At 34.5% G+C, this 288,358-nt stretch overlaps 7 protein-coding genes and 1 long non-coding RNA gene across 12 annotated transcripts in view; 4 read left to right on the top strand and 4 right to left on the bottom strand.

The window, feature by feature from the left end:
- Positions 1-37,955: 37,955 nt before the first annotated feature.
- Positions 37,956-40,811, bottom strand: LOC111057169 (hexosaminidase D). Its single transcript, XM_039435712.1, has 2 exons — positions 40,607-40,811; positions 37,956-38,206 (listed from the first exon to the last, which is right to left on the bottom strand). Exons 1-2 carry the CDS (start codon positions 40,786-40,788, stop codon positions 37,957-37,959), a joined length of 432 nt encoding a protein of 143 aa, XP_039291646.1. The 5' UTR covers positions 40,789-40,811; the 3' UTR covers position 37,956.
- Positions 40,812-79,636: 38,825 nt separating this feature from the next.
- Positions 79,637-109,731, bottom strand: LOC111056820 (bystin). The gene is made up of 7 exons (XM_039435711.1): positions 109,364-109,731; positions 108,860-108,953; positions 104,974-105,080; positions 96,760-97,051; positions 88,913-89,139; positions 86,553-86,761; positions 79,637-79,925 (listed from the first exon to the last, which is right to left on the bottom strand). Exons 1-7 carry the CDS (start codon positions 109,496-109,498, stop codon positions 79,691-79,693), a joined length of 1,299 nt encoding a protein of 432 aa, XP_039291645.1. The 5' UTR covers positions 109,499-109,731; the 3' UTR covers positions 79,637-79,690.
- Positions 109,732-114,227: 4,496 nt separating this feature from the next.
- Positions 114,228-162,577, top strand: LOC111064447 (metaxin-1). Its single transcript, XM_039435710.1, has 7 exons — positions 114,228-114,526; positions 115,142-115,288; positions 120,955-121,058; positions 128,109-128,274; positions 140,885-141,119; positions 159,316-159,461; positions 162,259-162,577. The coding sequence occupies exons 1-7, from the start codon at positions 114,446-114,448 to the stop codon at positions 162,331-162,333; spliced, it is 954 nt and encodes a 317-aa protein (XP_039291644.1). The 5' UTR covers positions 114,228-114,445; the 3' UTR covers positions 162,334-162,577.
- On the top strand, positions 133,206-137,967 carry LOC111059672. Its single transcript, XM_039435708.1, has 4 exons — positions 133,206-133,840; positions 134,449-134,559; positions 135,197-135,350; positions 135,898-137,967. Exons 1-4 carry the CDS (start codon positions 133,661-133,663, stop codon positions 137,886-137,888), a joined length of 2,436 nt encoding a protein of 811 aa, XP_039291642.1. The 5' UTR covers positions 133,206-133,660; the 3' UTR covers positions 137,889-137,967.
- Positions 162,578-168,713: 6,136 nt separating the features above from the next.
- Positions 168,714-201,875, bottom strand: LOC120353090. Of its 5 annotated transcripts, none has more exons than XM_039435701.1 (6): positions 201,573-201,875; positions 198,103-198,907; positions 195,238-195,337; positions 190,975-191,076; positions 186,638-186,793; positions 168,714-168,785 (listed from the first exon to the last, which is right to left on the bottom strand). In XM_039435701.1, the coding sequence occupies exons 2-6, from the start codon at positions 198,897-198,899 to the stop codon at positions 168,723-168,725; spliced, it is 1,218 nt and encodes a 405-aa protein (XP_039291635.1). In that variant the 5' UTR covers positions 198,900-198,907; positions 201,573-201,875; the 3' UTR covers positions 168,714-168,722. The 5 variants fall into 5 exon arrangements, with proteins under 5 accessions (XP_039291635.1, XP_039291636.1, XP_039291639.1 ...); XM_039435702.1 differs by having other exon boundaries at positions 201,737-201,875; XM_039435705.1 differs by lacking the exon at positions 190,975-191,076.
- An 841-nt stretch (positions 201,876-202,716) lies between these two features.
- On the top strand, positions 202,717-205,467 carry LOC120353089. The gene is made up of 3 exons (XR_005572186.1): positions 202,717-202,968; positions 203,283-203,372; positions 205,444-205,467. It is a non-coding gene; the product is annotated as an uncharacterized LOC120353089 (long non-coding RNA).
- Positions 205,468-214,488: 9,021 nt separating this feature from the next.
- Positions 214,489-282,698, top strand: LOC111064445 (myogenesis-regulating glycosidase). Its single transcript, XM_039435700.1, has 14 exons — positions 214,489-214,768; positions 216,678-216,822; positions 249,571-249,702; positions 252,696-252,872; positions 255,300-255,595; positions 256,295-256,475; positions 259,279-259,404; positions 267,081-267,231; positions 268,848-268,965; positions 272,254-272,445; positions 275,774-275,923; positions 277,973-278,191; positions 279,139-279,295; positions 282,308-282,698. Exons 1-14 carry the CDS (start codon positions 214,739-214,741, stop codon positions 282,565-282,567), a joined length of 2,334 nt encoding a protein of 777 aa, XP_039291634.1. The 5' UTR covers positions 214,489-214,738; the 3' UTR covers positions 282,568-282,698.
- A 1,938-nt stretch (positions 282,699-284,636) lies between these two features.
- The window catches only part of LOC111064444 (centrosomal protein of 120 kDa), a 41,674-nt gene continuing 37,952 nt past the window's right edge, over positions 284,637-288,358 (bottom strand). Inside the window, exons 12-13 of the mRNA XM_039435698.1 lie at positions 288,237-288,358; positions 284,637-284,911 (exon numbers count right to left, since the gene is read on the bottom strand). The exon at positions 288,237-288,358 is cut by the window's right edge and continues 39 nt beyond it. Coding sequence (XP_039291632.1) covers positions 284,794-284,911; positions 288,237-288,358 — 240 coding nt within the window. The 3' untranslated portion in view covers positions 284,637-284,793. The remainder of the gene's footprint in view (positions 284,912-288,236) is intronic.

Here is a 288,358-nt window from a genome sequence, read left to right as displayed (position 1 = left end):
TGCTGCAGGCAAACTGCAAGGCCCTGTTGTGCAGATACTCCAAACCAAGTAGGCCTCTGCCCCCTTCATGCCTTGGCAGGTATATTCGGGCAACAGAAGAGCGGGGATGTGCACTTCTCTCCATGTGCATCCTTTTTCAGGTTTCCCTGTCCAGGTCCTGGACTGGACTGTTATTATTATTATTATTATTATTATTATTATTATTATTATTATTATTATTATTATTATTATTATTATTATTATTATTATTATAAAATAAGATGAAACACTTTCTGTTAAATACTTTGAGTGAACTTGAGTAGTTCTCTTTTTTTATCTACTTTACTTTCTTGTGTATTATTATTATTTGCGATAAGCAACAACTGAAATCCCATTGTTTTATTATACTTGTTAAGCAGGTTTATGACGGAGGACCGAGAGTTTACTTATAAGAATGAAATTGTAACTTTCAAAACAATATTTGAAATGCGGTTTTACCTGAAAGAGCGAATGAGCGAGCAATCGACACGTAACTGATGACATCTGAACGTCATCTGACTGCAACTCTTGAAGAACGTCACAACAAGGTGGAAGGGTGAGGAGGGGGTAGGTACTGCTTGAGTCAACAGTCAATACACGCACTTAAAGTTCATGAGAATTCTAACCATACCGCCCACATAAAATGAACAAGGTTCATTTTAAGATGAAGAGTTTGTAGAATATGAATGATACGTAGCACAAACGAAGTGGAGAAAAACTAAAGTTTATATACAAGTTTACATATATATAAGGTGAGTAAAACATTCTATAAAGATGAGTATCTTCGAAGAAAACACATTCAACGGAGATTTAATTACACTTGAAGGAAGAAGATTATTCAATGGGGAGTATTATCAGACTATTAACAGCTCATTTGATAATTCCAGTTGAGGTGCGGAGCGATACTACTCTTATTACCTTATCAATGCCGGGATGTACATTTTCAACTTTGGCCAGTGGCCAGACAGAGGGAGGCGTATTCATATTTTGAATCAGCACTAGTTGTCCTGGTTTGATTTCTTCTGTGAACTTCTTCCACTTGTTTCTTTGGATCATAATGTGGAGGTATTCTGTGGACCACTTTTTCCAAAATGCTGCACAATCTGTTTTAGATGACTACAACGTTGATTGATTGAAATCTTTTCATCAAGAGGAAATTCAGGAGCTAGGAGTAATGGACGAGCATATATGAAATGACCCGGTGTCATATACAACGCATTTCATAAGGATCTGGTGACAAATCCAGAATTTGACGGCTATTCAATATAGCCTCAACTCGTGCGAAAATAGTTGAGTACTCTTCCATGGTGAGGGGTGTTTCTCCAATTTGGTATTTTATCAGTGTTTTTGCTGATTTAATATTACTCTCCCACATTCCACCAAATGTAGGACTACTTGGTGGTGAGAAGTGCCATGAAATTTCTCTTTGTATGAAATTATCATTGATTTCATTTCGATTTTCTTGTAAAAATTTGGAAACTTCACATAAGTGACGGGAGGCTCCAACAAAATTGAGACCATTATCGGAATACATATCAGAAGGAAGACCTTTTCTTGAGACAAATCTGTCGAAAGCGGCGAGAAAAGCTGCAGTTGTGAGTTCAGAATCATACTCCAAGTGTACAGCTTTAACGATCAGAAAAATGAAAAGAGCTAAGAAGCCCTTATACTGCTTAGCATTTCTGAGTGGACTGGATTTAGTGGTGAATGGACCAGCCATATCAACTCCAACATGCGTGAAGGCAGCAAACTGATTTACTCGAAATTCAGGGAGATCTGCCATAATAGGCTGACGAGGTGTCGCTCGCATACGAGAGCATTTTACACAATGATTAATGCAACTTCTTACAAGATTGCGCACTGAAATGATCCAGAGTTTTCGCGCTATTAACGAGTGGTACGTGGACCAACATGCAAATTTTCATTATGAATTTGGCGACAAATAATTATACTCAAATGACAACATTTTGGAAGTAACATAGGATGTTTACTACTGTACTTGAGGTTAGACTTTCCGAGTCTACCGCCCACCCTGATCAAACCATTTTCGTCGAGGAACGTTGTTAGCGAAGACAAATTCGGAGGTGGTGACTTATTCTGTGACAAAAGTGAGATAACTCCATGGAAATAGAATTGTTGAGTGTCCTTCACTATTGATTGATTGATTGATTTAGTACTTTATTTATGTAGATTACAATATATACTGGCTTATACACTTATATACAATAGCTTACAATACAGCAAAATTATAGATGAATTTACATAATATAGACTAGGAAAATAACTATAGAACTGTATATGATATGAAAAAGCAATTTGTAATATAATAACTATAGATAATAATCATATTGTTATTCATCTACATAAATTGGCGGAGCTTTGGACATATCAATGTCCATTCTTTGGGAAGAATAATAAAAATATCCTCCCCACTAACTCTCTACCAAAGTAGTTCACTATGACTGATAACGAGAGACGACATTCGATGACAGAAGGTGGTGACACAATATTTTCGACCGGCTTTGCTCTATGGCTTCGAAGATTATAACCTGATTTTAGACGTTTTTTTTACAATTATTAATAGAACGTAGACAGTAGGCGAAAATGCGAACAACTTTATGAAAATTGGAGTGTTTTTCTACACATTCAAGTATACAAGATCTATCTCTCAACACAGTGGTAAGGACTGAAGCTTGTGGTTTCAGTTCACTTTTGTCTTCCACCAAATCAACCTTTGAAATTGGCAAACTTTCAGGAACAACATGAAAGGACGGATGTCCATTCCACCAAATTTTGTTCCCAATCTATCCTAATCCTTTAAGGCAAGTCCTCTAGAGGCCAAATCTGCTGGGTTATGATCTGTTGTGACATGTGACCAATTTTCTGGTGAAGATAAGTCAAGTATTTGTATAACTCGATTACTTACAAAAAAATTGAGTCTATGGGCAGGAGTTTTCAATCAAGTCAATACTTGTTTTGCATCAGTGTACAAATTTAAACGAGAGATGCACTTTCCAAAAGCAGATAATACATTTTTATGTAATTTTGCAAGAAGCAGAGCCCCGCATAGTTCTAGTCTAGGAATGGTGTTCACTTTGACAGGAGATATCCTTGTTTTTGCCATTACTAGATCCATGGGAATGAATCGATCAGTGGATGCTATGTGAAGGTAGATACATGCACCATACCCCTTTTCTGACACATCACAAAATCCAAGTAGAGAAATATTTACGAAGGTGGTATCAATGTGGCGAGGCACTTGAATACGGTATTTGTAAGGAGTAACATTGAATTAGAGATACTGTTCCATTGACGAAGCAAATCATCATTTAATGGGTCATCCCAACTTAAATTGACCAACCAAATCAATTTCAAAAAATTCTTTAAAGTAAATATAACGGGAGCAAGTAATCCTAGTGGATCAAACAATTTCGCAATATAAGACAATATTGAACGTTTAGTTGGTTTTTCACTAAACGGAGTCACTACATAACTTATGATAAATTGTCAGAGGATGGACTCCAACGGAAGCCAAGCACCTTGATATTCTGTGTTGAGTCGGAAAATGCTAACGGGTTTTCCAAGAATTCATCTGGGGGAAATCATCAATTACTTCTGATATGTTGGATGCCCACTTTCTCAACTGCATTTCTCCCTTTCCCATCAGATCATTCAATTGAGAAATCAATAGTTTGGCTTCTGGTATGTAAGATGCACCAGTTACTATGTCATCTACATACATGTATTGTCTTAAGGAATGAACAGCAAGTGGAAATTCTGATTCATAGTCGTTTGCTAATTGAAGCACGGTGCATTCGGCTAGGAAGCTAGAGGAGGTCATACCGTACGTCACACAGTTGAGTTGAAATTCAGTCAAATCTTCTTCAGCTGAAGGACGGTAGAATATATGTTGGTATTGACGATCTTCCTCTCTGATGGAAATCATCCGGTACATCATTTTAATATCGGTTGTAATAGCAACTTTATGCATTCTGAAGCTCAACAGAATTTGAGACAATTTATTTGGAATCTTAGGACCGACATGTAGTACTTCATTCAGTACTGTTCCATTATTACATGATGCCGAAGTATTGAATACAACTCTTAGTTTAGTTGTAGAGCTGTCTTCTTTTAAAACACAGTGATGAGGAATTACGAAGTTTGAAGAGGTGAGTGCTTTTGACATATGACATAATTCAATATATTTTTGCATGAAATCATGATATTGTTGGCGCATAGTATCATTTAATGCTAAACGTTTTTCAAGAGAAAAGTATTTTCTCTTAGTGGACAGGCGATTGTCACCTAACTTTACATTTTGAACTTTGAATGGTAAAGCTACTTCAAACTTCCCAGAAGGAAGACGCTTTGTGGTCTCAGTATGGAAATCTTCACAGAACTTATGCGATGGATCTTCTGCTATCTGAATGCTGACTTCTTCAATTTATTGAGCAATTGATTGACAGGCTCTACATATGTGAGCAAGGTGGTGCGAGGTGATTGCGTGCCAATAGAATTAATTGGACCAATAATTACATAACCAAACACAGTGCTGAGAGCTCCAGGTGAATTTTCGAATTTGAGAGTAATTCCCTGAGCTTGATTACAAAGTATGTCTAGAAAGATTTCAGCTCCAATAAGAATATCCACCTCACTGGATTCGTAAAACTTCTCATCAGCTGATTTTAAATTGGAAAAATTTGTGAATAGCTTGGCATCTAGTGAACCAGTGGGTTGGTTACAACTAATTGATGGAAGAATAACAGCAGATGTTTTTACATTGAACTCCCTTTGAATTGGAGAGGATATTTTCAAATTAACTTCGCCAAAACTTTTTGTAGTGGCAGAACCAATACCGATCAACCTTTGCTGAGACATCACTGAGTTTAAATGTAGTCCATCAACTAACTTCTTGGTTACTGCTGTGATTTGTGAAGCAAAATCAATTATTGCGCGAGCAATGTGAGGTTGGTTGTAGGAGTCAAATACAATAACTCTGCAGTGCCCAATAAACAATCAGAAGAATTTGAAGCAGACAAAATTGTATTACACAATACTTTGGGTGCCTTTTCATTATTAGAAGAAGGCGAATTTTGTGAAGATTGTTCAGATTTGAACGACTTCTCAGCATGTAACAAGCTATGATGTTTGTTCGAATTGCAGACTTTACAACTTTTAGTAGATTTGCAAAAATTGCGATTGTGATTACCCAAACATTGGAAACACAATTTCAAAGATTTGATAACATTGTATTTTTCATCGATTGTCATGTTAATAAGTGTAAGTGTAGGACAATTGTATATGATATGATCAATTTTGTTGCATATTTGACAAGAAGTATTGGTCTTTCTTGGAGAGGTCAATGCATTGTTGTTGCTTGAGCTTGTAACTAAGCTAGTATTATACACCTTCTTTGATTTATCAGGAGTGGAATTGTTCGACAAATTTATTGTTTGTGCTGGATTAACCAGTTCAAATGTACGAGACTTGCTGATGAGGAATTGAAGCAATGACTCAGTTATTGGAATTTTATCTGTCGAAATAGAAGACTCATATTCAAATCGAGTTTTTGTCTCAAGTTTTTGTAGCATTATAGATAACAACATAAAATCAAAAGGGTCTTCAAGATTCTGACTTTTCAATGATTCAATTGCGGAAGAATTCACATCAACAAAATTTCTTATTGAATTATAATCCGCTTTAGTCATGGATTGGCAATCAAGAATTTGATCAATTAAATAATTACACAGGATACGAGGATTAGAATAGTGAGCTTTCAATTGCTGAAAGGCTAACTTATAACCATCATCTGAGAGAGGGATTCCATTGACCATATTCAGCTGATTCAGATAAACTAAAACTATTACACAAATATTGAAATTTTTCAATTCCAGACAAAGCTTCATTGTCATGGATTAGGGCCTTGAAATTATTGTAAAATTCACCCCATTTGGATACGTTACCTGAGAATTTAATTAACTGGATTCTAGGTAGTTGAATGTTAGTCTTGACAGGAGAGCAAGCTTGATTCTTTGGTTTGGATAGGCCTAGATTGACAAATTTTGAATAAAGTTCATTGTATTTCAAGGAAATTTCGTTTGAAGTTTTATCTTCAATGTCATAAATTATTGATAATTCGAAGATTTGATCATGAAGATTTTCAAAATAGGAGAAGTCCTTTTGAATTTGAATACTCAAGGAGTCAGATATTTCAGTCTGGACGTTTTGCAAAGTTAGTGTCAATTTTTGAATGATTAAATAACGCTTGTTTATTAGCAACTTGTGTTGTAGGAGATGGTTACTTTGTACCTTTGAATTTCACTAACAGAATTATTAGCGAGGCTTTCCGTGAAACTATCTTCAGCAGTAGCCATGTCGCAGCTTTAATGTTTACAAACAATGAAACAACGTGAATTGAGTATGAGGTTAAGAACACTTTGAATCAGCAAGTAAGCGATTTGGCAGTAAGCGATGGGTGAGGAAAGGAAGACACAATGATTGGAAGGAGCACTGTGTATCATCAGAAGGATACAGAACACCTTGCTTGTGAAGCTTGAAATTTTGCAGGACACAAAGACTTGGAGCATTGCTGGACGCAAAGACTTAGCCAAAGAGCTTTCTCTTGGTTGTATACTGGTACAACACTGAACTAATGGTGATACACGTGGAGAGGATTGTAAACACATGTAATTAATTTGACTTGGAGTTGCGACAATGAACGCGACACACCATTTTGTTGGCATCCTTTTGAAAAATAGACATTTTGAAATTCAATAACTTCTGAACGCACAGAGATAATCACATGAAATAAATGTATTTCTTTGTGGAAAAAATAGATCTTTCGAATGTGATGAGTCCCGAATATGTAATATGGAAGAAATAAACTCTGAAAATGTGAAGTCTGAGCATTCACAATGTGAAACAAAACTTTTCACTAACACTTTTATGAGCTGATCGATCCGTCCCGGTTGGACCAGATGTTAAGCAGGTTTACAACAGAGGAACGAGAGTTTACTTATAAGAATGAAATTGTAACTTTCAAAACAATATTTGAAATGTGGTTTTACCTGAAAGAGCGAATGAGCGAGCAATCAACACATAACCGATGACATCTGAACGTCAACTGACTGCAACTCTTGAAGAACGTCACAACAAGGTGGACGGGTGAGAAGGGGGTAGGCACTGCTTGAGTCGACAGTCAGTACATGCACTTAATGTTTATGAGAATTCTAACCAATACTCTTAACTACATATTGCTACACTATACAGTTAAATGAGTTATTATTAATGTATGTATCAATTAATTTTTTTCTACTTAAGATTCACAACTATTTTTCTTTTGATATGATTTGAATTGAAAATTATTATTTTGATTTAATATATCAATGTACTATTTCCATGGTTTTTTTTAATATAATGTAAAACTTGACTCCTCCAGTCAAACCTTCTTTAGAAGGTTTTGGAGAATTTATATTTTGTCTGGTTTATAATATTTGAAATTTTCCACTGAAAAAGAATTTTCTTATCGTTTGTCATTCTTGCTTTTTTATTATTCTTCATTTGTTTCGTTTGTAAGATTTCTTTTCATAAGTGTATTTTTCATTTCTGTTTGTTATATTTTCTATAATAAACTCCCTTTTTCTGGGGGTACCAGGACGAAGGAAAAAGGAAAGGAAAGGAATTGATACAATTTATCCAGAGCACAAGGCTCGCATGGCTCTTAGGCCGCTCCTATAGGTACTTCCATATTTAGATGGGGAGGAGATATATGAAGGGCCTTTTCTGAAAAGCCTTCTCTGATAAGTCCTTGTGGAATTAATCACGGTTAAAATTTAACCGGCTTTTGTGCAACCGGGCCATAGAGAACTTATTACCGTCACGTGATTTCAAATTATAGTTTACTATATATTTTGAGGCACTATGAGTCTCTCTATGTACGGAAAAATCGCACGTCCGGAAATCGTTCATCAGAATGTTGATTTTTTTGTGGTACATTATTTCGTCGCCTTGCTGAAATAATGATAGTTTACTATATCTTTTTCATAAAGAAATTCAATGGCCTGCCAGACCAAATTCAATCTGCTGTGAATAATTCCGAAATTTGTTCAAAATCTTTGAGTAATATGAAATGGGTTCTTCTCCACTGACGAGATTGGAACGGTTTAAAATAATTAACAGTACAATTTGCAAGAAATGGTTAAGTTTAATTGACCGAGCGAAGTGAGGTCTAACATTCAAGTCGACGGTTTGGCATTTCTCTTAATGTTTAAATGCTTGAATGTTTAAATGTTTGTATGTTTATATGTTGCGCATTTACGGCGAAACGCGGTAATAGATTTTCATGAAATTTGACAGGTATGTTCCTTTTTTAATTGCGCGTCGACGTATATACAAGGTTTTTGAAAATTTTGCATTTCAAGGATAATATAAAAGGAAGAAGGAGCTTCCTTCATACGTCAATATTAGAGTAAAAATCAGACTATAGAATTATTAATCATAAATCAGCTGACAAGTGATTACACAGATGTGTGGAGAATCTAGTCTATTGCTGGTCTATAGTTCCAATCAGGTACTTGTGGATGAGAATACTGCGTGAGGTCTACTGTTCACAGAACTACTAGTATATAGTTTTGATTTTTTAAAAGTGTATCAGTTAAGAGGCTTCAGACAGAAGAGCAGGAAGAAGAAGAAAGAGGAGGAGGAGAAAAATAAAAATAAAAGGATGGAGATAAGCAAAGAAAAAGAAGAAATAATAGTAGTCTAGAACTCTGTGGGAAAGCAAAGTGGAAAGGGATCGGAACAGCCATTTATAGAATTGGATCTTGTGTCTGCAGTTGTAGTTAAGGGTGTTGCAAACAGCTTACCAAATAGGATGAAAGTGATAAGAAAAAGAAGAAAAAGTAGAACTAGAAGAAAGGGAAGAAGAAATGTATAAAGGCAGCTTACGAATAATGAAAGCTGTTGTCGAAAGCTGGTCAATTTGCATACAAGGGAAGTCGAAACGTCTGTTTTTCCTCTTTTTATCCCCATTTCCTAAACAACAGTACACTTATTGTGATTCTCTTTTCCGGGTAGTGTTTTCCCCTTCATCATCATCACTTTCCCTCTCTCACACTCACTCTTTCTCTCTCTCTCTATATATATATATATATATATAAATACGACCCACTGTTCTGTTTTTCCATTCACGAACGAGAAACCTAATACCAGCTAATCCTTTTTTCCCTTCACGAGAATTCTTTTGTGATACTATTTTCATTCATTCTTCTCAGCGTATCAAATCAATGGTTTATCATCACTCTTGTTTTCATTCCACTGTTTTATGAATGAAACAATTCCACAGTGAGATTCTCTTGGATCTGGCAGCATTCCTCGTGATAATCCTCAATGCTTACCATTCTTCCAACGATGATAGTAGTTGGAAAGGATGGGTCTGAAGCAGTGATTATAGAATGTGAATTATGTTACATTCTTTACTCTCTGGTAGCATGATTTGTAATATATTATAATGATATCCTTTCCTTTCCCTTTTCCTTCGTCCTGGTATCCCCAGAAGAAGGGAGTTTGTTACAGAAAATAATAATAATAAATATCGGGGGACCGAGCTTCGCTTTGGAGTGTAAATGCATAGAAAATTTGTAACGAAAGATTGAATTTATAGTTTATATTTTATTCATTCATTTTCTCAGTCGTACAATTATTTTTACAGTTATATGAGGAGGCACAACAGGCTTATGCCCAAAACTGTCCCTTTTCAAATGTATTCTACAGTCCAAATCAAAATCTAGGTTAAGCTACGATCACTCATCAGAATAACAATCTATTTACACTTCAAAAAAACAAACACATCATCAATTACAAATAGATATACCATACTATGAATTTGATTCAGAATGATATATTATGTTTGCAACTATATTTGTTAATATACTATGTATTATTCTACACTAACAGCATTTACAAACTATTTTGGACTTTCTGAAGTGAACATGTTTTCTAAAAAAAAGAGAATTAAACGAAAATAAGTTTTTCTTGTTGAATTTTTCTTCTCGTGAGATCTGCTGAATGGTCCCACACATGCACTCGTTTACTCACTTCCATTACGCTATCGACAGACGACAAAATCTCCAGCTGTTTTCCAATGACGTATTTATCATTTTAATGTCCTTCAGCGAGTTATCCTAGGGTTAAGACCTAGTGAAATCGAATTTTAATATCATAAACCTACTTTGTTCCAAATTTCGTGAAAATCGAGCTGTTTTCGAGATCCGTTGAACATAAATAACCGGATAAGAATATAAATAGCCAGATATAAAAATACAGAAATTGATCGCTTAATATAATAGGATAAATATAAATAACCAGATATAAAAATACAGAATCTGTTCCATTAATATTATAGGATAAATAATAATACTCACTGGTCTGGAGCCAGTTGCTGAAGATGTTTTTATTGACTAGGGCAAGAAACGTCAAAGGACACAGAATAGGACAGCGGGGAAGAAGAGATTACGAAATGATCTGTCTTGACAGACCAAACAAGGGAGGACTTCACAACAAGCAGGCAAATGATACTCAGCTAGCCTTTGTATTCAGTTAAAAACACGAAAAATATAAAATATTATATTCTTTTATGATGGATTCAGCATTTTATTCCTTTGTAGTTCAGCCGCCCACTTCTCCATCTTTTTCTCGATTTTTGTATTTTATTTCTCCTCATCTTATGTTATCCTTCCTTCTCCAAAATGGAAACAAAAGTTGGTTTTTGTCCTCATCCCTTGACAAGACAAAGCTTGAGCCGATATTCTGCCTCTGTCAGTGTTTCGTTCCTTCCATTGCCAAACTATTATGAAATCCAGATTTCTGTGTTTGTTATATAAGTTCAGTGACCGTCGAAAATTCACCAACGTCTTTTGTGGAGAAATATGAGTGCCTCTATCATGTATCTTCGCCCAGTATCCTTCAATCTAAATGGCGGCAAATCTCAGTATGATTACTTACGGTTCAAATATCATAGCTATACTTTTGGTAGTTGAGTTTCTATTATTCTGTTCAGTTTAATGTTATCGAAAGATGTTGTGGGTGGTCAACTTCAATCACAATGACAGCTTGTTTGCAAGATACCTCTTCTCATCATTGTCCAAATTGAAATCGTCCTTGAACTAGGAATTCTTGTGATGGGAAAAAGAAAACCAACACTCATTTTCAATATCTTCAATCAAATACAATCATAGGGAATGATTTTTATTGAGTGTGTTACTTCTTGTTCAATCAGCCATGATCTCTGAATTGTTGAATGAATAAAAATGATGGAATGAACTGAAAATAAATTGATTGTATATCGAGTGAGCGTCTTCAGACGAATGTAGGGCATCACTTTCAGTAGAATAAGTATCAGGTTAGGCTTATTCATTGTGGCTGACTAAAGCCAGTTACACACATCAATGTTTGCCTTCCTTATAAATTCTATTAGATTTGTCAAGTTCCGTTTAGCCTAATGTGATGGAATTCATAAGGACGGCAAAATATCATAGGAAACAAAATCGATATGTGTGTAACTAGGCCCGCCGCAAAGTAGACCCACGCTAATCCATGAAAAGCAACCCACGCCGTGGGATTCTTTGTAAAACATTGCTAGGCTTTCCAGACATCTGTGTAATGATGATAATACATGCAATGAATAATCCACTTGTCAGCTGATTGATTATGAATAATTCTATAGCAATGGTTTAGTCTTGCCACGGCGTCGGTTGACTTTCGTGGATTAACGTGGGTCTACTTTGCGGCGGGCCTAAGGCTATGTACACATGGTAGCGTCGCACCGCGCGGTGCGACGCGCGTCCAAAATTCTGCAGTTGTACACATGCGAGCGTTTCATACGCAGCGTCCACCTCCAGTTTAGCAATGGAAGTTGAAGAGGTAACATGTATGTGGCTTGTGTATCGTAGATATAAAGCGAGAAAACGAAGGCAAAGAACCTTTTGGGTTCACCCTATTTTGACCGATAGATTAACGCATTGGGCTTTTGTGACACTTTACCCTAAGTTGAGGAAATACGAACCCAAATTTTTTAACTATTTGCAAATGTCGATTTCATCTTTTGACGAGTTGTTGGAGATCGTAAAAGACGACTTGGCATCAAGTTCTTGTTCTGTTCTTGTAATCAGGACTCGCCATATCCCATATGACACGTCGACTTTTTACTTCTTCTATAAACAATTCTGTGCCAAAATTGTTCATTTCCATGGCTGCACACTGAACAGAGTTGCTGTAAAATCACTACACAAAACAAGTGAACTAGATCAAAACTCGCGTCCCACTGCTCTCATGTGTACAGTCCAACTGACTGTAGTGTACTAGGAACTGCGCTGTCGCCGCGCGGTTCAGGTTGAAAGTCTGGGCGGCGCAGTGCGCGGCGCGTCCAGATTTGAGTGAGTGGTGCATGTGGACGCTGCCATTATCTCCATTGTATATCACACCGCGCGGTCGGACGCGCGTCTCAAACCGCGCGGTGCGACGCTACCATGTGTACATAGCCTTAGGCTATTAGGCATCAAACAGATGATTCCAAACAGATAGTGTTTGTCAAGTTCTGTTTAACCTGACAGAATTCATAACGACTGCAAAATATAATATCAACAAAAGTCTATGTGTGTGTAGCTACACACTTAGTTTAGTTACACACACATCGATTTCTGTTCGTACGAGTTTTCGCCGTCCTTATAAATTCTATTAGATTAAAAAGATGATGTCAAGAAGATTATTATGTTTGTCAAGTTCCGATTTATCTGATAGAAATTATAATGGATGGCAAAAACTTACGTCTATAAAACGATGTGTGTGTAACTGGCTTAAATAGTATATTTCGCACCTAGAGCAGAAAATGAGATTTTTCCAGCTCGAAATCGGTTTTCAAGTCCGAGGCCGTAGGCCGAGGACTAGAAAAGATTGAGAGCTGGAAAAACATTTTTGCCCGTGGTGCGAACGATATTTTTCACCACACTACAGGTATTGCTGACAAAATAAATAAAGAATACAAAATAAAGAATATTCGTTAAGCTATCATACCTATCTCTTGATTTTAGTGGTAGAAGATTTGCAGTCAGGATTTCAGTCAGATTCTTTTAAAATTTCACTTGGAATACCACAGTCATCTTCAAGCATTTTTGAAAATTCGGAATGCACTAATCAACAATAAATAATTGAATAAAACTGGTTGCGAAGCGAATTAGTTTGATTCGAAACTGGAACTGAAATCATGGCGACTTCAGTTGATGATGAAAGTGGACACTCACCCGATCTAGCGGATGACTTATTAACTACTTCCATGAGCGGCTGGAAAGAGACAACTTTCTGGCCTAGACCGGAAAAGAAACCCTTTTCTGACGTCGTCTGCAAACAAGGTCTTTCAGATCTACGTAGGGACTGGAAAACAGCTGCTTTCTGTGCAGTGTGGCGAAAACATAATTTGGCAAACAGATATGATGTATTCACGTGCTTTGCAAGTTCAGTTTAATGAGGTAGATTTCATAAGGACGGCAAAAAGTCGAACGTCCAAAAATCGATTGTGTGTGTGAATGGAACTTGACAAACATCATCTGTTTAATCCAATAGAATCGATAACTGTTTCGGAAAATCGTACGTCCCAAAATCGATGTGTTTGTGTGTGTGTGTGACTGGCTTAAAATTATGTGAATTTTTGTCAAAACTTTCCAGTAGACGTTTTAGAAGTTGATGATAGAGTGCCGTGCAAGAGATAATCTGCCGTGGGAGGAACTTGATGATTATAATGGGATTTTCTGTTTGTAATTATTGTTGTTTCTGTAGCGATGGTTCATTTTTGGGTGTGACATTGCTCAAAACTTCATTATTTGCACTAGCCTTTTAGAAAAAAAACGTCACTGTCCATCAGGGCATTATTGACCGAACGTAGTGAGGTCTATGTTTCAACTCGATTTGCTTTTGGCTGTCTGTATGTATCGCGATTACGGCCAAACGCGTTGATAGAATTCGATGAGATTTGGCAGAAATATTCCTTTTTCAACTGCGCGTCGATGTAAACACAAGGTTTTTTGAAATTTTGCATTTTAAGGATAATATGAAAAGAAAAGGAATTCCTCCATACTCTGATATCACTATATACATCACCTACTTTGAAGATTGGATCAATCAGACTATAGAATTATTCATAATCAATCAGCTGAAAAGTGGATTATTCATCAATCATATGGGATACAAATTCAAACGTGAACTAAGTTTATTAACAACATCGGATCACCGAGCTTCGCTTGTTATTTATTTATTGATAAACAGAACACAATTCTTCAAAATGATTGGGGAAGCACAGCCCAAAACTATTCCTTCCCCGAATTTTGATTTATACACTATAAAATAGTCAAAAATGATGTTATGTTCCATACACTTGAATTCAGGGCCAATTTTCAGCCCAAACATTTGAAAACAGAAAAGTTCTTATTCAGATTGTTTACAAACCAAATTGAATAACAAAATAACACTCACTAATCACTTAAAACTGTAAAATAATTTTTAACTTTGAATATTATGATATACTCTAATCTAGAGTGATAAACTATGTCATGTCAACAAATCGATTATTTTAATAAAATTTCTAGATAAAATTTCTCGCGAGATATGGCAAGCTGATTTAATGATTACACAGCTGATCTCCCACACAGGCACACACATCTTCTGTTATCGACAGACGACGAAATTATACAGACATCTGTTCTTCCAAGGATGAATTATCCTTTTAATGTCGTTCAGCGAGTTTTCCCAAGGATGAGACCTAGTGCAATCGAATCTTTATATCATAAACCTACTATGTTCCAAATTTCGTAAAAATCGTTAGAGCCGTTTTCGAGATCCGTTAAACATGAATAACCAGATATAAAAATAGCAAGATATAAAAATAACCAGATATATAAATACAGAAATTGCTCGCTTAATATAATAGAATAAGTGAGCTTTTGATCTTGGAGAAAACAAATAACAGTTTTCAAGAGTAAATTATGATTCAGCTGTGAATATTGTGATTCAACTAAATCAACTAGAACAGGTAACATCAGATACTTATGGATGAGAAAACTGAGTGAGGTCTACTGTTCACAGAACTACTAGTATAACAATGCTGCCTGATTCTTCTCCCACAGTTGAGATGACATATCAACGTCAATATTGTTTGATTCCAACATGTCATACTTCCAGAGAAACTACGCAATTTCTATAAGACAGACTCTTGACCTAGACGACTCATCTTGTTGCGTGGATATGTGGAGAGTGAACTTTGGTTACCGGACCTGTCACCTTGAAACTTTTGACTATTTTTCACGGGCTAGGTAGAGGCTCGTGTATAAAAGCCTGTATAAGAACACGAACACTTGAAGCCCTGACTGAGATAATAATACACGAAATACGACCAATAACAAGTACAACGCACAACGCTTCCGAGGAGTAGAGACCACGGTATATAGAAGAAGACGGTAGGTGTCACGCTCATGTATGTGCTAAATTTCCGGTGTAGCTGACGTCATGTTATATCCAATCATCTGTTTTTAACAAGTAATGCCCGGTTTCACCTACCTCGATCAAATACAGCCTAGCCATGGTCAATTAGACCATAGTCAAAATTTGATCACTCGTTCAAACATACAACTGTTCCACCAACCTCGGGATTGATAAAACTCCGTCGATCAAATTTGAACATGGTCAACTCTTGTAGCTGTACTTTCCTGAAGTTGGCCAACATGTTTGCTGGCTTGCTATTGGCTACATCTGATTTTTATGGATAGAAATTACTGAGGTATTTCAATTTTTCAAATGCTAATGAATTAATAATTATTATTAAACGAAAATCAAAATTTAATTCTGTAATATAGTGAATATAGTAACACCCTATGATACTCAATATCAGTTTCGCTGCTCATATTCAGAGTGAAATTTGCGCTGAACGCTCTTTTTACTTTACCGTCAGGCCGTCAAAAATTCATATTACTGTACTTTTTTTTGTAATTACTGTACTAATTTTTCTTCATATTCATTATTTCGGGGCAGGCCCCTGGTCCATCTTCTTATATACCCCCTGGCATAGACGTTTTGTATAATCACACATCTACATTCATTTATAATAATATTTTAAATATGAATTGAATACTTCCGTACAAAGAATTTACAAATCACCATCATTTTTGACAATTTTTTTTTATGAACAAAAGAACATTCCAATTCTAATGAGATACATTGGTTGATGTAAGGATTGAATAGCATAGGCCTACTGTGAAGTAGAAGAGTAAAGCAAATCTTTTTCAAAATCTTCCTTTATTTTCTATACTATAATAATTAACTAATAATTGAAAGATTCCTAGAACAAACCTAATAAATAACTTACTACAACTAAATTCAATCGCACTGAAAACTTTGAAATTTTTCATTGCGTCAAAAACATATGGTAACCTACAAACAAGCAAGAAAATTGATCGAGCCAGTCTTTTGACCGTGTTCAAATAATGTGATCGTCCGTTCGGCGGCAGTCAAAATCAACCATTGGTTTGACCGTGGTTAAACGTAACTGGTGTTGGTGGAAGGAATTATTTCTGATTTGACCAGCTGATAGACTTTAACCATGTTCAAATGCCTTGACCAAGGTTGGTGAAACGGGGCATGAGTTTTATAAATTGCAATTAGGTGTTAAAAACCCAATACCTACTATTACTATTATAAGTGATAGTAGGTATTGAAAAACGTCGGTTGGTGGCGATGACGCAATCTAGCTGGCTGGCCACTGCGCACACATCCATGACCTTTACTGTGGTATGGACTTTGCTCACAATGTCTACAGATGTGTTTGGACAAAAACGGACCCAATTTAATTATAAAGCACCGCACAAACACATAGATTTTTGTTAGCACGATATTTTGCCGTCCTTATGAATTCTATTAGATTGAATAGAGTTTGACAAGCATCATCTGCTTGAAATCATGTGTTTAATCTAATAGAATTTATAAGGATGGTAAAATACCGTACAAACAAAAATCGATGTGTTTGTGCGGGTCTTAACAGATGCTATTTTTCGGACGTAATCATCTCTAATACATTTTCCCTCCCTTTGTAATGTAATATTTTCGGACCATTTTCGTCTGTCTTTTAAAACATGCAAACAGTCAACATAAACTTGAAATACACTTGGCGCGAATGTATAGTGGATTTATAAGCACGATTTTGGGCATTTAAATAAGGAGCACTTTTAGTTATTGGTAGCCTCAGATGACGTCATCTGCCTGCAAGTTTTTCGTCTCTGCAACGGAAAAACGTGTTTGTTGGCACGCTGTTACCTATCGGCAGAGCAATAGCTAACAGAACGTCTCTGCAACGAAATTGGCCTGTTAAATAGTTAAGTACGCACTGTTAACTATGGACTCTGCAACCGGGCATAAGAGTTTGTTCACATGACAGCGATTTACGCTCGGTTGTCGCTCAATTGGCAAATCGCTCACTTTGCCAGCCTCGTACACATGACAGCGATTCATGAGCGGTTTACGCTCGGTTGTCGCTCAATTGGCAAATCGCTCACTTTGCCAGCCTCGTACACATGACAGCGATTCATGAGCGGTTTACGCTCGTTGTCGCTCAATTGGCAAATCGCTCACTTTGCCAGCCTCGTACACATGACAGCGATTCATGAGCGGTTTACGCTCGGTTGTCACTCAATTGGCAAATCGCTCACTTTGCCAGCCTCGTACACATGACAGCGATTCATGAGCGGTTTACGCTCGGTTGTCGCTCAATTGGCAAATCGCTCACTTTGCCAGCCTCGTACACATGACAGCGATTCATGAGCGGTTTACGCTCGGTTGTCGCTCAATTGGCAAATCACTCACTTTGCCAGCCTCGTACACATGACAGCGATTCATGAGCGGTTTACGCTCGGTTGTCGCTCAATTGGCAAATCGCTCACTTTGCCAGCCTCATACACATGACAGCGATTCATGAGCGGTTTACGCTCGGTTGTCGCTCAATTGGCAAATCGCTCACTTTGCCAGCCTCGTACACATGACAGCGATTCATGAGCAGTTTACGCTCGGTTGTCGCTCAATTGGCAAATCGCTCACTTTGCCAGCCTCGTACACATGACAGCGATTCATGAGCGGTTTACGGTCGGTTGTCGCTCAATTGGCAAATCGCTCACTTTGCCAGCCTCGTACACATGACAGCGATTCATGAGCGGTTTACGCTCGGTTGTCACTCAATTGGCAAATCGCTCACTTTGCCAGCCTCGTACACATGACAGCGATTCATGAGCGTTTACGCTCGGTTGTCGCTCAATTGGCAAATCGCTCACTTTGCCAGCCTCGTACACATGACAGCGATTCATGAGCGGTTTACGCTCGGTTGTCGCTCAATTGGCAAATCACTCACTTTGCCAGCCTCGTACACATGACAGCGATTCATGAGCGGTTTACGCTCGGTTGTCGCTCAATTGGCAAATCGCTCACTTTGCCAGCCTCATACACATGACAGCGATTCATGAGCGGTTTACGCTCGGTTGTCACTCAATTGGCAAATCGCTCACTTTGCCAGCCTCGTACACATGACAGCGATTCATGAGCGGTTTACGCTCGGTTGTCGCTCAATTGGCAAATCGCTCACTTTGCCAGCCTCGTACACATGACAGCGATTCATGAGCAGTTTACGCTCGGTTGTCGCTCAATTGGCAAATCGCTCACTTTGCCAGCCTCGTACACATGACAGCGATTCATGAGCGGTTTACGCTCGGTTGTCGCTCAATTGGCAAATCGCTCACTTTGCCAGCCTCGTACACATGACAGCGATTCATGAGCGGTTTACGCTCGGTTGTCGCTCAATTGGCAAATCGCTCACTTTGCCAGCCTCGTACACATGACAGCGATTCATGAGCGGTTTACGCTCGGTTGTCGCTCAATTGGCAAATCGCTCACTTTGCCAGCCTCTTACACATGACAGCGATTCATGAGCGGTTTACGCTCGGTTAAGTTGTAATAGAATGAAATTTTAATTGAACAGAAATTGTAATAGAATGTGCACTATGTGAACTGCTCTGCTCGAAACCGCTCGGTTGACTGAAGACATGTGTACGCTCTCATGCCTGCTTTAGTATATCGAACCGCCCGGCAACCGAGCGACATCCGAACCGTTGGACTGGAAATTTCAACCGTCGCGATTCGCCGGCGACTGCTCAAACCGAGCGTTGCATGTGTACGGCACCATGTGTCTCCATATACCTGGCAACCGCTCAGTTGGTCAACCGCGCGACAACCGAACGTAAATCGCTGTCATGTGAACAAGCTCTAATTTGGGGTGTCCGATCTCACTAGGCATCAAACCTGCATCACTGTAGAAATCAATCTGAAAAATACAATTATCGAAATGGCAGCTCCCGAGATTCATACTGGGGAAAATAATTCGAGTATCGTTCAAAAATGAGTACAGATATTCCAAATTATCGATACTTTATTGACAAACACTATATAGGCCTAATGGACTTAAGAGTTGCATCTTCATAGAGTTTGAACAGTGATAATCTCATATTCTTGGGAACCAATGTACAGAAATACTCCCTGAAGACGGAGAAGGAGAATAAGAAGAGAAGGTGACAGCAAAGAAGAAATTGGAGAGAATAAAAAAGGATAAGTAAAGAAGAAGTGGAATGAGAATTTGTTTTCAAAAGTGATTGATGAGCGAGGGCTCGAAGTGGACACAAGAGACGCTAGGCCGCTACAGAGAGTCGAGCCGACGTGTCAATAAAAAGATAAAACGAAAGGAGAAGAAAGAAAAGAGAAGAAAAGAAGATAGGGTCAAGTGGAAACGGAGTCGAACCAAGGACCGATGGACTGGCGCCTATACTTCTTCTTTGCTATGCTGCCGCTCTCCTCTTGTGTCCTCCTCTTCTACTTCTTCTTCTTCTTCTTCTCTTCTTCTTCTTCTTCTTCTTCTTCTTCTTCTTCTCCTTATTCTTCTTTATCTTCTTCTCATGTTTCTTCTCCTTCTTCTTCTATCTGTCTGTCGCAGTTGAAAGCGAGCCTCAAAGGTCATTGGGATTTCAATAGGCGAAGTAACTCAATACAATGACATATATGACTGCACTGTACTGTAAATGCATAGTATCATTGTATGTGAATAATATAGGCTGAAGAATAGAGACTATGAATATTATTATCCTTAAGAGAACATTAATTTCTATCATTACTAATTTCATAATTTTGTTTTATTATAAATTTTCACTAATTTCAATATAAAAAAAACTTTTATCCTATATCGTTGAATATAGTTTGTGAATAGTAATTATAACTCGCAACAAGCAACTAATAACTTATACCCCAACACATATAATTTTTATAGTGGGGTGTATATTTATTCATTAAATTATCTATGCATATTAAGAAATTACTCAATGCATAAAACTTCTTTGTTTCAACTGTATCAGATGTTAATATCGGGTCACTGAGTTTCGCTCGTTATTTTTATTTATTGATAAACAGAACACAATTCTCTGAAATGATCGTGTTTATATTTCACAGCTGGCTATATGACGTCATCTTATGAATTTCGGGAATGCGATATTTTGATTTCTCACATACTCTCTAGCTTTTTTACTATCCACAGCTGTCTCAGCCAAGGATGAATTATCCTTTTATTGTTGTTCAGCGAGTTTTCCCAAGGACCTAGTACAATCGAATTTTAATATCATGAACCTACTATGTACCAAATTTCGTGATAATTGTTAGAGCCGTTTTCGAGATCCGTTGAACATAAATAACCAGATAAAAAAATACAAATATTCAAAAATTGCTCGCTTAATATAATAGGATAGTATTCAAATTTGTATTATATTTGTATTTGATGAATAAACTTTGATTTTGATCCGATTTGAATCTAGATTCAATATGGCTTTATACAGTGAAACCTCTGTAGTACGAACTTTCATAATATTTGTTTTTCAAATTGCAAATATCCTGGAATATCGGTAGAGAAACTATTGACAGGAAAGATATCTACTTCTCAGAATGGGAAATTGACGGTTGTCTGTTATCCAAACTAACTTTGATAGTTCTTGGATATGGTAAATAGTAGATAATGTACTAGTAATTCCTTAAATTTCCAAATCCAAAGTTCTTGGTATGTTTCAGTTCTTCATAATATTCATCATCATCATCATCATTTATTCGTGGACATAATCACAAATCATATAAATATGATTAGGTAGGAACAACAGGCTTGGCCCAAATCTATTCCATTCCCAAATTTTGATAAATTAATAAAATGTCCAAAAAATAGGTTATGTTTCTACTGTAAAAGATTCTAGTTCAATTTTCGTCCAAAAATGAATATAAGCTAAACATTTTGAATTAAGAGAAATTAAAACACCAAACCATATTTAAATATAACACTCAATTATCACTTCTTATTGAATTAATCAAGTTATTTTATAAAATTTTGAACCCAAAAATACACACACAACTTCTCAATAACCTTTGTATAACAAGACTTATATTCATTTACATTTCACTCAGGATATTGCAGATTTAAGAGATAAAAAATTAATTTTCTTTGAATGCAGATTGTATTTTGCTAAAATGCAATGTTTTTCTACTCACCCCAATATTTAATTATTTATTTATTCAATCATTCAGAATTACACAACTTACAGAAAAGTACCACAGGCTTATAAGGCCAAAACGGTTTTGTCATTTATTTGAAGTATTGGGAGAGACGAAAGGCAAAACCGCAGGTTTATTTGATCATAGCTTAAAACTTTTTCAATAAGATCTAATGTTGAATTTCCTCATGTTTCTGATCAAGTATTTGATTTTGTTTTAACTATATCAAACTTTTTATAAGACCGGTAGTGACATACGGCTGTGAAACTTGGGTTCTCAACTCCCAAAATATGAACACATTGAGGATTTTCGAAAGAAAAGTAATGAGAAGAACTCATGGCCCTATATGCGAAAATGGAGAGTGGAGAATCAGAAGCAATGCGGAGGTAAGTGACATTCTGCGTGAAAATGACATAGTACGATTCATAAATTCATAAAGTCTGGAAGAATCAGCTGGCTGGGACATGTGCAAAGAATGGAGAATAATAGGTTGCAGAGGCAGATGCTTGTTGGAAGAATGGAAGGAACGAGGAAAAGAGGTCGCCCGAGAACACGTTGGCTGCAGCATGTGGAAAAAGATCTAGCGTGCCTAGGAGTGAGGAACTGGAGGAGACTGGCCAATCAGAGAGATGAATGGAGGCGAATTGTTGAGGAGGCCAATCAATCAATCAATCAATCATTTATTTCTTTCCAAAACATACATGAAAATGTACATGAAAAAGTCAAAAACTAAAAACTTACTTAAAGCTAAAGAGAAATTAGTGACTGTATAAAATTCATTTTTTCACAGTAAACTCGTCTATACTGTAGCATGCATCCATCAAATATGCTCTCAGCAATTCCTTAAATTTTGATCTATCAGGTTCATGTCTTATGCAACCTGGGAGACAACCAATAAATGTTATTCCCATGTACGTTGGACTTTGTTTATATTTTTCCTTATTGTGTTTCTTTATTGAAAAATTATTTTTATTTCTTGTGTTGTAATTATGTATATCTACTCGCCGTGGGAATCTAGATTCGTTAGTTTTTATATATAATATTGTCCTATAAATGTACAGGCTGTACACCGTCATGAACTTTAACTTACTGAAGAATGGCTTGTATGATCGTTCTCTATCAAGATTTAGAATTATTCTTATTGCTTCTTTTTGTAATAGGAGTATTTTATTTAAGTTTGAGATGCTTGTTCCTCCATATATTTCAACTCCATATGAAATGTGGGAGTGGATCATTGCAAAGTACACTGCTTTTAACGTTTCTAAGTTCGAAATTTTTGCTAGTCGTCTCAGCGCGAAAATTCCTGAGCTTAATTTTTTACATATTTTTTGAATGTGAACGGACCAACTAAGTGTGTTTTCAAGATATAGACCTAAAAATTTGATTTCTTCCTTATTATTTACGGAATTAAGTTGTTTTACCTCTGAATTTCTACAAGTAAAATGGAGGAACTTTGTTTTGTTATCATTAAGTAGCAGATGTCTATGATTTAGGTACTTTTTAGTTAATGATATAGAATTGTTACATCTAATTTCTGTTGTATTCCAGTCCTTATCAGTAATGCACATACTTATATCGTCAGCGTATAAGCATAATTTACTATTTTCAACTAAATCGCACATATATTTAGGCAACCCCCCTAAGTAGCACAGAAACAAAAATGGACCTAACACCGATCCCAAGGTCCACGCAGGACTGTAGCGCTTCGTAAGTAAGTAGATAAGTAAGTATTTGATTTGTTTATTATGAAATATGAATAAATAGAATGAATAATTTAATGTATCATCATTGCCTATGAATTTCTCATGAATAAAATGAATGTGTCCACGTTTAAGCAGAGCAGGTATTTTCAACTTAAGCTGCGTTCATTCCAAAGTTGTTAACAGAATGTTTTTTTTTCTTTCCTTATGGATTCTATCAGATTGAACGGAACTTGACATATTTATGCTCATCATATGTGTATGCTGAGTTATGTTCAATCTAATAGAATCTATGAGGACGGAGGAAATAATAAACATTTTGTTGATAACTTTGGTGTAAACGCAGCTTTAACTTCATAGTAGAGTTCTGACAAGATTCTTATTCTCTTCATTGCATGTAGAACTTTCTTTCCCTTTTAGTTTTAATTTGAGACCAGATTCAGAAGGAAATAAAGTATATATGAGGAGTTGTATCCGGATAGAGCTACCCTCGCTGGGAAAGTTGCTTTCAAAGTGAAGAATATTGCAACGTGCAGTGTTTGAATCTTTGAAGCAGCCACTCTCGAACTTACGAGTTGCCTCTCGTTGGCTTTAATCCTTTCCGGGTTTCTTTCATCCGGATGCACACATGAGAAATATGCCAGCTCATCAATTAAGCAATCGCAAATCCCTTACAACTGATGTATAAGTTGCTTTTGAGGCTGCTTATTCAGACTGGTTTGCTGGACCGTGATCTTCATGCCAAGTCGGCTCTTCAGGTTTAGGCACAAAACATCACTGATCAACAACCAAGAACTGTAGAGCTTCAGAAGCCAAGAGCCACAGCTCATCAATTAAAGCTTGGTCTGCAAAAACAGCGAAATCTGCAACTGAGAAGAAGGCTAAAGGAAGGGAATGAAGGATGAATTAGCAGTGAGAAGTAAGTAGGACTAAAAGAGAAGATGACACTCCACATACCTCAACCACATTCCGCCATCTTGTCTGCACTTCTTCTCCTCCTCTCCCCCTCATTATCTTACTCCACACAGTTTCTTTGAATGTGTGAAAAGTGAAAAGTTTCTTTGAATGTGTGAAGAGTGAAAAGTTTCTGGGGGTGGTGGCGTGATGTATTTATTCCAAGGCTCACTGTTCAAAATTCGGAGCGGTATGTTTTCTATAGTGATATACACTTTAACCTATTGGCACAGCTTGAATGGGATGCTCTATTCATAAGGAATGTTGCCACATTGAAGAGAATTTCACTATGTGTTTTCTTGTGAAGAAGCTGTGCGTTTGCGATTTGAATTAAAATTTGAGCTTCTTTAGGGAGAGATTTGAGCTTCTTCTACTTCTTCTTCTTCTTCTTCTTCTTCTTCTTCTTCTACTCACTTCTTCTTTTTCTTCTTCTCACTTCTTCTTTTTCTCCTTCTCACTTCTTCTGTAGAGAGAGATTTGAGTTTCACGAGTATGAGCTCCTCTTTCAGCATTATTTGAATGAGTAGCAATGATTTTATTTATAAGGATTGCTGACAGATTGGAATGAGTTTCACTGCATAGTATGAGCTTCTGTAGAATTTAGGCAAATGATTGTGGTTATGTCTTGTGACTCATTTCATGTTGCGTATAGACTTGATAAAAGTGTCTACTGGAGAATACTGCTCTTTTCTAGATGTTTGTGAGATCGACTGCAGACTGCCTGCATACGTCACTTCAATCCTGCTGGAAGTGTTGATAGCAAGCATACCTCTCTGAATTTCATACAGTCGAATTGACTTTAGAGTAAAGGCTACATAAGCCCTTCTAAATTCTATGTGTAATCAATTCTCATTCTACACAATGTGTAATCAATGAGTCAACAGCGATAGAAAAATCTTGCCAGAGAATAGAATCTGTCCTATTTTCAGAGGAGAGCGATAGTAATGGCGCATATGCTTCTGCATACAACTGGTTCACCCTGGTACAGTTTACTCACCAGAGCCCATTCTTCACAACTTACGGAGGGTCACTAGCCTTTGTTTGCATGCTTATTGTTTCCCTATATCAAAAAACTCCTATTGTTAATTTCGAGATATTTAATTTTTATTTTCCTTGCCCAATTACTATAGGTGAGGAAAGTATTGCTTACCGAAAAAAAATAAGGTACACCAATTTCTAAATTTCTATACGTTTCAAGGCCCCCTGAGTCCAAAAAAGTGGTTTTTGGGTATTGGTGTGTGTGTGTGTGTGTGTGTGTGTGTGTGTGTGTGTGTGTGTGTGTGTGTGTGTGTGTGTGTGTATGAGTGTATGAGTGTATGTGCGTCTGTGTACACGATATCTCATCTCCCAATTAACGGAGGAATGACTTGAAATTTGGAACTTGAGGTCCTTACAATATAAGGATCCGACACGAACAATTTCGATCAAATGCAATTCAAGATGGCGGCTGAAATGGAGAAAATGTTGTCAGAAACAGGGTTTTTCGCGATTTTCTCGAAAACGGCTCCAACGATTCTGATTGAATTCATACCTAGAATAGTCATTATTGAGCTCTATCAACTGTCACCAGTCCCATATCTGTAAAAATTTCAGGAGCTCCGTCCGCCCCATCTATGCAAATTTTGATTTTAGATTCCCAATTATCAGGCTTCAGATACAATTTGAACAACAAATTTCAAGTGGAAAAGATTGAGCATGAAAATCTCTACAATTAATGATCAGTAACTTTTCCACCTAAAATTGAAAATAAGCTCGAAATTCGAGAAAATGTGATTATCCAATTGCAAACTGTTGGCAACTGTTGATTCTATTGAATGATTCACTATGAAGAGATAGCAGACCTCTAGGTCTCCAGCGTTATTGTCCTGTCACCAGCTGGCTCAGATCTTTGTTTATAAGTAGACTTGAGATGCGCGTGAACACTAGCGTCAGTTGATCAATTTTCATAACGGCAAGTAAAGTTGTGTGAGTGCGCCACACCAGATTTTTTTGGAATATTATAATAATCTACCCGACTCACTGAGTCCATATAGTGAGGTTCACGTTATAATGGCAGTGTAGGAAAATAGGAGAAAAGGATTGCGAGATCCCAGCCTTGCCACCCAAACAGGTGATACTGGTATATCTAATAAATTTAACTGTTCATTATTGTTGAAAATAGTTAATCATATTTTATTTGTCAAGAAAATATATTTTTTGAAAATGTAATAATAAATTTTCATGATTGAGATTAAATATTTTGTCAATTAGTTGAATTTCCACATTGTTGATAAAGGATGTGGCAACATCGCAATGCGTGAAAGAGATAACGCCATCTGCTTTGTTGAAAGGATAGCAACACCATTGCAAATGTCACACTGCCATTATAACGTGGACCTCACTATAGAAGTTTGAATTTTGTTTCTACAACCAAAAATAATAATATTTTTTGTAAGAAAAAACTAAAAGTAGCTGGATCTAAGAATCAACAATGTGAAGACCCAAAGCGATTTCTCCTATTTAGCAAATCATTCCGGTTCGTTGCGGACGACTATTTTTCGACCAATCTGTCTGCGCCCTAAGGTAGTGGAGGTTATTAGTAAAGGAAAGAGCATCGGTCCTCTCTGTCTTCGAGAGAGAGAGCCGTGTGAAAAGTAATATTTTTTGGACTATAGTCCAGTTTCTACTGTCATTTTCGTGAGACCCGTCGTTTATACTAAAACCCAAAAATGGTACCTTTGAGACACTGTCACCCCCTACCACAGGGATGGGGACTTTCGATATGTTTACCTCCTTACTACCTCAAACAGAGTTGCGGGGTCAAAACTTGTCTTCCAAAATGTTCACTCTATGCCCTCTTTTGAGCATTCATTGCCTGGGCTTGAAGGTTACTTTTAGATCTAATTCGTATGTACATGTTAGTAACACTGAACAAAAGAGTGAACATTATAATCTACATCTAATGCTAATCTATGAGTAGCCTACCGTAGATTTTAACATAAACTCCTGTAAGTTTCTCTCCACCATTTAAGTTGAGTTGAGACTTATGAATGAAGGATATACTTTTTTTACTATCATTTTTATTACTATTCTATTGTAATCGCTCCGCAAGGGTCTATTTTAAAACATGACAAACCGAATACTTGACGTAATGAAATATTGAAGAATTGAGAATAGGCCTATAACCATCCTCGGTGAATTAAGAATCTATATGCAAAATTTCAAGGTAATCAGTCCAGTAGTTCAGACCTGATGATGCATTAATAGTTAGTTGTATATCTAGAGTGAAAAGTACTGTTTTTTCTCCCTGAGGGAAAAGTTTGAAGCACGAGGCGAAGCCGAGGGCAATAATTTTCCTGAGGGAGAAAAAACATTTTTCACTCGTGATACATTTTTCCCTCGTGAAACATTTTTCCCCCACCTACATTTTTATAGAAACTGCAAATAAAATAATTTTTAAAAACGTATGTGACCGATCAATGTGTTATAACATAATCTAAAAAATAAACAGAAACAGCTGGCTTGTGATCACAGTTCTCCGCCGACATCGCTATCTGTCGGCAAAAGTTGTAACAACAATGGCCGCCACAACTACAACTATGATGAGGTTCCCCTTTCTAACTTGATTAGTAAATGAGGAATATTCGTTGGCTGGTATTTTGAATAACATGGAATATAAAAAAAAATTAAATTTTTTTAGTATAGTGATATTAAGTTTTTAATAATTTTAGCATACAAACATAAATTTCATATAATTATTGATCAAATGTCTGGTTGAAGTATTGAATTTAGTTGGTTTGATGACACTACTCTATATGCTTCCTCATCTAAGCTTAGACCTTCTAATCTATTTCAAATGTACGTTTTTAAAATAGAGATGCTTCCCATGTTATTTACGCTCTAGGGAGTTTTCCTGTTTTTTACTACCAAGAGCGAAAAAGTGTCACTCACGTATTATGTTCCAGGGAGTAAAGCCTTATACACACCAACCTATTTTGATCTGCAGAGTGGCAGAGCAACAGAGCACAGATATCTGAGCGTCCGCAGAGTTTGTGTTCACATCAAAAGACATCTGTGGGCCGACAGAGCTTTGTGCTCTGTTCTCAGTTGCGCTCTGACTCTGGCCAACCAGGTTCATTGAGTCATAAAATACTAGGATCATTTCATTAATGAAAACCATTTCCACTTCATTAGCATGCCTACCAACTTCAGAATAATAAAAACACCTCCGTTCTGAGCAATTTCTCTGTTAGGTGTTTAAAGTAATGTTTAGAAGGCGTTTCTTCAAGATCTCTGTCAATTCTTCATTTTTTAAACAAACGCGAGCCAAATTATTAATTCCAAGGCGCTGAATCCGAATCTGAAATTAGAATTTTTCTATCTACATTTTCGCGATTTAGGTTTTTGATAAGAGAACTTGATCGAAACGTCCACTTGGATGCCTGGAGAAAATCGCTCCCAGAGCGATTCGAAAACATCTGCATGCCAGCAGAGTTTTCTCGGAAATGTCAGCTGGCCGATATCGGTAGATACACAGAGGGCGATGTGAACACCTGCATTGCTTAAGCCGGCAACAGATCCTTTTCCATCCATCCATTCCACAGATTCTGCAGAGCTACCGAGTTTGGTGTGAATACTACTTAAAGTAAGCACTTTAGACAGGAGTCGGAGGAATAAATAATTTTTCTATACCGTAAGATAATTATCCAGAATAAAACTGGAGACCACTCATAAATTCCTGATATGAATTTAATTCATGAATACTTGGAATATTTTTGTATCCAACTTCAAAGCCAGCCAACGCTGTAATTGTTGGAGAATTCCGTCAACAAAGCTCGATAAGCTTTCTTGTTGAATGTTCTTCTTCTTCCTTGCCTTGGCAACTTCTTCGAAACTTTCTAGCTGTAATTTGAATTAGCAGCACAACTTGAAGTTCTAAATTGTATCTAGTTTTTTTCTCTTTTTGATAAGCACGTACAACTTTTGTTGTCTAAACCCATCTTGCTCCGTGTCAAGTACGAACCAAGTCCGACTTGAAGCAAACTTTTTATGACATGAAGATGTTGGTTGCTCTTCTAAGTTATAACTTCACTTGTTAAGCCCTGTCCAAAATAGTTCGGAAAATTAACTAAAACCTGCTTGTTCGTTCTTCTGACACAATGTTCGCTTTCTCCTTTTCAACTCTTCATTTTTCTCCTTTGCTTCCTCTCTTCACAGGTTACTTGTATTTTTCATTATCATCACCATCATCATCATCATCATCATCATCCATCACCTCCTTCTTCTTCTACTTATTATATTAAATTAAGCGAGAAATTTCTGTATATCTGTAAATATTTTTATATTTATATTTTTACATCTGGTTATTCAGGTCCAACAGTTCTCGAAAACGGCTCAAACGATTTTCACGAAATTCGGAACATAGTAGATTTATGATATAAAAATTTGATTGCACTAGGTCACATCCCTAAAAAAAACCGCCGAAGGACATGAAAAGGATAATAATTATTCATCCTTGGAAAAACACATGATAATTTTGTCGTCTGTCGATAACAGAAGATGCGTTTGCTTGTGTGGGAGATCAGCTGTATAATCAATCAGCTTAAAGTATCTCACGATGAAAAATCAAAGACCTTAAAGAGATATAGACCCACAATGCCTATGCCTTCCCAATGATAGCTCTTACTTGAAATTGAAGGCCGCCATTGGGGTATTTTAGCACGAGATATTATATCTATATATTATAGTGATATTATAGATTACAAAGGCATTGGTATGCAATAATCTTATAGGTTGCCCCCTCAATGGCCGATTTCAAGTACGACACTAGCGCTGCATGTGAGTCTATGCATCTTTGAGGTCTTTGGACAAAATATCTAGAAATTTTAATCGTCTCGATCAAAATAATCTGATTTGTTGACATGACATGGTATATCATTCTAAATTAGAGTATATCATAATATTCAAAGTTAATCATTATTTCACAGTTTTAAGTGATTAGTGAGTGTTATTTTGTTATTCAATTTGGTTTGTAAACAATCTAAATTAGAACTTTTCTGTTTGCAAATGTTTGGACTGAAAATTGGACCTGAATTCAAGTTAATGGAACATAACCTACTGTTTGAAATATTTATAGTGTACAAATCAAAATTCGAGGAAGAAAGAGTTTCGGGCTGTGCCTGTTAGTCCTTCCCCAATTATTTTAAAGAATTGTGTTCTGTTTATTAATAAATAAATAACGAGCGAAGCTCGGTGCCTCGATATTATTTCTTCTTATCCTACTTTCGCCTCTTCTTATTCTTTTCTCTCTTCTGTCTTTTTTCCCTCAACGACGAATAGTGAGTGAGGTCCTCGTCATTAACTCCATTCTTGACGTTGCTGCATTAGACAGATGTTGCTAGGACTCGCCATATACTTCATGGCAGCCGCGCTCAATTCAAACTTGGGTGAAGCATTAAAATTACTGATCAACTTGGAGTAACCTGGCAGGTTGAAAGAGTAACTTGGAAAGTGAAAAAGTTTTGGACACTTCTGACAATTGATGTGGACGTGAGTGAGAGGCCTTAATTTGGGACATGGATAGAAAGAGAGACAAGGATAAGCTCATGTCACACACACGAGTTAGATTAGTTCAGATTTAATAAAAACACTTCACTTTTATGGGCTATTTTTGGGCTACAAATTAATAGAAACAATAAGAAACGTGTATTACCCTTTATTATTAGAAAAATAATTATTATTATTAGTGTTGAAATATTTTAAAGTTTTCAATAATAAAGGGTACCTACTACAAGTTTTTCATTGTTTTTATTAATTTGTATAAAGTAGCCCATGTAAGTGAAATCTGAAATAATCTAATTTTGTACAAATTAATAAAAACAATATAAAAACTTGAAGTACTCTTTATTATTGTTATAATAATAATAATAATAATATTATTATTATTATAACAATAAGTGATGAGTGTTGAAATATTTTAAAGTTTTGAATAATAAAGAGTACTACAAGTTTTTATATTATTTTTCATTAATTATTTCAGATTTATTTATTCATGTTCAACAGTCGCGGACTGGAATGAGATCCCTGGGTCGATTTTCCCAGTAAACAATATCAGGGCACTGAGCTTCCCTCTAGAGTACAAAAGCATAGAAGCATAAAAGCGTAATTTATTAATACTTATTTATTTATTGATACATAGAACACAATTCTATAAAATGAGTTAGGAAGGACTAACATGCACAGTCCAAAGCTGTTTCTTCCCCGAATTTTGATTTATAGCCTACGCTATGAATAGTCCAAAAGTATAGAGTATAAAAGCATAGAAGCATAAAAGCGTAATTAATACTTATTTATTTATTGATACATAGAACAGAATTCTATAAAATGAGTTAGGAAGGACTAACAGGCACAGTCCAAAGCTGTTTCTTTCCGCTAATTTTGATTTATAGCCTACGCTATGAATAGTCCAAAAAGTAGGATATGTTCCATACGCTTGAATTCAGGTCCAATTTTCAGTACAAAAATTTGAAAACAGAAAAGTTCGAATTTAGATTGTTTACAAACCAAATTGAATAACAAAATAACACTCACTTATCACTTGAAACTGTAAAATATTGATTAACTTCAAAAATGATGATATACTTTGATTTAGAATGATATACTATGTTTACTACAATATTTGTTAATTTAAAAAAATTAATGGTTCTTGAATAAAATCATATCGTTGGTCTTGTCAACAAATCAGATATTTTTGTAATTTCTTGCCATATAATATTCCTCGTGAGATAAGCTGATTGATTGCAATAGCTCAACATCTGAACATAGTTCTGTCTCACTCCCACACACGCACTCGCATCTTCCATTATCGACAGAAGACGAAATTTGCAGCTGTTTTCCCAAGAATGAATAATATTATCATCTTTTTAATGTCCTTCAGCGAGTTCTCCCAGGGATGAGATCTAGTGCAATCGAATTGTTATATCATAAACCAACTATGTTCGAAAGTTCGTGAAAATCGATAGAGCAGTTTTCGAGATCCATTGGACATAAATAAATACCCAAATAAATGAATATATTATATATAAACTAGCCGTCAGGCTCGCTTCGCTCGCCATATCCGTCTAGCCAGGGGGCTCCGCCCCCTGGACCCCCGACTGGATCGTTCAAGGATGAGATCAGTTTTGTCATATGTTAGGACGATCCAGTCCGGGGGTCCAGACTAAACGTCTGGTTAAACGGATATGGCGAGCGGAGCGAGCCTGACGGCTAGTAATATAAAATTCCCAGGAATAGCTGTGATTGAAGTAGCAGTGCCCAATCAATTTTATAAATGCATTTCAATCTTCAACTTGGTGCCAACCTAACAAAGTCAACTCAACTTAATTCCAACCTGACAAAATTATCAATTTAGTTACCAGTTAACAACTGTTTCGAAGAGGTACTCTCTCTAGATTATAGTTCTATATTAACATATTATGGTATGGACATTTTTCAATTATAAATTAAGAGAATGAGAAGAACATACATGCTAAAAGACGAACTTTAAACCCTTAAGAACCACCCTTAGAGTTAAAATATTGTAAAAGATTTCTTAGTGCCAAATTAAAGGGCCAACTGAATATACCCACCAAATTTGAACGTTTATGGTCCGGTAGATTTTTAGTTTTGCGAGTGAGTGAGTGAGTGAGTCAGTCAGTCAGTCAGTCAGTCCGTCAGTGAGTGAGTGCCATTTCGCTTTTATATATATAGATTGCTCGCTTAATATAATAGGATATAACTAGGCCTAACCATTCAATAACTTTGGAAAAGTATGAAATGTAGATTTATCGAAGCATATAAAGATTGGTTGCTATTTATTGAAGATAAAATGAGATTTGAATTGGGAATTTACAATAAAAAGTTTCAACTACATAAATTGACGAGTTGTGATCGAACTGCATTCCTTAAAATGATATAATAAAATATATTTTTTTCAAGACATTAATAAACCGATATATGGTGAATTACAGTTTCATAAACTGAAATTGGGGATTCATAACTTGAATTTGAGAACTAAACTGAAGAGCTTAATAAATTAAGAACTAGGAGGTTGTATAGTTATAAATAAATGAAATGAATATTTCAGGCCTTTCAAATTCATCCAGAGGTCCACCACTAATTGCACCGTTAAACTTGTGGACTCAGCAAGGAAAACTCTCATAAACACTTCAAAAATACATAAACCACAAAACCAGGTCAAACACTCGAAGCTACTAGGGCTACAAACCCTCATAGTTACAATAATAAAAGTAATAATGTACAACTTTGAAAATGATGATGGAGGGGGATAAAAAGGAGGGGAAGAAGAAGAAGAAGAAGATGATGATGATGATGATGATGATGATGATGATGATGATGATGATGATGAATAGAAGTAGACTGGTAGACGGAGGATGATGAATGGGGGAAAAGGAATAAGATATAGTGAGGAAAATAGTGTGGAGGGGGTGTGAAAAGGAAATAAGTAAAAGGAGAATGGTGGTGAGGAAAAAAGATTGAAAATTTTTACTATTCACAGTTCAGATCAATATTTAACTCGAAAGATATCCAGCTACTAAGGGCTGGTTTTCGAGCTCTGTATTTAGCTAAGTTCCAGACTTTAAACAGCTGGAGTCAGAAAATTGGCATTCCGAAACGGAGGGCAGTTGCAGTTTTTATGATAATCTTTATTTTCTCATTTCTATAATTGGAAACGGTTTTCCTTGACGGAATGAAACATTCCTAAATAATTCAAAATAACTGAAATTAACACAATTTTCTCTTTATATTCTTTTGTGTTCAATTCTCTAGTATTTCGAAATTTAATTTGATAGCTTTGGTGTAAACGCTTTTTAGGGCCGGTATTCGAGCTCGGGATTTACCTAAGTTCTAGAATCTAAACAGCTGGAGTAAGAAATTTGGCTTTCTGGAACGGAGCGTAGTCGTAGTTCACGTTTATCAAAATGTTAATAACTTTATCCTTGAAGATTCTATTAGATTGAACGGAACTTGATAAACACATGTGTTCATGAAAAGTTATGTTCAATCTAATAGAATCAACAAGGACCAGTAGTTCTGTGAACAGTGGACCTCCCGCAATATTCTCATCAACAAGTACCTGATTGAAACTATAGGAAATAGTTACCTTATGGAAATACAGCAATAGACTGGCTTCTCCACACATCTTTGTAATCATTTGGCAGCTGATTTATGATGAATAATTCTATAGTCCGATTTTTACTTTCCTTGCCCTATTACCATAGGTAAGGAAAGTATTGCTTTCCGAAGAAAATCAAGGTACCCCAATTTCTAAATTTCTATACGTTTCAAGGTCCCCTAAGTCCAAAAAAGTGGTTTTTTTGGTATTGGTCTGTATGTGTGTGTGTGTGTGTGTGTGTATGAGTGTATGTGCGTCTGTGTACACGATATCTCATCTCCCAATTAACGGAATGACTTGAAATTTGGAACTTAAGGTCCTTACACTATAAGGATCCGACTCGAAAAATTTCGATCAAATGCAATTCAAGATGGCGGCTAAAATGGTAAAAATTTTGTCAAAAACAGGGTTTTTCGCGATTTTCTCGAAAACGGCTCCAACGATTTCGATCAAATTTATGCCTAAAATAGTTATTGATAAGCTCTATCAACTGCCACAAGTCCCATATCTGTGAACATTTCAGGAGCACCGCACCATCTATGCAAAGTTTGATTTTAGATTCCCAATTATCAGGCTTCAGTACAATTAAAACAAAAAAATCTGGTGTGGTACACTCACACAACTTTCCTTGCTCATATTTGAAACTACAATCAAACTTCTGTATATGTGTATATATAATTATTGTTTTCAGAGTACTTTTTCCTTAGTGTAAATTGTGAAATTCGATTATTTTTTTATTCGTAATTTTTTTAAAGTCGTCAAAACAGCTGTTCTACAGATGAAATATCTCGACTATGTGTTCTTTTTATGAACTGCGCTACCTACCTACCTCATGCACGAGAAGGAGGTTACTAAGTCCATTTCTCAAGGATGGGGTGGACCCCCCATTAGTTTCCCAGATAGGAGAATCATGCCAGTTGATAGAGCTGATAAAAAGCTATCCATTTAATAAATTTGAAGAAAATCGTTAGAGCCGTTTTCGAGAAAACCGTGAAAAACATGGTTTTTTAGTGATTATCCGCCATTTTTCTCATAAATATTACGGAGCACCTGCAATTTTCCCAGAAATGAGACTCATGTCAGTTGATAGAGCTTATAAATAGCTATCCATGGTATAGATTTGAAGAAAATCGTTGGAGCCGTTTTCGAGAAAACCGTGAGAAACATGGTTTTTTAGTGATTATCCGCCATTTTTCTCAAAAATATTACGGAGCTCCTGCAATTTTCCCAGAAATAAAACTCATGTCAGTTGAAGGGCTTATAAATAGCTATCCATGGTATAAATTTGAAGAAAATCGTTTTAGCCGTTTTCGAGAAAACCGTGAAAAACATGGTTTTTTGGTGATTATCCGCCATTTTTCTCAAAAATATTACGGAGCTCCTGCAATTTTCCCAGAGATAAGACTCATGTCAGTTGATAGGGCTTATAAATAGCTATCCATGGTATAAATTTGAAGAAAATCGTTAGAGCCGTTTTTGAGAAAATCGTGAAAAACATGGTTTTTTAGTAATTATCCGCCATTTTCTCCGCCATCTTGAATTGAATTTCATTGAATTTCTTATTGTCGTGTCCTCATGGTATAAGGACCTTAAGTTTAAAATTTCAAGTCAATCGGTTAATTAGAAATGGAGTTATCGTGTTCACAGACATACACACATACACACATACACACATACACACATACACACACACACACACATACACACACACACACACCACACACACACACACACACAGACCAACACCCAAAAATCATGTTTTTGGACTCAGGGGACCTTGAAACGTATAGAAAACTTGAGATTGGGGTACCTTAATTTTTTTTGGAAAGCAATACTTTCCTTACCTATGGTAGTAGGGCAAGGAAAGTAAAAATTCAAGTGGTTAAGATTGAGCATGAGAATCTCTAAAATTAAAGCAATTTTCGTGCATTTTCCAAGTGCAGTTTCAATTTCATGTCGAAAAAGCCACTGTATTTGAAAATTGTACGAGCATTGACCTTTTTGCAGCTTTGGCTTTTCCACTGGAAGTTATGCTCAACGCTTGTGGAGGGGGAATAATTTTCAGTGAAAAGGCCACAATTGGAATTGAGACGTAACTGGGAAAACATGTAACGGTGTGCGAGCCTCGGTCCTCTGATTGGGCCCATTTCCCATTCAGAGGGACAAATTGTTATGTTTTCAGTTATCAGTAATTTTTATCTAGTTGAATAGGAAACCAAATTTTATAGAGTTAGTAGGAGTAGAATCAGGAAATTATTTGTGCGTGTGAGTTCAAGTATAGTGAGTTTTATTAAAGCGTATGTGAGTGTTTCTGAAGAGTCCAAGTTTGAATATTGTTAAAATGGTGAGTGCCGAACTTTTGTTGTTTTTCTTATTAAGCTCAAAATTTAGTTTCGTAGAATGACCGAGGCCCAAATTCAAATGCAGCAATTTAGCAGGTTCCCAAAATGTATAGATTAAAAAATTGAGTAGGCCTATGTCTTCTTGATCTGAATCGATTGCTGAATAACTTTGTTCTGTTTGAAAAATTTGACATGTTACCTGACTTTTAATAATTCGTTTTAGACTTCAATAAACCTGAAGTTGAATTTTATTAGTATTTTTCATTGAAGTTCCTGGCTCGTAGTTGCTAGTTGCTAAAATAGGTGACAATTAGTTAATGATGATAATCTGTGCATTTGAATGAACGAATCCACTAAAAGCTCCCAACCAATCAAGGATTCAAATAGAGACTAATATGTCACCGGTTACAGAAATGATTTCAGGTGTGGTGTGGGGTTTAAAAATACCTCCACCGGTTACAAATAAATAAATAAATAAAAGTTATTAAGCCTTCTTTTTAGAAAAACTTTGATTCCAATGATTGAAAGCTTGGAAATCCTTGAAAACCTACTCTAAACTTATCTTTGACTTTGTCACCTATAAATTTGGAAGAAAAATAGCACAAGGACTTCCTTATTATTTTATCTACCAATGTTATTACATTAGTGTCATTTGCATTGTAAATAAATAAATTTGATGCTATGGCCCGGCTGCACAAAAGCCTGTTAACTTTTAATCCCGATTAAATTCCACAAGAACCAACCAGAGAAGCCTTCTTCTTAGAAAACCTTTCTTTGATTGGTTCTAGTGGAATTTAATCATGATTAAAATTTAACAGGCTTTAGTGCAACCTGGCTATAGAATCCAATAACCTACCTACCTTTTTGTGTATTCGAGAAGTTGATATTGTGGTAATTATTCATATTGAATGAAAAAGACTAAGAATTTGTCAAAAACCACAGATTTATTGATACTTAGAAAGACCGGTTTCGGTTATTACACCATTGTCAATCTCTGATGAACTAACTCATCTCATCTCAGTCAACTCTGATGAGTTAGTTCATCAGAGATTGACAATGGTGTAATAACCGAAACCGGTCTTTCTAAGTATCAATAGATCTGTGGTTTTTGACAATCTCTTAGTCTTTTTCATTCAACCTACCTACCTATATCAGTAAGCATGGAATCTGGACCCTGGGCTCCCTTGAATGATGATGCAATCCAAATGCCCTTGAAAGCCTGGTTATAACTGTACTGGATAGTCCCCCTTGAGACACCATGGTATCCCCAGACCACAGGTTCCACAACATCACCCACTTTCGATCTCAAGAGCTCTGACAGGGACATTCTCCTCATCATATCATCCCAGGCAAGCACTGTCATGCTGGGCTTTTTTGATTTTATGTACCTGCAAATCAGATAGCATTTTATTGAAAAAACACAGTTTATTTTTGTCACATCCACATTTATAATATAATATATTAAGCGAGCAATTTCTGTATATTTATATCTGTTTATTTTTATATGTGGTTATTTATGTTCAACAGATCTCGATAACGGCTCTAACGATTTTCACAAAAATTGGAACATAGTAGGTTTATGATATAAAAATTCGATTGCACTAGGTTTCATCCTTGGAAAAAGTCGCTGAACGCCATTAAAAGGATAATTAATCCCTGGCTGAAACAGCTGTGGATAGTAAAAAAGTGAGTGAGCGAGTGAGTATGTGAAAAATCAAAATATCGCATCCCCGAAATTCATAAAATGACATATAGCCAGCTGTGAAATATAAACACGATCATTTTAGAGGATTGTGTTCTGTTTATCAATAAATAAAAATAACGAGCGAAGCTCGGTGCCCCGATATTTAGACTTGAAACCAAAACATCTTCAGCTGTAGTTGATATGTTAAAGTCACTGCTTCGTGTTGATTTCAACACGAAACTGCAGTCCTGATTAAAAGCCTAAGGCTAGGCGCACACCAGTTAGTCAAGACAAGACAAGACATGATCAGACACGTTCAGTCACAATACTTCACATAGTTGCTTATGAAGACATGTCTAATTTTCAATGACTAATCAGTGTGAGTTGCGTCATAATCATTATGTGAAGTATTGTGACTGAACGTGTCTGATCATTTATTGTCGTGTCTTGTCGCGCCTAGCCTAAAGCTGCGTTTACACCGGAATTAATAACACGAGTTATTAACAAAAAGTTGTTAACTTAACTGAATCGTCAAACATTTCTCTTAACAAAAGTTAATAACTCGTGTTTTTAACAGAAAATTCCTTGTTATTGGAGAAAATGTTATTAACATATATGTTGATTAACATCAGTTACTAACAAAAATGTCAAAAACTTTTGTTATCAACTCCGGTGTAAATGCAGCTTGATAAATATGTGGATGTGACAAATAAAACTGTGTTTTTTCAATTATGGAAAAATTCCACAATATCAATTCTCATTCAACAAAGTTATTAAAATTCTATTTATTTGCCATGACAGTAAAATAATACAATGAATTATCATTTTCAATGTAAAGTAAAACAAAAAGACAATCAATTCCTTCATGTACATAAAAATAGAAGTTTGTTCATGCAAATAACATAGAATCACTGTCTTTACACCATAATATCATAGAGAAAAAATAGCATAGGAAGATATCCCATGGTATAGGGCGTTTATGATCCAAAATTCACTCACGCCGATAGTCCTAAAAGTTATTATTTGTGTAGCTATACGGGTGATTCAAAAATGACTTTACAACTTTGAATTCAAATTTAAATTTAAAATTAAAATACATATAAATTTTATCAAACAAGGTACAGAGCTGGTTTTGGTGTTGTTTTAAAGGAAAACACTTCAAGTTTTTCCACCTTCAACTAAAAATTTTCTATGTTTCTTCCGTTGGTTATCCTGCAGACATCCCATCGATGGTCGATTTCTTCCCAGACTCGCACTAGCATTTCAGGTGTAACTTGCTCAACAGCAGCGCAAATCCTTGCTCTAAGTTCAGGTAGAATGGCTGGCAAAGGAGGTACGTACACCATATCTTTTATGAAACTCCACAAGAAAAAATCCAGCGGTGTTAGGTATGGGGAACTAGGGGGCCATGCAATTGGCGCATTATTGGAATAATATATTGCAATATTGCAATTGGCGCAATCCATTGATTAGGAAAGCGGTCATTAAGAAAATCCCGGACATCAGTCAGATAGGGTGATGGTGCGCCATTTTGCATAAGGAAAAAATTTCGTTCTTTGGTCATCCTCATCGATCTGTGGTATAAAAAATTTTGCAACATATCAAGGTACACTATGCCGTTTTTTCAAACCAAAACACACAGATAGCACGTCCGGGTCCAGTGAAGGCAGCCATCGTTGACGTAACTGCCGCTAGCGCTTGTGCGGCGCGTCCAGGCACTAGCGGACTACGAGAGTCAAAACTTGGAGTGTTTTCCACCAAAACCAGCTGTGCACCTTGTTTAATAAGATTTATATGAATCTTCAAAGTTGTAAAGTCCTTTTCGAATCACCCGGGTATAACGCTGGTAGTCTCTCATACTGTGCCCGGCCAGAACAGTAATAATAGACAGTAATCGGCTTGAGTTAACAAAAATCAGCTTCAAATTTGGAACATAAATGGCATGCCAGGCTAATCTCCACTCTCAGCAAGCCTTGACTAGGAAATACTGTAAAGTTTTCATACTTGGCGATCTCGTGGCATAGTAAACAATATTAATAATGAATAATGAATAATGAATAAGGAATAATAAATAATGAATAAAATATAACAATCAGTCAGTCACCCAGCGACGGTGATCATGTGATCCAGAAATAGACCGCTGGAGCTCCAACCCATTTGCTGCATTCGCTGGTGACACTGGCCACACTGTCCCATGTAATAAACCTCGTCGCAGCCAATATGGATGAACTGAGACTTTGGATGCAATGCCAACACGTCATCGATCATCTCCTGCAGCAGAGTCATCGTCCCGCTCCTCGAGGGGCAAATCGCCTATCAACCAAAACACAAAATAAATTATAAAAATAATAATATCTAGAGACCTGTCTGGCTCAGGCCTGGTGTCAGAGTTTTCAGGTCGCAACTGATCAATTCAGGGCCTCTGAAAGATATAGATTAAATCATTGAAGAATATATTTTTTGTAGAAAAAAATATAATTGATTATTTTAAAAAAGAATGGGCAGTTAATATTATATCAGATATACCGGTATCAGCTATATAAAAGGCAGTGGCTGAGCAGATAATCGGCAACGTCGTCCCTATCTCTCTCCACTGCCATTACTATAGTAGACTATAGTAAGATTCACGTCTTATCATAAACGTGAATCAATAAATAAATAACATAATTTTCATTGACTCTATTAGTTGAGTTGAAGTCTCACTAGGGAATGAATCACCATAAAGTCAGTAGAAATTCAATGATTAATTTATTCATTTATTAGAGCAGACAATACAATAGTCGGAAAAGAAAAACAGGCTATTGCCCAAAACTTCTTAGGGGCGGTTTCCGAGCTCGGGATCTATAAGTTTTGGACTTACAGAGTCCAGGACTGAAATAAGCTCTCGGGTCTAAATCGACTTTCTGAGTTACGATTTTATCTTCTAAACTCCGGGGTCTATAAAGTTCTCGACTTATTTGAGTCCAGGACTTTAATGTAGTAAACATGAGGGAAATTCACAATATTTTGCTGTTATATTGTTGGCATTATAGCAAAACGAAAACAGCTGATTGCAGCGGGATAATTCAAATGATCATGCTCTCTAAACTATTTTGTGAAATATTCAAAGCAAAACCTAACATTTTGAAAGATGAATGAATAAACATTTTATTTTACTTTATGCTATTATTGATCATTGATCCTAACCAGTGATTTTGGAATAAAAATTTCATTAGGCTATTGAGTTTGAGAACGTATTTCTTTTGAAAAAAAAAACTGGAATAATAATTTATTATTGTTATATTAATATGTTGAATATGACATTGATTAATAACATTCAGATTGGAATATAAATTCCAACCCAATCCTGTATTATTTTTCTTGAACATTTTTAGGTTATGTCACATTTGTAAAATAAGGTTAGTTTTTTATGCCTAATTCTGATACAATTTTATTGCAAAATAAACTTGCAAACTATAAATTATGAATTTAGATGGACTAATCCAAATATTTTAGGGGTATTCCATGACATCTATTTGGCTTTTCATCTACTCCAAAACAATAACTGAATTGTGTTTGCTCAGTTAGGTGTAGAACTTAAATTTAAACCCTACCCCAGTCGAGGGTTTAAAATTACGCTGTTTTAAGTTCTGGACTTAACGATTTTTGATAAATCCTCGACTCGGAAAGAGGCGAGAATCTAATTCAAGTCCTGGACTTATAAGCCCTTCACTCAGAAAGCGAAATTATAAACCCCAGGGTCTAACGTGATCTCTAAACTCCAGAGTCTATTTAAGTCCTCAACTATGTTAATGCTCTGACTCGGAAAGCCAATTCTCTGACTCCAGAGTTTAAAGCCAGTTTAAGTTTAGAACTTAGCTAAATCCCGAGCTCGGAAACCGGCCCTTAAATTTCCTAATTATTTTGATATGAATTAATGAAATGATAGGAATTGTTCATATTTCCACCGCCTTCTACAGTAGATATTCAAGACATCCCGATAATATCTGATACCACATTTCAAAAATCACGTTTTGGAATAGAATAGTACTAGAATGACTTTTCACAGAGGACTATGCCAAATATCTCAAAATTCATAATGGGTACAAACGTTTTACTGGTTTAATTTATTGTAAACATAGTTAAAAAATCGTTTTAAAAGCATAGACGATTGAAGCTTAGGCTGGGCGTATAACGGTTAGTCAAGACAAGACAAGATATGATCAGACACGTTCAGTCACAATACTTCACATGGTTGCTTATGAAGACATGTCTAATTGCAATGACTAATCAGTGTGAGATGCGTCATAAGCAACTATGTGAAGTATTGTGACTGAACGTGTCTGATCATGTCTTGTCTTGTCTTGACTAACTGGTGTGCGCCTAGTTAGACATACAAAGATACTACTCATGTTTTCTTACCAACAAGACAACATCACCAACAAGGAACACAACATCACCAACATAACAACATCACCAACAAGGAACACAACATCACCAACATGACAACATCACCAACAAGATAACATCACCAACAAGACAACATCACCAACAAGGAACACAACATCACCAACATTAAAGAGTATGTATTCAGGGATATTTATTGTTATTTATAAAATAGCTTTATAGTACCTACTTTTTTAAATAAATAAAAAATAATAGATTAAAAACACAAATTAAAACACGTTTTGAACTATTAGTAAAACGTTTATTTGAAATTTTATTTAAAACCTGAAGATGATGTGGAACAGTGGAACATCGAAACTAGTAGTTTTTATTTGTGTTTTTTTATCTTTTATTCTATACTAGTTTCAAAAAAGGGTACTATAATGCTATTTTATAAACTAGCCATGTTATTTGGATGTGGCCACTTTCAGGAATGCTTCAGTACGACTTTAAGTTGTACATGAAAGATGGAGCCCGTCACACGATCAATCATTCCAAAATAGAATTTTGATGTCTGTTGATAGGGTCATGTTTTACAAAATATCTTATAGCCTATGATGATCTTTGATAATAAGATTGTGAAATGCAACCTTGAAGCGAACGCATAGAGGAGTAGACAGACGTAGAAAAAATCAATACAAAATAAAATTACAAAAGAAAATCATAAAAAATTTGCATTCTGACGAGAGCAGATATATGGCGACAGATGGACGTCTGTGTGCGTTGCAACATTAAACACCGAGGGAGGGATTTTACCTCCATCTGTCTGCTGCTGTGAATGTTCGCAATTGGGAAAATAAATAAATTTGAATTCCAAGAGACATGGCCCACTGTACTTTTCCAAGTATTTATCGGCTAATAAATAATATCGGGGGACCGAGCTTCGCTCTGGAGTACAAAAGCGTAGAAAATGTATTACAAAAGAGGAAATTATAATAATATTTATAGTTTATACCGGAATGTTCACAGTGGATTGAGATTAATTCCCAGTGGAATGCAAAAATCTCTCTCACAAAGGCCCGATTGCACAAAATCCGGTTAAATTTTTATCCTGATTAATTTCATGTGAACCAAATATAAGAAGACCATTTTTTAAAAAAAGGCTTCTCTGATTGGTTCTCCTGGAATTAATCAGCATAGAAATTTAACCAGATTTTGTGAAACCGGCACTAAGTACCAAATAAATTCAGTAGTATTCAGTACATAGATAGATATACATATTAAGCTGGGTTTTCCTTTGTGCGTAAATGCCGTCGTCGACCAAGACAGGGAGAGAATCTCAGATTGGGTGGATTTCAATGGATTTCAATGTTGCGTGGATTTCATTTTGTCTTCTTAACCTAAAGGATTATGTTCAATTATGTTTTAATGGGGGAGGTTGAGCTTATACTTTTTTATACTTTTAAATGACAATATGTTGATATTATTGGATTTCAAAATTGGGTGGATTTCAATTTGTCTTCTTAGCCTAAAGGATTATGTTCAATTATGTTTTACGGGGGAGGTTGAGCTTATACTTTTTTATACTTTTAAATGACAAGATGTTGATATTATTAGAAACATTTAACTCTTTAATAATAAAAACAAGTAATGAAAAGTTGTTTTGATCAGCTGTTTTAGCACACTTGAAATTTGGACAATATGAATGTCAACAATGCTTGTTATCGTCGACTGCGGAAATTTACGCACAAAAGAAAATGCACCTTTACTCAATTTTTAATGCAGGAACTCCCCCCCATTGACATACGTATAGTCTTCTTGGAGGAAGACTATTCCACGCCATCTGTAGTCTAACATTGAAGTAATGATATATAATTTTGTAATTTAATAGTATATCATGTATCCTATTATATTAAGCTAGCAGTTTCTGTATATATGTATTTATTTATTTATAGCACATAACAGGAAACATTTTATAGTCGTATAATACTATTTGGTAGAGAGTTAGTGGGGAGGATATTTTTCAAGAACTATAACAAGAATAAACAGAAGAGAAACTGTCTGGAAATACAGTGACTGTTTTAAAAGGTAGGCGTATACGATGTCCTTATAGCTGTCTCAAGTCACCTCGAAGAGAAAATAATAAAAGAAGAAGAGATAAGAACGAGTAAAGAAAAGATAAAAGAGGAGGTGGCAGTGTAGTATATTCTCCTCTCTCTCACTCACTCTCTCTCTCTCTCTTACACGTACACTCTCTCTCTTTATACGATGTCTCTCTCTCTCTTACTCTCTTACTAAAGAGTCTCTCTCTCTCTCTCTTTTACACGTACACTCTCGCTCTCTCTCTCTCACTCTCTCTCTCTTTTGGTAGAGAGTTAAGTGGGGAGGATATTTTTAATATTCTTCCCAAAGAATGGACATTGATATGTCCAAAGCTCCGCCAATTTATGTAGATGCATAACAATATGATTATTATCTATAGTTATTATATTACAAATTGCTTTTTCATATAATATACAGTTCAATAGTTATTTTCTTAGTCTATATTATGTAAATTCATCTATAACTTTGCTGTATTGTAAGCTATTGTATACAAGTGTATAAGCCAGTATATATTGTAATCTACATAAATAAAGTACTCAATCAATCAATCAATCAATACTCATTTGAATAGGTAAGAAGATACAAATAGGTGAAAAAACACTTATAAACTTAGATAATTATCCGAAATTTTTTATGACTGCGTCACCTTCCTCCACAGTGACTACAACTAGATCAACCGTTGAAGAATGTGACGCAGTCATCGAAAATTTCGGATAACAATCTAAGTTTTAAGTCTATAAGTGTTTTTCCACCCATTTGTATCGTTTTAACTGTTAAAATGACTATGTATTTATTTATGCAAGAGGTTCTTGATGTAAAAATTCGATTGCACATGGTCTCATCCCTGGGAAAACTCTCTGAAGGCCAAAAAAGGACAATAATTATTCATCATAGGAGAAACAGCTGATAATTTGTCGATAGAAGTGAGTGAGCGAGTGCATGTGTGAGGGAATGAGACAAAATTATGACTCTGCTGTTGAACTATTGCAATCATTCAATCAGGTACTTAGTGCCGGTTGCACAAAAGCCTGATTAATTTTAATCCTGATTAATTTCACGTGAACCAAATCAGAGAAGACCATTTCAAAAAGACGGCTTCTCTGATTGGTTCTCCTGGAATTAATCTGGATGGAAATTTTGTGCAACCGGGACTTTGTGAGAGGGATTTTTGCATTCCACTGGGAATCTCAATCTCAGTCCACTGTGATTAGATAGAACCTTTCTGTATGAACTATAAATATATTATAGTCTCCTCTTTCGTAATGAATTTTCTATGAATTTTTACACCAGAGCGAAGCTTGGTCCTCCGATATTTGTTGACCGAGCGAAGTGAGGTCTAAGATTCAGGTCGACGGTTTGACATTTCTCTTAATGTTTAAATGTTTATATGTTTATTTGTTGCGCATTTACGGCGAAACGCGGTAATAGATTTTCATGAAATTTGACAGGTATGTTCCTTTTTTAATTGCGCGTCGACGTACATACAAGGTTTTTGGAAATTTTGCATTTCAAGGATAATATAAAAGGAAAAAGAGCCTCCTTCATACGCCAATATTAGAGTAAAAATCAGATGTAATTATTCATCATAAATCAGCTGACAAGTGATTACACAGATGACGTGTGGAGAAGCCAGTCTATTGCTGTATTCCCATAAGGTCTATAGTTTAAATCAGGTACTTGTGGATGAGAGAATACTGCGTGAGGTCTACTGTTCACAGAGCTACTAGTATTAATGTAATTTTACATAATTATGTTTGTGATGCAATGTGGGAATAAATTGATTTGATTTTGATAGTAATACTCTCTCAAATCTGTAGTAGAGTAGCTCCTATAGATCTATGCTACTAGATGTAGGATGCAATACGTACTTCAGCACCAGTTTCACCCAGAGAATGTAATATACACTCTACATTCTATTCTCTCTAATTTTCTCATCTTTATGTCAACTTCAATCATCATCAATTTATACTTATCCTATACTTTTTGCTGAGAGTGATGCCAACAGAGTTCTAGGCTTGGGTAGCTTGGAACATAAGAAAGATAAGTGGTAAGATAAAATTTATCGTAGATTACAATAAATGTTGGTTTATAGCTGAACAGCGGGAAGTATGGTTTCCCCAAATCACGTAGGAAAATCTGTGAATTCTACAAGTTGTGCAGGCTCAAATTTGAGAAAGGCTTCTAATTGTAAGAAATTTTTTTATCACTAGAATGAAGCCATCTGACAATACCCAGCAATTCTAATATATTTGCATAAATATTATTAGGTTACATTTTCCAAAAATGAGGGGAAGAGGGATTGTTTATTTCCGTTGAGAAAAGTTTTATTAACTAGTTATTTTTGAATATGGATTGTTGAGTTCAAATCGACGAGCTCGTTAGAGAACGAATATGATAATATTAGATAGAGAATTGCTCAAGCCGAAATTTATGTCGTAGTCGTACTGTGACTGTTCACACCGTTCTTGTTCTAATTTTGTAGTTTTCCTCTTCACAGACAGACAATAAAAAATGCACTCCAAATGCTTGAATTTTCAACCAAGAATAGTTACGTTAAACTTTAACCGTGATTAATTTCACGAGAGCCAATCAGATCGAGAAGGCTTTTTTGGAAAGACGGCTTCTTTAATTATTGGTTTTCGTGGAATTAATAAAGATTGAACTTAACCGGCACTAAATGTGAGAGGGAAGTAGAAGGAAGAGGGAACATATTTTGTAAGTAGTAAGATGGTTTTATATTATTATATCTTAATATAGTATGATTTTTACTTTCCTTGCCCTACTACCATAGGTGAGGAAAGTATTGCTTTCCAAAAAAAATTAAGGTACCCCAATTTCAAGTTTTCTATACGTTTCAAGGTCCCCTGAGTCCAAAAACATAATTTTTCACTGTATAATTGACGTTTTTGTCTGGATCTAAGCATATAACGAATGACACCGCGTCCTTTTAAAATTTCTGTCGCACTTCTAGTCAATCATCTATTTGGCACATAGGAAAAAGTTGCAAATTCCGAACAGAAAAATAAAAACGTTGAAACAGATCTAAGGTTATCAAGACTGCTTTCTTATTAAGGTGCGTACAGATATACGCGCCGCGAACATGAGCAATTCACTTTTAATCAGCTGACTATATCTGTACGCACCTTAATATGACAATAAAAAAAATGAATTAAACGATACAGATATAAAAAGTTTGGCATCAGCTGATTAAAAGTGAATTGCTCATGTTCGCGGCGCATATATCTGTACGTATCTTTACACGTTAATTTATGAGCAACCGGCGTATCACGCCTAGCAACAGAGCTGTCCTGTATGTAGTCTGCCTTTTTTGCAGGATTCAGGCGACAAATGGGGACAGCTCTGCGACACCCCCCGACCCCGGACCCAAAACCTTGCCGCAGACCCACTTGTGACACGGGGCGTGGTGCAATTCCACCACTTTCCACAGTTGGAAAATTATTTTGTCAAATGAAAACGCAAGCCGGGCTCCGGCCTATGAGAGAAAATCCGTTGGACCTTCCTGTGTCACTTAGGGGTGGGAGTCACGTGATGTGACGTCACGATGTGGTGGGGGAAACGGTCCCCTGTCGCAGTATGGGGGTAGGGGGCCCTGGGCATCGATTTTATACACACGGACCCCCTCTTACCCCCTTCAACCCCTGACTACCTTTCAGTTTTCCCGGAACCCCTACTTGCAATTCTTTACAACTTCTGCCGGCATCACTTGAGATCCTCCAACGATTTTCTACTTTTACTCCCTCCTCCTCCTCCTCACCAACCTCGTGTCTCATCACTCAATCATACTTCTTCTCATCAATCAACAGCTCACTATTTACTTCAAAAATTAACCAAAATATTTTCAAAACTCATATTCATTTATTTTATTCATTTATACAATAAGTACATTATCAAAATGATAGAGAGAGGAAAAATAAGGTAATCTTGTGCTATTCCTCTCCCAAATTTGAATAACACATAGTCCGAAATAGGTTATAGGCCTACTTCATTACTAATATTTAAAGAACTTAAATAAGATTATAAATGAATCTTGATCAAATTATGTACGGTACCGTAACTTCATAGATTAATAAAAATGTTTCAAAATCAAACTGAAAATGTATTCTGTTGATACAATAACATTTAACAATGCTATGCTATCGGAAATTCCCAAGTATGTGTAGTAATTACATAGAGAAATGCCATCTTTTCTCATTGGTAGTATAGACTGTTGGGATCTAGAATTAATAATAGTCCTATTTATTCATTTATATTCTTCTACTCTACGCTGTATAAAATAAATTGAAACATGGCTCTTCATCCAAAGAAATTGCAGCGTTACCAAACTAAGTAGTATCGCAACTATTTCAAATAGAACTAGCCAGCAGGCTCGCATCGCTCGCCTTATCCGTCTGACCAGAGGGCTCCGCCACCTGGACCCTTTTAATTGAATCTTGATCAAATTATGAAACTTTATAGATAGAATGAAAAAGTTACAAAATCAAACTGAAAATGTATTCTGTTGAAACAATATTCTTCTTCTTCTTCTTCTTCTTCTTCTTCTTCTTCTTCTTCTTCTTCTTCTTCTTCTTCTTCTTCTTCTTCTTCTTCTTCTTCTTCTTCTTCTTCGTCTTCTTCTTCTTCTCCTTCTTCTTCTTCTTCTTCTCTTCTTCTTCTTCTTCGTCTTCTTCTTCTTCTTCTTCTTCTTCTTCTTCTTCTTCTTCTTCTTCTTCTTCTTCTTCTTCTTCTTCTTCTTCTTCTTCTTCTCTTCTTCTTCTTCTTCTTCTTCTTCTTCTTCTCTTCTTCTTCTTCTTCTTCTTCTTCTTCTTCTTCTTCTTCTTCTTCTTCTTCTCTTCTTCTTCTTCTTCTTTCCAGGATTAAGGGCGCACACCTGTTCCGGTTTCAAAGGATATAGCTCCTCATCTTATGTCATTGAACGAGCGTTAGCAAGTTCTCACTTTTGACTTACTGAAGACCAAAGTCGTTGTCCGTTTGTTTGTATATCCTACATACACAACAAGATAAATAAAAATAAAAATTACCAATAGTACTACCTAATAAATTTAATAATACAATAATAGAGAAAACATATGAAGTAGTGGTAATATTACCATGAAGAAGAAGAAGAGTTAGGAGGAGAAGAAGAAGAAAGAAAAGAAGATAGCTTGCTGCGAAAAAGTTCATTAAGAGTCGGCCCGGGTCCAATGTTGAAGGGAGGAGCAAGTCTCAAAGTCAGTCTCTGAGTGACCCAATTATCATTTAAATGAGGTTTTAGGAGAAAATGGGGCCTTCATTCCACCCCCTCCCCTCAGGGCAAATTGAGCCCCTGCCCTTCCCCGAATCACTGGGCACAACCACTTTAATGACGGGCCTACTGTTCTCACGTTTCAACGAGTACAAAACTTAATTTCAGAAAATGCTCCAAGTCAACTATATCTAATGAGATTCATTTCAAACTAACAGAACTTCTCATAAACAACACCAACGATTCTCATTTTATTAATGCTGACATAGTGCATCTCAGTATAGCAATACCATCTAAGTATAGAAATATACAATAAAAAATTAATGATTTGGTTTCAACATGATATATCATGTTGTATTAAATACAACAACTTACAATCCCGAGTCAAATATCAAATTGAAGAGGACCTGTAAGCAGGATGTGGAACGGCGGGAGAAGCCTCCACCAAATATGGAAGCCAGATGTGCCTTCACCAAATATGTAAGGGTGGGAAAATGAAAAACAAGAAAAGATCGTACAGGTTTTTGATATTAAAAACAAATCAATAAATTATTTTATTACGAAATTAGAATTATAATTAGAATTTATTACGAAATAATAATCAGATGAATATTTCAGGGGCTACTCGCTTTGCTGATCTGTGGTCGTTCAGTTTATGATAATAATAAATAAAAAAAATTACTATTTAGAATTAAAGATCTGAGAAATTAAAAAAATGTACAATTAACTATTATCTTACTTTACCTTAACAAGAGTCCCTTGGCCTGCTCTTCAAGGTCCAGTTAAAACACTCCCGAATTTAAATAAAAAAAAACTCTGCCAGTTGATTGAATCAAAAACACCAGCTTTCCCTACAAGATTCAAATCCTGAAAAAAACAATTATGTAGGTTTAAACTGCCCGGACTGCGACAGCCTATATTTGAATTCTCAAGACAGAATCCTTCAGGTAACCAATGCCTTAACTCAACAACTAACTTCACAAACGGTTCAAGTAATACGGGCCTCGAAAGAAAAATTCCAAATCTATTTATGTGAAAAACACATGCAGCCTTGATTCACAGACCAAAAGTCAACTCACTCTTGTTTGTATAGCATGGAGCTAAAACTCATAATATTGCCTTCACGAAACGTGATAAAACACACGTTTCATCTTTGGACATTGGAGATCTTCTCGCTTTATCAATTATATTTAATAATTAAATCCGCGACCAGATTCCCAATTCACAAAATAATATTTCAAAAATTGAATTGGTTTTGATGTCATGTATGACAGACCTCAAAGGCTCAACTCACACTTATGGGACTCAGGTCGAGAAGATACTCGACTCTAGTCGAGAGCATGTGTTTCCAAATGGTGGCACTCAGACCAGTCGATTCAAGTCTCTGCGACTGTCACCATTTGGAAACACATGCTCTCCACTAAAGTCAATTCTCTTCTCGACCTGAGTCCCATAAGTGTGAGTTGAGCCGAACCGTTTTAAATAACAACCCAATAGTAGTTCTGTCAACAGTAGACCTCGCGCAGTTATAAACCACAGCCTTTTCTCATACTGTCCATCAGAGTAAATCCTGTCCGTATGTCGTGTCGGCAAGATATTGCTGTGAAAACGGCTAATGGCTGGTGGGGTTGGTGCATCAAAATTATTGCTAACATCAAAAGCTAATCTCCTTCAAGACATACTGGCAACAGGTCAGCCCGAGTTGAAAGCAGAGAAAGGTCGAGAGAAAATACTATATTACTCTCAGTTATTTATCACATGCGTCATTGCATGCAACTATAGTAAACGCAAATTGGGGAGGCGGGTGATGGTGGCTCCATCTATGAGTGAAATTGGTAAATTTCAAGCAGTGAAAAAAGTTCGAACAGTTCGTATGCTTCGTGTTTGTTTTCATTTGAACGTCATCATAACCTAACTTCACATTGGAAATATTTTTTTTCAAGATTTTTTAAATTCAGTCATACATTTTATTCTAACTGAATAATTTGGAATGGACATCAACATTTCAAGCACCAATTCAAGCCTTCACTGAACCGTTGCAATTGTACAAGTGACGAGTATTTGTTGTTTCTCTCTAAAACATCACTAAAACTTTATTTTGAAAATGTCATATGATTAACACATCTCCAATATTTAGAATAATGCAATTTAAAGTTTGAAATTTATCAATTTCACTCAGAGATGGTGTCGCCATCACCCGCCTCTACCAGGGTCTATAAAATCGCCATTTTTTGGGGTTCCAGTTCACCAATTTTTAAATTTATTTTTAGCTGTTATCTTCGTAGATTGAACATAATTATGATGTGTTATTGGTAATTGGAATTTAAAAATAATTCTTCCTACAGAATGATAGTATTTAGCAAAATACTAGAAACTTAATTGTTGATTTTCAGATTTAATTGATCCGGAAACTTTAAACTCTTTTTGCAGTTGGCTTCGAATATTTCTGTCTTGTTCCAATGCCTTATGAATCATAACCCTTAGGTTACAAAAATAAGAACAATTTTTAATTATAAATAAATAAGTAATTCAAGCATTTATTAATGAAATTTCATTATTGAAAAATTGAAAACCTGAAATTCACATACTATCTGAACTAGAATATTGTTTTTAAAATGCATAATGCGTAATTTTGTTACAAGCAAATTGAATTGGATTGGATTTTCAAATGTACCACCATAGAGACCCCATAAAATGGCCGCTCCATGAGGAACACAAATGTCATGACCTGTATTTATCAAAGACCTTAAAGATGCATCTCTTTAAGGTCTTTGGTATTTATAGACCTTGCCTCTCCAATTTGCGTTTACTACCGCACCGATTAGGAGGTGAGATCGGTCACACACCGATTAGTCAAGACAAGGACAGTCACGTTTAGTCACAATACTTCATATATATTTTGTTTATTTCTCTCTTTTTAGAAAACATGTTAACTTCAGAAAGTCCAAAATATTAACTAGATCCTGTTAATGTAGAACAGTACATAGTATATTAACAAATATTGTAGCAAACATAGTATATCATTCTAAATCGAATTCATAGTAGGCTATATCTATTTGTAATTGATGATGTGTTTGTTTTTTGAAGTGCGAATGAATTGTTATTTTGATGAGTGATAGTAGCTTCACCTAGATTTTGATTTGGACTGTAGTATAAATTTGAAAAAGGACAGTTCTGGGCATAAGCCTGCTGTGTCTCCTCATATAACTATAAAAATAATTGTACGACCGAGAAAATGAATAAATAAATACAAATTTATAAATTCAATCTTTCGTTACAAATTTTCTATGCTTTTACACTCCAGAGCGAAGCTCCGATATTTCGGATATCAAATGCATGCATCATTGCTCTAGACAGCTGATCTATGATGAATTGCATGACCAGATAATTGAAGCAGCGAATAGCAAAAAATTAACACACCAATAAAGCCCACTAAAAAGAGACCGGTGGCAAATCTGAATACTCTGTAGAAAAGCATATCAAACTCCCGGCTAGCTTGTGTTGTTTTATGGAATAAAAAAGTGAAGATTGGTGCGGTCGTAATGTCTTGACTAACCAGCCAATGGTAGAGCTGCATTGGTAAATGCGAGAGAAACTACTGTTTGTCATTGGTGGATAAGAGCCGGAGGTGAGGATGGAGGACAAGAAGAAGATATAGAAGAAGAAGAAGAAGAAGAAGAAGAAGAAGAAGAAGAAGAAGAAGAAGAAGAAGAAGAAGAAGAAAAAGAAGACTGAGGGAATAGATGAGAAGAAACAGAACCATCGTGACAATGGGTATATTATTTATGAACCTGCTCTGGTGGCTTCTTCTCATAGTACAAGCTGAACTGTATGAAGACTGTTTTGAGAAAGCTAAAAATGTTTTGCTTTTGTTTGTAATGGAATCTGTCTTTGACTTCGTTATTTTTGTTCACCTATTCCTTCAACATCTTCTCCGAGATTATCTCAATTTGGATTCAGTTAGAGCCTACCACCATAGAGAAACAATAACGTAAGTAGATATCCCATGGTATAGGGAGTTTATGTCGTAACTTTTACTGTTATCTCAACCCGATTACTGTTGATTATTGTCGATTTTCACTGTTTTGGCCGGGTGAGAGAGTATGAACGGCACAATATGAGAGACTACCAGTGTCACACAGCTTCAAGGGAAAGAACTAACTTACATGGACTATCGGCTTGAGATAACAGTAAAAGTTACGACATAAACTCCCTGTACCATGGGATATCTACTTACGCTATTGTTTCTCTATGCTACCACTAAATAAAATATAATATTTACTTTATACTGTATCTATATAATAAAGCTGCGTTTACACCGGAGTTGATAACACGAGTTATTAACAAAAAGTTATTAACTTGACTGAATCGTCAAAAATTTCTCTTGACAAAAGTCAATAACTCATGTCTCTAACAGAAAATTCCTTGTTATTAACAAGATCTTGTTATCAATATAATTGACTTCCATATGATTTCATTCAACAAGACTATTCATATGATATAGTAGCCGGAATAAAAAGCAAAAAATTGTCTTCAAATTTGTATTGAAACATGTGTGTGATCATTAAAATAATGATCTTCATCTGATCTAATGTAAATAAATTATAATGCGTTTACACCAGAGTTTAAAACAAAATTAAAACACATCTTCTTTTGGCTGCTAGTTTTGTTATCAACAAAAGTTAATAACTTTGTCACGTGTTTTGTCTGCAGCTGTAGTTATTAGGGAACAGCTGTAGTTGTAGGGTAGGGATGCTGGGCGAGGGGGTTGCGGGGTGGATAGTAGTAACCTGTTATTAACAAAAGTTACTGACTCTCGATGGATAACATAGATCTTGTTAATAAGATCTTGTTAACACGAGTTTTTAACATCAACTTTTTTCAAGAGAATTTCATGTCGATTCAGTCAAGTTGACAACTTTTTATTAATAACTCATGTGATCAACTTTGGTGTAAACGCAACTCAACATGATGTTATTGACTTTTGTAATTAACATCAGTTGATAACAAAAATGTTAAAAACTTGTGTTATTAACTCCGGTGTAAACGCAGCTTAAGAGAGAGTAGGGTTGTGTTTGTTCGCATCAAAACATGTCAACTTGTGGATTGCATACCTGAAAAACGGGAATGGTTCAGATCTCCAAATTTTCCACATAGATTTTAAAAATATCAGTCTCGTGCATCTCAAAGCCCAAATACAAATTTTCCTTCTAGATTTTCCGTAATATGTTCAAATTTTCATCATGGGACATTAATACATACCATAAGTTGTATGTAAATATTATGATCTAGAACTATAATGAACTATAATCTAGAGAAACTTCCTCCTCGAAGCAGATGATTAAAATTGACAACTAAATTCATCATCATCATCATTTACAATCAGCTCAAGGACAAAGAAAGAGACTACAGTCCAAAACCTCTTTTCATCCCAATTTCATAAAATAAATTGATAACCAGTCCGATTTTGTCAGGTTGGCATTAAGTTCAGGAAGGTTTCTAAACAAAATTTGAGTTCTGTCACTTTAGTAGGTTAGGACCAAAACTCATCTATCTTCTATCTATATATATATAAAAGCGAAATGACACTGACTCACTGACTGACTGACTCACTCACTCACTCACTCGCAGAACTAAAAATCTACCAGACCAAAAACGTTCATATTTGGTAGGTATGTTCAGTTGGCCCTTTAGAGACGCACTAAGAAATCTTTTGGCAATATTTTAACTCTAAGGGTTGTTTTCAAGGGTTTAAAGTTTGTCTTTTAGCATGTATATTCTTCTTCTCCCAATCTCTTAATTATAATTGAAATTTCCATATCATATGTTACTATAGAACTATAATCTAGATAGAGTACCTCTTCGAAACAGTTGTTAACTGGCAACTGAATTAATAATTTTGTCAGGTTGGCATTAAGTTGAGTTGACTTTGTTAGGTTGGCAACAAGTTGAAGATTTAAATGCATTTATCGCAGAAAAATTGATTGGGCACTGCTACTTCAATCCTGGGAATGTTATATTACTAGCCGTCAGGCTCGCTTCGCTGGCCATATCCATTTAGCCAGACGTTTAGTCTGGACCCCCGACTGGATTGTCCCAACATATGATAAAAATGCTCAAATGAAAAATGCAGGCGAGCGAAGCGAGCCTGCTGATCTCATTCTTGGACGATCCAGTCGGGGGTCCAGGGGGCGGAGCCCACTGGCTAGACGGATATGGCGAGCGAAGCGAGCCTGACGTCTAGTACTATAATAAAGGAATGAACTGGCTCAAACCAATACCTACTATTACTTAAGCAATAGTAGGTATTGCTCAAACACGTATATATGTGATAGGAAATTTATGTTTGACGCATCATCACGTCTAAACTACTGGACTGAAATTAACTTGAAATTTTGCATAAGATACTTAATTAACCGAGGATGGTTCTAGGCCAAGCGTACTTCAAACTCTTCAAGATTCCACTATTTTTCAGTTTGTCAAGTTTTAAAATAGACCCTTGCGGAGCACGAGTTACCTGCTTGTATCTAATATTATATTCCATATTATCTGATAAACTATGGATCCATCTAGTCCAAAAATAAGACGCTTTTCCATAGTCCAGGCAACAAATGCTCAAAAAAAGGTATAGATGGATAGCTTGGAACACAAGTTTGTACCCTGTATCTCTTTAAACTTTAAACTTCACTGCCGAGCATGTTCCACCCATATTCTGTGTCAAGCCATGAGATTCCGTTTGGGATCTCAACTTTAGCTATTTTCAGTGTATGTGAGATCCCAAATGGGATCTCGGTAGATGTTGTTTCCAACAGCTCTGTGATCCCGTTTGGGATCTCAGTAATAGTGTTTCTCTTCGTTCCAAAGAGATCATTTCCTCAGCTTTAAAACGATGTACTTGGCTTGAAAAAATGTTGATTTTAAAAAAAGATATTCATATTTGAAAATGACTTGATATTTCCATTTTTCACAATTTTTTTTTCAGTTGTAACATTAGTTTTTACCCAGTAAGTACTTCATAAACTTGATCCAATATGATATATTGCTTGTCACTTGGCCTGTAAAGTTCTAACCTCTTTGGATCATGGGAGTTAGCATAACCTAAAGTTGGTACCAGCTACAAGAGCGTTTGTTTACATTACAGCATGGAGAGATACAAAATGGAAAGATCGGCGAGAAATTCTAATGCTCAGTACTACAGATTCTGCTGAAATGATAGAAGTCAGGAAAAGGAATAAAATGATGATGAAGCCTTCTGTCGTTTTGAGCTACAACAAGGGCAAAGCTGCTATTGATTTAGCTGATCAGCTGTCATCCTACAACTCACCACTAAGGAAATCATTGAAATGGTACCGGAAGGTGGCATTTGATATGATTTGCAATATAGCTGTAGTGAATGCTCATCACTTATTCACCACTGTCAACTGCAAGAAAATGTCAATCACAGACTTCAGAACTTCATTAGTGAACTCTCTGATCAATCAGAAGAAGCCAGAGTGCGACCCACCCATCAATGTCATGACCAACAACCATGAACTTGTGAAAGCAAATAAAAGTCGTTGTGCACCCTGCTACCAAACATGCAGCTCAAAATTTGCAAAATGCCCAACTACATTCCAAAAAAACCCGAACAAAGTGCTCCATATGCTCAATTTACTATTGCTCAGACTGTTTTTTCAGAGAACATAAAAGCAGAAAATGAGTAAGCACAATACTCAATTGATTCAATTTTTATTATTTTGATGTACTTTTTTAAAATTTGTATTGATTTGTCTAGTTTGTATTAATTTGTATTGATTTTTTAATTTCTATTGATTCTTCCAATTTGTATTATAATAAAATCATTCACTTTTCCAACCCATACCTCTTGATTGAGCTGTTCAACTCCCATTTGACCCCTAATTGTGAAAACTTTAAGAATAAATTTCAAATCTGAATAATTCACAAACGTAGGATATTATATTGTTTGTATCATTGTTTGTATCTAGATTAAAATTCACATAGGATGGATGACATAAGAATACTCTTGATTGAATTCAATTGTTTAGAAAATAATCTGGTATAGTATTCTCAAACTTAGCAATACCGGGAGGCCATGAGATCCCAATTGGGATCTCAGGTTTAAAACCTTGAAAACAATCAATTTTCCCTAGGATAACTGAAAATAGAGTAATTTACTATGTTATAATTAAATCAACATAATATTATCATCATGGCCTGTTGGTATTGTTGGTTGAAATTAGCTATGGCCCAGTAGTCATACAAGGTGAGATCCCAAAAGGGATCTCATGGCAGTGAAGTTGTTAAAGGGTAGTTAGGGGTAAAACATATCAAAATTCCTTACTCCCACCCCTTGAGCTCAAGTGATAAGGGTGGTTTGAAAATTTCGTTTTTCATTTTTGCCTTTTAGGTATGAACAATGTTGGGAACAATGCCTTCCACCAACATCACTTACGACCAAACATGAAGCTTGCTCAATTCTCTATAAGTTTTGTTTCGTAGAGGTTTGTGATATATTCAATAGTTTTCAAGATATCCGCTCTTAAAAATGTAAAATCTTTAGAAAAAAAACTTGATTTTTATGCAGCTTTCCACACTTTCAGATGTTATAACACTACAAAAAAGCATAGGAAAAATATGTACTGGACGTGGGGAGACTTAAATTCTTTCCAATTTGATGAATAATTTTACCATTTCTTCATGCTTTCATCCAATGATTTATTGTTGTAGCAGCTTTAGGAGGGGGATTATTACATTCCATTAGATCATTATTTTGACACTGCAATTTGATGGAGTAGGAGGGGATGAAGAAGAGGAGGAAGGGAAAAAGAAGAAAGAAGAAGAGGAGGAGAACGAGCAGGAGGAGGAGATGGACGAGAAGGAGGAGAAGCAAGAGGAAGAGGAGGAGAAGGATGAGATGGATGAGAAGGATAAGGAGAAGAATGAGAAGGATGAGGGAGTGTAAGAGGAGATGGAGGAGAAGGAGGAGGAGTAAGAGGAGGAGGAGGAAGTGGTGAAAAAGAGGAGAAGAAGGTGGAGAAGGAGAAGGATGAGAAGGAGAAGGAGGAGGAGGAGTGAGAGGAGATGTAGGTGGAGAAGGAGGAGGAGGAGGAGGATGAGAAGTATGAGGAGGTGGAGAAGGAGAAGGATAAGAAGGATAAGAAGGAGAAGAAGGAGTGAGATGAGATGGAGAAGAAGGAGGTGGAGGAGGAGTAGGGGGAGGAGGAGGAGAAAGATGAGGAGGTGGTGAAGGAATAGTATGAGGAGGAGGAGGAGGAGGAGATTAAGGAGATGAGGGAGAAGGAGGAAGAGCAAGAGGGTGAGGAAGAGAAGAAAGAGGGATCAATAGGGAGAGGAAGAGAAGAACAAGGATGAGAAAGAGGAAGAGGAGGATGAAAAGGTTGAGGAGGAGGAGTGAGAGGAGATGGAGGAGAAGGAGGAAGGAGAGTAGCAAGAGGAGGAGGAGGTGGAGAAGAGGATGAAAAGGAGGTGGATGAGTGGGAGGAGGAGTAGAAGGATGAGGATGAAAATGATAAAGAGGTGAAGAAAGACGACTAGGTGGAATATGAACAGGAGGAGGAGAAGAAGGTTGACGTGAGGAGTGGAATGAAGAGGAAGAGGAGGAGAAGGATAATAAGGTGGAGGAGGACGAAATGCAAGGGGTGGAGTAGGTAGTAAGGAGGAGTATATAGTGAGTAGGTTGTGAGTTGAGGGGATGAAGGGGGAATACGAGGAGGTGGAGGACGAGGAGGAGGAGGAGGAGGAGGAGGAGGGGAGGAGGAGGAGGAGGAGGAGGAGGAGGAGGAGGACGAAGAGAAGGAAGAGGATGAAGTGTAAGAGGTAATGACTCGTGATGAGTCCAATCAGAGTATGTCACTTGCACATGACAAGCACCCCTTCTACCACCTCATTAAACTATCAACGGTCTACTATTCGAAAAGAACCATTCATCTTTGCAAATTAGCTACAACATAATATATATTACAGGTAGAAATTGTTAGCATACTATCCAATATTACCAAATTTTCTGTAGCTAATTGAAACTCAACACCGACAGTAATGGAATGAGGCTTCCTATTGTTGGACAAAAATTGAAAAGTACGAGTACAGTTTTTTTTCCATTGTTATAGCAGATTCAATGGGCCATATGAATAAAGTTGAGCATTTGCTTATACTTCTAAAATATGGAGCATTTGCTTCATTTTCTATGAATACACGTGAGCAAAACCATTTGCTCATGCTCATCAAAAGCATAGTTTGAGCATTTGCTCAAAAGTAAAAGCTTCTGCTCAAAATTGTATGAATAAACTAGAGCATTTGCTCAACTTTTGCTTCAAAAAAGGTGAGTCTAGTATAGAGCAGGTTATCACCTTTTGCCCATAGTAAAATGGCTCAACTAATTCGTAAGAGGAAGAGGAAAGTATACCAGATACGATCACAACCAATAGTTGAGAACTATAAAACTCTTTTTGAGATTCAACCATGATACATATCACCATTATCCCTACAAAAGAATAAATACAAAAGATAGCTACCTGTTATAAAGATAGCCATCACAAAATAGGAAATAGGTATTTAAGAAGATGAAAGTGTAGACGAGTATAAGAAGGCTATTGATATTATAAGAATATGCTGAAGATTATTATAGAGATGACATTTTTTCACGCTATTATTTCAATTCAAAATTCTAAACTCAACTAACCTAAAACACTATTCTAAATAGAAAACAGAGCAGACGACGCAAACACAAGCGGTGCACCCTACTTGCATATTTAGCGCTTCCGTGAGCTATAAAAACAAACTAAGGCTACAAAAGCGAATCAGCTGTTGAAAAATCTTTAAAATACGTGAGCATTTGCTCCAGAGTTTAGGAGGATAAGGTAAGAGTATAAGGTAAAGCTTATTCATATAAAAATGAGCAAATGCTTTTGCTTCTACCTTTTGCTCATGAGCAAAACCTTATGCTCCATGCTTTTGCTCATGAGCATTTGCTCTGGTTTCATTCATAAGGGCCAATGTGTGGGGTGAAATTTTCATCTCTACAAGTGTCAACTTAGCGGTTCCACACCTTCAATAGACGGGCTAGAGATGCGTATTTTTGCTATGTTCACATCCTAACTAGTCTTCATTGAACTACAAAGACAAAAATTGTGTACCACATATTCCAGGCTCAAATTTCATTGTCAAGTGATCAATTGTTACGAAATTGAAAATTTCACCTCCCACATTGAATCTGCTATAACAATGGAAGGAAAATATGAAATAGTGAAATAAAACTTGAAGAGAAATCAAAGCTCTACAAATCTACGATGAGCATTTATTTTCACGATGGATTGTTGGAGAGTTAGGCCCTTTATAAGCCCTGAAAATGAAAAAAAAAATGAATAAAAAGCTGTGTTCTAACAATTTTACACTTTTAAGTGTGTATACTTCGAAAACTGTTGGAGATATCACAAAACACTACAGAACAAATATTGTAGAGAATTTATTAGGCTTCATTCCTGAATGAAATAAGTTAGTTATGTCGGTTGAACTCATTTTTCTAAGATATAAGCGTGTAAGCAAAACATTGAAAAATCCTATTTTTAAAACACCCTCATCAGCGAGGAACTCAACCTGCTACCACTCAGGTAGAGAGAACTTCAAAGTCCTAACTCCGCCAAATATAGTATATTTCGCACCTAGGGCCGAAAATGAGACTTTTCCGGCTCGAAATCGATTTTCAAGTCCGAGGCCGTTGGTCGAGGACTAGAAAAGATTGAGAGCCGGAAAAACATTTTTGCCTTTGGTGCGAACGCTATTTATCGCCACACAGAAAAAATAAACAATATATATATATATAATATATATATATATATATATATATATATATAATATATATATATATATATATATGAGTATAATTGTTCATTAAGCACTTCCGAAAGCAAAAGTGGAAGGTCATAGCTCTAGCAAGTCTGAGGTAATCTGAATATCAGGAAATTGTCCTAGTATTTTCATTTTTTATTCTGATTTGTTTAAATGACCTAAAATATTATATTCAATCATTTGGGAGGTTGAGTTTATACTTTTTTATTCTTTCAAATGACAATAAGATGATATTATTATAAATGTTTCAATTATTGAATAATAAACACAAATGATGAAAAGTTTTTTGATCAGCTGTTTTAGCACACTTGAAATTTGGCTAATCTGTTAGCGGCCGGAAAGGGTACTCTTCCCGGCCTTAGCCGGAAAGAAACCTGTTCTGACGTCAGACGAGATTCGTCTGCAAACAATGTCTTTCAGATCTACGTAGGGACTGGCTACGTAAACAGCTGCTTTCTGTGCAGTGTGACGAAAAATATTTTTCTTTATTTCATCCCTTTAGCACAAGGATTAGGGATGGGAACTTTTGATATGTTCACTCCTTAACTGGTCCCAACAAAGCGGCAAAGTCAAAAATTGTGTTCAAAACATTCTCTCAAAATTCCTTTGCCAATTGGTCAATTTTTGCAAAACTGCAGATCTCACACTCAACACTGAAGCTGCTGCAACAGTCGTGGGGATTAAATTGAATTGAATCGCTGCCTCTATAAAAAACCTAGGAGGGCGAAGTTAGGGTGCAGCCGGCCCTCTTCTACACCTAACCCTCCATACAATTCTAAGTTACAAAGGTACAACTAGAACAACATAATAAAAACTATGAATTTAAGTTAAAGAAAACAAAATAAATTCAACAAAGAGAATGGGGATGTGAGAGAACTTGTGAAATAATACATCAAATTGAAGACAATTCAATGCTCTATAAGCTCATAATCAGGATCGATTCTTTCCATTGATATTCAAAAAGTTATAAGAGAAGTTATAACAAAATTGGAGGGAAATGTGTTTTTCTTCAAAAATGCCACATCTTTTAAAAATTTAAGAGCGGATATCTCGAAAAGTGAAAGATATAATATAGAAAAAGTTGTGGAATGAATATTGTAGAAAATTATGTAAGCTTAAAATTTTTATAGAATATAGTCTTGTCCGTAAGATGCAGTTTTTGAGTTACATGCGAGAAAGCAAAAAATGATACCTTTGAACCACCCCCACCCGCTCAGCACAGTGGGTAGGGGTGGGGACTTTTGATATGTTTACCTCCTTACTACCCTTAACAGAACTGCGGGGTCAAAAATTGTCTTCCAAACTTTTCCCTCTATACCATTTTTTGAGAATTCATCGACTGTGGACTATGTGGTGGAGAAAGAAGCCAAACTGTCAAGTCAGTCTCACTATAGATCACCCTGAATCTCCCATTTTCTTTGCAAAATAATCATGGATTAGGAGCCTTGTAGCAGAGATAAGGGAAATCTAAGAAGCTCTGAGTCTCCTCTGCTTGTAGATAGTGAGTAGCTACTGTACAGAGCCTCAGTGCACAACAAATTTGTCTTGAGCTCCGTGAATTATGAGTTGCATTAGCGCGGACCCTTCCCAAATTCAATTATCACAACACACCCCAACACTTTTCATAATGTAGAGATCCTGGAATTGCATTCGTTTCAGTGCAAGATTTGACCCAAACTTAAAAATCTGTTCGCATGAGAAGCATTGATGCCATAAGTGATGTATAAGGAATACAGAAGAGAGAGAGATGGAGATGTCAACATAGGAGGAGGAGGATGAGGAGAAGTAGGAGGACGAGGAGGAGCAAGAGGAGGAGGACGAGGAGGAGTAGGAGGAGGAGAAGTAATAGTATGATTAGATTCGATTGGAGTTCTTTATTTATGTATGTTAAAGTAATTACTGGCTTATACACTAATTTAAATTGAATGTTGGTATTGCCAATAATAATTATTGAACGGATTTTACAAAGTATAAAAAATTAATTAATGAGAATAAAGATTGAATGCAATTAGAATAACGATGGTATAATATTGTGATGTAACTTCATAAATCGGCGGTGTTTCAAGAAATAATTGTTTATTCTTTGAAAAGGATATAAAAGCATATCTTTCTCAGAGAGAATATCCGTTTGGTAGAGAGTTAGTGGGGAGGATATTTTTAGTATTCTCTCCAAAGAATGGACATTGATATGTCCAAAGTTCCGCCAATTTATGTAGATGCATAACAATATAATTATCTATAGTTATTATATTACAAATTACTTTTTCATATCATATACAGTTCAATAATTATTTTCTTAGTCTATATTATGTAAATTCATCTATAATTTTGCTGTATTGTAAGCTATTGTATATAAGTGTATAAGCCAGTATATATTGTAATCTACATGAATAAAGTACTCAATCAATCAATCAATCAATCTCATCAACACACGACCGGGCGGAGGTGGAGTAGGAGAAGAAGTAGGAGGAGGAGGGGAAGGAGGAGTAGGAGGAGGAGACGAAGAGTAGGAGAAAATTGCAATGACAGGCGAAAGCAGCAGATATTTAACACAGTTGCAGCAAATTACGGAACACACTTTGCAGGATATAGCCTTTGTGATCACGTATCGGTAGTGAAAATTAGCAGTGGAAAATGCTATCAGAAAGTCCAGTGCATCTGGCCACCTTCCACTCATTTCATATAGGATTCAGCTCATTTTATTGAAGCTCTCTGCTGCGAAATTGTGCATAAGTTTGCTGCCCGTTTGAATAGAAATGAATGTTATACGTTTGAATCCACAAATTTTTATGCGGAATGGCTTGATAGACAATACTGCCATCGACTCAATTAAAAGTTTTGAGTGCTGCATTCAAAAAAAGCACTCCGATTTTCAGTGAACGAAAGTGAGCTGTTTCGAACCCTCATTTATTGAATAGGGATTATTTTCCAATGTTCAGAAAGTTTTGCTAATCGCACCACGTGAACAAACTCTCATAAATCATACATGAACAGAGAAACATGGACGATATTTTATTATTATGAAATTCTCATCTTTTTCATTCTAACTTTATTTTAGAAGTAGTATACAAAAATGATTGCTATCACACTTAATTTTGAAGTGTCATGCCTGGAAAATTGAAAAATGTTCCTACCTGGGAAATTCTCAAATATCAAGCAAAATAATGTCGCAAGAATGAAATCCAATTCAGATAAATATGTTTCTTATTGCGGATGATGCCCACATGAGCTTTCTGCTTGTGCGTGAGTAATGGGAAGGGCGAGAGCGCGAGAGTGAGTTATGAGATGATCAAATAGAGATGAACTCTAGTTTAGCCTTGGAGTGGCCTTGGTTCAATGCGTTTACATCGGAGTTAATAATACGAGTTATTAAAAATAGTTATTTGTGCAACTAGTGCGCAAAGTGACAGTTTGCTGCACCGAGTTTCTTGAGTGCAGCAGAGGAACTTTGCGCACGTATTTCACATTACGTTTTTCCTACAGTTACCATTGAATATGAAAAGTGGGTAACTATGGGTAAAATTGCCTGAAATGCATCAAATGTTTTTCTGTGTAATTTTATTATTGATAAAAACCTTAATTTATTGTCAAATTGAATAAAAATGTTGTCCTTGGTTATAATATATAATACTAATAATTAGCGCGTTGTGCTTGGTTGCACCTCTGCTCACTATAGCAGCCACAGCAGTCACTGTTACCAACTTCATTTTGATTTTGCTGCACTGTTGCTCCATATAACCTACTAAATATTTTGCATTGCCATGTTGCAAATCTGGAGTGTAGAAAAATTTTTCCCGCACTAGAGCGGAAAAGTGATTCTTTGCGTTCTGTAATCAGTGCAGCAATAGCCACTTTTCAACGTAACTGTAGGAAAAAGTTATTAACTTGACTGAATCGTCAAAAATTTCTCTTGACAAAAGTTGATAACTCATGTTTCTAACAGAAAATTCCTTGTTATCAAAAGATCTTGTTATCAATATAATTGACTTCCATATGATTTCATTCAACAAGACTATTCATATGATATAGTAGCCGGAATAAAAAGCAAAAAATTTTCTTCAAATTTGTATTGAAACATGTGTGTGATCATTAAAATAATGATCTTCATCTGATCTAATGTAAATAAATTATAATGCGTTTACACCAGAGTTTAAAACAAAATTAAAACACATCTTCTTTTGGCTGCTAGTTTTGTTATCAACAAAAGTTAATAACTTTGTCACGTGTTTTGTCTGCAGCTGTAGTTATTAGGGAACAGCTGTAGTTGTAGGGTAGGGATGATGGGCGAGGGGGTTGCGGGGAGGATAGTAGTAACCTGTTAGTAACAAAAGTTACTGACTCTCGATGGATAACATAGATCTTGTTAATAAGATCTTGTTAACACGAGTTTTTAACATCAACTTTTTTCAAGAGAATTTCATGTCGATTCAGTCAAGTTGACAACTTTTTATTAATAACTCATGTTATCAACTCCGGTGTAAACGCAACTCAACATGATGTTATTAACTTTTGTAATTAACATCAGTTGATAACAAAAATGTTAAAAACTTGTGTTATTAACTGCGGGGTAAACGCACCTTAAGAGAGAGTAGGGTTGTGTTTGTTCGCATCAAAACATGTCAACTTGTGGATTGCATACCTGAAAAACGGGAATGGTTCAGATCTCCAAATTTTCCACATAGATTTTAAAAATATCAGTCTCGTGCATCTCAAAGCCCAAATACAAATTTTCCTTCTAGATTTTCCAGAATATGGGACATTAATACATACCATAAGTTGTATGTAAATATTATGATCTAGAACTATAATGAACTATAATCTAGAGAAACTTCTTCCTCGAAGCAGATGATTAAAATTGACAACTAAATTCATCATCATCATCATTTACAATCAGCTCAAGGACAAAGAAAGAGACTACAGTCCAAAACCTCTTTTCATCCCAATTTCATAAAATAAATTGATAACCAGTCCGATTTTGTCAGGTTGGCATTAAGTTCAGGAAGGTTTCTAAACAAAATTTGAGTTCTGTCACTTTAGTAGGTTAGCAATACTCATCTATACTATAATAAAGGAATGAACTGGCTCAAACCAATACCTACTATTACTTAAGCAATAGTAGGTATTGCTCAAACACGTATATATGTGATAGGAAATTTATGTTTGACGCATCATCACGTCTAAACTACTGGACTGAAATTAACTTGAAATTTTGCATAAGATTCTTAATTAACCAAGGATGGTTTTAGGCCTAGCGTACTTCAAACTCTTCAACAGAAAATTCCTTGTTATTAACAAGATCTTGTTATCAATATAATTGACTTCCATATGATTTCATTCAACAAGACTATTCATATGATATAGTAGCCGGAATAAAAAGCAAAAAATTGTCTTCAAAATAGTTTAAATTGAAACATGTGTGTGATCATTAACATAATGATCTTCATCTAATGTAAATAAATTATAATGCGTTTACACCAGAGTTTAAAACAAAAGTTTTTCAACATAAGTTAATAACATTTTCTTTCGGCTGCTAGTTTTGTTATCAACAAAAGTTTATAACTTTGTCACGTGTTTCGTCTGCAGCTGTTGTTATTAGAGAACAGCTGTAGTTGTAGGGTAGGGATACTGGGCGAGGGGGTTGCGGGGAAGATAGGAACCTGTTATAAACAAAAGTTAATGCGATAAAATAGGCTTTTGTTATTAACATAACACATTTCCTTTGATCTTTCCCGACTCTCGATGGATAACATAAATCTTGTTAACCAGTAGTTCTGTGAACAGTAGACCTCGCGCTCAGTGAGTTACATTGACCTGTTGTTATGTTTTCTCAAAAATTAATAAATAATTTATCAATTAAAAATGTCTAGAAAAATACTAAATAAACATAGAGCTTTCTGTCCTATATCGTACCGTGACGTGTAGTCCCGGAATGTGAGTGTGATCGCTGTTATCAGGTCTGGCTGCAACTGTCTACAACGTTGATGGAAAGATACAATTTTCAAGATGTTCGATGTTTTTGAACGGGTAGTATTATAGTCCACTAGACAGCTGATTCATTATGAATAATTCTATAGTTTGATTTTTACGGTAATATTGGCGTATGAAGGAGGCTCCTTTTTCCTTTTATATTATCCTTGAAATGCAAAATTTCGCAACATAAAAACATTCAAACATTAAAACATTAAGAGAACCGTTAAGAGAAACATTAATTCCAAACCGTCGACTTGAATCTTAGACCTTACTTCGTTCGGTCAATAACCAGGAAATTTCAGTTGAAAACACGATTTATCAACTTTTGTTACGAGAAATTTTTGTTGATTCAGTCAAGTTGACAACTCTTTATTAATCACTCATGTTATCAACTCCGGTGTAAACGCTTTTTAACATGATGTTATTGACTGATTTTTGTAATTAACATCAGTTGATAACAAAAAATGTTAAAAACTTGTGTTATTAACTCCAGTGTAAACACAGCTTAATACTTTAACTATTTATAATAGCAGTGAATCCAATATATATACATATATATATATATATATATATATATATATATATATATATATTATATATATATATATATATATATATATATATATATATATATATATATATATATATATATATATTGATAGCTGAGTTGTCTAGGAAAATAGTCTACGAAAATAGAGAAATCTTACATTCAATCCGAACAAGAGCAAATAAACATGAAAATAGAATCTTCTACCTGCACTTTGCTTTAGGAATCTTCATCAAATATTTAAGCCCGATAATCTTGAATCTTTCAATAGTGTAAAGTTAGTGTTTCATTGCACAACACAGACCACATTGACATAAGGGAATCTCAAATTATTGTGTTGTGTCTTACCTTACAATGTTTACTTCTTTCAGTTTTCATCTCTTACTGTCTTCATCTACTGTGTTTATGTCTTCTTGTCTCCAGCGTTCTGGAAAAATGTTCCCTTAAAACAAGCAGGTTTTCTTGAATTGTGATAGCAAACCTCTGATGGTGAGATCGACCCCTTCTGAGTCCACGCAAGTATTGAATATTAGATGCGAGTTGTTGTTCTCTCTTGTTCCTTTCTTCTGTTCTAATAATGAACAGAGTAATAAATACTGAAACTTATCCCAAAAAAATTCAGTACCGAGTGTATTATCCCTTCAAACTCACAAATCCCACATCTATGTAACTTTCTGAAGAACCCTACAATTCTACCATGAGCAGAATAAGTTTAGAAAATGTGGTGTTGCGCACTCACACAACTTTCCTTGCCATTATGAAGATTTCAATTATACTCGAAGGTACATTGGACTATAATAATAATCATCTGTGAAATTCTCATGAACGTTAAAATTCGTACCTATGAATTTTCTGAAATCTATATATATAAAATTTGGTCTGGAGCACTCACACAACTTTCCTTGCTGTTATGAAAATTGATCACCTGTCGCCAGTGTTCACGCGCATCTCAAGTCTACTATTCGAAGATATGATACAGCTGGTGATAGGGCAATAAAGCTGGAGACACACGAGGTCTGCTATCTCTTCATAGTGAATGATTCAATAGAATCAACATGTGCCAAAAGTTTGCAATTAAATAATCACTTTTTCTCGAATTTCGAGCTTATTTTCAATTTTAGGTGAAAATTTTACCAAACATTAATAATTGTAGAATTTTTTATGCTCAATCTTTTCTACTTGAAATTGTTTGTTTAAATTGTATCTGAAGCCCAATAATTGGGAATCTGAAATCAAACTTTCAATAGATGGGGCGTAGTTCCTGAAATTTTTACAGATATGGGACTTGTGACAGTTGAAAGAGCTTATCAATGACAATTTTAGGTATAAATTTAATCAAAATCGTTTTCGGGAGAATTGGAAAAACCCTGTTCTTGTCAACATTTTCGCCATTTAGCCGCCATCTTGAATAGCATTTGATTGAATTGGTTGTGTCGGATACTTATATTGTAAGGACCTCAAGTTACAGATTTCAAGTCATTCCGTTGATTGGGAGATGAGATATCGTGTACAATTCAAATCAATTTATTCTCACAATTTACAAATAATACAGTACCTGGTACATTTACAGAACATTTATAGATACCCTTACGTTATGATAATTAATAATTGACAAAATAATTTGAAAGGGTACTGAGATTTATATTTTTATTTATATTAAAAGTAGCCCTGAAGTAAAAAAACAATCAGTTTTCATATTAATATAAATATGGTTGGACCAATATCATAATTTTGATATCATTAAGTTGATAGAGGAGAAATCCGTCATAAGATCAGATTCTACGATAACTTGGGAAAACGCACTCAATCTAAACTACCATCGAATTTGATTATTTCATTATTCACATATAGGGCCTACTTCAAAAAAACAAAATAATCTACATGTCCAGCTTCCAAGACATCTCAAGCCGCCTTTACACCATAGTTATTAACAAAATGTTAATAACTTAATCCATATAGATTCTATTAGATTGAACGGAACTTGATAAACACATATATGTTCATCATGTGTATGATAAGTTGAGCTCAATCTAATAGAATCTATAGGGATTTAAGGGCCCCCATACACGAGGGAACTTGGATCGGCAAACTTGGTTCCCCGCACCAAGTTCGTGTAGGATTTGTCCACACACTGTAGTGGGGAGAGCAAACAACCGTTATCGTTACTTCAGTGTCTTCCGGGGTCTAGAGATGAGTGTTTCAAAGTTTGCAGCTGCTGTGGGAAGGAAATATATTGAATATATATAGATATAATATATCGCCCTGGCGGACGAACCGAAAAAAGTTTTTAATCCAGATTAAAGACCAAATTCGTCACGAATTTGGTTCGCGGTTCGCCAATTTTCCCAAAGTTGGGAAGAACCAAGTTGGCCGATCCGAGTTCCCTAGTGTATGGGGCCCTTAAGTTATTAACATTTTGTTAATAACTCTGGTGTAAACGCGGCTTTAGAATTCTATTGCTCATTTATATCCATGTAACTGGTTTCAGACTTCTGGGAGATCTCTACTCCGATCGCCTTATGTGTAGGCCTGAAAATTATTCACCGAGAGTTCATTTTTCCAGCAGAAGAGTTAATATAATTAAAAATAATAAAATATTGGGGTAGTGAGTTGAAATACATGTTGAAAAGTTAAGAAATTATAGAATTGAATTCATTTGTCAATGATACAATACAGTACATTGAGCTCCATAAAATACAAAAAAAAAAACAATCTAAAATTGTCCAACATATCAAAAGACATAATATAAGACATATCGACTGAAAATTAAAATATTCATCAAGACTATAAAATGCTCCGTCCTTGACCCACTGTGACTCTGCACTGCATTCTATGTTATTTGTTGATTTTTTACAGTATATTTTTTCAATAACATTAATACTCTTCATTTAAAATTTCTATTTTCTGACTCGCCTTTCGCTAGACAATAAAAGGTTTTATCTGCATTAAATTATGATCAACAATAATCATGAAAAATCTGGTGTGGCGCACTCACACAACTTTCCTTGCCGTTATGAAAATTGAACACCTGACGCAAGTGTTCCCGCGCATCTCAAGTCTACTATTCAAAGATTTGAGCCAGCTGGTGACAGGGCAATAACGCTGGAGACACACATGAGGTCTGCTATCTCATCATAGTGAATGATTTAATAGAATCAACAATAATTTGCAATTGAATAATCACATTTTCTGGAATTTGAAGCTTATTTTCAATTTTAGGTGAAAATGTTACTGAACATTAATTGTAGAGATTTTTATGCTCAATCTTTTCCACTTGAAATTTTTTGTTTAGATTGTATCTGAAGCCTGATAATTGGGAATCTAAAATCAAACTTTGCATAAATGAGGCGTAGATCCTGAAATTTTTACAGATATGAGACTTGTGGCTGTTGATAGAGCTTATCAATGACTTCCCTAGGTACGAATTTGATCAAAATCGTTGGAGCCGTTTTCGAGAAAATCGCGAAAACCCCTGTTTTTGACAACATTTTTGCTATTGCAGCCGCCATCTTGAATTGCATTCGATCGAAAATGTTCGTGTCGGATACTTATAGTGTAAGGACCTTAAGTTCCAAATTTCAAGTCATTCGTTTATTGGGAGATGAAATATCGTGTACACCGACGCACATACACTCATACACACACACACACACACACACACACACACACACACACACACACACATACACACACACACACACACACAACACACACACACACACACACACACACAACACACACACACACACAACACACACACACACACACACACACACACACACACACACACACACACACCACCACACACACACACACACACACCACACACACACACACACACACACACTCACACACACATACAGACCAATACCCAAAAACCACTTTTTCGGACTCAGGGGACCTTGAAACGTATGGAAATTAAGAAATTGGGGTACCTTAATTTTTTTCGGAAAGCAATAGACTACTTTCCTTACCTATGGTAAAAATCCAGAAGGAAAATAAAAATTTGGGCTTTGAGGTGCCTAATTTCAATATTTGAGGAAGCTAAATTCAATTATTGGTGTTAAAAACATTATCGTTATCTGGGAACTCGATTCCCAAATCTTGACTGAGGCTACATATTGATGCCCAAAAACATGTAAACGTACGAACAGTTCTATCGTTTCTTGATAGTCTATATATATGAATAGCTTCTCACCTCTATGATAAAATTAGTTGCATATGTTGAGACATCGTTTTGTTGATTATTCTTTTGAACAAACACAAAAATCGCGTGTGACTAATGACATACTGCATAATAAATAAGGCCCTTCCACCTTAAACGATCTGATCAATATAATGGAGCATTAGAAAAGGAGAAAGAAAGAGAGGAGAAGTTTGGTAAAAGGTAGTAGGGGAGGGAGTAGAAGAAGAAGAAGAAGAAGGAGGGGTAGGAGAGGGGATAGAAGGAAAAGGACGAGGGGTTGAAGAAGTAGGAGCAGAAGAAGATGAATGAAAAAAAGAAAGAAGGAAATGAAGGAGAAATAAAGAGGCGAATACGATAAGAAGAAGGAGGATGAGAAGGAGGAGAAGATGGGTGAGAAAGGCGAGGAGGAAGAGGGAGAAAAAGAAAAAAGGAAGAGAGAAAAGAAAATGAAGGGTAAAGAAAAATGCGTTAAGGAGGAGAAGAAGGAGTGGGAGCAGGAGGAGGTGGTGGAGGAGGAGGAGAAGGAGGAGGAGTAGGAGGAGGAGGAGGAAGGGGATGAGAAGGAGGAAGAGGAGGTGGAGAAAGACGAGGAGGAAGAGGAAGAAAAAAGAGAGGAGATATAGGATGAGGAGGGAGAGAAAGGCAAGAAGGAAGTGGGAGAAAAAATATCAGATCGCAAGAAAGTGGTGAAAGAGATGGCGGAGTGTGAGAAAGACCATGAGGAAGAGAAGAAGAAGGAGAAGTAGGGGGAGGAAGAGGAGAAGAAGAAATAGGAAAGGAAGAGTGGTGGGGAGGAGAAGCAGAAGAAAGAAAAGTGATATGAATTGACTCAACAAAAAGTGTTTCTGAAATCAATCAGAATTAGCGTGATCAGTGAGCGCCTTTCCAAAACATCTGTTGGTTTTAAAGCTCAGTTCCTTTTTCTGTAGAATAAATAAAAGTGATAATAACAATGTGGTGAACAGACGTGAAGGACCTTCTGTGAAGAGACTCTCAGAAGGACGACAGGTGGTTCAAATTGCATCAATTCTAACAAATTATTATGGTTCCCCATTTTGAGGAAGCAGTTGTTCAGATTTGTTTGAGCTTCCTTCTTTGTTTCCTCCTTCTTATTCTTTTCAGTGAGTGATCCGTCTTTTTGAATGCATTTTTACTTTCCTTGCCCTATTGCCATAGGTAAGGAAAGTATTGCTTTCCGAAAAAAATTAAGGTACCCAAATTTCTAAATTTCTATACGTTTCAAGGTCCCCTGAGTCCAAAAAAGTGGTTTATGGGTATTGGTCTGTATGTGTGTGTGTGTGTGTGTGTGTGTGTGTGTGTGTTGTGTGTGTGTGTGTGTGTGTGTGGTGTGTGTGTGTGTGTGTGTGTGTGTGTGTGTGTGTGGTGTGTGTGTGTGTGTGTGTGTGTGTGGTGTGTGTGTGTGTGTGTGTGTGTGTGTGTGTTGTGTGTGTGTGTGTGTGTGTGTGTGTGTGTGTGTGTGTGTGTGTGTGTGTATGTGCGTCAGTGTACACGATATCTCATCTCCCAATAAACGAATGACTTGAAATTTGGAACTTAAGATCCTTACACTATAAGTATCCGACACGAACATTTTCGATCAAATGCAATTCAAAATGGTGGCTGAAATAGCAAAAATGTTGTCAAAAACAGGGTTTTTCGCGTTTTTCTCGCAAACGGCTCCAACGATTTTGATCAAATTTATAGCTACCTATAATAGTCATCGATAAGCTCTATCAACTGCCACAAGTCTCATATCTGTAAAAATTTCAGGAGCTGCGCCCCATCTATGCAAAGTTTGATTATAGATTTCCAATTATCAGGTCTCAGATATAATTTAAACCAAAAATATTGAGTGGAAAAGATTGAGCATGAAAATCTCTTCAATTAATGTCCAGTAACATTTTCACCTAAAATTGAAAATAAGCTCGAAATTCGAGAAAAAAAGATTATTCAATTGCAAACTGTAGGCAACTGTTGATTCTATTAAATTATTCACTATGAAGAGATAGCAGACTTCGTGTGTCTGCAGCGCTATTGTCCCGTCACCAGCTGGCTCAGATCTTAGAAAAGTAGACTTAAGATGCGCGGGAACACTAGCATCAGTTGATCAATTTTCATAACGGCAAGGAAAGTTGTGTGAGTGTTGCACACCAGATTTTTAATCATGTGCACGACTTTTTACTTTCCTTGCCCTACTACCATAGGTAAGGAAAGTATTGCTTTCCAAAAAAATTGAGGTACCCCAATTTCAAGTTTTCTATACGTTTCAAGGTCCCCTGAGTCCAAAAACATGATTTTTGGGTATTGGTCTGTGTGTGTGTGTGTGTGTGTGTGTGTGTGTGTGTGTATGTGTGTGTGTATTTGTGTATGTGTGTATGTCTGTGAACACGATAACTCCATTCCTAATTAACCGATTGACTTGAAAATTTAAACTTAAGGTCCTTATACCATGAGGACCGACAATAAGAAATTCAATAAAATTCAATTCAAGATGGCGGAAAAAATGGCGGATAATTACTAAAAAACCATGTTTTTCACGTTTTTCTCGAAAATGGCTCTAACGATTTTCTTCAAATTTATACCATAGATAGCTATTTATAAGCCCTATCAACTGAAATGAGTCTCATTTCAGGGAAAATTTCAGGAGCTCCGTAATATTATTGAGAAAAATGGCGGATAATGACTAAAAAACCATGTTTTTCACGGTTTTCTCGAAAACGGCTCCAACGATTTTCTTCAAATTTATACCATAGATAGCTATTCATAAGCCCTATCAACTGGCATGAGTCTCATTTCTGGGAAAATTTCAGGAGCTCCGTAATATTCTTGAGAAAAATGGCGGATAATGACTAAAAAGCCATGTTTTTCACGGTTTTCTCGAAAACGGCTCTAACGATTTTCTTCAAATTTATACCATAGATAGCTATTTATAAGCCCTATCAACTGACATGAGTCTCATTTCTGTGAAAATTGCAGGAGCTCCGTAATATTCTTGAGAAAAATTACAGTTACTAAAAAACCATGTTTTTCACGATTTTCTCAAAAACGGCTCTAACGATTTTTTTCAAATCCATACCCTGTATAGTTATTTATTAGCTCTATCAACTGACATGAGTCTTTTTCCTGGGGTACTAATGGGGGGTCCACCCAATCCTTGAGAAATGGACTTTGTAACCTCCTTCTCGTGCATGAGGTAGGTAGGAACACGGTTTTTACTTTTTCTTCTTCCATATACCGTGGGTAGGTAGAGCAGTTTATAAAAAGAACACAGTCATAGTCAAGATATTTCATCTGTAGAACAGCTGTTTTGACGAATTTCAAAAAAAACATCGAATTTCACAATATTTACATAAAGGAAAAAGTACTCTGAAAACAATTGTATATACACATATACAGTAGTCTGATCGTAGTTGCAAATATGTTGCCGTCAATCGTCATTATGTTTTTCTCCTAAATTATTCTCGTTTGATATTGAGGCTTAGGTTTATTTAGCGAACTATATTGGAAATTTTAAGGTAGGGTTATAAAAAGGGCACTTTGTTCCGTGGATGTTTTTTTACAAGAGAAATATTTGATCAAAATAAGGGGAAAGGTTTTTAAGCGAAAATAGATGTAAAATTTTAAATAGTTCAATGAGCAAGGAAGTTGTGTGAGTGTACCACACCAGATTTTTAATATAGGTAGCCTTATCGCTATAGTTCCAACTGGAACTTCTAAGGCTCAACTCACACTTGAGCGACACGACTTAAGCGTGTGTTTCCAAATGTTGACACTCAGACCAGTCAATTCTAGTCCCCACGACTTCACCATTTGGAAACACATGCTCTCGACTAGAGTCGAGTCTCTTCTCGACCTGAGTCGCGTAAGTGTGAGTTGAGCCTAAGTCTCAGCCATTCCTATTTTTACTCTCCTTGCCCTATTACCATACGTAAGGAAAGTATTGCTTTCCATGAAAAATTAAGGTATCACTGATTTTTCTTTACGCTTCAAGGTACCCTGAGTCCAAAAACATGATTTTTGGGTATTGGTCTGTGTGTGTGTTTATGTCTGTGAACACAATAACTCCATTCCTAATTAACGATTGAATTGAAATTTTAAACTTAAGGTTCTTATACTATGAGGAACCGACAATAAGAAATTCAATAAAATTCAAATAAAAATGGCGGATACGGTAATGACTGAAAAACCATGTTTTTCACGGTTTTCTCGAAAACAGCTCTAACGATTTTCTTCAAATATATACCCTGGATAGCTATTCATGAGCCTTATCAACTGACATGATTCTCATTTTGAGAAAATTGCAGGAGCTTCGTAATATTCTTGAGAAAAATGGATTTTGTTAAATTTCTATCACGATTTATTCTAAAATGTCTTTAAAATTCATTCCCTGTATACGGTAGTTATTTATCAGCTCTATCAACTGGCATAAGTCTTTTTCCTGGGAAACTGATGGGGGGTCCACCCCATCCTTGAGAAATGGACTTTGTAACCTCCTTCTCGTGCAGGTAGGTAGGTAGAGCAGTTTATTCGGAAGAACACATAGGTCCGGTTGGACAAAAGCCGTAAATTCTAATCGAGATTAATTTCACGAGAACCAAACAAAAAAGGCGTTTTTTGAAAATACGGTTTCTCTGATTGGTTCTGGTGAAATTAATCACGATTAAATTTCAACCCGCTTTTGTGCAACCAGCACTTAGTTGAGATATTTTATCTGTAGAACAGCTGTTTTGACGACTTTTAAAAATAATAAAATTTCACAATTAGACAAAGGAAAATGTACTCTGGAATCAATATATACAATATAGTATGATCGTAATTTTAAATATGTAGCCGCCAACCATCATTATGTTTTTCCCTAAAATTATTCTCGTTTAAGAATGAGGCTCACAGTTCAATGAGCAAGGAAAGTTTGTTGTGTGAGTGTACGACACCAGAGTTTTATTTTTTGTGGATTTCTCACGAAATTCAGAACGTAGTAGGTTTATAATATAAAAATTTAGTTGCACTAGGTCTCATCCCTGGGAAAACTTGCTGAAGGCCATTAAAAGGATAATTATTATTCATCCATGTGAAAACAGCTGATAATGATTATTTCGTCGTCTGTTGATGATGGAAGTGAGTGAGCGAGTTCATGTGTGTGAGACTGTGTCAAAATATGACTCAGCTGTTGAACTTTGGTAATCATTCAATCAGGTACTTAGTGCCAGTTGCAAAAAAGGCCAGGCTATTTTTAATCCTAACTAATTCCAGTAGAACCATCTTTTTAAAATTGTCTTCTGTGATTTGGTTCATGCGAAATTAACCAGGATTAAAATTTAACCGGCTTTTGTGCAACCGGACCTTTGTGAGGGAAATTTTTGCATCCCTCTGGGAACTAATCTCAATTCACTGTGATAAGATAGAACATTTCTGTATGAACTATAAATACTAGTAGTTCTGTGAGCAGTAGACCTCGCGCTCAGTAAGTTACATTCACCTGTTGTTATGTTTTCTCAAAGATTAATAAATAATTAATCAATTTAAAATGTCTAGAAAAAATCCTAAATAAACATAGAGCTTTCTGTCCTATCGTACCGTGATGTGTCGTCCCGGAATGTGAGTGTGAGCGCTGTTATCAGGTCTGGCTGCAACTGTCTACAACATTGATGGAAATATATATTTTCAAGATTTTCGATGTTTTTGAACGGGTAGTATTATAGTCAACTGTCTACTAACGTTGATGGAAAGATACATTTTCAAGATGTTCGATGTTTGTGAACGGGTAGTATTATAGTCTACTAGACAGCTGATTTATGATGAATAATTCTAGTCTGATTTTTACTCTAATATTAGCGTATGAAGGAACCTCCTTTTTCCTTTTATATTATCCTTGAAATGCAAAATTTCCAAAAACCTTGTATATACGTCGACGCGCAATTTAAAAAGGAACATACCTGTCAAATTTCATGAAAATCTATTACCGCGTTTCGCCGTAAATGCACAACATTTAAACATTAAGAGAAATGCCAAACCGTCGACTAGAATCTTAGACCTCAATTCGCTCGGTCAATTATTATAATTTCTTCTTTCGTAATAATTTTTTATGCTATTGTACTCCAGAGCGAAGCTCGGTCCCTGATATTTGAATATTACTTTGCATTATCCCATCAACGTTTTGTTTAACAATATCAGTTTTTGGATCACAAAATGAAGTGATAGCATGAAGAAATTAAAGTGGAAGAAGAGGAAAGATGAAAAAGACAGAGCCGAGAGGAATAATAATAACAACAAGAGGATGAAGATAAGGAAAATGATAGAGAAGAATAAAAATAGCAGAATAAAACGAATGAGCGGGAAAAAGGTATGAAGAATTGGGGCCGAGACACACGAGGTGTTCTACTTCTTTTCTCTACGGGCGTCATCATATTAGTACGTTTTTTCAGTCGATTTCGCAGGCCAGGAAGCTCTCTGATTGGTTGATTTTGTTTACGTTTAGGAATCAGCTGATAATCAACAAATCGGAGAGCTTCCTGCCCTGCCTACTCGCCTAAAAAAAAGCCCAATATGGTCTAACACTCACTCCACTTCTCTAGAATTTATAATTACTAATTCATCTATTATTTCTAAAATAGTTAGTCTTATGGTAGACACACGAGGCGTTTTTAATACTATTTGGCCTGGAACGATAGGACATGAAGTTCTCCAATTGGTTGATTGTGTTGGCGTATAATCAATAATTAACCAATCGGAGAACTTCATGTCGTGCCGACTCGTTTGAAAAAGCGCCTCATGTGTTTCGACCCTCGATGGGAAGGGAGACAAGAAGGGGAAAAGAAGGAGAATCACAATTAGGGAATTACAAAATAACTACAACAGGTTAACGAAAATTTCTATTAATTATTTTACATATTTTATTTTTATAAACAACAATCTAGGCCTCCATTTGGGAGGTGGAGACGGGTGGTTGGTCCATCTCGAGGTCGCGGCATTTGGCGTTATGCAGCTCTCTGCGTATCTCGGGCGTGACGGTGGCGTGTGATTGGCTCCTGAGGAGCGACAGTAGGGCGTCACGTTGCTCCGAACTGATGTCCCCCTTGTAGCGCTGTGCAAACGTCAGCAGCGACTGGTGCCACAACACGGGCAACTCACGCTTGTCACGCTCGAACCTATATCCAAAACACACACAATTCTATTTATTTATTCACTGGGGACAATTCACTAATAGTCCAGTCAATATAGTAGACATAAAAAAGGGGGTGTGCTTGCAATTTATATTGTAGTTCTGATTTTTTATTATATTATTTGGGTACATAAGAGAAAATTTGCATGAAGACCAATTTCTTCATGCAAAATTTCCTTGTGCTAGATACAGAGTGGCCCAAAACCCTCGTATTTTCGGTTTATTTTCTAGTTTTCAGCTAATTCTGCCAAATCTCGTAATTGGACAAAAAAATTTACTCCCGCCATTTTTTTAGAAAGAAAAATTCGGAACTCTCTATCTCCAATGAGTAACTGAGTTATGATTTTTGAAAAATGAGTGGAACTTAAAGAAAACATCAATTTCGATGAATTTTAGTTTTTGATCAACAATATCTTCCGATTGTTTCTATTTAGATGTATCATTCAAAATCCCTCTAGGCGTATTTTTGTGCTCTACAATCTGAGATCAGGTAGAGCGCTCTATCTCTTTTAGATTTCCAGGTACACCTGACAACAATTCTCCTTGTATTGTGAAAAACACCTAGTTTTCAGCTTCAACCATCATCACCAACTACATTGTCCTCACATTGATATTTCGCACAATAACATAAGTTCATGAGATTATGTTCTATGAGAATCACCCGTTGGATGCACTTCATTTCAGTATTTCCTAGTGGACAGGCGCGTATAAGGACACCTCAAGGATAAAAATTTCAAACACTCATAACTTTTGACTCAATGCTCGGATCTCATCGTACTACACTTCATTCTTCCCGGCTGGTCAAGGCGGTTCAAAAATCATGCATCATTAGTCAAATTCGGTCGAAAATGGAAAATTTATTTTTGAGTATATTTAAACCCATATTCTCCCACACAAAAAATCTGGTGTGGCGCACACTCACACAACTTTCCTTGCCATTATGAAAATTGATCACCTGACGCTAGTGCTCACGCGCATCTCAAGTCTACTATTCAAAGATCTGAGCCAGCTGTTGACAGTTTAATAACGCTGGAGACACACGATGTCTGCTATCTCTTAATAGTTGCCATGGCAAAATTGCAACTTGCTATAAATTTTCGTCTCTAAATTTATTGTCTAAATTTAATATTTTCTAAATTTGGCTTAGTGGTTTTGTGTTTTGTTTCGGTTTTGTGTTTGGACTTTTTAACATCAAAATGAACTCTATTTCGAAGTGAAAAGTGATTTTGCTCACTATATAACCTTAGTGTCCGGTTTCCCATTAGGGAACTTTGGACTATATCCAGCAGTCAGTCCAAAGTGGAATTGGAGAGTAAGACTACCCTTATTAATTTAGAAAAATGGCTATCTGCTAACATGCTGTTGTTAAATACCAACAAAACTAAAGAAATTCCATTCCGAACTACCAGAGAAAATAATTTAGGTATCAAAGACTATAAAATAGAATCCGTGAATGATATAAAAGTTCTTGGAGTGGTGATTGACTCTGACCTTTCATGGAGACCTCATCAAGAATACCTCAAAAACAAACTGAACTCAGCAATTTTCGTACTGAGAAATTTGAAAGCTATTTCGGACTCCAGAGCTCTTAGAAGTGTTTATTTTGCACTGTTTCACTCACACCTGACCTACGGCATTATTTTTTGGGGAAATTCAAGTTGCGTAGTTGAGGTGTTCAGAATGCAGAAGTGGGCATTGAGAGTGATGATGGGAGAATCAATTCGAACAAGTTGTCGCCCCCTTTCAAAAAACTTCAAATTCTCCCATTCCCAAGCCTATATATTTTCGAAACAATTTGCTTCATTAAAAAAATTTACATGAATTTAATACAGGCGGAACATTCCATCAATACCCAACAAGATATAGGAACAACCTAAGAGACGACACACACCAGACAACCATGTATGAGCGAGGTGTTAGGAGTTCTGGTATTCGTTTGTATAATTTATTGCCAGCTCATTTAAAAGAAATGACTGGTACAAAATTCAGAGATCAATTAAAGAAGGAGCTGCTGTCCATATGCGCGTACTCAAATGAAGAGTTCAGAGAGTACTACGAGCGTCAAAATGGGGTTTAGAGAGAATAGAAAAAAATGTATTGACTTTTCATGTACCTATTTATGTTCTAAACTACGAGCGTCGAGATAAGGTTTGGAGAGAAAAAAAAATATATTGACTTATCATTTATGTATTTATGTTCTGTATTTTATTGACTTACGACATTGACAAGTCCAAATACCCCTTTTATAGGAGGTCAGTGGATGAAATAATAATAAATGAATAAATAAATAAATATATACGGCGAGGTGGAACTACCCTTGGGTCTCCCCACCATTCAAAGCCATACGCTAATAATAATAATCTCTTCATAGTGAATGATTTAATAGAATCAACAATTTTTATAGGTATTGAATAATCACATTTTCTCGAATTTCACGCTTATTTTCAAATTTAGGTGAAAATGTTACTGAACATTAATTGTAGAGATTTTCATGTTCAATCTTTTCCACTTGAAATTTTTTGTTTAAATTGTATCTGAAGCCTGAAAATTGAGAATTTAAAATCCAACTTTGCATAGATGGGGCGGAGCTCCTGAAATTTTTACAGATATGGGATCTGTGACAGTTGATAGAGCTTATCAATGACTATTTTAGGTATGAATTTGATAAAAATCGTTGAAAATCGCGAAAAAACCCTGTTTTTGACAACATTTTCACCATTTTAGCACGCAATCTTGAATTGAATTTGATCGAAATTGTTCGTGTCGGATCCTTATAGTGCAAGGACCTTAATTCCAAATTTCAAGTCATTCCGTTAATTGGGAGATGAGAATTATCGTGTACACAGACACACATACACTCATATATATATATATATACAAAGACCAATACCCAAAAACCACTTTTTTTTGGATTCAGGGGACCTTGAAACGTATAGAAATTTTGAAATTGGGGTACCTTAATTTTTTTCAGAAAGCTACTTTCCTTACCTATGGTAATAGGGCAAGGGAAGTAAAAATAATGACCAATTTCTAGCCAATTACGGTGCCATCCCAGCGGTGCACCGTAAGACGCTGGTTTGCCGGTCATTTTGTGGTGCACCAGGGACAGTGGATCTGGTCCTCCCAGAACGTACTCTATGGTTACACGTTTCATGATACAGGGTGTCTCATGGTTGTTAATCAAGTGAAGTGGGTTACCTGACAAAATGGAAGACAAGGGCATCGATGACTCGGTAGGGCAGCGCGTACTTCTTGTCGAGCAGGGTTCGCAGGAAGATGGAGGTGGCGCCGGTGTACTCCATTTCGGCCAACTTGAGCAGTGCGGCCGCCGAATGCAGCATTGGAATCGAGTTGCGGCCCACCACACTCGACACCACAATCGCCTCGCGCAGTGTACATGTGCCACTCTAACCAAACCACCAAATCACATTATTTCATTTATTGCCAATTTATAATAATCAAGACATATTACAAACTCTTTATAATATACATATACTTATACTATATTCATACATATAATTGAATAAAATAAAATATAAAATCTAGGAATCACCAGCAAAAATAAACTCTTTGTCCGCTGGTGAGAGTTGCTAAACAGTAAAAGAAAATAGTATCTTAAGACACAAAGACGGGAAGGGCGAGAATGATGTTTCTAGTTGAGGCGTTAGCCGAGACTAGAATTTCATTCGAGCACTGCAAAAGACATTCACGTCCAAGTAACTTACACTATTTTTTGTCATAATAATCTATAAGAGAATAATTGAGAAACAGAAAACATTACCTGCTTGTGCTGACATTACTACATGCTTTCTATAAACATAACCTAGTTTAGTTTAAGTTTCAACCTAGTTTAACGTAGTTTAAGTTTCAAATCAGGAATTTCTTGATTGTAGTTGACAAAACTTCCACCTGGAGCGCTAAAAGGCGGCTTTTGTACCAGTTTCGCTGTTCCAAATTCGGAACTAGGAAACATACTCTACTGTAAAGAAAACATATGATTTTATTACAGTATAGAATGCTGTAATGAGAATCATATGTTTATTTGTTCTACAATCAGCTGTTTACCTTGATTTCAAATGTAAAACAGATAAAATTGAATGACTATGACAAGAACATTATATTATTTCGAAATAATGAAGAAAATGTAGGTTTAAATTTAACAAATATTTACAGTAGAAACTTTAGAACAGTATAATCATCAAAAATCAACAAATAATGTGCAGAGAAAACACTATGAAATAAAAATAAAATAATTAAAATTGAATTGCTATATTTAAGGTAAAGAAATATTTCCTCTTAATCCACTCTTTCACGCTTTTTTAATGGTTTTGAAATCCAAGTCAAAAGGTATTTCATTGATCAGTTTACTGCTTGTGTAAATTAGCTGCCTTCTGATCAATGAAAATCTTGTAGGATAAACTTGAAATTTCTCTGTTACACCTGGTATGAAATGATAAGTTTTAAATTATGGTTTTATTCTTTATTTTGTGAATTTAAAGCACTATGGGCCGGTTTCCGAGTTCGGGATCTAGCTAAGTTCTAGACTTTAAAAAGCTGGAGTCAGAAAATTGGCTTTCCGAAACATGGCGTGGTAGTAGCTTTTATGATAATCTTCATTTTCTCATTTCTATAATTGGAAACGTTTTTCCTTGACGAAATGAAACATTCCTAAATAATTCGAAATAACTGAAACTTTACACTATTTTCTCTTTGTTTTATTTTGTACGATTTTCTAGTTTTTCGAAATTCAATTTAAATGTGGACTACAACAGCTAGATCTACGCCCCGTTTCGGAAAGCCAATCTTCTACAGAAACAGCTGTTCAAAGTCTAGAACTTAGCTAAATCCCGAGCTCGGAAACCAGCTCTAAGTGCTAAGCCGGCTTCAGACATGTGTCATTCGGCAAGCAGCGAATGTTCGGCGTTCGGCGAACTATTCGTCTTGATATTTGCCGATTAACGAGCACACATCTACACACATGCGTGGTTTGCCAAGCACTTGCTCGTTTTGGGGAAATTCAAGTTGCGTAGTTGAGGTGTTCAGAATGCAGAAGTGGGCATTGAGAGTGATGATGGGAGAATCAATTCGAACAAGTTGTCGCCCCCTTTCAAAAAACTTCAAATTCTCCCATTCCCAAGCCTATATATTTTCGAAACAATTTGCTTCATTAAAAAAATTTACATGAATTTAATACAGGCGGAACATTCCATCAATACCCAACAAGATATAGGAACAACCTAAGAGACGACACACACCAGACAACCATGTATGAGCGAGGTGTTAGGAGTTCTGGTATTCGTTTGTATAATTTATTGCCAGCTCATTTAAAAGAAATGACTGGTACAAAATTCAGAGATCAATTAAAGAAGGAGCTGCTGTCCATATGCGCGTACTCAAATGAAGAGTTCAGAGAGTACTACGAGCGTCAAAATGGGGTTTAGAGAGAATAGAAAAAAATGTATTGACTTTTCATGTACCTATTTATGTTCTAAACTACGAGCGTCGAGATAAGGTTTGGAGAGAAAAAAAAATATATTGACTTATCATTTATGTATTTATGTTCTGTATTTTATTGACTTACGACATTGACAAGTCCAAATACCCCTTTTATAGGAGGTCAGTGGATGAAATAATAATAAATGAATAAATAAATAAATATATACGGCGAGGTGGAACTACCCTTGGGTCTCCCCACCATTCAAAGCCATACGCTAATAATAATAATCTCTTCATAGTGAATGATTTAATAGAATCAACAATTTTTATAGGTATTGAATAATCACATTTTCTCGAATTTCACGCTTATTTTCAAATTTAGGTGAAAATGTTACTGAACATTAATTGTAGAGATTTTCATGTTCAATCTTTTCCACTTGAAATTTTTTGTTTAAATTGTATCTGAAGCCTGAAAATTGAGAATTTAAAATCCAACTTTGCATAGATGGGGCGGAGCTCCTGAAATTTTTACAGATATGGGATCTGTGACAGTTGATAGAGCTTATCAATGACTATTTTAGGTAAGAATTTGATAAAAATCGTTGAAAATCGCGAAAAAACCCTGTTTTTGACAACATTTTCACCATTTTAGCACGCAATCTTGAATTGAATTTGATCGAAATTGTTCGTGTCGGATCCTTATAGTGCAAGGACCTTAATTCCAAATTTCAAGTCATTCCGTTAATTGGGAGATGAGAATTATCGTGTACACAGACACACATACACTCATATATATATATATATATAATATATATATATATATATATATATATATAATATATATATATATATATATACACAGACCAATACCCAAAAACCACTTTTTTTGGATTCAGGGGACCTTGAAACGTATAGAAATTTTGAAATTGGGGTACCTTAATTTTTTTCAGAAAGCTACTTTCCTTACCTATGGTAATAGGGCAAGGGAAGTAAAAATAATGACCAATTTCTAGCCAATTACGGTGCCATCCCAGCGGTGCACCGTAAGACGCTGGTTTGCCGGTCATTTTGTGGTGCACCAGGGACAGTGGATCTGGTCCTCCCAGAACGTACTCTATGGTTACACGTTTCATGATACAGGGTGTCTCATGGTTGTTAATCAAGTGAAGTGGGTTACCTGACAAAATGGAAGACAAGGGCATCGATGACTCGGTAGGGCAGCGCGTACTTCTTGTCGAGCAGGGTTCGCAGGAAGATGGAGGTGGCGCCGGTGTACTCCATTTCGGCCAACTTGAGCAGTGCGGCCGCCGAATGCAGCATTGGAATCGAGTTGCGGCCCACCACACTCGACACCACAATCGCCTCGCGCAGTGTACATGTGCCACTCTAACCAAACCACCAAATCACATTATTTCATTTATTGCCAATTTATAATAATCAAGACATATTACAAACTCTTTATAATATACATATACTTATACTATATTCATACATATAATTGAATAAAATAAAATATAAAATCTAGGAATCACCAGCAAAAATAAACTCTTTGTCCGCTGGTGAGAGTTGCTAAACAGTAAAAGAAAATAGTATCTTAAGACACAAAGACGGGAAGGGCGAGAATGATGTTTCTAGTTGAGGCGTTAGCCGAGGCTAGAATTTCATTCGAGCACTGCAAAAGACATTCACGTCCAAGTAACTTACACTATTTTTTGTCATAATAATCTATAAGTCAATCTACAATCTATCCAAATTTAAAATTGTTTGTTTTATTCTAATCTATATTCTCAGATTGTGATTTGGTGTAGAAATTGGACATAACCTATGTATAATATTTGGACAATTTGAAACTAAATTGGGAAATTGGAAAAGTTTTAGGCAATAGCCTGTTTTTTCTTTTTCGATCATTGCATTGTTTGTGCTAACCAAATAAACATGGATCTCGATATTGAAGATGCTCTTCTTGCTTATCCTGCTTTTATAAATAAACCAAACTAACCCTATGTACCCGGGTCAATAACTGTATAGGACATGAAAAGCCATAGAATTTTAACTTCAATTGATTAAAAAAAAATATTTGTAGAAATTTTTAAAACATTTAAATAATTCAGTAACCTGAACGGGACTGGTTATTACCTAGTTCTCATCAAGATTTGAATTATTCATTAACTAGCAGGTAACCCGTGCTCAGCAAGGGTCTATTTTAAAAGTTGACTAATTAAAAACTTGAGCGAGTAGAATCTTGAAGAGCTTGAAGTAGGCCTAAAACCATCTTCAGATAATTATATGCAAAATTTCAAGTACATTTCTCAGGAAATCAATTTCTAATTTCTAACATCAATCATAATTTCCTTATAGTGATTTTTCACAAAATAATATCATACTGCAAGAAATGAAATATTCTTCATTTGTTTGATAATTGATTATTTAATTAGATATGAATTAATATTCATAGTTTATAGAATTAATGAAAAAATAATGAAAAATCAAAGTTTGGAAAAATTGCACTTAGTGCATTTCCCTTGTACGCCCATGATATTAAAAAAGTGACAGAACTCAAATCTTGTTTAGAAACCTTCCTCAACTTAATGCCAACCTTACAAAATTGGACTGGGTATTAATTTAGTTACCAATTTTAACCATCTGTTTTGGAGAGGTAGTATCTCTAAAATATAGTTCTATATTAACATATGGTATGTACATTTCACATGATCATTCGTCCACTTTGATGTGTTCAAAAGTCCCACACCGACCGGGAAAACAACGAGCACGAATGTTAACTGCTTGCCGAATACCAAACATCCATCCACACTACTCGTGATTCGGCGAGTATGCTAGGTGTTCGCCAAATGCCGCATGTCTGGAGCCGGCTGAAACAACGAGCACGAATTTTCGCTGCTTGCTGAAAAGACAAACATCCATCCACACTACTAGCGATTCGGCGAGTCGCTGCTCGGTGTTTGCCGAATGATGCATGTCTGGAGCCGGCTTAAGGCCCCATATGCTAACACTACGTTTAACGCTAAACCACGTTTACTTGTAGATACAGAGCGAACAATGACAAATACACACAAGTTCATAATGTTATTTCATTTACAGAAATGAATAAAACATGAACTATGAAACCAATAGATTAGACTATAGTGAGGTCCACATTATAATGGCAGTGTTGGTAGAGCAATGGTATTGCTATCCTTGTCTATCATTCAACAAAGCGAATAGCGAGCGCTATCTCTTTCGCGCTTTGCTCTGTTGCCAGATCGTCTTTCAACAATGTAGAATTAATTATTAATTAACAAAATATTTGATCTTAATTATGAAATTATTGGATAATATGATTTATTGCTTAATAAAATATAATTGATTATTTTAACGAGAATGAATAGTTAATATTTCATCAATAAACCTGTATCAGCTACCGTCTATAGAAGGCATTGACAAGACAGAGGATCGGCAACGTTGTTTTCCTATCTTTCTCCACTGCCATTATAACGTGGAGCTCACTATATGAAGGATCGTAAATAAAAGGGTTCGAACCTCGCACAAGGGCAAAACAATGCCCTTCATGAAGGCGCCTGGCTTGAAGAGCGCCTTTCTGAGCGCCTGGTACAGATGGAAGTTGAGCCGCTTGTACTCTGATATGTCGTCACGAACGCGCGGCAGCAGCACCAGGTTGTAGAAGCGCTGAGCCATCTTCTCTTTCAGATTCGACGCAAAGATGCGAGTAGCCATGTACATGGAGGCGGCACTCCAGCGGTGCGGTTCTGAAAACCACACAAATCAGCCAGTCTCAACCATGCCTAATTGAACGAGCGTCACTTTCGACTTAATGGAGGCTCAACTCACACTTACGCGACTCGAGTCGAGAAGAGACTGCAACTCTAGTCTCTTCTCGACGCAGCATGTGCTTTCAAATGGTGACACTCAGACCATTTGACTCTAGTCTCCGCGACTGTGAGACTGGAGCTTCGACTCGACATGTTGGTCGAGCATCGACTCACATGTTGGTCGAGCCTCGACTTGAGTTGCGTAGTACCGTGCATTTTCAATGAAAGTGAGGTTATGTTTGATGAAAGTGATGTTTTATCATTTTAGATAAGACAATAATACGAATTAGATAAGACAATATATTTATAATAATTATTTTAAAATTTGTTAAATGCAAATTAGTGATGAATTGGATCTTATATTTTTGATAAAGTAGGCTATGGTTAGAAAATAGAGTAGCATGGAACTGAAGTAGTGACAATGAGCGAAAAAGTCGTAAGGTCGAGAGACTGGAGTCGTACGATTCGAGTCGAGGTAGTGTGAGTTGAGCCTAAGTCGTAGTCTGTCTGTTTGTATGTTCTACAATAACTTTAGAAAGAATTGATCAATCAGCTTCAAATTTTGCACACGTAATAATAGACAGTAGTCGACAGTGTTCAGCTTCAGTTAACAAAAAATTGGCTTAAGAATTGCAACATAAACGACCTATATCATGGAATATCTTCTTATGCTGTCTTTTCTCTATGTCATCATTCAACACACAAACTGAGTTTCAAGCTAGCAATGCAGATTTATTTAATTGCGGACGACTTTTTATAACTTCACAAACTGAAAACTTGACCGAGTGGAATCTTGAAGAATTAAATATGGGCCTATAACCATCCTCGGTCAATTAAGAAGCTGTATGCCAAATTTCAAGTTAATCAATCAATGCGTCATTCATGATTTTCCTATTCCCTACAGACATGTATAAGCCGATTCTTTCCTTTATTATATAATAGATAATTTTAATTTCTATGTTTAAGATTATAGTATGAATCACGTCAAATGCCCTGGAATTGATCAGGGTGCGACCTGAGAGCTCAGACAGCAGACCTGAGCCACCCAGGGTACTCGTTACTTATTTTATTCAGTAACAATGATAGTATTATTGTTACAGATAGCAATTACTTAGAGATTGCATTTATTCAAAATTTATAGAATTTCCATCTAAAGGTGTATTTTATCTAAGGTGCATATATTCTGTTTTATTATACACTAAGGAGAATCTGCATCGTTATCAAATAAGAAATACTGTTCACTCTGTTAATACCAGAAACAATAGACAGATCTATATTCAACACCAAAGCTGGTTTAAATCTTTAAACAGTTTTAAAGCAGTTGGGCAAAAGGTGTGTAATAAGTTACCGCTACACCTCCAACAAACACCCCTTAAACTGTTCAAATTAAAGGTGCACGATTGGTTAGCAAACAATCTTTTTATAAATTATATCACGTATACCCTGAGTACCTTCAGAGGTAGGTGATTGATACCCAGGTATTGCTCCTGGACGACTTCAAAATCAAAATAATTTATTTGCCAATTATAAAGATAACAATAATGAATAAAACAAATACTTCATACTTATACAGAATAAAAATAAAATTCTAACTTAAACTTAAACTTTAACATAAACTTTTAAGTTTGTGTGCTAGCAACGAGTACCAAAAGATTTCATTTAATTTAACATAAACATAAAAGATGATTAAACATTTCATTTGAATGGTAGTAATAATAAATAAATAAGTTAAATAATAATAATTGTAGTAATATAATATCTGAAAAAAAATATAACTTAGTGAAAATAATATCAAAGAAAAAGGTTTTTTTAATAAAGTAGATTCTAACTGTACATGAGGCGAAAAACATTGTTACTTCTGATCCATCTCTCTATATTTTTAATGGCTGATTTATTAAATCTACCTGAGATTAATTGGTCTAGCAAAATATTCATCAATCTATTGCTCATGTATAAATGAACTGCCTGCGGCATACTGTTAAATTTGTTCTAGGAATGCGGTAATGAGATGATGAACGGAAATTATACGACGGAATGTTAGTTTCAAAGAGATTTTTATACTTATGAACGGCTAGAAATAAGTTTTTCACGTAAAGTTGTCTCACTGTTAAAACTGGGAACTCTGCAAAAAGGCTATCTATGGCTGGGATATCGTCTTGGTCTTCCAAGTGCAGCTTTTAAAATATATCTTTGAATTACGGAGATTTTATTAAAATGGATGTCCAATGCTCCACCCCATACCCTAATACCATATTGCAATATGGACTGGGCATATGCTGAATAAGCCATCTTCATTATAGTTGGGTCATTGAGCTCATTCAATCTATGGAATTTGTGAATTATGTGTTTTATTTTCTTACACATGTTATTTATATGTGCATTCCATTTAAGATGAGAGTCTACAAAGACTCCTAGATATTTAGTTTCTTTCACGTTTTTCAATGAGTGACAATCACAATCTCCATCACCAGTCCGCAATCTTTCCCGTTCAAGACAGATTGAAGAGTGTATTCTGATACCAGTATTCAGAATATCTCTGGGGAGAGAGCTCACTGCTGGTGAGAATACCATATATACACTCTTATTGGCATTCAGTGTAAGAATGTGTTGGTCAAGCCATGATTTAACACGTGTGAGACCAGACTCTGCCGAGCGCTTAGCTTCATCCCAGCTTGAACCAGTAAAGACCAATGCCGTGTCATCAGCAAAAGAGATCGAATGACAACCAGCTATATCAAGTCTCAATAGGTCATTAATATAGAGGAGAAATAGAATTGGTGACAGAACCGTTCCCTGTGGAAGGCCGAACTCAGTTGAAGTTAGTTTACTTGTTTTTCCATCTATAGTCAGAATTTGTGATCTGTCTTTCAAATAATTCTCAAAAAAATTCAAAACTGTGCCACGAAAACCTATACCCTCCAACTTTCTCAAGAGAAAGATGTGAGGAATAGTATCAAAGGCCTTGGCTGAGTCCAAATAGACAGCCAAGGTCCTTCTGTTCATCTGAAAATTATTTGTCACAATCCTCACCAGCTCTGATATTGCATCCTCAGTGCATTTTCCCTCTTGAAAACCAAATTGATTTTCTGCTATTAAATTATGCCTTTGAAGATATTTCATTATACGAACCTTCATCAATTTTTCAAAAGTCTTAGACAGGTTAATTATTAAACTAATAGGGCGGTAATTTTCAGGAGCTTAGCTCAGTCGTAATGTGGGCGGGGAAAGGAGGCAAGTCGAAGTTCCTCTTCTTCCTTCTTTGTACCTTCTGGTGTGGACAGCACCTCCTGGTGCTTCTGACGGCGTGAAGGTCACTCTCTACTCTGATGACACCACTTCGAGGTAATTTTGTATTGGCCTTACGGCCTCGGTTCCACTCTAGTATAGTAGGAAGAGAAAGGATAGACGGGAGGGACGGCAGCCAACGAGCCGCTGTGCCCTGGGAGGATGGATGGATAGGGACGGCAGCCAACGGGCCGCTGTGCCCTGGGAGGATAGGTGGAAAGGGACGGCAGCCAACGGGCCGCTGTGCCCTGGGAGGATGGATGGATAGGGACGGCAGCCAACGGGCCGCTGTGCCCTGGAGAATAGGTGGAAAGGGACGGCAGCCAACAGGCCGCTGTGCCCTGGGAGGATGAGAGGAGAGGGACGTACAGCAGCCAAAGGGCCGCTGTACAAGGAGAGGAGGACAGGGACGTACGGCAGCCAACGGGCCGCTGTACAAGGAGCAGGAAGGTTGGGAGCGGAATGCTATGGTCTGGGGCTCGTTCGGCGTTTAAATACTCTCCCAAAGTGGAGGGGATGGAGATGCGCCGAAGCCAGAGGCGGTGAGAATTGTCTCGGTGCGTGGAAGACGGTGCGCCATCTGTACCCTCTTTATCTCCGCGTTCAGCCAGCTTTGCTGATAGCCGAGCGTCCTTCAATAATATTATCAATTATTTAGCAATATTTCACCGTCACAATTTCACTTTGTGACACCTCACTCCTACTTGAGGGGGGGGATCGGAGCCCTCCATGGCACCACCTTAAAAGGTGTGAGCCATCTAGGTATCACCTTAAGAGGTGTACACCTATCAGACATCACCTTTAGAAGTGTATGCCACTCAGGTATCACCTTTAGAGGTGTATGCCACTGACTATGTGCGTCATCTATACCTGGTCCACAGGCACATATTTACATCGTCCATCCAGTAATCGGACCTTTATGTGTGGCTTGCCGGCCCGTTTGCGCTTTCCAGGTGTCGAAACGCGATGACACACCACTGGATCCTTATTCCTTGAGTGACCTGGTATGGGATCCTGGAACTGTGGGACTACCTCTTTGATAGTTGAAGACTGTGTTGGCTCTTCTACATCCATATCAGTTGAGGGTGGTATTGACTTCTCCACATCCATGACAGTGGGGGGTGGTATTGTCTCTTCCACATCCATGACAGTGGGGGGTGGTATTGACTTTTCCACATCCCTGTAAGTCAATGGTGGCATTGATTCTTTCCTTACCACCTTCCTGTTTGTTGAGCGTGGCGGGATTGTGGAATTGTTTTCAGAGGATGATATCCCACCTTGGTTTATCCTTTTTCTGTCGACTGCTAGGCTAGATTCAGACTTGACATGAGATGGTTTTTGTTCCATCCTAACTTCCACAACTTTCTCGAAGTTCGAAGTGTTTGCTCTGGTGGTTGGAGCATGAATCACGGCCTGTCGTTTAGAGTCGGTCATCTCCTCACAGTGATCAACTATGTCGTCCCAAGATGCTTGTCCTGGAATATATGACAATTCCGCCCTGGTATCAATCAAGGCATTGAGTTTGACTCCATTCAAACCAACCTGCTTGAACATCCTTCTGTTGCGACTTTTATTGTCCTGATATTTGGAATCTATGGCTGATATTGTTGGGACTGTTGTTGTCCTACTCCCCGATAAGAGTGATCGCGACATAATTGGCTGTCTTGAAGGATTCAATTGGGAAGGATCCCACTCTATCTCTCTTGTGAATGTGTGAATATTTACTCTGTTTTCTCCCGTAAATTCCATGCCTAATAGCAACTCTTGTCCAAGTTCTTATATACTCTTTGTAATTTATGTTCGTTTGTGAAACCTCCACGACACCTCATGAGTGTCAGTACATCATCAAGAAATTAGTCAAACGACTCACCTTCCCTTTGCTTCCTTGCCTGAATTAGATTTCCCAGGTGTTCGTCATAGGTAATTGGATAGTAGCGTGATCTGAAATCTGTCACAAAATTGTCCCATGATCTCCACTGGTCACGATGATTACGCATCCATAGGGTATCTTTACCAACTAGTAATTCAGGTAGGGCGACAAGTAGTTGGTTGCCAGTAAGCCCATAGGCTTGTTGTAGCTCGTCTAGCCTTTCTAAGAAGTTGGGAGCATCTGATTGGCCGTCAAATAACAGTCTCCAGCTTCTTACTTTGTCACATACCGCCCCTATGTCCATGAGGGGGTTTGTGTGAATGTTGGTTCCAACTTCATCATAAGTACCTGTCGCTGAGTGTCCAATTTCCCCACTGCTTCTGCTTATTATGCCGGGTCTTGGGCTGGGATAACATACAGCCATCTTCTTATGTTGTTCTACTAACAACCATCTCGACTCATCAAGTGATCCAGATGACACTATGCCCCAATCTTGTAGAAGATTGAATGCTTCTTCCTTTTTCAATTTATAGATCCAGGAGACTCTCAGGTCGGTTATCACCTTGGGGTTTATGTCCTCGACCGACTGACCCTCTGTCAGCTCCTGGCGTTGAGCATCTAAATCAGCCTCGCCCTGTTCACTCATGATTCTTACTTCGTTGCCTTGTGCCCCATGTTGGGCGCCAATCTATCATGTATACAATGATTACATTCAGAGGTAGGTGATTGATACCCAGGTATTGCTCCTGGATGACTTAGCTCAGTCGTAATGTGGGCGGGGAAAGGAGGCAAGTTGAAGTTCCTCTTCTTCCTTCTTTGTACCTTAGCTGGTGTGGACAGCACCTCCTGGTGCTTCTGACGGCGTGAAGGTCACTCTCTACTCTGATGACACCACTTCGAGGTAATTTTTGTATTGGCCTTACGGCCTCGGTTCCACTCCAGTATAGTAGGAAGAGGAAGGATGAACGGTAAGGGATGGCAGCCAACGGGCTGCTGTGCCCTGGGAGGATGGATGGAAAGGGACGGCAGCCAACGAGCCGCTGTGCCCTAGGAGGATGGATGAATAGGGATGGCAGCCAACGGGCTGCTGTGCCCTGGGAGGATGGATGGAAAGGGACGGCAGCCAACGAGCCGCTGTGCCCTAGGAGGATGGATGAATAGGGATGGCAGCCAACGGGCTGCTGTGCCCTGGGAGGATGGATGGAAAGGGACGGCAGCCAACGAGCCGCTGTGCCCTAGGAGGATGGATGGATAGGAACGGCAGCCAACGGGCTGCTGTGCCCTGGGAGGATAGGTGGAGAGGGACGGCAGCCAATGGGCCGCTGTGCCCTGGGAGGATAGGTGGAAAGGGACGGCAGCCAATGAGCTGCTATACCCTGGGAGGATGGATGGATAGGGACGGCAGCCAACGGGCCGCTGTGCCCTGGGAGGATGGATGAATAGGGATGCCAGCCAATGGGCCGCTGTGCCCTGGAGGATAGGTGGAAAGGGACGGCAGCCAACGGGCCGCTGTGCCCTGGAAGGATGAAAGGAGAGGGACGTACGGCAGCCAAACGGGCCACTATACCAGGAAAGGAAGACAGTGACGTACGGCTCTCTACTCTGATGACACCACTTCAAGGTAATTTTGTATTGGCCTTACAGCCTCGGTTCTGCTCCAGTATAGTAGGAAAAGGAAGGATGAACGTTAAGGGATGGCAGCCAACGGGCTGCTGTGCCCTGGGAGGATGGATGGAAAGGGACGGCAGCCAACGAGCCGCTGTGCCCTGGGAGGATGGATGAATAGGGATGGCAGCCAACGGCCCGCTGTGCCCTGGAGGATAGGTGGAAAAAGACGGCAGCCAACGGGCCGCTGTGTCCTGGGTGGATGTGAGGAGAGGGACGTACGGCAGCAAACGGGCCGCTGTACCAGGAGAGGAAGACAGGGTATTATTACGGGGTATTATCAGGGTAGTATTATGGTCCACTAGACATACCTGTCAAATTTCATGAAAATCTATTACCGCGTTTCGCCGTAAATGCGCAACATAAAAACATATAAACATTTAAACATTAAGAGAAATGCCAAACCGTCGTCTTGAATCTTAGACCTCACTTCGCTCGGTCAAATATCAACATATTGCCATTTAAAAAAATATAGAAAGTATTAGCTCAACCTGCCCCATAAAAACATAATTGAACATAATATTTTAGGTTATGTAGACAAATTGAAATCTACCCAATCTGAGATTCTCTCCCTATCGTGGTCGACGACGGCATTTACGCCCAGCTCAAGCTGTTTACCCTGACGTCAATATTCGCAGTAGCAGAAGTCTTTGGGGGTGATTTACAGCATTTAATTTGGATTTTCGTTTCAATACAATTATTAGTATTATTGTTCTTGTAGGAACCGTTGTGCTTACCAGTGAGATACAAAATCTGCTCCCAATTCCTCAACTTGGGAATGACCTTGAAAGCTTTGGGCACTCGGCCCGACCGATACTTGACGAGCACATCTCTGACTCCCTCATACATCTCCCTCACCCTCGGGTCAATATCTTGCATCTGGAGACTGCCGTTGTCCGAGAACTGGGTCCTCAGCTCGGTCTGCTTTTCGGTCAGCTTCTCCATGATGACGTCAGCCAGGGTCAGCTGTTTTCGCGGGTTCTTGCTCATGAACATCTCCAGGGCGCGTTCGTCTTCTTCAGTCACGTTCTACAAAATAAGTTAATCATAAAAAATGAACCATTTTTATGGAAACAGCTAATACCCTTTTTAAACTTTTTTACATAAACATTACTGGATTTTGGAAAAGAGATTGGGCTGCCGAAAACAATGGATGGACAGGTAGAAGTTCTAGCGACCCTTCAGCGGTCATCGGTCGCTGAGCAACCCGCAACTTCTAATTTCAATTTTCAATTCAAAATAGCTATTTATATATTGAGAGCATAATGCGCAACTTTATCGCTCGCGCAAAACAGTTATCACGCGGTGATAATTTTGCAAGAGCAATAAAGAAGCATTACGCGCGAATTACATACAACATTTTTTCTACAACTGCACAAACCTGTTAAATCACTTATATCTGGCAGAGTTTATAATAATTCGTCTACACTGATTTCCATCATGGCTGTAGAATCGGTACAATTTCCGACTTTTTAGGTTAAGATCTGACCGAGAGTGGTTTGTCTTTGGCAAGCTGCTTATCATCAGCTGATTAGTGAGCATAAAGAAACTCTACTGCGCATGCAAGCGAAAAAGTAGATTCTCCTCAGAAATAAGCTGTTTTACGAGGAGAATTGAGTATGTAAATTCTTTCTTTACATGCAGTTGTAGAAAAAAATTATTTATTTCGCACAACATATAAAATTATTACAAAACATTGTACCAGCTAAAAATACAAAATGAAAAAAGTTATGTTTTGCTTTAAATGACAAAAACATAAAGCGAAATAAATATGGGCATACCTAGGCATAATCCCTATTGAGTGCACTTCTCTTAAAATAAAACAAATTTCAAAGACTAGAATAGTAGGACCGCTATGCTCTACCCAAGAAATAAACTCTATTTATGTAGAAAATTAAAAATTATAGATTTACCAGTGTTACAGTCTTTATAATGTGACAGAACAATGACTATTTCTTATTAAAAACGAGTAGCTTTATTATACAAGTGATGTATTATAACAATGTTATATATAATAATGTTAATGTTATTAAATGAACGTAATTGAGTCATAATTTTGACACAGTCCCACACACATCAACTCGCTCACTCACTTCATCACCAACAGACAACGAAATAATTATTATCAGCTGTTTTTCCAAGGATGAATAATAATATTATCCTTTTAATGTCTTTCAGCGAGTTTTACCAGGGATGAGGCCTAGTGCAATCGAATCTTTATATTATAGACCTACTATGTTCTGAATTTCGTGAGAATCGTTAGAGTCGTTTTCGAGATCCGGTGAAATACAAACATCTAAACATATGAACAGAAGTTGCTCGTTTAATAGTATAGGATATTGACAGTAGGTTTCATTGGGGTTCTTATCTCTATATATAAAAATGAATGTCTGTTTGTGTGTTAGTTTGTTTGTTCCCTATAGACTCGAAAACTACTTGACAGAACGGCATGAAACTTTGGGAATATGTTGTGTGAATATTGGGGATGGTTTCTGACCAGAAATTTAATAGGGCGGCTAATAATAATTATATATTAATCCATTTTACAGACCTATGTTTTCGAAATTGTCGGCCGAGCGGCTAACATAGAACGGGAAGATCATCATGATTCAAGATCATGTTGTGATAATATGATTTAGCATCTAAACTTACCAGCTGTAATAAACACATCACTCTGTGATAAAATTGTTTACTGGTATTAAAACGGTAGTTTTAAGCACATAGGAAGTCCGTATTGAGATGTACATGAAAATATTGATTGTAAATAAATAAATTTCATGATTCACCAAATAAGTGTGACATGAGATACATTGACTTTTTGGCGGTACGAAGTTCGCCGGGTAAGCTAGTTTGAAATGAAAAATTACTGTCACTTCAACATATTTGTCCCTCATATGAATCCAAATTCATAATACATGAATTCGATACAAGAGAAAATGAATGGCGAGAGCCGCACACTAATATTTGAACCTAAATCGGGTTGGTTGATGTAGAAGTTGTAAATTATGTTGTATATTATTTCGCTGATGTTACGCGAATGAATAAATGAAAAAACACAGTAATTGCATGCAAGAATTCTTCAACTGACTGAATCACAACCATTTTTTTTCTCATGCACTTTGAATGTTATTTGTTATTATACTGAAAAAGGACGAAGGAGTAAGTCAATTTTGTTGTCCAACGAACTTGACCTGTAAATTAACAATTTGATTGTATGGTTTGAGGTGTTGTGGTATTTCTCCATAATTGAAAGAATAAGATATTGATGTTGTCAATATCACTATATTTGTTCAAAATTAATTTAAATTACAGAACCAAGTTTTCATGACAACACATGCCACATCTCCACCACTTATGATGATTGTTATTGTTCATAAAATAACAAATACAATATTAAACAATAACAATTACAATATTAAACAATAACAATTACTATATTAAACAATAACAATTACAATATTAAACAATAACAATTACAATATTAAACATTAACAATCAACATGGCGAAGATGTGGCATGTGTTGCCATGAAACCTGGTTCTGTAAATTTTAAATTAATTTGGAACAAATAGTGATATTAACAACATAAACGTCTAAAGCCCAGGCCACACCAAACTCGCTCCCGCGGCGGTAGCGAAGTTAAAAAACTCGCTTTCCATGTTATTAAATTGAGCAGGCCACACCGAGCTCGCTCCCGCAGAGGGAGTACCTCGGCGGTAGTTTCACTTCGCCGTGCCAGGCGATCTTTTGAATCGTCTGCTTGTGGTACTACCGCCGAGGTGGCGAGCTCGGTCTGGCCTGCACAATTCAATAACATGGAAAGCGAGTTTTAAAAGTTCGCCTTTGGTAGCGCGCTGATGTTGCCGGCCTTCCCCAACTACTAGAGAACCACACTCATCAAAACAAAACCAAACTACCGTAGCGGACGTTTTTGGGTGTGGCCTGAACTACCACCGCGGGAGCGAGCTCGCTACCTATAGCAGACATTGGTGTGGCCAGTGCTTAATTCTATCAATTATGAATCTCATTATACTATTGTATATCAATGAGAAAGCAAACATTAGCTGATTTCTCATTGGTCAGGGCACTCTGTGCCAGATCAGTCGGTTCCACGTAATTCTGTTACTCCAAGCTAGAGCTAAATTTTACAAGTTTCAGAAGTTCTACTAAATCCTAACAGGTATAGATACTGGTGCTTCAATATTCTTTCCTCATTTTGTGTTAATATGGTGACAAACCTTCCATTCATATGAGTAAACTTAAAGAATATCTGAATCAAGAAGAATGGAAAGCTCTGTATGATGATAATGCCATATACACAAATATTGATCCAATGGTTGAAAAATTTACTAATACACTTACACATTATATACACCTTTCTACAATCGAGATAAAATTGAGACATAAGAAGAAACCGCTTAAACCATGGATTACACAGGGGCTGATTGAATCTATTAATAAACGAGATAAAATTGCTAGGCAATTGAAAAAGGAACCATTTAACACCGTTTTGAAAAATCAATTTAAGACTCATAGGAATCTCTTAAATAATTTGATATATAAAATAAAGTATGATTATTACAAAAATAGAATCAATGAGTGCGGAAATAATACTAAGAAACTATGGTCCCATATTAATGAACTTCTGAATAAGAAAGGAAACTCAGATGATGACATACAATTAAAAGCTCACGAATTGAATGAATATTTTGTAAATGTTGGAAAAACTCATGCAGATAAAATACCTAAATATGACAACAACCAGTCCTCATTTCAATTTGAATACAAGAAAGACAACTCAAGAATGAATGACTCATTTTCATTAAGACCTGTAAATGAAACTGAAGTAAAAAACGCAATACTTAGTCTAAAGAATAACACCAGTCCGGGTATTGACGGTATCAAAAGTAAAACTCTAAAGGAAATAGCCGACTTTGTCTCTGAACCACTCACTTTTATTGTAAATAGATGTTTTAAGGAGGGTATTTTTCCATCTTTATTTAAAATAGCCAAGATAAAACCTCTCTTTAAGTCAGGTGATAAGAAGCTACCGGAAAACTATAGACCAATTAGTATGGTGAGTTCATTAACTAAAATAATGGAGAAGCTAATAAAAAGACAAATTGTGGAATTCTTAGAGTCACATAAGATAATTGAAGATCATCAATTTGGATTTCAAAATAATAAGAGTACTAACGATGCTTTAATTCAGTTCTCGAACGCTGTGGCAGATCATTTAAATAAAGGAAAGAAAACTCTTGCTATCTTTATTGATTTGGCCAAGGCCTATGATACAGTATCTCATGAGCGCCTATTATGTAAACTAGAAAGGGTTGGAATCAGAGGAACTACATTAAAATTATTTGATAGTTACCTTTCACGTAGGGCACAGATTCTAACTATTAATGACTCAGTTAGTGAAGTTATCAATGACTCTCCTACTGGCTACAGCCTACCTCAAGGTACAGTCTTATCACCAATCCTATTTTTGCTGTATGTAAATGAATTGTTGAAATTGGATCTGAGCGGGGGCGAGGTGTTTTCTTTTGCAGATGATACTGTTCTCTTGTTTTGCGGTGAAACATGGCACCAAGTGTATGGAGCCGCCTCAAGAGGCATCTCCTTACTAAAGAATGGCTGGATATGAACTCACTAAGTTTGAATATTAAAAAAACAAAATATATTGCATTTTCAAGAAATATAACTGGCCAGGAAGATACGGCATGTAAACTGAAATTGCATATTAATTGTAATGAATTTGATGTTAATACTGGTTGTTGTGATTGCCCCGAAATTGAAAGAACGAGTCACTTGAAATATTTGGGTGTTATAATTGAGCAGGGATTTAAATGGAAGAAACACATAGATTACCTTTGTGATAGATTGAGGTTTGTATCTTATAAATTTTACAAACTAAGATCGATCCTTCGGCTACCAATGCTGAGAATGGTGTACTTCGCTCTTGTGCAATCATTGCTACAATATGGTTTGGTGGTTTGGGGAGGTACGTTCGATACGCATGTAGCTCCTTTATTTAGAGTGCAAAAAATGATAATAAAAACAATATTGAATAAACCAACCATTTATCCCTCAATGAGTGCTTTCAAGGATATCAGTGTCATGACAGTAAGACAAATGTATGTTTTGAGCGTGATTAAATATTTTTGTAGATACAATTTTAACTTTATGCAATTAAATAATGAAAATCATAGGACTAGGTATAATTTGTACAAATTCGCATCATATGTTTCAAACCTAACACTTATTCGTAAGCAATTAATTTATATAGCTCCAAAACTAATAAATTCTATTCCACCCGGGCTTATCATAGAACTACCTTCCAAAAGTGTACCAAGGAATATTAAGAAATGGATAACTGAGAGTCATTATTTTGATTTGTATATTGTGTAGATAATTTAATTTACATCCATTGTAATTGTACTACTATTCTGCTAAATTTAAGAGTCTCGATACATAGCTTGATTAATTCTCTTAGAATATAAGTTGTAATTTATTTATGTTATTTTGTATACATCTTTTTTTTTTGTTTTAATTAGATGTGGATGACCGAAGTTTGACAATATGCTACTCCTACTGGCGAACAAGTAATTTTCACTTATGCCAGTGGTTTCATTTCCACCTCTTGTACCTTTATTTTGTTGATAGAATGTAAGTAAACTAGATTAAGGTACATTATCCTAAATTTTGTAATTGTTGAATTTTGTGGAGGAAATAAATTTGATTTGAATTGTTTCAATCCGAATTCATGAATGCTTATTATAGGAGGTATATGCTAGCCTACTGTCAGCATAGGTTGAAATGGGGACCATTAAAGTTATTATTTTCAATATTTATTATTTTCTATATTTTATTTAAAATAAATATTGAAATTGAATTTATTATATATTTCGTTTCTTCTTTATTAATTATTGAACGAGCGTTAGCAAAGTTCTCACTTTTGACTTACTAGAGCCCAAAGTCGTTTTCTGTCTGTTTGTATGTTCGACAAGAACTTTAGGAGATAATTGATCTTCAAATTTTGAACACAACTTCTTTGAACCTCTTTACAGGTCAAGTTCGTTGGACAACAAAATTGACTCACTCCTTCGTCCTATTTCGGGATATAAAAATAGCATTGAGAGTGCATAAGAAAAAAATTGTTTTGATTTATCATTTATCAGTCTGCTGGAATTATTTGCATGCTATTTCTGTAATTTTTCGATTCATTTAAAGAAGCTGATGCTATTATTTTGCAGTTGTCACACAGAGTGTCAGACAGACAGACTTGAGCAACACATCATTTCAGCTGAATAATACACAACATTAATTTATTAGTTCTATATTAACTCGCTTCCGTTAACGCCTGTCTGTAACATACACGTAATTAATACTACTTGTGATAGCAGTTGCTATGAAAAAAAGTTTTTCAGTGTTAACATGTGAGTATTAGCTACTATTAGTGTTCACTAAAGCTGCGTTCACACCAAAGTTATTAACGAAATGTTAATAGCCTAACTTAATCCTTATGGACAGACAGACAAAAGATATTTATTTTAAAAGAATGCACTTTACAAAGTAATAATCGTATGTACTCATTTTCAATACAAAACAACAACAAATAAAAAACAACCTCATGAATACACTAAGCCAAATAAATCTTTAGAAAAAGGTCTGCATGGGCAAAAAATGCCTGTGCGCAAACCAGAGTTGCATTTTATAAATTTGATAGAGAGAAAGGAAACACTAACTTTGATGCATTCAGAATCTTATTTAATATCATTATTACATACAGTGAATTGTTGGATAGCTCAAAAAAAGGTTAAATAGTGTAATGATGCATATAGATTTCAGGAACAGTAGACAAGTTGTCATCGAATTTATCAATCAAGATAGGTATTATAATTTGTTGTGATGATGTTTTCTGCATTGTCCACTCCCAACTGTATTAAAAATTTCTTCAATTTCAATTTGAATACCGTAATGATTTCGAGACGTCCTGAAATACTATCTGATTTGGGAAGTGACGAGCCAAGTTATGATACAGAACATGTGAAATGTAGAAGGAAATTGTTTTTGTACGGGATCTCTGGAGGGGTATAGCTGTAATACCAGTGTTTATAGCATACCGCGTTTGATGCATATGTGTAATGAGCCCAAGAATATTCATGTTGGAAAATAAATGTACTAGTAGTTCTGTGAACAGTAGACCTCACGCAGTATTCCCATCCACAAGTACCTGATTGAAACTATAGACCTTATGGAAATACAGCTAGACTGGCTTCTCCACACATCTGTGTAATCACTTGTCAGCTGATTTATGATGAATAATTCTATAGTCTGATTTTTACTCTAATATTGGCGTATGAAGGAGGCTCCTTTTTCCTTTTATATTATCCTTGAAATGCAAAATTTCCAAAAACCTTGTATATACGTTGACGCGCAATTAAAAAAGGAACATAACCGTCAAATTTCATTACCGCGTTTCACCGTAAATGCGCAACATAAAAACATTCAAACATTAAGAGAAATGCCAAACCGTCGACTTGAATCTTTTTGAAGTCGACTTGAATCATTTTAATCAATTAAAATGTTTTTGATGAAGTGCTGTCTTACAGTCAGGACCGCACTTTCCTCAAAGAGAATGTTAGTTGAGAAACGAGGATTTTTTTCATAGCTACTTTTGGAATGGCTTTCTGGACAATAAAGAGTGGCTGAAGTACCGTCTTGCAAGCACCACCCCATGCAACTACACCAAACTCCAAAAAGGACTGGACATATGCAAAATATGCCATTCTAATCTCTCTCTTATCCAGTACATCGCTCATCCTTAGTAAGTTTACACTGTAACACAGTAGAAACTGTGCATTTGTTGGATAAACATGATTTCTATAAGCCATCGTTTGGATGTTTTTCAAATTACTTGAAAAGATCGAATAAATGAGAACTACTCACAGGTACACCACCATAATCAAATTTTCCCTCGTCCTCATTGTCTGACTGCTCTTCATTCTGAGAATCATCGTCATCCACTCCACCCAAGCTGATCTTCTTCCTAGCTCCTGCAATTCAAAATAAAACTCTTCAATGTTTCTTTCAATTACGTACTGCTTGTTAATTATCACTTTTAAATACTTTAATTACGAGAATTCAGTCTGATCTTTATAAATAAAAGCTATTAGCTTCTACTAGAGCGCTTTCGGAACAGAAGTGTCAACCAGTGTTTTCCACTAGTTGAAAATGTTTTTTATGTGAAATAAAATATTTTATTAATATTAAATATTTCAATGTATTTTTTCTTCAGGGCTACTTTTAGACTAATATAAATAAAAATATAAATCTCAGTACCCTTTCTAATTATTTTATCACAACATGTTTCGGACATTAATGCCATTTTCAAATGATTTTAAATGAATAAATATGCAGGAAGATTCTTATTTTTGATCAAAAATAAGATAGGATAAACATTTTAAAAGGGTACTGAGATTTATATTTTTATTTAGCCTATTTAAATATAAATATTTATGTATAATGTATTAAATGTAGGCTACTGGTTAAATTTCAACCAGTATTTTTCGACGGAAGTGTCAACCAATGTTGATGAAGGGCCTAGTGTCCGAAAGCGCTCCACAAACGTCAGTAGAAGCTAATAGCTTTTATTTATAACTAGCAGGTAACCCGTACTCCGCAAGGGTCTATTTTAAAGCTTGCCAAACTGAGAACTTGACCGAGTGGAATCTTAAAGAGTTTGAAATAGGCCTAGAACCATCCTCGGTTAATTAAGAATCTATAAGAAAAATTTCAAATTAATCAATTTAGACGTGATGATGCGTCAAACATAATTTTCATATCCCGTACGTTTATGAGCCAGTTCTCTCCTTTATTATAGTATAGATAAGTTCTTCAACTTGGTGCTTACCTAATAAAGTAACAGAACTCAAATCTTGATTAGAAACCTTCCTCAACTTAATGCCAACCTGACAATATTGGACTGGTTATTGAGTTAGTTGCCAATTTTAACCATGAGGTAGTCTCTCTAGAGTCCTATATTAACTAACATATGGTATGTATTCATGTCCCATCAATTAAATTTTAAAATTAATTCAGAAAAATCTAGAAGGAAAATTGAAATTAGGGCTTCGAGTTGCACGAGATATTATTAGAATCTTTGGGAAAAATTTGAAGATATAAATCATTCCCGGTTTTTCGGTATGCAATTCACAAGTTGACATGTTTTGAGCATGCGAACAAACACAACCCTACTCTCTCTTATTATATAGAAGATCAGACTGCTATGTTGTATTAAGTATTCAAAAGTTATCAAAAATTAAAATTTAATTTAAAAATAAAACAAAAAACTATACATTTATACTTATTACAAAGTAGGCAGAATAATGTTTATAGTGTGTTTCATTTGATACAAATTGGAACCTTATTATGCAGAGCCATAAGCTGCGTTTACACCATAGTTGTTAACAAAATTATTATTTTTCCGTCCTTAATAGATTCTATCAGATTGAACATAGCTTATCATACACATGATGTGCATATGTGTTTGTCAAGTTCCGTTAATCTAATAGAATTTATATAGAGGGAAAAATAAACATTTTAACAAATTTGGTGTAAACGCAGCTATAGGCTTGCATTAATACTTTGTACTTCACCTGAAATTGAAATGACAGCTGAAGCTCTGTAAAAAAAGGCTAGGAACAAACGAGGCGTTTTTGCTCTGGCTCGGACAATGTATAACAATGTAGGACAATTTAATAGAGCCGTGCACACTGCCAGCAGACAACTCAACTGCATGATTTTGTTCAATAAATTAATTTTAATGAAATTTCATGCTCTTGAACATTTTCCAAAATTATCATTTTCAATAATTATATAAATATAATATAATAAAGGAAAGAATTGGCTTATACACGTACGGTATAGTAAATTCACAAATAGCGCATCATCACGTCTAAATCATAATCATCTTCACAGTTTTGGGTTCATCCTGTTGATTTTTTCCCAATCATTAATTTGACATTGTGATTGTGGGATTCAATAAATACCGCAAATAAACTATTGGACTGATTAACTTGAAATTTTGCATATTGATTCTCAATTTACCGAGGATGGTTATTGGCCTATTTTAAAAATGTTCATCGATTTCAGTAGGTCAAGTTTTTAATTGGACCCTTGCAGGAAAAGATAATTAGACTCCAAGATTGAAGGCTTCAATTAGACTCCACCGGATACCTGCTAGTATAAATATAAAAAAATCTGGTGTGGCGCACTCACCCAACTTTCCTTGTCGTTATGAAAATTGATCAACTGACGCTAGTGTTCAAGCGAATCACAAGTCTACTATTCAATGATCTGAGCCAACTGGTGACAGGACAATAACGCTGCAGACACACGAAGTCTGCTATCTCTTTATAGTGAATGATTCAATAGAATCAACAGTAGCAAACAGTTTGCAATTGAAATAATAACATTCCCTCGAATTTCGAGCTTATTTTGAATTTTAAGTGAAAATGTTACTGGACATTAATTGTAGAGATTTTCTTGCTCAATCTTTTCCACTTGGAATTTTTTGTTCAAATTGTATCTGAAGCCTGATAATTGGGAATCTAAAATCAAACTTGGCATAGATGGGGCAGAGCTCCTGGAATTTTTACAGATATGGGACTTGTAGTTGATATAGCTTATCAATGACTATTTTAAATATAAATTTAATCAAAATCGTAGGAGCCGTTTTCGAGAAAATCGCGAAAAACCTTGTTTTTGACAAGATTTTTGCCATTTTTGCCACCATCTTGAATTGCATTTGATCGAAATTGTTCGTGTCGGATCCTTATACTGTAAGGACCTTAAGTTCCAAATTTCATGTCATTCCGTTAATTGGGAGATGAGATATCGTGTACACAGACGCACAAACACTCATACACGCACACAGACCAATACCCAAAAACCACTTTTTTGGACTCAGGGGACCTTGAAACGTATAGAAATTTTGGTACCTTAATTTTTTTCTGAAAGCAATACTCTCCTTACCTATGGTAAAAGGGCAAGGAAAGTAATAAATATTATGCATTTCATTTTAAATATATAGCGTATTGGGGTTCATTAACACTGCCGTTTTTCGATACAATATTTTCTTTTTCACTGTAGATTCTCAAATTTTCTTGCTTACTTCTTACTTCCGGTGTCTTCGCCCCGACCCTTGGATCGGGGAGTCATCATAGCTAGAATTTTCTAAAAGCTAGTATTGATAAGAATCGTTTGCAACAAATAACAAGTGAAATATTATTGAGATATTTTTTCCAAGTATATAATTCCTGATGGTTTAGCAAAATTAGTTGATCAGAATAGGCCTAACAACAATTCTTTTCGTTCGACCATTGCTGACAGTGACTCTCAATCAGTATTAAGTCAGCTATGGTTGATGTGGAAGCATTAATTAGAGCCTTATAAAACAAATAATAGCTCACACAAGTATTTTGAAAATACTTAGAAACCAGTCCTCAAAACCTACAATTTATTGAAAAAATGGTAGTCACAAAATGAAATAGATTTAAAAAATATATTTCTTAAAATTAAATGCTTAGACGGATCAGCTACCTCAGTGATTGACTGATTGGTACATGAAAATATTCCCAATATCCAATATCTCGGTCAAAGAGATCCAGTTCCTGGATAGATAGCGTCAGTCAGTGTATTTCAGCATGAGAACACTGATTGTACATGTGTGATTGATACATGAAAAACGGAAAATATTAATATATTATTAATATGACATTCTAAGAATGCTCTTTAATACGGTAATGTAGAATACCAATGAAATGAAAATCACCTGGTTCATTAGTTGCTCCCACTTCATCCTCTAACTCCTGCTGTTGGCGTCTTGCCTGATTAAGGATTCGTGAAGTCAAACGCGAGTCAACAAACTAAAAAACATAAAAATTCTTTGAAATACATGAAAACGAAATTAAACATAATTATCATCAAATTGATTATCATTCCAAATTTTGAATGGTTAGAAAAACTGAAAAAATGTGTAACTAAATACTAAAACTAAATTAATTCATAAATATAATTGCTATCTGCAATACTGTACCTATTCTAATGTCAATACATACACTATTGGTATGACTATAATACAATAGGTTTATAATAAAGATATGATATCCATAAAAATGTTTAAGTTTCATCAGCTATTGGAGCAAGTAAAAACAAATTGTTTTCAAACAGGAATACAAAATCTATTTTTATTATCATGACTTCAATGACATGCGTTCAAACAAAATAAAATAATAATAAAAATATATTGAGAGAAAATTGGTTTTCATAACCTCACCTCTTCTTCTTCATCGGTACGATTTCTGACTTTTTCACGTCCTTTCGGTTTTACCTGATCATTCTCAACTATTTGTTGATCAAGAGGCAGTAATTGTCCCTTTTTTGATGCTTTAAGTTTCTTAGATTTGCCCATTTTTAGAGTTTAAAAAGTAAAACCATGTGGGCAAACAGAACCATACACAACAAAAAAAAAGAAGAATGTTTTTCTGATCCTGATCAGAATTTTAGGTTAGAAAATTGAGTCAGTGGACGAAGAGCTAAATATCCAAATAATAAGACTTAAACGGTGTACACACGTACGTTTGCCTCGGGTGAGCATACGTGTATGGGCTTGCATTCGCACGTCTGAACACTGTTCGCCGATTCATGTCGGCGAAGTGGAACCCTGTCGGTATTTTGGCATACTGAAAGGCGCCTCGGGCGAGCATTGAATCTACGTGTGGGCGATGAGACAAAACGTAAACATTATAGGCGCGATAGCCTAATTCCAATGAATTAAGTTAATGAATGACAAATCAAATTGTGATCCAATTACTTCATACTACTGCCTATGCCTATAACAGTGGACTGTCTAGGGTATTGTGATCGGGCTGTGAGGCTGCTGCAGCTGGGATAGAATTCTTTGATGTGTCTGCTATGGCTTTCAAGAGAGCGGTTTTACAGCTGGGTCTATAGCTTTTCTATCTTGCAGAGTTCAAATGTATTGAAAGCATTGTCTCTTGCTTTTTCTTTTTACTTTCCTTGCCATATTACCATAGGTAAGAAAATTGCTTTCCGAAAAAAATTAAGGTACTCCAATTTCTCAATTTCTATCCGTTTCAAGGTCCCCTGAGTCCAAAAAAGTGGTTTTTGGGTATTGGTCTGTATGTGTGTCTGTGTACACGATATCTCATCTCCCAGTTAACAGAATGACTTGAAATTTGGAACTTAAGGTCCTTACACTATAAGAATCCGACACGAACATTTTCGATAAAATGCAATTCAAGATGGCGGCTAAAATGGCGAATATGTTGTCAAAAACAGGGTTTTTCGCGATTTTCTCGAAAACGGCTCCAACGATTTTGATCAAATTCATACCTAGAAAAGTCATAATAAGCTCTATCAACTGCCATGAGTCTCATATCTGTAAAAATTTCAGGAGCATTGCACCATCTATGCGAAATTTGACTTTAGATTCCCAATTATCAGTCTTCAGATACAATTTTTGAAAAAAATCAAGAGGAAAAGATTGAGCATAAAAATCTCTTCAATTAATGTTCAGTAGCATTTTCACCTAAAATTGAAAATAAGCTCGAAATTCGAGAAAATAAGATTATTCAATTGCAAACTGTTGATTCTATTGAATCATTCACTATGAAGAGATAGCAGACTTCGAGGTTGCAGCGCTTTTATCCTGTCACCAGCTAGCTCTGATCTTAGAAAAGTAGACTTGAGATGCGCGGGAACACAGGCGTCAGTTGATCAATTTTCATAATGGCAAGGAAAGCTGTGTGAGTGCACCACAACAGATTTTTATCTTGTTTCATTGCATTTTTGGTATTTTTCACATTTTTTTATCATTTGTATTAGTTGGCTGTGTTTTGTTATAGTGTTAGTGTTATTGTATTATTGTTATAGCTATTATTCTATTGTGCTTGCTGCTATTGAATTACTGTGTTTGCTATTGCTAAAAATATTTTGTTTGCAATTGCTTCAAGTTGTTGAATTTGCGCTGATACTTTCTAATGCATATTTGTATATTTCTTTCATATTACTACTGTTATTAGTTGTTATACTTCTGAATGATTGCAAAGTTACTTATTTGACTTCATGTTATGTATCTCATATTTATATTTGTCTTGTTATTTTTGTCTATCTTCCTACTATTGTATTCTTTTGAAATTGGTGTATACCGTTGGAAATATAATAAATAAATGAATAACAAATTGTAAATTGTAGGTTTTTTGTAATTTTGTAGGATATGTGGAGTCTCAAATATTTAAATAGAAACATGCATGGAGTATATAATTTGTATCATGTTTAACAAATTTAGAACTGTATAATTTCAGTGAAAATAGCTTTTCTACAGGGTTCCTACAAAAAAGTATAGCTAACATATTTTATTGATATCAATCAGAGTTGGTAATTAAAATTGTAATCTTCAATATATGTTTTGGATAGCTAGGCTATTTATAGTGAGATTTATTCAAACTTTAAACCAGTACTCTTGAAGGTAAATTTTGGAGAATCTTGTTTTGTCAAGTGTATGAACAGAGTTAGTTTAAAATGAACTAATTAGTAATTCAGTATTCGATTCAATCTATGGCTAATTTGGTTGAAGAAGAATGTTAATTTCGTGGGACAGTGTTTAGTGCTTTGATTAGGTCAAAACTTCTAGAATTGTAGAAATTTTCTGTTTTGAGATTCAGAATAGATAAGTTATTGTAAACCAACAAATGAATTGCCTAATGCCAAGAAACTCAAAGTTAGGGCCTATCGTTCTTGTGAAGTTATTACTTCCCTCGTGAAGGAATCATTTGTTTGGGAAACTGGTTGAATTAGATTCAGTATATTAACAAAAAAAAAATTGCCTGTAAAGTTGGTATATGGGCAAAAGTTTTACGTGACAACGACTTTGATTGGTAAAATAATTTTAATGTGAATATTCATCCCTATAGTAGGAAGAAGGATGAAATAATAGTAACAATTTAAAACATTTATTTATACAAAGAATTATATTTAAAACATTAATTTATACAAAGAATCTCAAACTGAATTTCATATTAACAAAATTTTATTTTTACCTTCACACATCCTCAACAAAATCACTCTGTCTCTCTCGCTCTTAGGCGGGCTAACTGTGCTCGATTAAATTTTTTACATAGCAAGTCGCACTCATTTTTTCAAGTAAAACAAATTATTATTGGCTGAGAAACGATTTATACTACTTTTGTGATTGAAAACTACCACAACATTGTGATTACTACAACATAACCCATTCACTTATACCTATTATACTTACACTTACTGTATACCTATTCACTTATACTTATTCACATAACCTATTCACTAAGTAGTGGTGCAGTCGCAGGAGATTGCTTCGTTTCACTCTCTCTCCAGGTGAATGAATGCCTTTGGGCTGCTACTGCGTTGCTTGCCACTGCTCCTATTCGTGCTCTTTCCAGATGACCGTGAACCGAAACGAACGCTCTCACTCGCTCTCATTGTGAGTGCATAACACATAATGTGGGAACATAACACAGTTTCTTGAAGTGTCACCTGGCAAACCAATTTATAAGACGTTGTCACGTCAATAATGTTTTGACATCTCATAATGTTCTCATATCTTATGTCATGTAGCAATTTATTTCCTTACTTCAATCTATTAACCTACAATCGTTCAACCCACCAACATTGTTTGTTAAGTTTTATTTCAGATTTCATTATACTAGTCATTAAAATAAATGATACTGTTGAGGCCATTTGAAATTGTATTCATTCGCTCATTGACTGCCAGATGGCAGAAGAGTTTCTATAGTTTTATAATATACATTAGGCCCACTTATCAATTTATCGGCCAGACACTGGATAGTTTGCCAGTCAGTGTGAATTCAGCTCTCGTATTGCTAGCACTCCCTGTCGAGGCTTTAAGATTCAGGAAATTCGTCCTGAATCTGCCTAAATATTCATGTCGTTTAATATTATAGGAAATTCGGCCTATATATTTCATATTTGTGTAAATAAGTTGGATTTTTGTCTTATGTGAAAAGTTACTCACGCTTCATATTAATAAGTGAAAAGTGAATGCCAGAACTCAATTTTTAGTTTTGTTTTTATCAATAGTCAAGTCATAGTGTTATATGTCTAGACAGTAAACTCCATCTCAGAACCGGGAAACAACAAGGAACCAACTTCAACAATCACATTTCGGATAGATCGGTTTGCATAATTTCACCTATCTTTTCCTCTCATATTTATCCAATCCAACTGTCCACCTTTTACCTCAAATATAAGTAGGCACCTCAAATATAATTAGGCAAGCAATTCGATTCACGACATGTTGGATTTGGGATTTGGTGAGTACCTTTTCTGATTTTCTATGTGTTCTATGTATGTGGTTTTTTTCTGAATGGAATATGGATATATATTATTCAGCACAAAGATTTGATTCGTTTTATACAGTCCACTTCAGAGCATTATTTGAAACTTGTAGTTTGAAATATTTAAATTTAAAGAACCAGTATTTACTTACCAGATACAGTTGCATTTTGTAATTATCTTCCAAAGACGTGGAAAATTTACATGTACCATGTTTTCGTGTCGTCTGCAAATCAGATAGCTTTTTGAATGTCGAGGCATACGTGGAACGTGTCCACAAGGATGTACAGTGGATGCCGAGGCATGTGTCCATACAATTGTTCGCGCGAATCTGTACGTACATGTGTACAAGGCTTTAGAGTGGTTTGTCAAAATTTATTACAAATAAAGAACTGACTGAATGGAAGTGCATAAAGCCTTGTACACACGTCCGTACAGATTCGCGCGAACAATCGTATGTACATATGCCTCAGCATTCATTGTACGTCCTTGTGGACGCGATCCACGTATGCCTCGGCATTCAAAAAGCTATCTGATTTGCAGACGACACGAAGACATGATAGATGTAGATTTTCCACAACATTACAACAATGGCGTTCCAGTTAGTTTAGAGTTCACTGTATGTACATTCAATGCTCGCCCGAGGCGCCTTTGAGCACGCCAAAATACCGACAGGGTTCCGGTTCGCCCACATGCCTCAGCGAACAGTCTCCAGACGTGCGAATGCAAGCCCATACACGTATGCTCACCCGAGGCAAATGTACGTGTGTACACCGTTTTACGGTGCTGTGTGAGACAGAGAAGGGCTTCTTCTGAAGTTCTGAAACTGATATTATTAAGAATTGAGGTTATAATTTTACCGATAACCAAAATCAATCATCATTGTTTCTACTTAAAGATGGTTCAAAAATCAAAAATCCCCAATTAATAGGGTACCGTAGGTTACATTGAAATTTAAGTAACATTTTCATGTTTGTTGATATCGTGTAATTAATTTTCAAGCATGAATAAGCCCATGGAACTGGATGTTTGGAAAGGCGATTGGGGGCTACCATCAGTTGATTTGGATTGCTTAGAAACTCTTGTAAGTATTTTTATGGTACTATAAATTACTCTGTCCTTTCATTGTAATCACTGATAATTTTCTTGAAATCCATGATGATGGGGGCACTTTAGTATATTGGCCGCGGAATCCAGCATTGATACATAGGCCTACATAGATCGATCATAGAGGAGGTCAAGATGAGTTCAACTATGTTATCACATTGTTGTTGATTTCAAAAGATTAGCTGAACGAACATTACGGAAAGTTAAAAATTTATATTTAGTCTAATAAATTTTTATGACTACAATAGATTTTTAAATGGTGCAATTTTATGTGAAAGAACTTAAAATATTTGTTTCATTGTATTCCTGGTCAAATTTTACAACAGTTTACACCATTTTAAAACCTATTGTAGCCATAAAAAATTACAAAAAATAATTACGTAGGCCTACATTGTTTCCTAAATAAAATACATTTGGATGACTTTTCAAATTGTTTTTTAAAGTAACAACCAACTTAGAAAATAAAAAATGCTTGTTGCAAAACCAATCTTGTTGAAGGTATCTGTAATTTTCTATTATTGTGATTTCAGATCACTTTTGATCAATATTTTTTTTGAAAAATAATTTTTTACCTTTCACATTGTTTTCACAGGCCTACATCAAATTTTGCGGCGTCTCAGTAAAAGTAAATCAAAAATCAAACCCATTTTGGACTCCCACAGGAACTCTACCTCTTTTTAAGCATAACAAGCAAAAGTTGATGAGCATTGATGAAATAGCTGCTCACTTGCAAAAGAAGGTCTGTATTTATCATCTTATAATTATTATTCAAGTTACCGTACCTACTCTACTTGTCAGAGATTTAATTTATTTCTCATCACAAATAAATTTAAATTTCATGCGTTTTACAAGAAATCACATAGGCTACATACTTTCCAAATGTGGTTCAAATCAATGTAGCGTTTTCTTGAAGAGTATTCAATAAAATGCAATAAATTTCTGTAGAATTAATAAATATAATCTTTCAATCATTTATCACAATAAACTGTATACAATTTTCAACTTTCCATGTACCGTTCGTTAACTTAACGTTATGTTAAGCTAACTTGAGGTAAGATTACGTTAAGGTTCTTGTGGTACCTTATAGGAGATATAGAGCCTGATTACATTCCTATGACACTTATAAAAGCCGTTTTTCCTGCAACAATCAAAGCCTGAATCACTTGATAAACTCCTCCTTGATATCTGTATACTTCCCAAATGTTTTAAAGGTAGCTTATTTTGAGTATTTTCAGTCTTTAAAAAGGTTACTTTCAAGGTTTTGACATGTTAAAGGTCAATATCGGTTTTATCTGTGTACTCAAAAATATATGAGCGGTTAGTGTATATTCAACTGATTGAATAATAATCTATTGGGCAGAGAACATCATAGCTTCCAATCTCATCCATCTACGATTACTGCTCAAGTAGATTTCATCAACTCCATCTTGAATGCAATAGACGAGGGGAATGAAATTATAGGAACATTCCTTTATATAAGCCGCGCTTTCGACAGTGTGGTTATGACACTGATCAGTCTGGTTTCGACATGGTTAGGCTCACTAAAGGCCCTGGAAATTAACGAAATAGAACTGACTTGTTTCTCCTCCTACTTAAGGGATAGGCAGAAGTTCGTAGAAATTAATCATATAGAAGAAACGACAACTTCGCGATACCTATAAAAATCGGTTTCGCACTAATCCTGGGAATTTAAATTATGGTGTACTTCAAGGTACAATATTGTGCCCGCTATTATTCATTTGCTACATTGAGGGGTTGCCCGGATTTCTGAAGAACCCATCCATGAGAGATGAAATGACTTATGTAATTACAACTTCAGGCATGAGAGTCATGAGTTTGTCGGAATATTTTTAAATCTACAGATCTATATACAAAAAGATACTCAAGACAACTAGGAGAATAGCTGCTAGTAAATTCATTAGAAGTGCTGAAAATCAGTCCAGAGCCGCCTGGAAATTAGTTGGAACTGAATATGCCAAGAATAAAAAATCAACATTGCAGACAAGAATAGCTAATGATTCTGGAATCTTGAAAACTGGAAATGAAGCTGCGGATTTACTGAACAACTATTTTGTCAGCACACCGGTTAAAATACAGGGAGCAATTACAGGATTGAGCGACATGAATAGTTTTTTAGAGTTTTTCTTGATTAGGCCTAATGAGCAAAATAACACACATCTCAATCATTTCTATCCGCTAAGTATCAGAGAACTTGAAGAGATAATAAAGAAACTAAAGAATAAATATCATATGATTGTTTAAATAAATAATTAAATTAATCTCAAATAGTTTGGTTAAGCAAACAGCAGTACATATCTTGAAGCCTATTTATTTCGTTTTCAACAGATCAATGCAAGTCGGTTACGTTCCATCCAAGTTGAAATTGTCAAAAATAGTTCCTGTCTATAAGAAAGGCCGACATGAACTTCCAGAGAATCATCGACCAATAGCTAATCCAACAATATTTCTTAAGATTTTTGAATATGTCATTCTTCAAAGGTTGAGAAATTATTTGAGCCAGTTGCGTTTATTGTCTTCTAGACAGTTTAGATTTAGGCCAAGTATTTCAACAGGAGACGCTCTCTCCTCATTCATGGATGAAGTTCTGAAATCAGTGGATGGCGGAGCTAAGGCATGTGGATTGGTGGCAGACCTCTCAAAGGCGTTTGATCTTGTCAACGGGGAAATCTTGTCTCGTAAGCTGCAGCTTTATGGATTCAGGAGCGCGGTTCTCAGGTGGTTTGACTCATACCTAACTGACAGATATCAGCGGGTGGATATTCAGTCATCTCCATTCGTTTATAATTCTGAATGGAAGAGGACAAGGAGTGGGGTAACTCAAGGCTCGGTTCTTGGGCCATTGTTGTTTCTCTTGTATATCAACGATTTACCTTCATACCTGGAACCTGCGCATTGTTTATTGTATGCCGATGATGTGAGCATCTTATTGAAGTGTAACAGTCAACAAAAATTGGAGTCTGAGTTCAAAACATTTTTGTTAAACTGGATAAATGGTTAGCCGCTAATATGCCAAACTAAATCGCGAAAAACCAAGCAAATACATTTCGGAACAGCTAGAGGGACAACTTTGGAAGTAGAAGACGACAGAAATGTAGAATCTGTAGCCAACTGTACCAGTTCTAGGAGTGGTATTGGATTCAGAAATTTCTTGGAGACCTCATTTGGAATAATTAAGAAGTAAGTTGAGCTCTGTAATATTCATACTTAGAAACTTGAAAGAATTGTTGGACACGAAAACTTCGAAATACGTGTATTTCGCAATGTTTCATTCTCTTCTGACCTACGGTATCATATTTTGGGGGAACTCGAGTCAAGTGATCGACATATTCCGAATCCAGAAGTGGGCGATACGAGTGATTGTTGGAGAATCCATACGTTCAAGCTGCAGACCATACTTTAAAGAGATGAAAATTCTCCCTCTTCCGAGCTTGTACATCCTAGAGACCGTATGTTTCATAGATAGGAACAAGAATAAATTCAGAACTGGCGCACATTTCCACAATAATAGAACAAGGCATAGGGAAGAGTTGCGAGATGATGCACACAGGACCACCATGTATGAAACAGGAGTAAAGAGTGCTGGGATTCGACTGTACAATAAATTACCAGCTAACATAAGAGAAAATACAGGACGTGAATTCAGAGTATTGATAAAGGAGCAGCTTTTGAGCATTTGTGCATACTCAATTGATGAATTTGAAGCACATTACGAGATGAGTTAGGCTGCTCAGTACTACTATGTACATATTTTTATGTAATTTTGCTAAGCTATCTAAAATAATTGAAGTTGACTTGATTTGAATACATATCATCGACATATCCAAATACCCCTTCCGTGGGTGGTAAATTGGACGAATAATAATAATAATAATAATAATAATTTGTCCAAGGAAATATCATCTTCTCAGACGATACAAAACAAAGTATGGAAGCAGTGACTGGTGTGACACATTCGTGACTTATCTTTCTTCTTTAAATGTCTTTCTAAACGATAGGATCCTTCTCTTGAATACTCTCAAAATAAGTTGTAATCCAATTTTTGACACACAAAAGAAAACATGAATTCTGCCCAGATGTCATGATAGAGATGGTAGACAGTAGGCTGCTCGTTTCCTTGGTTTGGAAATGGGCAATCATCCATCATGGAATCATTATTCGTTGTTGGTTATTCATCTTGTTTTCACTGGAATTATTACTATTTTATTCTTATATAACTTTAAAGTTAAAAACACTCACATTGTTTGGTGTGGCGACGACCGTTTCGTGTTGGTATAGCACATTCTCAAGCCAAACAGAAACTGTGTTTCTGTGGCGGTCGTCGCCACACCACCAAACAATGTGAGTGTTTTTTCACTTTAAAGTTATATAAGAATAATATAGGAATCATTATGTTTGTCAGGTAGTTAGAAAAATATCCCATGGGTTATATCTTCTGTCTATAGTCAAAGGTTGTATGCTCTTAGACAAAAATGAGAAACATAATGCAATCTTCAAACTGTCCATTCATTTACATTGAACTTTGGATTTACGGATGCACAAACAAAAGCAATCTTGACAGAATCCTTATACAGCAAAAAGCTCTGAGAATAATAATGGATTCTGTTAATTTGGGGTTCTCTCAGCTTGGTATCCTCACAATATACGTTTATATAATTTTATTCGAACAATTAAATTTGTATAATTTGAAAAAAGATATACATTTGATGTAAGTTGGTATGATGACGTCCGAGAAAGCGTTGGCTGGAGGATGTGGAGGACGACATTAGGAAGCTGGGTGTCAGGGGATGGACACGTAAGGCTGCCGATAGAGACGAATGGAGACGATTTTTGAAGGAGGTCAAGGCTCTGAATGAGCTGTAGGAGCGCCAAGGAGTAAGTAAGTAGATGTAAGTTGCACAGCAGACGAAAAAAGGTAGGCCAAGGAACAGGTGGGTGGACCAATTGATGGATGACCTGAGAAAGATGGAGGTTAGAGGTTGGAAAGATTCAAGAATGGAGGCGTGTTGTGAAGGAGGCCAGGGCTCACCTAGGGCTGTAGCGCCGGATAAAGATGAAAGATATATTTGATGTAATTTCACAAGTTATGAACTATCAGTACCCTGAACGATAAATAGGAAATGAGACTCTTGGCTATGATTCTAAATTTGGGAGGTTACAGAGAGACATAGGTTGAACTCCTCACTTCTAGTTAAATAGGTTCTATTGTTAGTGATAGAGTGTATTCTTACCATATCCACTATATTTTCATCTGTATTTGATTTTTCAACTCTTTACTCACATCCAACTTATTTTACTTTCCTTGCCCTATTACCATAGGAAAGGAAAGTATTGCTTTCCGAAAAAATTGAGGTATCCCAATTTCTGAATTTCTATACGTTTCAAGGTCCCCTGAGTCCAAAAAAGTGTTTTTTTGGTATTTGTCTGTATGTGTGTGTATGAGTGTATGTGTGTGTGTCTGTGTACATGATATCTCATCTCCCAATGAACGGAATGACTTGAAATTTAGAACTTAAGGTTCATACAATATAAGGATCCGACACGAACAATTTCGATCAAATGCAATTCAATATGGCGGAAATTTTGTCAAAAACCGGGTTTTTTCGCGATTTTCAATTATTTTTATCAAATTTATACCTAAAATAGTCATTGATAAGCTCTATCAACTGCCACAAATCCCATATCTGTAAAAAATTTCAGGAGCTTCGCCCCATCTATGCAAAATTTGATGTTAGATTCCTAATTATCAGGCTTCAGATATAATTTAAACAAGAAATTTCAAGTGGAAAAGATTGAGCATGAAAATCTCCACTATTAATGATCAGTAACATTTTCACCTAAAATTGAAAATAAGCTCGAAATTCGAGAAAATGTGATTATTCAATTGCAAACTGTTGGTTCTATTAAATCATTCACTTTGAAGAGATAGCAGACCTCGTGTGTTTCCAGCGTTATAGTCCTGTCACCAACTGGCTTAGATCTTTGAATAGTAGACTTGAGATGCGCGTGAACACTAGCGTCAGGTGATCAATTTTCATAACGGCAAGGAAAGTTGTGTGAGTGCGCCACACCTGATTTTTATGTTTTATTGTTTGATCATTTTATCATATCTCTCATTTTGATTTATCTTTAATTGTTTTTAACATTATATTATTGCTGTATTGACAACCCCTCTCATCAGTGTTCACCATATTGTAACTTTATTTTGCCACTTGTAAATGGTCGTTTTCACACATACTGATTGTCGGCCGACACTCAGAATTGTCCTCTGATTGGCTCAGAATGAGCTGTTGGTAAGAATTAGCCAACACAAGGACAATTCTGGGTGTCGGCCGACAATCGGTAAGTGTGAAAACTGCCGTTCTCTGATCATCAATTGTTCCACAGAATTTCAGTCCAGATTTCGCACTTAATAGCAAGCAAACAGCAGACGTCGTTGCTTTCAAATCGATGATAAAGGAACAACTTTTTCCGGCTCTACAATATTTATGGTATGTTTTGTTTGATATCGTCATTATTCACTCACATGTTTAATTATACATAATGCTATAATCTATAATATAATAGGAAAGAATTGGCTTATACATGTAGGCGATAGGAAATTCACGAATGACGCATCACCACGACTCAACTACTCAAATCAGAGTACGGGTACAGAGTACTGCCATAGAGAAACAATAGCATAAGTAGATATCCCATGGTATAGGGCGTTTATGTCGCAACTTTTACTGTTATCTCAAGCTGATAGTCCACATAGCTCTTTCCTGTGAAGCTTTATGACGCTGGTAGTCTCTCATATTGTGTCGTTCATACACTCTTACCCGGTCAAAACAGTAAAAATCGACAGTAATCGGCTTGAGATAACAGTAAAAGTTGCGACATAAACGCCCTATACCATGGGATATCTACTTACGCTATTGTTTCTCTATGGTACTGCAGAGTACCATTTCATGTAGCCCCTATTCTGTAATTTTGTTGGTTGCCATGGAAAAAATTTTAATGTGAAATTCTCAGCTTCAATATTATTATCAAAATTTTATATTTGTTTGCTTTTTAAATGTGAATTGTGTTTAAAAATAATTTTTCTTAATTTTAAACTTTATAAAATAAAAACTCAGGAAGTGAAAGTGCAAATTTTTAGTAAGAAACCATGAAGAACCCAATATAATAACCTATAAACTTGAGTGTTAATAGGAAATGACATTGGGTAATACGGCAAGGCAGAACATCCAAAAGGATTTCTCTGCCGATAAAAGCCATATGAATAAATATAAATAACTACTCAACTGATTAAGTTGGAATTTTGCATTTATATTCTTAATTTACCGAGGATGGTGATAGGCCTATTTTCAATTCTTCAACATTTCATTGCATCAACTTTTCAGTTTGTAAAGTTTTTAATTAGACTGTTGCAGAGTACGGGTTAGTTGCCTGTAGTACATAATGCATAGGCCTACTTCGCAGTGGTGGTGTCAACAACGCATAATGTTTCCAGTTACCATACTCCTTGTACCTTGTAGCATTGTAATGTATGATATTTAGGGCCGTTTGCACAGTATAGATTGCTAAACTCAATTAAGTTAATAGAGTTTAAGTTAATCTGAAAGTTTAAACTTGAATCGGTTTTTTCAGTGCATTTACTAATCCAGTTCAAGTTAAACTAGTTTAGCGTTAAGTTGGTAATAGAATGTCAACGTTTATAATATCAGGAAGGCTGATTTTTACAGGAAAACTAGTTTAGCGTTAAGTTGGTAATAGAATGTCAACGTTTATAATATCAGGAAGGCTGATTTTTACAGGAAATTTGTTAATTGTTTACAAACCATCAGTAAATTGAGGTTATGTAGCTACTATTTTAGTATTTTCTTGTTTTTGTTCAAAATCCACAGAGCTGCTAGTAAGCTGTACACGGTTATAAAAGTGAAAATTTCCCATAAAAGTGAAAATCATCCCAGAAATTTAAATCATTTGTTTTTACCCAATTTTTCTCAGTTTTAAAATTTCTTCGCAGTCATCTTTATCAATCGCATTAAAAACTTCTATTAATTCCTCCATTATAATTATTTTTACATTCAAATTATAACTCACTATATTCTAAATTAATAATTATCGTCTACAGAAGCAATAAAAAAAACGTTAAAAAATTATTTACTATCAGCTGTTTCCCCATCAAATCTTCACAGATGTCAAGTTGATCCAAATTATTTGGTTTAAACCTCCTGCTTTGGAGGTTTAAACTTTCCCAGAGTTTAAACTCATTACAGAGTTTAAACTGATACTGTGCAAACGGAATTTCAGTTTAAACAAAAAAAAAATCCAGATTTGGTTTAAGCTTTAGCTTAAACTTATACTGTGCAAACGGCCCTAAAGGTTGTTTAAAATTAATGGCGGGGTTTAAAAATGTTATAATATTTTTGACATCAAGCTTACAGCAACAACTCATATATCAAATTAAAGAGATACTCAAACAGTTTTACATGATAGCCGCCAAGTTTTCAATGTGAGCACCATTCGTCACTCGGCACACGTCAAGACAATATGCGAGTTCTTCGCAAACTTTGTATGAGTGTAATTGCTACAGCAGCTATGAATTTATAATGTCATCTTTATCTTTGTCTCTGACCAATTTCTAAAAAAGGTAATGCTGTACAGAAAGCATTCGCTAGTAAATTTCTCATTAGATAGGATACACCAGGGGTGCTCAAACGGTCGATCGCGAGTGCTTTTTGGGTAGCTCTTGAGGAGAAAAAATTTTAATTAGTAGGTTCGTAAAAAATTCATTCGTTATAGCTTGACGCTTGGGATCCCCATGCGGCTGGAAAAATTATGGTGGGAGAAGGCCCTACCACAGAATAAGTACAGAAAGGAAACTTGTAATCTAAAGAAATTGCTAACGCTTTTAATAATTTTTTTATTTCAATGGCACCAACTTTGAATATATTAAACTCAAGTAAGAATAATGACAATGCTTCTTTTTCTAGGAAACTCTACCGTGAAAACTGTCTCTACCTTTTTCCAACAGATAATAATGAAATACTTAATATAATAAAAAGTATCAGAACCAAAAGTAGTGTAGGGTTTGATAATATTCCAATCAGCATAGTTAAAGCATGTTGCAATCAAATAGTCGAACCTCTAGTTCTCATAATTAATAACACTCTTCAAACAGGCATCTTTCCGGATTTACTCAAAATAGCCAAAGTTAAACCACTATTCAAAAATGGTGTCAGAAATGATATTAATAATTACAGACCTATTTCCATTTTTTATATATAACAGGATTATGAACTATCTGGAGAAATCTGATTTAATATCTTCCTGCCAGAATGGCTTTGTGAGGGGGAAATCTACTATATCTGCTGCTGTATCGTTCATTGAAGGTATCATAGATAAGGCTGATAAAGGAGATTACGTAATCGGGGTGCTATTAGACTTATCTAAAGCATTTGATAGTGTTGATATCAAATCCCTTATCAGTAGGATTTCAAACGTCGGAATAAGAGGTGTTGGGGGTAATTTGATCAAGTCTTACTTGTCCAAATATCAATATGTTACAATAAATTCTGATACCCAGGTAGCTGATTATGCCTCTCAGGGTCACAAGAGGTGTACCACAAGGATCTATTCTGGGACCTTTGCTTTTTGTGTTTACACCAGTGATCTGCAATCATCTGTCCCAGTAGGTGTTAATGTTACTCTGTATGCCGACGATACAACCCTGATGTTTAATGATAAGAGCCTCAATGAACTTGAAATAAATGCCAACACTCTTACAAACCTCATTGTTCAATATTATAACGAGTCGTTTTTGTCAGTCAATCCAAATAAGAGTAAATATATGCAATTTGGTTTTAAAAAGTATTTCTTTGAACCGGTCATTAATATTGGAGACTAAAAGGTAGAACATGTCAAAGAAGCAAATCTTCTAGGTCTGGTAATTGACAGAAGTCTTTCTTGGGATGCTCATATTGAAAAACTTGCCAGCCATATAAGTACTAATTTATTTGTCCTGCGAAACATCATACGCTATGTACTCCTAGACACGGGAAGAGTCCTATATTTTGCATTGATTTATTCACACATTTCTTATGGCATTGAACTTTGGGGAGCTACAACTTTGCAGAACATAAATAAAATATTTATTTTGCAGAAAAGGGCAATAAGATACTTAGCAGGTTTAGGCTTTAACCACACTTGCCGAGATGCATTCAGAAATCTTTCAGTCCTCACAGTTCCTTGTATTTTCATTTATAAAGTGATTATGTTAGTGGTAAAAAATATAAACAGCTTTACAACAAATTCAGATGTACACCATCATAATACCAGGCATAGAAATAATATCAGTGTTCAGTATCATAGACTTTCTCTTTATAAGAAAAAGCCCAGTTATATTGGTGTGAAATTATTGAATAGGCTGCCAACTCATTTAAATCCTAGGACGCATTCCTTTAAAACAGACTTATATAGGTTCTTAGTTGATAAGAGTTACTATAGTATTGACGAATTTTTAAATGGAATGTAGTGTGTTTCAATGTTACTTATGTATGCCAATGTAATTTTAATGTATGATTTAAATAATAACTTGCCGTGTGAATTATCTTTTATAAAGTTTTTGACTGTAAATCTTCCTGACGTTATTCAACTGTATGGAAATTTTCTGTATTATTGTTGAATAAAATGAATATTCTATTCTATTCTAAATCAATCGCCTATCTAGCCAATGCTTTTTACATGACGCCAATACTAAACACGTCACGTGACCTTGGGAAGTTCCAATCCTGGCCTTCTGATTGGCTCGTGGCAGTGAATGAGATTAATTGATCCGGATCATTAAAGTGATCCGAACCTGTCATCAACACTATTACAATGCGGCGCTTCCTAACAAGATAGCGGATTTTAGCGTCAGGGTACTAGTCAAGTTTCCATACTCTATGTATACTGTGGCCCTACTCCAAGTCTCCCTCCCTAGTCAGTGTCTGCATCGATAAGACAAAGAGGGGCTTAGAATGTGACAGAGAGAGAGGACTTGGCTAAGCGAGTCTGTATTTTCTGAAATGAAGATAATTAAGTCAAAATATCGCAATCGACTAACTGACGATCATATGTCATCATGCTTGCGGTTAGCACTCAGTGGTTACGTACCATCTTATGAAAAGTATGCTGAAGACATGCAGTGCCACGTTTCAACATCCAAAGCCACTCCTTACCTTAGTCAAGTTTAACACGATTTGTAACTCTTTTGTTTTGTAACAGCCAAAAAAAATTCGCAATTTTGAATAACTATGAGTTTTCATTGATATTGTAGAGAAGAACCTAATTAAACCAAACCCAAACCTTGACTAATAATGTACCTACCTATATTGTGCAGAAAGCTAATTGACCGAGCGAAGTGAGTTCTAAGATTCAAGTCGACGGTTCGGCATTTCTCTTAATGTTTAAATGTTTGAATGTTGATATGTTGCGCATTTACGGCAAAACACGGTAATAGATTTCCATGAAATTAGACAGGTATGAAAAAATCATTATTTCATATTTCATGCTCCTTTTTTAATTGCGCGTCGACGTATATACAAGGTTTTTGGAAATTCTGCATTTCTGGGATAATATAAAAGGAAAAAGGAGCCTCCTTCATACGCCAATATTAGAGTAAAAATCAGACTATAGAACTATTCATCATAAATCAGCTGACAAGTGATTACACAGATGTGTGGAGAAGCCAGTCTATTGCTGTATTTCCAGAAGGTCTATAGTTTTAATCAGGTACTTGTGGATGAGAATACTGCGTGAGGTCTACTGTTCACATAACTACTAGTATCTGTCTATGCTACGGTACGCCCTGCCCTACTACCTAGTTAGGTAGGGTTTACTGTATAGTTTTTGTATTACAACCCTTCATCACATACACTTGCAGTCTCTCAGAGTCGATCGTGAGTAGTCTAAAAATATTGAGGTAGATCGCAACTTTGAGCACCCCTGGGACCATACCAAACTTGACGATCATTTCAAAACATTCGCTCATGTAGTTCTGTTAGTTCAAGATATGGAGTCTCTTAGTTTAAACACATGATGCATTTTCAAGCTCTAGGTCAAGAAGCTCCATAGAGTCCCACAAACTGTTTAAAGCTGTGTCTTCAAACGTTTCTATTCCTGTACGTTTATTCTATGGTGATGATTACCTGCTATAAAAAGAGTATGTCATACTGTGATAATATGATCTACTATATTACACTATCGAGATAATATACTAGTGACCCCCTGGGTAGGAGAACTCGCTCAAGAACTGTATTGTATCTTCAAAAGCCGTTACTTTTAATTTTACAGAGCTGATGGAAACAGCTAAATATTCATTCTACAAGATTAATATTTGATAGTAGGTTTCATTGGGGTTCCTATTTTAAATGAATAATTACTCTGTCGCTCCAACATCTTTGTCGCTCATATTAATCCAAATCCATGGTACAAAATTTCGATAGAGAGTTCCAAGAGAAAATGAATGGTGAAACCGCACATTGATATCTCAACCTGTATCAGTTTGTTGCAAAGACCTTAAAGATGCATAGACTCACATGCAGCGCTAGTGTCGTACTTGGAATTGAAATCCGCCATTGAGGGGGCAACCCATAAGATTATTACATACCAATGCCACCAATGCCTTTGTGATCTATAGTATTACAAATAAATAATATATAATATATCGTGCTAAAATACCCCAATGGCGGCCTTCAATTTCAAGTAGGAAGGCATAGGCATTGTGGGTCTATATCTCTTTAAGGTCTTTGGTTTGTTGATGCAAAAGTTGTAAATTATGTTGTATATTAACCAGCTGAAATCATGACGTGTCAGCGCATGAAGGTCTGTAGCTTCCAAATAGCCACAGCTGATGTTATGAATGAATGAATGGAAAAACTGTAGTAATGGCATGCAATGAATTCTTCAGCTGACTAAATGATAAATCACAACATTTTTTTTATAATGCACTTTCAATGTTAGTTTTATATTCTGAAAAAGGACGAAGGAGTGAGTCAATTTTGTTGTCCAACAAACTTGACCTGTAAAAATACGTCTTCAAAATTTGTTTGTTGATGTAGAACTTGTAAATTATGTTGTATATTAACGAGCATGAATCATGTGTCAGCGCATGAAGGACTGACTGTGTGAAAGCTCCCAAATAGCCTCAGCTGATGTTACGCGAATGAATGAATGAAAAACTGTGGTAATTGCATGCAATGAATTCTTCAACTGACTAAATCACAAAATTCTTATGCACTTTGAATGTTATTTGTTATATCCTGAAAATGGACGAAGGAGTGAGTCAATTTTGTTGTCCAACGAACTTGACCTGTAAAAATGTTCGAAGAATTCGTGTTCAAAATTTGAAGCTGATTGATCAAATCTTTCTTAAGTTATTGTAGAACATAAGTTACAAACAGAGGACAAAGACTTTGGCCTTCAGTAAGTCAAAAATTAGAACTCGCTGACGCTCGTTCAACTAATGTAAGAATAATTTGTTAAAAATGAATTTAAAATGAAAATTGTTGTAGGTGGTTTGACGAGAAAAGCTATACAACGGTGACGCGGCCTTGGTATTGCAAGGTGTTACCCTTTCCACTCAACTTTCACTATCCCAACAAATTCAGGAGCAAGGCCACCGACCTGATGGATGCTATGTTCAGTGACGTCACTAACAATGATGTCATCCAAATAGAGGTAAGCCAATACCTTCTAGTAATACTAGAAGTAATAATGGGTGTTAGGAGTTCTGGTATTCGGTTGTATAATTTATTGCCAGCTCATATAAAAGAAATGACTGGTACAAAATTCAAAGAACAATTAAAGAAGGAGCTGCTGTCCATATGCGCGTACTCAAATGAAGAGTTCAGAGAGTACTACGAGTGTCGAAATGGGGTTTAGAGAGAATAGAAAAAAAATGTATTGACTTTTCATGTGCCTATTTATGTTCTAAACCACGAGCGTCGAGATAAGGTTTGGAGAGAAAAGAAAATATATTGACTTATCATTTATGTATTTATGTTCTGTATTTTATTGACTTACGACATTGACAAGTCCAAATACCCCTTTTATAGGAGGTCAGTGGATGAAAAATAATAATAATAAGTATTGGGTAAGCTCGACTTTTTATGTTTTCCTTTTATTAATAAGAGCAAACTTCCAATAACTTCTTAATAGAACAAGTTGAGGCTTGAGCTCCTGTCGACAAAGTATCAGCAGGGGGGTCTCATTTTCTCTAAATATCAATTCATCTAGTGCCAATTTTCACAATTTCGTGAAAATAAGAAACAAGGCATAAATTTCCGCGATTTTTCTATTTTATCAAAAAATCAAATTACATTCTAACAGACAGCTAGACATAAAATATTTAAATCACTTTTTCTATTAAAAAGAACGACTAGCAGTCAGAATTATTCACAATAAATGAATTAATCACTCACTGTGACAACGAGATCTTTCAGCAGGTCCGCCATCTTCAAAAATATGACTGCTAGTCGTTCTTTTTAATAGCAAAAAGTGATTTAATAATAAGCAGTTCGTGATGGAAAACAACATTGAAGAATAAAACATTTAATCATCTAAATAATAAACATATATATTTTTCAACCTGCGTGTATCACCGTATCACCTCCGTCCCTCATCTATCACTTTTCAAATTAGGGATACTGTTTTATTAATTTGTAGAAAACAGTTTTCATATAAGGTATCAAAGCTCACTAATGTTATTCAAGAAAATGTAAATGCGCCGTTTAAAACTGGATCACAACAACATATAGAAAACATAGTTTCGAACGATATGTGAGCTCACTCACCCAATGTATTTGCACCTTACTCTAAATTTAATGTTGTCACGAAGTAAAATTGTGACGGGAAAATATTGCTAAATAATAAATAATATTATTGAAAGACGCTCAGTTATCAGCAAAGCTAGCCGACCGCGGAGATACGGAAAGTACCGATGGCGCACCATCTTCCGCGCATCGAGACGATTTCCACCGCCTCTGGTGGCGGCACAACTCCATCCCCTCCACTTTGGGGGAGTATTTAAACGCCGGACGAGCTCCAGACCACAGCATTCCGCTCACAACCTTCCTGCTCCTTGTACAGCGGCCCGTTGGCTGCCGTACGTCCCCGACCTCCTGTCCTTGTACAGCGGCCCGTTGGCTGCCGTACGTCCCTATCTTTCCATCTCCCTAGAGTACAGCGGACCGTTGTCTGCCGTCCCTGTCCTCCCATCTCCCTAGGGCACAGCGGACCGTTGTCTGCCGTCCCTGTCCTCCCATTTCCCCAGGGTACAGCGGACCGTTGTCTGCCGTCCCTGTCCTCCCATTTCCCCAGGGCACAGCGGACCGTTGTCTGCCGTCCCTGACCTTCCATTCCCCCAGGGCACAGCGGACCGTTGTCTGCCGTCCCTGACCTTCCATTCCTCCAGGGCACAGCGGACCGTTGTCTGCCGTCCCTGACCTTCCATCTCCCTAGGGCACAGCGGACCGTTGTCTGCCGTCCCTGTCCTTCCATTCCCCCAGGGCACAGCGGACCGTTGTCTGCCGTCCCTGTCCTTCCATCTCCCTAGGCCACAGTGGACCGTTGTCTGCCGTCCCTGTCCTTCCATTCCCCCAGGGCACAGCGGACCGTTGTCTGCCGTCCCTGTCCTTCCATTTCCCCAGGGCACAGCGGACCGTTGTCTGCCGTCCCTGTCCTTCCATTTCCCCAGGGCACAGCGGACCGTTGTCTGCCGTCCCTGTCCTTCCATTTCCCCAGGGTACAGCGGACCGTTGTCTGCCGTCCCTGTCCTTCCATCTCCCTAGGGCACAGCGGACCGTTGTCAGCCGTCCCTGTCCTCCCATTTCCCCAGGGCACAGCGGACCGTTGTCTGCCGTCCCTGACCTTCCATTCCCCCAGGGCACAGCGGACCGTTGTCTGCCGTCCCTGACCTTCCATCTCCCTAGGGCACAGCGGACCGTTGTCTGCCGTCCCTGTCCTTCCATTCCCCCAGGGCACAGCGGACCGTTGTCTGCCGTCCCTGTCCTTCCATCTCCCTAGGGCACAGTGGACCGTTGTCTGCCGTCCCTGTCCTTCCATTCCCCCAGGGCACAGCGGACCGTTGTCTGCCGTCCCTGTCCTTCCATTCCCCCAGGGCACAGCGGACCGTTGTCTGCCGTCCCTGTCCTTCCATTTCCCCAGGGCACAGCGGACCGTTGTCTGCCGTCCCTGTCCTTCCATTTCCCCAGGGCACAGCGGACCGTTGTCTGCCATCCCTGTCCTTCCATTTCCCCAGGGCACAGCGGACCGTTGTCTGCCGTCTCTGTCCTTCCATTTCCCCAGGGCACAGCGGACCGTTGTCCGCCGTCCCTGTCCTTCTATTTCCCCAGGGCACAGCGGACCGTTGTCTGCCGTCCCTGTCCTTCCATTTCCCCAGGGCACAGCGGACCATTGTCTGCCATCCCTATCTTTCCATCTCTCCAGGGCACAGTGGACCGTTGTCTGCCGTCCTTATCTTTCCTTCTCCCCAGGGCACAGCGGACCGTTGTCTGCCGTCCCTATTCTTTCCATCTCCTCAGGGCACAGCGGACCGTTGTCTGCCGTCCCTATTCTTCCTTCTCCCCAGGGCACAGGTGACCGTTGTCTGCCGTCCCTATTCTTGCCTCTCCCCAGGGCACAGCGGACCGTTGTCTGCTGTCCCTATTCTTCCTTCTCCCCAGGGCACAGCGGACCGTTGTCTGCCGTCCCTATCTTTCCATCTCCCCAGGGCACAGCGGACCGTTGTCTGCCGTCCCTATCCTGTCTATCCTTCCTCTTCCTACTTCACTGGAGTGGAACCGAGGCCATAAGGCCAATACAAAATTACATCAAAGTGGTGTCATCAGAGAAGAGAGCGACCTTCACGCTGTCAGAAGCACCAGGAGGTGCTGTCCACGCCAGCTGAAGCACAAAGAAGAAAGAAGAGGAACTTCGACTTGCCTCCTTTCCCCGCCCACATTACGATTGAGCTAAGTCATCCAGGAGCAACACCTGGGTATCAATCACCCACCTCTGAAGCTACTCAGGGTGTACGTGATAGATTGGCGCCCAACGTGGGGCACGAGGCAACGAAGTAAGAATCATGAGTGAACAGGGCGAGTCTGATTCAGATGCTCAACATCAGGAGCTGACAGAGGACCAGTCGGTTGAGGACGTAAACCCCGAGGTGATAGCCGACCCCAGAGTTTCCTGGATCTATAGATTGAAAAAGGATGAGGCATTCAATCTTCTACAAGATTGGGGCATAGTGTCATCTGGAACACTTGCTGAGTTGAGAAAGTTGTTAGTAGAACAACATAAGAAGATGGCTGTACGTTATCCCAGCCCAAGACCCGGCATAATGAGCGGAAGCAGTGGGGAAACTAAACACTTGGTGACAGGTACCCATACTGAGGTTAGAACCAATATTCACACAAACCCCCTCATGGACCCAGGGGCGGTATGTGACAAGGTAAGAAGCTGGAGACTGTCATTCGACGGCCAATCAGATGCTCCCAGCTTCTTGGAAAGACTAGACGAGCTACAACAAGCCTATGGGCTCACTGGCAACCAGCTACTAGTCGCGATGCCTGAATTACTGGTTGGTAAAGCTACTCTATGGATGCGTAATCGTCGTGACCAGTGGAAATCATGGGACAATTTTGTGACAGATTTCAGATCACGCTACTACCCACTTACCTATGAGGAGGACCTCGAGAATCTAATCCAGACAAGGAAGCAAAAGGAAGGTGAGTCGTTTGATGAATTTCTCGAAGATGTACTGACACTCATGAGGCGTCGAGGAGGTTTCACAGACGAAAATAAATTACAGAGAGTGTATAAGAATCTCCTCCCACGGTACAAATTGTATATTCGGCAATCAGATGTTCATAGTATTAATGAATTGGAAAAATTCGCGAGGGAGTATGAACAAATAAAAGCAGAGGAGAAACTGAATAGACAGAATTCGAGAGTTCACATGATTGAGGACACGAAAAAGATTACAAGGCTCAAGGTTGAGACAGTTATAACCCCTACTAGTAACAGACCATCTCTTAGTGAGTCTGAACCCATGTGTGGGCAATACAAGAGACCGGGGCACTGGAGATCACACTGTCCCGATATCCCACCATGTAAAAAGAGCGGAAAGAGAGCACTGAAATGTGTGATGTGCAGAAGGAGAATAAAACTCCAAACAAGACAGCAGTGATGCGAACGGCTCACAGGATTCCTGTGATTGAAGAGTCATCAAGGGACAACAGACTATTCATTACTGTGACAATCGGTGGTAAAAAGTGTCGGGCATTGCTAGATAGTGGCGCTGAAGCTAATTATATGAGTAATGAGGTTTATGAAGTTCTCCAAAAAATAGGGATGATAAGGAAGGTACCAACTCATCACCACGCAATATTAGCTGATGGACGATCTACCCCATTAAATGGGAAGCTGACAACTAATGTAACTATAGGACAAATCACAGTTCCACTAGTGGCATCTATAATGGAAGGACTTGGACAAGAGTTGCTATTAGGCATGGAATTTATGCGTGAAAACAGGGTGAATATTCACACATTCACGAGAGAGGTAGAGTGGGATCCTACCCAACTGAATCCTACAACTCAAAAATTGCCATTTTTGTGATTTTTACATCATTCTCCTCAGCTTAACATCCTCTTTCCAGAGCTATACTCAACTAAGTCGAAAAATACTCCTATCAGATGTTAAAGTACATAATGTTGTCTTGAATTCTTCAATTTTTCCAATAATACCAGTGCTACATTACACCAACTAGAAATAATTCAGTGTGAATTCTGTAATATAGTATAAATTGTAATATTATCAAATGCTATACTACACTAACTCATAATAGTGTAGTTTCACCTCTGAACTACTCAGCTGTTATTACGAATTCCCCAAGCAATACAGCACTAACTCGAAATAGTTCTCTGTTGACTTGGAAATCAGGTAGGCAGTGGTAAAACATTCCGAGTCGGCGTCGTTTCTAAAGGTTTTAGGTTAATGTTACTCCAGGTATGGTGCAAGAATAATTATGTTCTGTGGTCGTGCATTGTAATTCATAATAATGTCTAGTAAAAGTTCCAGTAATAATATTATTTGTAGGGAATCACGTGCAGCATTTATTGTAAGTTTATCTCAAACCGCTGAAGCAATAAGACAAAGCAACGAATTTGTGGATGTAACCTATTTAAATGAACATTCTATCAACAATGTTAGAGATGCCTTGCGGCATGAAAATGAACAGGTAAGAAACATACACGTTTTAATAGAATAATATTAGTTGTATTCCTTACTTTTTTCATTATTATTATTATTATTATTATTATGGTGTTGAAATAATAATTTCTTGACACTTGAAGGGCAGTAAGAAAATCATTTTTTGTATGAGCAGTTTGATGCTTAGGTCTATAATGCTACTCTAATCAATACTTTTTGTTGACTTCCTCATGACTTGTACTCAACAAAATATTTTTTATTGTTCTAATAGCCAGAAAAGTTTTAGATATAGGCATATTCCACTAGCCTATATGAATTCTCTTTGTAATTTTTATCATCATGAGTAATATTTTACAGTTTCGTAACTATCGATACCTACGGCCACGGTCCTATATCTGGGATGCACTTTTTCTTGACACTACCATAAATGATAATTATATCTACCGGTAACCTAAGTATATGGTTACTTTTTTGATTTGATGGAATTTGAAAATGTGCTTCCCAGCATTATGACCATAGTCGTACCAATTTATAGGCTACCTAGGAATCATAATGTATCAGGAAGGAATAATATTTACATCACTTCAAGATTTTTTAGTTCAATGAACTCTTAACAATTGATTTCATTTTTTTCAGGTTATTATCTCTGACTGTGAAAACCTCAATTCTGTCATTGCTACTAATGATCATACTCCTGAAATTAATGACAGGATGGATTATGAATCAGAAGGCCATAACAATGAGCAAGTAAGTTGGAAGAAATTACAGTTGTAGACTAGCCTATTTATTATTTTCTATGAAAAACCTTAATACTACAAGGTAGAAGAGGAGACAATCTAAGTATTTTCTTTGAAAGTAATGTGATTGAAATGGGACTCCACTACAAACCTTGTTCATTAGCCTACATCTAATTCAAGAAGATGTTTTTGTCAATCATTCAATGGTGAATGATGCATCTTCATCATTTGTTCGGCTGTGACTGGATATTATGACAATCTATTGAGAAGAAGAGTCTACAAATCACTATTATAAATTTTCTTCTTGTAATTTTAAAGAACCAATTATCACAAATTATGGATAAACAACTTTAATATTTATAAGTAGGTACAAAGGATGGAAAACTCTTAATAATAATATAATTTATTATTCATAGAATAATTATTAATAAATTTTTATTGAATAAAGGCTCAATTTAAAAACTTGTGATTGATTTCGAAATGTTTATTGTAAACATCATTATCTCTGTATCATCATTTCTAGATTATTTTGATCAATATTATACAAGAGCCAATATAAATACATTTGATACTATTGCTTCCTTTTGTCTGAATATTTCTATGTGAGTAGATCTTGATCTAAACTTCCAATTCCTTACACTTTTCAGGATATTTCTGAGTGTGATGAGACTTATTCTGAAGCTGATGACTCTGATAAGGATGCCAACTATTATCCTCCTGAGAATAATGACTCTGATAATGAATCTAATCAGTCTCTGATGGAAATGGATGCAGAACAAGTGGAAGCTATCAGCAATGAGAGTAAGTATTTTTTCGCCACACTTGCATGTAATGAGCTGTTTTACATATTATGTCATATCGAGGCCGAAAGTGGTTCTTTACTGCCCTAGGGCCATTCTATATCTTTTTATCTGTGTTTACCACCTTTTTATCTCCTATTTACCATGATCAAACCGATTCAAAATACCTTTTGAGCAAGTTGGTCACTTGCAAGTTGGCAAGTTGGTTTAGACTGGGTTAACGCCATCTAGCGTGAGAACGACGAACTGCCCTATTTGAACTGAAATAATTATTGTTGATGATTGAGCGAGAGTTAAGAGATTTTGACGTTTTCTCATACAAATAAGGATAATCGTACAAAAACTATCATTGGCTTGAACGTTTCTGGAGTATGAAAACCGTCGATTCTGATAGTTACATCAAACAATTTAGTATTATTGAATTGATAAATGCCATAAATTTGTGATGCAAATTTTCAATGTTTAGCAGTTAGAAGTACTGTAAGTACATGATTTGTGTGTACTCATTATTTTTGGAACTTAAGTAGAATGTTACTTTGTTTTTTCAGGTGAAGTGCAAGCTGCTGAAGTGCTTCAAGAAAATTCAGCTATAGAGATGCTCCAAGAAAATCCAGCTATAGAGATGCTTCAAGAGAATCCAGCTGGGCAGTTGCTTCAAGAGAATTCAGCAGCAGAGGTGCTTCAAGAGAATCCAGCTGTAGACATGCTTCAAGAGAATCAAGCTGTAGAGGTGCTTCAAGAGAATCCAGAACTTGAAGATTCTGAAGTAATTCAAAGAAAATCGAGGAAGAGAGTCAGAAGACCAGAAACATGGAAGAAAAATATGATGAAAATGAAGAAAAGATCAGGAAAAGAATATGAAAACTCAAGGGGTAATTTTGTGGAGAAAAAATCTTTGAAAAATGGATGTAGTGATAAATGTAGGATTGGATGCACAAATAAGATAAATAATGATGAAAGGCAGATGATTTTGGACAGGTTTTGGGACATAGGTGACCAGACACAACAAAGAAACTTTGTCATCAATCACTTAGAAGTCATTGAACCCAAGTATAGGTATCAAAGAGAAGGTAGTAATAGAGGTAAAAATTTTGCTTATTATTTTGATTTGAATTCTTCAAGAACACGTGTTTGTAAAACATTCTTCTTGAATACCTTGAGCATCAGCAATACATTTGTGAATACAGCACTGAGTAAAAAGGATGAGATGGGTATAGTTCAAGGGGATTTGAGAGGGAAACATGTCAACCATAAAAAAGTGGATGATAGTATAAAAAAAGGAATCCGAGAGCATATAGACTCTTTTTGTCGAATAGAGTCTCATTATTGCAGGGCTGATTCCAAAAGGGAATACATTGATGGAGGCCTTACAATAGCATCGATGTACAGAATGTACAAAGAGAAAAAAATGAGTGAGGGTGAGTTGTATGGTAAACCTTACCTTTATGAAACAATATTTAACACAGAGTTTAATATCTCCTTTCATAAACCAAAAAAAGACCTTTGTGTATTATGTGAAAAAATAAAAGATTTAAATGAGGAGGAAAAACAGAAAATTAAAGTTCAATATGAACAACACCTAAAAGAAAAAGAGTTGTCCAGGAGTGAAAAAAAAAGAGATATAGAGGAGAAAAACATTCAGTCTGTTCTAACATTTGATTTACAAGCTGTGCTACCTGTTCCATGTGGAGAGAACTCTATGCTGTATTACAGAAGAAAATTGTCTTGCTACAACTTTACTATTTACAATATTATTGATAAGAAGGGCTACTCGTACTTCTGGAATGAAGAATTGGGAAGACGAGGAGCAAATGAAATTGGAAGTTGTGTCTACAACTTTCTGAAGGAAGAAAGTGGCAGTCTTCAACAAGATATTGTGTTTTACTCTGATAATTGTGTAGGGCAAAACAAGAATAAATTTCTGTTTTCTTTGTACACACATTGTGTAAGGAATTTGAAATATAATTCAATCACACACAAATACTTGGTTGCTGGTCATACCCAGAATGAGGGAGACCATATGCACTCATTGATTGAAAGAGAGAGAAAGCTGATGCTGACTAGAGGACCGATTGTCCATCCATCACAATGGACTACAATTATTCAGTTGTCCAAGAAGACAGGGAATCCTTTCAAAGTGAAAGAAATTGACACGTCAGAATTTTTTGATTTAAAATTGCTGACTAAGCAGATGGGGAAAAATTTCTCAATAAATGAAGAGAAGGAAAAAATACTTTGGCATGACGTATGTTGTGTAAGGGTGGAGAAAAAATGTCCAAACACAATCCTGTACAAAACCTCGTATGAGCAAAAGGACTGGATGAAATTACACATCATGGGGAGAGCCAGAGGGTTGAAGCTGAAAACTTCTTGTGAACTGGTTCCTGCATATTCAGACCGACCGGGGATTCCAGCTCCTAAGAAGAAAGATCTACTTGATCTCTGTGATGCCCACGTGATTCCCAGAGTACACTGGGACTTCTACAAAAATTTGAGAGTCAATAATTCAAATACAAACGTAGAAGATGATGAATTTTAATTGGAAATATCACTTTTTTCATATTTAATGTTTTATCTTATTTCCTTGAATTAATAATATCAAAAATTAAATTATAATATACATTTTTGCCTTTTATTATGACATAATAAAACACATTGTGTTGATTTCATCAAAATTCTTTTCTCAAACTCTACAGGAAATTCCCTACCCCCCATTTTTAGGTAATTGCATTACCTCATCATTATTTTAATATTATTTATAAAATTATCATAACTTCAACCCATTGATGGATAGATGATGAACTTACAATAATTGGAGTTTACTCATTTCTTTATAATACAAACTTTTACAATACAGTAATGGAAGATTTCATTGGACCTATACCATACTGTACAAGAAAATACTAGTAAATTTCAATTTTTGGAGTTGTATTTTACTGTATGGTAAATGTGAAACGGCTTAAATACATAAATTACATCCATCAATGAGTTGAGAAATTAAGGGGAATAAAGCTTCAAGTAAGAAATATGCATGTCAGGTTGGAAAATTAACCAATTCTAAACAACACTAACTCAAAAAATGACAATTATCTCAACAAATAATAATTAAATCAATGTTGTAAGATTACCGAGTGGTAATTATGAACATTATACTTCTACTTGGAAGAAATCAACCCTCCAGAAGCAATACATAATTCACAGTAATAATTTGAAACATTAAATTGCCTTTTTCTCAAAACTTGGATTTTTGAGTTGTAGCACTGTTGAACTGGGCCAGCGATATATTCCAGAACAAGCATCTTCGGGCAACATAGTGATGGATCACAGGAATGAGATGAATGACTCTGAACGGCGGGCCACAATTCATGCCCCAGCCACCAACACAAGTGGTAACTCCGAGAGTGATGTGGAAAAGTTAATAGCACCCCCCACGGTCATGAATGTGAACGAGACAACACCACCCCCCACTGCCATGGATGTGGAGGAGCCCGTGCCACCCTCAATGGATAAGGACGTAGGAGAGCCAACGCAGTGTGCGACTATCAATCAAGTAGTCCCACCGCCACAGGATCCCAGACCAGGTCTGTCTAAAAATATGGATCTGGTGCTGTGCCACCGCAACACAACACCAGGCAAGCGCAGAAGAGCAGGTCGACCACGTATAAAAGTCCAGTTACCAGATGGACGATGTAAATGTACCTGTGGACCAGGTATAGATGACGCTCATAGTGAGTGGCATACACCTCTTAAGGTGATGCCTGGGAGGTGTACACCTCTTAAGGTGATGCCTAGATGGCTCACACCTTTTAAGGTGGTGCCATAGAGGGCTCCGATCCCCCCCCCCCCCAAGTAGGAGTGGGGTGTCAAAAAGTAAAATTGTGACGGGAAAATATTGCTAAATAATAAATAATATTATTGAAAGACGCTCGGTTATCAGCAAAGCTAGCCGACCGCGGAGATAAGGAAGGTACCGATGGCGCACCATCTTCCGCGCATCGAGACGATTTCCACCGCCTCTGGTGGCGGCACAACTCCATCCCCTCCACTTTGGGGGAGTATTTAAACGCCGGGCGAGCTCCAGACCACAGCATTCCGCTCACAACCTTCCTGCTCCTTGTATAGCGGCCCGTTGGCTGCCGTACGTCCCCGACCTCCTGTCCTTGTACAGCGGCCCGTTGGCTGCCGTACGTCCCTATCTTTCCATCTCCCTAGGGTACAGCGGACCGTTGTCTGCCGTCCCTGTCCTCCCATCTCCCTAGGGCACAGCGGACCGTTGTCTGCCGTCCCTGACCTTCCATTCCCCCAGGGCACAGCGGACCGTTGTCTGCCGTCCCTGACCTTCCATCTCCCTAGGGCACAGCGGACCGTTGTCTGCCGTCCCTGTCCTTCCATTCCCCCAGGGCACAGCGGACCGTTGTCTGCCGTCCCTGTCCTTCCATCTCCCTAGGGCACAGCGGACCGTTGTCTGCCGTCCCTGTCCTTCCATTCCCCCAGGGCACAGCGGACCGTTGTCTGCCGTCCCTGTCCTTCCATTTCCCCAGGGCACAGCGGACCGTTGTCTGCCGTCCCTGTCCTTCCATTTCCCCAGGGCACAGTGGACCGTTGTCTGCCGTCCCTGTCCTTCCATTTCCTCAGGGCACAGCGGACCGTTGTCTGCCGTCCCTGTCCTTCCATTTCCCCAGGGCACAGCGGACCGTTGTCTGCCGTCCCTGTCCTTCCATTCCCCCAGGGCACAGCGGACCGTTGTCTGCCGTCCCTGTCCTTCCTTCTCCCCAGGGCACAGCGGACCGTTGTCTGCCGTCCCTGTCCTTCCATTCCCCCAGGGCACAGCGGACCGTTGTCTGCCGTCCCTATCCTGTCTGTCCTTCCTCTTCCTACTATACTGGAGTGGAACCGAGGCCGTAAGGCCAATACAAAATTACATCAAAGTGGTGTCATCAGAGAAGAGAGCGACCTTCACGCCGTCAGAATCACCAGGAGGTGCTGTCCACGCCAGCTGAATCACAAAGAAGAAAGAAGAGGAACTTCGACTTGCCTCCTTTCCCCGCCCACATTACGACTGAGCTAAGTCATCCAGGAGCAACACCTGGGTATCAATCACCCACCTCTGAAGCTACTCAGGTTGTACGTGATAATGTATTACTACTACACCTGCTCTAGAACATGGGTTTCCCATAGTTGAGTAGGTTAATTTCCGAAAAAATGCAATTTATTTATATTTGTAGTAGGCAAATTATGGCATAATAGGCCTAAATTTCATATATTTTATTTTTAAATATTGTGTACATTTTATTGATTAGATTGCTTATTTGTATATTAATGGAAATAAAATTTATTATTATTATTATTCCAAACCACCAATACTGCTCATATATTGATTTATTCTGTGTATCTCGTGTTGATTTGAATAAAATTATTGATTGATTTCACGAGGACCTGACTATAGTTGTAGTACTTGTGTAAATCAACTGACTGGTCAATTTTATTGATGATGAGTGGCTCTTAATTGAGTGAGGGATTTGTAATGTTTGGCAGTTGTTCGCGGCGGCCGAGCGTTGCCTGGCCACACTGTCCGCTCGATTGGGCGAACAGGAGTTTGTGTTCGGAGCGCACCCATGTTCGCTAGACGCGCACATCTACGCGCACCTCGCGCCGCTCATGCGCGTCCCCTTTCCCGCCAACCAACTGCAGAACTATGCGCGCTCCTGCCTCAACCTGCACAAATACGTCACCAGGATATCGCAGCGCTACTTTCCGCACGAATATCAGGGTCAGTGTTCACCAATTTATACATTACATTTGAAAAGTAAGCATTGTATTCATAGAACTTTATTGCAGCCTTATGAAAATTGAGAGAATTGTAGCAATAGAATAGAATACAATCTTTATTGCAGCCACATCTGAGGTCTTCAGATATAATACAAGAATCAAATATATACAACAATATAATACCAATTGATAAAATCAATAAATTATAAAAATCTTGTAGTACCCTTTATTTCTTTTAAAAACTTTAGAATAGTTCAACAACTAGTTTGGACCCTAACTTAGGTCATTTTCAAGTTTTTTTTCAAATTTTTCAAATTTCAAATTCAAATTTATTGATTCTCAAAAAATATATACAACACTTTCAAGACAAAAAATATATATATATAAGAATCTACACCTGCAAGGAAACCCCTGTGCGCAGGTGTGAGTTGCAATATAAATGTTTTTCAAAAATATTTAACAAAAATGATCCAAAACAAATTTCTTGAAAAAAATACAGAATTAAAACTAGTACTTAATAATAAAGAGGGTACTAAAAATAAAGGAACGGAAGGAGAAAAGACGGAAAAGGCCAAGAAGAAAGAAGAAGACGAAGAAGAAGGAGAATGAAGAAGAAGGGAACGGTAAGAGGTAGTAGGTAAGTCAACTGCAACCATGGAGTAGACGAAAATTAGTTTATTTAAAACAATTTTTCCTCGATTTTATTTGCTATTATCCATTTATCTATGTCTGATCTAAGCCTTTGGTTTATGTTTGTTTTTTCAAGAATATTTAAGGGAATGTGGTTTATTAATTTATTTGAAATATAAGAAAACTGTCTCCTACACACATTCAAGTCCATTCTGACAAATTGGAAAATGTCTCGCGCGGGACGCAAGCCCAAAAGAGATTCTCGAGGTTCAAATAAATTTTTATTTTTTATAATATATAGTACCAAATTTTTTATGAAAAGTTGTCGAACTGTTAAAACCTTGAACTCCCTGAATAAATCTTTTGTTGGAAAAAGTCTGGGTTTGTCTAGAATAGTTTTTAAAAGATGTTTTTGAATAATGAAAAGTTTTGTGAAATGCGCATTCAAAGCTCCCCCCCAAGCCCGTATGCCATATTGAAAAGCGGATTGAGCATACGAATAATAGATTAGTTTAGCTATTTTTATATTGTTCAGTTGTCTAATTTGGTGAAATTTGTAGATAAGGAATTTTAGTTTGGAACACATGTTATTAATTTGATTATCCCACCTTAAGTGTGGATCCAACAAGATACCCAGGTACTTAACTTTTTTTTCTTTTTGAATTTTCTGACAAGAACAGCAGCTAAGAAGTCTATGGTCGTTACAGTTTAATCGATGGATTTTTATACTGTCTATTGTTCGTGGTTGAGTAAGGGAATTGGGTGAAAATAACATGAAGACGCTTTTAGTTGTGTTGAGGGTTAATATGTGTTGATTAAGCCAAGAGAACGCCAATCTGAGTCCACTTTCCGCTGCAATTTTTACATCATCCCATGAGTTTTCAGTGAAAGTTAGAGCAGTGTCGTCTGCAAATGATATTATATCACAATTTCTTATATTTAATTTAAGGAGATCATTGATATAGATTAAGAACAAAATGGGAGATAGGACAGTACCTTGCGGCAGACCAAAATCAGTGAGTTTCATATTGCTTGTGTTGAGTATCTGAGATCGATTTGACAGGTAACTCTTGAATAATATTAGTGGTATTCCCCTAATCCCCAGGTGTTCCATTTTTTCCAGAAGTCGTTTTTGAGAGATAGTGTCAAATGCCTTGGCTAAATCCAAGAATACTGTCAACGTTTTTTTCTTATTATTAAAGTTTTTTGTTATAATTTGTAATAATCTGGTGATGGCATCCTCTGTAGATTTACCGGGCTGGAATCCATACTGGTTTTCATTAATAATGTTGAATTTATTCAGATAGCCTAATAATCTTTTTTTAATTATCTTCTCCATTACTTTGGCTAAGTTATTCATCAGACTAATAGGACGGTAGTTGGTAGGGTTGGACGGATCACCTGATTTATGGATAGGAACAATTTTGGCAACTTTGAACTGTCTTGGAAAATGACCCACCTCGAAACATTTGTTGATGATACGTTTGAGAGGTTTTGTAATTGAGGGAGCAATCTTCTTTAGACAAGTAGCTGTTAGATTGTCCACTCCAGGAGCAGAATTACCTTTGAGAGAATTTATTGTGGCCAATATTTCCTCATCATCTGTATAAGCCAAAAAGAAGGAACTATACGATGGAATTGTAGTATCAACAAATGTATGTTGTATAGGGTTATCATTAATTAGTTTATTGGCATACAACTCACCTACATGTGCAAAATGATGATTAAGAACATCGGACTCAATCTTAGGCGTACAAATCTCTCTTTTAGTGTTGAGTAAATCATTTATACACTCCCATATTTTTTTTGAGTTTCCTTTGCATTTCGATAGTTTATTATTATAGAAGTCATATTTACATTGTTTAATCATATTATTTAAGATGTTTCTATAATTTATATACTGCGATTTTAGAATGGAGTTGAAAGGCTGTTTTTTAAGAGTTTGGTACATGAGATCACGTTTCCTTATTGAAATAATTAGTCCAGTTGTAATCCAAGGCTTGAGAGGTTTCAGTTTGTGGGGTACTAGTTTCACATAAGTTTCCTTTTTTATCTCTGTATTTAATCTGTTCATGAAGTAATCGATCGCGTCATCAATACTCGAGTCAACCAATGCATCCAAATCCGACCAATTGCAATTTTTTAAATTCTTTATAAGATTATTATAGTGTAAAAATTCCTTGTTATCTGTTGTTTGTTGTGTCATTTTTACATTTTCATACAAGCCTAAATTCATGCAAGTTAATGTGCAAATTAATGCAAGTTGAAATGTAGAAAATAAATATTTTTTTTTAATTAAGGGTACTACAAGATTTTTATATTGTTTTTATTAATTTGTTCAAAAGTAGAACATGTGAGTGAAGTGTTTATAAGAATAATACATTATACAAAATACTAATATATTACATCAGTAATTTACACTATCAGTACTCTATGAATAACATGTCACCTGATTTTCAACTTATAACCCAATATTCCTAGCTAATGTATAAAAATCTTTATTGAATGAAAAAGACTAAGAAATTGTCAAAAAACCACTGATTTATTGATAATTAGAAAGACCGGTTTCGGTTATTACACCATTGTCAATCTCTGATAAACTAAAACTAAATACAAGAGCAGCAGAATTTATACTAGTAGGCGAGTACTGCTATTGGTCGAGGGCATGAACGCCTGCCATTGGCCTAGCTAGACAGTCTCCTCCCCCTCAACGGTGTGACAAAATGGCGGCTTAAGCAACAGAATCGCCATGATAATAAAATTTACTTTTAGTACAAAATAAGAACCAAGAAAACAAATGTGAAAGATAATAAAACAAATATGTAAATGGAAAAACTATTAACTAATGTATGCTTACATGTTTATGATAAAACTAAATTCGTAGTGTTGTACTGGTTGAAATGAATCTGGTCATTTAAACTATACTGGGGATTTTCCTTAATTACTCTTGTTATTTCTAAAGCCTCTAGAATATTCAAAGATCTGCCTTTGTTATTAACATGCAGAAACTCAACATTCTCCATAACTGTGAACTTGTGATTATTTGTTATCAAATGTTCTGCAAAGTTAGATTCCCCATTTTGTTTATTCCAATCTCTGATGTGTTCTTTAATTCTACTTTTGAAACTTCTACCAGTCTGACCCACGTAACAAGCATTACAATCATCACATTTAAGTTTGTACACCCCGCTTTTATCACAAATATCAATTTTGTCTTTACTCCAGCTAAATAGACTATTTAAAATCGGTTTGGTCTTGAAAGCAACATGAAATCCATTCCTCTTCAATTCCCTACCTATCTTATCAGATACAAGGCCTAAATATGGAATTGTTATCCAAGTCTTCTCCTCACAGTTTGAGCCTACAAAGCTAGAATTTATTGAAATTTGTCTATTAATTTTACTCAATAATCTGTCCACCATACTTCCTTCATACCCATTTGTGACAGCTATCTGTTTAATTTTAGTGATCTCAATATCAAAATCATGATTGCTCGTAGGTATTGTTAGTGCTCTATAGACCATGCTATTGAAAGCAGCAAGTTTGTGAGAAATAGGATGACAAGAATGAAGAGGAATGATAACATCAGTATGGGTTGGTTTTCTGAAAATAGAAAACTTGTGAAAACCAGTGCTATGATCTATTCTTAAATCTAGAAAATTCAATACACAATCCTGTTCTACCTCTACAGTGAATTTTATACTCTGATGTAATCCATTCAGATAGGAAAGAAAATTGTCTAGTTGTCTGTTACTTCCTTTCCATAAGCAAATAATATCATCAACATATCGAAACCAGTAAACAATTTTATCTTTGAAATGACTATTTTCAATTATTCTACTTTCTAACTTATCCATAAATAATTCAGCTAGGAGTGGTGAGAGGGGTGACCCCATTGCCAACCCCTCTCTTTGTTCAAAAAATCTATTGTTAAATTTGAAATAATTATGCTGAGTGCATAACTTAATCAATCCTATCAGTTCTTCTCTGAGTGTATGATCATCTATAGAGGCTTTCATTATTTCCTCAGCTCTTTCAAGACTTTCTCCCACCGGAATGTTAGTCTATTGAATTTCTAATTTCAAATTCTAATTATCAATAAATCAGTGGTTTTTTGACAATTTTTCTTAGTCTTTTTCATTCAATATGAATAATTACCACAATATCAACTTCTCAACTACACAAAAAGTGAAACTAGCAAGTCAAGCTGAACAAGTGAAGTTATAATTTAAATTGAAACTCAAGTATGGAGTAGCAGAAAGGTACATTTTCTTCAATAGACAATGCTTGAAACTGAAGGTTATACCGAAGTATGTGACAATAGCAACCAACAACACTTCTACTATTGCACAGAAGAGCATAAAAACCGCCCAGAAATTTTGGATTAAGAAGGAGATCAGTCACTGGTATAAAATAAGGGATAGCTTATCTTTCTACATTTATATTCTCCACATACAACTGGCAAGTAAACTACACAAGGCTGAGTGGGATTTCCTAGACAACAAATGTAGGGAACAACTTTTTAGGAGATTGAGTGAGAAAACAGTCACTCAAAACAAAAAACTGCAGAAACTTCTCAAAGATCAACATCCGACACTAAATAATAGGCCTATCATTCAACATCAACACAAGTTTGCTGATAGGGTAACTCAGAGAAGAACTGATAGGATTGATGAAGTTATGCACTCAGCATAATTATTTCAAATTTAACAATAGATTTTTTGAACAAAGAGAGGGGTTGGCAATGGGGTCACCCCTCTCACCACTCCTAGCTGAATTATTTATGAATAAGTTAGAAAGTAGAATAATTGAAAATAGTCATTTCAAAGATAAAATTGTTTACTGGTTTCGATATGTTGATGATATTATTTGCTTATGGAAAGGAAGTAACAGACAACTAGACAATTTTCTTTCCTATCTGAATGGATTATATCAGAGTATAAAATTCACTGTAGAGGTAGAACAGGATTGTGTATTGAATTTTCTAGATTTAAGAATAGATCATAGCACTGGTTTTCACAAGTTTTCTATTTTCAGAAAACCAACCCATACTGATGTTATCATTCCTCTTCATTCTTGTCATCCTATTTCTCACAAACTTGCTGCTTTCAATAGCATGGTCTATAGAGCACTAACAATACCTACGAGCAATCATGATTTTGATATTGAGATCACTAAAATTAAACAGATAGCTGTCACAAATGGGTATGAAGGAAGTATGGTGGACAGATTATTGAGTAAAATTAATAGACAAATTTCAATAAATTCTAGCTTTGTAGGCTCAAACTGTGAGGAGAAGACTTGGATAACAATTCCATATTTAGGCCTTGTATCTGATAAGATAGGTAGGGAATTGAAGAGGAATGGATTTCATGTTGCTTTCAAGACCAAACCGATTTTAAATAGTCTATTTAGCTGGAGTAAAGACAAAATTGATATTTGTGATGAAAGCGGGGTGTACAAACTTAAATGTGATGATTGTAATGCTTGTTACGTTGGTCAGACTGGTAGAAGTTTCAAAAGTAGAATTAAAGAACACATCAGAGATTGGAATAAACAAAATGGGGAATCTAACTTTGCAGAACATTTGATAACAAATAATCACAAGTTCACAGTTATGGAGAATGTTGAGTTTCTGCATGTTAATAACAAAGGCAGATCTTTGAATATTCTAGAGGCTTTAGAAATAACAAGAGTAATTAAGGAAAATCCCCAGTATAGTTTAAATGACCAGATTCATTTCAACCAGTACAACACTACGAATTTAGTTTTATCATAAACATGTAAGCATACATTAGTTAATAGTTTTTCCATTTACATATTTGTTTTATTATCTTTCACATTTGTTTTCTTGGTTCTTATTTTGTACTAAAATTCAATTTTATTTTAATGTTATGCATCGTATGTAATACAATATTAACACAGGTCATAAACATTTCATCAAACAATACACATCTTAAATACATTACAAATGTCACCTCAATATAAATGCAATATAGTCTATATAATTAAAAACAATGTTAATATCACAGATGGAATTATTGTAGTTGAATAAACTAAAAACAGTGGAATCAAAAGTCTCCATTACCTGAAAAGTAAAGATCATACAGTTAATTTAAATTTCAAGTTTTTACTTAATCACAATATACTAATAATAAATTACTGAGTCAAAAGTTCACCAATGTCATAAAAACATCTCTCACTTAACCACAATTTCAATTTTTTCTTGAAGACTATTTCAGAATTCAGTTCTCGAATTTCAATTGGAATAGCATTATACACTTTTTTGGCCATATGCTGTGGGCTCGCCTCAAAAAACGTGGTTCTGTGGGCATCCATTCTCACGATCTCCCTGTTGCGTGTGTTGTGAGAGTGAATGTCTGCACCAGTCGTCCAGCCACTTCTCCATTTCAGTGCCATACTCGCCAAAAAATAAATGTACAGGCAGGGAACCGGAAGAATGCCCGCTGTCGCGAATAAGTCCCTGCAAGGATGGCGTGGCGGTTTACGAAACATCACTCTGATGGCTCTCTTTTGGGTGAGGAAGACACGACGTCCATGGATTGAAGCTCCCCATGCAACTATACCATAAACTAAAAGGGGTTCAAAGTAGCCATGGTAAGCCATGGTAACAACTTTCTCATCAGACATCCTAACCAATTTGTGAAGAGTGTAAATGGCTGAATTTAATTTCTTTATAAGGATCTCTACATGTGGTCTCCAGGTCAGGCACTGATCAATGAATACGCCAAGAAACTTAGTGTTCTCCACCCGTTCAACAGCAGCATCACACATTCTAAATTGAAGTGATGCGTGTTCTTGTTGCTCTCTGATCGAAAAGTTAATGAAGCTTGTCTTTGAGACATTAACTAGAAGTTCATTAGCCCTGCACCATATTTCAACATCCCTCAAGACATTTTCCGCACTAGTCTTCAAGCTCTCTAGTTCCTCAGATGTTATGATGAAATTTGCATCATCTGCAAAGAGTATAGTTTGTGCCAAAGGGACATTCGCGGGCAAGTCATTGATGAAAACAAGGAAGAGCAATGGCCCCAAAATAGAACCTTGTGGCACTCCTCTCTTTACAGTCTGGGGTTGTGAGCGATGAGGATAGCTCTGAATTCGATCCTGCTGAATCTCCAACTCCACAACTTGAAACCTGTCTCTCAGATAAGACTGTATCAGCTGCAGGAAGTTCCCCCGGACACCATAATAACTCAGCTTATTGAAGATTATATCATGACAGCATGTCAAATGCCATCTTTAAATCCACAAAGAATCCAGCCACCTTCACGCCACCATCCAATGAAAGATAGACCTCATCCAAAAGCATATTTATGGCATCAACTGTTGCCTTATTCCTTCTAAATCCGAATTGATTTTTATGCAGTACATTTCCCATTTGGAGGTGTCTGTAAAGCTCGTCATAAATGGACCTTTCAAAGATTTTTGAAAATGATGATAGCATTGAAACTGGCCTAAAATTTTCAATAAGCTCCTTTGATCCTTTTTTATGGAGCGGCCTGACTTTGGCAGTCTTGAATGAGGATGGAAAGATTCCAGATGACATAGACAAGTTTAAAAGGTAAGTCACAGTATCTGCCACATAGTGAAAGAAATCCTTCATTATTCGTGATGGAACACCATCCAAACCACTGGACATCTTACCCTTTAGAGATCTTACTATTTTCTTTACATCCTCTACAGATTTAACTGTCACATCATTCACTTGACAGTTTCCTGAATCCGCCCTTTCTAACAAGTCCATATAATTTGCATCATGTTTTCTGATTTTATGTGGTCTGTCCTTAGCGAAAAACATATTGAATAAATTGGCTATTTCACTTGGTGACTCAGTATAGGATTCATTTAATTGTAATTTATAGCTGTTCACTCTATAATTATGTTTTATCTCTTTTTTAATCACATCCCAGATTGCTTTTGGCTTATTTTCTGATGAACTAATCAGTCTGCTGGCATATTCTGTTCTTAATAAACGTATCTGTGACTTTATTTCAGTAGAAATTTGCTTATATCTATGCTTTAACACAATATCATTGGGATATAGTTTCGTAAACAGCTGAATATCTCTCTTACAGGAACATAAATAATTAAGATATGGGCAAGACCATTTTACAGTTTCTGGTTTCTTCCTTACTTTGAGTTTCTTGAGAGGAAATGCTTCATTGAAAGCCACAGAGTACATTTTCATGAATACAGCCAACTTATCATTGATGGTCCCTGGTACAAGTTGTATACAGTTCCAATCACAGTTCTGCAAACTCTGCTCAAACTTTGTCCTATTTTCTGCCGAGAAAACTCGCTTTACAAGAAACTCATCTCTGTTGTAGTTCATTAGGCCACGCGGCAGTTTCACAGTAACTAGTTGCGCATAATGATCAGAAAGAGCCAAAGAATGTACACCCGAAGAGACGTATTCAATTGTTGAAGAGAGAAAGCAGTTATCGAGCAAGGTCGCAGAGTGTGATGTGACTCTTGTAGGAGTATCAATAACACCGGTGAATCCAAAAGCAGAGAGAAGTGCACACAATTCTTGTTTGTGTGATGAATTAACTAGGAAATTCACATTGAAGTCACCAACTAGAATGATTCCCTTGAATCTCTGTTGAATCAGATCCAAGTATCTCTCTAGATCAGAGAAGAAATGGAGAATATCACCGCTGGGTGGTCTATATAAACATAAAATAAGAAACTTTTTCTCAAACACTATTGCAGTACTCTCAAATTCCAGTTCAAGTGAGCAATCAAAGACTAAAGCCGACGATGCTATTCCTTTTCTAGCAAATATTGCCACTCCCCCTCCTCGCTGACCAGATCGATTTGAGAAAGATATGAGTTGAAAATTATGCAGTTGAACCGTTTCCTGCTCACAGAGCCAAGTTTCTGACAAACAAAGAAAATCCAATTTCGGTAATGCACCTTCCTTTTGCATTGTTTCCAGTTGAAGGGTGAGTTCATTATCTTTCGAGCGAATGCTGCGAATGTTATAATGCATTATACTGATCTCATTAATGTTGGATGCTCTCCTACTTGCTTTCTGCTGACATGGTACATAAATCAAATTATTCATATTTCTGCCGTGTCTTTCGTTGGTTTGAAAACTCTGGAAACTTGATTCAGCAGCATCCTCTACTACTGGAGCTTGTACACCGCTACTCCAGGAGGAGTATTGAAACCTAAAAAATCATTGTATGAACTATCTGTAACATTTAGTTCATTTTCTGCAATAGAAGGAAGAGAGGATACTGAATTTGGAAGAGACCTTCTTGGAGCATACATTGATTGGTCCAAAGACATTATTAGAGGATCAACGGGTAATAGAGCCGATGCTGGAGACACTTCATAGTCATTGTTGCAGATTATTGCATCTACATTGTCACAATTATTACAGTCGTTATAGCTGATAGATGCTTCATCATTGTCACAAGTTTCCATTAATATGGAAGACAGTGTACTATTACCGCGTTGACAATTCGTTTTTTGAGTTTCATTAATTCTGCTTGCAGTTGACTCAGCTAAAAATTTACACAAACGCTCTCCTATCAAACGCTTTTCATTTTTATTCAAATGGAAACCTTCCTTATTGAAATGATGTCTCTGCAATATTTCACTGAATCCTCCATAAAACACTGCAGATATTCCTTCATATGCCGATATTCTATTGGATATTGTTAAATTGGCGAAGTAAATATCATCATTGAGATGAGGTTTGTCAAATCTGTATGGAATCGCACAAATTAAAATGTTGGTGTTTAGGCCTGCTGATAAAACTAAATCCAATGCTTGATGTACCGTTAAATGACCTGGTTCACCATTACCGAAATCATTGGTGCCTGCAATAACCAACACATAATCTGCCTTTGTCAAGTCCTTTATGAACTGCATACCATTCATGATCACTTGCTTCAACTTCGCCCCCGGCAATGTGTAAACAAAAACATTGAAATCATTGAATAAGCCACTCAGGTATTTATTCATGTCTCTACCTTGACTATCCGCTAGTACAACAATTTTCTTTTTATTAGAATTCTTCGAAGAAGTGCTAGTAAGAGCGATTTGATTTGGTGGTAACTGAGAACTTGTAGCATTCCTGTGCACCTGAGCCCGTACTTGAAAAGTACGTCCTTCAGGTGATTGTGACAAAGGTGATTTAGCATTCACTTCATCCAATACAGAAAAGCGATTTGAAGTCTTAATTTCATTTTCCCTGGTAACTCGTGAAAATTTTAATGTCCTTTTTAGAGATTGGAACTTTGTTCCATACTTCTTTACTAATGTTAATTCGGACTCTAACTCTGAAATTTTATTCGCCGTGAGCTGAGAATCGTTTTGCAAAAGATTTATAATAGCATCTCTTGAATCAAGCTCTTTTTTTAATTCGTCGGAATTGCTTTTCAATTTTTCTAGCTTTGATTTCAGCACCTCAATCTCCTCATCAGCCTTCTTTTCATTATATATAGAATCATCAAGTTCACTTTTCCTGTTTCTCTTTTCTTGAGCAAGCAATCCTTGAAGCGTTTTGTTTTCCGCTGCTGAGTCGGTCAACATTCTCTCCAAATCCTCATTCACTTTAATTGAGGCGTCATATTTATTAAGAAGGGAAGTAACCTCTGGAATTAAATCAATAACGGCTTCATCTGAAAACGTTTTAGATATATTCTCCAGGACTGTACGAATTTTAACAGCAATATCAACAACTCCATCGTCTATCAACCCCTCTTTGAGATTGTAACAATTTTTCTCCATCTGCGTCTTCAAAATATTTCTTCCAGTTCGTGTCATCATTTTGCGCCTTCAAATTCCGCTCAGCGTCACACAGAAAAATGAAGCGACAGTACCCTAAATAAATGAATGGGCGCAAAGAACTCAGAACAATACCGTACTATAGCTGGCACCTGTTGCGTTGATCACCAATGAAAGTGATATTGAAAACAGCCTGCTTGATAAATGAAGTTATCAATGTGAAGAAATGTTATCAGCGCATTACCGCTATCTGATATGATAAGCCAGTCCTACTCGGGGATGGGCTGCTGACCTAATGCGGTAGAATTAGGCTAGAGATGGCAGCACCCAATTACGCCGCTCTCTCCTGAGAGTCGAGCAGTTACAACCCGAGCTTGGATGGCCGTCGTCATGGTAACAGGATGTAAACAACAATACACAGCTGATAGCCAAACACAGTGTCAACAGTAATCACAAGTTCACTAACGGCTGACAGTTTCAAACACTCAATTGAAACTCAAGACAGTGCCGGTAGACAAAATGGAGTCAGAAGTGAAGTATGATCCTATTTATGTCATTAAAATTGGTTCAACTCACGATTTCCTCGATTTGAATTTTCCTCACAGGTAACTCAGTTCTCATAGAATTACTATAACACTTACTTGAGAGAAAGTTTAACAGTAAAAACCAATAATCAATCAAAATTTTGGAGCTTTGATTCCACTAGACTTTCAATGTGATCGTTGTCTCAAGCCGACAGTCCACGTATTACAGTTATTTAAAAAACAGTTTATTTTTATTTATTTAGCGTATGGCCCTACGACACAAATCTTTATGTTATTTAACATAAGTCACACATATAAACAATGAAGTCATCTTAGTCACAAGTTTAAAAAAAAGGTGGAACAAATTAAAAAGAAAATTTTGAAAGTTATAAACATATATCTAGTCGATTTAAATATGCCACTGCATCTGGTGTAGCTACCAGGAAGTCATCCAGCCTGCCCTCATGAGCTGTTCTTGTGCACTCTTCTACAATGTGTCTTATGGTTTGCACAGCGCCACACTCACAAAAAGGTGTTGGAGCCTCTCCCCACTTGTGCAATGCATAGGCACATCTTCCATGCTCAGTTCGGATCCTGTTAAGAGCCGACCATAGTTTGCGTGGCAAATCAAAACCTGGTGGCTTTTCGGTGATACATGGGGTAAGATCGATTTGCATTGCATTCCATTCTTGTTGCCAGGCGTCTGTTAAACTCAACCCACCATCTAGAGCATGTAAGGCTCTAATGGGGTGTAATGTTAGTTGGCCTCCTCGTGGTGCACCCTGGATAACGCTAAATGAGCTAACGCCCACTGGCGGTCAGACAAACGATTGTTCTCCTCACCATACACCACACAACTCTACTTTTCGGAATGTGCAAATGAATATTAAACCCAACAGTCCTTTTAAGGATTCCCGACTAGAAATCTTGGGCCTTCTGTCCGAATTTTTCATTTAAATATAGAGAGTATAAGCTATTCTAAAAGCCAGTATTTATCAAAAATTTTAAAATAAAACAGTAAAAATCTACAGTAATCGATAGTAATCGACTTGAGAGTTATGCGACATAAACGCCCTATACCATGGGATATCATAGAGAAACGATAGCATAAGTAGATATCCCATGGTAAAGGGCGTTTATGTCGCAAGTTTTACTGTTATCCCAAGCCGATAGTTCACTTAGTTCTTTCCCATGAAGCTGTGTGACGCTGGTAGTCTCTCAAATTGTGCCGTTCATACACTCTCACCTTAACAAAACAGTAAAAATTTACAATAATCGACAGTAATCGGCTTGAGATAACAGTAAAAGGGATATCTACTTACGCTAATGTTTCTCTATGGGGATATCTATTTACGCTATTGTTTCTCTATGATAATAGTGAGTAGCAAGTGGTTCTTATTGAGGATTTGTCAGGTGATTAGGGTTCTATTTCACTGCCATTTTGTATCGGCTGCGTGCTCGTTCTCAGATTTAATTTCATCATCTCTCACTCATTCATTGAATCATCACAAATGAAAGCATTTGTGCGGCACTGTCATTCATCCCTTCATCATTATCATCTTGGCTTAAAATACTAGTGAAGAGTTTGCCTTTGTAAATAAATAAATATTATTTTTAAAAGGTCCATTCTCCATATTTTTGAGGTGTTCAGGAAGTGAATTAAACAATTTTATGGAAAAAATAGAAATGTTTTTTGTGTACCGATAAGTTGACAAATCACCTCTATTACTAGTTTAATGACTATGAACTATTCTCTGTTCCACAAACTTCTTCAAATTCTCTTTAACACAAATTTGGGTCTGTTGAAAAAATATTGTAGGTAGAATCAATATTCCCAGAAGTTTCAAATGCTCTTCACACCCATTTGATTTTATTTAGTTAGAATTAGTGAACATCCCGTGTTATCGGATGGGCACGTTAAACTGTCGGTCCCGGCTGAAGTATGACAGTCGTAAGGCCCATTGACGGCTTAAATTATATATTCAGGCGGTGGGACCTTCCCGCAAGGGACTCCCCACCAACAAAAGCCATACGAATTTACTTTTAGTGAACATCTTTTTGAGATCTTCATACTTTATATATTACAGAATGCCAATAGTGCTCAAAGAAAAACTTCACTCGAGAAGGAAAAGGGGAAGACCGAGAATACTATGGGGAGATTTTTTTTAAACTGCGGATGATGCCCACATGAGGATTTTGCTTGTGCGTGGGAAATAGGAAGTGCAAGGGGGAATTATGAGATGATCAAACGTCCATGCCTACTCGATGGGATTCGAACCCGCGACCAGGTGACCGAAGCAGACTGAAGGGTGCAACGCCTTAGTCAACTCGGCTATCTGGCCGGCAAAGATGAGATGAGGGATGATTCAATAAAATATCATATAGATCATATTTTCTCTGTTCTGGTCACTTTCACTATCACTTATAAATGGGAATCCAACTTTAGTGTTTCAATAAAATATAAAAGGATACAGTACTGTATTGTATCCAATGGCGAATGAGTATACTATTCTATTGAATTGATGATTTTCATTTTATTTCAAAAGTTGATTGTATCACTCACGGTACCTTTAATCAATCAGTGCTAACTCGATTTGTTTTTTTTTTAGTTTAGTATGTGGGAATGGACCTGTTAGCGCACAGTACTGGACTAAATAGCAAGCTGGAGGCTGCAAAGTAGATATAGTGAGGTCCACGTTATAATAATAATAATAATATATTTATTACCATTTGGTTTACAATAAACATTGGTCATCGTCACAAGTATACAAAATAATTAACAATACAAAAGTCTACACAGCTAAAACACAATTACATCTAAAATTTACTTATTAAACAAGATTACAAGCTAAGTTTACACAGCCTAAATCATACACAATAGTAACAGATTTACATAGACTGTGAAATTTTATAAAACTCAGGTATCTTGTAAAGTCCACCTCTTATTAGGCCTTTCCTAACTCTATCTTTATATTGGTTGGCATGTAGGCATCTAGGTCTCTTACCAATGACGGAAGGGCATTATAAAATCTGAGAGATTGGGCCCTGAAACTTCTCAATGATGCGCTGGAAGAGCACCATTCGACACCTATATTACTTACCCCTCTTGTATTGTATGTATGCCTATCAGAGTTGAGGCTAAATTTATCCAGGTTCTTTTTGACATAACACAGACATTCCAGGACATACATAGAAGGAAGAGTCAGAATTCCATTCTCAATAAACAATGGTCTACAATGACTACGTGGCTCTTCATTGTTTAATATTCTAATGGCTCTCTTCTGTAGCAGGAAAAGTTTACCAGCCAAAGGGCTATTTCCCCACAAAATTATACCATAGGCTAGGTGACTGTGTATAACCGCAAAGTAAACTGTTTTCAAGACCTCTATTGTCACACTTCCAGCCAACCTTCTCAACATAAAAAGCCCTCTTAGTACTCTATTATATATATTTCCTATATGGATATTCCATTTAAGATTAGATTGCAAAAAAACTCCGAGGAACTGGGTAGATTCAATGTTTGGGCTGTTGGCTAGACTGAAACTTATAGTAGTGGTTTTTTATCATTAATAGCTAACTTATTTTCCTTACTCCAACTGTCAATCAAAAGATTACATGGTTCCAAATTGGACTTTGCATCTGTCTGATTTCCATCGCTAATAATAACTGCCAGGTCATCTGCATATAAAAATATTCTTCTTCCATTGCCTTCCAAGTAAGTAGGTAAGTCATTAATATAAATTAAGAACAGTATTGGTCCCAGTAAAGATCCGTGAGGTACACCTCGTTATACTGATAATAAATCAGAACTCAGACCACAATGGTAAACTGACTGGAACCTCCCCTCTAGATATGTTTTGAAAAACTTCAATACTTTATGATCAATATTGTAGGCAGAAAGTTTTGTTAATAGTATTTCATGCGAGACCGTATCAAAAGCACATGAATAATCGTACATTCTGGCAACATTGCTCTTCTTGTCCTCAATTCCGTTCATTACAAACTCCATAAACTCAGATATGGCAGATGTTGTGCTCAAATTACCTCTAAACCCAAATTGACTTGAACTAAAAAGTTTATTCTCTTCAAAATACTGTACAAGAGGTTCACTAACTAGGTATTCAAAAGCCTTACCAAAAATTGGAATGATGGTTATGGGTCGAAAGTTTCTGACGTCACTTTTAGAGCCTCTCTTATGTATTGGTAATACTTTACTATATTTTAGGAAATCTGGGTAGATGCAGTTATTTATACATTCATTGAACAGGTAGGTGACAATTTCCGCTATGTAAGGGACTGCAATCTTTATTATTAATGATTTTAAACCATACACATCATACGATTCGCTATTTTTCAACTTCATCAAGGTATTGTACACTTTGGTAACTGTGAATTCTGGGAACTTAAATTTTTCACTTATACATCTATTATGATTAAAAAGTGGCACATCATTTCTACTATTACACTCAGAGACATTATAATTTATATTGTGTCTATTTACAAAAAAATTATTGAACATATCAGGAGATATATCTCTTCCTGCCGGCTCTTTCTTATCTTTCCTATTTAAAGAGTTATTTATTATATCCCACATCGCCTTAGCCTTATTATTAGAACTACCTATAAAATTTTTGTTGTATTCAAGCTTAGTATTATGTATTGCAGCTCTATATTTATTCTTATAATATTTGTATTCTGCATTATACCTCTCTATTCCAGTATCTCTATACGTTCTATACAATGTTAGACACCGAGTTCTAAGCTTCTTTAACTCTGCATTATACCATCTGTTTATTTGACCATTTAAGCGTCCCTAGCACTTTATTTTTCTACTTGGGAAGGCTACCTCAACCTGTTGCATGAAATGATGGAAAAAATACTCTACCTTTTCAGTGATTGTTTTGAAAGTATAAATTGGCAACCAATTGAAGTTATTCAATAAGTGACAGAAATGTTGACAGTGGGAACTATTTATTACTCTAAGAAATCTATATGATGCAACAGGGCTTGGTACTTGACCATCATTGTTAATTTTCAGCACAACTGCATCATGATCAGACATGACTGTGAGCAGAACCGATGAGATGCGATTCTCCTCTTGAATTGTTGTGAAAATGTTATCTATACATGTTCCACTATTGGACGGCCCACTAATGGCAGTAAAGAAAGCTAGGATATCAACGTTGCCGATCTTCTCTCTTATCAATGCCTTCCGTAGACTGTAGCTGATACAGGTTTATTGATGTAATATCAACTGTTCATTCTCATTTAAAATAATCAATCATATTTTATTAAGCAAGAAATTATATTTTTCAATAATTTCATGATGAATTTTCATAATATGTGATGGAATATTTTGTTAATTAATTATTGGTTTACATTGTTGAAAGACAATCTGGCAACAGAGCAGAGCGAGAAAGAGATAGCGCTATACGCTTTGTTGAATGATAGACAAGGATAGCAATACCATTGCTAATCAAACACTGCCTATATAACGTGGACCTCACCATAGAATGTGGGAATCAGCAGTTTTGCGAACAGTTAAGAAATACAGATGGAAATAATTCCAATCTTATATTATCTTAATGATTTCCATCAATAATTTCTCAGTAATTATTACTGAGATATTGCATTTATTCAAATGCTAATGAATTAATAATTATTATTAAACGAAAATCCAAATTAAATGCTTTGAATCACCCCGAAGAATTCTGCTACTGCAAATATTGATAACAGGGTAAACAATCTCTGGATTCGAATGTCTGAGTATTCTGGATCGAATTTACATCTTCCATCATAGAACAATAGCTGTTTACCCTGTTGTCAATATTTGCACAGTAGCAAAAGTCTTCGGGGTGATTTACAGCATTGAATTTGGATTTTCTTTTAATAATAATTATTATTAATTAATTAGCATTTGAATAAATGCAAAATTATCTCAGTACTTTCCATCCGTAGACTGGCTGGCCGCTATGGCTTTGTATAAAATGAGCGCTGCTATCCAGAGATTGTCAGTTTGGTGTAAGGGTAAACATTCCTGATCGGCAATTAGGAGGTAACAGGTTCGATTCCCGGGCTGACAAATAATTTTTGAATAGTAGCGCTCATCGAATTTCCATCTAGCTGTTTACCATGTTGTCAATATTTGCAGTAGCAGAAGTATTCGGGGTGATTCACAGCATTTAATTTGGAGTTTTGTTTAATAACAGTTGAGAAATGATTAGTTTAAAAATTGGTGGGGAATAGCTATTCTTATGGCTTCTGTTCTGATTTTTCCAGATTACGAACAAAAGCAAAAGAAGCTGAGAGAAGAAAGCGAAAAAAAATCGGGTGATTCACTATTTAAAGCCAAGGATAAAGTTTTCGCCACTGTATTTGCTGCTCTAGCCATGATTATGTATGCTGTTGCCAAAGGATTCATTCAGGTATCAACAATTAACCAATAAATTCAAATTTATTTCTCAAAAAAACTACACAATTATAATAACATCTAAAAATACTATTAAATATATAAAAATAATCCCAAAACTGCAGTATATTTTTTATGTCCATCTATGTTTAAGGAGTAGCCTACAAGGTAAAACGTGTGCATAGACCTAAGTTGCAGTAATATATTTATTCAATATAAACTAAGAAATTACAACCAAATTAAGAACAAAGATTACACACAAAATATAATTTTGTAGATTAGTAGATGATGAAATTAGATAAAAGTTTAGTAACACACAATGATTATTCTATGATAAAAAAACATAAAACAAGAAACAGTTGGTGCCTAGAAGATTTTTTCTTCAGTTTTATTTGATCCTATCCATTCCTCAATTTCGCAATTTAGTTTTTTGCTCCGGCTTATATTGGCAAAAAATGAGTAGGAACAAGATTTATTATCCTCTGTGATAAATAAGTGAATTGTCTTCTACATAGATTCAAATCCATCCTGTCTTGATGGAATGTTTCTCTGGTAGGACGTAAATTTAAATTCAAGTTTCTTTCACGAAGAAGAAATTTATTTTTATTATTTTTAATATAATTATATTATCAAGTTTTTTATGTACAGCTGTCGAACAGTTAGTACTTTGAATTCATTGAAAAGATCACTTGTAGGATAAAGTCTGGGTTTACCTAGGATTGTTTAAATAATATATTTTTTTAAATATAGATTAATAAATTACTCTTCAACAAAGTACAAGGTTCATTCAAAATTATTATGAATTGAAAAAATCATCTATATAATAAGAAAGAGTAGAGTTGTGATTGTTCGCACCAAAACAAGCCAACTTGTGGATTGCATACCGGAGAAATGTGAATGATTTAGATATCCAAATATTGCACATCGATTCTAAAAATATCAATCTCGTGCACCTTGAAGCCCAAATTTCAATTTTCCTTCTAGATTTTTCAGAATAAATGTTCAAACTTCATTTATGGGACATGAATAATTATATTCAAATGTACATACCATATGTCAATATGGAACTAAAATCTAGAGAGACTACCTCTTCAAAACAGATGGTTAAAATTGGTAACTAAATTAATAACCAGTCCTATATTGTCAGGTTGACATTAAGTTGAGGAAGGTTTTTAAACAAGATTTGAGTTCTGAGACTTTATTATGTTAGTACCAAGTTGAAGAACTTATCTATTACTAAAATAGAAGAGAGAACTGGCTTATACACGTACGGGATAGAAAAATTATGTTTTACACATCATCACGTCTAAACTACTGGACTGAAATTAACTTAAAATTTTGCATAAGATTCTTAATTAACCGAGGATGATTCTAGGTCTTCAAACTCTTCAAGGTCCCACTCGGTCAAGATTTCAGTTCGTCAAGTTTTAAAGTAGACCCTTGCGTAGCTGGGTTTACCTGCTAGTATTCACCAAAGTAGGTCTACTAGTCCAAATTGAACAATGTTTAAACCATTGGAAAGAAACCGTCTCTTTTTTACATTCCTTGCCCTATTACCATAGGTTAGGAAAGTATTGCTTTCTAAAAAAATTAAGGTACCCTAAATTACTAGTTTTCTATACATTTCAAGGTCCCCTGAGTCCAAAAACATGATTTTTGGGTGTTGTTCTGTGTGTGTGTATGTCTGTGAACACGATAACTCCTGAAAGAGCCCTGAAAGAGCAAAACATTGGATGAAAACCTGTAATTTTAACAATTACACACCTTCAAGAGCGAATATCTCGGCAACTGTTGATAATATCACAAAATTCCACTAAACAAAAAGTGTAGTTACATAACCAAGCTTCATTTTTGAATGGTTAGTTATGTCGGTTGAACGCATTGTTCTCAAGATATGAGCGTGGAAGCAAAACGCTGAAAAATGCCACTTTTAAACCACCCTCATCCCCTTAGCACATCAGTTAGGAATGGGGACTTTTGATATGTTCTTCTCCTAACTAGTCTCAACAAAGCTGCAAAGTCGAAAATTTTGTTTAAAACATTCCCTCCAAATTCCTTTGTCAATTGGTCTATTGTTGCAAAAATGGAGATTTAGCACTCTAAACTAAAGCTACTGCAAAAGGTGTAGGGAAAATCGTAAATGTGTGAAACTATACATAAAATTGAAAAGAATTCATTGCCTTATAAGCTCATAATCAGCATGGATTTTTCCGATCGATTTTAAAAAAAGTTATAAGTGCAAAAATAGAAAAACATTGGTGGCAAACGTGTTTTTTTCAAAAGTGTCATATCTTCAAGAGCGGATATCTAGAAAACTAGAGGAGGATATAAAAAAAGTTGTAGGATGAATATTGTAGGATATTATGTAAGCTTTAATTTGTAATATGACTACATTGTTGAAAAATGATCATGTAACTTTGCTGAGGTAGAAAAGGAGAGGGTTATCTGCTTTGTTGCATAATAGACAAGAATAGCAACACCAATGTTGATCAAATACTGCCATAATAACGTGGACCTTTCTATAGAGTTATAATTCTAATTAATCTCACCTTTCTAATAAGCAACTTTAGTTCTATAAAGTAACTTTGAATTTATTAGTAGAGAATATATTTGATGAAGTTTGTAGAGTGAATATTGATGTTGTGAAACTTTTTCATAATTAAAAGCATGCTACTGTGCAATATTTTTTTATTAAAATAAAGTGGATTTTTCGACAATTTCTCAAGTATCTTCAATATTAGTAGAGAATAGTTTTGATTGTTTGGCCTTGTTGCCGTATTAGCCTGTTATATGGAGCTTTTTCTGTGTTGTAGGTATCTGACATCGAAGACGGACTGCGAAAATCCAAGTCATACGATTTTAGAGAAAGTGAAGATGATATGGATTAGCCATGCCCCCCATTCAGAATAGAAAAGTGATACAAGTATGAGTATTGAATTAGTGGACGCAAAAATTCTGTCAATGATCTCTTTTTCTAATAATTTGGCTTGGCGCTGTGTCCTGCAATATGATTGCAACAGGATGATAATTAGTGTTCCGTTTCTTGTATGTTATTGAAAAACTCAGGTGTGCTGGCAAGCACAATATTCGTGAAATCAATGCTGAATGTTGAATAAAATTTGAAAGCCAAGATGACTTTTATTTGTTGTATAATTCAAGTAGGTTTATAACAGATTTATTTACTTTACAATATAGATATACAAATATATTGGAGACTATGAATTACATTTGACATTAAGGTACATTTTTATTTGTGCGAAAAATTCCGCCGTCGACTATGACCGTGTCGGGCTTGTACAAAATGGCCGACTGCTTCTGTATTAAATCAATCATAGGAGCGTTTTCGTTTATGCTAATTTGTTCAAACATTGTGCGCGTTCGATTGCGGCAGCACTCCTCGAGAAGCTGTCTCTCAGCCATCTGCAGTGAATTCTAATCTTAACTAGTAGTTCTGTGAACAGTAGACCTCGCGCAGTTATAAACCGCAGCCTCCTCTTATACTGTCCATCAGAGTAAATCCTGTCTGTATGTCGTATCGGCGTGAAAACGGCTAATGGCTGTTGGGGTTGGTGTATCAAAAATGCTAACATCAAAAGCTAATCTCCTTCAAGACATACTGGCAACAGGACAGCCCGAGTTCAAAGCAGAGAAAGTTCGAGAGACAATACTATGTTATTTTAGTTATTAATTGCATGCGTTATTGCACGCAATCAATAGTTCATTCAATAGTGCATAAAAATTGCATTCGATGAGGCATGCAATTTATAGTCTACACAGCAGCTGATTTTTTACCAAATTACATTGAGATATTGAATAGCCTAATTGCATGCGTCATGGCATGCAATTTATAATCAACTTCACAGCTGATTTATGATTAATAATTCTATAGTCTAATTTTTACTCTAATATTGGCTTATGAAGGAGGCTCCTTTTCCCTTTTTTTATATTATCCTTAAAATTCAAAATTTCCAAAAACCTTGTATATACGTCGACGCGCAATTTAAAAAGTAACATATCTGTCAAATTTCATGAAAACCTATTACAGCGTTTCGCCGTAAATGCGCAACATATAAACATTTAAACAAAGAGAAATGCCAAACCGTCGACTTGAAACTTCACTTTGCTCGGTCAACTACAAAGTATATCATCATATTATAATATATAACAGCGATTTTCTTGCGTTTGTGGTACTTTTCTATTTAATTGAAATAATCTAAAATAAATATAATGACAGACAACCTAACTTTGGTCTGAATGTGTGACTTTTGAAATGGCGACCTTGTCGTGCTTCGGCAGTCGACCACGGATTTTCAACCATCTTGAAATTGAGCCCGACTCGGTCGCGGTCGACGTCGGAAGTTTTCGCATAAACGAAAACGTACCTTTACTTGAATTATCTGGAGTTCAATTTTGTAAGGAATGAGTATAATTGTGTGTGTTCTGGGAATACTGTAGTACTACAGACATTCAGACATTCTACAGTGTAACCGTGAAGTACTAATAAATAGGTTGAGACTAGCGCTGCATCAACGTTGCCAGATTGTGTGAATTACGGCTCAAATAGTAGTCGTTAGTGACCTAATACAGTTCAAATAGTTTGATAAAACTTAGGTACTGCTGAACTTCATAATTTACTGTACTTGCATTATTGGTCAATAAGGCTCAACTCACACTTAGGCTCGATGCACATCTGCGACACTAGCCAGTCGCGTTTTTACGAGTGGAGCGACTCTGTTGGCAGCCAATTTCAGTTCAGTGCACACTTGTGCGTATCGACAGAGTCTCACTGTCGAGCGGCGTCAATTTTTACTCTAATATTGGCTTATGAAGGAGGCTCCTTTTCCTTTTTTTATATTATCCTTAAAATTCAAAATTTCCAAAAACCTTGTATATACGTCGACGCGCAATTTAAAAAGTAACATATCTGTCAAATTTCATGAAAACCTATTACAGCGTTTCGCCGTAAATGCGCAACATATAAACATTTAAACAAAGAGAAATGCCAAACCGTCGACTTGAAACTTCACTTTGCTCGGTCAACTACAAAGTATATCATCATATTATAATATATAACAGCGATTTTCTTGCGTTTGTGGTACTTTTCTATTTAATTGAAATAATCTAAAATAAATATAATGACAGACAACCTAACTTTGGTCTGAATGTGTGACTTTTGAAATGGCGACCTTGTCGTGCTTCGGCAGTCGACCACGGATTTTCAACCATCTTGAAATTGAGCCCGACTCGGTCGCGGTCGACGTCGGAAGTTTTCGCATAAACGAAAACGTACCTTTACTTGAATTATCTGGAGTTCAATTTTGTAAGGAATGAGTATAATTGTGTGTGTTCTGGGAATACTGTAGTACTACAGACATTCAGACATTCTACAGTGTAACCGTGAAGTACTAATAAATAGGTTGAGACTAGCGCTGCATCAACGTTGCCAGATTGTGTGAATTACGGCTCAAATAGTAGTCGTTAGTGACCTAATACAGTTCAAATAGTTTGATAAAACTTAGGTACTGCTGAACTTCATAATTTACTGTACTTGCATTATTGGTCAATAAGGCTCAACTCACACTTAGGCTCGATGCACATCTGCGACACTAGCCAGTCGCGTTTTTACGAGTGGAGCGACTCTGTTGGCAGCCAATTTCAGTTCAGTGCACACTTGTGCGTATCGACAGAGTCTCACTGTCGAGCGGCGTCAATTTGTACTCAGCAATCTTTGCGGCTTGGGCAACTTGGCCGATAATCGTGATAGGAAAGCTCTGATTTCGAATTTTAAAAGCTTTTTTGTAATACCGGATGTCAGCAATTATTATAAAAATCACAATTATTGAAGGAATCAATAATTCATTGACAGTAATAAATAAATTAATCGGTTAATAACTAATCTATATAAAAGAGAGTAGGGTTGTGTTTGTTCGCATCAAAACATGTCAACTTGTGGATTGCATACCGGAAAAACGGGAATGATTTAGATCTCCAAATTTTGAACATAGATTCTAAAAATATCAATCTCGTGCACCTGGAAGCCCAAATTTCAATTTTCCCTCTAGATTTTTCAGAATTAATGTTCAAATTCATCTATGCTGCCGTACATGAAGTTCCATAGGCTACATTGTTGCAGCTCAAAGTGTGTTTTTAATGAGGAGGTTATAATGCTGTTACAAGCATGCCGGACAAACATTAAAACACCATTATTACATTAAACATTATTAAACAAATTACACCATAGTTGTTAAGAAAATTATTATTATTTTTCCGTCCTTATAGATTACATGATATCACATCTCCCAATTAACGGAATTACTTGAAATTTGGAACTTAAGGTCCTTTCACTGTAAGGATCTGACACGAACAATTTCGATCAAATACAATTCAAGATGGCGGCTAAAATGGTGAAAATGTTGTCAAAAACAGGGTTTTTCGCGATTGTCTCGAAAATGGCTCCAACGATTTTGATCAAATTTATACCTAGAATAGTCATTGATAAGCTATATCAACTGCCACAGGTCCCATACCGTATCTGTAAAAATTTTAGGAGTTCCGCCCCATCTATGCAAAGTTTGATTTTAGATTTCCAATTATCAGGGCTCAGATATAATTTGAACAAAAAATTTCGAGTGAAAAAGATTGAGCATGAAAATCTCTATAATTAATATCCAGTAACATTTTCACCTAAAATTGAAAATAATATTGAAATTTGAGAAATTTGCTTATTCAATTGCAAACTGTTGGCAACTGTTGATTCTATTAAATCATTCACTATGAAGAGATAGCAGACCTTGTATGTCTGCAGCGTTATTGTACTGTCACCAGCTGGCTCAGATCTTTGTTTATAAGTAGACTTGAGATGCGCGAGAACACTAGCGTCAGGTGATTAATTTTCATAACGGCAAGGAAAGTTGTGTGAGTGCGCCACACCAGATCTTCTATTGTGCAATTCAATGATTTTTTAAAAGTCGTCAAAACAGCTGTTCTGCAGATTAAATATCTTGACTAGGTATGATTGTGTTCTTTTTATAAAACTCTACCTACCTACCTCATGCACGAGAAGGAGGCTACAAAGTCCATTTCTCAAGGATGGGGTGGACCCCATGTTAGTTTCACAGGAAGGAGACTCATGCCAGTTGATAGAGTTGATAAATACAGGGTATGAATTTGAAAAAATCTATCAAGTCATTTTTGAGAAAATCGTGATAGAAATTCAACAAAATCCATTTTTCTCAAAAATATTACGGAGCTCCTGCAATTTTCCCAGTAATGAGACTCATGTCAGTTGATAGGGCCTATAAATAGCTATCCAGGATATAAATTTGGAAAAAATCGCTAGTCCCGTTTTCGAGAAAACCGTATTTAAAATGTAGGCTACCGTACCTATTCTAATTTGTTTCATTTATTCTATTTGAATCAATATATTTCCCTCATTACAATCTGCTTTTATTTATTGATTCTATTCAACTATTCAAGCATTATGTGTATTAACAGAGTGAGTCATATGTATGGGAACACCTCAATAAGTTTGAGACTGCTGTAGATTTGAGACTGCTGTAGATTTGAGACTGCTGTAGATTTGAGACTGCTGTAGATTTGAGACTGCTGTAGTAGATATGATACTGTAACTCTCAGAATAAGTTATTGGTCGAATCCTCTACCTTTTGACGTACAACTGAAATTCAACCCCTCATAAGGGGGTTACTTAGGGGTTGTAACTCGAATATTTTAAATGTAAACACCCATTGTGTGATACATCATTTTAAAGGCCTTTTCAAAACGAGAAAGATGACATGAATAGAAATGTTCTATGAAATTTTATCCAAAATGGCGGCTGATTGAAGTTTTAGTTTTTAAAGAAATAATTGATAAAATTCAATCAGCCGCCATTTTGGATTGAAGTTTTAGTTTTTAAAGAAATAATTGATAAAGTTCAATCAGCCGCCATTTTGGATAAAAGTATCACAAAACATTTTTATAGATGCCATCTTTCTTGTTTTAAAAAGGCCTTTAAAATGATGTACCACACATTGGGTGTTTACATTAAAAATATTCGAGTTACAACCCCTAAGTCACCCCCTTATGAGGGGTTGAAGCTCAGTTGTACGTCAAAAGGTAGAAGATTCGGCAATAACTTATCCTGAAAGTTACAGTATTATAATTATCTACAACAGTCTCCAATTTATTGAGGTGTTCCCATACATATGACTCTCTCTGTATTATATTACTTTTGTTTCGCTAGGTAGCCTACTTTACAAGTATGACAATAAAATTCAATTTAAATTTTATCACTCTTGGTACAGCACATCATAAATTCTATATTTAATTGGTGGGGTTACAAATCATGTCAAATATGAATATCTTGTTGCATTACATTTCCAGAAACGTATCTGAGCTGGAATTTTTATCATTAATTACAAAAATCCAAAGTTAAATTCTGTAGACCACCTAATTTAAAAAAATACCTATTAAAAGTAGTAAAAATTTAAAAAGTTTGTTTGATTCATTGTTTTTGTATATTATTATATTCTATCTAAATGTCATACATGGCATATAGTGAGGTCCACGTTATAGCGACAGAGGGGAAATCTATGAGAACAGCTTGGCTGATTCTCTGCCTTAACACTGCCTTCTATGGAATATAGCTGAACTGGTATATCAGATGGCACATTAACTGTTCATTCTTGTTGAAAATGATCAATTATTATTTATTCATCAAGAAAATATATTTTTTATGTTTAAATAATAAATTTTCATGATAATTGAGTTAACATATCTTGTTGATTAGCCTGTAGTGCTAAATTGATGAAAAACGATGTGGCGACGTTGCAGAGGTAGAAAAGGATAACATTACCTGCCTTGTCGAATGATATAGACAAGGATGGCAACACCATTGTTAGTTAATCAAATAGGCCTACTGCCATTATAACGTGGACCTCACTATAGTGTATGAGCGTCTTAATATTGTTTTTCAAAGATTAATTTTCAATTTATTTGTTGACATCAACTTGAAAAAGCAATAAAGTGCACAATGACATTATAAATTATTTTTGTATTATTAATTTATTGTAATAAAACCGGGCTGACAAACAATATTTGAATAGTAGCGCTCATCGAATTTCCATCTAGCTGTTTACCCTGTTGTCAATATTTGCAGTAGCAGAAGTCTTCGGGGTGATTTGCAGCATTTGATTTGGATGTTCGTATAATAATTATTATTATTATTTGTAATAAAACCTTGGAAAAATGAAATCATAACAGTTTTTTGAGCTCCATTTCATTGAGTTGATGTTCGCTTTGTGTAGAATAAATTACTCACTGAGAAGGCGGTCTTCATCAACTGAAACAAAACAGTTTTTTAATTGTTGGATATATATATATTGATATTGTGAAACTTCTTTATAGTTGAAAAAGAACATGTTTTTATCAGCCTATTTGTCAACTCCACTTTTATAAAAAGTTTCAACACGAAACTCCAGTCCTGTAATCTATATAAATAAAAATCGAGCCTCAAATTTTGACATTCAATAACTTTTTTAAATGTGCACCGAATTTTATGATTTTTATAGTTGTGTTCGTTATGTTTAGGAACAGGTTTATGGCCTATCAAATTTATAATCCGACTTCAGGACTCTTTCCTACGGTCCTTCAAAGTCTACATGTAATCCTTATGGGAGAAGATTTGTGAGCTGACCACACACAGAAATAAAAATTAGCTGTTATAATTATTGCGTCATTCAAAAGCCGTCGGTAGATAGTAGACAAGAACTTGTGCTACTCCATAAGCGCCCATGTATTTTATTCTAAGCGCCCCGACTAAAAACAAAATGACTGTTCTATGTGAAACCATCCAGCAATGCGGCCTTAGGTTAATGACTTACCTGCTCTAAAGACATTGCTTTGTTTCAAATAATTGTGATGTCTTCGGTGTTTGGAATTAATTGGTTTTTAATAATATTACTAGATAGACATTGATAATATAATGTACTAGCCGTCAGGCTCGCTTCGCTCGCCATATCTGTCTAGCCAGGGGGATCCGCCCCCTGGACCCCCGACTGGATCGTCAAAAAATGAGATCAGCGAGCTCGCTTCGCTCGCCTGCATGTAGACCTCAGCGGAACCTCTGTACCGAAGTCTGGACCCCCGACTGGATTGTCCAAAAATGAGATCAGCGGGCTCGCTTCGCTCGCCTGCATGTGGACCTCAGCGGAACCTCTGTACCGAATTTGAACGTATTATGTCAATTTGATCTCGAAAAACACCTGTTACTATATCGGCGTATCTTTGGCGAACAAAATTCTTCCACCTTAGCTAAACCTGTGTACTGAATTTAATATATTTCCATCAATTATTGAAAAAGGAGAGGAAACGCAGAAAAGCTGAGAAAACGCTAATTATTGTTAATTGTAAAATTGGTATTTAGGAGGTCCTGGATAAATGCATTTCAATCTTCAACTTGGTGCCAACCTAACAAAGTCAATTCAACTGAATGCCAACCTGACAAAATTTTTAATTTAGTTACCTGAGCAACTGTTTCGAAGAGGTACTCTCTCTAGATTATAGTTCTATATTAACATATGGTATGGACATTTCATTATCATTTTAAGATATTGGAATAAGAAGAATATACATGCAAAAAAATCTTTGAACCCTTAAAAACCACCCTTAGAGTTAAAATATCACCAAAAGATTTCTTAGTGCGCCTCTAAAGGGCCAACTGAACATACCTACCAAATTTGAACGTTTTTGGTCCGGTAGATTTTTAGTTCTGCGAGTGAGTGAGTCAGTCAGTGAGTGAGTGCCATTTCGCTTTTATATAATATAGATTAGTGGATCACGTGTTTTTGATTATAATAATTTTTCATTGAATTTTATTCATTATTCTGTACTGTTAAATTTTGTACTGGTATTAATACGGTAGTTTGGAGTTGAATTGTAGTTGATTGGTACCAGCTGTAGATAATGGTTCCTTAAAAGAACTATACAAATAATATATAATTATCAGTCCCCTATTATTGAGAAACTGGAAAGTTTTGGAGAAACATGATTCACCTCATGAAAGAGAGTTGTTCATATTGCATCATTAATTACTGAAGAATGACAGAATATTTCACCATTTTTCTAAATTTAGCTAAACAAAAATGTTTTTATTAATCCTAAAATGGGAGATGGAAAGAATGGATGGAAGAAATGGTATTCTGTGAGATTTGTCATATCTTATCTTCTATATAATAAGAGAGAGTAGGGTTGTGCTTGTTCGTTTGTTCGCATCAAAACATGTCAACTTGTGGATTGCATACCGGAAAAACGGGAATGATTTACATCTCCAAATTTTGCACATAGATTCTAAAAATATCAATCTCGTGCACCTGGAAGCCCAAATTTTAATTTTCCTTCTAGATTTTTCAGAATTAATGTTTAAATTTCATTAATGGTACATTCGATTTCATTAAAAAATCACCAAATCATATGGTCGAAATTAAAAAAGGAACATCTGTTTCTATATTGCTTTCTACCTGAAAAACATAGTTTTGAAACTTCGTTCTCCTGATGCATTGTTTAGGCCTACACGTGGCATGAATTATTAATTTTTCAGCTAGAACAATTTTTGAGACAAAGTGCTAAATAAACGTCTACAGTTTCATCAATGCTGTATCGGCAATATGAAAACGCATGCAGTTAATATGTCTTTGAATGAAGGTGTTATTTACATAAAGAAATTATATTCTTCCATTTTTATTTAATTAAAATTTCGATCGAGCCCTGATAGAATGACTGACTCACTGTACAGTCAGTCGAAAATTTTAATATTGGAATGAGGGGTATTTTGGCAAGCTGAGCAAAAAAATAAGGTCATGTGCACCTTTTCGTTATATCTTCAAATGAAAAATGAGTTTTGTGGGTTGTCAAAACTCCCTCTGAAAGGGAAACTATTCAACTTATTCTATCTTTCAGTAAAATAACAATGATCATCCATCCATGTATCATCTTCTATACTATAATAAAGGAAAGAACTGGATTATAAACGTAGCCTATACAGGTGTAAAGTATAGAGAAATTATGTTTGACGCATTATCACGTCAGAACTACTGGACTGATTAACTTGGAATTTTGCATATAGATTCTTGCTTACCCGAGGGTGGTTATAGACCAATTTTAAATTCTTCAAAATTTGATCACATCAAGTTTTCAGTTTGTCAAGTTTTCAATCATTTGTCATGCTTCCAGTTTGTATGGAAGCAGCAGCAGATTTCTCTTAAAAGGGGAATTAGAAGATATGTATGATTGGGGATCCTTTTCGAATGATAAAAACAGGTTTTCCGTCACACCCAAATTTTTTCCGCCATTTTGAATCCAACTTCTTTTTTTAATTGAAAGGTGGTCATACTGATTTACTTGAAATGCAGCATATAAATTCTTAATCAACCGAGGATTCTTATAGGCCTATTTTGAATTCTTCTAGATTTCATTACGTCAAGTTTTAAGAAAGACCCTTGCGAAGCACGGGTTACCTGCTAGTATTGCATATTTCCTGGACCATCTAATGACAAATCAACAACTATGAATGCATTAAATTCATCTTCGAAACACTGATTCAACCTAAGTATTTTTTCCAATACTTTAATCATAGATATTATTACTAATTGATTCAGAAGAATATGTTTACAGAATAATAAATGCTGCATGAAGGTAGGCGCACACAGGTCGTCATCGGTCGGACGGCACACATCGGACGGCACGCATCGGACGGCACACATCGGACGGCACGCATCGGACGATTACATTTGATGAATTGTTTTCAATTAAAATGCGCATACCTAAACGATGCGGATAGGTATGCGCACTCCAATTGAAAACAATGCATCAAATCTAATCACATAGGAAGTCATCACTAAGCATATAGGAAGTCTGTATTGAGATGTAAATGGAAATTCTGATTGCCAGATAAATTTTGTGATTCACCAGATAAAGTCAAGTGTGACATGAGATACATTGACTTTTTGGCGGTACGAAGTTCGCCGGGCCATCTAGTTTAATAATAATTCAAATTTAAAATTCAAATTCTTTATTAAAAAAAAAAAAAAAAAAGACAATCAAATACATTCCAAAAAGCAAATACAATATTGTTTCCTAATTTCTAATGTGTTCCCTATAGGCTACCCTGTGTGGGGACACTTGAATATATAGTTCTGTGAACAGTAGACCTCACGCAGTATTCTCATCCACAAGTACCTGATTGAAACTACAGACCTTATGGAAATACAGCAATAGACTGGCTTCTCCACATATCTGTGTAATCACTTGTCAGCTGATTTATGATGATTTATATTTTATAATATTTGATTTATGATTTATTGACCGAACGAAGTGAGGTCTAAGTTTCCATTCGACGGTTTGGCATTTCTCTTAATGTTTAAATGTTTAAATTTTTTAATGTTTTTATGTTGCGCATTTACGGCGAAACGCGGTAATAGATTTTCATGAAATTTGACAGGTATGTTCCTTTTTAAATTGCGCGTCGACGTATATACAAGGTTTTTGGAAATTTTGCATTTCAAGGATAATATAAAAGGAAAAAGGAGCCTCCTTCATATGCCAATATTAGAGTAAAAAAAATCAGACTATAGAATTATTCATCAGAAATTGGTTCTGGACTTTTCTTATGTACCCAAATAATATATTGAAAAATCAGAACTACAATATAAATTGCAAGCACACCCCCTTTTTTATGTCTATATTGACTGGACTATATAGATTCTATTGGATTTAAGTGTACTGTGTACACGATATCTCATCTCCCAATTAACGGATGACTTGAAATTTGGAACGTAAGGTCCTTACACTATAAGGATCCGACACGAACAATTTCGATAAAATGCAATTCAAGATGGCGGCTAAAATGACGAAAATGTTGTCAAAAACAGGGTTTTTCGCGATTTTCTCAAAAACGGCTCCAACGATTTTGATCAAATTCATACCTGAAAGTGTCATTGATAAGCTCTATCAACTGCAACAAGTCCTATATCTGTAAAAATTTCAGGAGCTCCGCCCCATCTATGCAAAGTTTGATTTCAGATTTTCAATTATCAGCCTTCATATACTATGTAAGCAACTAATTTTAAGTGGAAAAGATAGAGCATGAAAATCTCTGCAATTAATGTCTTGTAACATTTTCACCTATAATTGAAAATAAGCTTGAAATTCGAGAAAATGTGATTATTAAATTGCAAACTGTTGGCAAGTGTTTGTTCTATTAAATCATTCACTACGAAGAGATAGCAGACCTCGTGTGGCTCCAGCGTTATTGTCGTATCACCATTATTTTCAGCTAAATCCAGCAATGAAAAGAATGTCTCACTGGTATTATTGATAGTTCTCTGAAGAGCATCATTGAACTATATTGTTTATGTTTATTACAAATTATTTTTAATATATGTTTCTGACCAGTTATCACAGGTTTAATATGAACATTGTATGCACTCCCATTGGATATTAATCCATAATTTATTCTAGAACCAATAATTGCATGGTATAATTGTAACAATACTTCTTTTGGACATAACTGTCTGAGGTAATAGAACTCCCTTATGTTTACAAATAACTCATTTTTTATCTTCTGTACATGATCTGACCAAGTGAGCCTACTATCCAATATGAGGCCCAGATACTTAACTGTACGTGCTTGTTTTATTGTTTCACAGTTACAGAATAAATTATTCGCCTGTTGCGCACAATCTAATCTATGGAAGTAAATATACTAGCCAACTCCAGATCCGTGTTTTGAAGATTAAATTGTTTTATATTAGATTTGTCTGTGTTGATAATTAATTTATTTTCGCAAAACCACCACCTAAGGTGCTTAAGATACATTTCTAATGTATTTTTAAGTTCTTGATTTGTTTTGGCTGAATTAAATATAACTGTATCGTCTGCAAATGATATAATCTTTCCCAGTAAGTCACCATCCGTCAAATCGTTAATAAAGACCAGGAATAAAGTACTTGATAACACTGATCCTTGAGGAATACCTATGGTTATGTCCCCGGGTTCACTCAACGTATCATATTATCATTAATATTTATATTATCATTAATTCTGACCCTTTCACTCCTATTAGATAGGTAGCATCTTAACCAAGCATTAGCAATTCCTCTTACTCCTGAAAAATCAAGTTTTTTCAGAATCATGTTTTTATCAATAGCATCATATGCTTTAGAGATATCAAGAAATAGAGCTGCACACTTTTAACACTAATAACACTTAAACTGTCATTTATTTTTGAAATGAGATTTTTAATTGCCACTTCTGTACCGTACTTCTTCCTTCACGGAAACCATATTAGTTATCACTAAAAAAGTTATTACTTTTATAAAGGTGGAGTTATAACAAATGAAACATTCTTTATTAATTATTCTAATAATCCTTGTTAATTTATTATTACTTTTTGAATTTAAATATCGGGGACCAAGCTTCGCTCTGGAGTACAAAAATATGAAAAATTTATTATGAAAGAAGAAATTATAATAACATTCATAGTTCATACAGAAATGTTCTATCTAATCACAGTAAATTGAGATTAATTCTCAGAGGAATGCAAAATTTCCCTCACAAAGGCCCGGTTGCACAAAAGCCAGTTAAATTTTAATCCTGATTAATTTCACGTGAACCAAAACAGAGAAGACCATTTCAAAAAGATGGATTTACAGGAATTAATCAGGATTGTGAATAACCCGGCTTTTTTGCAACCGGCACTAAGTACCTGATTGAATGATTACAAAAGTTCAACAGCTGAGTCATAATTTTGACACAGTCCCACACACATGAACTCGCTCACTCACATTCCATCATCAACAGACGACGAAATAATTATTATCAGCTTTTTCTCCAAGGATTAATAATAGTTATCCTTTTAATGTCCTTCAGTGAGTTTTCCCAGGGATGAGACCTAGTGCAATCGAATTTTTATATTATAAACCTACTATGTTCTGAATTTCGTGAGAATCGTTAGAGCTGTTTTCGAGATCTGGTGAAATACAAACATAGAAACATCCAAAAACAGAAATTGCTCGTTTAATAGTATAGGATATACAGAGTAGGTCATATGTTTTGGACATTGGACCCCTTCAATAAGTTGGAGACTGTTGTAGATATACTGGTAATACTGTAACTTTAAGGATAAGTTATTGGATGGTCGAATACTTTACCTCCTTTTTGATGTACAACTGAATTTCAACCCCTTATAATGGGGTGACTTAGGGGTTGTAACTCGAATATTTTAAATGTAAACATCCATTGTGTGGTACATCATTGTAAAGGCTTCTTTCATTCAAAACAAGAAGGGTGGCATCAATAAATATTGTTATGGATGAGACCTTTAGAGGGGCAGCAGACACAAGGGGATTCTGGAATCTTCCAGTGTGTTCCTGTCGACAGAGTTGTTGACCAATGGCAAACGCTTCCTAGATCTTCTGGTAATCAACACGGCAAAGGCAGGGGGGCTTCTAGATCATTCCCGTGAGTTCACGTCTTGGTGCAGGAAGTCATCGACCAATGACAAGCGCGTTCTGGAACCTTCTGCAATTAACATCACTGTGATTTGTCGGGTGTGTTCGGCACCTCCAGAACCCTCTCGAAAGTTCTGTTGCACATATAAATGGTGCAAGTTGCAGTCAGGAGCTGAGTTGACGGACTGAGTTGACAGTCATATCGGTCATTTCTTCTCATTGCAAGAGATTAGTGATAAAGTGACAATAGACTTACGTACTTGTTTAAACAGTCATTATTCTTGTTGACAGTTATTCTTAAACAGTTACTTATATTAGTTAAAGTAGGCTTGGTGATAATTCGCTGGTAGTTATAATTCGCTCCTTTGTGATAATTTATTAGGTAGTTATCAGTATATAGTTCACCGAACGAAGTGAGGTTTAAGATTCAAGTTGACGGTTTGGCATTTCTCTTAATGTTCAAATGTTTATATATTTATATGTTGCGCATTTACGGCGAAACGCGGTAATAGATTTTCATGAAATTTGACAGGTATGTTACTTTTTTAATTGCGCGTCGACGTATATACAAGGTTTTTGGAAATTTTGCATTTCAAGGATAATATAAAAGGAGAAAGGAGCCTCCTTCATACGCCAATATTAGAGTAAAAATCTGACTATAGAATTATTCATCATAAATCAGCTGACAAGTGATTACACAGATGTGTGGAGAAGCCAGTCTATTACCGTAGAACCGGCTAACTTGGGACATTAGTCTAACTTGGGACAGTTTAACCCCTTCCCTCCAATTCCAACTTACCAGCTGTCTGTGCAATTCATTCCGAGTTCTGGCATTGTGGATTTGTTGGGAACACATCATTGAAAATATTTAATGGAGTTTTGAACATTTGATTATCAGCTTACATACTTTTTTAACAGTCATAACAATCTACTATTATTGTAACCTAGAAATTGAGCCTTTAATAACTTCTATTGTGAACACTCAATTATTACACACGATTATTTTATCAATTATTTAATTATTTTACAGTTAAAGTATTTTTATTATGAATATTAAACATATTATTTAAAATCTAATGTCCCAAGGTAGCCTTCAACCACTCAATTGTCTAATTACAGGCAAATCATATTGCTGTCCCAAGTTACCCAACCTCTGTGGGTAACTTGGGACACAATATTTTTTATTTTTTTTTTCAGAACAGGTTGGAATAATAATGAAATCGAATGTATATATTTGAAGTATTATTAAAGACCTGAGTTCTGAGCACAGGAGAAATAAACTATTGAAATAATAATGGAACTGAATTTCAATGCTAAGTTGAAAACTGTCCCATGTTAGCCGGTTTGACGGTACTGTATTTGTATAAGGTCTATAGTTTCAATCGAAGAGATTAAAGAGGTATGCATCTCAAGCTGGGTTTACACCGAAGTTATTAACAAAATGGTTATTATCTTAATCCTTATAGATTCTATTAGATTGAATGGAAGTTGACAAACACATATGTTCATCATGTGTATGATAAGTTATGTTCAATCTAATATGATCTAAAAGGATTGAATTATTAACATTTTTTTAATAAATTTGGTCTAATCGCAGCTTTAGGGTCTTTGGTTTCAATATTTTGTTTTCCAGTCCGTGGTATTATTATGCGTGCCCATCAGTATCAATATTCTCACATTCGAAAAAACTAATTTAATAGGTGAATAAAAATAAACATATGAACTAAATAATGATGGAGAAATTATAATATTTTTGATTCTAAAAAAATAATTTTCATCAAATAGAAAGATCATCACGGAACTGGATGAATTATATCATATGGAATACAAATTCAAATGGGAACTGAGTTTGTTAGGCTAACATTTAAAACAGTTGACATCTGGTACTTGCGGATGAGAATACTGCGTGAGGTCTACTGTTCACAGAACTACTAGTTGTTTCTAGTTTACCTCCGTGTGTTATAGTGTTGTAAGTAATAAAATCTAATCAGTATAAATCGCCTCAAGTGTTTTAGTATTCATATGCTCTATGGTACTTGTATCCAAAATGGCGGCTGATTGAAGTTTAAGTTTTCACTTGAAACTTCAATCAGCCGCCATTTTGGATAGAAATAAGTTTCATATAGAACATTTTCATTGATGTCATCATTATTGTTTTAAAAAGGGCCTTCAAAATTATGTACCTACCACACAATGGGTGTTTACATTTTAAATATTTGAGTTACAACCCTTCATTTCTTTAAAAACTAAAACTTCAATCAGCTGCCACTTTGGATACCGTAGGCTAGAGATATCATAGAACATTTTTATTGATGCCATCTTTCTTGTTTTAAAAAGGTCACACAATGGGTGTTTACATTTTAAATATTCCACTTACAACTCCTAAGTCACCCCCTCATGAGGGGTTAAAATTCAGTTGTGCATCAAAAGGTGTAGTATTCGACCGGTAACTTATCCTGAAAGTTACAGTATTATATATACAGTATTATATATTACAGTATTATAGATAGGAGACTACAAAATATAGTATTTTAAGTGTCCAAAACTCAGCGGTTATCCTTATAGCTGTCATTTTGTTTTTTTCACTTGGGAATTTTTATCTCAACAACGAAATGTTGTATTGATTGAAAATTTGGCATGAATTCTTATGCTATAAAGACTAAACTTTAAAAAATAAAATAAAAAAAATTTGATGTAGATTTTCAAAGTGGCAGCCATTTTAAATTTTTGATGGTAAATTTCACGAAACCCGTTCATTTTACAGAAAATTTACAAGAGACAAAAAAGTTAGCAACTTTTATTAGGATTCCAAGGATACCTCATTTACCAAGATTGGTAAGAGAATAAAAGAGAAATTGGTTCTTTTCTTACTGCATGCATGATCACTTTTCATCATTTAAACATCAATATTACATTTTTTACTCTAATTGTATTTAAGATGAAGCTTTGAAACTTGTTATGGCTCCATATGGCCATCCAGCTGATTTTACAATGCTTTTCGGATGATCTTGTTTGCTCATAGTCATGCACAAAAAACAAAATGGCAGCTATAAGGATAACCGCTGAGTTTTGGACACTTAAAATACTATATTTTGTAGTCTCCTATCATCCAGGAACAATACCCTGAAATTTTCGACACTACTTCTGAAATACTCTGTTTATAGGCTGCTCACCTTGTAGGCTATATATGGTACTTTTGAATCTTACATGCATTTTCAATAAGTAGAGTAAAAAGTGTTGGAATATTTTATCAATAAGTTTTTAGTTCGTCAACTGCAATAGGAGAGATGATTTCAATTAAATCTTGATTGTTTGATTTCCGTTGTGTTTACCTTTCATTTATATTACAAAAGAGACTTTGCCTGCAGCAGCCTATCTTTTGGAAAATGGAACAATGTAGAAAATAACTAATAGTAATATTTTATTACAACATTATATTATAATGTGATGTAGCATCCATGATACTGAGAATCTGTGAGAGTTTTCTAATGATGATTAAAAGAATTATATTATAGAGATAATGGAATACATTTCGCTAATTATCAATACAATTCATAGAAATGAAAGCTAGGTACCCATGCATATATATTGTAAGATCCAAGATTTGTTATCTTCGGTCATTCAAATCTTGAATATTGTTCTAAAGCTATCTAAATGATTCGACCTGCAGCTGATTTTTTTTCATTTCTAGCATGATTTACTCGATTTTATGTCACAGCACTCTCATCTCTGGAGATCGTTTATTTAATAAATTGCCCCTCGAGTTTAGAAACATGAGGAACACAGAATAAAAAAAACTCTACATACATTGCGATGCTTAACCCTTTTTATGACGTTGAAGAGTTTTTTCAACTGCTTGAATCCAGCTTAGACCTGCAATGCTCTACAACCACTGAAACCATATACCATAGGCATACTATCATACATTAGCTTATGACTTGGACTCTTTTATGAGTGTTGGTGTTCTGATCTTTTTACGTGATCTTATGCATCATAAGATGTTCATGGATCAAGAAAGATATCTATGCATCTATCTAAACAGTTGCCGTGCTACCAATTTTTCCTTAAACGGTTGGAATAGCATTTAACACCTATCAACCTAAGAATAGTTGTCGGCTCCAATAAAATAGATTCTTGATAAACTGTGAATGGATCTATTGCCTATGAATGAGAAATCCAGTTTTCAGAGCAAATTAACTTATAATCTTCAGATGAAAATACACAAAATACAGAAAGAGAAAATATCTTAAGACTAATTATTTCAAGTAACTACGAACTAAAATACTTATCTAGTTTACAGTTGAAACATAGTGGCTATTGGCTTGACTATACAAACAGCAAATTATGCACAAAAATTTATATAAAACTCAATTTAAAACATTAATAAATTCACTTAAACAGACAATAATTCAGAGCACAAAATTACACAAGCAACAGCCAGCCATGTTTTTAGAAGAAGGGCTGAACAGGAAAAAAACATAAGTTGCCAGTCACGAAAACAACGCCCTGTTCAATATCGATCTCCACAGACACGTCATCAAAAAATTATAACTTATAAGTTTAGAATTCACATTCTACATCTGTTCTCAATAAAACTTTATTTTGAAAATGTTATTTTAAATTTTTATATATATCTCGATTTAAATAAACCATTTATTTAGTAATTTGTTAACCCTGCCTCGGTGACACCATGGAACAATGCAACAAACATTTACGATAAAAAATTCTCCGTCAAAAAATTTGTCCGTCTATTGATAACTCTGACATTTATTATAAAGTTCCATAGATCTCGAATTGAAGATTCGATTCCAATGTGAGAAGAAAAATGTAATATTACAAATACCCCCCTCTTGACATAAAAAAATTGTACTGTTTGAAAATTCAAAGAAAAAATTTACATTGACCCTAATGAAAATTGTTGAAATTTAAATTCGAGAACAGTAACAATTTTTTCTAGAAAAACATTACATGTCATCCAATAATTGAAAATTATTATAAAAATTCATCAATAGCGTTTGTTATATGTTTCCAAACAATATCTCAAAATATAGAATATCAATATTACTTTTGATTTAGCTTTATAATTTAAAGAAAAATATCTCAACAGAAAGTTTAATATGTAAAGAATAGTTTTTTGAAATTGCACATAAATTTAATAGATAGAAAAATTTAATTTTTATTGCATAAAAAAAATTTAGTATGTTGAATGAAAAATTTATTATTATTATTATTTTTTTTTTAAATGAATTGATGAATTGTTACATTTAATTTTCACATAAAATTTCAATAAATCAAAAAATGTTCATTTCTTTCACTATTGACGCGGTTGATTTTATTGATGCACATTTTGGAAAACAGTCCGTTAAGGCACTCAGTATGATTTTCAGTTAAGTGTGACTCCAATGTGATGACGTTAAGTGTTGGGCTGATCTGGATGCACGTAGTGTTGAGCTGATACTTGTAGTCGACTGATGCATATCAAACTCGATACAGGTGACATCTCAGTTAGCATTGCTTCATGTTTGTAGTAGACGGCTGCATTCCAAATTCAATACAGAGTCACATAAATTTTGTATCATATTTGTAATTATACAATGTACATTTCAGGCTTGAAATGACAATGTAATTCGTTTTTTGGAAAAGAGATGGACGCTGCATACAGGATTAATTTAGGTAAGGTTTGGTTTTTTGATATTTTCAGCTTTCAAGGTTTAGAGTTCTGCATACAGGAATAATTTAGGAGAGGATTTTTTGAATCAATTCTTTCATGATACTGTGACTGTTCTTCTGAATTCCAAGTTGTGAATGTGAACATGGATGGCAATTACCTCCAGGTAATGCAGTAGTGTTGAAGTTTGAGATACAGAGTCAGCAATAAGCATTGGCATTGCTATTGGTGTATGCTTTGGTGTCGGCTTTGGCATCGGCGTTGATATTGGCATTGGCATCAGCATTGGCGCAGGCATTGGCGTAGCTATTGGCATTGATTTTTGTTGTTGGCATTGGCGCAGATTTTGGCATTGGCGTAGCTATTGGCATTGATTTTTGTTGTTGGCATCAGCATTGGCGCAGATTTTGGCATCAGCATTGGCACAGATTTTGGCATTGGCGTAGCTATTGGCATTGGCGCAGGCATTGGCATTGATTTTTGTTGTTGGCATCAGCATTGGCGCAGATTTTGGCATCAGCATTGGCGCAGATATTGGCTTGGCGCAGGCATCGGCGTAGATATTGGCGTTGACATCAGCACAGGCATCGGCGTAGATTTTGGCGTAGTTATTGGTGTTGATATTGGTGTTGACATTAGCGTAGTTATTGGTGTAGGCCGCAGCGTAGATTTAGGCGTAGATATTGGCGTAGTTATGTCACACTAGTTTGAAAATCACCCAAATGTTCTTAACACTCTTCATGGCGTTCACTTGTTACTGATTTCGAGATTCACATGATAACTATTTCAATGTTAATGTCTGTGCTGTACCTGTTATCTTAAAATGCTTATAAACTAAAAAGAAAAACTTGATTAGGCTATCAATACAATCTAATACACATAAAAATTATTTTAAGTATCTATGAAATTGAAATTTGTTAACATCTTATTATACAGTCAGCAATACATAAATTGTGAAATATGGACATATCAATGATAAATTTAAAAAAAAATCATTCATTTTCATCTATTCACTGTTCAAATATCAAATTTTAATCCATTCTTCAAAATAGAAATAGAATTTCATAACACCCTGTATCATTATCAAAATTGTAAAAAACATCATATCATCACAACAAAATTTAATTTCAATACATATTTCAATAATTTCAGACAATTGGTCTTCTATTCACAATCATTTCATAATATATCTGCATTTCATTATCATTTAGTATAACATTTCATTTATAGCATGTTCATTTCACATTTATGATTTATCATTCAGGGTTTCAAAATTATTTAGTTTTAATTTTGTTCAAAAATTGTATAAAAAGCAAATTATTTAATATTATTAATCATCGTTTGTTGGATACTATAGTTTATTTCGACTCTTCAATGTTCTAAACACAAACTACATTTCATGACAAAACTTTACTATCAATCATTAAACAAGAAACCATTCAAAACATCAATAATATTTTGCTTCAAAGGCAAACAATATTCATAAGTAATCTGCATCTATGGCAATCAACATTATTAATCATTATTTTGCATCTATGGCAATCAACATTATTAATCAACACAAAAAATATTATCTCATTACTGCCTCTCTAAGTCATAACCTCTGTTATTCCTTCTTTAGGCAATAATGGGTTTCCATCTCAAAAAACAATCACATACCAGCAAAATTCTAATCAACAAACCCCACTAAAAATTCTACATACACTCCAGCATCCATTTCAAACGATAATCAATCATATCAAAATTTATAGAACAAACCGTTTTAAAATTTGAAAAAAAAAATATCAATTACAAAACACTTTAGAAAAATTTTAGCCTTTAACTCATTTCAATTGATAATATAACACAACGTTTTAAATTAAACCAATTATTTTTTAAAATAATTTAAAATTTAAAGACTGTATAATAAGTATAAACATTTCAAGATTATAATACAAAGACGATCAAGATGAATACTGGGTAAATAAGTTCCCTAAAAAAATACAAACAAGAGAAAAAGAAAACTGGGTAAATAAATTCCCTAAAACAATACAAAGAAGAGAAAGATTAATTAGAGCCTATCCTACATGTCAGTACTGAACTTTCATGAGGAAGTATATTTAATAAAATATACTACTATGGAATTTTGTAAATTCCAAGTATGACTCTAATTTGTTATAATTGTGAGCTATCACTCCCACAAAAACAACTGGTGAAGGAAAAAATATGTTGACTATTGTGACTGGGTGGAAAGTTCCTAGATGTCTGTAAGGCAATGTGATAGCAGACTCTAGTATCGGACCACAAAAACAAAAGTATGCAAAAGGTTTTACAAACATTTGTTGTTGCAGTCATAAGGTTTTTATATCGCAAACAAGTAGGTCAGATAATCGAGTCCAGCCATATGTGGTTCACGCCCACACCTCTAAAAAAATCACACCTACTTGTCTACCAAAAATCCAAAGTATTGGACAGCAAAGAAAAAATAAAATGCAAAATGGGTTAAAAGCCCAGAAGAAAACTATAACCTAATTACATATGGCTTATGGCACAATATGCAATGAAAGATGAGAACATGGGACATAATTGCTCTGAAAAACCTAATTACCTAATATAATACCTGACAAAAAATAGACATGATTAAAATATGTAATACATGATGAAAAAATATACCGCAAGCAAACAATTATTTACACAACAATGGATAGATTTTAGAAAAGTTAAGTTTTATCAACAATTAAAGATTAGGAAAATAAGCTACTATTTCAACTTCTAATATTATTTCAGAAAAAATACAAATTTAAATGACTATGGACAAGATTGGTTAAGATATGCATCATAGAAGAAATTTACTGAATATTACACAAAGACAGGAAAGAATCGAAAATTGAAAAGATTAAGGGCCAAGAAAATAGGCTACAGGAAAGAAAAAAGATACAATTATGGACTCTTACCATACGTAGTATTTACGGTCATTGCTATTCTGAATCCCGGTATGACACAGGATTCCTAATCATTGTGTGTTGGGGAACACCCTTTCATCATGTGATTCATTGTCATCATCTTGTAAATAAGCAACTTGAAACAACCTTTGAATACTAATACATCAATGGAAACTTTGCGTTTTGTTTTCTTCAATAGCATGATTTTCTTCATGGGTTCATTTGTTTTAACAAAGCAATTTTGCTCACAAAAGTCAATCATGCTCACTTGAGAATGCATTGCATACACCTTTTCAATTCTCAGTTGAAAGTTGAACTCATCAACTTGACTCAAAGCAACATTCATTTTGTTCACATTGTTCCTAACCTCCACAGAAACCTGTCTCATGTAATCATTCATTTTATTTACTGTTTTCCTAACTTTCGATGTAGTAATCTGATCCATAGAAACATTCGATTTGTTTACTGTTTTCCTAACCTTCAATGTAGCAATAGTACTTTCTTGATAGTTGACTTTCAGTGAAGACAACTCCCTACCTACTTCTTTACTCAATTCTACTGTCTCACTATGGTTGACTTTTCCAACAACAGTAACTAGGCCTACATTTTCAGAAACTTGAATGAGTTGATCTTGTAACTTAACACTACTATCATCCTGCTTCAATTTGTTTTCATCTTCATCTTCATCTTTCAATGTTTCATGTGCACTTTTCAATAGAAGGTTTATACTAACCTGCTCTAGTCTTATATTAGTACATTCTTGCTTCATATCATCAAACCTAGCATTAAACTTAGCATTTTGCTCATCAAATCTAGCATTTTGTTCATCAAATCTAGCATTTTGCTCATCAAATCTAGCATTAAACTTAGCATTTTGCTCATCAAATCTAGCATCTAGCTTATCAAACCTTTGTGTTAAGAATGCTATAAGATTCAGATCATTTTTAATGTTTGCCATTTTGCAATATGCACTGATCTCTCTTGATCTCTCTTGAACCGACTTCCCATTCAGCAACAAACCATTCATAACCTATCAAGAAATCTATCTACTAATAATTTCTATAACCAGGGATTTCATGGTGTACCATTTGGGACATATTTATTTTGTAATTCGGTCCCACCAGGGGTACCATTTGCCGTGCTACCAATTTTTCCTTAAACGGTTGGAATAGCATTTAACACCTATCAACCTAAGAATAGTTGTCGGCTCCAATAAAATAGATTCTTGATAAACTGTGAATGGATCTATTGCCTATGAATGAGAAATCCAGTTTTCAGAGCAAATTAACTTATAATCTTCAGATGAAAATACACAAAATACAGAAAGAGAAAATATCTTAAGACTAATTATTTCAAGTAACTACGAACTAAAATACTTATCTAGTTTACAGTTGAAACATAGTGGCTATTGGCTTGACTATACAAACAGCAAATTATGCACAAAAATTTATATAAAACTCAATTTAAAACATTAATAAATTCACTTAAACAGACAATAATTCAGAGCACAAAATTACACAAGCAACAGCCAGCCATGTTTTTAGAAGAAGGGCTGAACAGGAAAAAAACATAAGTTGCCAGTCACGAAAACAACGCCCTGTTCAATATCGATCTCCACAGACACGTCATCAAAAAATTATAACTTATAAGTTTAGAATTCACATTCTACATCTGTTCTCAATAAAACTTTATTTTGAAAATGTTATTTTAAATTTTTATATATATCTCGATTTAAATAAACCATTTATTTAGTAATTTGTTAACCCTGCCTCGGTAACACCATGGAACAATGCAACAAACATTTACGATAAAAAATTCTCCGTCAAAAAATTTGTCCGTCTATTGATAACTCTGACATTTATTATAAAGTTCCATAGATCTCGAATTGAAGATTCGATTCCAATGTGAGAAGAAAAATGTAATATTACACAGTATTAATAGTCAGTAGTCGGCAGTAAATCGGTTTGAGTCAACAAAAATTGGCTTGAAATTTGGAACATATATGACCTATACCATGGAATATATTCTATGCTATTTACTTCCTATTACTATATATCCTATACTTCTTATGCTATTTTTTCTCTATGAATTTACTTACATCTTTGAATGACATATAGTTAGGAGTGTATATTCCATAGGGTCTTATTTCGATATCCATATTAGCCCTCGTCATCATGACATGTAGAGTCTGTTTGAACCAATAAGGTTTATCGGTCCAAGGAAGCTCGGCCAATGTGCGGCGTAACACCTCGTTCTAAAAATGAAACAGTAACTGATTATAACAGATAGAGGCTGAAAATAAAACAGTGATAATTTAATCCATCATGACATACAGAGGCTAAGAATAAAACAGTAACAAATCAATCCATCATGACATACAGAGGCTGATAGTAGAACAGAAAAAAATTAAATCCATCATGACATACAGTAGCTGATAATAAAACAGAAAAAATTCAATCCATCATGACATACAGAGGCTAAGAATAAAACATTAGTAATTCAATTTATCATTTACATATTTTATAATTGTATAAATCTATTATAGTGAGGTCCACGTTATAATGACAGTATTTGATCAACTTTGGTTTTGCTATCCTTGTCTATCATTCGACAAAGCCGGTGGTACTATCCTTTTCTAGGTCCACAACGGTGCCAATTATGTTTTTGACAGTGTAGAAATATGATTAATTAATGCAGAAAATCGGCATCACCATTCTTCTATCTTTATCCACTGTCATTATAACGTGGACCTCACTATAGTCATTTAAATCCATTATTGAATGCTTGAAGGAAAGTGAGGGTATATAGTGTGCCACGCAACACCTCGTTATAAAATATAGAATAGGAACATTTAATTCAGTAGAATTTACTTTATTGATATTATTAAATAATTCTTATTCAGTTGTTTTTTATGCAGTATTGATGTGTTGAGAACCTTTACAAAGAATAAACATAGAGAAAAGATAGCATAAGAGGATATCCCATGGTATGCGGCGTTCATGTTGCAAATTTCACTGTTATCTGAAGCCGATAGTCCTAGTAGTTGTTTTTGGTGAAGCTATGTGACGCTGGTAGTCTCTCACACAGTGCCGTTCTAAAGGTGCGTACATATTTACGCGCCACGAACATGAGCAATTCACCTCTAATCAGCTGATGCCATCTTTTTATAACTGTATCTTACCGTTTCTGTAGGAATACAGATATAGTCAGCTGATTAAAAGTTAATTGCTCATGTTCGCCGTTCGCGGCGCGTATATCTGTACGCACCTTTAGAACGGCACTGTATGAGAGACTACCAGCGTCACATAGCTTCACCAAAAATAACTACTAGGACTATCGGCTTCAGTTAACAGTGAAATTTGCAACATGAACGCCCCATACCATGGGATATCTTCTTATGCTATTTTTTCTCTATGTTTATACTCTCACCCCCAAAAACAGTAAAAATAGACAGTAGCATAGCCACCTCTAATACAGAGAGGTATTAGAGGTGGCTATGACAGTAGTCTATCTATAGTATACAGAGTGGGTGAAAAGTCCAAGAAGTCTCATACACAAAGGCTATTTGACGGTGAGTGTGTTTGGGGATCCTACTCAAATTGAAAATACTACTTTACTATGACTTGAAAAATCTGGTCCGCCAACTTGGATCCGCCATATTGAATGCAACTTTATTTTTTTAAATAGGAAGGTGGTCATGCAATACATGGTTTCGATACGAAATTCCAAGAAAAAAAGAATGACGGGAACCGCATATCGATATCTCAAACCGTTTAGAAGATATTCACATTATTAAATCAATACTATTCAAAGTAGAAAGGAGAGAAAAAAAGTATGAGAACAGCTTAGTATCTCATAAAATATTGTGATTCCAAGGTGGGTGTGATTGGGGATCCCTCTCAAATTGAAAATACTACTTTACTATGACTTAAAAAAGGCCAAGTTTCTGGGTCTGATTGTGGATAGGGATTTATCATGGGCTCCTCATATTGATGCAGTTCTGGATAGGCTGTCTCGAGTCAACTTTCTGTTGTCGCGTTTAATGTGCTGTGTACCATTTGAATATGTAAAATCCACATATTTTGCACTGTTCCAGTCAGTTATGAGTTATGGTTTAATGTTCTGGGGCAATGCAACCAAGACTGGAGAGGTGCTGATAATGCAAAAGAGAGCAATAAGAATTATGAGTGGAGCTGGAAGAATTGCCCACTGTAAGCCACTTTTTCTTGAGCTTAGAATTCTGACAGTTGTAAATCTCTACATCTACAATAGCCTAGTTCACGCGTATAAAGGGAAGCATAAACATCAGCACAGAATCAACATACATGGACTCAATACCAGACGTAGACATGACATTGACGTTCCCTTTGTTCGACTTGAAAAACTGAGATCCAGTCATTTGATTATGAGTATACGACTCTTCAATAAATTACCCCTCAAGGTCAGGAAATTAAGCCTCAGAGAGTTCAAATGTGTAATGTATGGGTGGCTATGCAGTAATCCTTTTTATGAGGTCGATGAGTTTCTGCAGATGTCGGAACCAAACATAGAAATGAATTCTAAATTTTAAAAAACAATAAAACATCTCAATTTTTGACGTGATCTTATGCATCAATATGCCTATGGATCTAGAAATATATTCTATTCTATTCTATTCTATTCTATTGTCCGCCATCTTGGATCCGCCATTTTTAATACAACTTTATTTTTAAAATAGGAAGGTGGTCATATGATATATGATTTCGATGCGGAATTTCAAGAGAAAATGAATGGCGTAAACCGCATATCGATATCTCAAACCGTTCAGAAGATATTCGTCACATTATTAATTAATATCATGCATATCAGAAATGAAATACATAAATGTTACTGAACATTAATTGTAGAGATTTTCATGCTCATTCTTTTCCACTTAATTTTTTTTTTTGTTTAAATTGTATCTGAAGCCTGATAATTGGGAATCTAAACTCAAACTTTGCATAGATGGGACGGAGCTCCTGAAATTTTTACAGATATGAGACTTGTGGCGGTTGATAGAGCTTATCAATGACTATTTCAGGTATAAATTTAATCAAAATCGTTGGAGCCGTTTTCGAGAAAATCACGAAAACCCCTGTTTTTGACAACATTTTCTCCATTTTAGCCGCCATCTTGAATTGCATTTGATCGAAATTGTTCGTGTCAGATCCTTATATTGTAAGGATCTTAAGTTTCAAATTTCAAGTCATTCTGTTTATTGGGAGATGAGATATATCGTGTACACACACACACATGCCACAGACCAATACCCAAAAACCACTTTTTTGGACTCAGGGGACCTTGAAACGTATAGAAATTTAGAAATTGGGATACCTTAATTTTTTCGGAAAATATTGAAAACCTACCCTATAGAAATGGACACAAGATACGGCCAGACATCTGTGTAATGTATGCAATGAATATAATTACTTGAATACTTGTCAGATTATTGATAATGGATAACTCTATAGTCTGTATAACAAAGTCAATTATCCCGAGAATAAATTCTCAGCAGAGAGATATTCGTTATTGAGAGGTTGTTTTAATGTTTTATTCGAAAAAGTGAGTAATATTCGGTTGAATTTTGCATTTGTATAAAACATGATGTTCAATAAACGACTCACATCTATTCAAACAGTCGAAATTGGTGTCTGGTACACTACTTTTCAGTTTTAATCCTTGTCTGATAATTTTGAAAACTTCTAGAACTTCTTGATCTGACAGATTATTCTCCTCACGTTCGTCACAGCCATCATCATCACAGTCAGTTCAAAGAATTGAAATGTGTGACAAAAGCAAGAATGGGAAAGTCCAGTCGTACACCTGCCTGGTCTACAAACTACAAATGACAAGTTCTTGGAATTCAATTTCCAGTAACTTGCATTCAATTTCCGACGTATGTTTCAACCCCTATTGACTGTCTACCACACTATGTTCTTCCTACCTGAATTGCCATTATTTTTAGTCTATTGACCTTTCTGCTGAAACTAAACAATTCCTTGAAAATGACCTTCTGCTTCCTATACACACTACATTTTGTATGTTGAAGTCAAGAGAAAACTTTGTTGTTTAGAGGTCAGAAATTCGTTAAATAGAGTTAAATAAGCAGCGAAAACTCTAAAATGCCATGGGACCAGCAGGTAAAAATTCGTTGTGTAGAGGATTTCGTTAAGTGGAGGTTCGTTATAGAGAGGTTCGACTGTAGATGATATATATATAGTGATATCAGAAGGAATTCCTTTTCTTTTCATATTATCCTTAAAATGCAAAATTTCAAAAAAACGTTGTGTATACATTGACGCGCAGTTGAAAAAGGAATATTCCTGTTAAAACTCATCGAATCGTAATTGCGTTACATACAGACAGACAAATGCAAATCGAGTTGAAACATAGACCTCACTACGTTCGGTCAATTACCTGGTTGAATAAGCGTTGGCCATTATGATAGGTACTGAATGCAGACAGGTTTATAATAATGAAAAGCAAAGCATAGTGAGCTGCGGTCTTCAAACTTTTGGACTGCAAATAAAAGGCTATTAATCATTTCTAGTATTCAAATCCTCAAATAATTTCATCAATATAGCACTTGAATGTAAATTCATCTATCAACATTCATTATTTTTTGATAATATGATTCGTACATTTGTGAAATCACTTACCGTAGGCTACCTATCAAATAATATAGAATTCACTCAACAGTACCTAGTCAATAAACACAATTATTTGATAAATCTTTCTTCAGTTTATTCAATATAATAGATAAACACTACAGTGAGGTCCACGTTATGATGACACTATTTTTTAAATATTGGTGTTTTTATCCTTGTCTATCATTCGACAAAGCAGATAGTGCTATATCCTTTCCCAGATCTACAACGTTGCTGATAGACAGTATTTGTATTGAGTTGTCCTTGTCTATCATTCTTCAAAGCAGATAACGCTATCCTTTTCTACCTCCACAACAAGACTTTCAATAGTTTTTAGTTCCTCACATATTTCTATATGGTTTTTGAACGATTTGGCAACGGTGTGGACCTACAAACGGATAGAGCCATCTGCTCTTACAAACAAAGATGCGTAGCAATGTTAATCAAATACTGTAATTATAACGGGGACCTCACTATAGGGATTTTCTTCTACCGAACTCTGTATAATAGAGTTCTAATATAAGGAATAGCATTGCAAATTAATAAATAGAAATTTATCACCATCAAATTCATTGAACACAGACAACGTCAAGATTATACAGAGTGTCCCACCAAGGTTGTAACAGCCGTTGACCATACTCATGATAGCCGTTGAACTGGGTATTTATCACCATCAAATTCATTGAACACAGACAACGTCAAGTTTATACAGAGTGTCCCACCAAGGTTGTAACAGCCGTTGACCATACTCATGATAGCCGTTGAACTGGGTATTTATCACCATCAAATTCATTGAACACAGACAACGTCAAGTTTATACAGAGTGTCCCACCAAGGTTGTAACAGCCGTTGACCATACTCATGATAGCCGTTGAACTGGGTATCATGAAATGGTCGAAAGTTATTCTTCTTCGATATTCTTTGAACTATTCTTGAAACATCCAGCATCCCAGCTGCCCACCGGATCCTGGATTGAGGACTCTGCTCAAAATACTTTAGAATAAGATTCTCAAAAGCTTCAGAAATTAAGATGGGCCTCTCGTACCTTGAAACTGATCCTAGACCCTTACCATCTTGACATCTGTCAATCTTCCAAACGTGTTATGAGATAACAGCCGGTCAGGTTTTCGGTCAGGAAAACGTCTCCTTCATACTCTCTCTGCCTCTCTTGAATTGCATCCACACTCTCCATACACCAATAACATGTTCAAGTACTCAATCAAGATAAATTTCATGATAATGAACGCGAACACTTCTCTACTAGACGAAATTGATACATATCATGTCAATTAACTAGAAAGCACACTGAAAATAGGCTGAAACATACACTTATTGTTATTTTATTCAGGATTTATGGTACAGGAAATAATGCATGTTATTGAAAAAGTCATATCATTGTAGAATGTTGAAATGTTGATTGAAACTTGTGAATATTGTTAGAGATAAATCATGTGATTTCACCCTTTTAGGATCACCACTTGATGCATGCTGTTTGTGAATTTCCTCTTTTTGAAGGTGTTCATTCTATTTATTAGCAGTTTTGAACACTTTATCATGGAACTTACCTTTTCAAATTTATACTCATTTGAAAGCTTATGAAATGGAGAAGTTTTTGAAATTGAAACCCCACTATAATTACCCGGGGAAAAATCGGTTTGAAATTTGACTTTGAATTTGAAAAATAGCATTTTTTCAAGTTTAAGCCCTAATAAAAACTACAGAATATCTGATAACAGATAAAATTACATTAATCTTGTTTGAAATGATTTTCTCTTTCCAACAATACCCTTGAAATTAAAATTTGACCTGTAGTTTTCGAGTTATTGAGTATTTGATGACCGGAAGTAGACATATTCTGAAAATATCGAAAAATCTATATTTCTCGAAAACTAAGGTCGATAGGAGAAACGTTTACTGAACATTTTCTGTCAGAAATGTCGAGTAGAATCTATGGTCAACGGCTGTTACATAGGTACAACCTTGGTGGGACACCCTATAGCTAACAATTTAACACATCACACAATTCAGTCGAAAATTACATTTCATGACAATCAACATTTAAAATTATATGTCAATAACATGTCAAGTATATTGAACATGGTACATCAATTAAAATAGTAACCGCAATATACATTTGAGCTGCACCAAGGTTGTAACAGCCGTTGACCATACTCATGATAGCCGTTGAACTGGGTAATTATCACCATCAAATTCATTGAACACAGACAATGTCAAGTTTATACAGAGTGTCCCACCAAGGTTGTAACAGCCGTTGACCATACTCATGATAGCTGTTGAACTGGGTATTTATCACCATCAAATTCATTGAACACAGACAACGTCAAGTTTATACAGAGTGTCCCACCAAGGTTGTAACAGCTGTTGACCATACTCATGATAGCCGTTGAACTGGGTATTTATCACCATCAAATTCATTGAACACAGACAACATCAAGTTTATACAGAGTGTCCCACCAAGGTTGTAACAGCCATTGACCATACTCATGATAGCCGTTGAACTGGGTATTTATCACCATCAAATTCATTGAACACAGACAACATCACGTTTATACAGAGTGTCCCACCAAGGTTGTAACAGCCGTTGACCATACTCATGATAGCTGTTGAACTGGGTATTTATCACCATCAAATTCATTGAACACAGACAATGTCAAGTTTATACAGAGTGTCCCACCAAGGTTGTAACAGCCGTTGACCATACTCATGATAGCCGTTGAACTGGGTATCATGAAATGGTCGAAAGTTATTCTTCTTCGATATTCTTTGAACTATTCTTGAAACATCCAGCATCCCAGCTGCCCACCGGATCCTGGATTGAGGACTCTGCTCAAAATACTTTAGAATAAGATTCTCAAAAGCTTCAGAAATTAAGATGGGCCTCTCGTACCTTGAAACTGATCCTAGACCCTTACCATCTTGACATCTGTCAATCTTCCAAACGTGTTATGAGATAACAGCCGGTCAGGTTTTCGGTCAGGAAAACGTCTCCTTCATACTCTCTCTGCCTCTCTTGAATTGCATCCACACTCTCCATACACCAATAACATGTTCAAGTACTCAATCAAGATAAATTTCATGATAATGAACGCGAACACTTCTCTACTAGACGAAATTGATACATATCATGTCAATTAACTAGAAAGCACACTGAAAATAGGCTGAAACATACACTTATTGTTATTTTATTCAGGATTTATGGTACAGGAAATAATGCATGTTATTGAAAAAGTCATATCATTGTAGAATGTTGAAATGTTGATTGAAACTTGTGAATATTGTTAGAGATAAATCATGTGATTTCACCCTTTTAGGATCACCACTTGATGCATGCTGTTTGTGAATTTCCTCTTTTTGAAGGTGTTCATTCTATTTATTAGCAGTTTTGAACACTTTATCATGGAACTTACCTTTTCAAATTTATACTCATTCGAAAGCTTATGAAATGGAGAAGTTTTTGAAATTGAAACCCCACTATAATTACCCGGGGAAAAATCGGTTTGAAATTTGACTTTGAATTTGAAGAATAGCATTTTTTCAAGTTTAAGCCCTAATAAAAACTACAGAATATCTGATAACAGATAAAATTACATTAATCTTGTTTGAAATGATTTTCTCTTTCCAACAATACCCTTGAAATTAAAATTTGACCTGTAGTTTTCGAGTTATTGAGTATTTGATGACCGGAAGTAGACATATTCTGAAAATATCGAAAAATCTATATTTCTCGAAAACTAAGGTCGATAGGAGAAACGTTTACTGAACATTTTCTGTCAGAAATGTCGAGTAGAATCTATGGTCAACGGCTGTTACATAGGTACAACCTTGGTGGGACACCCTATAGCTAACAATTTAACACATCACACAATTCAGTCGAAAATTACATTTCATGACAATCAACATTTAAAATTATATGTCAATAACATGTCAAGTATATTGAACATGGTACATCAATTAAAATAGTAACCGCAATATACATTTGAGCTGCAAAAAAGTTTTATAGTTTGTTTTTTACCGTCAGCATGAAATAGGCCACTGTGCATCCGTAGCTCATTAGTGCTACATTTACAATACAAATCCCAAATGCAGTGTTGTTGGCACAAATTGTAAAGTTCCTGAAATTACAAAAAATATGAGTACATAAATAAAAAAAAACTATGTATACATCATATTATGACCTATAATATTGAAATAATAAAAAATTCTCAGAATGCAAATAATTTTCATCCAGACAGTGGCGGCTCCTCTTAAGGTTGCAAGGTTGCACAACCACCAACAAATCAGGCAATAGAAAGAGACTTTCTTTTTTAAACGTCTTGATAACACCTCAATTTGATGGTAATATTATTGAAAATTATTTTCTCAATTCCGACAAAATTCATACAGCATAAAACCAGAACAGATTGTCCAACATTTTGAATTTGCGCGGTCCGAAGAAGGAACGCATAGCATTTGCAACCCCCTATGATGCGTCGCTTTTAAGAGAGAATGAGAGAATAACATTGGAAGCCTAAAGTGCTGGCAAACCAGTTGGTTGCTATGACAACGGAAGGCTTTTTGAGGATCGCATGGTTGCAGCGATCCTACAACTAGTCATTGTATAGAAAATAACAATTCGATACCAACAATATTGATCTATGAAGACTGTCTTCGTATCGATAGTATGGACGACAGACCATGTTGAAAAGCTTTGTTTGTTTTGATTTGAGGATTGTAAATTGTAAGTGATGGAGTAGGTTCCAACTAATGAAGCAGTTCTCAAACTAAATGTCGCCAGGACCTGGTTTGCAGCAAACAAGCTGAAGCTAAATGACGATAAAACAAACTTTCTGGTCTGTTCCCTAAAGAGTACAACATTGGAGGCGGAGCCTGTAAAGTTCCTGGGCTTCTGGATAGACAGCAGGTTGCGATGGAGCTACTGCATGTGACAGGAAGTCTGCAAGAGATTGTCCAGGGTGATTTACCTGCTTAGGAAGCTGAGACATATTGTCTGCAGAGACTACCTATTATCAGCTTACCATTCCCTGTTTCACAGTCACATTGGATTTGGACTACTGCTGTGGGGTCACGCACCTTCTTGTCACGATGTGCTACTACTACAAAAGAAGGCAATCAGAATCATCTCTTTTGCAGGACATAGAGATCATTGTAGGCCACTTTTCAAGGAACTAAAAATTCTCACCATATACAGTCAGTATGTCCTGTCCTCCTTGATCTATGTCAGGGACAATCAGCATAAGTTGGTGAGAAGAAACGAAATTCACAGCCACAACACTCGCCATGCTACCAATCTGGAAGTTCCTCGCAGCCGGTTGGCCAGCATGCAGAGAAGTTTTCCATCAACTGCACTAAGATTTTATAACAGACTCCCAATTGAAGTGAGAAATGAACCTCGCACTAGATTCTGCTCTCTCATCAGACAGGTATTAATGAATAGACCAATTTATTCAGCGACTGAGCTGGCTGAGGAGCCACTATTTTAAAACCTTTGACACAGTCTGTCTGGTACCCCCAGTCAAGGACGAAGACATCAAGTATCAGTAAGTATCAAGGCTAATAAACGAAATAAACGTGTGTGTAATACACGAGGATGTGTAAGTGATTGTGTAATAAACGATTATTATTGAAAATTTATTGGATGATTGGATATTTAGTTAATAGCAATTGACAATGAAACTAAACTTGAGAAGTTTGTAAGACCTCCGATTCTTGAGAATTCTACACAAGCCGTAAGGTTTTGCGTGAGCGCGTAAGTACAAGCAGCAGTTGAAAAAAATAATTGTGCTATTGTATTTCCAGGTTAAGACTGATCTTATGTAAAACAGTTTTTGGCTTTCTATTTTTATTGTATTGTTTGAATCTTGTAACTTATTCATTTCACTCTTTGTTATCTCTTACAGTGACTTAGAATTTTGTTGGAAAAATGATATAGTTAAAGTTCTATGTAATGACAATTATTTTAATAATCCCTATTTATTGCGTTCTTATTTACTATGGAAGTTAGGATTAGTATCTGCAACCTCCAAACTATATTTACACCAGCCGCCACTGCATCCAGAGGAGTTAATCTACGATAAACTCTAAAAATGTAACAAAAATTAAATACAGACAACAAATATCTTACAGGAATAAAAAAATTGAAAAATTCTGAAGTGTAATCTTTCAAGTCTTATTCTTTTAATTATGGAGAAATAACACGACATCTCCTACCATACAATTAAATTATTCTCTTATACTGCTTATAAATTTGCTTACGGTATACATTTTTGTAAATTGCATGTAGGCCTACTGAAGGGTCTACTACCATAATATTTTCTCTTAGTACCTAACTTCTTGCTTAATAATATGATAATAAATAGTAGTAATATATTGTATAGTAATATGATTAATCATTCATAATAATACTAAATCATAGTAAAGACTGTTTTGGGCATAATGCCTGTAGTCTTCCTTGTTTTTGTAATGAATAAATATAATACTTACCTATGGTAATTTACTTATATCACTACTACAGTACCTACCACTATCTATAATATAAAGGAAAAAATTGGCTTATACATGTACCAGATAGGAAATACACGAATGACGCATCATCACGTCTCAACTACTGAACTAATGGAATTTTGCATGTAGATTTTTAATTTACCGAGGATGGTTATAGGCCTATTTTGAATTCTTCAAGATTTTGGTACGTCAAGCTTTTAATTGGACCCTTGCGGAGCACGGGTCACCTGCTAGTATTGAATGGAAACGACTCGATTTGTCAAGTTATTACCGTACCACCATATACTCAAGGAGGATCGTTCTCGATCCCCGAGGTCGATCCTCCTTGTATATACTACAGGTAGTGCTACCAACATAAATATAATTTTGTTCTTACCTATTAATATTTTGGTGGAAACACACGATACGTCTCATATCTCTTCTGAGGTCTACCATCAAAGGTGTATATATGCTGTAGATATTCTCTTGTGACTCATAGTCATAGGAGAAATTTCTATTCAGATTGTCCACAAGTATGTAAAATATTTCAAAATCAGCCAGTAATTTTTCGGTTGTCAGATTGAATGAGCAAAAAATAAGAATACCTTCGCTGACATATATCATTAATAGAAAAGCGTGAAGAAAGCACAGGTAGATCAGAAATGATAATTTGTCAAACTCTGGTGGCAAGTACGATAGATAGGGTGTAGGCCATATTGCATCACTATTTTCTGACTTAGTTTTATCGAGCATGATGTATTTTATCAAGTTTTTTGTGTAAATTGAGAATCCCGAAATTGTGAGTAAAGCTATAAGATTTTGAGCCATACGTTCGGCATGATATGTTCTTTTGCGATGAGTACTTTCGATTTTCGTCCACAGTTTTTTCCGGCCCTTGAAATCTATCCGATCGAGTTCCAAATCTTTTTCGATCACATCTACAAGTTGAGTAAATTCTTTTTTGTTAAATGCATGTCTAATCACACACGGTAATAGAATTGAGTTAATTGCAAAGTCTGTTAATCCATTGAGTGATGTCTCGAAACTTTCGAATTCAATGTAGATTGCCTTCAACAAGTTTATGTTGACGAGGGAAAAAATGACGAAAAAAGCGAACAACGGTAGTGAGGTGTGGGGTTTGTCGTAGCTCAACAATTCTATGTATTTCCTTAGAAAATGGGTGCTGCGTCTCATTTTTCAGCCTGGAGAATAAATAAATTTCTTGTTAGTGAGAGCGTGGTATAGGTAGCTGCAAAAGTATAGCTTCTAGTGGAGTGGTAAGAATAAAATTAAATTTCTGGATAGCACGCTTACCTGGGAGAAACATGTATTAAAAATTAGCAGGGGGATTAGTTCAGGAATTTATGCACGTAGAAGGCTGGCACCCATTTGCAACACATAGTAACTTTGAAATCTGCTTATTTTGCCACTATACACGCACACATTGCATATGGAATTGAAGTATATGGAGGGAAAAGTTTAGCTAATTTAGACAAATAAATACTAAAACTACAAAAAGAATCGGTAAGAATATAGTTTTGAATATTAATAATAATCAACAGTCATGTAGCTGATTTTTTACCAAGTTACATTGAGATATAAATTGCATGCAATTTATAATGAAAAATTCTAAAGTTTCATTTTCACGGTAATATTGGCGTTCAAAGGAGACTCCTTTTCCTTTTGTATTATCCTTAAAATGCAAAATTTCAAAAACCTTATTATACGTCGACGCGAAATTGAAGAAGGAACATACCTGTCAAATTCATGAAAATCTATTGCTGCGTTTTGCTGTAAATGCAGAACATAAAATATTTAAACATATAAACATAAAGAGAAATGCAAAACCGTCGACTTGAATCTTAGACCTCACTTCACCCGGTCAATATGAGCACAACTTTAATAAGCCATTTTCAAGTGTCAAAGTGAATTAAAAAAATAATATATCTCAGAAATCATATAACTTGAAGTTGTCGATTTAAATAAGATTTACAGGACATGTTAGTAAATGTACAAAATTATAAATTTCATCGCCTACTGTAATAATTGTAATGTGCATGCAATATTAATCAATTTAATTAAAGTAACAATTTGTTTGCTCATATTGTAAGTAGATTCGCAGATATGTATATGAATGTATAGTGTACATGCAATTATTATAATTCTTAAGAAATGGGTAGTCGTCTATTTTATGCTCAACTAAAAGTAGAAATAAAAAAACGTGTTGACAAAATTTATAATAATAATTATTATTAAACGAAAAGCCGAATTAAATACTGTAATAATTATAAACTCATTAGCATTTAAATAATTGCAATATCTCAGTAATTTCCATCTGTAAACAAAATAGTTTCGCAAATTCGGAATTATTGAATAAATTTCTTTATTAACATGAAAAATAATAATGTGAGTCAATTATAAAACCATTGAGAAGTTTGTAAACGTAGAGTGGTTGAGTTATTGCAGGATGATAATATTCACAAAATATGATAAAGAGCATTATTTCTCAAATGTAGCTGATTCAACTTAATTATTTTGTGTTCTTTTTTCAATTAAAATTGCTCATTGTGTGTCGATATCAAGGTGGAAGGTGAGTAAATAAAACCATTGAGAAGAATTTATAACTGCAGTGGCTACTGTAAAATATAGTATAATATAATTAATATGATTCACAAAATACCATTACGCAAAAAGCGTAAGTTCCAAATTTTAGCTGGTTAACTTCAAATTATTTGAGTGTTATTATTAAACCAGCGTTTCCAATCGTTGAAGATTGTAGGAAAAGAGTTTTTATTTAGAAGATAAAATAATGTTCTTTGACTAAATTATAAAAGACATAAAAAATTTCATTAATATGGGCTGGAGAAAAACTTCTATCTTTTCACACTTCTTCAAAATTTTAATATTTCAAAATAATATAATAAAATAAAATACTTATATTGAGTAGAGTTAGATAACAATATTATTTTGAAAATAACAGTTTTAATAAAAAACACATCGTCATAGAATTATAATAATCAACAGTCTAGGAGTATTTCTTTAATGTACTATATTTGAAGATTTATGTAGTGAGATGAAATAATTATTTAAACTGTCAGCTAACCTCATAAATAACATCATTGCTCCCCTTTTAAGAAATTCTGACTGTTCACTGAAATCTCAAGAAAAAATGTTTAAGAGCTCGGAAAATAATTTGTGATTGGATGTAAACAAATTATACATTTGAAAACGAATACATCTTTAAAGCATTAATTTATTTATGAACCAGTATTTTACAGAGATAAAATTATTATTCTTGTTATAGATCACAATCTTTTATTATTGAAGTGATGTATCGAGAATCATTGTTAGAAAAATTTTAATTAGATACATGAAAAATGAATAATAAGTATTGAAAATGATTTATTTCTCAGGCAGCCTTCTCCTACAAAAAATTACCTATGAATTTCATTTTTAATTCACGTTAGGGAAGTCATAAAAATCAACTCACCGTTAAAGTTACTGTAGTATAACTATAAGCTCAAATTATATAATGTCAAGTGATTGAGTCCTTTCTTCTCAATAAATAATCTTAAATTTTATAAAAACACTTCACATATATGGACTACTTTTGTAAAAATTAATAAATACAATATAAAATGTTGAAGTACCTTTTATTATTAAAAACTTTAAAATATTTCAACGACTAGTTTCGACCATAGTTTCAAGTTGAAATGTCCTAATTGAAAATGACCTAAGTTATAGTCGAAGCTAGTCGTTGAAATATTTTAAAGTTTTCAATAATAAAGGGTACTACAACATTTTATATTGTATTTATTAATTTCTTACATTTTATTTTTCTCAATAGCATCATCAACTCTCACTTACTTCCGATGTCTTTCTTCCTCACGGTCCTGGGATCGGGGAATCGTCAATAGATTCCAGTCTGTATTACAATAGTTTACCAATCAAATTTCACTAACTGACATGAATAAGAAATGTTTTGAGAAGAATTTTTGAGATTTTGAGAAAATCAAGAATTTCTACTGAACCTTCTTGGAGTAATGTCTTTCCAAAACTGAAATTATTTAGCTCTGTCTAGGGAACGTCAAAAATTCTCCCCCTAGAAAATCTCACCCTTCAATATCTAATAACTGTCTGGAAACATCAGATAATCAGCGTAATTACACCTCAAAAGTAGGCACTGTTCAGTATCGAGATGACATTCTATTTCGGTCTCTAACACCCTTACAGTTCTGCAAAAAACAACCAATTTGCTCATGATTTCTACTGATAATCACTAGAAAATCTCCTATTTTCGAGTGTAATATCTGTTCAGTTATTGTACGGAAATAATTATAGCTATAAAATGACCTGTTATTAGAGGACATAATTTTCCTAATTTCCTCGTGAAGTACCGGTACCTATTATGTTAATTGTGGTGTTTTTCATGATATGTCACAGTGTTTAAGAAGATGAAACTGAATAGCAATGAGGATTATTATCATGATGACAAAAATGTATAATAATAACTTTTAATAGGACATAGTTATTTTCCTTAAAATTGTAGCAGATAGTTTCATGATGGATGGTAGATAAAGTCAAGGTTGTGATCAGTCAACCAATGAATCAAAAGATTGAATTTTTTGACATCCAATAATAGGTCAAGAAAGTTTTCCTCATCTATCAGAGAAAAAAATAATTTAATAATAAAACCAAACGATTCCCCGATCTATGAACCGTGGCGAATAACTTACACTGGATAAGTAATAACGTAAATGCTTGTCACTTATAAATTTTGCCTATCCATACTCAGGTAGGCTACAACAAATCGGGACCTGATTAGGAAACTTAGATATTGTAATCTTGAATATTGAATAGGCTACCTACCCACTAAAAAATGTTATTGACAAAACATGTAAATAATAAAATTAGGATTATTAGAATCTGCTGTACTTTTCATCCTACAGAAAAAAAAGTGGAGTTAGGAATACAATAGTTATTAGTCAATCTAAAGATAAACAAAATTGATACAAACATATTTAATAGTCATTGAACAAGATCAAAATGTAATCTATATGCATCTTCTATTATCTCAATAGAGTTTATTGAAGTAGGGCAAGTAGCCCGTTGCATTTAAGGAGTTGATGGAGGAGTAGAATTTGGTCAGAATATTGAATAATACACGTTACCTATTATCTTGTAGTGAACAACTACAAGACTTAACCTATTTTGGACTATGTATCTAACCTTAACTAAATCTGGGAGAGGAATATAGCACAAGGTTAACTTATTTTTTCTTCTCCTATCATTTTGATGATGTACTTAGTGTATCAATCTATAAAGAATCAATCTTTCCTTTTTTCCTCGTTATAAGTTTTGCATTATATAGCATGCTTTAAGTTGCATAAAAAGCTTCACGATATAACACCTGACTCCTGTCTCACTCAGGATTGAACACCTCAAATCGAATCCAAAAAATAGGTTTTGAGAACGGATTTTTAAAAGAATTATTGGAATATGTATGATACATGTAGCCTACTGTATTGTCATATAAACTCTTAGCAGGTCTAGAAACAGTAATTTTTCTTTTTTCAGAGAATAACAGGCTGATTGAGCTATGGTTGAAACTTTCTGCTGGGTCTATCTTGCTAGTTTATGGCTGGAGATCACCGTATCAAGTATCAGGTGAGCAAAACCTGAGCAAAAACCTAGGTTTCTTGTAATTATCAACCTATCAAATCATGTTTGTTTTCCTGTCGATGCTGTATAAAAATTACAAATTGCTTTCAATACCAATAATAATAGAGTTTCGCATTATCGTTTTATCAGATGGGCACGCTAAACTGTCGGTCTTGGCTGAAGTATGGCAGTCGTAAGGCCCATTGACGGCTTAAATATATTCAGGCGGTGAGACCTTCCCGCAAGAGACTCCCCACCAACAAAAGCCACACGAATCTACATTTTTAGAGTTTAGCATTCTAACATTACAATACTGCCTTGATCTCCTATAATTGGAGGCCGCCGGGAACATTCATAATTATTGTTGGTGTTTCCAAAACAAATTTTTGAAACAGGGCCGTTCTTCATTGGTTGGTTCTGTAGATGTTCCCTACTGATTTTGTTTGTTAGCCTGGGTACACACGGGCCGGTAGGCCATTAATTTCGATTAGTTGAACGACTTCCATTCCGTGGAGTCAGTATTAGAAACCACACTTAACAACTAAGAAGTCATTAATCAGACTCAAAAAACGTTCATTGTAGAACTACTAACAAAGCTGGTCGCGCTCAAATTCAAATTTTAGGCCTATTTATTGCCCAAGACACATTATATAAAAGGATATTGTACAGGCACGGTGAATTTACATAAAAATCACAACTTAACACTTAACATAAAAAACTATCACATCATTCAATTCTGTTCAACCTAATGCTAAAATACTGTTCAAGACTATAAAAACATTTCTTCAATAGGAACTTTTTAATTTTTCTCTTGTATTCTTTCTCAGGTAATTCCCTGACGGTAGGTGATTATAAAATATGCTTGCTCAGGCCTTAAAACTAGTATGACTAGATCTATAATAGTAAAATTAATTTCAGATCTGTAATCAATTCAGTGTGTAATGAGAGTAGACATTATTATAACTGGAAAATACATTTAAATTAGACTTCACAAACAACAAGCATGCGTATATAAAAATACATGGTAAATTCATAATTCCCAGTATTATGAATAAAAGCTTGCAATGAGTGAGAGGTGGTTCATTTCAAATTGTTCTATCTGCTCTTTTTTGCAATAAAAGATAGAAATAAAATATAGAAATTGGCAATTTTTGTGTATTGGAATATGGGCTAAGTACACTATTTTTCCATTTCTTAACCGAATTTGACTTATGATGCTTGTTTTTGGACCGCCTTAACGAGTCGAGAAGAATGAAGTGTAGTAAGATGAAATCTGAGCATTGTGTCAAAAGATATAAGAGTTTGAAATTTTGATCCTTGAGGTGTCCTTATGCGCGCCTCTCCACTAGGAAATGATGAAATGAAGTGCATCCAACGGATGATTCTCATAGAACATAATCTCATGAACTTCTGTCATTGTGCAGGACAATGTAGTTGGTGATGATGGATGCAGCTGAAAATTAGGTGTTTTTCACAATTCAAGGAGCATTGTTGTCAGGTTTACCTGGAAATCTATATGAGATGAAGCGCTCTACCTGATCTAAGATTATAAAGCACAAAAATGCTCCTAGAGGGATTTTGAATTATACATGTAAATGGTAACAATCGGAAGATATTGTTGATCAAAAACTAAAATTCAACAGAATTGATTTTTCTTTCAATTTTACTCATTTTTGAAAAAATAATAACTCAGTACTCATTGGAGATAGAGAGTTCCGAATGATCTCATTTTATCTGTAAAAAGGCGAGAGCCAATGTTTCTGTCTGATTACTGGATTTGGCAGAAATAGCTGAAAACAGAAAAATGAACCGAAAATACGAGGTTCTTGGGCCATTCTGAATCTAGCACAAGGAAATTTTGCATGAAGAAATTGTTTCTGGTCTTCTCTCATGTATCCAAATGATATATTAAAAAATCAGAACTACAATATTAATTGCAAGCACCAATGTATATAGTGACTGGACTATTGTGTGACAACATTTCTGTATAACTCATTACTTTTGTTATTAAGTGGTATTCCTTTTATTCCAATCGATTGCAGATTTTGAAAATAATTTATTTTATTTTCCATTTCAGGCACCAAAATATATCACAAAGGCCGCAAAAACAGTTCATCGTGTGTGTTGTTTCTCATTCAGCCAAGACAGTGAACATGTAATCCTTTAGTTTGACACCGTACACATCGTTTTACCATTACCATAGTATATCCCACTTCCATTGTATAATTTTGTACATTACAAAACATGTGTTCTGTCATGAATAATAATGTGTTTATGAAAATTAACAATTTATAGTTACTTTTGCAATGTTTCATATGTTTTGAAAAAAATTAAAAGGTATTATGTACTTCATTGGATAATTATTTTATACTAGCTGGCCCGGCGAACTTGGTACCGCCAAATAGTTAATGCATCTCATGACAAACTTTAGCTGGATGCACACCTTAGCAGGCGCTATGCGGCATCTTGCATCCGGGTGCTTCTTGCTTATATTGGTTTGAATGGAACAACTCACACACACTGAATCGGACATGTCCTGGAACGGTGTGATAAGGCAATCTCCATAAGATCAACACTTTGTATCACCAAGCCGCGCCTCTTCAGGTGTGCTTAGTCTTAAGCTGCGTTACACCAAAGTTATTAACAAAATGTTGATAACTTTATCCCAATAGATTCTATTAGATTGAACAAAACTTTCATACACATGATGAACATATGTGTTTGTCAAGTTCCGTTCAATCTAATAGAATCTACAAGGATTAAGTTATTAACATTTTATTAATAACTTTGGTGTAAACGCAGCTTTAGCTTAATCTGATGCAATATATTTTTATGAAAATTATCCAACACTCAGTATTTACATTTAATGTCGGGGCACCGAGCTTCGCTCGTTATTTTTATTTATTGACTAGGTTACCCCGGCGAACTTCGTACCGCCAAAAAGTCAATGTATCTCATGTCACACTTGACTTTATTTTGACAATCAATATTTTTATTTACATCGCAATACGGACTTCCTATGTGCTTGAAACTTTTTGTTTGCATACCAGTAAACAATTTAATCACAGAGCGACGAGTTTATTACAGCTGGTAAGATCATATGCTAAATCATATTATCACAACATGATCTTTAATCATGATGATCAGTATTTTATATCTCATGGACTTCCTATGTGCTTAGTTGAACTGCGTTTACACCGGAGTTGATAACACAAGTTTTTAACATTTTTGTTATCAACTGATGTTAATTACAAAAGTCAATAACATAATGTTGAGTTGCGTTTACACCGGAGTTGATAACATGAGTTATTAATAAAAAGTTGTCAACTTGACTGAATCGACAGAAATTTCTCTTAACAAAAGTTAATAACTCATGTTTTTAACAGAAAATTCCTTGTTATTAACAAGATTTATGTTATCCATCGAGAGTCGGTAAAGATCAAAGGAAATGTGTTATGTTAATAACAAAAGCCTCTTTTATTACATTAACTTTTGTAATAACAGGTTACTATCTTCCCTGCAACCCCCTCGCCCAGCATCCCTACCCTACAACTACGGCTGTTCCCTAATGACTACAGCTGCAGTCGAAACACGTGACAAAGTTATTAACTTTTGTTGATAACAAAACTAGAAGCCAAAAGAAAATGTTATTAACTTATGTTGAAAACTTTTGTTTTAAACTCTGGTGTAAACGCATTATAATTTATTTACATTAGATCAGATGAAGATCATTATGTTAATGATCACACATGTTTCAATTTAAAGTATTTTGAAGACAATTTTTTGCTTTTTATTCCGGCTGTTATATCATATGAATACTCTCGTTAAATGAAATCATATAGAAGTCAATTATATTGATAACAAGATCTTGTTAATAACAAGGAATTTTCTGTTAGAAACATGAGTTATTAACTTTTGTCAAGAGAAATGTTTGACGATTCAGTCAAGTTAATAACTTTTTGTTAATAACTCGTGTTATTAACTCCGATGTAAACGCAGCTTCAGTTGTACAGCAGTTTGTATTTGTAGATATAGTTGAATGCACCTTGCTGGGAATTGAATGGTATATCTCCTTGCTGCTTTTCCCGAGCATATTCTAAATTTACCAAGTTTGGGCGTCGTTCGCACCGCGGCATTATTACTTTACTTGTTGTGTAGTTGAGAAGTTGATATTGTGGTAATTATTCATATTGAATGAAAAAAGACTAAGAAATTGTCAAAAAACCACTGATTTATTGATAATTAGAAAGACCGGTTTCGGTTATTACACCATTGTCAATCTCTGATAAACTAAAAAGGATCAATAAATCAGTGGTTTTTTGACAATTTCTTAGTCTTTTTTCATTCAATTACTTTACTTGCCCTAAAACCATAGGTAAGGAAAGTATTGCTTTCCGAAAAAATTTAAGGTATCCCAATTTCTAAATTTCTATACGTTTCGAGGTCCCCTGAGTCCAAAAAAGTGGTTTTTAGGTATTGGTCTGTATGTGTTTGTGTATGAGTGTATGTGCGTCTGTGTACACGATATCTCATCTCCCAATTAACGGAATGACTTGAAATTTGGAACTTAAGGTCCTTACACTATAAGGATCCGACACGAACATTTTCGATCAAATGCAATTCAAGATGGCGGCTAAAATGGCGAAAATGTTGCCAAAAACAGGGTTTTTCGCGATTTTCTCGAAAACGGCTCCAACGACTCTGATCAAATCATACCTAGAAAAGTCATTGATAAGCTCTATCAACTGCCACAAGTCTCATATCTGTAAAAATTTCAGGATCACTGCACCATCTATGCAATGTTTGATTTTAGATTCTCAATTATCAGGCTTCAGTTACAATTTAAACAAAAAATTTCAAGTGGAAAAGATTGATCATAAAAATCTCTACAATTAATGTTCAGTAGCATTTTCACCTAAAATTGGAAATAAGCTCGAAATTCGAGAAAATAAGATTATTCAATTATTGCAAACTGTTGGCAACTGTTGATTCTATTAAATCATTCATTATGAAGATATAGCAGACTTCGTGTGTCTGCAGCGCTATTGCCCTGTCACCAGCTGGCTCAAATCTTAGAAAAGTAGACTTGAGATGCGCGGGAACACTAGCGTCAGTTGATCAATTTTCATAACGGCAAGGAAAGTTGTGTGAGTGCACCACACCAGATTTTTTTAGAATTAAAATTTTGTGAATCAGTAGAAAAAAAATAGAAAAACAGATCCACCGACGGCAGTTGGATGACGCAGTGATTATAATAGCTGATTTTTATTTCTGTGTGTGGCCATCTCACAATTCTTCTTCCATAAGGACTACATGTAAACTTTGAAGGACCGTATAGTCCAGTCATATGGTCGTTTTTCAGGAAACAGCCCCGAAAGAATTTTTCTCAAAGGTTCTATATGTATTTTGGGGCGCTGAATTCGAATCTGAAATTTGCTAACACGCCAGAGGGCGTTTCACCCCCAAAATTTCTGACTTTTTTTCAATTTTCCCATTTTATCTCGTAAACTTTGAGTTTCTCAAGAAAAATCATTCCTGACAAAATCAAAGAGAATAAAATCCTCAATAAATTGAGTGGTCGCGCAGGATTCTACCATTTTTAGTTCCGGAGCTACAAATTTTCAAAAAAGGGGTATTTTTGAGGGGTTTTCAAAATTATGCAAACCTATCACTTCCACCCTATACAACTTGGATATTTTCCTAGTATAGATAAAAAACCACACATCACGTGAAAGAACAATTCATTATGAACAGGATTCCTTAGGAATTTTCGAATTTAGTAGTGGGGGGAGGGTGAATATACCCAAAAATATAAAATCATGTCCTTCAGCAAAAATACAAATTTTTCATTATAATACCATTTCAAGGCCTTCTTAACAAAAAAGTACATATTTCGTATAAAGTACTATCATGTATCTTACTCGTTTTAGAGACTCTTGAATAACAGTAAAATCGCAGAAAAATGAGAAAATGAAAATAATCATTTTTTCAATTAGCTGTAACTTTTGAACGGTATTGAAATTAGAAAGATTTATGGGAGCGGAAAGAGGAGAAAATTCTCTAAAACCTTGACTACTTTTTCGATTTTTTAACTGAAGTGTTTCACAAGATACGCAACTTTGAATCACCCTCCCCCCACTACTAAATTCGAAAATTCCTAAGGAATCCTGTTCATAATGAACTGTTGTTTATTCACGTGATGTGTGGAATTTTATCTATACTAGAAAAATATCCAAGTTGTATAGGGTGGAAGTGATAGGTTCGCATAATTTTGAAAACCCCTCAAAAATACCGCTTTTTTGAAAATTCGTAGCTCCGGAACCAAAAATGGTAGAATCCTGCGCGACCACTCAATTTATTGGGGATTTTATTCTCTTTAATTTTGTCAGGAATGATTTTTCTTGAGAAACTCAACGTTTACGAGATAAAATGGGAAAATTGAAAAAAGTCAGAAATTTTGGGGGTTTTGGGGGTGAAACCGCTCTCTGGCGTGTCAGCAAATTTCAGATTCGAATCCAGCGCCCCAAAATACATATAGAACCGTCGAGAAAAATTCTTTCGGGGCTGTTTCCTGAAAAACGACCATTTGACTGGACTAGTAGGAAAGAGTCCTGAAGTCTGATCATAAATTTGATAGGCCATAAACCTGCTACTGAACATAACAAACACAACTAAACAAAAATCATCAAATTCGGTGCACACATAAAAAAGTTATTGAATGTCAAAATTTGAGGCTCGATTTTTTATTTATATAGATGGATTTTGTCATTCTATCAATATTTTGCAGTTGCAGAAATTTCACAACTATTCATTTTAACTTATTTGAAATAAGTGGTTGTGATAATTTCTAGTCTTTTTATTTGATATGAATATCATCTACCACAATATTACCTCCACTACTACACACAAAATTTCATCTGTCTCTGTCTATTATTTTATGTTAAAATATAAAAACTTCTCAAAGAAAGGGTAACTATAATGTCATTTTATAAAATGAGCTTTTATATTTGGTTTTTAATAAACAAGATATACTTACCAATGTGATAATTGATAAAGTGAGTTTCATTTCTAAATGAATATAAATTAAGTTTATTGATGTTGTTTTATAGAGAGCATTATTGCAATAAATTTTAGTTATTCAATGACTGAGCTGTTTTATTTACAGTTACCTATAATCTATATAAATAAAAATCGAACCTGAAATTTTGACATTCAATAACTTTTATTAGCCCTATAGAATTTTACAATAACTTTTTGTAGGTATAGAATTTACTGAGGATTTAAATAAAAACTCAGAATAATAATTGAGTTTCAAAAACCCTATTACTCTTATTGACCAAGGTATGAAGAGTCTATCGCAATAAACCTTGCATATTGACTAGCCTTCGTAGGTAGCCTATTGCTGTACCGTACTTGATTGTTTATAATGTCGTTTTCACAGTAACATTTTGCATTGCGCTGCGCACTTGGTGTAGATAAGGCTTATGACGATGTACAGTAAATACAAAGGGCAACCTCACCCTATAATATATCAACATTTCAATCTAAATACATTGATTTTATTATTATATATCACACATCTAAACTTTAAAGTAGAAATATTTTTAAAACTCATGTTAGTGTCGACCGTTTTGTTGTGTGCTGCATCATCAAACTAAATCATGTTCAAACAGTAGACTCTCAAAATTTGAGGGTTGTGGTGGGGGAATTGAACTCAGCCATGAGTTTTTAAAATACGGTATTTATACTTTCAAGTTTACATCTGTGATGTATTCAACAAGTAGAAAAATAATGGATATTCAATAAAGAAAAACAAAAATAATTGATTGAAATAGAAATAAATAAATAAATAGACTACACATAAAATTGTGAACTGTATGAATCATACAATAATCAAGAATTATTTGAATCATACAAGGATTCAAATAAAAATCTGAAGAAATTATTGGTACCGTAAAACGGGGTTACTTAAGCCTACAGGGTAACAAAAGCCATTTTGCAAGGTAAATTTCAAGAGCCCATGTTGGTAACACTGATTTCAGAAATCCTGGATGTTTATAGATCTATGAGTTGGAAATTGTACAAACTTCAAGCTGATGCAAAAAAAAATTACTGAGATTTGAAGTAAAGCATTAAAAAATTTTATTGTTTGGAGGAAATTTGTACCAAATTTTATACCTATCATAACTTCATTTGTCCATCCCAGTCTGTTCTCTTTCAAGTTTAGTAACTATTTCGAAACATAACCTCAATTGTCTGTCTAGATGATGCATCAGTTAGTTCTCCAATTTTGAGTTTATTTTTTTCCTGATGCTTCTCTTTTCTCAGCTGGTCTGTCTACGGGGTAACAAAAGCCACAAGAAAAGCCACACTTTTTTGTATGAGTTGAAATGATCATTTATGGTAATCTAGAAAATGTAAATAATTCTTCAAACTATTATTTTTCTCTTATAAAACATGAATTTTGTTTCTTTTAGTCTAGTGTATGGATTTAGTTGCTCCAGAAGTGTTAAACTTGAGCCAAAATCTCATTCATTCACTCATTTAATCTTAAAAATAAAAATTGTATTATTTTTCTCCATTAAATTCAGTTTTTTAAACATGAATATTGTTTCTCTTAGTCTAGTGTATGGAATTAGTTACCCCAGGAGTATTCAACTTGAGCCAAACATTCATTTAACATACCTGGTTTTTGTTACCCCATTCCAGGGGGAAACTTAGACCACCATGTTTTTTATATTTTTTCAGGTGAAAAATTGTTCAAATAATTTTTTTATTACATGAAACAATAAGTCAAGATACAGACCAAAGTTTTGCACTAAGTTTCAAATCTGTAAATTGATTGGTCTAGATTCACCAGGTGTTTGAATTTTAAAAGTGGCCTAAGTAACCCCATTTTACGGTATTTAACCAGTCCAATCTACACTAAAAGCATCGTTCAAAGAAAAGTTTTTTTTTCACTTTATTTCAATTCAATCAAGTGTTTAAAAGAAACACTGAAAATATTATTGCATGCTGTAACAAAATTTATTATCAGGCACGGCCCTAGGGACTTCGCCGCCCTGGGCGAGATCGGCAACCGCCGCCTCCCCCTTACAAGCATCCCATCTAATTGTCAATCTTGAATTCTATCCCTTCCTTGATTGATCGCCTAACTATTGGGTATCCGCTGTGATGCGATCGCTAGTTGTCCCTCTATCATAATTAGTGATCGAATTCATGTAATTGAAGTAATGATTGCAGAGAGTGAATGAAACATAATTAACTCTATCAATGAATAATTTTGTGATTGGACTGATTGGAAAACAGTACATCAATAAATATAAGTTAACTGTGTCAGTGAATTAAATACACATAATAATATAGCATGATTTATTATGAGTGGGCTACTGGAATATTGCATTATATCGTACAGAAGTACAAAGTGTTTACAAATCGAAATCTGGGTTTCGATTCGTCATAATATTATTTTATTGCAAAGAACTTACAATAAGAAGTTGGGGTACCTTCATTTTTTCCGGAAAGCAATACTTTCCTCACCTATTGTAATAAGGCAAAGAAAGTAAAAATCATAATCAAGTGGAGAAGCAACTCAATCAGTTCTGTTTATTTGCACCAGTGTGAATGTGCGTACTGCAATCCGCTATGATTAGTTGAACCACAGATTCAAGATTATATTTATTCAGTCTTTGGTTGGACTGATTGAGATTGGCTGTGTAGCGTTTTTTAGACAGGGAAACATTATGACCAACCTTTATATACGGTAACACTATTTATAGCATTATTGTCTCTTTTAAACTTTTATTTAAAATGTTTTTTACATTCAAACTTCGTTGTGAACCTAGTAGGTAGTTTGATAGAAATTTTTATGAAAATCTCTGATTGTGTTGAGAAAATGCGTGTGAATGATCATTGCCAATACCGGTATAGCCTAAGCCTAGGAAATAACACCCAATCTATGAAATTTATGTTTGGTCCACTTCAGGGTAGGATTTATAATATTATGCTGATATTTTGTAGATAGATACATGATTTTGATGACTATATCGCCAAGAATGTTAATAATAATTATTACAGAAATTAAAAAGATTAAATCATTATTCTTACTTTTTCTTGTTTTCAAAGTTATTTTCAGAAATGTCAACATAGTAGGCTATTTATAGATATGGTATTTTATTTGAATATAAAGCTGCGTTTACAACAAAGTTATTAACAAAATGTTAATAACATAATCCTCATAGATTCTATTAAATTGAACATAACTTATCATACACGTGATGAACATAATATGTGTTGGTCAAGCTCCGTTCAATCTAATAGAATCTATAAGGATTATGTTATTAACATTTTGTTAATAACTTTGGTGTAAACGCGGCTTTAAGGTACCCACCTCACCAAGTATCGATCAAAAATGTGCTATAAGAATAGAATAGAGTTTATTCAACAATCAAAACTCAAGCATCATTTGTATGTGAAATATATTTAATCAATTTTCAATGTGAAATACTAAAACTTGTTATTCGAAGTGAAGTTCATAATTGGCGGTTAGCGTGTGCAGTGCATGTCATGGTTGGAAACCTTATAAATAGCTAAGGTATTAGCTATTACCAAGTCTGGTGTTATTTTTTAAAAATTATAACGAAATAAGAGTTAATTTATTTATTCAAGTGAGTAAATCATTGCTTCATAGTTATTGGTTCTAGTATAAAAGATAGCATCGTTGCATTTACTTGATATTGGGTGGGATATGTGGTTGCAATAAAAATACGTAAAAGATGGACATTCCAACTGTAAATATTACAAAAATATTAGACCTATTGAATAGATTTTATTGAGAATAATAGAATTATAATTGAATAATCTATTTTCTCAACCTGAAAAGTTCATGAAAATAGCTAAGCCGTTGGGTTGGTCAAGCTGGTTACGAATGGTCTATTTGGTTTTTCTCTATATTAAGGTAAAGTCTAATAGAATTGATTGTAGGTTCGGATCACTTTAATGATCCGGATCAATTGATCTCTTTCACTGCCACGAGCCAATCAGAAGACCAGGATTGGAACTTCCTGAGGTCACGTGACGTGTCTAGTATTTGCGTCATGTAAAAAAAATTGATTAGATAGGCGTTTGATTACAAGTTTCCATTCTGTGCCTCCGATCAGCTGCGAAATGAGAAAAAAAAGTGTTCATCTGAAAGGAAGTGAAAGTTATAAATTTAGTATTCAGTTTAAATCAGATTTTCTCAATTAACAACTATTCTTTCTTTGTTATAATTGAGTCAGATATCCAAATACTATATATTAATATAATTCTAAACGAGAATGTACTTGGCAGATTTGTAAAAATATAAACATCATTTCGCAATCTTAACCAAAATGAATATTGGTGAACTTTTGTCCTATAAGGTAAGCATAATATTTGTTCATTAACTGTAATAGTTTCAGTCAAGTTTGTACTAGCAAATAGCCTAATAAATTGATGGGTCTATCTAGTTTTCAAATAAATTACCTATAACCTATTGGTTTTTATTTTTTCAATTATAAATTTATCAACAAATTCATTATTGATTTTGGCTAAAGTCTAGGTCTAGTGCTATTATACCTGTCATCAAATTTTTGTGGCTAAAGTGCACGTCCAGTGCCAACATACCTGTCATAAAATTTTTGGTTAGGATCGATTTAGTATGTTATTTTGAGCACAAAAATTAAACGGCGGTCACTATTGTTTTTAAAATAAACTAAGTTCAAAGTAGCACAAATTTACATGCATTTAACCTAAAAGTAGCAACCATAAGTAGCTAAGGTTAGGAAAGCTTAGGTTAGGAAAACTCAGATTAGGAATATCATAATTTGATGATTTCAATAATCAAAATGGCTGCTACTCATAGGTTAAATGCATGTAAAATTGTGCTACTTTGAACTTAGTTTATTTTAAAAACAATAGTGACCGCCGTTTATTTTTTGTGATTTTGTGCTCAAAATAACATACTAAATCGATTCTAACCAAAAATTTGATGACAGGTATGTTGGCACTGGACGTGCACTTGCACAAAAAAAAAATAGTTTTACTAACCTCACTTTGTTGAAGACTTTTCAAACACCTCTAATTACGCACACCTCTGGACCTAGAATTAAGCCGGTTAGGGATCAGGTTGAGTTACTTTACTTTATCCGTCTTCCCAGCAGTCCTGAGGCTGCAGGAGTCGTCATGATTTAAAAGGATTATCTCCTGTGTATGTAATGTGTTCATTTATGTTGTAGTATGGCCGGTCTGTCAAAATATCCTCTGAGCTGTTTTACAAATACTCTCCTTCTTGAGATTGATTTTAGGTTTTCAGGCAGCAAGTTATAGAAAAAAGACCCTGCATATGTTGGCGATCTTATATATTTTCTTAGTCGGTATGAGGTAGATTCAAGTTTTGTTGGTTTCGCAGGTTATAGTTGTGAAGATCCGATCTCAGTGTGGAATTTGTCTTCTCTGCTTGCACTATTGATTCCAATATGTAGAGTTATTTATTCATCGACTTTTTATAAACCGAACACAATTCTTTAAAATGATTGGGGAAGGACTAACTAACAGGCACAGCCAAAAACTGTTTCTTCCCGAATTTTTATTTATCCACTATAAATAGTCCAAAAAGTAGGTTTTGTTCCATACACTTGAATTCAGGTTCAATTTTCTGTTCAAATATTTGAAAACAAAAAACTTCTAATTTAGATTATTTACAAACCAAATTTAATAACAAAATAACATTAAGTAATCACTTAAAATTGTTAAACAATGATCAACTTTGAAAATTATGATATACTCTAGTTTAGGAGGATTGTCATGTCAACAAATCAGATTATGTTGATCAAGTCGATTAAATTGTCTAGCTCGATAACATTTCTCGCTGATTGATTATGATCAATAGTCATAGTAATGTGATTACACAGCTGGAAATAATTCTGTCTCTCTCCCACACAGGCAAACATCTTCTGTTATCGAGAGACGACAAAATTATCATCTGTTTTTCCAAGGATGAATTATCCTTTTCATGTCCTTCAGCGAGTTTTCCCAGGGATGAGACCTGTGCAATCGAATTTTTATATCATAAACCTACTATATTCCAAATCTCGTGAAAATCGTTAGAGATCCGTTGAACATAAATAACCAGATATAAAAATATAAACAGATATACAGAAATTACTTGTTTAATATAATAGGATAACCCTTCCATTCTCGTCAATCGGCTCTGCCCCACTCTGTATATATGACGTATATACTGCAACATGACTATTGTCTTCTCAGTGATTGTGAATTCCAATATTGCAGATGACGACAGCTGCAGATAAGCAGGAGAATGATAGCAGCCAAGAACCAGCGCCAGAGTGCACTGGTCGCTCTCCAATGCAACATGATTTCGGCCAACATTTAATCCCTGGCTACAATCTAATATTCATTAAAGAAGAAGCGCATGGTGAGATTCACTATTTTATTATCCGATTGTCAGCTCCACTGATATGCATGATATTGACAGCCATAAATCTGTATATATGTATAATTTAACTCTTTATACAAGAAAAAACTTACATAATTTGAAGGCAAGGTGCTTATAACAGATTATAATAACGTTTACATATTTATCATCCAATTCTTAGCTCCACTGACTGCTCAGAATCCGATCTAATAATAATTCAAAAATGGTATTGTTATTTCAAAATTTTGATAGGAAAGAGTTTGGGTCTGTTGGTTTTCTAAAACTATTGTAAAAGAGAAAAGATAGCAAAAGATGATATCCCATGGTTTATATCATTATGTTTCAAATTTCAAGCCGTTTACTGTCGACTACTGTCTATTATTACTGTTTTGTTGGGGTGAGAGTGTAAGACTGGCACAGTATGAGTACAGTGTTTAAAATAAACAGTGTGGTCCTTGCAATTCTTGTTTTCTATTGGCTGATAACTTCAGCGGCCATTGTGTTTCCCAATTTCAATATTTTCCTTATGCTATAGCAGCAAAATAGGAGCAAGATTCATTTCACTCTACAGATGAAAATTACTGAGATATTGCAATTATTCGAATGCTAATGAATTAATTATTATTATTATTAAACGAAAATCCAAATTAAATGCTGTAACTCATGCAATATATCAGTAATTTTCATCTGTAGACTGGCTGGCCGCTATGGCTTCGTATAAAGTGAGCGCTTCTATCCAGATATTGTCAGTTTTAAGTAAGGGTAAGCATTCCTGACCGGCAATTGGGAGGCACTGGGTTCGATTCCCGGGCTGACAAATAATTTTTGAATTGTAGCGTTTATCGAAATTCCATTTAGCTGTTTACCATGTTGTCAATATTTGCAGTGGCAGAGGTCTTCGGGGTGAGTTACAGCATTTAATTTGGATTTTCGTTTAATAATAATAAGATTCATTTCATTCATAAATTTCAATTAGTATATTTTTAGCCTTTTCTCTTGTTTTTCAGTAGTACTGTATAATGTTTGAAGAGTGATATGAGATTGAAAAATTGAGCTGTTGGCTCGGGTTTAATAATTTTTTAGTCTAGAATAAGCGGAATTTATCTGAATTTGTTATTAGTAGTAGCTCTGTGAACTGTAGACCTCACGCAGTATTCTCATCCACCTGATTGAAACGATAGACCTTATGGAAATACAGCAATAGACTGGCTTCTCTACACATCTGTGTAATCACTTGTCAGCTTATTTATGATGAATAATTCTATAGTCTGATTTTACTCTAATATTGGCGTATGAAGGAGGCTCCTTTTTCCTTTTATATTATACTTGAAATGCATAATTTCCAAAAATATTCCTTGTATATACGTCGACGCGCAATTGAAAAAGGAACATACCTGTCAAATTTCATGAAAATCTATTACCGCGTTTCGCCGTAAATGCGCAACATATAAACATTTAAACATTAAGAGAAATGCCAAACTGTCGACTTGAATCTTAGACCTCACCTCGCTCGGTCAATTATTATTTCTGTTGCGTGAAGCCACAAATTGAGCAGTGCTCAAGTGGCATGCAACTCGACAGTTTGAGAACGGAGTCAAATAAATGCACTATAACACTCCTCAATTGTATAAGGGACAAGCCTCTACAAGTGTCCTAGTTATCTTTGATGAAAATAATTTATAGCTGCTGCACAACCTGATATCCTCTGGAATACAATTGAAACACTTGAGTGCTGAGTAATACGGTCCCTTTTATTATTCTAACTGGAATAATCCTGCATTATTACCCCGTCTTTTGTAAGAATAACTAAACCGGTTAGCATTAAAAATATTTTTGTTTTTGAACACTAACATAAGAGAGTAAATCCTTTCTCACATGAGAAAGATGGAACCACCCCCCCCCCTCAAATCCAAAGTGTCATTTTCTGAATTTTTAGGTTTGTGTTCAAAACCCTGGATTTTTCCAGCCCCCCAAATCAAAATAATCTGATGAGTGAAAGAAAATATCCATGGTAAACCTTTAAAAATGTTTTGAGATTCGAATTTGACTTGACAGTCCTCAGAGCAAAAAGAGCATGGTAAACCCTTTTCTGGAGTTTCTCTATGTGACTATCCCATTTTAAATTTGCCTGCCATTCAACCTCTAGAAACCTTGTCATATTAGTAGCAGGACACTCCCATCCCATCACAGATGGATCATTCTCTTTACCCCGCATAGAGAACTTAATAAAATGTGACTTGCTTAAATTCAGCTTGAATGAATTATCATAAAATCACCTATTGATCTGCTGCATAGCAATCTTAGCCTTCTCCATGATATCTTGATAGTTGCTTCCTTCAAGTAAGATTGTTGTGTCGTCAGCATACAACATCAATTTACCATCAACATTGTAGGGCAAGTCGTTGATGAAAACATTAAACAATGTAAGCCCAAGTGTGGAACCCTGAGGAACCCCTCGCTTAACTAGTAGTTCTGTGAATAGTAGACCTCGCGCAGTTAAAAACCACATCCTCCATGAGAGTGAATTATGTCCTGTCCTGACGTGTCGGCGAGATGATATCGGTGTGTAAACAACTAATGGCTGTTTGAAATGCTGTATCGACAATAATTATTAATATTAATTATAATTATTATCATTAGAATGCTAATAAAATGTTGTGAACAACTATGCTACTATCATTAAAAGCTTACCGAGTTGAAAGTAGAGAAAAGTCGGGAGAAAATAATAAGCTACTTTGAGTTATCAATATTGCATGCCTCATCGCTTGCAATTAATAGTCCATACGACAGCTGATTTTTTACCAAATTACATTGGAATATTAATTGCATGCAATTACTAATCCACTCGACAGCTGATTAATTTATGATGAATAATTCTATAGTCTGATTTTTACGGTAATATTGGCGTTCGAAAGAGACTTCTTTCCCTTTTGTATTATCCTTAAGATGCAAAATTTCAAAAAAACCTTGTATATACGTCGACGCGTAATTTAAAGAGGAACATACATGTTAAATTTCATTAAAATGTATTGCCGCGTTTCGCCGTAAATGCGGAACATAGAAACATATAAACATAAAGAGAAATGCAAAACCGTCGACTTGAATCTTAGACCTCACTTCGCTCGGTCAACTAGCTGTCATTCAGAGAGCACCTGAGAGCCTTCACATCCATCCACAAGATAGGATCTCAAAAACACCTCCGCATGACCTCTGAATCCATAAAATTTTACCTTACTCAAAAGGAGATCATGATCAACCATCTCGAATGCACTCGATAAGTCACAGAAGACTCTCACAGCCCTCTGCGACTCCAGAGCATTCAAAAAATCGTATCATCAAACGTGGCTGACTTAGTTGATGCACCCCTTCTGAAACCATATCCTCTCACTCTTCAAGTAAGCAGACATCTGTTGAAATATAACCAATTCGAAAATCTTGGAGAAAGTCGTTAACAAGGCAACAGGCCGATAATTCTTTACATCATTTCTACGTTCTTTCTTATGGATGGGTTTAATGACAACGAATCTCAGTTTCTGTGGGAATACTCCTTCCTTAATCCACAATTTTTTAATGTTTGTGAGAGGCTGCAATATAATGGGACATACCCTAGAAGAAAAGTCATACCAGCCACATGAACCAGTATTTTTTAAACCCAAGACCTCCCCTTCCAACTCACTCCCAGTAATAGCTCTGAATCTAAATAAGCCATATTGTCTACCTATTTTATTTAGATAACGCTTCCCATGACTCAGCCCAGCAGAGCTAGACTGTTCAGCACCAAATTCTAAAAAATAATGATTTAACAAAGATGCAACCCTTACTGGATCATAAACATTAGCATTTCCATTACTCAATTCAGTTATTTGCTCACTACAGTTCGTCAGACCCGATTTTTTCCTGACTACAGTCCACGATCCTCTGTTGACATTACTTGACTGTGAGATGATCTTCTCATTAGCTTTCTGCTTGGCCAATAATATTACTTTTTTCAAGATTTTCTCATAGGTGACAGAAAATTAAAAAAATGTAGGGTCCCTATTAGTTCTAGCCTCTATGCACAGTTCTCTTTTCCTGATTCCATTAGACAACCAGTTTTTGTTGAATTGTCTACTCTAGCTTTAAACTTATTGAGCGGGAAACATTCAGTAAACAATTATAAAATAAGGAATGGAAAGCATTAAAGGCATTTTCACCACAATTATTATTACTGAAACAAGTTGACCAATCTACCGTATTTAATAGGTCGTAGAATGAAGTTTGGTCGTAGAATGAATGAAACAAGTTGAACAATCTACCATATTCAGGAAGTAGTAGAATAAATTGAGTAATATATTACGGGTCGTTCCTCTACCCGTGTTTATGAACTCCCTACCAATGCTCTAGGGCATTGTTCGTGGGTAAAAAACATAATATCTAAATATCATATTTAAATTTTCCGGAAGTCTTCAGTTACTAACACAGTGGCCATTTTGTTTTTTTTTCACTTATTATTTTTTTCTAAATAATGGTTAGGAACATAATATGTAATTGAAACTTTGCACAATCATTCATAACCATTAGTGGAAGCTACAAAAAAATTATGATAATTTTTCAAATTCATAAAACAAAATGGCGGCCATTTAAAATTTTGTTTCTCAAATAACTCGGAAACAGTTGGTTTTACAAAAAAATACAGAAATAACTTGTTTTAGTAAATTTAATTACCTATCGTTTGGTACCTGAGTACCAAATATGGCAGCCTTAGTGATTGGTGACCATTGAAAGTTTGTTGCAGTGCATACCAAGGCATGCTAATAGAGTCGCCTCAATGATGCAAGAGTCTCTATTTGCACTGCATATTAATAGTAAGTAATTTTAGGTCATTTCAAACAATGTAACGTTACATAACCTTCTAAAGTTTGGTCACCAACCACTAAAGCTGCCATATCTCAGTTAATATTGGTCCAATCTTTAAAAAAATGGTACCAATCGATAGGCAATTGGATTTACTAAAAAAGTTATTATTGTAAAGTTTTTGTAAAACCAACGGTTTCTGAGTTATTCAAGAAACAAAATTTAAATGGCCGCCATTTTGTTTTATGAATTTGAAAAATTATCATAATTTTTTTGTAGCTTTCACTAATGGTTATAAATGATTGTGCAAAGTTTCAATTTCGTATGTTCAACCATTATTTAGAATAAAATGATAAGTGGAAAAAGCATAATGGCCGCTGTGTGAGTAACTGAAGACTTCCTGACAATTTAAATATGATATTTAGTTATGTCTTTTAGCCAGGAACAATGCCCTGAAGTATTGGTAGGCATTTCTTCAACACTCTGTATACAGGGCGTTCCATAGCAAACCCATTCTCTAGAGTCACACTTAAAGCCAGATGGTCTGAGAGACCAGGATCAATTATATTTCCATGAATTTCTTTCAGATTGTAACTCGTGATTATATTTTCAATACAAGTGGCTGAAAACGAAGATATTCTGGTTGACTTGTCAAAAATGAATTCATATAGGGCCTAGGCCTAAATTACACTAAATTTTTAATGTTCAAAAACTTATTCTTATCTCTACTATTTTCTTTAAGAAGATTAATATATAAATCGCCACATATAAATATTATTTTCTGTTCAACGTTCCACTTGGGCTAACACAAGAGCCTGTCATAGATGTTGACAAAATTCTCCACAGAGTTATCCGGCGCTCTCTATATATAGAAATCACTACAAATAGCCTAGAAACCCCTTCCCCAAGACTAAACTCAACAGCCGCACACTAAAATGTCCTCTCAATAGCCAGTGCCTCAATATTTTTCTCTAACTTTAAACTTGATGGATTTAAAAAATTATACAATTAGTACACTTACCACCTCTTCTTTTATTGTTTCTACTGTAAGCTGAAGCAAGAATATAGTTATTGAGTCTATTTTGAATAGTCGTATAACATGGAGCCAACTGTATGAGACCAACTGGTTGAAACTATCCGTATGAGAACTCTCCAATCTATATAAATAAAAATCGAGCCTCAAATTTTGACATTCAATAACTTTTTTATGTGTGCATCGAATTTGATGATTTTTTTTTTAGCTGTGTTTGTTATGTTCAGAAGCAGGTTTATGGCCTATCAAATTTATGATCAGACTTCAGGACTCTTTCCTACGGTCCTTCAAAGTTTACATGTAATCCTTTTGGGAGAATATTAATTTGTGAGCTGGCCACACACAGAAATAAAAATCAGCTGTTATAATCATTGCGTCATCCAACAGCCGTCGGTAGATCTGTTTTTACTTTCCTTGCCCTATTACCATAGGCAAGGAAAGTATTGCTTTCCGAAAAAAATTAAGGTACCCCAATTTCTGAATTTCTATACGTTTCAAGGTCCCCTGAGTCCGAAAAAGTGGTTTTTGGGTATTGGTCTGTATGTGTGTGTGTGTGTGTGTGTGTGTGTGTGTGTATGAGTGTATGTGCGTCTGTGTACACGATATCTCATCTCCCAGTTAACGGAATGACTTGAAATTTGGAACGTAAGGTCCTTACACTATAAGGATGCGACACGAACAAATTCGATCAAATGCAATCCAAGATGGCGGCTAAAATGGCGAAAATGTTGTCAAAAACAGGGTTTTTCGCGATTTTCTTGAAAACGGCTCCAACGATTTTGATCAAATTTAAACCTGGAATAGTCATTGATAAGCTCTATCAACTGCAACAAGTCCTATATCTGTAAAAATTTCAGGAGCTTCGCCCCATCTATGCAAAGTTTGATTTTAGATTCTCAGTTATCAGCCTTCATATACAATTTGAACAAAAAATTTCAAGTGGAAAAAATTGAGCATGAAAATCTCTGCAATTAATGAACAGTAACATTTCCACCTAGAATTGAAAATAAACTTGAAATCCGAGAAAATGTGATTTTTAAATTGCAACTGTTGGCAACTGTTGGTTCTATTAAATCATTCACTACGAAGAGATAGCAGATATAGTGTGTTTCCAGCGTTATTGACCTATCACCAGCGGTCTCATATCTTTGAATAGTAGACTTGAGATGCGCGAGTACACTAGCGTCAGGTGATCAATTTTCCTAACGGCAAGGAAAGTTGTGTGAGTGTGCCACACCAGATTTTTACTTTCCTTGCCCTACTACCATAGGTAAGGAAAGTATTGCTTTCCAAAAAATATTAAGGTACCCTAATTTCAAGTTTTCTATACGTTTCAAGGTCCCCTGAGTCCAAAAACATGATTTTTGGGTGTTGGTCTGTGTGTGTGTGTGTGTGGTGTGTGTGTGTGTGTGGTGTGTGTGTGTGTGTGTGTATGAGTGTATGTGCGTCTGTGTACACGATATCTCATCTCCCAGTTAACGGAATGACTTGAAATTTGGAACGTAAGGTCCTTACACTATAAGGATGCGACACGAACAAATTCGATCAAATGCAATCCAAGATGGCGGCTAAAATGGCGAAAATGTTGTCAAAAACAGGGTTTTTCGCGATTTTCTTGAAAACGGCTCCAACGATTTTGATCAAATTTAAACCTGGAATAGTCATTGATAAGCTCTATCAACTGCAACAAGTCCTATATCTGTAAAAATTTCAGGAGCTTCGCCCCATCTATGCAAAGTTTGATTTTAGATTCTCAGTTATCAGCCTTCATATACAATTTGAACAAAAAATTTCAAGTGGAAAAAATTGAGCATGAAAATCTCTGCAATTAATGAACAGTAACATTTCCACCTAGAATTGAAAATAAACTTGAAATCCGAGAAAATGTGATTTTTAAATTGCAACTGTTGGCAACTGTTGGTTCTATTAAATCATTCACTACGAAGAGATAGCAGATATAGTGTGTTTCCAGCGTTATTGACCTATCACCAGCGGTCTCATATCTTTGAATAGTAGACTTGAGATGCGCGAGTACACTAGCGTCAGGTGATCAATTTTCCTAACGGCAAGGAAAGTTGTGTGAGTGTGCCACACCAGATTTTTACTTTCCTTGCCCTACTACCATAGGTAAGGAAAGTATTGCTTTCCAAAAAATATTAAGGTACCCTAATTTCAAGTTTTCTATACGTTTCAAGGTCCCCTGAGTCCAAAAACATGATTTTTGGGTGTTGGTCTGTGTGTGTGTGTGTGTGTGTGTGTGTGTGTGTGTGTGTGTGTGTGTGTGTATGTGTGTATGTCTGTGAACACGATAACTCCATTCCTAATCAACCGATTGACTTGAAATTTTAAACTTAAGGTCCTTATACCATGAGGATCCGACAATAAGAAATTCAATAGAATTCAATTCAAGATGGCGGAAAAAATGGCGGATAATTACTAAGAAACCATGTTTTTCACGGTTTTCTCGAAAACGGCTCTAACGATTTTCTTCAAATTTATACCATGGATAGCTATACCGACAATAAGAAATACAATAGAATTCAATTCAAGATGGCGGAAAAAATGGCGGATAATTACTAAAAAACCATGTTTTTCACGGTTTTCTCGAAAACGGCTCTAACGATTTTCTTCAAATTTCCATAAGCCCTATCAACTGGCATGAGTCTCATTTCTGGGAAAATTTCAGGAGCTCCGTAATATTCTTGAGAAAAATGGCGGATAATGATTAAAAATCATGTTTTTCACGGTTTTCTCGAAAACGGCTATAACGATTTTTTTTCAAATTCATACCCTGTATAGTTATTTATTAGCCCTATCAACAGTCATGAGTCTTTTTCCTGGGAAACTAATGGGTGGTCCACACCATCCTTGAGAAATGGACTTTGTAACCTTCTTCTCGTGCATGAGGTAGGTGGGTAGAGCAGTTTATAAAAAGAACACAGTCATAGTCAAGATATTTCATCTGTAGAACAGCTGTTTTGACGACTTTTAAAAAAATCATCGAATTTCACAATTTACACAAAGGAAAAAGTACTCTGAAAACAATTATAATATACACACATACAATAGTCTGATCGTAGTTGCAAATATGTTGCCTTCAATCGTCATTGTTATTCCCCTAAATTATTCTCGTTTGAGAATGAGGCTTGCAGTTCAATGAGCAAGGAAAGTTGTGTGAGTGTACCACACCAGATTTTTCTATTTTCTTTCTATTTTTGTTCACAATATGCTAATTCTAATTGACCGAGTGAAGTGAGGTCTAAGATTCAAGTCGACGGTTTGGCATTTCTCTCAAAATGTTTGAATGTTCAAATGTTTATATGTTGCGCATTTACGGCGAAACGCGGTAATGAATTTTCATGAAATTTGACAGGTATGTTCCTATTTTAATTGCGCGTTGACGTATATACAAGGTTTTTGGAAATTTTGCATTCCAAGGATAATATAAAAGGAAAAAGGAGCCTCCTTCATACGCCAATATTAGAGTAAAATCAGACTATAGAATTATTCATCATAAAGCAGCTGACAAGTGATTACACAGATGTGTGGAGAAGCCAGTCTATTGCTGTATTTCCATAAGGTCTATAGTTTCAATCAGGTACTTGTGGATGAGAATACTGCGTGAGGTCTACTGTTCACAGAACTACTAGTAATAATGCCGCGGTACGAACGACGTCCAAACTTGGGTCGTAGAACCAGGACTTCCTATATACCGGACCTGCGCCTACAAAACAATGGCCGCCGTATGTGGTGGCCGGCATTGATATTTTAAACGGGAACTAGACGAACAAAGATTTTAACAAACTGGGACGCTCTCTAACAGCTGATTAGTGATTTTTTCTCAGTAGGAATTTCTATAAGACCACCACATACGGCGGCCATTTCTTTTCTAGGCTCAGGTCCGGTAGCCTATATAGGAGGTCCTGGTAGAACTCGAAATGCTGTGAATTTAGAATATGCACGGGAAAATCAGCAGCAAGGAGATATGCCTTTTAATTTCCCAGCAAGCTTCATTCAACTATATCTAAAAATACAAACTGATGCATAACTAACTAAGGACATAGGAAGTTCATATTGATATACAAATTTAAATACTGATTGTTGGATAATTTTCATAAAAATATAGTGCATCAGATTAAGGTAAGGCAAAGCACACCAGAAAAGGTGAGGTTTGGTGATACAAAGTGTTGATCTTATAGAGATTGCCTTATCACACCATTCCACGCCATTCCCGATTCAGTCTGAGTGTAATGTAATAATACACATTAGAATAATAAAAAAAGAAATAGAAGGAATTATCATAATAAAATTTATCTTCTTATTCTAACTTCTCTGTATGCTATTGTATTGATTGGTTAATATACAGAGTGAGTCATATGTATGGGAGCCCTCCAATAAGTTGAAGACTGTTGTGGATATAATACTGTAACGCTCAGGATAATAAGTCTCACTCTGTATAAGTAATAATAAATATCGGGGCACCGAGCTTCGCTCGTTATTTATTTATTGATAAACAGAACACAATTCTTTAAAATGATTGAGGAAGGACTAACAGCTCAGCCCAAAACTATTTCTTCCCCGAATTTTGATTTATTCACTATAAATAGTCCAAAAAGTAGGTAATGTGCCATACACTTGAATTCAGGTCCAATTTCAGTCCAAACATTTGGAAACAGAAAAGTTCTAATTTAGATTGTTTACAAACCAAATTGAATAACAAAATAACACTCACTAATCACTTAAAACTGTGAAATAATGATAAACTTTGAAAATTATGATATACACCAATTTAGAATGATATACCATTTCATGACAACAAATCAGATTATTTTGATCAAGTCGATCAAAATTTCTAGATAATATTTCTCGTGAGATGAGCTGATTGATTACACAGCTGAACATAATTTTGTCTCTCTCCCAAACAGGCTCTCCCATCTTCCGTTATTAACAGACGACGAAATTATCATGTGTTTTTCCAAGAATGAATAATTATTATCCTTTTCATGACGTTCAGCGAGTTTTCCCAGGGATGAGACCTAAAGTGCGAGATAAATTACTTTTAACATGAAGAGGAGAAACCCATTTCTCCCTCCATAGTTTGTAGCATAGACACAGACGGACATCCTGCGCACAATTGGATGCGCCGTGTCATTATGCTTCATGTTCTTGTGATGAAAACATCTCTGTAACATACACAAACCAATATACCTGCTGACCAGTACACTACTTGGAACATTGCCAGTGGAGGGGAGTGTTGCCGCGTCGCGTTACAAAGCTCTCTCACTCAGACACAAAAGAAGGAGAATGCTGCTAGGTAGTGGGAGTGATTAGTGGAGGATAGAGCATCGGACCTCTCCGTCTTCGAGAAAGAGCCGTGTTAAAAGTAATTTATCTCGCACTTTAGTGCCATCGAATTTTTATATCATGAACCTACTATGTTCCAAATTCCGTGAAAATCGTCAGAGCCGTTTTCCAGATCCTTTGTACATAAATATATAACCATATAGATAACCAAATACAGAGTGGCGCAAAAGTCACTGGACAGTTGGCTAAAAGAAAAAATGAAATAACAGGAAGATGTAGTACAATAGTTTTAGCCCATGATGTTGTTATTACAAAATGTTGATAATTACGCCTCGTCAAGTTGGCAATACCATGCAATGTCAAACACAACAATCGATCTAGTCAGTTTTTGAAAGCTTGTTCTATGAGACGTGTTCAAAGCTGTAGTTTCCGAATTATTTTTTTTTAAACAGTTGTCACGATGTTAACGAAAGAAGAAAGAATCTTCGCTTTAAAAACATTTTATAAAAGTGGTGCTACTGCAGTTGTTAATGAATGGGGTAGACACTTTACATCAAAACCACTTCAGAATTACGTGCTACCAGGTCTCATGACGTGTGCTGAAAACTTTCAAGAAATTTACTTTCAACACGATGGTGCTCCACCACATTATGCCACTAACGTTCGCGATTATTCAAACGAAACTCTCCACAGAAAAGTGATTGGACGAGGGGCAGATATAGACATGCCTCCACGTTCACCAGATATCACGCCCATGGACTTTTTCGTATGGGGTGTCGTCAAGGACTTTGTTTATTGTCGAAAGCCTCAGACAATCGACGAACTGAAAGACAACATACACTACGCATTTGAAGGTTTGGACAGTGATACCAGGCTATGCCATAAAGTATGTCACAGTGTTCCCGAAAGACTGGAAAGCTGTATTAATGAAGACGGAAACACTCTGAACATAGAAAATAATTCTAAGGATTTTTTGTAATAAAAAATAAATTCAGTCTTTGTTTATAGCAGTGTCCAGTGACTTTTGCGCCACTCTGTAAATACAGAAATTTCTCGCTTGATATAATAGGATGATTAATGAGGTACTATGATAATATTGAGCCAAGTGATGTAGACTGAGTATACTACACTATATGTTTTATTGTTTTATCATCTTATATCTCTATTCTGCTTTCATTATCAATTTTATAAGTATTATTGATGTTTGCAGTTGAGCAAGAGACAGATGGAAGTACAGTGACGAACGAACCAGAGATGCGGCCTTCAAACTGCAGCACATCTGAAAATGCCTGTGCTACAGAAGTCTGTGCACTTGATGCAAATTCAGTCTCTCCAGTGGAAAAGTGTGCTGAGCCAGATGTGGCTCACAAGCTCTACAGCTGTGCTCATTGTAACTTGAAAACGGCATCGCTCCGAAGTTTGAAGCAGCACATTAGAAGACACACTGACGGAAAGACTCACTGTTGTGGCTTTTGTGACTACAAATGTAACAATTCAAGTTATTTGAAAGTACATATCAGGACACATACCGGCGAAAAACCTTTCATATGCGAATTTTGTGACTATAAATCTACTGATTCAAAATGTTTAGAAAGACATATCAGAACACATACAGGAGAAAGACCTTTCAGCTGCAAGTTTTGTGACTATAAATGTACTAGTTCAACTCAATTGAAAGCTCATATCAGAACACATACAGGTGAAAAACCTTACAGCTGCAATTTTTGTGACTATAGTTCTGCTCAGTCGAGTCGTTTGATAGTACATATGAGAGGACATACTGGTGAAAAGCCTTATAGCTGCGAGTTTTGCGACTATAAAAGTACTAATTCAAGTTATTTGAAAGTGCATATCAGGACACATACCCGCGAAAAACCTTTCAGATGCGAATTTTGTGACTATGAATGTGCTGTATCACGTGATATGAAAAAACATATTAGAATACACACAGGAGAAAAACCTTACAGCTGCGAGTTTTGTGACTTCAAAAGTGCTCAGTTAGTTACTATGAAATTACATACCAGAACACATACAGGAGAAAAACCTTTTAGCTGCGAGCTTTGTAACTATACATGTGCTCGTTTAAGTAATTTGAAAAGACATACCAGAACACATACAGGAGAAAAACCTTTTAGCTGCGAGTTTTGTAACTATACTTGTACTCGTTCAAGTTATTTGAAAAGTCATCTCAGTATACATTCAGCAGGAACATCTTCCAGCTCGTAGTTTGTGACATCACATGTAACAAACTCATTCAAATGAGAGAGAAATCGTACATGAGATTTCTCATGGAATAGGGAACACCTGGCAGGTTTTCACTGTCAACGTACCTGTTAATCCAAACCAATCATCCACATAGTTCTGTTACTTGAAGCTATAAGGCGCTGAAGTTTCGCCTTTTATATGCATACATTTTTTAAGTAGTTCCACAGAGTTTCAAAAGGAAGCGCTGCTAACGTTCTAATATTCCGTCCTCACTCTTCAACATGGCGACAAACTTTCTATTTGTATTCTACGTTCAAACCTGTCAAAACAAAAAGTATCCATACTTGGTAAAATTTTCAGCTGAGAATGTTTTATAACAAACTCTTATCAATCAAGCACAGTAGGACTCCAATCACCCGAATTAATTGAGACCGTACCCCATTTGGTTGATCAAATACTAGAGTAATTGAATTTTTACAAAAATACCGGAAATTTTGAAATAAAACTTCATTCCAGTACTATTAACTTTAATTATAACCGGTTAAATACTTAACTGTATAAATTACACTTTGCTAAAAGAGTGTCAATACTTTTTGGACATAAATGAAATTTGGCTTACTAATTTCTTGTGAAAGCGATTCGGATGCACTGTAATGTGATTGATAATTCAAAGTCCTGCCACAACACAAATCAACTCAATTCTCTGCTTCTCTTTCGGTAGCTCTCCTATTAAAATTACATAATATATGTAAAACCAAATGAAAGAAATGAAAATATATTTTTCAAATCAACTTTTCTTGCCGAATAATAAAATAATCTCTTTATGTATTAAATTGTTGAATAAATTCTGTCTTCAATTGTATGATTATAATAATATGTCTTATGCCCAGTCTCTAGAACTCTTAAAAGGATGCCTAAGAAAGACACTTAGGCCTGATAGCACAAAAGCCGGTTAAATTTTAACCGTGATAAATTTCACGAGAACCAATCAGAGAAGGCCTTTATGATAAGGCTTCTCTGATTGGTTCTCGTGGAATTGATAACGATTAAAATTCAACCGGATTTTGTGCAACCGGTAATTATGCCCGATCTCTAGAACTCTTGAAATAATGGCCAAGAAAGACTCTTAAGGTGCCATTCCTTAACAGCGTCTCGAAACGGGTGGTTAGAGCCGCCGCGGCTAAAGCACATAACCTGTAAATTCATTAGATTCGAAAACTCATTTTATTTTTGTATTTAATGAGTTATGGCGGCAGATGAATTAGAAGTGTTGGTTACTATAGTTTTTCTTCGATTCATATCTAATGAATTATCGAATCTAATAAATCTTCATATCTAATGAATTATCGAATCTAATAAATCTAGGTTATGTGCTCTAGCCACGCGTCTCGAGCCGCCTCTACGGAATCGCACCTTAATGTTGAGCTCATATCTCCTGCCACAATGCTATTAAAATAGTGATGTGGATCTCTGTTATTTGCGCCCAACATTTTAAGACTTATTACAATTATAACATTGGTGATAGAGAACTCAATACATAAAGGGATTCTAAGAGGGACAGAATAATTATTTTTTCCTTTCACTCGGCAGAAAAACGTTAGTTTTTGAAAGTTTTTTGATAAAAATGTATTACGGTATGTAATCAGGAAAAAACCATTTAGGCTTGCTCAGTTGGCTTATTTTAACTGTCGCCCGTACCTGAAACTAAAAACTGATCAACTTATCAGACTACATCTGTACAAAGTAGCCTATTTTATCTACGAGAATTTGGCTATTTAGATCAACTTACAACCTTTATTACAAACATCGGGGCACCAAGCTTTGCTCGTTATTTCTATTTATTGATAAACAGAACCATGGCTCACTTTAGATATATAGTAGGCTACTCCATCTATAGTAGGCTACGACAGAACACAATTCTCTAAAATGATCGTGTTTTATTTCACAGCTGGCTATACGTCATCTTATGAATTTCGGGGATGCGATATTTTGATTCTTCACATACTCACTTTTTTAATATCCACAGCTGTTTCAGCCAAGGATGAATTATCCTTTTAATGTCGTTTCAGCAAGTTTTCCCAAGGATGAGACCTAGAGCAATCGAATCTTTATATCATAAACCTACTATGTTCCAAATTTCGTGAAAATCGTTAGAGCCGTTTTCGAGATCTGTTAAACATAAACAACCAGATATATAAATACAGAAATTGCTCGCTTAATATAATAGGATATTTTCCAAAGTCTTTCAATTTTACTGAAAATTGAAAAATGCCTAGAGCTTCCTTTTGCTTGGAGTCCTACGTGACGGCGTACTCCGTGTACCCCTAGGACTGTCCCTGACTGTAATAGTGTTGGATTGTACAAGTTTCCAATCTTATTCTTGTAGATATGTCTATTATAGATAGTATAATATGTATATTAATAGATTAACTCATAACTATAAAATTGTTTAAGCAATAATACATTAATGAACATTCAGTGTCAGTACAATAGGTTCTGTTTGGGAAATGAGTAATGCTAATGAGCAGTTCATTTTTATGCAAAATTGTTTTGTCTATTGAAAAGCAATGAAACGTTCCAAGGCTATTGGTTGTATCTTCAAATGTTGAGATTTTCTAAGTGCTGCAGTTCAATCTCAGTTTGTTTTACTTTGGGTTAGAGGCAAGTCATGTGAACAATTTGTTGTTGCTGTTCTTAATTATTATAAACTTGATATATTAGTATATATTAGTACTGTGTTCATATTGTATTTCTCTAACTGACAAAACCAGTGCAAATTCCACGTAAAGCTGCGTTTACACCAAAATGTTAATAACTTAATCCTTATAGATTCTATTAGATTGAACGAAACTTATCATACACATGATGAACATATGTGTTTGTCAAGTTCCGTTTAATCTAATAGAATCTATAAGGATTAAATTATTAACATTTTGTTAATAACTTTCGTGTAAACCCAGCTTAAGCCAAATAAAATACAATCAAGTTCTAAAAATAATGTTTCTTATATTAAAATAGTTTTTCAAACTTTCATAAGTCAAACCCATCTTTCAAAGATATGTTATTAATTAATTATGTTATTATTAAAATATGTTATCTTTTTAATAGGATATAACAACCGAAATTAGAAATTAGAAATTAGAAATTAGAAATTAGAAATTAGAAATTAGAAATTAGAAATTAGAAATTAGAAATTAGAAATTAGAAATTAGAAATTAGAAATTAGAAATTAGAAATTAGAAATTAGAAATTAGAAATTAGAAATTAGAAATTAGAAATTAGAAATTAGAAATTAGAAATTAGAAATTAGAAATTAGAAATTAGAAATTAGAAATTAGAAATTAGAAATTAGAAATTAGAAATTAGAAATTAGAAATTAGAAATTAGAAATTAGAAATTAGAAATTAGAAATTAGAAATTAGAAATTAGAAATTAGAAATTAGAAATTAGAAATTAGAAATTAGAAATTAGAAATTAGAAATTAGAAATTAGAAATTAGAAATTAGAAATTAGAAATTAGAAATTAGAAATTAGAAATTAGAAATTAGAAATTAGAAATTAGAAATTAGAAATTAGAAATTAGAAATTAGAAATTAGAAATTAGAAATTAGAAATTAGAAATTAGAAATTAGAAATTAGAAATTAGAAATTAGAAATTAGAAATTAGAAATTAGAAATTAGAAATTAGAAATTAGAAATTAGAAATTAGAAATTAGAAATTAGAAATTAGAAATTAGAAATTAGAAATTAGAAATTAGAAATTAGAAATTAGAAATTAGAAATTAGAAATTAGAAATTAGAAATTAGAAATTAGAAATTAGAAATTAGAAATTAGAAATTAGAAATTAGAAATTAGAAATTAGAAATTAGAAATTAGAAATTAGAAATTAGAAATTAGAAATTAGAAATTAGAAATTAGAAATTAGAAATTAGAAATTAGAAATTAGAAATTAGAAATTAGAAATTAGAAATTAGAAATTAGAAATTAGAAATTAGAAATTAGAAATTAGAAATTAGAAATTAGAAATTAGAAATTAGAAATTAGAAATTAGAAATTAGAAATTAGAAATTAGAAATTAGAAATTAGAAATTAGAAATTAGAAATTAGAAATTAGAAATTAGAAATTAGAAATTAGAAATTAGAAATTAGAAATTAGAAATTAGAAATTAGAAATTAGAAATTAGAAATTAGAAATTAGAAATTAGAAATTAGAAATTAGAAATTAGAAATTAGAAATTAGAAATTAGAAATTAGAAATTAGAAATTAGAAATTAGAAATTAGAAATTAGAAATTAGAAATTAGAAATTAGAATTAGAATATTTTGATTTTTTTATATATATTTATATATTTATTCAAATTTTTTTATAAAAAAAATCAAAATATGATCATATTTTCCTTTCATCTCCTATCCTTACTTTATGATCTATATGCATGGCCTTTTACGTGATCACTATGATAATCACATGACGATTTCATCAATGATGAAATTTTTGCATACAGATCATGAAGTAAGTATATAGGATATGAAAGGAATTTTGGGGGTTATTTTTTTTTTTTAACCCCCGTGAGGAACGACTCCTAGGTAGTCTCATAGATTTTTAGTGAAAATACCTACTTAAGATATCCATTGGGCCCATTGGATAACAGTTCAGTAATTTCACGACATTTACTATGTCCTCAATAATTAATGGGAGACATCTGGAATTGAACCAGAGTCTCCCATTTATTAGTCAAGCACTCTAACCACTAGACCACTTGACCATTTTATAAATTCAAATTTAATTCTTAATGTTAAGTTTCAAATAATAATTTTCAATGATCAAAAAAGTTTGGTCCATTCCGGGATTTGAACCCAGAGTCTTATGCATGAGAAGCAGACACGCTATCCAATACACCACAGAGACATATAGTATATGCTATTTGATTCTTGATCTTAGCTTACTTTATTATGAAATAATTAAGATTCATGAATAAGGTTGATGTTAATAAATCTAATTTAAATAAATCTAATTTATTTAACTTAAAATATATTTATATTAAAATATTTTAATAATATAATTCTTTCATTAATTAAGATTCATGAATAAATTATTATTAATTAATTAAGATTCATGAATAAGGTTGATGTTAATAAATCTAATTTATTTAACTTAAAAATAGGATCTAATTCATGAACTCAATTAATCTAATAATATTCTTAAGATTTATCATTTTTAAAGAATTTTCTAATGAAATTAAATCATAACATTTTAATTATTATTGAAAATACATTTCATATGATAACAAATTAGATGATTCATTAGATCATTCTTTCTGTCACATAATATAGAATAGTTGCATCATATTATGAAAGGTCAGATGACGTAAATTATGATAAGATAGGAAGTGAACAAGGAAAACATACTTTCATCTAGCTCAAAACGTTTTCAACAGTGTTAGTGTCAAGTGCTTGTGATCAAAGGGAAGTAGCAAATTAATTTACATTTTTCAAATAATATTCTTAAGATTTATCATTTTTAAAGAATATTTATCAAGAAATTATAACAGAATAATTTTTTCAAATACCTTAAATTTTTTTCTTATAAATAGTAATTGAAAATCATGAGTGATCAAAATAAAATCTATTGTAAAATTTGTGATGTTAATTTTACAACTGATTATAATTTTAATAGACATTTAAAATCTAAAAAGCATCAAGTTAATTCATCTATAAAATATAAAAAATTCTTAGAATTAAAGAAATGGGCTGAAATGAATCATATTCATGATTATGATAGATTAAATGAAAAAGCATTATTAAAAATTAAAGAGGATTTTAAAATCAATGAAGATAATTATCAAATATTAAATTTTGAAAAACTTAAAGATATTGGAAAGAAATATGATGTTAATAATTTAAATAATTTAAGTAGAGAACAACTAATTAATAGATTGGAAAAAATTAAAAAAAATCCAAAAATTTTAAGGTTAAGAAATATAAATTATATTAAAAAATTAGCTGAAGAAAATAATATTAAAACAAATAATAAATCAAAGAAATATTTAATAAAAGAATTAGCTAAAAATATAAATGAATCATCAAATAATTATATAGTGGATATTAAAAATATAAATTCTAAGAATGATTTATTCAATAAATATACACTTAAAGTTTCTCCTGAAAGTAATAATATTAAAAATTATTTAGAAATTTGTAGAAAAGATTTAACATCAATAATTGAAGAAAAATTTAAAATTCATAAAAGTATGAAAGGTCAATTGAATCTAGGTTGCACTTATGAAAGAAATTCTCCAACAGATAATACAATTCAAAAAACCATAAAATATTTTCCAGTAATAACAGATCATATTTTAGATATAAATGAATTTATTGATAAACAATTTGAGAAAACTATTTTAAGAGAATCACAACATCAACCTAATGGATCTGGATGGTCATTAGCTAGTTGTGATAAATTAATTTTAAAATTGAATAAAAACAAATCATTAAATGCAGGATCATATATTGATTTACCAGAAAAAATAAAAAATAAAAAAGCATGTATTAATTTTATAAATAAGGATAATTATTGTTTTATTTATTCAATTAGATGTGCAATAGATATTTTTAATAAAAATAAATCACATCATCCAGATAGAACTACACAGTATATGAAATACATTCATGATGATATTTTTAAAGGATTAGAAGTTCCAATATCATTAAAAGATATTAGAGTTTTTGAAAAAAGAACTTTTAATAATTATCAAAATTATCCAAAAATGTCAATTAATGTTTATACAATTGATACAGATAATGAAAACATAATACCATTACAAATTTCTGAAATTCATGATTCTGAATTAGAAATTAATTTATTATATTTTAAAAAAGATAACAATTCTCATTATTGTCTAATAACTGATATGAGTAGATTAGTAAGTAAACAAATATCAAACCATGATGGTAAATTATTTATTTGTAGAAGATGTTTATCACATTTTCATTCAGAATATAAATTGGATGAACATTTAGAAATTTGTAAAAACTTTGAAGCAGTTAAACCTATTATGCCAAAAGAAGGATCAATAGTTTATTTTAAAAATTATAATAAAAAATTTGAACATCCATTTGTAATTTATTTAGATTTTGAAAGTATATTACAAAAAATTGATCATTGTAAAAATAATCCAAATAATTCTTCTACAACTAAAATTCAAAAACATATTCCATATTGTTTTACAATTTATTTAGTTAATAGAGCAGAAAATATATTTTATAAACCAATTTGTTATAGAGCTAAAAATAAAGATGAATTAGAAAAAATTCCAGAATATTTATTTGAAAATTTAGAAAAAATTGCTAAAAAAATAGCATACAAATATAATTCTGAAAATCAAATTCCAATGGAATTAACTAAATATGAAGAAATAAAATTTCAAAAAACTAAAATTTGTCATATTTGTGAAAAACCTTTTAATGATGATATAAATTATGAAAAAGTGAAAGATCATTGTCATCTAAGTGGAAAATATAGAGGTGCAGCACATAAAAGTTGTAATTTGAATTTTAAACTTCCACAAACTATACCTATTTATTGTCATAATATGAGTGGATATGATACTCATTTATATATAAAAGAGTTATCTAAGAAATATAAAAAGGTAGATCTTATAGCTAATACTGATGAAAAATATATTAATTATTCTATTAATTCAGGATATGGATATGAATTTGGTGAAGATAATAAACCAAGAAAAAATATAAAATTTTCATTTGTTGATACATTCAGATTTATGGCTTCATCAATTGAAAAATTAGCAAAATCACTAAAAAAAGAAGATTGTAAGCATATAAATAATTTTATAAAAAATGGAAAAGTTTTAAATGATATTATTAAAAGAGAAGATAATGATGAAGATCAAATTTTTAATATTTTAAGTGGTAAAGGAATATTTCCATATGAGTTTATTGATGATTTTGAAAAATTAGAATATAATAAAATTTTAGAACAAGATAAGTTTTATAGTTGTTTAAATCATGAAAGTATAAATACAAAAGATTATTTACATTATAAAATGGTATGGAATAAATTAAAAAATAAAAATTTAGGAAATTATTCTGATTTATATAATATACAAGATGTATTATTATTAGCTGATATATTTGAAAATTTTAGAGATTGTTGTTTAAATAATTATAAATTAGATCCTGCTCATTATCTAACAGCACCATCATTAGCATGGGATGCAATGTTAAAACTTACAAAAATAGAACTAGATTTAATACATGATTATAACATGTATTTAATGATTGAAAAAGGAATTAGAGGTGGTATTTCACAATGTATAACTAGATATTCTAAAGCAAATAATAAATATATAAAAAATTATAATCCAAATGAAAAACAAAATTATTTATTCTATATCGATGCGAACAATTTATATGGTTGGGCCTTATCACAAAAATTACCATATAAAGATTTACAATTTATAAATTCAGATATTAGAAATTTAGATGAATGGGAAGATATAATTAAAAATTATGATGAAAATGATGATGTTGGATATATTTTTGAAGTAGATTTAAAATATCCAGAAAAATTGCATGATAATCATAAAGATTTACCTTTAGCTCCTGAACATTATAAAAAAAGATTATGTACAACTCTTTATGATAAAAATAATTATGTTGTTCATATTAGAAATTTAAAATATTATTTAGAGAAAGGTATGATTTTAGAAAATATTAATAGAGTTATAGAATTTAAACAAAGTAATTTTATGGAAAAATATATAAATTTTAATACAAACATGAGAGCTAAAAGTAAAAGTGATTTTGAAAAAGACTTTTATAAACTTATGTGTAATAGTGTATTTGGAAAAACGATGGAAAATGTAAGAAATAGATTAGAAATAAAATTAGGTGATGAAGAATCGTCATATAAATTTTCTAAAAAATCTAATTTTAAAGGATTCAAAATATTTGATGATGATTGTATTGCTACACATTTTCATAAACAAAAGGTTAAATTTGATAAACCAATTTATATTGGATTTTCAGTTTTAGATTTATCTAAATTATTAATGTATCAATTTTATTATGATAAAATTAAAAAATATGATCCAAATGCTAATTTATTATACATGGATACAGATAGTTTCTTTTTAGAAATGAATAAAGATCCTTATGAAATAATAAAAAATAATCAAGAAGAATTTGATACAAGTGATTATGATAAGAATCATGAATGTTATAATGATAAAAATAAGAAAGTAATTGGAAAATTTAAAGATGAATTGAATGGTATACCTTTAGAAGAGTTTTGTGGATTAAGATCTAAATGCTATAGTTATATGTTTTCAAATAATAAAAATGAAGTAAAATGTAAAGGTATTAAAAAATGTTTATTAATGAATAAAAATATAAAATTAGATGAATTAGATGAAAATACTAAAAATAGATACATAAAAATGGAAAATTTTAAGAAATGTTTATTTGAAGATAAAGTAGTGTATAGAGAAATGAATTGTATTAGAAGTTATAAACATGAATTATACACAATAAGTTTGAATAAATTAGCTTTAAGTTCAAAAGATGAAAAACGATACATATTAAAAGATAAAATAAATACTTTACCATGGGGTCATAAAAATATAAAATAATAAATAATTTTTAAAAAAAATTTGGAGGAATAAATTTTTAAAAAATAATTTTTCAATGAAATGATTTTTTTTCAAAAAAATTAATATTTTGCTTTTTAGATTAATGATGAACTATTTAAACCAAATCCTAATTTTCTTTTAGCCCACATTGTAGGAGCAATAACTAAATCCATAACTCTTTCATTTAAAGTAGCATCTTTTGAAAATAAACGATTTAAAGCTTGATCTTCTAATTTTTCATCAGCTATCCATCTTTGTTCTGGAGTTCTATTATTTGAATAAAATATATCATGTTCCTTACAAAATTCATCAGTTGGATTAATTCCTTTATCACCCCTTTCTAATCTTTCTTTAAGTTTTGTTCCTGGACCACAAAAATTTGCACCTGGATAATGTAACTCTATAGGTAAATTATTTATAATATCATTAACTAAACCAGATCCTATAACATTTTCAGGTAATAAAGACATACATCTAATTAAATATTTAGTACTATTTGGTGTATCTATTATTTCTGTAAGTATATCATTCATAAATTTAACTAAAGACATTTTTTCATTATGAAAACTATTATTTCCAGCATTTTCTTGAGCTGAAATATAATTAAGTCTTTTAACTAATTCATTTAAATTATTTACATATCTATATTCAATTGGTTTATTATTAAATTCTAATACACCAGATCCTTTTTGATTAATAAGTTCTTCCCAAATAGTTTTAACTAATTTCCATTTTCTACCTTTACTTGATTTTGGTTTTCTACTTTTTGGATCATTATTTTGAAATAGTGAATAAGTTTTTATCATAATGTTCTTATAATTATTCCAATCATCATTTGTAAACATTATATTATGTTCTAAATAATCATTTCTAGTTAAAAGTCTCCATAAACCTTCTGTACCTTTATATTTTTCTTCATTTTCATTATATTTTATTATAATATCATCTATATCAACAGTCATAGGATAATTACCAATTTTCCATTCTTCAATATCTTCATCATACCAAATACCAAATTGTTTATCATGTGCTCTTGGTAAAAATTTTGAAGCAATTGATCCAATATTAATAATAGATGATTCCATAATTTTTTTCAAAGATTTATTAGTTTTAAAAGTTTCTTTTTCAGGTGTTATTGGATCTTCAATTGTAGATGTAGATTCATTATAATGAAAATCATTTTCATCTTCATCTTCAAATTGAATTTTTCGAAATGGAGTACTAACTATGTTTGGATTAAAAATTTGAATATCTTTTGAATTTTCAACTTCATGAATTCTATTTTCTTTTAAAGCTTTAACTATTGGTTCATATTTTTTTTCTCTTTCTTTTAATTCTATTCCTTCACGAATATGATGTGATTTAAATTCATCTTTAAGTTTTTTTTCTAAATTATGAACATGTTTAGCTTCTGATAATGTAATTTCATCTTTTTTCTTATTCATTATTGATTCATTAAATTCTAATCCATTATATGGATCTTTTTTAATAAGTTTACTTTTTTGTTCAATTTTATCTCTTTCTTTTATTTGTTCTTTTTCACCTTCTTTGAATCTTTGTAATAAATCTTTTTCAATTTGATTCAACTTTTTCAAATCTTCATTTTTTAGATTCTTCATTTATAAATAACAAATTTATTATTATTTAAAAAAAAGTTAAATAAACGTTTTTAAACTTTTTAAACGTTAATTTTTTATAACGTTAAATGTATGTTTTAGAACGTTAATTTTTTATAACGTTAAATGTATGTTTTAGAACGTTAATTTTTTATAACGTTAAATGTACGTTTTTTTATTTAATATATCATTTTTCAACATTAGTTTATATTTTCCATCACATGATTTTCTAGTCATATCTATTGTAATAAATCCATAAGGTTCATCCCAACATTTTTTACATAAATTTTGAAATTTATCAAAACTCATCTCTGATCCTACATAATCATCATAAATTCGTTTAGTATAATATTTATTTTGTCTAAAAATAAATAATAAATTTACATTATTTCTTATAACTCTTAAATCTAAATGACTATAACTTTGACTTAAATAGATACATGAAATATTTTTATGTCTTCCTCTTATAAAATATTCTTTAATTTTTGTTTGTTCTTCCATTAAACAATCATCAAATACAATTAATGAATTTTCATAACATTCATCTATTGAAATTAAATCATCACAAGAATTATAGAAAAAAGCTATTTGAGTTTTTATTTTATTTTCAATTTTTTGATAATGTTTTTGTAAATCTGTATATGATCTTTGTTCTAGTGATTTACTAAAAACATAAAGATATATAAATTTTAAGCCACTTTCTTTTTTATAAATTAAATTTAATAATAAATTAGTTTTTCCACTACCAGAACTACCAATAATAATAGCTCTCAATGGATGTGGTAATAATGAATTATTAATTTTTTCTTCATAAAAATTTGTTATATTCATTATTTATTTCAAAATTATTTTATTATAAATGAAATTATTAAAAATAAGTGGATCAAATTCTAAATTGAGATTACATCTTGAACATCCAATTTATATTAATGAAGAGGATAATTATAAATTAACATTATTAGGATTTTATTCTGATAACAATATTTATAATTTAAGAGAAGATGGTCAAATATATTATAAAGAAAAGAAAGAAAAAAATTATAAAACTATTAATTTTTCAAAAAATTACTATACTTTAGAAAGAATACAAACAATCATAAATATTCATATGGAAAATGAAGATTATAATGTTATTATTAGTAGAGATGATAATAAAATTCAATTTATTACATCTCATTATCTATTTGGATTTTCAGAATCAATGAAAAATTTATTAGGATTAACAAAAAATGATATAGTTTATTGTGATACATTCTATAATGAAAAAATTCAAAATTTAAGATCAGTTGATGTAATTGAAATACATTGTAATTTAGTAGAAAAGAGTCTTAGTAATCATGAAAATCATTCACATAAACATAATGAGAAAGAGTTACTATATCAATTTTTTCATAATACAATTCGTGGATCTAAAATTTCAATTCAACCAAATCATAAAATATTTGTTCCATTGAAAAAAAATTTACATAAAATTCAAGAAATAGTAATTTCAATTACTGATCAAGATAATAATTTAATAGTAAATCCTGATGTAAATAATATTATTTATTTAGGTCTTAAAAAATAAAATATATAAATTTTTTTATAATAAATGAATAAAGTTTTTGAAGAATTCTTTGATGATATAATCAAAAGTGAATATAGGACTATAAATCCTGTTAGTGAATTAAATTTCAATTCACCAAATAATTATACAATTTTTAAAGTTGATAATGGTGATTGTTTTTATAATTCAAAATTCCAAATTCATGTAACTGGTAAATTAATTAAAAAAGCTGGAGGAGGTGATTATGAAGATAATTCAACAATTAAATTGATTGATAATTTTTTACCATTTTTATTTTCAAGAATTGAACTTAGAAAACATAATACTTTAATAGATTTTATTGATTTTCCAGGAATAACTAGTACTATAAAAGGATTAATAAGTTATAATAATGGTCATAAACAAACATTAAATAATACTGGATTCATTTCAAAATTTACTGGTGGAAAATTTGAAGTTCTATGTACATTAGGACAATTAGGTTTAGGATTTTTTGATCATCTAAGATATCCAATGTATAAAGGTGGTTTTGAAATTATTTTCAGAAGGATGTAATTTAAAAATAATTTCACAAAAAATTTTTAATAATAAATATGGTTTCTTATCATTCATTGATATTTAATCAATTTGGTGATGATATAAAATCAGAACAAAAATTTGAAATTGATGAATTACAAAATATTATAAAAGAATGTAAACATAAAATTGATAATATAATGAAAGAGTCTATAACATTGGATTATTTTAAAATTTTATGAAAAATTTAGATGAAAAACTTAATAAAGCTATTCATATCTTATTTGAAAAACTTGATAAAAGTAGTATAGATAGAAATCAGGATACATATAATAATCTTAAAAATGAAATAAATGATAAATTAAAAGTTTTTGAATCTAAAATTGAACATATAAATTCACTTCAGAATAAAACTTAAATTATTTTTTTTAGATTTGAAATATGACTTTCCATTTCTTGATGTTTTTTCATATATGTTTTAGTAATGAATTTATCACATACATCACATCTAACTTTTTCTAAAATTTTATCTTTATTTTTATAATAGTAATTTCTAACTTTTTTAATATCACATTCTTTACACCAACTTGATATATTATTTTTACAAGTTTTACTTTTATAAAAATTATCATGAGTTTTATCTATTGCACATTTTGAACATGTTTTCATGTATTCATTATTTATTTTACATCTTGAACATCCAATTTATATTAATGAAGAGGATAATTATAAATTAACATTATTAGGATTTTATTCTGATAACAATATTTATAATTTAAGAGAAGATGGTCAAATATATTATAAAGAAAAGAAAGAAAAAAATTATAAAACTATTAATTTTTCAAAAAATTACTATACTTTAGAAAGAATACAAACAATCATAAATATTCATATGGAAAATGAAGATTATAATGTTATTATTAGTAGAGATGATAATAAAATTCAATTTATTACATCTCATTATCTATTTGGATTTTCAGAATCAATGAAAAATTTATTAGGATTAACAAAAAATGATATAGTTTATTGTGATACATTCTATAATGAAAAAATTCAAAATTTAAGATCAGTTGATGTAATTGAAATACATTGTAATTTAGTAGAAAAGAGTCTTAGTAATCATGAAAATCATTCACATAAACATAATGAGAAAGAGTTACTATATCAATTTTTTCATAATACAATTCGTGGATCTAAAATTTCAATTCAACCAAATCATAAAATATTTGTTCCATTGAAAAAAAATTTACATAAAATTCAAGAAATAGTAATTTCAATTACTGATCAAGATAATAATTTAATAGTAAATCCTGATGTAAATAATATTATTTATTTAGGTCTTAAAAAATAAAATATATAAATTTTTTTATAATAAATGGATTTAATAAAACATAAAGTCAATTTATCAGAAAGACAAAAAAATAATTTTAGAATAGCACAAAAGAAACATAAAACTATAACAATAGGATTAAAATATGATCAATTATCATCAGGTGAAAATGAAATTTTATTAACTAATAAACAATATAATGATGTAAATAAAGCTTTAAAAAATAAAAAAGGTATAAGATTATCCTTATTATATAATCAATTTGGTAGTGGATTATTGAATGATTTAATAACAAAAGCTGAAAATAATATTCCATTAGTTAAAACTGTAACACCTTATTTAAGAAATGATTTAGCTCCACTAATTAAAGAAAAACTTGTTCCTTGGTTACATAATTTAATTGATAAAGAACTTGATGATATTATTAAAAATGATCAAACAGGTAAAGGACTTAAATCTTTTATAAATAAAAAAATTGATTCAATTTATTCTAATTTACTTAAAAAAAACAAAAAATAACTCCATTATCTATTAGTGATTTAGAAAATTATTCAAGAAAATTAAAATATTTTAAAGGAGTTTTCATGCGTGATAATATTCCTATGAATGAACCATGTAATATAGAATGTGGAATTATTAATTTAGATAGTATGTTTTCTACAGGAACACATTGGACTTGTTATATGAAAAAAAATAATAATGTACTTTATTTTGATAGTTATGGAAATGCTAATCCACCATTAGAATTACAAAAATATTTATTGAATAATAAAATTTTCATTTCAACAGATGAAATACAAAACGATTATGATCCACCAATATGTGGACATCTTTGTTTATATGCTTTGAAATTATTTTCAGAAGGATGTAATTTAAAAATAATTTCACAAAAAATTTTTAATAATAAATATGGTTTCTTATCATTCATTGATATTTAATCAATTTGGTGATGATATAAAATCAGAACAAAAATTTGAAATTGATGAATTACAAAATATTATAAAAGAATGTAAACATAAAATTGATAATATAATGAAAGAGTCTATAACATTGGATTATTTTAAAAATTCTATAAAAAATATAGATGATAAACTTAATGAAGAGTTTATAACAATGGATTATTTTAAAAATTTTATGAAAAATTTAGATGAAAAACTTAATAAAGCTATTCATATCTTATTTGAAAAACTTGATAAAAGTAGTATAGATAGAAATCAGGATACATATAATAATCTTAAAAATGAAATAAATGATAAATTAAAAGTTTTTGAATCTAAAATTGAACATATAAATTCACTTCAGAATAAAACTTAAATTATTTTTTTAGATTTGAAATATGACTTTCCATTTCTTGATGTTTTTTCATATATGTTTTAGTAATGAATTTATCACATACATCACATCTAACTTTTTCTAAAATTTTATCTTTATTTTTATAATAGTAATTTCTAACTTTTTTAATATCACATTCTTTACACCAACTTGATATATTATTTTTACAAGTTTTACTTTTATAAAAATTATCATGAGTTTTATCTATTGCACATTTTGAACATGTTTTCATGTATTCATTATTTATTTTACATCTTGAACATATATGATTTTTATTTTCCATTTATATATAAAAAAATTATATATTTTATAATAATGTTTTCTTCAATTCATCTTCATAAAAACTACCAATTATATCTTCATTATTCAAATCTTTCAATTTATATGTTATAGGATCTGTATAGATAATTTTAGTAATAATAAAAATTTCTCTAGTCCAATTATTTTTATATTTATTCTCAAATGATTTTTTAAATGATGGAATTCTAACTCTATCATCTATTTCAAATTTTGGTTTAATAATATTATTTGAAGTTTTGAAATTATAAACAGTATTCAATAATATATTTTCTTTATTCTCATCAACATCTATAGGATTCATTTTTATAGTACTATGTTTAGTATTATTATATTTTTCAATAATGTTTTGTAATTCATCAATCCATCTAAAATTTTTATTTATTTCAAAAATAATTTTCAATTTATTATTTAATGTTCTATTAAATCTTTCAATTATTGCACTTTTTTCTTCATTTTCTGTATGATATAATTTTATTTTATATTTTTTCAATAATTGATTAAATTCTTTATTTCTAAATTCAAGACCTTTATCAGAATGTATAAGATTTGGAGACTTATGATTGACTTTTTTGGTATTTTTGAGAATTTTTTCAAATGCTTTAGCTACTTCTAATCCATTCTTCTTTTTTAATGGTTGAACCCATACAAATTTTGAAAATGTATCTATAACATTCAAAATATATTTATATCCATCATTTTGTTCATGATACTTATCAAATATCATAAGATCTATAGCCCATAAATTATCAATTCCTAATGTTAAAATTTTTCTTCTAGGAAATTTTTTAATAACTGGTTTATGTATTTCAATAGCTTCAATTTTTTCTTCTTCCTTAGTTAAATTATTTTCAATAATTTCTTTAGTTACTGATGATTTTATGAATTTACTTTTATTAGTTTTACATACCAAACATTTAGCTGCTATTCTATATAATCCATTACTAGTTTGAACTATTTCTGAATTCTTATTTTTAGTTTTCTTTTTACATTTTTGACAATGAATAAGATCATCCATTTATTTAATAAGAAAAATACATCCATCATCTTGAAAAATTACTTCATAATTTTTAAGATAATGGATGTACGTTTTTTATTAAATAAATTTTTTAATAAATGGAACAAATTGAAACATTCAATTTAATGATTTATAAAAATATAAAATATCTTAAAATTTTTTCCATATAAATAGAAATATAAAAATGTCTTCATTAATAAAACAATTCAATAATTATGGAAAAATTAAGATAATTAAAAAAATAAAAGAGTTAGAAATTAATAAAGAATATGAAGTTTTAAATATTAAAAAAATCAAAACAAAAAATGGATGTTTCATGTCAGTTGAATTAGAAGAATTTATAACATATTTACCAAAAAAGTATTTAGAAATGTTTGATGAAAAATCTATTAAAGAATTTAATCAACTTAAAATAAAATTAGTTTTATTAGGTTTAGATGATGATAAATATCCTATATTAGAAATGAGAGAATTTTCATAATTTTTTAAAATTTATAATGATTCTCAATTATTAAATTTCAATGATATTTTCCAATTTTTTGTTGAAAAATAAGTCACTCCAAAAAATTTTTCTGATACTTAACAGTATTTTTTATGATTGAAAAATTTATTAATTTTTTACTTGAATTTTATTAATTTATCCATGATTTTAATCAACTCTGTATAGGCCCTAATGTTTTCTAATACTCTGAACGCCTTCTCTGATTGGTTCTCGTGAAGTTAATCACAGTTAAAATTTAACCTGCTTTTGTGCAACCGCGCCTCATTGTAGGAAGTAGGTGTTTCTGCACCTTCAAGTTACTATATAGTCCATGCAAATTTACTTCAGACTTGTAGGAATATGCAGCGCAGTGAAATGAAGGGAGATCAGCCAATTACAGTGATTAAATAATATTGGGGATCGAGCTTCGCTCTTGAGTATAATAGCATAAAAAGTTTATTACGAAAGAAGAAATTATAATAACATTCATATAGTTCATACAGAAATGTTCTATCTAATCACAGTAAATTGAGATTAATTCCCAGAGGAATGCAAAATTTCCCTCACAAAGGCCCAGTTGCACAAAAGCCGGTTAAATTTTAATCCAGATTAATTTCACGTGAACCAAAACAGAGAAGACCATCTCAAAAAGATGGATCTACTGGAATTATTCAGGATTGAAAATAACCCGGTTTTTTTGCAACCAGCACTAAGTTAGTACCTGATCGAATGATTACAAAAGTTCAACAGCTGAGTCATAATTTTGACACAGTCCCACACACATGAACTCGCTCACTTACTTTCATCAACAACAGACGACGAAATAATTATTATTATCAGCTGTTTTCCCAAGGATGAATACGGTAATAATTATTATTATCCTTTTAATGTCCTTCAGCGAGTTTTCCCAGGAATGATACCTATTGCAATCGAATTTTTATATTATAAACATACTATGTTCTGAATTTCGAGAGAATTGTTAGAGCCGTTTTCGAGATCCGGTGAAATACAAACATCTTAACATCCAACAAAAACATATAAACAAAAATTGCTCGTTTAATAGTATAGGATATGTGGAAGAGCAGTTGCCAATGTGTCAGTCGTCTGACCGCTTTCAGACAGGAAACTTCTCATGTTTAGCATGAGCACATGAACAGTCACTAGAAGTTGGAGAACGCTGGCCGCTTCAAAACGGCAACATCGCGCCTCTCTATCCCTCCCGCTGTATGCTCTCTCTGCTGCGAACTATAGTGATGTCCACGTTATAATTGAAGTGGATAAAGATAGAAGAATAGCGATGCTGATTCTCTGAATTAATTAATTATATTTCTACACTCAAAAACATAATTGGCATCGTTGTGGACCTAGAAAAGGATAGTACCACCGGCTTTGCCAAATGATAGACAAGGATAGCAAAACCAAAGTTGATCAAATACTGTCATTATAACGTGGACCTCACTATAGTTTATTACTAACTTACCGTACTTACCTAATAAGTACAATATTACACAATTTCAATCCTATCTGAGTTTGTTTACTTCGTTGATTCTTTGATTCCTTTACTCCATTTCAGATATGTTTCTGTTTCAGAGATCCATTGTATTCAGCAATCCAAATATGTCAATTACTCTAACCTGATAACTGGTTCATATAATTTGAATTTTATTAAAGAGAAAACTCAATCTGTGTCATCCAATATGGATAGGCCAAAACTAATAAAGGGTAAGTTGATATTTTAATACTAGCTATAGGCTACCGTATACAGAACCTATAATATATGATACCTACAAAGCTCCTTCCTAATCTGATAATAGGCCTACTGTTATTACGTGTATAAAAGCTAATAAAAGTCGAAATTCATCGACAAAAAAAATGTCACTGACCGAGGTTCGAACCTAGATCATGTTTGTAATTCACTGAGATTTGAGTTCTGATGCCTTAACGCTCTCGGCCATTTCATATTTTTGATTGAAGAGGCCTGTAAGTCAGGTAACGTATGTAGGCTACTATAATATAGTGTAGGCCTATAGCGGCAAACTTGAAGCCGGTTTGCCGGCATTTTCACAACAAAATATTGCTCTGAAAATAGTTAAATAATAGAGAAAACATTCGAAGATTCAATCTTGAGTGGGCCTAATGTTTTCTCTATATGGTTTGATATTGAAGAAAAATTATCTAAAAGTTTTAATAATGAATTACGGAAAAATTACTAGGAATTTTTCAGTCAAGGCTGAGTTTCACCAGTAGGCTTACCTTAAACTTTAGATCTCTGCTGTATTTTCCTATTATTATTGTTGATTGTATTGCATTAAGAAGTGGAATTCGATAATAAAAAAGAAACAATTATTACTCTACCTCACTTTTAAATATTGATACAATTATTGTACTTTGATTTCAAATTCGATTCTTCACTTTTAAAGACTTGCGATACTTACCTTTCTGACAATGGACAATGCAGCCAACATTATATTGTTGAGGCTATGGAGATATCATCGTATTCTATTGTTTGATATCAAAAACACAATAATAAATATTAAATTATGAAACAGTAATTCATAAAATATATTATAGACATGATACCGCGATTCACGATACATAATTATGTAGATTATTACAGTCGTTATGAGATTATCTCTATGATTTTTGTGAGATCGGACACGATCAGCTGTTATTCAAGGTCATTAGAATGGTAAGAATCATTGTAAATCTATCAGAATAATATTATGTTATAAGTTTATATAAAATCTAAACTAGTTTAGGAATACTTTGTAACCTTAAAATTACAGCAACTATGATGATTCGTAAATAATCCAATATATTGAAATTGAATTTATTGTGGAAACATAATCTTTATTTACAAACACACCGTCGACCGGGGTGACTTTGTCCCACCTCGCGGAAAAATATTCAAATCAGTTTATCGATCTCTGTTATCCGAAATCGATGTTCAACATTGATAGCCTTAGCCCTGATCATTATCGAAGTTCTACAATCGGTATCTAGTCAAATCTCGATATATTAGTTGAATTATCGACATAAAACCAAACTACTTTCTTCATCTTGTGATTTCGTTGTCGGAAAACTTCCTATTGGAAAACTTATTTTTAAAAGACTTATGATATCGGTGAGTACATATTATTTTGGCTCTTTTTTATATTTCAATTGGTATTATATAATATCCATAGTTGAAATGGTTAGGGTTCTGTTACTAGTTGAATACAACGAGGTCACTATTAGGTTAAACTTGGGATAACTTTGTCCAAGTATAAAAATTGTGATATTATGCAGGATACAATTCAAAATATGATAAATATCATGTATTATTTATTTATTAGATAGAGCGAACAATACAATAGTAGGAAAAGAAAAAACAGGCTATTAATTGCCCAAAACTTCTTCAATTTCCTGATTTTGTCACAAATCGTCCAAATATTATGTAGGTTATGTTCACTTCAATTTCAACACCAAATCTTCAATCTGAAACTATGAATCAGAATAAAACAAAGAATTTCAAATTTAGATAGATTGATAATAAAACTTCCGTTAAAACAAAAACCAAACTTCAAATATTCACAAAATATAGAATAAAATCACTTAAATTTCGAGCTCGAAAATATCACTTTTATTATACCTAAAAAAAAAAATATTCACCTTACTTGAGATTAATATTCTTATATTCTTGATCTTAATATTCATTTTTAGTTGATTCTGCAGCTGGAGCCAACATGCCTCGACGCTAAAAAAGATCTTTGGCAGCAGAAACTGAAATATTTTTCAACAAATAATTTTTGATTTTTTGAAGTGGATTTCATTTGTTTTCAATGTCATTATTCATTTTAAAGGTTAATAGTTGGTTTCACTTTGTCCAACTCTTGAAAATGAACTTTTTTCCATATATTTTTCAAAGTGAGGCAAAGTCATCCCAACCCCTGGTTGACATTCTCTCTTAATTTCAAAAAGATATATCTTTGTTAAAGTGGAAAAATATAAACTTTCTATAATGAAAAATATTCTTCAAACATTGTAGAAAACAAAAAAAATATTGCGAGAGATTTGCTGCAACTCAAGTATGATTGCAAGCGGTTTAAAATCTCAACTCCCCAAAATTGGGACAAAGTCACCCCGGTTTACCGGTACCATATTTGCTCACCAAGTGTATAAGCAGTACATCAAATGAATCACAAATCCCCACACATATCATGGAAAATATATGAATTGAATATTATGAATAGGCCTAATTGTGCCGGTAAGTGATTTTAGCAAAAATATCAAACTTGTATGAGTGGGTACAGAAATAGTGTTCCTCTAAATAGTCTTTCAATTTTATTGCCAATTTATTTAAATCCTTCTCCAATTGTAGACACACTGGTAAAGCTGTGAAATAGCATTAAACAGGGAGATTTTCAGGCACTCTTTCATATACTTGGGACCTTTTATTTACAACAAAATGTCAATAATAATGTTATTGAGAAGGTGGATTCAATATATTGAATTTGTATTTACTTGTTCAATTTATTATTGCTTCCATTTTCATTATTTGTTGTTAGTTTTTTCCAATTATCAATTATATTAAATTGAATTTGTATTTACTTGTTTAATTTATTATTGCTTCCATTTTTATTATTTGTTTTTAGTTTTTTTCAATTATCAATTATATAAGTGTGTTGTTTTGATAGAGCTTATCTCCACTATATTACTTCCTTCTTCTTTTGCAGTTATTGGCTGTGTTTTTGTGCTATTGACAATAGCATCTCTATTTATGGTATTTGCGGATAATGACCTTTCGAGTGAGAAAGTCCTTTCTGAAGACAATGAAACATTGCGACGTGCCTTTGTGGGCTACCTTGAAGATGAGAAATTGGTACACTTGGAGGTTCTCTCAACGTTGGAAGGTGAATATTGAACTTTATTCACTTGAAATTGGTTATTTCTACTACATACATGCTATATTCGGATCCACAGTATAATGGCAATATTTTTTTAACATGTTGCTATCATTCGGAAAAGCATTTTTTAGCTCCGCAACGTTGCCAGATCGTTTTTTACAATGTGGAAATATAACTAATTATATAATCAACTACATCATTGGTATTGTATCTTGATAACTTTAAAGTGCATTATAATTATTCGTTAGGTGCATGGTTGAGAATGTACGGGGATGATTATGCCTGATCTGCTATCAGCTATTACCTATATCATTAAAATAATATATCTATTCTCATGTATAAAAACAAGGAGACATTGGTTTTATTCAACACCCGTCATTATCACTAATTCCATCTCGGAATATTGAGGAAGCTTCTAACTATCAAATATGTTGTGGACAGCATGAGATATTTTCTGCATCAATAAAGGCAGTTTCAGGCTTGTTATTGTTATTAGAGCTTAATAATTATAATATAATAGTGGGGCCCATGTTATTACTTTCCTTGTCCTATTACCATAGGTAAGGAAAGTATTGCTTTCCAAAAAAATTAAGTTACCCTAACTCCAAGTTTTCTATACGTTTCAAGGTCCCTTGAGTCCAAAAACATGATTTTTGGGTATTGGTGTGTGTGTGTGTGTGTGTGTGTGTGTGTGTGTGTGTGTGTGTGTGTGTGTGTCTTTCTGTGAACCACTGAACTCTATACTAACTGGAATGGACTAGCAACACAAAGAAAGTGAGGCAGCTGGTAAAGATAGGCAACCCTTACAGCGTTGCCGATTCTCTGCCTTGCAACTGTCTTTCATAGAGGATAACTGATACCAGTATATTATATTTAATTTCATTCGTCAAAAATATTTCTCAATGATTCAATCATAAATTTTTATAATTGTGATTGAATATTTCATTAGTTAGTCATATTTCTACAAAAAATAATGTCGTTGTTGGTTTGTTGGATATCCATCTTGTTTTCACTAATATTATTACTATTATATTTTGATAACTTTAAAGTGAAAAAACACTCACATTCTTTTGGTGTGACGACGAGGATAGGATGGGTAATGGCTCTTGTGTTTTCTTTAAATCTTATATTGAAATTTTTGTCTGTTTTCCCTATGTAAAATTTGCTGCAATCTTTACAATTTAATTTATAAACTCCTTGTCTATTGTATTGTTGCTAAGGGGTGCTGTGTGGGGCAAGAGCTTCTTGAGTGAGTTTTTGGTTCTGTATGCAACCTTGTATATTTTATTTTCTTGAATGATGCTACTATTTTGTAAGTCTTATTGTTGTGGTATGTGAGAGCAATTAATGCTGTATGATTGTCGGTCAGAGTTTTGCAGATCGTTCTTGTTTTTAATTTTATGGAGTAGTTTATCAATCATTGAGGGTTTGTATCCATTTTGTTGTGCAATATATTTTATTGTCTTCATTTCAGTTTTGTAATCTGTGGTTGTCAAACTCTGACAGATACAATACGGACAATCATACAGCATTCATCACTCTCGCATACCACTTACTTTATGAACATGCCTGACTGTAGCGTGCATGCACAATGTCATGCATTAATAAAATAATGTAAAAGCGTACTGGATGATATTTTTATGTTATTTCAGTAGCAGCAGTTAGTAGTACTATAAGGAAAAAGGGAATATATGCCTCATTATAATATCAACATTGGGGCACCGAGTTTCGCTCGTTATTTGTTTATTGATAAACAGAACTCAATTCTTTAAAATTATTGGGAAAGGACTAACAGGCACAGCCCAAAACTATTTCTTCCCCGATTTTTGATTTATACACTATAAATATTCCAAAAAGTAGGTCATGTTCCATACACTTGAATTCAGGTCAAATTTTCAGTCCAAATATTTTAAATCATAAAAGTTCTAATTTAGATTGTTTACAAACCAAATTGAATTACAAAATAACACTCACTAATCACTTGGAACTGTAAAATAATGATTAACTTTGAATATTATGATATACCATCTCATGTCAACACATCAGATTATTTTGATCGAGTCAATTAAAATTCCTAGATTTCTCGCGAGATACGGTAAGCTAATTGATTACACAACTTGATCTCTCACACAGGCACACGCATCTTCTGTTATCGACAGACGACGAAATTATCATCTGTTTTTCCAAGGATGAATCATCCTTTTCATGTCATTCAGTGATTTTCCCCAGGGATGAGACCAAGTGCAATCGAATTTCTATATCATAAAACTACTATGTTCAAAATTTCGTGAAAATCGTTTTGAGAGCCGTTTTTGAGGTCCGTTGAACATAAATAAACAGATATAAAAATATAAACAGATATACAGAAATTGCTCGCTTAATATAGTAGGATTGTCTCATTTATAAATAATTTTCAATCATGTAATTTTCTAGGCAAGCCACCTAAACTAACTGGCAAACTAGGCGTTAATCTGCACCAGGATGATGTGGATGATGTGCCATCTCCAAATGTGTCATTCCAGCCGCAAACGACCGTTTTCACGTGGGACTCGCTCGGCATTCGACTTCAAATTTCGCGCCAATCAGATACCGACCGCTGTCACGTGATCAGGTGGACTAGTACGCATGCGCGGCCGCTGGAAGACTGCTTTCTGATTGGTGCAGCCAGCTGGTACGGGGGGCCCGAACATTTGAATCAGCGGTGGCCAATTGAGAAGCTGCAACTCAAGGTTTGTTTTCGAAATTATAACTGAAGGGGTAACTTTTTCCCCATGAATAAAAATAATACCATTTGAAAAATAATGCTATTAACTTATTTTAATATTATACCATTATTGCCAAAAATGATTACTACCGTATCGGTTCTTATAGGGGCGCTCACGACAAAATGATAAAAAAACAAAAGTGTGGAGATTTGATTGATTGAGTACTTTATTCATGTAGATTACAATATATACTGGCTTATACACTTATATACAATAGCTTACAATACAGCAAAATAATTATAGATGAATTTACATAATATAGACTAAGAAAATAATTATTGAACTGTATATGATATGAAAAAGCAATTTGTAATAACTATAGATAAAATAGATAATATTGTTATGCATCTACATAAATTGGCGGAACTTTGGACATATCAATGTCCATTCTTCGGAAAGAATATTCAAAGAGAACAAGTACGGGATAGTGAATTCGCGAATGATGCATCGACTGATTAACTTTGCATATAAATTCTTCATCTGCCAAGGATGGTTTTAGGCCTATTTTCGACTCTTCAAGATCTCATTTATTAGACCTACGTCAAGTTTTTAAATGGACCCTTGTGGAGCACGGGTTACCTGCTAGTCTATTATGCCATTGTGATCAGCCATGTCTTTTAAACATTTGAAAAGCTGAAGTTTTGTTGTGTGTTGTTTGGTTAGGAACTGGCATACGTGCCCAGCCAGCCGAACAATGTCGGCAAAACAGAGCCGTTCTGGTTCAACTCGGACGGCATCAGCATCTACGTGAACGTGAGCACTCCACTCTTCGTCGATGTCAGAAATCATCGATCCGACGGCCTTTGTCTCATTGCAGATGACCGGAAGCCCTATTTGCCACGAGGTAGCACATCACATCACAATAATATATTAAATAATATATTAATATTATATTAATTTGGGAATGGAATAGTTTTGGGCCAAGCCTGTTGTTCCTTCCCAATCATATTTATATGATTTGTTATTGTATCCACGTATAAATAAATAAATAAATGATAAAAGGTAGGCGCTCACAGATCGTCATCAGACAGATGGACTATTATATTTGATGCATCGTTTTCAATTGGAGTGCGCATACCTATAAGATGCGGATAGGTATGCATACTCCAATTGAAAACAATGCATCAAATCTAATCATCCGATCCGTCCGATGCGTGCCGTCCGTCCGATGACGATCTGTGTGCGTGCGCCTACCTTTAGAGATCAATTTAAAGCTCTCACCCCGGGCTGGAGAACTCGCTCAAGAATAATTGTACTTATTTTGAGCTATGCAACTTGTAATTACATTTATTCATTTAATCATTGAGAATTACACAACTTACAGAAAAGTACCACAGGCTTACACCCAAAATTGTTCCAATTCTAATTTGTACAACATTCAAAATTCTTCAATTACATACTCAATTACAATCATTTACAATTCAAAACACACAAAAATAATTTTTAAAATAATATAATAAAAATTATATGTGAATCAATAGATTCAATAGAAAACAATTCATTCAGTGATAAGAGATCAATTTAAAGATCTCCCCTCGGGCTGGAGAACTCGCTCAAGAATATTGTTGTACTGATTTTGAGCTATGCAACTTGTAATTATATGTAAATCAATGGAAAGTTATAGCTCAGGGTACAACCATACTGAAAGCGGAGCGTGGCGTGGCGTGGTCAGAGCGTTCATGATACACACAGGAAGCGTCTGAGCCTCAAGCGTCAAGGGCCTAGAGAATGGCGTTGTCTATGTTTGCATGGAAATTACTTTGTGAGAATAATAATTACTTGAAGTATTGGATATTATTAGCTAAGCCTGCTAGGACAGAGTGAGTTGATGAAATTAACTTAGATTGTCGACTATTTGGTGAATATCACCATCTGTTTAATGTGCTAAGAAAGCATGAGTCCCGATTTTTTGAATGCTTGCGAATGTCAACTTCAACCTTTGATTTTATTTTGACGAGAGTGAAGACTGATTTGGAAAAACAAGTCACTAATATTGAAGGAATCCAATATCTGCTGAAGAAAGACTTGTAATAACACTAAGGTAACCATATTTCATAGAAATATGAATGAAATGGATTAGAATAGTCTTACTTTTCATTTCAAGTGTAATAGGTGAATTTTCTCTTTTGATTAATAAAATAATACACATTACAGAGGATTTAGGGCAAACATTAAATATACTAGTATACTAGATGGTGGTAAAATGTAGTAGAACAAGTGCATTATAATGTACAAGAGTAGACCACTAGTATGTACATTAGTAGGGCACTCGCACTTTGACGCTCCGCTTGTAGACGCTTCAAAAAACAAACCAGCTTGTTCCAAAATTTGACACCACGCTCCGCTCCACTCCGCGAGTAGACGCTTCCAGTGTGTTTCATCTCATTACTTGACATGATATTGTTCACGACGCTCCTCGATGCCACGCCACGCTCCGCTTTCAGTCTGGTTGTACCCTTACTCCGTATCAGTAAATAAGGGTCATATGCACCGCCTACCTTTTACGCTAAACCAGGTTTACTTATTGCATTTATCACAATGTGTTTCATACTTGGTTTCAACAAACAGCTGACATTTCTCCGTCTAAACCGAGTATCTGCATAAAGGCGTTGGTTCCTTATGCAGATACTGCATAAGTCAATGAGAATCCAAGATAGACGGCAGAAATCAGGTATCAGCGCAAAATGAACAGACAGTCTGTGTGATAACTCCCAAATCAAAAGTCTGCAGTCAGCTGGATGATAAGCCCCGACAATTGTTTTTCGTATACACTTGAAATATTATTTCTTTCAATATTATATAATTTTTCTTGATTCTGTTAAGCTGCGTTTACACCGGAGTTAATAACACAAGTTTTTAACATTTTTGTTATCAACTGATGTTAATTACAAAAGTTAATAACATCATGTTGAGTTGCGTTTACACCGGAGTTGATAACATGAGTTATTAATGAAAAAGTTGTCAACTTGACTGAATCGACAAAAATTCTCTTGAAAAAAGTTGATAAACTCGTGTTTTCAAGAGAAATTTTTGACAATTCAGTCAAGTTAATAACTTTTTGTTAATAGCTCGTGTTATCAACTCCGGTGTAAACGCAGCTTTACGATTTTTATTACAGTATATAACCATTTTTAGTTTGATTCATGTTATAATATTTGGTATTTTTTATTCGCACTCACTCCTGGTGAGCAAGTTTCACTCATGCCAGTAGTACCTTTTTTATGAATCTTTTTATTATTTATAGTATCTATTATATTTTTACTGATATAAGTGAGATTGTTATGGCAAATAAAATCAATTTCAATTTTAATTTCAACTATCCTGTTTATCCTCGAAGGGGACATAAAGGAGTGAACCAATTTTTTGGCAAACAAATTCGAACTGTATAATGGTTCAAAGAATAATGTTGGGCATTTAAAGTTGATTGATGAATAGAGAGTAAACGTCGAACAAACCCTGAATCTGACAACAACTCAAGGCTTCAGTCATTAGTAAGAATTCACTAAGCTCGTTTAATGATCAAAGTCAACTGTCAACTAGAGCCAGGGTGGTTGAAATTATATTTTGCAAGTGTTTCTTTATTAACGTATTCAGTTCTTCTTTCTACTTGTATGTGCTCTAGTTTATTGCTGTGTCTGTTTTTGCAGCAGAGAAACTATTGCAGTACACACTGTGCAACTTTGAGGACGCGCGCCAAGCCTACGAGTACAGTGTTGCCAACCTGTTCGACCGGCCGGCGGCATTGCCAGATCGTCGCATGGTTCAGCATCCAGGTATAGTAAGCTTGTTTTTTTTTCAAAATTGATTCTTTTGGCCTATTTATTTATAAAGACAACATGTAACCCCTGATTTGTCTCCTTTACAAATGCAGGTAACTGTGAAATTAACAATCTTTGGGAAAATGCATTTTTAAAAGATACAATCGCAACATATGTTGAAATTCAGAAAATTGATTATTTTCTAAAGGAATGCTTTATGAATAATTCTGTCCAGCCAGCAGAAAAATAATACTTTTTGTGTAGTCGAGAAATTGATATTGTGATAACTATTAATATTAAAAATAATTTGACAATAAAAAAAAAAATTGACAATTTCTTAGTATTTTTATTTAAAAATAATACTATTGGTTCTAATGAGAGAAATGTTTACACTTTTTCAGAATGTTTGGCAGACAAAATAAACCAGAGGGGAAAATTTGAATTTAAACAGGTCTACAGTAGGAAAAAATTATAAGAACATATTATAAACATACATATCTGTACCAGTATTAAACATGAAGATAATTAAATATAAATCCATATACTATAATAAAGGAAAGAACAGTTCTTTCCTTTATTATAGTATATGGATTTATATTTAATTATCTTCATGTTTAATACTGGTACAGATATGTATGTTTATAATATGTTCTTATATTTTTTTCCTACTGTAGACCTGTTTAAATTCAAATTTTCCCCTCTGGTTTATTTTGTCTGCCTCAGTTACTGTCTTGTACTCGTACGGGATAGGAAAATTATGTTTGACGTATCATCACGTCTGAACTACTGGACTGATTTACTTGAAATTTTGCATATAAATTCTTAATTAACCGAGGATTGTTTCAGGCCTATTTTCAATTCTTCAAGATTTCATTACGTCAAGTTTCAAAATAGACCCCCAGAGGAGCACGGGTTTCCTGCTGGTACTCAATAATTGAATATATTTATTATAACGATTTTATAGAAATTTCTACCAGAATATTATCCATTTACTAGCAGGTAACCCGTTCTCCGCAAGAGACTGTCAAATGCACAAATAGATTGAATTTAGTTTTATAGTTTCATGCATCAGGATGGAAAGGATATAGAAATCCTTTCTAATGTATGGATATAGAAAAATATAGAAGGTGAAACCGTTGAATACACTATTTCATCTATGACCACTCTCAAGCAAAGTAGGCCTACTGTATAACAAACTGAAAAAAATTACGAATTGAAAACTTGATGAACTGAAAATTAGACGTAATAAAATCTTTTCGCCACACTGCACAGAAAGCAGCTTTTTTTCCAGTCCCTACGTAGATCTGAAAGACATTGTTTGCCGACGACTCTCGTCTGACTTCAGAACAGGTTTCTTTCCGGCTAAGACCGGAAAAAGTACCCTTTCCAGCCGCTAAATTTCAAGTTTGCCAAAACAGCTGATCAAAAAACTTCATTATTTGAGTTTATTATTCAATAATTATAACATTTATAATAATATCATCTTATTGTCATTTGAAGGAATAAAAGAGTATAAACTCAATCTCCCATATGATTGAACATAATCTTTTAGGTTATTTAGACAAATCAGAATAAAAAATAAAAATACTTGGACAATTTCCTCATATTCAGATTACCTCAGATTTGCTAGAGCTGTGATCTTCCACTTTTGCTTTCGGAAGTGCTTAATAAACAATTATTCTCATATATATATATATATATATATATATATATATATATATATATATATATATATATATATATATATTCTCGGCCTACGGCCTCGGACTTGAAAACCGATTTCGAGCCGGAAAAGTCTCATTTTCGGCCCTAGGTGCGAAATATACTATTAAGAACTTGAGGTAGGCCTATAACTATCCTCGGTAAATTAAGAATCGATATGCTAAATTTTCAAGTAAATCAGTTTAGTAGTTCAGACGGGATGATGCGTCATTCGTGTGTTTCCTACCCCGTACATGTATAAGCCAATTCTCTTCTTCATGGATTATTTAAAAAGAAATTTGAGAGCACAAGGAATGAAACCCCATATTCGCTCTCTTAATACATTATCGAATGAACAATGGATAATACAGTGTAATACAATAGAAAGTATTAAGAGAAGAAAAAAGTATCTTCAAAAAGTAATTACGGTAAAGGCTAAAAAAATGATGCAGGCAAAATAATCAAACAAATTCATTCAAAATCTTCCAAAATCCAACAGGCCGTAACAATCAATGGTAAAATAACAACTACAGTTCTAAATAATTATAGTAACCAAACCGATTCTTGAAAAATAATAACATTTGAGTATAGAGATGGGCAACTATAGTGTTGATTGGCCATCTATAATCAGTGTTGGGGTAGAGCTTAGAGAAAGATGGCTGCCAAATCAGCTTACTTAAATCAGAAATGGACAAGAATGAAAGAAGTATATAATTATTATTAAACGGAAATACCAATTGAATTCTAAAAATGCTGAAATAATTATTCATTAATTAGCATTTGAACAAATGCAATTTCCAATTTATTTCCATCTGTAAAGAAGTATATATTCTCCTACTAAGTCGCGGACTCGAAAGAAGATCCCTGGGTCGATTTACCCCTTCCACAGCATCAAGACGCTACTGTGCGTAGTAATAACAATTTTGATCATCCAGCTGATGAGCTGTATCCAGCTATTTGAGTCTACCAGCATGCTGCAATTTTAATATTGGGGGAGCTTCGCTCTGGAGTACAAAATCATAGAAAATTTATTACGAAAGAGGAGATTATAATATTTTCATAGTTTATACAGAAAGGTTCTATCTAATCACAGTGGATTGAGATTCCCACTGGAATGCAAAAATCTCACTCACAAAGGCCCGGTTGAACTTTAATCTTGATTAATTTCACGTGAACCAAATCAGAGAAGACCATTCTAAAAAGACGGCTCCTCTGATTTGTTCTCCTGGAATTAATCAGGATTAAAATTTAACTGGCTTTTGTGCAACTGGCAACAAGTACCGGATTGAATGATTGCTTCAATAGTTTAACAGCGGAGTCATAATTTTGTCTCAGTCCCACACACATGCACTCGCTCACTCACTTCCATTATCGACAGACGATGAAATTATCAGCTGATTTTCCAAGGATGAATAATTACTATCCTTTTTTGTCCTTCAGCGATTTTTCCCAGGGATGAGACCCAATGCAATCGAATTTTTATATCATCAACCTACTATGTTGCAAATTTCGTGAAAATCGTTAGAGCTGTTTCGTGATCCGTTGGACATACATAAATACATAAATGAATAAATGCATAAATAAATCGCTTCCTCAATATAATAGGATGATTGGGAATAAATCAGTCAGGCATGCGCAAAAGACTGGCTTCCTTCTACCTCCGCACTGAACAACTAGCGATCTTCTCATCAGTCCATTACTGTAGTATAATTACTCTATATATTTATAGAAAAATATAGTTTTTGTCTTTCAAGAACTGTTTGCAAATATTGATGAATCAGAGCATATTGGGCCATATGAATAAAGTTGAGCATTTGCTTATACTTCTAAAATATGGAGCATTTGCTTCATTTTCTATGAATAAACGTGAGCAAAACCTTTTGCTCATGCTCATCAAAAAAATAGTTTGAGCATTTGCTCAAAAGTAAAAGCTTATACTCAAAATTGTATGAATAAAATAGAGCATTTGCTCAACGTTTGAAGCAAATGCTTCAAAAAAGGTGAGTCAAGTCTAGAGCAGCTTATCACCTTTTGCTCATAGTAAAATGGCTCAACTAATTAGTATGAGGAAGAGGAAACTATATATTCTAATTTAGGTGTAATAAGTAATGGTGCACTTTCAACGGACCCTCATTGTGTTAGCAATATTTTTAATGATTTTTTCGTTACAGCAGTTGACAATTTTGTAATTCCGGATATTCCTAAAAGTTCGATACCTGTATATGTACCAGTTTTACAAAGTTGTCAAACTTCCTTAAGATTTAGATTCAATTCTATTAGCGAGAGTCAATTGATAAAAATAGTAATGTCATTTGAAAACAAACACTCTTCTGGTCCGGATGACATTCCAATGACAGTTGTCAAAAAAGTTTTACCAGCAATAATCAAACCACTAGCACATATTGTAAATTCCTCCCTAATATCAGGCCATTTTCCTAACAAACTGAAGATAGCTAGAGTCTTTCCAATATTTAAAAAAGGTAGTATCACAGATCCTGGTTGTTATAGGCCGATAGCATTATTGTCAGTATTTTCAAAAATTATTGAACGAGTGGTTTATATTCAATTGATGGAGTACTTAGGAATAAATAATTTATTGGACACAGAACAACATGGCTTTCGTTCAAAAAAATCAACAATTACAGCAGGAGTGGATTTCATAAATACAATAATTAATAATATAGATAAAGGAGAGAAAGTTGTTGGCACATTTCTGGACATGACTCGTGCATTTGACAGTGTACTTCACGTTGTTCTGTTACATTCGCTAGAGGATTTAGGAGTACATGGAAAGGAGCTTACTTGGTTCTCATCTTATTTAATTGGTAGACAGCAATTTGTAGAAATAGAGCATACTCAAGAGAACAGTAACCATATATGTAAGAGAAGCTATCGCTCTGACCTGAAAAGTTTAAAATATGGAGTACCCCAAGGGTCAATTTTGGGTCCGCTATTATTCCTGTGCTATATCAGGGGTATGCCCAATGTGGTGCCACCGCAAGCCTCTGTATGCCTATATGCGGATGATGCCAATATAATCTTTACTGGAAAATCGACTGAAGATGTGGAGCTCTCATCTGCTATAGGCCTGTCCTCGATTAATGAATATTTGAATAGCCGGAATCTATTATTGAACTCAAGCAAATCTATAGTTGTCCCTTTTATGACTAGGCAGAGTAGGAATGAATTATGCCCAAGCATAGCAGTGAATAACGAGCTTCTAGAGTCAGAAGAGAGAACAAAATTTCTAGGCTTGTTAATAGATAGCAATCTTTCATGGGATAATCATGTTTGCCAAGTTATAAAAAAATATCCCCAGGTCTGTATGCTTTGAGTAGAATGTCTAATTTATGTAGTATACAGACACTGAAATCAATATACCACTCCGTAATACATGCGCATCTAGCTTACGGTCTATGTATTTATGGCAGTACTAGTAAGAATAATCTTGATAAAATCCTCAAACAGCAGAAAACAGCTATAAGAATCATGCTCAACTTTGATAGAATTGACTCAGTAAAAGTAGCGTTCTCACAACTTGGAATCTTGACAGTTTATGGCCAATACATTTTTGATGTTATTATCTTCTTCAAGAACATTGCTGGTACTAACTTAAGGAATAATACACACAATATTATAATACGCGTTTCGGTCGAATTACAGAAAGACACAGATTACATATCTTTGAGAAAAAAACAATTTACAGAGGAGAGAAATATTTTCTGAAGCTACCAACTAGTTTAAGAGTATTAGAAGATTCTCAAATATTTAGAAAGAACTTGAAGGAATATCTGGTGAACTTATCGTTGTATTCGTTATATGAGTTTGACGCTAATTTTTAAATAAATTATAAATTTCTTTGTAGTCTAGAGATAGCCTAGCCCTAGAGTTGTAAAATCTTTGACACTATTCATATGTACTTGTACATTATTTAATGAATAAAGACTAAAAAAAAAAAAAAAAAAATACCAGATACGATCACAACCAATAGTTGAGAACTATAAAACTCTTTTTAAATTCAATCATGATATTATATCACCATTATTCCTACAAAAGAATAAATACAAAAGATTGCTAGCTACCTGATATAAAGATAGCCATCACAAAATAGGAAATAGGCATTTAAGAACATAAGAGTGTAGACGATTATAAGAAGGCTATTAATATTATCAGAATATGCTGAAGATTATTATAGAGATTTTTTCACGCTATTATTTCAAAATTCTAAACTCAACTAACTAAAAACTCAATTCATAAAATTTATGAATTTTTTTTCTATTTAATAGAAAACAGAGCAGTAGACACAAACACAAGCGGTGCCCCCTACTTGCATATTTAGCGCTTCCGTGAGCTATAAAAACAAAGTAAGGCTACAAAAGTGAATCAGCTGATGAAAAATCTTCAAAAAACGTTAGCATTTGCTCCAGAGTTCAGGAGCATAAGGTAAGAGTATAAGATAAAGCTTATTCATATAAAAATGAGCAAATTCTTGCTTCTACCTTTTGCTCATGAGCAAAACCTTATGCTCCATGCTCTTGCTCATGAGCATTTGCTCTGGTTTTATTCATATGGGCCATTGTTTCGATGTCTTGAAGAAGACGGAGGGAGAACGACAGAAACACTAGTCTGTGCTTCAAATGGTTTATTCCATTCAGTCAGAATGTTAACACTCTGCCATGAGAGCTAATGGGGTTTTCTCTGCCTACAGTATCACCACCCTCTTCATGGAGTGTCATATAGAGTCTACATAGAGTGTTGTCATATTCTCCACCCTCTCTGTAGAGGGTGGTGTCAGTACCCAATTGAACAAGCTCATTTCAAAACACCCATTTAATTCAATTGAATGTTATTTTTCATGTTATGCATCGTATATAATACGATATTAACACAGGTCATAAACATTCCATCAAACAATACACATCATAAATACATTACAAATTTCACCTCAATATACATAATGTAGTCTAAATAATTGAAAAACAGAGTTAATATCACAGATGGAATTGAAGTTTAATAAACTGAAAACAGTGGAATCAAAAGTATCTATTACTTGAAAGGTAAAGATCATACAGCTAATTTCAATTTTGAGTATTTAGTGTTACAGATGATATACAGATGATATTTATTATTATCATATGATTTCAATGTCGTTCTCCCCTGATAATGTGTTGTACAATTTAAGTCCATCAGGTCCCAGTAAGTTTTTCAATCTCGCTACTTGTATTTCTCGAGATTTCTTTACAGTCTCGGTAGTAGTCAGATAAATTGTTACTTCTTCTTTGAAGTTGGCAAAATTATTTGCGATATCTACATTGAAACGGTTACGTCAAGTCTTGAATGTATTAAAAACAAAGATGGTTGGTTGATATGAAAAGTATTATTTTTCAATATCTAACATGGCGCAGTCGAAAATAAAATAAAACAAGAATAATTGAATTATTAAGTGTTCAAGTGAGAAGTGATAGCTCAATATTGAAAATGGAATTCAACAAACCAGGTATGCTAGTTATAGATGGGGATATCGCAAATAATTTTGCCAACTTCAAAGAAGAAGTAACAAATTATTTTACTGCTACCGAGACTGTAAAGAAATCTCGAGAAATACAAGTAGCGAGATTGAAAAACTTACTGGGACCTGATGGACTTAAATTGTACAACACATTATCAGGGGAGAACGACATTGAAACGGTTACGTCAAGTCTTGAATATATTAAAAATAAAGATGGTTGGTTGATATGAAAAGTATTATTTATTCAATATCTAACATTTAGTTAATCACAATATTGTAATTAACCAAAGTTCGCCAATGTCATAAAAACATCTCTCATTTAACCACAATTTTATTTTTTTCTTGAAGACTATTTCATTTGGAATAGCATTATACACTTTTTTGGCCATATGCTGAGGGCTCGCCTCAAAAGACGAGGCTCTTTAGGCATCCAGTCGCACGATCTCAATGAGATTTAATGACAATATTTTGCTATTTTCAGTTTGGTCCACTTGGGTGCGCTACAAGAAACTGGTGAACCAATCAGTGGTACTGCAGTTTGCAAGGGACATCGCCATACATGGATTCAACAACAGTCAGATGGAGATTGATGACAACTGGGAGAGCTGCTACGGCGAAACAGCTTTCAACATGTGAGTAGGCCTACATGTACCGGGTGCGGCAGCAAAACTTCCTTTTTTGAGTGAATGACATTCAGTCAGCTGTTGTCGTAGCTAATTGGTCTTGCTAGAGAGGTCAGACCATAAAGTTTTCTTCCCGACATCCTATACTATTAAACAAAGACCTTAAAGATGCATAGACTCACGGTATTTACATGAAAACGGTAGTGGTCATGAAATGTGTGCGCAGTGGCCAGCCAGCTAGATTGCGTCATCGTCACCAACCGAGGTTTTTAACACCTATTGGCAATAATTTATAAAACTTATTTATAAAAACAGATGATTGGATATAAAATGACCTCAGCTACACCGGAAATTTAGCAGAAACATGCGCGTGACACCTACCGTCTTCATCTATATACCGTGCATAGACTCTCATGCAGCGCTAGTGTCGTACTTGGAATTGAAATCCGCCATTGAGGGGGCAACCCATAAGATTATTACATACCAATGCCACCAATGCCTTTGTGATCTATATTATTACAAATATATATATATATATATATATATATATATATAATATCTCGTGCTAAAATACCCAAATGGCGGCCTTCAATTTCAAGTAAGAGCTATCATTGGGAAGGCATAGGCATTGTGGGTCTATATCTCTTTGAAAAGCTTGAATTTGGAGATGTTCTGTTTAGAAAATATTCTTATAAGTTTTGTAATTTTTTTTTTGATTTTTTTGAGTTTAATTGAAATGATTTCTTTAAGGTATTTGCTATTAAACGAGCAATTTCTGTTTATATGTTTAGATGTTCAAATGTTTAATATCGGGGCACCGAGCTCCGCTCTGGAGTACAAAAGCATATTAAATTTATTACGAAAGAAGAAATTATAGTTCATACAGAAAGGTTCTAATCTAATCACAGTATGGATTGAGATTAATTCCCAGAGGAATGCGAAAATTTCTCTCACAAAAGCATGTTAAATTCTAATCCTGATTATTTTCACGTGAACCAAATCAGAGAAGACCATATCAAAAAGATAGCTTATCTGATTGGTTCTACTGGAATTAACCAGGATCAAAATTTAACCGGCTTTTGTACAATTGGCACTAAGTACCTGATTGAATGATTACAAAAGTTCAACAGCTGAGTCATAATTTTGTCTCAGTCCCACACACATGCACTCGCTTACTCACTTCCATCATCAACAGACGACGAAATAATAAGCTGTTTTTGCAAGGATGAATAAATCCTTTTAATGTCCTGTTGTCAACAAATACATGTCGATTCTCTGAAAAGAATATTGGCCTAAAATAATATCCTTTCAATCAAAACAGGACCGGGATGTGATGGAATATATATAGTTGGGGATTACAACTCGAATACATATAAATATAATATACTGTTGGGAATATAACACCCATATATATTCGAATACTCGAATATAATAATACTGTTGTGAATTATAACTCAATGTAATGTTTAAATGAGAAACTCTACTTAATAAGTTAAAAACTAGATGATTTGAATCTTAGAATTATGGGATAAATTCATGAAGGAGTTGAATATTGTAAAATCGTCGTGTGTGCATGCTTTACAGTTGAAAGATATTATATATTTTCATCAAACGTTTTGCTTCAGTTCGAGATTCCCGGACATGAAGCTGCTAACGAAACAGCTGAAGGACATGGGCTTCCGCACCACCATCTGGACGCACCCGTTCGTCAACAAGGAGTGTCCTGATTTTGCCCTTCTCAAGGTGATTGATTGATTGATTGATTGAGTACTTTATTTATGTAGATTACAATATATACTGGCTTATACACTTATATACATTAGCTTACAATACAGCAAAATTATAGATGAATTTACATAATATAGACTAAGAAAATAATTATTGAACTGTATATGATATGAAAAAGCAATTTTGTAATATAATAACTAAAGATAATTATATTGTTATGCATGTACATAAATTGGCGGAGCTTTGCACATATCAATGTCCATTCTTCGGAAAGAATATTAAAAATATCCTCCCCACTAACTCTCTACCAAAAAAGAGTGATATCAGAGACTATAGTGACCCCCTGAGTTGGAGAACTCGCTCAAGAACTGTTGTATTGTAATCTTGGAAACCCCCAACTTTTAATTATACGAAGTTGATGAAAATTATGGACAGCTAAATATTTCTTTCACAAGAATAATTTGACGGAAGGTTTCATTGGAGATCCTATTTGAAATGGAAAATTACTCTTCAAAAACTACTCTGTCGCTTCAACATCTTTGTCCCTCCAAATTATCCATTTTTTAAAATAAGAAGGTAGTCATGTAATACATGATTTCGATACAGAGTTCCAAGAGGAAATTAATGGCGAAAACCGCACATTGATATATCAACCCGTATCATTTCGTTGATTTAAAAGCTGTAAATTATGCTTTATATTAACCAGCTGAAATAATGTGTTAGCGCGTATGATAGCTCCCAAATAGCCTCAGCTGATGTTATGAATGAATGAATGGGAAAACTGTAGTAATTGCATGCAATGAATTCTTCAGCTGACTAAATGATAAATCATAACATTTTTTTCACTTTCAATGTTTCTTATATCCTGAAAAAGAACGAAGGAGTGAGTCGATTTTTCCAACGAACTTGACTTGTAAAAGGGTCGAAGAATACATGTTGAAAATTTGAAGCTGATTAATCAATTCTTTCTAAAGTTATTGTAGAACATACAAACAGACCGACAACGACTTTGGCCTTCAGTGAGTCAAAAGTGAGAACTCGCTAACGCTCGTTCAATAAAATAAAAGTTCATCTTCTCTCTGGTTATCTCAAGTTTTGCCCAAAGCTAAGAATCCGTCACATAGCTCCCGCACTCACGTAAATATTTGTACGTGAATGACGTCATTACTCGACACTGCTAAGCCTACTAGCTTCATCTTCTACACCACGTGTTGAACATCTATTAGTGGCGCACTGAGGCATCCATATTGCGCATGCGCTGGTAACGTGTTAGATTTATTTATTAATATGGCTTTTATTGGAAGAGAGATCCTTTTGGATGTTCTGCCTTGCCATATTACCCAATGTCATTTCCTATTTACACTCAGGTTTATAGGTTATATATTGGGTGTTAGATGAGGTTAGGATTGATACACATAATGCCTACATAAATGAAAAAATAATGTATTCAAATCAAAAACAAATAAGTGTAATAGATAATAGAATAAATGTAATATTCAAATAATTGAATAAATAATTCTATTTTTGTTACTTTGTTTTTATAGTTACCGGTGTTATTATTTTTTTGTTAGTTTATGTTAAAGAATTAGAAGTATTGTTTAATGAGTTGACGCATTCATATAAAATATACATTGTACGGTATATCTAGAATAAAGAGATTGATTGATTGGTACGAAGATATTACACAGAGGCATATGGTATCCCTTATCCATCTGCCATCCATTATATCGATTTGCTTTGATGTGCCCAAGGCTCTAAGCTATTCACGTTCATGATTATTGAGAGCCGGTTTTCGAGCTCGGGATTTAGGTAAGATCTAGACTTTAAACAGCTGGAGTCAGAAAACTGGCTTTCCAAAACGGGGCGTAGTCGCAGTAAATACATAGTTGCAGCAAAATAAATCTTTATTGTCTCATTATTTCTAAATATTGAGAACGTTTTTCCTTAACGGAATGAAACATTCCTAAACTAGTAATTCTGTGAACAGTAGACTTCACGCAGTATTCTCATCCACAAGTACCAGATGTCAACTGTTTTAAATGTTAAGAAACTTAGTTCACGTTTGAATTTGTATTCCATATGATATAATTCATCCAGTTCTGTGATGATCTTTCTATCTGATGAAAATTAATTCTTTAGAATCAAAAATATTATAATTTCTCCAGCATTATTTATTTCATTTGTTTATTTTTATTCACCTATTAAATTAGTTTTTTCGAATGTGAGAATATTGATACTGATGGGCACGCATAATAATACCATGACTGCAAAACAAAATATTGAAACCAAAGACCTTAAAGCTGCGATTAGACCAAATTTATTGAAAAAATGTTAATAACTCAATCCTTTTAGATTATATTAAATTGAACATAACTTATTATCATACACATGATGAACATATGTGTTTGTCAACTTCCGTTCAATCTAATAGAATCTATAAGGATTAAGTTATAACCATTTTGTTAATAACTTTGGTGTAAACCCAGCTTAAAGATGCATACATCTTTAATGTCTTTGATTGAAACTATAGACCTTATACAAATACAGTAATAGACTGGCTTCTCCACACATCTGTGTAATCACTTGTCAGCTGATTTATGATGAATAATTCTATAGTCTGATTTTTACTCCAATATTGGCGTATGAAGGAGGAGGCTCCTTTTTCATTTTATATTAATTATATCCTTGAAATGCAAAATTTCCAAAAACCTTGTATATACGTCGACGCGCAATTCAAAAAGGAACATACCTGTCAAATTTCATGGAAATCTATTACCCCGTTTCGCCGTAAATGCGCAACATATAAATATATAAACATTTAAACATTAAGAGAAATGCCAAACCGTCGACCTGAATCTTAGACCTCACTTCGTTCGGTCAATAATTCAAAATATCTAAAACTTTACTCAATTTTCTCTTTATTCTACTTTGTGTTCAATTTTCTAGTTTTTCGAAATTCAATATAAACGTGACTTTGACTATTCATGACTACGACTACGACTACGCCCCATTTTGGAAAGCCAATTTTCTGACTCCAGCTGTTTAAAGTCTAGAACTTGGCTAAATCCCGAGCTCGGAAACCGGCCCTAAGTCCTTTTGACTTATATGTCTGTTGTTTGTGTATTGCAGATTATTTGACGTTGTCTATTGTTTTTCTGTATTTTAATGACGTTGTTCATTGTTTTTTCCGGATTGTAGTGACGAAGAGTCATTCATTTGATGTTGTCTATTGTTTTTCTCTATTTAAATGACAATAAACTAGGTATTATTAATTAATTAATCATAATTTGATTTGATTGAAAGGACAAGGGCTACTTTGTGGCGAATCAGACGGGGGAAGTGCTGATGAAGTGGTGGGACGGGGAGGGGGGAGTGGTAGACTTTACCAAGCCGAGTGCCGTGCAGTGGTTTGCGGCGAAACACACCAAGCTGCTACAAGACTATGCAATTGATGGCTTCAAGTTCGATGCTGGAGAAGTGGGATGGTTACCCCAGGTGTGTTGTCCTATATTATCCTATACTATTATACGAGCAGCTTCTGTTTATATGTTTGGATGTTTATATTTCACCGGATCTCGAAAACGGCTCTAACGATTCTCACGAAATTCAGAACATAGTAGGTTTATAATACTAGTACTTCTGTGAACAGTAGACCTCACGCAGTATTCTCATCCACAAGTACCTGATTTAAACTATAGACCTTATGGAAATACAGCAATAGACTGGCTTCTCCACACATCTGTGTAATCACTTGTCAGCTGATTTATGATGAATAATTCTATAGTCTGATTTTTACTCTAATATTGGCTCTAATATTTAATGAAGGAGGCTCCTTTTTCCTTTTATATTATCCTTGAAATGCAAAATTTCCAAAAACCTTGTATATACGTCGACGCGCAATTAAAAAAGGAACATACCTGTCAAATTTCATGAAAATCTATTACCGCGTTTCGCCGTAAATGCGCAACATATAAACATTTAAACATTGTCGTCGTCTTTTGGTGATGAGCGAGTTCATGTGTGTGGGACTGTGTCAAAATTATGACTCAGCTGTTGAACTGTTGTAATCATTCAATCAGGTACTTAGTGCCGGCTGCAAAAAAGCCGGGTTATTTTCAATCCTGATTAATTCCAGTAGATCCATCTTTTTGAAATGGTCTTCTCTGATTTGTTTCACGTGAAGTTAATCAGTATTAAAATTCAACCGGCTTTTGTGCAACTAGGCCTTTGTGAGAGAAATTTTTGCATGGGAATGTTTTGCTCTGGGAATTAATCTCAATTTACTGTGATTAGATAGAACATTTCTGTATGAATGTTATTATAATTTCTTCTTTCGTAATAAATTTGTTATGCTTTTGTACTCCAGAGCGAAGCTCGGTCCCCGATATTTTTTCACTTTATTACTCAATTTTTCAACACTATTCATATTTCAATTCAATCAATCATTTTCTTGAATTCAACACAATATATACAAAAGAAATCAAAATACAAAGCAACACAATCGAAAGATAAATTTCTAATAAGATACAAAAAAATAGGCTTCATGGTGGGGTAAGCAGAAAATAAAGAAAGGAGGAAAAATACCTAGCCAACTATGGTTTTCCATGTAATAGGCAGGCAGAGCGTATAAAAGTAAGGAATGAAGGGTGAATAGGAGCGGAAAAGGGAAGAATTGGTGAAAAAGGTAGGAAAATAGAGAGAAAAATATATGAGCAAAATTTGTAAGCGAGTCCACTTTTAACAAATTTATTTAAAAAATGGCCTTGAGAAAGTAGTTTGAGCAGAAATCTTGAGCCTCATACGTCGATAAGGAAGAAAACGTTACTGTGGGCTCAGAGAAGAAGGAAGAGAATTCCTTCTACTTTGTGCTGTAGGTCCAGTTTTCTATACCTAGTTTAGTTTTTCTACTAATCTTATAGTCTATGAGGAAGTGGCCCGGATTTATTATTTTACTGCTTATATAGATCAACTGTTTCCTTAAACATTTAATATTGGTGTGATATGTGACATATCTATTTGCTGTGGGCCTTAAATTATAATTATTGACAATTGTTGAAGGTGCAAGGAAAATGGGATTTATATTTTATCAAGTATTCAATTACTATTATTATTGTATTGCGGAAATAATAATTTCTTATGTTTGGAGAGAAAACATGTAGGCTATGTTTACTATAGTGAGACTATATTTATTTATTTATTTATTTATTTATTTATTTATTTATTTATTTTTACATAGAAAGTATACACAACTCAATATTTCCAATATTCACTTTGAATAAGTGACTCACTATAGTCAGATTCAGTCAGCATCTGATTAACATTGGTTTGCTCCCCTTAACAAAGCAGATAGCTCCATCCTTTTCAAACTCCAAAACGCTGCCAAATTGCCATGCTATGTTTCTGTAGATTTATGATGAGCTACTAGAACTTCCACAGAATATTTCATCACTATTTAGCAAATATATTCTAAATCATGGAGATTTTTTTTCTTGGTGAATAAAATATATTATTTGAAAAGGATTGATCATTAACAACATTCAACATCTAATATCAGATCAGGTATACCGGGATAACATGAATTACAACTATAAGAGGCGGTGGTGGAAAAGATACTTGACATCTATGATCTCCTATAAAATCCACTGAATTTGAAATGTGAATCTCACTTCAGCTAAGAAATAGATATAGTTTATATGAATGAAGTTACATACTTCTGATTAGTTTTATTCGATTTCTCAGCTATGAGTGTGGTTTGAAAGGAGGTGGGAGCAAATATTCAATACAATAATCATTATACGATAACAACCACTGATTAAAAAATGATAAAAAATTGAGAACTGTTCGAAGTGTAGATTTGAACCAAAAAAGTTGGGAAACCTTAGTTCAAGGTTAAGATGGGGTTTAGTCCTCGAGGTTTCTGAATGCTTGCTGGATGTCTTCGTGGAGTTATGCAGCTAATTCTGCTTAAGAATTGACCATGAAGCCACCACAAATTTATAAAATTTTTAAATTGGCAAATTTTTGCAATCTTTTGCCATTATTATCTCTGCAACTAAAAACCCATGTTCACTTGATTTTTTATTTTAAACCAAAACTGGCAATTATTTTAAAACCTGCACAGTAGAGCATCGATAATTCGGACGACGATAATAGAACGCATTGTGTCCGATTACAGGATTTGGCGGAAATAACTGAAAAATTAACCGACAATACGAGGTTTTTGGGCCATCGTGTATCTAGTAGAAGAAAATTTTGCATGGAAAAATTTGTTCTGGACTTCTTTTATGTATCCAAACAATATATTGGAAAATTATAACTACAATATAAAAAGCTAGCACATCCCCATGTCCATATTGACTGGACTTGAGTAACTCTAGATTTTTCAAACACTATTCGGGAAGTGGGTGTTTCGCCCCGATCGCTGCCGCCCCTGGATCCGCGCCTGTATGGCAATGAAATTATTAGGTACCTCCCGAGTAGCATCAGAAGAGAGACGGATAGGGCGTGGTTCAAAATCGAATTGTAAAAGTACCTAATAGAGTTAGAAACGTATAGTTTTGAAGAATTTTATCAGGGGAATCAGGGATACCTACCTTGGCTGTTATTGTTCCTCTCTATCTTTATTGGTTATATGTTTTAGAATTGTTTGTATCGTTTAATAAAGGTGATTCCTTCATTTAAAATATACCTCTTATGTCTCGAATAAAGAGATTGATTAGTTGAGCTCATTCATCCTAATTATTTTACAATGATAATACCTATCCTGATTAATTGTTTCTTGTTATCTTTCTTTCAATTTGTCGTAATTATTAATGTTCAACAGATTGCGCGTCTAAATTGTTCTTTGGACCAGCATCCACGCTGCTTCAGCCAATCATATGCAGAGACCTTGGCCAAGTTTGGACCAATGTCAGAGATGCGCGTCTCGTTCAGAACTCAGCGACATGCCATGTATACGCGCATGCTCGATAAGGTAATACTAATCTGTATTTATCCATCTATTGAAAATGAAAATTGCAAATACATTGAGAGCATACAGTTTGACCAGTTGCCCTAAGTTGGCCACCTAGAAAATCAGAATCCTTGAAAATCAGCTGTTATAAAAGTTAGCCAATCAGAATTGTATGCTATGCCAAGTACATTTTCGTACAGAATTTATATAGCCAGGTTTCCAATAATATTGTGTATACTAAAGGAAAAAATTTATTCTCTTCTATTTTAGAAAACATCATTATTCTGGTTGTTGTCAGTAGCTAGCTTTAGAAAATTTGATTTTCAATAACCGGGAAAGTGCAAATTTTTAAACCAAAATTCAATATTCTGATGTTATTTGTTGAATTTCATTTATTACTATTTCAGGACTTTTTGATAAAACTTTTTTGGTGAAATTTGAACTTGAAAAACTTGAAAATATTGTTCTGCCTATCAGGTTCTATTTAATTTATTTTTTATTGCTTAGTACACTGAAGGCGATCATCACCAACTGAAGGCATACAAAAGGAACCTACCTGAATAAGTCAAGAAGTTTTTCTATCATATTTCATCTTTGTACTTTGTCTTGCTATTCACTTATCGCCGGCCAGGTTAGCGGAGATTTGGGCTCAACTTACTCTTACTCGACTCAGGTCGAGAAGAGACTCGACTCTAGTCGAGAGCATGTGTTTCCAAATGATGACAGTCGCGGAGACTAGAATCGACTGGTCTGAGTGTCACCTGTTGGAAACACATGCTCTCGACTAGAGTCGAGTCTCTTCTGACCTGAGTCGAGTAAGTGTGAGTTGAGCCTAAGGCGTTGCACCTTCAGTCTACAAGCTCTACCTGGTCGTGTATTCAACTCCATCGGTAGGCATGGACGTTTGATCATCTCATTACCCACCCTCAAGATAGGACATTATCCACAATAGAAAACGAAGCCATTCTCTCCTCCTCCTCCTCCTCCTCCTCCTCCTCCTCCTCCTTCTATCAGACCACGCTCATGTAGGCATCATTCGCAATAAATAAAAAAAGAAAAGAATATGAATTTGTACATATGCATTAAACAAAGGAAAATCTAATCATAATTGTATCAAATGATGACCATTTCACACGTGCCTCTAGCATTAGCAACATAAGGATGCTCAGATTGACGAGTCTGGCCTCATCCCGATGTCCCAATATTATAATGCTCAACTTTATTCATATGGCCCATAAGCTTATACTTGCTTATACTTCTAAAATATGGAGCATGTGCTTCATTTTCTATAAATAAACGTGAGCAAAACCTTTTGCTCATGCTCATCAAAAAATAGTCTGAGCATTTGCTCAAAAGTAAAAGCTTATACTCAAAATTGTATGAATAAACTGGAGCAAAATGCTTCAAAAAAGGTGAGTCTAGTCTAGAGCAGTTTTTCACCTTTTGCTCATAGTAAAATGGCTCAACTAATTCGTGTGAGGAAGAGGAAACTATACCAGATACAATAACAACCAATAGTTGCGAGAACTAGAAAACTATTTTTAGATTCTACCATGATATATATAACCATTATTCCTACAAAATATACCTATCCGATATAAAGATAGCCACCACAGAATAGGAAATAGGCATTTAAGAAGACGAGAGTGTAGATGATTATAAGAGGCTATTTAGATTATAAGATTATGCTAAAGATTATTATAGAGATGACATTTTTTCACGCTATCATTTCAAAATTCTAAACTCAACTAACCTAAAATTCAATCCATGGATAGAGAACAGAGCAGACGACCAAACACAAGCGGTGTCTATACTTGCATAGCGCTTACGTGAGCTATAAAAACAAAGTAAGGCAACAAAGGCGAATCAGCTGATGAAAAATCGTTAAAATACGTGAGCATTTGCTCCAGAGTTCAGGAGCATAAGGTAGAGCTCATTCATATAAAAATTAGCAAATGCTTATGCTTCTACCTAATGCTCATGCGCAAAACCTTATGCTCCATGTTCATGCTCATGAGCATATATGCTCTGTTTTTATTCATATGGCCCATTGATTTGCTTGTCGGACAGGATAGTAAATGGTCTTGGGACAATGGGCTCCGCACTCTGATCACGACAATGTTTGTGCAAAACATGAACGGCTACCCATTCGTGCTGCCGGATATGGTGGGAGGCAACGCCTACGCTGGAGACAAAATCGAAAAGGAACTATTCATCAGATGGCTGCAGGCCAATTGCTTCATGCCGTCCATTCAGTTCTCTGCCGCCCCATGGGACTTTGATGACCAGGTTAGTAACCGAATCAATTATCCAACCATACAATAATAAAACAATCTACTATGATATAAATAAGGCGAACTCAGAACATAACATCTCGAAATTGGAATGTAAAATCATCAGAAAATGTTTGAACAAAATATATTTCTGCAAGGGATTCTGGAAACCTATTTCAAAGGTAGAAGTGTAGAGAAACTCAGAACCATTGGTTGACCAGATGCGGCTAAATAGAATATCTCTCTTTGGACAGCTCTTCAGAACTGATTCTTCCAGGATTTCCAAACAGATGGTAAATTTATTTTTAAACCTAAAATCTCAGCCACGGTGGATTAAAGAAATTGAAGATTATATGAATGAGCTTCAAATTCCAATAGAGGATCTAAAGGCTAACTATCCGGAAACTATCAGAAGCTGAAAAGCACACGGCTTTTCATCTTCTTTTCAGCTTTTCAGCACAACAGCGGGAACCTACCCGACGATGGGCGATGGTCATGATTTCTGATGAGGAGCGTCGCAGGAGGTCGAAGAGACTGAAGGATTACTGGAGGAAAATCAAGGAGAAAAATACGAATAGGGGAGCTCCTATTATTGTACCTTTTCCTAGTTGTTATGTATGATTGTGCAAAGTTTCAATTTTGTATGTTCAACCATTATTTAGAAAAAATAAGTGAAGAAAGCAAAATGACCGCTGTGTGAGTAACTGAAGACTTCTGTACAATTTAAATATGATATTTAGATATGTTTTTTACCCAGGAGCAATGCCCTAGAGTATTGGTAGCAAGTTCGTTAACACCCTGTATAGTAGGCCTATACAAAAATGAATAATGGAATTGATTATATTCGAGTATCTATTTACCGTACGTTCATATTGAAGAGTTCTTCAGTGTGAACGCTTTGTGATGCTGTTAACGTTCTCAAGAGTATTCAGCAATGAAATCAATTGATGTTGAACTTTTCAGACAGTGGCGATAAGTAAGAAGTTGACAGCGCTGCACTACAGCTACTCGGAGGTGATTGTGCAGCTGATGCAGCGCAGTGTGGAGACAGGTGCCCCCCTCAACCCGCCCATCTGGTGGGTGGATCCTCAAGATGCCGTCGCTCAGAAGATCAATGATGGTGAGTGGGGGGGGGGTTGTTATTACGGCGGTAATTTTGTGGTGTCACACAAAATTGGTTGATGCTGTTTTCCATGGGGTACAAACACTTCATAATAACTTTTTCCTCCAGCTACTGTCTAAAGTGCTTACTTTACTCCCTGTAACATAATACTAAAGCGTCACTTTTTCGCTCTCGGGACGAAAAAAGAGAAAACTCCCTAGAGCGTGAAAGTGACTCCATTCAAATAACATGGGAAGCATCTCTATTTTAATAACGTACAATTGAAATAGGTTAGAAAGTCTAAGCTCAGATGAGGAAGCATATAGAGTAGTCATTAAACCAACTAAATTCAATACCTCAACCAGACATTTGATCAATATGTAAAATTTATGTTTCTATGCTAAAATTATTACAAACTTCATATCACTATACTAAAAAATGTATAATTTTTTTTATTCCATGTTATTCAAAATACCAGCCAACGAATATTCCTCATTAACTAATCAAATTTGAAACGGGAACTTAACTGTAGTTGTGGCGGCCATTGTTGTTACAACTTTTGCCGACAGATAGCGCTGTCGGCGGAGAACTGTGATTACAAGCCAGCTGTTTCTGTTCACTTTTTAGATTATGTTGTAACACATTGTTTGGCCACGTACGTTTAAAAAAAAAATTTTTTTTTTCATAGTCATTCGATTTCAGCTGTTTTACATCCATGAAATCAAGCCGGTAAACAGCTGATTGTAGAACAAATAAACATATGATTCTCATTACAGTATACTATACTGTAATGAAAACATTTTTTTTCTTTACAGTCGAGTATGTTTCCTAGTTCCGAATTAGGAATGGCAAAACTGGTATGAAAACCGCCTTTTAGTGCTCAAGGTGGAAATTTTGTCAACTACAATCAAGAAATTCCTGATTCGAAACTTGTAAACTAGGTTATGTTTATAGAATGCATGTAGTAATGTCAATACAAGCAGGTAATGTTTTCTGTTTCTCAATTATTCTTTTCTATATTACTATGACAAAAAATGGTGTTACTTGGGCGTGAATGTCTTTTGCAGTGCTCGAATGAAATTCTAGTCTCGGCTAACGCCTCGACTAGAAACATCATTCTCGCCTGCAAAAGGCCTCTTCCCATCCTTGTGACTTAAGATACTAATATGCAGTTTTTATAAAAATGTAGGTGGAGGAAAAATGTTGTGTATATCTCAAGTGAAAAATGTTTTTTCTCCCTCAGGAAAATTGTTTCCCTCGGCTTTGCCTCGGGCTTCAAACTTTTCCCTTAGGGAGAAAAAACAGTACTTTTCACTCTAGATATATATAAATAACTATTTTGTATTTTAGATACTGCTTTTCCTCGTAATTATTTGAAGAAACACTTACTTTTTTAATGAGAAATGAGGAATACATTTCTTCTTCTTTTTCTACTACTTATTCTTCGTTTTCTACTTCTTCTTCTTCTTCTTCTTCTTCTTCTTCTTCTTCTTCTTCTTCTTCTTCTTCTTCTTCTTCTTCCTCTTCTTCTTTTTTATCAAATAGAACAACTCTTAGGGTGGCTTCACACTGGTGATTTTTTGTTGGCCGATAGTTGCCAAAAAGATGGAACATGTGCTTTTTAAATGTGAGTCTTCAGACTGTCAACCGTGATAGAAAAATCTTGCCAGAAAATAGAACCTGTCCTATTTTCAGAGGAGAGCGATAGTAAATGGCGCATATGCTTCTTCATACAAACGTTCACACTGGTAGATTTCAGTCACCCGAACTCATTCGTCACACCTTTCGGAGGGTGACTAGCCTTTATTTGCCTGCTTATTGTTTCCCTATATCAAAAAACTCCTATCTTTGATCTCGAGATATTTAATTTTTTGAAATATTATAATAATCTACTCGACTTACTGAGTTCATAGAAGTTTGACTTTTGTTTCTACGACCAAAAAAATTTTTTTTGTAAAGTTTACAAGTAAAGTATGGTTTTCCATAATACAAATTCATACACATTTGTGAGTAAGTATATTTCAAAATGATTAAATACAAGCTCATTATTTTATATATTTCAACATGTTGTGATAAAATAATTAAAAAAAAGGGTACTGAGATTTTTATTTCTATTCATATTACAAGTAGCCCTATACAGAAAAGAGACAATAGTATGGCATATCATTTTGTTATTGTTGAATTAGAAAAAAAAATGATAAATGCTTCCTAGGATAGACATTATTGCTTCCAATTTACAATAACGCAAAAATAAATATTTTGAAAATAGCTGTACCGTAAAAATATCATTACTTCAGAAGTAATTATCATTCAAGCATTCATAATTCTCAAGTTAACAACTAGAATTGGTGTAGGGAAGTATTTAAAGGCTTCTGGAAATTTCGAATTCACACGGAACAAAGAGGTATTGAATTTGAGAAGTAAACTCTCGGGTACGAAATGAAACATTCCTAAATATGTAATTCAAAATAGCTGAAACTTTACAGCCTCTTCTTTTTCTTCTCTCTCTCTCTTCTTCTTCTTCTTCTACTACTTGAATTCTACACTCTCATCTTCTTAAATGCCTATTTCCTATTTTGTGATGGCTATCTTTATATCTTTTGTATTTACTCTTTTGTAAGGATAATGGTGATATTATATCATGGTTGAATCTAAAAAGAGTTTTATAGTTATCAACTATTGGTTGTGATCGTATCTGGTATAGTTTCCTCTTCCTCATACGAATTAGTTGAGCCATTTTACTATGAGCAAAAGGTGATAAGCTGATCTAGACTAGACTCACCTTTTTTGAAGCATTTGCTTCAAAAGTTGAGCAAATGCTCAAGTTTATTCATACAATTTTGAGCAAAAGCTTTTACTTTTGAACAAATGCTCAAACTATTTTTTTGATGAGCATGAGCAAAAGGTTTTGCTCACGTTTATTCATAGAAAATGAAGCAAATGCTCCATATTTCAGAAGTATAAGCAAATGCTCAACTTTATTCATATGGCCCATTGTGTATGTATTTTTGAGTTGATTTGTTTTTTCAGAATACCTGCTTGGAGAGGACATCCTTGTAGCGCCTGTGCTGAAGAAAGGAGCCACTAAGCGCAACATCTACCTACCAAAGGGCTACTGGCGAGAGGAGAATCCGCCCCACAGACTGTTCAAGGGTCGCAGCTGGCTGAGGAACTACCCTGTCGGTCTGGACATCCTCCCCTACTTCACTAGGGTGCAAGGCAATACGTTGAGTCCACAGGAGAAACGTGATATACACCTACCCGCCGAATATCAACTGATCGTTGTCTAGAATCAACGAAACTTGTTTACTGAATAAGAAAAACCTTGGTAAATGTAACCGTTAATCAAATAGAACAACTCTTGAATTCAAATTGAACTCTACCCAAAAATTAATTGACTGTATAGACTTTGATAAGTTTTTGAGAAGTTTTATTTTTACACCATTGCTATCTTGACAGAGATACTCAAGGCTGCTCGGTAGCCTACACTTTTTTTATCCAAATTGAAAATGAAAATGTTTTATTGGCAGAAAAAATACAACATCTTAGAAATACAAAAGCAATACAAATTTTACAACATGGGAAATAGTTATTTGTGCAACTAGTGCGCAAAGTGACAGTTTGCTGCACCGAAATAAAGGTTTTCATAAAAAATGAACGTTTACGAAATAAACGTGTAATTTTATTATTAATAAATAAAATTGAATAATGTAGTAATAATGAATGAATGGGCGGCTGTGTGGTGTGTGGGTGGCACTCTGTCCTCGTTGTCCTTAATATTATTATAATGTGCACCACAACACTATACCACAGTCACTGTTACCAACTTAATTTTGATTTTGCTGCACTGGTGCTCCATGGTAACCTACTAACTATTTTGCGTTGCCATGTTGCAAATCTGGAGTGCAGGAAAAATTTTTCCCGCACTAGAGCGGAAAAGTGATTCTTTGCGTTCTGTAATCAGTGCAGCAATGGCCACTTTTCAACGTAACTGTAGGAAAATACCATTACAAAATAAAATGAAATGCCAATTGAGTATTAGCATCTCGAGGTACTAGACTTGTTTGAGATGGTGATATAAAAATTGATTTCAAAACTAGCGCTAAAAAGTAGTTACTGAGGCCGACAGTCGCATATGAAGTGACACATATTACAAACAGTGTCGATGATTTATCAATTATAGCTTCGAAGTATATTGTACAATATTATGATATACAAGTCTATACAGCTACATGAGAATTCTAAAAAAGGAATCTATATTCTCACATTCCATTAAAAATCTCTTGACATCTCGCAAAAACCTTGATTTTATCCAAATTGGATAATCTTTTTCAATATAATTGTTAAAATTATTATAAGAGTGAGAAAGAGTGGCAACTGAAATTTGTAAGTGGTCTAATAAGCTAAAGCGAGTTATAGGAGTTATGGGTAGTTGAAGTGCTAACATCGTTTTCTTTCCAGATCATAAACGGTTTCGACAATATTAACAGAACTTCTCATAAAAATTCAAAAAAATTAGCTTTCTTAACTAAAACATTTTATTCCCCATATCGTTCATAAATAAAAAAGTAATATTTTTTGTGAATTCGATAACTTGCTTATTTTGGCATAAAGAACAAAGCCAATGATATATTTATTATTTTACAAAGACAACTTTTTAGAAGTATTTTAAGCCTAGGTGATGATGATGATGATGGGATGAATGATAACTCTACAATGATAAATCCAAAATTATTGTAATACATACATTTTTAGGACTCAAAATAGTGTGTGAATTATTATTTACATAATTCGAGTTATTATTTACATAACCTCTAGACCGTGTATTCCAAATTAAGGTTTAAAGCAGTTTTGGGCAAATGCCTGTTGTTTTTACGTGCATTGTATCTATTGTCTATGAATAAATAAAATGAAGGTTATACATATTTTATTATGAATGTATATACTGAATGTATTAAAAAAACTCCAATGGAAAATTCGAAACCGTTTATGATCTGGAAAGAAAACGGAGTTAGCACTTTCAACAACCCATAACTCGCTTATTAGACCACTTAAAAATTTCAGTTGCTACTTTTTCTCACTCTTATAAATGATCTTAACAATTATATTGAAAAAGATTATCCAATTTCATTGATTTATCAAAATTTGGGAATGGAATAGATTTGGGCCAAGCCTGTTGTTCCTTCCTAATCATATTTATATGATTTGTGATTCTGTCAACGAATAAATAAATAAATAAATTTGAATGAAAAAACTGTACGAAACAGCCTTAAAGAATTATAGACTTGGATAAGTTATGATGTTTTATTTTTACTATTGCGTATCTCGACGGAGATACTTGAAGAATTATAGACTTTGATAAATTATGAAGTTTTATTTTCACCATTGTCATCTCGACAAAGATATAGAGAAAATTACATAATTTACAGGTACTAAATAAACTTGTACAAAAAGCGAATATAAAAAGGCACAGAATGATAAAGTTTCATTCAAGCAAAAGAAGAAACTATTTGCCATCAAGAATAGGTAGAACACTTTTTCATTATAAAGTCTTGAGTTTCCTTTTGTAGATTTGTTAGCACCAGTCTGTCTGTCACCAATTCTTCCTCTTGTTCTTTCGCCTGCTGGCTCAATCTGAAATAGAAGAACAAGTTTCAAGAAAAATTAAGAACACGGAAAGTGAACACAATGAAGAATATTTTAGACTCAAGGTAGATAAGAATATTCCATGTATTATTTCTATTTACCTTAGAATAACTAGTACCGAGTGATCCAATAACTACGTCACTCTAATTTTGAAAAGATGGTAAATCATCAGAATCTACAGGGTAAATGAGAAGTTCAAAAACGGATTAATACGATTCACATACTAGGATAATTTCATGATTTTCAAGTATGTATGATTGTTGAATATGGATGTTACTCAAATTCAAAATATTTTCTGTGACTTCGAAATTTTGGTTCTTCATTTCGAATGTAGACTATTTTTGAACAAGATAAGATATATTTTATTGCTAATAAACATATACAAATGAATTGAATGGTTTACATCAAATACGCGATAAAATTTCAAGAAAAATTGATTGGCGAAAATCGCACATCGATATGTCAAACCGTTACAAAGGTAAAATTTTAAAATACTAATAAATCAAATTTATGAAAATCAGACCCTATTATTCGTGGAAATAAAATTTTACTGCTCAAAGTAATAATAATATTAATAATACGGATGGTGATGCCCACATAAGCTCTTAGGCGTGTGCGTGGGTAATGAGTGAGAGGGATGATGCTTTCCAAAAAAAATTAAGGTACCCCAATTTCTAAATTTCTATACGTTTCTAGGTCCCCTGAGTCCGAAAAAGTGGTTTTTAGGTATTGGTCTGTATGTGTTTGTGTGTGTGTGTCTGTGTACACGATATCTCATCTCCCAATTAGCGGAATGACTTGAAATTTGGAACTTGAAGTCCTTACAATATTAGGATCCGACACGAAAAATAATTTCGATCAAATGCAATTCAAGATGGCGGCTAAAATGAGGTAGAAAACAGGGGTTTTCGCGGTTTTCTCAAAAACGGCTCCAACTATATTGATCAAACTTACCTAAAATGGTCCTTGATAAGCTCTATCAACTGCCACAAGTCCCATATCGGTAAAAATTTAGGAGCTCCGCCCTATCTATGTAAAGTTTGATTTTAGATTCCCAATTATCAGGCTTCAGATAAAATTAAAACAAAATATTTCAAGTGGAAAATATTGAGCATGAAAATCTCTACAATTAATGTTCAGTAACATTTTCACCTAAAATTGAAAATAATCTCGAAATTCGAGAAAATATGATTATTCAATTGAAAACTGTTGGCAACACTGTTGATTCTATTAAATCATTCACTATGAAGAGATAGCAGACCTCGTGTGTCTCCAGCGTTATTGTCCTGTCACCAGTTGGCTCAGATCTTTGAATAGTAGACTTGAGATGCGCGTGAACACTAGCGTCAGATGATCAATTTCATAACATCAAGGAAAGTTGTGTGAGTGCGCCACACCAGATTTTTAGGTAGTCGGTACCGACGGTTATCGTCTCCTCCAAAATACAGTGTGGACGTATCTATGTGATTGTGCTGTGGTCAAAACCTTTTTGCCACAGTCGAGATTCGAACTCGGGTTCTCTTGATTATTGTACCGGCGCGCTATCACTTACTCCAACGAGCCACCCACTGTTCAAAGTGTTGAGGATATGAAGAAATGTTGCTATAAGTATTTATTAACGCTTTAAAGCAGCCCATACACTGCTCGTGCATTGCACATCCCTCCATTTTTTGTATTGGCAAGACCAGCTTGGCATGGCACGATGAGCGCCATACACAGCAAATTCAGTTCGCTCCGTGCTGTGCTAGAAGTCGGTTGTAAAAGTGGTATTTTTTTGCCTGAAAAATCAAACCTTTCCGGATTGCCATCGTGCCTAGCACGACATTCCTCGCACACTGGCACGATCCTTCCTTTTTTGGCTCATCCTGCAAGCACGACATGCAATGCTGGACCAGTGTATGAGCCGCTTAACAATGAGAATTTATAGGTTTTTGATATACCTTTTTGCTTGATTTATGTGTATTTTCAAATGTGAATATCTCAGGAACGATTTGACATTAATGTGCGGTTTTCGTTATTCTATATTTTGTAGATTGTAACGTATCGTATAACCACCGTCTCATTTCAAAAAATGAAACTTACAAAAAATAAACCTTCCGTCATTCACAAAATTTCACATTCAACAAAATCTACAAAAGTCACAGAAAAGTAGTATTTCCAGTTTACTTGAGATCACCAATCACAAATTGCCTCAAATTATTCTTGCACATAGAATATTCCCAAACTTATGAGCCTGGGTGGAGTAAAAATAATATTGTGTGTAACACGGGACTGGAGAAACATCTTTGAATTTCCTCCGCTCTCTCTCTTGAGGAGAAGAAGTACAACTTTAATCCCGTAACGTAACAAACAATACTGATGTTAAAACATTGGTAGATAAAATACCAAGGCAGTCCTTGTGTTATTTTTTTATACAAATGTAGGTGATGACAAAGTTTTAAAAGTAGCTTAGGCGTCCTTCACTTGTCAAATGTTCGATGTAAACATATATACACACTAGCCGTCAGGCTCGCTTCGCTCGCCATATCCGTCTATCTCGCCCCCTGGACCCCCGACTGGATCGTCCAAGAATGAGATCAGCAGGCTCGCTTCGCTCGTCTGCATTTTCATTTGAGCATTTTTATCATATGTTAGGACGATCCAGTCGGGGGTCTGGCTAAACGGATATGGCGAGCGAAGCGAGCCTGACGGCTGGTAATATAATATTCCCAGGAATAGCTGTGATTGAAGTAGCAGTGCCCAATCAACTTTTTAACGATAAATGCATTTCAATCTTCAACTTGGTGCCAACCTGACAAAATTATTAATTTAGTTACCAGTTAACAACTGTTTCGAAGAAGTACTCTCTCTAGATTATAGTTCTATATTAACATATGGTATGGACATTTTTCAATTATAATTAAGAGAATAAGAAGAAAAAACATGCTAAAAGACGAACTTTAAACCCTTAAAAACCACCCTTAGAGTTAAAATATTGCCAAAAGATTTTTTACTGCGCCTCTAAAGGGTCAACTGAACATACCTACCAAATTTGAACGCTTTTGGTCCGGTAGATTTTTAGTTCTGCGAGTGAGTGAGTGAGTGAGTCAGTCAGTCAGTGAGTGAGTGCCATTTCGCTTTCACACACACACACACACACACACACACACACACACACACACCACACACACCACACACACACACACACACACACACACACACACACACACACACACACACACACACACACACACACACACACACACACACACACACACACACACACACACACATATATATATATATATAATTTTGAATTAATGTATCTACTTACTTCATTTTGAAGACTTCCAAACGTTCCCTTTGCAGTTGTTGGTCCATCGCATCTTGTAGTTCTTTTTTCAGTCGATGAATTTCCCTCACTGCTTTGCCCCACTGTGACTTGTAGAATGCTTT

The sequence above is a fragment of the Nilaparvata lugens genome, chromosome 9, assembly GCF_014356525.2.
Source record: "Nilaparvata lugens isolate BPH chromosome 9, ASM1435652v1, whole genome shotgun sequence".
Lineage (NCBI taxonomy): Eukaryota > Metazoa > Arthropoda > Insecta > Hemiptera > Delphacidae > Nilaparvata > Nilaparvata lugens.
Note: the sequence above shows the minus strand (reverse complement) of the source record. Positions and strands in the feature narration are given on the sequence as shown.

What these genes read in the sequence shown, in the direction of transcription:
- LOC111064447 (XM_039435710.1), top strand. Translation starts at nt 114,446, where the DNA reads ATGAATAAGCCCATGGAACTGGATGTTTGGAAAGGCGATTGGGGGCTA. An exon ending in TGGATTGCTTAGAAACTCTT is followed by an intron (nt 114,527 to 115,141) that starts GTAAGTATTTTT and finishes TTGTTTTCACAG; the next exon opens with GCCTACATCAAATTTTGCGG. An exon ending in CCGGCTCTACAATATTTATG is followed by an intron (nt 121,059 to 128,108) that starts GTATGTTTTGTT and finishes AAATTGTTGTAG; the next exon opens with GTGGTTTGACGAGAAAAGCT.
- LOC111059672 (XM_039435708.1), top strand. Translation starts at nt 133,661, where the DNA reads ATGTCTAGTAAAAGTTCCAGTAATAATATTATTTGTAGGGAATCACGT. An exon ending in TGCGGCATGAAAATGAACAG is followed by an intron (nt 133,841 to 134,448) that starts GTAAGAAACATA and finishes CATTTTTTTCAG; the next exon opens with GTTATTATCTCTGACTGTGA. An exon ending in GGAAGCTATCAGCAATGAGA is followed by an intron (nt 135,351 to 135,897) that starts GTAAGTATTTTT and finishes TTGTTTTTTCAG; the next exon opens with GTGAAGTGCAAGCTGCTGAA.
- LOC111064445 (XM_039435700.1), top strand. Translation starts at nt 214,739, where the DNA reads ATGAATATTGGTGAACTTTTGTCCTATAAG. An exon ending in TAGGCCAAAACTAATAAAGG is followed by an intron (nt 249,703 to 252,695) that starts GTAAGTTGATAT and finishes CTTCTTTTGCAG; the next exon opens with TTATTGGCTGTGTTTTTGTG. An exon ending in CTGATTTTGCCCTTCTCAAG is followed by an intron (nt 268,966 to 272,253) that starts GTGATTGATTGA and finishes TTTGATTGAAAG; the next exon opens with GACAAGGGCTACTTTGTGGC.
- LOC111056820 (XM_039435711.1), bottom strand. Translation starts at nt 109,498, where the DNA reads ATGGGCAAATCTAAGAAACTTAAAGCATCAAAAAAGGGACAATTACTG. An exon ending in GTACCGATGAAGAAGAAGAG is followed by an intron (nt 108,954 to 109,363) that starts GTGAGGTTATGA and finishes TATGTTTTTTAG; the next exon opens with TTTGTTGACTCGCGTTTGAC. An exon ending in CTTGTCTTCCATTTTGTCAG is followed by an intron (nt 79,926 to 86,552) that starts GTAACCCACTTC and finishes TTTTGGATATAG; the next exon opens with GTTCGAGCGTGACAAGCGTG.
- LOC120353090 (XM_039435701.1), bottom strand. Translation starts at nt 198,899, where the DNA reads ATGAGACGCAGCACCCATTTTCTAAGGAAATACATAGAATTGTTGAGC. An exon ending in TTCCACCAAAATATTAATAG is followed by an intron (nt 195,338 to 198,102) that starts GTAAGAACAAAA and finishes TTGTAATTTCAG; the next exon opens with GAACTTTACAATTTGTGCCA. An exon ending in TGGCCTATTTCATGCTGACG is followed by an intron (nt 191,077 to 195,237) that starts GTAAAAAACAAA and finishes TTTTATTTGCAG; the next exon opens with TCCAAAAGTTTGAAGACCGC.
- LOC111057169 (XM_039435712.1), bottom strand. Translation starts at nt 40,788, where the DNA reads ATGACTCTGCTGCAGGAGATGATCGATGACGTGTTGGCATTGCATCCA. An exon ending in CACATGATCACCGTCGCTGG is followed by an intron (nt 38,207 to 40,606) that starts GTGACTGACTGA and finishes TCTGATTTGCAG; the next exon opens with GTACATAAAATCAAAAAAGC.